Source organism: Phacochoerus africanus, chromosome X (genome assembly GCF_016906955.1).
Source record: "Phacochoerus africanus isolate WHEZ1 chromosome X, ROS_Pafr_v1, whole genome shotgun sequence".
NCBI classification, from domain to species: domain Eukaryota; kingdom Metazoa; phylum Chordata; class Mammalia; order Artiodactyla; family Suidae; genus Phacochoerus; species Phacochoerus africanus.
In genome coordinates this window covers 48,543,360-48,831,717 of record NC_062560.1, presented here as the reverse complement: position 1 = coordinate 48,831,717, position 288,358 = coordinate 48,543,360, and the positions used below count along the sequence as shown (strand labels likewise).

Genomic DNA, 288,358 nt, shown 5'->3' with positions numbered 1-288,358 from the left:
ACTTCCATATGCCATGCATGTGGCCCTAAAAATATAAGAAAATGAATTATCTGCTAGAGACCAGCTATTCTTGAGAACAAGATGGATGACAAACTTTTCTCCAAACTTACGCTTACAAAAATGCCTTGGTCCAAAATAAGGCTATTAATTCATATGTAATAGCTGCTGAACCCTTTTCCAAAAGGACATTACTCCAAATCTTACTACCTAGTATCTATAGCTCCAACTCCAAGAATTTTGCAGTGATAGCCTTTCCTCTCCATCTACCTTGCAACTCCTTCTGGATATGCTACAAGCTATGAACTAGATGGTATATCAAACCATAATTCCCACACTATATTATACAATGGGGCAAAGATGCAGAAAGGGGATGGAAATAAATTACACACACACAGCAAGGAAGGAAATTAGGAGAATGGTTATAGTCTTTGTTACTGAAACTAGTCCAGAGGCCATACCTGGGTTTCTGACTTCCCATTCTCTCTCTTGAATCCATGTACACCCCTTCCCTTTAACTAGCACCTTAGCTGTTCATGCTTATTTGCTTGGTAGGGTTAGTCCCTTGGTGGTCCTGCATGTATATTGCTACTGTATTCCTTGGATAATCTTTATCACTGGATATGATATTGATAAAGACACCAAGACGATTACCAGGGACTCAAATACAGAAGGAAGATTAAGCCCTGCTCCAATGGGTCCAGCAATCTTGAGCATGCCTTATAGGAGTAAGTTGTGCATCGGGCTCCTAAGAGACCCTAGAAGTTGCCTCCACAATGATTGTGTACAATCTGAGCTCCTGGAGGTCCTACCTCTATTGGCTTGCTGTAATCTGCATTGAACTTTTGCCACTGGACATGGCAGTGCTAGGGTCACCCAGTGAACCCCTGGGATCCAGACATGCTCTTCCCTACCCCATTTTGTAGCAGACTCCCTATTTCTCCTTGATAATTGAGATCACTCATCCCAGCCGCATAGTAAACATCCCTTTTTTCGCCTATTGGTTCAATGTCATGAGGAGCTCCAAATGGCCAGGTGGAAGTTTCAACATTCTGTGGGTGAAATTTTTGCAATAGTTTAACTAAGTGAAGTGATGAGAAGTGTCAACATCAAAGATCTTGATGTAGGACAGGTGGCTGGGCCAGCCCAAGCAGGAGCAAGGGAAGCTCAGAGGCTGACAGTGGTGGGGGTGCCCTTTTGGTTATTTCCCAGTTACTCCCCCAGACCCAATCTCCACCCATATCCATCCTGCTTTGTGGCTAAGGACACTTATGTCTTTGCTAATTTATCTTTAGTTTACCCATTGAGTATGCCATCTGTTTTTCGATGGCATTAAGATTGACAAAGAGAGTGAGTGAGATTGAAAAGGGGAATGAGTGAATCTGTGAGTAAAGGAAAGAGTGGGTGAATGTAATGTGAGTAAATGCATGAATTAATTAGTAAATAAGTATGAATGAAGGAACGACTGAATAAGTTGATCAGTAACATTTTCCTATTTATTCTGCTAAGGGAAGTAGAGACCATACTCACTTTCCTCTGTAATCACCACAGAGAAGGGAAGGGCAATGGGAGGACAGTGTGAAGGGCAGGCTGCCCCCAGGGGAGAGCATCTCAGGTCCTGCAGGCCAGAGTGCCAACCTTGCTTCAAACCTCATCTTGTGGTATTGGAAGTCCTTACTGGCTACAGCAGAATCACTATGTGAGCTATCAAGAATACAGAATCTAAGACCCTACCCTCCTGGAATTGCTTCTCTAACTTGAGGAGGGATCCAGGAATCTGTGTTTTTAACCCATTTGTGGGTGAACTTGATGTGCAGTCAGATTGGATAACCACTGGTCTGGGCTACACACCTTCTCTGAGAGGAGTGGATAGGCCCAGGGAAATCACTTATATCATGTGCCACCCTCACCAAACTGTTTAGCCTAATTTGACCCTGCTGTTCCAGAGAGACAGTGTGGAATGTGGAGAGGAGAGAGAGACAGACACAGACCTGGGTTCAAATCCCAGCTTTGATCTTCTCCTAAGGTGGGTCAGCAGGCAAATCCCTCACTTACTCTGTTTGACTTTTCCCATCTGTATAATGGGGACATGCAATCTATGGCAAGGACCATTGGGAGAATTGGAGAAAATTCCTCCCTGAAAATCACTGGTATCGAGTAATGAAGACTTGATGATAATTGCAATCATTAGCATTATTGAGCACTTACTAAAATCCAAGTATGGTCCCTAATGCTTTACATCAACAATCTCATTGAATCCCCACACACATTATTTATGAAAGATGAGCTATTATCATTCCTGTGCTACAGATGAGGAGACTGAGGTTTAAAGAGTGTGAATAACTTGTCCAGGGGCCCCAGGCAGCAACAGAGAACTGGGCCCACAAACGGCATCTGAGTCCTTGGAGCCTGCACTGTTAAACACTAAGCTATAAATGGCAGGTCCTTCCCCTTAAAGGTTAAAACAGAAGGTAGAGCCAATTAAAAGGCAAAGAGCTCTGAAGGGGGAAGCCAAGAGAATGTATGCAAGCAGGCGCCTCAGAGAGTGTAGGAGCTCAGTTTGCCCCTAAGCTTCCTGACAGCTGTAGCAGGAAGAAGTAGGGTAGCAAAATTCCCTAGTTTCAATTTTCTGGATAAAAGGCTGCACATAGATATGTCTAAACGGACATTTGTCTCGGACTAAAATTCCAGAGGACTTATCTTGTGGCCAGCTCAGCAAACATCTGGGACCAGAAATTCATTTGTAATTTCATGAGACATTAAAGAGCCTTATTTATACACATGATTGAGCATCTCCCTCTGAAGACAGAGGGATATGTGAAATTCTATCCCAACTCTCCACAGCACTTTTGCCAAACCTCTTTTCTCCTCAGCCCTCTCACACCTCCACCTGCATCGAAAGTAAGACACCAAACAAAAATTTCCTCCTACTGCATCGAAAGTAAGACACCAAACAAAAATTTCCTCAATTCCTTGCCATAAACTACTTACAAGTTCATGAACATCCCCACTTGTTCTCTCTTACTCCTTCCCCCATCACAGTGAAAGAGTTGCCCTTTTTCCTACTGACTTATCCTTCAAACAGTGTTTTGTGTCCTATTGCCTGCTATCTTATCAGGAAACCTGATCAGTGAATTACCTCTCTCCCTCCTGTATTTTCAGCCTCTAATTTTTCTTCTGACTCAGCCTTTAAACATGTTTGAGTTTCTTACATCTTAAAAAAAACCAAAAAACAAAAACTGTGCCAAGACATAGAGTCCACCACCATGATGGCAGAGTAAGGGCAGAGTAAGGAACTCCATGGACCCACTTCCCAGCATACAAGCAATATCAATGAAAATAATTTTTAAAAAGCAACCATTTTAAATCTCTGAAAATTGTTCTAAAGGCATACACCAAACGAAGCATTTATTTTAAAAATCTATTAAAACTTGGTAAGAACAATAACAATCTATGGCTTTCAAAGCCATGACCCACTCCCTCTCCCCCTTCCCCCAATCAGATTGAAGGAAGCTCCACTGTGGGTGGGTGTGACCAAAAAATGACGCTGCTGCTCTCATCAGAATCCAGCCAACTATTACTATATCTCACTTAGAGGAGCAGGCCACAGCACTTCTCATCCCTTCCAACACCGCGTTGAAGAGATGAGCACAGTCAAGAGGCAGGGGGTTCCCTTCTTCTACGTAGCTGTACCTAGTGCAGAGGCTCTACCCCAGGCATGACAGGCCAAGAATACAGATGACCCATTCAACCTTAACCAAGCTCACTAATAGGGCAAAGGTTCCACACTGAGAGAAGCAAGTTGAGAAGACAAAGGTCTACTGACCAGTTCAGCACTGATTTGTGGCTGTCCATAGGAAAAAAGCTCCAGAGCTCTCTCCAAAGGAACTGACTTTATTTGAAACAGAGTATGGGGAAGTTCAAGCTTAAGAACACTCCTGAAAATAATAGTTTCTCTTAATTAAGAGTAGCAAGCTAAATCATAGGCCAGTTAGTTCGCCAAAAAGAACCAGGGAAATATATGCTGGAATCATAACAAAACTCAAAGTCTCACCTCAAAAAATATCCATACACAAAACTGACTGGAACAGAATGTGGAGCAAATTATATTCCAGGACATTACAAAAATACTAGAGCAATCAGCCAATAATTAGTAGAGACTGACAACTGTGTGTGATATAAAACGAGATATTTTAACAGAGAGATCAGGGGAAGAGATAGTCAAAATGAACCCTGCTAAAACCACTGTCATCCCATGGTAACTGTGCACATGCCCAAGGCTGAGAAGCCTAAGGAGCAACACCAGAGTTTTATGCTGTAGGGAAATAGCCTTCATTAAAGTAGTTTAGCCAAGTCACTAAAAAATAAATGTAAAAAAAGTAGGGACTTGAACAGATATTTGTAGCCAATATTCATAGCAGCATTATTCAAAACAGCCAGAAGCTGTGAACAACCCAAATGTCCATTAACAGAAGAATGGATAAACAAAATGTGGTATATACAATGGAATATTATTCAGCTCTAAAAGGGAATGAGATTCTGATACGTACTACGACATGGATGAAGCTTGAAAACATGCTAAGTGAAATAAGCCAGACACAAAATGATAAATATTGTACAGTTCCACTTATATGAGATGCCTAGAGTAGTCAAATTAAAAAAACAGAAAGTATAATGGTGGTTACTAGGGGATGAGTGGGAGAGGGGCATGGGGAGTTGTTTAATGGGTACAGAATTTTAGTTTGGGATGATAAAAAAGTTCTGGAGTCAGATAAGATGATGTTTGCACAACAATGTGAATATACTTAATCCTACTGAATTATACACTTAAAATGACTTAAGTGGTGAGGTGTAAGTTATGTACTATATTTTACCACAATTTTTTAAATGGGCAAAGGCTTTGAATATGTATTTCGCCAAAGATGTACAAATGGCCAATAAGCATATAAAAAGATGCTCAAAATCATTAACTATTAGGACAATATAATTTTGTAGTAAGTTTTAAAATATGGGAGTGTAGTCCTCCAAATTTGTTCTTCTTTGCAAATGTTTTGATTTTTCTGTGTCCTTTGTGTTTCCATAAGAATTTTACAATAATTTTGTCATTTTTGCAAAAAAAAAAAAAGCAACTGGGATTTTAATAAGGGTTACAATGAATCTGTAGATGGATTTGGGGAGTTTGCCATCTTAATGATCTTAAAGCTTCTAATCTATGAACATGGTATGTCTTTCCATTTATTAGATCTGCTTAACTTCTCTCAACAATGTTTCATAGATTTCACTGTACAAGTTTTGCTCTCTTTTCCTTTTTACTGCTGCGCCTGTAGCATATGGAAGTTCCCCAGCCAGGGCTCGAATCGGAGCTGCAGCTGGGACCTATGCTACAGCCATGGCAACACCGGATCTTTAACCCACTGAACCAGGCTAGGGATCAAAAATGCATCCTCACAAAGACAACATCAGGTCCTTAATCCACTGAGCCACAACAGAACTCCAAATTTTCTCCTTGTTAGCTTTGTTCCTATTTTATTCTTTCTTTCTTTCTTTTTTTTTTTTTTTTGTCTTTTTAGGGCCATACCCACAGCATATAGATGTTCCTAGGCTAGGGGTTGAATTGGAACTGTACCTGCTGGCCTAAACCAGAGCCATAGCAATGCCAGATCCTTAACCCACTGAGCAAGGCTAGGGATCGAACCTGCATCCTCATGGATGCTAGTCAGATTCGTTTCTGCTGAGCCACAACTGGAATTCCCTTATTTTATTCTTTTTGATCATGTTGTAAATGTAATTTTACAATTACTCTCCTTTTTGAATTGTTCATTGTTAGTGAATAAGAAATAGAATTGATTTTTGTTCTTGTATCTGCAACCATGCCGAAATACATTATCTATAATAATTTTTATTGATTCCTTAGGATTTTCTATATGTCAGATCATATCTTTTGTGAATAGAGATGTTCCTTCCTTTTCTTTTTTCTTTTTTTTTTCTTTTTTTGTCTTTTCTAAGGCCGAACCCGCGGCACATTGCGGTTCCCAAGCTAGGGGTCCAATGGGAGCTACAGCTGCCAGCCTACACCAGAGCCACAGCAACGCAAGATCCAAGCCAAGTCTGCGACCTACACCACAGCTCAGGGCAACACCAGATCCTTAACCCACTGAGTGAGGCCAGGGATTGAACCCATAACCTCACAGTTCCTAGTCAGAGTCGTTTACCACTGAGCCACAACAGGAACTCCTATCCATTCATCTTAATGGATACTGAGGTTGTTCAATATCTTGGCTATTATGAATAATTAACAGGGGTGTACAGATATCTCTTAAAGGCAGTAATTTCATTTCCTTCAAATATATAACCAAAAGTGGGATTGCTGGATGATATGGTAGTTCGATTTTTTTTTTTTTTTTGTCTTTTTGCTATTTCTTGGGCTGCTCCGGCAGCATATGGAGGTTCCCAGGCTAGGTGTCGAATCGGAGCTGTAGCCACCGGCCTACGCCAGAGCCACAGCACCGCAGGATCCAAGCCACGACTGCAACCTACACCACAGCTCACGGCAACGCTGAATCGTTAACCCACCAAGCAAGGGCAGGGACCAAACCCAAAACCTCATGGTTCCTAGTCGGATTTGTCAACCACTGCGCCACGACGGGAACTCTGGTAGTTCGATTTTAAAATTTTTTAAAAATTCTGTTGTCCATAGTGGCTGCACCAACTTACACTTTTAGCAACAGTGAATGTGTTCCCTTTTCTCCATATTTTTGCCAACACTTGTTATCTCTTGTCTTTTTGATAGTAGCCATTAAAACAGGTATGAGGCAGATTTGATTTGCATTTCCGTGATGATCAGTTGTGCACGTTTCTTAAATCTGTTAGTCATTTGCGTGTCTTCTTTGGAAAAATGTCTATTCAGATCCTCTGACCATTTTTTTTTCTTCTTTGGGGCCACACCCATGGCATATGGAGGTTCCAGGCTCGGGGTCAAATCGGAGCTGTAGCTGCTGGCCTATACCACAGGCACAGCAATGCCAGATCCGAGCCACGTCTGCGACCTACACCACAGCTCACCGCAACACTGGATCCCAGACCCACTGAGCCAGGCCAGGGATCAAACCTGCGTCCTGATGGATCCTAGTCAGATTTGTTTCCACTGCGACACAGTAGGAACTCCCCCTGACCATTTTTAAAATAAGATTATTATTATATTAAGTTGTATGAGTTCCCAATATAATTTCTTAATTACTCAATGAGTTTTGTTACATTTATAGTTGTATAACGATCGCCACAACCCAATTTTATAGCATTTCCATCCCAAAACCCCAGCACATCCCCCCACCCCCCAACCTGTCTCATTTTCCCTATATATTTTGGATATTAACTTGTTATCAGGTAGGTGGTTTGAATTTTTTTTCTCCCATTTGGTAGGTTGCCTTTTCATTTTATTGATAGCTTTCTTTGCTATACAGACACTTCTAAGCTTGATATAGTCTCACTTGTTTGTTTTTGTTTTTATTCCATGTGCTATTGGTGACACATCAAAAAATCATTGCCAAGAATACTGTCAAGGAGATTTTTCCCAATGCTTTCTTCTAGGAGTTTTATGGTTTCAGGTCTTACATTTAAATCCTTAATCCATTTCAAGTTAATTTTTTTTTGTCTTTTTGCTATTTCTTGGGCTGCTCCCGCGGCATATGGAGGTTCCCAGGCTAGGGGTCCAATCGGAGCTGTAGCCGCCAGCCTATGCCAGAGCCACAGCAACATGGGATCCAAGCCACGTCTGCAACCTACACCACAGCTCACGGCAACACCGGATCCTTAACCCACTGAGCAAGGCCAGGGATCGAACCCGCAACCTCATAGTTCCTAGTCAGATTCGCTAACCACTGAGCCATGACGGGAACTCCTCAAGTTAATTTTTGAGTGGTATAAGATAGGGTTTCAACATCATTCTTTTGAATGTGAATATCCAGTTTCCACAACCCCATTTATTGAAGCGTTTCCCTCTTGAGTATTCATGGCACTCCTGTCAAAGAATTAGTTGACTGTGTATATGTTGTATATTTCTGGGCTTTTTATTTTGTTCCATTGGTCTATGTATCTGTCTATATCCCAGTACCATGCTGTTTTCATTACTACAGCTTTTAAAATAGTTTGATCACAAAGTGTGATGCCTCTAGCTTTATTCTTCCTCAAGATTGCTTCAGATATTCAGGGGCTTTTATGGTTCCATGTAAATATTAAAATTATTTTTTTCTATTTCTGTGAAAAACGCCTTTGGAATTTGGTAGAGATTGAATTGAACCTTAGATTAATTTATGTAGTATAGACATTTTAGAAATACTAATTCTTCCAGTCCATGAGCATAGAATATCTTTCTATTTATTTGTATCTTAAATTTCTTTCATCAATATCCTGTAATTTTTAGTGTACAGATCTTTTACCACCTTGGTTAAATTTATTCCTGAGTGGTTTTTTGATGCTATTGTGAATGGAATTTTTTTTCTTCTTCAGGTATTTTGTTGCTTCTGTATAGAAATGCAACTGATTATTGTATGTTGATTTTGTATCCTGCAATGTTACTAAATTCATTTTATATATATGAATTTTTTATATATATTCATTTTATATATATGAATATAAATATATATTTGCTTTTTAGGGCCGCACCTTCAGCAATGGAGGTTCCCAGGCTAGGGGTCAAATCAAAGCTGCAGCTGCTGGCCTTCACCACAGCCATAGCAACAGGGAATCTGAGCTGCACCTGTGCCCTAAGCCACAGCTCACAGCAATGCCGGATCCTTAACCCACTGAGCAAGGTCAGGGATTGAACCAGCATATTCTTGGATACTATTTGGGTTTATTACTGCAGAGCCACAATGGGAACTCCATATTTATTTGTTCTAATAGTTTTTGGTGCAATATTCAGTTTTTTCTGCATATCAGATCATATCATCTGCAAGCAGAGACAATTTTACTTCTTCCTTTCTGATTTGAATGCTTTTCAATTCTTCTTGCCCAGTTGCTGTGTTAGGACTTTTAGTACTATGTTGAATAGGAATGGTGAAAGTGAGCACCCTTGTCTTGGTTATGATCTTAGAGGAAAAGCTTTCAACTTTTCAACATTGACTATGATGTAAGCTGTGGGATTCTCATATATGGTCTTTATTATGATGTGGTACATGCCTTCCATACCCAAATTGTTGATATTATTTATCATGAAAGGATGTTATATTCTGTCAAATGTTTTTACTTCATCTATTGAGATGATAATATGATTTTTATCTTCATTCTATTAAGTGGTATATCACACTTATTTATTTGCATATCCCACGTTTGCATCCCAGGGGTAGTCCTTTTAATGTGCTGTTCAATTCAGTTTGCCGGTTTTTTGTTAAGGATATTTTCATCTATGTTTATCAAGGATATTGACCTGTGGTTTTCTTTCCTTGCACTGGCCTTATCTGGCTTTGGTATCAGGGTAATGCTGACCTCATAAATTGCATTTGGGGGTGTTCTCTCCTCTTTAAATTTTTGGAAGAGCTTAAGAAGGATTGGCATTAATTCTTCTTTAAATGTTTGGTAGATTTACCATTGAGACTATCTCGTCCCAGGATTTTTTATGTTGGGAGATTTTTGATTACTGATTCAATCTCTTTACTCATTATTGGTCAGTTCCGATTTTCTATTTCTTCATGATTCAGTCTTGCTAATTTCTATGTATCTAGGAATTTATTCATTTATTCTAGGTTATCCGATTTGTTGGCATATAGTTGCTCATAGTTGTCTCATGATCTTATGCATTTCTGTGGTATTAGTTGTACTGACTCTTCTTTCATTTCTGATTTTATTTATTTGAGTCTTCTCTCCTTTTTCCTAATTAGCCTAGCTTAAGTTTTGTAAATTTTTTTCATTTTCAAAAAACTTCTCATAGTTTTGTTGATCTTTTCTACTGTTTTTCTAATCTCTACTTCTTTTATTTCTGTTTTGATCTCTATTTCCTTCCTCCTACTAAATTTGGGCTCAGTTTGTTCTTCTTTTTCTAATTCCTTCAAGTGTAAAGTTAGGAGAGATCTTTCTTTTTTTCTTAATGTAGATATTTATTGCTATAAAACTTCTTCTTAGAACTGCTTTTACTGCATTCCATGAGGTTTTGTGTATCATTTATCATTTCTTTCAATATATATTTTTCTTTTTCTTTTCTTTTTATGAGAGTATAGTTGATTTGCAGAGTTGTGTCAATTTGTGCTGTACAGAATAGTAACCCAGTCATACATATATACACATTCTTTTTTTTAATATATAATGATTTTTATTTTTTTCATTATAGCTAGTTTACAATGTCCTGTCAATTTTCTACTGTAAAGCATGATGACCCAGTTACACATACATGTATAGATTCTTCTTTCTTTTTCAGGGAGTTTGGTGTTGGTAGATGCAAACTATTACATTTAGAATGGATAAGCAGTGAAGTCCTAATGTGCAGCACAGGGAGCTATATCCAATCTCTTGGGATAGAACATGATGGAAGATAGTTCGTTTCCATATTTTTTTTTCCAAACTCAGATTCATCTTTATTTTTTTTTATTTTCCCACTGTACAGCAAGGGGATCAAGTTATCCTTACATGTATACATTACAATTACATTTTTCCCCCACCCTTTGTTCTGTTGCAACATGAGTAGCCAGACAAAGTTCTCAATGCTACTCATCTCCTTGTAAATCTATCCTAAATTGTGTCTGATAAGGATCTCCTTGTAAATCTATCCTAAATTGTGTCTGATAAGCCCAAACTCCAGATCCCTCCCACTCCCTCCCCCTCCCATCAGGCAGCCACAAGTCTTTTCTCCAAGTCCATGATTTTCTTTTCTGTGGAGATGTTCATTTGTGCTGGATATTAGATTCCAGTTATAAGTGATATCATATGGTATTTGTCTTTGTCTTTCTGGCTCATTTCACTCAGTATGAGAGTCTCTAGTTCCATCCATGTTGCTGCAAATGGCATTATGTCATTCTTTTTTATGGCTGAGTAGTATTCCATTGTGTATATATACCACATCTTCCGAATCCAATCATCTGTTGATGGACATTTGGGTTGTTTCCATGTCCTGGCTATTGTGAATAGTGCTGGAGGGGCTGTGGAGAAAAGTGAACCCTCCTGCACTGTTGGTGGGAATGTAAACTGGTACAGCCACTATGGAAAACAGTTTGGAGATACCTTAGAAATCTATACATAGACCTTCCATATGACCCCGCAATCCCACTCTTGGGCATCTATCCGGACAAAACTCTACTTAAAAGAGACACATGCACCCGTTTCCATATATCTTTAACTTTTCTTTTGATTTTCTTGGATCCATTTTCAGGAGTGTGCTTAATTTCCACACATTTGTGAATTTTCCAATTTTCTTTGTTATTGGTTTCTAGTTTCATAACATTGTGGTCATAAAAGACAACTGGTATGATTTCAATCTTCTCAAATTTGTGAACGCTTGTTTTGTGAACAAATATATAATCGTAGTGTAGGCCCTGACAATTGTTGAGGTTCCCCCCCACCCGCTTTTCATAATGCAAGTGCCAGGCTTAAGCTTTGATTGCCGAGGGGTCAACCTCAAAGAGGCATCCACTTCAAAGATGGCCATCTCAAATAAACACAGTTGCCAGCCACATGACTAGATAAAGAGCCAGGCTACCTCCCCATGGAGGTTGTCCCTTTATTTTAGAGATCTTCATTGACTTCAATAATTGACTATTTGGGTTACTTTTTTTTCTTTTCTCACACTTTAAATTCTTGCTCTTATGTTTTAAATTCACCAGTAGTGAGCCTGTGAAACCTTGGGCATCCACCCTTGGCCCCAAAGAAACAGAACCCAGGACCCATGTGCTTGTGTGTGCTCTCTCTCTCTCTCTCTCCATGCTCTGAGACCTCACTGCGTTGCCCCAGGTGTGCTGTGTAATTTCCAGGTCTTATAAGTGATAAACCTCTATTTTTCCAGTGTTTCCTGATGGGTTTTTTGTGTGGTTGATTGGTTTGAGTTTTGTTTGTTTTTGTTTTTGTTTTTGTTTTGCTTTTTAGGGCCACATTCATGGCATATGGAAGTTCCCAGGCTAGGGGTCAAATTGGAGCTGCAGCTGCTGACCCACACCACAGCCACAGCAACATGGGATCTGAGCCACATCTGTGACCTACACCATAGCACAGGGCAATGCTGGATCCTTAACCCACTGAGCAAGGCCAAGAATCAAACCCACATCCCCATGGATACTAGTTGGGTTTGTTACTGCTGAGCCATGACAGGAATTCCCCTGATGGTTATTGTTGAAAGATTTCTTACAATCATAATAAAAACCACATGGTTGATCCAACCACACTGGTTATTGATAGGCTGATATCAGCCAAAACAATAATCTATCCAGGGGAATGTTCTGTGTGAACTTAAGAAGAATGTGTATTCTGCAACTGTTGAGGGGAAGATTCTATATATATTTTTAGGCTCACGTGGTATAAAATATAGTCCAAGTCAGTGTCTCATTACTGATTTTCTGTCTGGACGATCTTTCCATTGCCGAAAGTGGGGTATTCAAATCCATTACTATTATTGTGCTGGTGTATATTTCTCCCTTTAGATGTATTAGTATTTGTTTAATATATTTAAATGCTTTGATTTGAGGTGCATATATATTTACAGCTGTTAAATCCTCTTGATGAATTGACTCCTTTATCATTATATAATGATATCGTCTCTTGTTACACCTTTTGAGTTAGTCTATTTTATTTGAAATAAATATAGCTACCCTATGCTCTCTTGGTTTCTATTTGCATGAAGTATCTTTTTTTCCATCCCTTCACTTTAAGCCTATGTGTGTCCTTAAAGCTGAAGTGAGTCTCCTATAAGCAGCATAGAGTTTGGTCTTCCTTTTAATCTATTCAGTTACAGTGCCTTTTGATTGGAGAACTTAATCTATTTACATTTACAGCAATTAAATGTAAATCAGTTTACCGATGACATCTTATTTTTTTCTGGCAGTTTTATAGTCCCTTTGTTCCTTTCTTCTTCTCTTGCTCTCTTCCTCTGTGAATTAATGATTTCCATATTGGTATGCTTTGATTCCTTTTGTCATCCGTGCATCTACTGTGGATTTTTGCTTTGTGATTACCGTAAGGCTTACATAAAACATCTTATAGTTATGAGTTTATTTTTAGCTGATAACTTCAATCATTTATAAGAACACTACCCTTTAACTTTTCCCTCCCACATTTTATGTTTTTTGAGACCAACTTTTACTTTTTATATTGTGTATCTATTGACAAATTATTATAACTATAGTTATTTTTAATACTTTCATCCCTTAATCTTTATACTAGAGAGAAATGATTATCATATCACCATATTTCTTTTTTTAAGATTTTCATTTTTTCTATTATAGTTGATTTACAATGTTCTGTCAATTTCTGCTGTACAGCAAAGTAACCCAGTTCTTTTTCTCACATTATCCTCGATCACATTTCATCACAAGTGATTAAGTAGATTTCTCTGTGCTATACAGCGGGACCTCATTGCTTATTCACTACAAATGCAATAGTTTGCATCTATTAACCCCAGACTCCCAGTCCCTCCCATTCCCCTCCTCTCCCTCTTGGCAACCTCAAGTCTGTTTTCCAAGTCCATGAGTTTCTTTTCTGTGGAAAGGTTCATTTGTGCCATATATTAGATTCCAGATATAAGTGATATCATATGGTATTTGTCTTTCTCTTTCTGACTTACTTCACTTTGTATGAGAGTCTCTAGTTCCATCCATGTTGCTGCAAATGGCATTTTTTCTTTTTTATGGATGACTAGTATTCCATTAACATCACCATATTTCAATATTCGAATATTCTGAATTTGAATGTATTCTTTTACCCATGTATTTGATGTATCTATACATTTTCATGTTACTGATTAACATCCTTACGTTTCAGCTTGAAGAATCCCCTTTCAATATTTCTTGTAAGGCAGGCCTAGTAGTGATGAACTCTCCTAGTTTTTGTTTACCTGGGAAAGTATTTATCTCTTCCTCAATTCTGAAGGAGGGCTTTGTCAGGGAAAGTATTCTTGGTTGGCAGTTTTTTTCTTTAAATACTTCAAATATATTATCCCACTCTCTTCTGGCCTGTGAGTTTGCTCCTGAGGAATCTACTAATAAGTGTTATGGGGGCTCTCTTTTATATGAAGAATTTTTTCTCATGCTTCTTTTAAAATTCTCTCTTTTATTTTAAACAGTTTCATTATAATATGTCTTTTAAAAGATCTTATGTTTTCTTTATTTTTTCCCCCGTACCCATGGCATATGGAAGTTCCCAGGCCAGGGACTCAATCCAAGCCACTGTTGGGACCTATGCCAATCCTTAACCCACTGCACTGGGCCAAGGATCAAACACATGCCACTACAAAGACAATGCCTAATCCTTAACCCACTGTGCTACAGCAAGAACTCCAAGAAGATCTTTCTGAGTTGAAATTTGGGGGTGGGGTACCTATGAAACTTTATGAATTTGGATGACCAAATCTCTTGGAATGTTCTTGGCCATTATTTCTTTTAATAAGCTTTCTGACCCTTTATCACTCTCCTCTTCAGGGACTCTAAATATATATAGATTGTTTCTCTTAATGATATCCCATAGTTCCCATAGGCTTTCTTCTTCTTTTTCATTGGTTTTTTTCTCATTCTTTTCTGACTGGATAATTTCATATGACTTTGTCTTCTGCATCACAGATTCCTTCTTCTGCCTTATTAAGTCCACTGTTGATGTTCTTTTGCATTTTTAACTTTATTCATTGTATTCTTCAGATCCAGAACTTTTATTTGGTTCTTTTCTATGATTTCTATCTCTCAAACTTCTCTTTTTGTTCATGTATTGTTTTCCTTATTTCAATGACTTGTCTTTCTGTGTAGTTTTTGTTGTTGTTTGTTTGTTTGTTTTTAGTTCACTGAGCTTCCTTAAAACAACTATTTTGAATTTTTTATTGGGAAAATCACAGATCTCCATTTCTTTGGGTTCAGTTACTGGAAAAAATATTGTTCCTTTTATGGTGTCATGTTTTCTTAATTTTTCATGCTTCTTGAAGTCTTGTATTACTGTCTTTGTATTTGAAGAAACAGAACAACCTTCATTCTTTACTGACTTACTTCCAAAAAGTAATACTTTTATCATTCCTGTTAGAGATTCTTTCTCAAACCTATTCTATGGATATGCCTACTCTACACTTCTTGTTTCTTCTTGGAGGGAGATTCCTAAGATTCTATGCCTTCTCTTAATCCTGCAAAGTCCATCTAAGAATGGACTGCTTCCGGAGTTCCCATCGTGGTGCAATGGTTAACGAATCCGACTAGGAACCATGAGCTTGCAGGTTCGATCCCTGGCCTTGCTCAGTGGGTTAATGATCCGGCGTTGCCGTGAGCTGTGGTGTAGGCTGCAGACGTGGCTCGGATCCCGCGTTGCTGTGACTCTGGCGTAGGCAGGTGGCTACAGCTCCGATTCGACCCCTAGCCTGGGAACCTCCATATGCCACGGGAGCGGCCCAAGAAATAGCAAAAAGATTAAAAAAAAAAAAAAAGAATGGACTGCTTCCAATTTGCTCTTCCTAATGCAGTGTTGAATGCTCAAGTTTGTGTAATTTCTCCCAGTCCTATAGAGTCAGGCTAGCTTTCTGCTCATGCTCACAACCTGTCAAAAAGGCTAACTCTGATCACTCTCAGAAGTGTGCACAGGGAGCTGGCTAGAGGGTGGAGAAGTGTATAGGCAAAATGCATGGAGCACTGGCGGTACCTGAGGCCAGTTAGGGGAGGATCCATAGGCAAGGCATCTCCAGCAACTCATAGGCTGACTTTCTGTTGTCCACGACATGGTTTATAGTATCCCTATCCCTTTGATGCCCTCTGAGGGTCCTAGCTGCTGTTCTCCCAGCTGCTCCCTATACCCCAGTCATGATGCAGTACCTCATTATTCTGGATAGGATGAGAAAGAAATGTATCTCTTTGGCACTAACACAGTTGGGAAAGCCAGACCCTCATTCACTTGCTCTCGCTTTCCCTATGGGAGAAATCATGACCAAGATCTCTCTTGGCACTGAGCTGCACCATCTTGGGGAAGAGGTGATGTGGGTAAAGTAAAACTGTTCCTATTACCCTTTTAATGCATCCATTATTGGGCTTTTTTAAATTTTCATTTTCATTTTTATTTTTTGCTCCGCTGGTATACTAGAACTTCACTTGACTCCAGACTCCCACAAACATTCTTCACCCATAGGTAATTGCCAAAAATCAGTGTTCTTTGGGGGGAATATGGTAGAAAACATCTATTTTGACATTTTTATTATGTCACTCCATTCTTTTTATTATTTAAATTTTGAATGCAATTCACCTAGTGATGTCATCTGCACCAGTAATATAGGCTTTTCTTTGTGGGAAGTTTTTTTAATCACTAATTAAATCTCTTTACTTGTCACAGGTTTAGTCATATTTTCTCTCTTTTCTCAAATCAGTTTCAATAGCTTGTTTTTATAAATATTTGTCAATTTTATACAGATAATTAAATTTGTTGTCATTTGTCATAGTATTCACCTATTACAATCCTTTTTATTTCTTTAAGGTTGCTAATGGTGTCCCCCTCTTTCATTCTTGAAATTCCTGTAATTTACTTTTTTATTAGTAATTTGCGTCTTCTCTCTTTTTTCTGTATCAGTCCAGCTAAAGATTTGTCAGTATTGTTGGACTTTTCAAAGAACCAATTTTTGGTTTTGTTGATATTCTCTATTATTTTTCTTTTTTAAAAAATAAATTGAAATTGTTATTAAAGACTCACTGTGAATAAAAGCAGTCCCCTGATGCACCTCTTCCCACTCTGAGACCTCCCCAGAGGCAATGGCTTTCAATTATTGTAGATTTTTTTTTATCCCCTAGTATTTACCACAGTGTTTTTTTTAATGTACTTTTATTTGATTTATCAATATTAGACATTTCTCTCTTGACTTTATCATGGTGGATGAGAATTTAGCCCTATTATAATTACCCTTACTTTCTCCTTAACCTCTCTTTGTGGTTATAACATGATATTTGGATAAATCATGAGGGATTGAGTATGCTATTATAACTATGTAAATATTATTCACAGTTGCATCAAGTGTTGTCCTAGTATTATTATTATTTTTGTAACTATTTTTTCTGGATTTATTACCTTATTTTTCATTTATTTAGTGTTTTGTGTACCTAGCCTAGTGTACTTTGAAGTCTGTAAAATATCTTATCACCTATTATTTTCCAAATCTTAAATGTAACAATTCCACTTTTTCCCTTGCCAGTCTTGCTTCTGCAGACCTCAGCATTTCTGCTCTTGCTTGAATTAGCTGCTCTGGAGGTCTGTTGACTCTCACACTGGAAGTTCTTTTTGCTGCTTTCCATGTTGATTTTGTTTCTTGTTCCATACAGCCTCCTTGGTTTACTTTCCTTTTTCAGCACAATCTCTAGTTTCCTAGGAATGGGTGCATGAGAAATAAACTTTAGTTTTTATCATTATATATGTGAAAATGCCCTTTTCAATCCTAATACTTGGTAGATAGTTTGGGTGTAGGATCCTAAATTAAAAACAAAAACAAACAAACAAAAAAATCCAGTTTCACTTGAAAGACTTGCTGTTGTGCTCCAGCATCTAATATTGCTGTTGGGAAATGAAGGGCCATTCTGATTTCTTCCATCATGTCTGACCTGTTTTTTTCCTTCTTTAAAGCTTCTAGGGTCTTTTCATGTCTCCACTATTCTGAAGTTTTACAGGGACTGCATATCACTTGTGACTCTTTTTCATTCATTATGGGTGGGCCCTTTTAATCTTCAGACTCATATTATTTAGTTCTGAAAAAATGTCTTATATCTTTTGATAATTTCCCCCAAATTTACTCGGTTCTTTTCTTGAACTCCTAGTTAGTTAGATGTTAGATCTTGTAGACTGATCCTATGAAGTTTATTATCTTTTTCAATTCTTTTTATCTGTTTGTCCTTTTGGTTTGCTTTCTGGGAGATTTCTTTTTCTCATCCAAGCTATTAAAACAGTTTTTTTTAGTTTTATTACAGTTGATTTACATTGCTCTGTCAATTTTTGCTGTACAGCAAAGTGACCCAGTCATACATCTATACACACTCTCTTCCTCATATATATATATATTTTTTGCCTTTTCTAGGGCCGCTCCCACGGTATATGGAGGTTCCCAGGCCAGGGCTCCAATTGGAGCTGCAGCCTTCAGCCTACACCAGAGCCACAGCAACGCCAGATCTGAGCCATGTCTGCGACCTACACCACAGCAATGCTGGATCCTTAACCCACTGAGCAAGGCCAGGGATCGAACCCGCAACCTCATGGTTCCTAATCAGATTTGTTAACCACTGAGCCATGATGGGAACTCCTCTCATATTTTCTTTCATCATGATCCATCACAAGTGGTTGGATATAGTTCCCTGTGCTGTATAGCAGGATGTCATTGCCTATCCATTTTTAATGTAACAGTTTGCATCTATATTCTCTATTATTTTTCTAGTCTCTATCTAATTTATTTCCATTTTAGTTTTTTTTTTTTTTTTTGCTTATTTTTTTGTCCTTTGTCTTTTTTAGGGCCACACCTGCAGCATGTGGAGGCTCCCAGGCTAGGAGTCTAATCAGAGCTGTAGCTGCCGGCCTGCACCACAGCCACAGCAATGCCAGATCCAAGCCACGTCTGTGACTTGCACCACAGCTCATGGCAATGCCGGATCTCCAACCCACTGAGCGATGCCAGGGATCAAACCCGCAACCCCATGGATCCTAGTCAGATTCGTTTCCGCTGTGCCACAATAGAAACTCCTCCATTTTAGTTTTTATTATATTCTTTCTCTACTTGCTTTGGGTTTAGTTTGCCCTTCTTTACTTAGGTGAAAGTTTAGGTTATTGACTTGAAATCTTTCTTCATTTTTAAAGTAGGTGCACAGTTACAAATTTCCCTGTAAGCATTACTTCAGCCACATCCCATATGTTTTGCTATGTTGTGATTTTTTCTTTTTTCTTTTTAGGGCTACAGCTGTGGCATATGGAAGTTCCCAGGCTAGGGGTTGAATTGGAGTTTTAGCTGAGGCCTATGCCACAGCCACAGCCACAGCAATATGCATCTGTGACCTATGCCACAGCTTACGGCAATTCTGAATCCTTAACCCACTGAGCAAGGCCAGGAATCAAACCCAAATTCTCACGGAGAAAACACTGGATCCTTAACCTGCCAAGCCACAACAGTAACTCCCTGCTATGTTGTATTTTTAATCTCAAAGTATTTTCTAATTTTTGTTGTGATTATTTCTCTATTATTTAGTAGTGCGTTGTTTAATTTCCATATAGTTGTGAAATTCACAGATTTCCTTCTGTTATGATTTTCTACTTTCATCCCTTATGATCAGAGAATATATATTGCATGACTTTGATGCTTTTAAATTTACTGAGCTTGTTTTATAGCCTAATGTATGGTCTATCCTGGAGAAAGTTCCACGTGCATCTGAAAAGAATGTATAGTTTGCTGTTTTTCTAGGGAATAGTCTATAGATGTTCTGTTAGGTTTAGTTAACTTATAGTGTTGTTCAAGTGTTTTATTTCCTTGTTGATCTGCTTAGTTGTTCTATCCATTATTGAATGTGTAGTATTGAAGCTTCCAATTATTCTTTTTCCCTTTAATTCTGTCATTTTCGTCTCATGTATTTTGGGACTCTATTTTTAAGTACATATATATTTATAATTGTTAGAGCTTTCTGATATAACTTTTCTTCATCATAAAATGTCTACCTCTGATAATAATTTATGTCTTAAAATTTATTTTGTCTGATAATCAGATAGCCGTTTCCGTTATGCTTATGGTATGGTACACTTGATGGTTTCCCACAAGCCCATGAGGCTCTATTCTTTTTTCTTTCTCTTCTTCAGAGTAGATAATCTCAGTATACCTATTTTCAAATATGCCAATACGTCCTTTTGGTAACACAAATCTGCTATTAAGTTTCTCTAGGGAATTTTTCATTTTAGTTACTGTGCCATTAAAATGCAAGCATTTCTATGTGGTTCTTTTTTTATATATAGTATCTACCTTTACTGATATTCTCTGATTGATGAGACTTTGTTTTCAAACATACTTTTAATTCTCTAGGCAAGTTTACTTTAGTTCTTTGAATATATTTATAATTGTTGACAAAATCTTTGTCTTATAAGTTCAACACCTGAGATTTCTCAGGTTGATGGCTTTTTTTAAAAAACGTGTTTAGGCCATACTTTCCTATTTCTTTGTGTGTTCCATAATTTTTATTTTAAACTGAGTACTTTAAATAATGTAATATGGTAACTCTGGAAATGAGATTCCCCTCTCCCCAGAGTTTGTTGTAGTTTTTGCTGCTGTTGTTTCTACCTTTTGTTTGTATAGTAACTTTCCTCTACTAATTCTTTAAAGCCTACATTATTTGTCATGTGTAGCCACTGAAGTCTCTTCTCATTTAGCGTAATGGTCAGCTAATGATTGGAACGAGATTTTCTTAAACACACTGAACAAATAAGTGTTCTATTATTGCCAAGGGGATTTGTATGTGTTCAAATATGCCTTTAGCAATCTGGCAGTTTAAAACTCTGACTTAGCCTTTACTTCCTTCTTGTGTAGATTCTCAAGGCCAGCAATAGGTAGCCAATAATGGCTTTCTCAGATATTTCCTGAGCACACTCACAGCCCTGGATATTCACGTTGACTTCTAGATACCTAGAAGTATGTTTGCATTTTTAAAACCTCTCAATGGACATTTAATTTGCTAAATATTTAAGTTTTTTGGCTAACCTCTTATTTGCTGCAACTGGTAACTCATTCTTAGGTATCTACATGTTAAGCAATTGTCACTAATTATTTTCTAGAAAGGATCTCAGAATAGAGCTTTCATCATTGAGTGAGCAAGATAAAATCAAGACAAGTCCTGATATTTGGACTTTTCCAGAGAGTTGCTAAACAAATCAAATAGTGACAGTTGTGTGGGAATGGGGCTTTAGAGGCAAGAGGGAACCTATTGGGAGGATAAACATGTTCTAAAACTAACATATAGTGATTGTTACACACTCAGTAAAGTTACTAAAAATCATTGAATTATACAATTGGAATGGTTGAATTTTATGATATAAAATATAACTCAATAAATATGTTAAAATAGTCTAAGTTAGCCACGAGAAGAAAATACATAGGTGTATAAATTCCAAGATTAGGAAGAAAATGGAATATGGAATGAAAAATCTTTTTTATTTTATTTTATTTTCCCACTGTACAGCAAGGGGATCAAGTTATCCCTACATGTATACAATTACATTTTTCCCCCACCCTTTGTTCTGTTGCAGAAAAATCTTTTTAATTGGTCCACAGCAAAGCAACAACAGGAAAAGAATCATTTAAAAATTGGAATTGAAATGGAGGGAGGACTATAACATCTTGAGGTGTGAAGAAGTAAGGAATTGCTCCAAAAATGATGGAGACACATCAAAAGGACCCAAAAGCAAACTTGAAGGAATTCCCAATGCGCAAATTGGGGACAATTTGAGAAAAAAGTATAAACAAATATCCATGATTTCATCCTGACATAAATAACTTAATAAACAAAAAATTAGGGAAGGGGGAAAGCTCTTCCTTACAGTAGAATTTCAATTAATAAATATATACAGAATGATAGAAATAGGAGGCCACCATTTGTCAAACATCACAGGAACAATTGTTTCAGGCAAAAGTCCTCAAAGGATACTAAAATTAGTGGGTTTATGATGAGAAACAAAATATTAGTCTCAAAGTATCTTTTAACAAGGTATTAATTACAAAGGGAAAATTTTTCAGTAGAGAATCCTTGCAGATGCTGACTTTAACCAAGTGATCATGATAATTAGCTATACGGAAAGCATGTACACCCTAATAGGAATTACTGAGAGGGGCTTACCACATTCTTACCAAATATGTGTAACTTGGATTTAATCATGAGGAAATACCAAACAAATCCAAATTGAGAGATGTTCCACAAATAACTGGCCAGTACTCATTAAAAGTGTCAAAGTCATGATGTACAAAGAGATACTAAGAAACTGTCAAAAACCAGAGGAGATTAAGGAGACATGACCACTAAACAAAATATGGAATCATGGACCTCACATTATTGGGACAGATTAATTTTAATAAGGTCTATAGACTAGTTATATCAATGTTAATTTCCTATTTTCCAAGATTGTATTATGGTTATGTAAGATGTTAGCATTTAGGAAAGCTGGGTAAAATATATTCACAAATTCTTTGTACTAAATTTGCAACTTTTTCACAAATCTAAAATTATTTCAGAATGAACATTTAAATTTTTAAATATAAAAATGAAGAAATGGGCTTGCACTTTAAGCATAATGGATAAGCAGGAGCTCCAAGAGACCTTCTGCAAAAAAACTAGACTCCAGATATGGTACGTTGTGCCTCTAACAAAAGATAGAGGAGCTTTCCAGCAATACCTTGCACTGCTGTTATCAAGCAATATGAGCTGGGCACGGGGTACAGTCAGAAAACCTGCAGTCTTGGTGGAAATGGTCTTGGTGGGAATGTGCAGCAGTCACCCACTAGGCAACAAAGCCACAGAGGCAAGGAGCCTGGCCAGGATAAGAAGTCCAACATTTGTAGAGCCGGAGTGACAAGGACAAGGGAGGGAGTGAATTTCCATAAATCCTGAGTCCTCTATTATCCATTTGTATGGGTAATGATTATTGGGATAGCAAGGAAATAGGAAGCTTGAGTCTGAAACTCCAGCTCAGAGCCAAGCCTGAGGAAGAAAATTTTTCTCAAGTTGGGCCTTGCACAGATTAAATGGAGCATAGTCTCACAAAGATTACCAAATACCAAATCTCGTCCATTTGTAAGAATCAGTAGAAATAAGACAAGAGAGAAAGACATGTATATCCTCAAGGCAATAGATTTGGGAACACTCCAGTATGTAATAGTTATGTATGAAATGTTTAAAGAAATAAAGGATACATTTACAAAGATAAGTGTACAATAAAAATCAATATGAAATGAATAGCCTGAAAGAAAATCAATATGGAGATACCTTAGAAATCTATACATATAACTACCATATGACCCAGCAATCCCACTCCTGAGCATAAATCCAAACAAAAATCTACTGAAAAAAGACACATTCAATGAACACATGTTCATTGCAGCTCTATTCACAATAGCCAAGACATGGAAACAACCCAAATATCCATCAACAGATGATTGGATTAGGAAAATATGGTATATATGTGCAATGGAATACTACTCAGCCATAAAAAAAACAAAAGAGTGCCATTTGCGGCAACATGGATGGAACTAGAGACTCTCATACAAAGTGAAGTAAGTCAGAAAGAGAAAGACAAATACCATATGATATCACTTATATCTGGAATCTAATATAAGGCACAAATGAACCTTTCCACAGAAAAGAAAATCATGGACTTGCAGGATAAACTTGTGTTTGCCAAGGGGGAGGAGGAGAGAGTGGGGTGATTGGGGAGCTTAGGGTTAATAGATACAAACTATTGCCTTTGGAATGGATTAGCAATGAGATTCTGCTGTGTAGCACTGGGAACTATGTCTAGTCACTTATGATGGAGCATGATAATGTGCAAAAATAGAATGTGTACATGTATGTGTAACTGGGTCACCATGCTGTACAGTAGGAAAAAAATTGTATTGGGGAAATAACTATTTAAAAAATAATAATAATAATAAAAGAAAATGAGTTGAACTTCAAGCAATGGAAAATATAATTGTTAAATTAAAAAACTCTACACATGGGTTAAATACCATATTAGAAACAGTTGAAAAGATAATTAGTGAATTTAAAGATAAATGGGAAGAATTTTTTATAATGATTTTTATTTTTTCCATTATAGCTGGTTTACAGTGTTCTGTCAATTTTCTACTGCACAGCAAGGTGACCCAGTTACACATACATGTATACATTCTTTTTTCTCACATTATCATGCCCCATCATAAGTGACTAGACATTGTTTCCAGTGCTATACAGCAGGGTCTCATTGCTTATCCATTCCAAAGGCAATAGTTTGCATCTATTAACCCCAAATTCCCAATCCATCCCACTCCCTCTATGGGAAGAATTTATTCCAAAACAATGTAGAGAGATATAGAAATTAAAATATATTAAAGATAGATTAAAAGACATAGAGAATAAAATGAGAGGATCTAACAAATATTTGAGTCTCAGAAGGATAAAGTAGAAAGACACTGAAGGAGAAACAATTGAAAAAAGTAATTAAAAATAATAAGGATTTCCTGGTTAGGCTAGGCTTTTTAGATCAACTCTCCTACATAAAACTAAAAATGCATAAGATATACACCACACACACACACACACACACACACTATATATAGTATTGTGTGTATATATAGTATATATATACATTTAGTATTGTGCAAGTATATATATGTATATATACATATAATATTGTGCAAGTCTGTATACGTGTATCCATATAAAAATCTTAAAACAATGAAGAGCTGAAAAGATAGTTGGTAAACTGCCAGGCTATATTTTGGGGGAGTGGATGAGGGTAAAGTAAAACCCAAATACAGAGAGGTAAGAGAATATTAGACCATCAGAGAAGTTTTGCCTTGAAGAAATTTGTCCAAAATCATACATAGCTTCCATTCAATGGTGAAGGGGATGGAAGTGAACTCTCAGCTCCTCCTTCTGGGTGGGGGAGATAAATAAAACCCTCCCCACATTAACTGAGGATTCCAAAGATCTGCACTGTCAGGATAAGGGCAAATGAAAATTAAACTCATTTCTTCAACCCCAGGGGGTATAGAGGGGGCCATATTAGTTTGTAAACCTATAATTATATATATATTATATTATACCCAGCTCTTTCTCATTCACAAACAATGGCATATGAAGATATCCTCTCAGAGACAACAAACTTAGTTCATCATCATCACCATCAGACTCTCACTAAAGAAGATCCTATAGGATATACTTCTGAAAGAAAAGAATTGATCCCAAATGGAAGGTCTGAGGTACAAAAAGGAATAAAGTGCAAAGAAAGTGGTAAATATGTGGGAATACATAAGTAAATATTGACCATATTAAAGAGTAATAATAACGTCTAGGAGGATTAAATAATTAAAGTGTCAGACAATAAAATATAGGTTGGGAGGGAATAAAGAGAAAAATCTGGGATGAGGTTTGATGAACTTCAGACTTTGTTCAGATTAATGGTAACCAGTGAAGTAGAAATCAGGATATAACTTCTAAACTAGGAGAGAGAAAAAAAATGGACTAATAAAAATATTCAATCTAAAGGAAATAAAAGGCCGAAAAGGAGAGAAAAAGAAACAGAATGGGCATCTGAAGAGAATGCATAAAATAAATGGAAGATTTAAAATCCAGTACATCAGGAGCCATTTCAAAGTAGATAGATTTAAATGCTCCAGTTAGGAGATAGAGATCACCACACTGTATAAAACAAACAAGCAAACAAAACAAAAAACAAAGTCCCTAACTTTATTTATTTATTTGTCTTTTTGCTATTTCTTTGGGCCGCTCCGCGGCATATGGAGGTTCCCAGGCTAGGGGTCAAATCAGAGCTGTAGCCACTGGCCTACGCCAGAGCCACAGCAATGCGGGATCCGAGCCGCATCTGCAACCTACACCACAGCTCACGGCAATGCTGGATCCCCAACCCACTGAGCGAGGCCAGGGATCGAACCCACAACCTCATGGTTCCTAGTCAGATTCGTTAACCACTGCGCCACGATGGGAACTCCCAAAGTCCCTAACTTTAAAGTTTAACTTTTTTGAAGTCCAAAAGTTCTTAACAAAGTCCTTAAAGCAGTGTCTACCAAAATTTATAGCAAACATCATACTTAGTGGATAATTCATGGAACCATTTCATTTAAGTCAGAAACAGGACAAGAATTCTTTTATCTTCTGTCACAATGTTGTGCTAAAAGGCTTGATTTGTGCAAAAATGCAAGAAGGAAGGAAAGAAATGGAAGGAAGGAAGGAAGTTCCCATCATGGCTCAGCAGTAGTGAGCCTGACTAGTAACCATGAGGATGAGGATGCGGGTTCAATAACGCTGGCCTTGCTCAGTGGATTAAGGATCCAGCATTGTCATGAGCAGTGGTGCAGGTGGCAGACACAGCTCAGATCCCACGTTGCTATGACTGTGGGGTAGGCCAGCAGCTGTAGCTCCAATTCAACCCCTACAGTGAACTTCCAAATGCCACAGGTTCAGCCCTAAAAAGCAAAAAGGAAAGAAGGAAGAAAGGAAGAAAATAAGAATCAGAATATATATGACAAGGTTGTCATTATTATTATTCAATATAATTGTCCACATAGAAAAAATACAAAAAAATCTACAAATTATTAGATCTTATCAGAGATGAAGAGAGTTCTCCAGAGTTGCTGGATAAAGATCAACATATAAAAATAATGGAGTTCCCATCATGGCTCAGCAGAAATGAATCTGACTAGCATCCACGAGAACACAGGTTCGATCCCTGGCCCCGCTCAGTGGGTTAAGGATCCAGCGTTGCTGTGAGCTGTGGTGTAGGTCACAGCTCAGATCCCAAGCTGCTGTGGCTAGGGTATAGTCCTGCAGCTGCAGCTCCAGTTAGACGCCTAGCCTGGGAACCTCCATATGCCATGGGTGTGGCCCTAAAAAAAAGCAAAAAGAAAAAAATATATAAAAATAGCACTCCTATAACCAACAATGACCTCTTTTAAATGAAATTTTTAAAAGAACCAATTCATAGAAAAAAGGAAACAAACCTATTCACAGTATAATGGGGGACAAAATGAGGTATTAGTATATTAGTATATTAGTTTTGTATTGCCACATAAAAATTATCATAAACTTAGAGGCTTAAACCAATATGTATTTATTACCTCAAAGTTTCTGTCAGTCAGGAATCTGGGCACAGCTTAGCTAGATCCTCTGCTCAGGGTCTCAGACCTCAATCAAGATGTTGGTAGGGCCTGTAGTCTTATCTTGGGCTCAGGATCCTCTTCTAAACTTAAATCATTGTTGAAGGAATTCAGTTCCTTGCTGTTGTAGTACTGAGGACCCTATTTTCTTGCCGAGTTTAAGCCAGGGGCTCACTCTCAGTTCCTAGGAGCCAGACTCAGGTCTGAGCTAGAGCCCCTCTCACAGCATAGCAACTGACTTTTTCAAAGCCAGCAAGAGAATCTCACCCCAGCTTGCTATGATGGAGTCTTACATAACATAACATAATCATGGGAGTAACTATCCCATCACCTTTACCATATAATGTAATCTAATTAAGGGCATAACCAATCATATCCCTATCCACACTCAAGAGAAGGTAAATATACAGGGCATGCATACCAGACAATGGATACCTTTGGTGCACCATGTTAGAATTCTGCCCAATCACTTAAGAATAAATATAACAAAAAATGTGCAACACATCTTTGAGAAAAAAATATGAAACATTATCGACTATCAAAAAGAACATACCTGAATGGAGAGCCGTAAAAAGTTACTGTATGAGAGAAGGATCAAGATGGCGGAGGAGTAAGACATTGGTTGCACTCACCTTCTCCCACAAACACATCTACACATAGAAGGATTCACACAGAACATCTACTGAATGCTGGCAGAAGAACTTGCCAAAGCAATCTTGAGAAACAAAAAACAAGCAGGAGGCATAACTCTCCCAGACTTCAGGCAATACTACAAAGCTACAGTAATAAAGACAGTGTGGTACTGGTACCAAAACAAACATGCAGCCCAATAGAACAGAATAGAGACCCCAGAAATAAACCAAGACACCTACAGTCAATTAATCTTTGACAAAGGAGGCAAGAATATAAAATGGGGAAAGTCAGTCTTTTCAGCAAGTGGTGCAGAGAAAACTGAACAGCTGCATGTAAATCAATGAAACTGGAACACACCCTCATACTATGCACAAAAATAAACTCAAAATGGCTTAAAGACTTAAATGTGAGGCAAGACACCATCAAACTCCTAGAAAAGAACATAGGCAAAACATTCTTTGATATCAACCTCACAAACATTTTCTTAGGTCAGTCTTCCAAGGCAACAGAAATAAAAGCAAAAATAAACCAATGGGACCTAATCAAACTGACAAGCTTTTGCACAGCAAAGGAAACCATTAAAAACGAAAACAAAAAGACAAAGTATGGAATGGGAGAAAATAGTTTCAAACACAACTGACAAGGGCTTAATCTCTAAAATATACAAATAACTTATACAACTCAACAGCAAAAAAAAGAAAGAAAGAAAACAAACAAACAAAAAAACAACCCAATTAAAAAATGGGCAAAAGGCATTTTTTCCAGACATTTCCAATCAGACATTTCTCCAAAAAAAGATATACAGATGGCCAACAAGCCTATGAAAAAATGTTCAACATCACGATTATTAGAGAAATGCAAATCGAAATTACTATGAGGTACCACCTCACACCAGTCAGAATGGCCATCAATAACAAGTCAACAAATAACAAATGCTGGAGAGGGTGTAGAGAAAAGGGAACTCTCTTACACTGTTGGTGGGAATATAAATTGGTACAACCACTATGGAAAATAGTATGGAGGTACCTCAGAAAACTAAATATAGAACTACCATATGACCTAGCAATCCCACTCTTGGGCATATATCTTGTCTGGACAAAACTTTCTTTGAAAAAGATACATACACCTGCATGTTCACTGCAGCACTATTCACAATAGCCAAGACAGGGAAATAACCCAAATGTCCGTCAGCAGATGATTGGATTAGGAAGATGTGGTGTATATATACACAATGGAATACTACTCGGCCATAAAAAAGAACAAAATAATGCCATTTGCAGGAACCTGGATGGAACTATAGACTCTCATACTAAGTGAAATAAGTCAAAAAGAGAAAGACAAATACCATATGATATCACTCATATCTGGGATCCAATATACAGCACAAATGAACCTTTCCACAGAAAAGAAGGTCATGGACTTGGAGAACAGACTTGTGGTTGCCAAGGGGGAGGAGGAGGAAGTGAGATGGACTGGGAATCTGGGGTTAATAGATGCAAACGATTGCATTTTGAGTGGAAATGCAATGAGATCCTGCTATATAGCATAGGGAACTATATCCAGTCACTTGTGATGGAACATGATGGACGATAATGTGAAAAAAAGAAGAATATATATATATATATGACTGGGTCACTTTGCTATACAGTAGAAATTGGTGGAACCCTGTAAATCAACTATAATGGAAAAAATAAAAACCATAAGTAAATAAATAGAAAGTCATGGTAAAATAGGAAAAAATAAGTTATTGTATGGTAGAGCTCAGTTCATAAAACTCTTAACTCTCCCCCAATTAATCTCTAAATTAAATTCCCAATCTCAACAGGATTTTTCATGGAATCTGCTAAACTGATTTTAAAACTCATATGAAATAGATTTGTTCAAGAATAATTCATGCAATTCTGGAAAAGATTGAGGAGAGAATGTGGTTCATTTTACCAAACATCAAGATTTATTTTAAAGCTATAGTAATTAGAACAGTGTTAAGTCTGGCTCAGAAATAGACAAACGGATTTTTGGAAGAGAATGGAAAACCCAGAAACAGGTCTGTGGAACTTAGAATATTATAGAGTGGCATTTCAAACACTGGGGAAAAGAACGAATATTCAATAAATATTCAAGACCAATAAATGATTTTGGAGGAACAAATTTTTACATGAAATTATATCTCTGCCTTGTATCTAACACAGAAAACAATGCTAGGTGAACTAAAGCTCTAAATGTGGAAAGCAAAATTTTAAACCTATTATAAGAAAATATAGGAGTTCCAGTCGTGGCGCAGTGGTTAACGAATCCGACTAGGAACCATGAGGTTGCGGGTTCGGTCCCTGGCCTTGCTCAGTGGGTTAACGATCCGGCGTTGCCGTGAGCTGTGGTGTAGGTTGCAGACGCGGCTCGGATCCTGCGTTGCTGTGGCTCTGGCTAGGCCGGTGGCTACAGCTCCGATTGGACCCCTAGCCTGGGAACCTCCATATGCCGCGGGAGCGGCCCAAGAAATAGCAACAACAACAACAATAACAACAACAACAAAAAGACCAAAAAAAAAGAAAGAAGGAAAGAAAATATATGAAAATATAATATGACCTTGGAGTAGGAAAGGTTTTCTTAACTAATTTACAGAAAGCCCAAACTATAAAGGAAAAAATTAGTTTGACTTTATTAAAATTAAAACTTGTGTAAAATAAAAGCACTATTAACAAATTTATAAGACAGGTGCTAGCTTGGGAAAAGATTTGTAACACACATAACAGACAAAAAAAAAGTGGTATAAAGAATTCCTGCAGTGCACATACACAAACAAAAAGACAAAATTAAAGAGAGGAAGAGGCAAAGTATGTGAAAAGGCTATAGAAAAGGAAAACCAAATGAAAAGATATTTAACCTCACTAAATATCAATAAAATAGAAATTAAAACAATGAAAAACCATTTCACATCCATCACATTGGCAAAAATTTTAAGTCTTCTGATACAGGATATGTGGAACGACAGAAACCCTAATGTAATGTTGCTGTAAGTGTAAATTGAGACAATCACTTTAGAGAGAATTTTGACACTCTTTAAAAATATAAAAGGCATATTTACCATATTACCCAGTAATTTCACTTTCAATTATTTTCCCTAGAAAATTCCTCAATGTGTGCACAAGGAGAATGTACTGAGATATTTGCTGCAGCACTGTAATAGTATAAAATTGGACAATGACCTTCAGTAAGTGAATTGATAAATAAAATGTGATATAGTCCTACAATCAAATACTACATAGCAGCTAAAAGAAATGAACAGGATTTATGTATTAACATTTGAGTGAAAAAACAAGTTGCAAAATAATATATATTATAAACATTATGCAATAATATATACTATGTATATGTATATTCTGAAGCCATTTCTGTAAAATTAAAGGTGCACAATGCAATACTTTATTGCTTATAGAGATATAAATGTTTGCAAATAGTATTAAAACATGAACACCGAGTTCACAAAAGCATTTGTATCTGAGTGGAAAGAAGGGAAGAGGATTGAGGATGAGTGGGAGAGGGCACTTCAATTTGAATGCTTAATTGCTGTTATAGCTTTGAAAAACCCAGATTTGGAGTAGATGTGATGAAATGTTAACAATGAAGAAGCCTGGGTATACGGGTATTTGTTATATTATGCTTTGTACTTTTCTGTGTGTTTTATATTATAAAATATGTCACAGAAAGCGAAATTTGGGACTCTTCTCAAATGATGCTGACAGAGAGTGTAACATTTTGGAGCCAATTCCAGGATGTTTGTGCTGAGCAACAACCAAAAGTGTAAAGGGAACAAAAAGAAAGGGAGACGATATGCATAATCACCACACTGTTCCCATGGACACGCTACTCAAGTAAGTATTCTTGTCTGTTTGTAAATCATATCAGTCTTCTCAAAGCTCAAAATGATATGATGAGATGACTAATACACCATTAATATTCTTATTGTTCTAGGAGTACAAAACTCTAAGGCTCTGGGTAGCAAATGTTATAAAATGTCAAATTTATGGGACTATAAAGTATACAAGTACAAAATTATTGAAAACCTTGTATATTATAAAACAAGATTTCTGTAGAGGGAATTTGATAGAATAGAAGCACTCTTATCTGATGCAATTACAGCTATAGTTAGTCAGCTAATGGAAAAAGTAAAGCAGGGAGTCATAGACATGACACATTAATAGAGTAAAATTTTTATTATAATTAAAACATAAATGTATATTCATGTCATAGACATAACACATTAATAGAGTAAATTTTTATTATAATTAAAACATATAGGAGTTCCCGTCGTGGCGCAGTGGTTAACAAATACGACTAGGAACCATGAGGTTGCGGGTTCGGTCCCTGCCCTTGCTCAGTGGGTTAACGATCCGGCGTTGCCGTGAGCTGTGATGTAGGTTGCAGACGCGGCTCGGATCCCGTGTTGCTGTGGCTCTGGCTAGGCCGGTGGCTACAGCTCCGATTCAACCCCTAGCCTGGGAACCTCCATATGCCGCGGGAGCGGCCCAAGAAATAGCAACAACAACAACAACAACAACAACAAAGACAAAAATAAATAAATAAATAAAAAATAAATAAAACATATGAATGTATATTCATTAACACTTTAATAGAGTAAAATTTTTATTATAATTAAAACATATAAATGTATATTCATGTCATAGACATGACACAATAGAGTAAAATTTTTATTATAATTAAAACATATAAATGTATAAATATATATTCATTTAATATCAAGGTCTTTTCTTTGTGTGTACTCCTACTAATTGGCCTTCTCATTTTTCCTGTATAAACCATACTCACTGTTCATTATTGATGTGTTATAGTTTTGATGTCTTTAAAATGGAGCAAGAAGTTAAAGAGGATTCTGAAGAAATCTGAGAGAGAGAATCCTTTCAGAGTTTTAAGAGTAGCTAATGGGGGCAAGAGACAAGATGATGGAGTAGAAGGACTTTGAGCTCACCTCCTCTCTCTAGCACACCAAAATCAACCAACTGCTAAACAATCATTGATTTAAAAGACTGGAACCTGGAGTTCCCATTGTGGTGCAGCAGAAATGAATCCGGCTAATAACCATGAGGTTTCAGGATCAATCCCTGTCCTCACTCAGTGGGTTAAGGATCTGGCATTGCCATGAGCTGTGGTGTAGGTCACAGATGCAGCTTGGATCCTCTGTTGCTGTGGCTGTGGCATAGCCTGGCAGCTGTAGCTCCAATTCTACCCCTAGCCTGGGAACCTCCATATGCCATGGGTGCGGGCCTAAAAAAAAAAGACCAAAAAAAAAAAAGATATTCCACATTCGGAGTTCCCGTCATGGCGCAATGGTTAACGAATCCTACTAGGAACCATGAGGTTGCGGGTTCGGTCCCTGCCCTTGCTCAGTGGGTTAACGATCCGGCGTTGCCGTGAGCTGTGGTGTAGGTTGCAGACGCGGCTCGGGTCCCGCGTTGCTGTGGCTCTGGCGTAGGCAGGTGGCTACAGCTCTGATTTGACCCCTAGCCTGGGAACCTCCATATGCCGCGGGAGCAGCCCAAGAAATAGCAAAAAGACAAAAAAAAAAAAAGATATTCCACATTCAAATACATAAAGAAGAAACCACAAGGGGATGGTAGATGAGGTGCTCTCATGATATAATCAAATCCCATATCCCCAGGTGGGAGATGAACAAACTGGAAAATAACTATCACAGGTTCTCCCACAGGAGTGAGAGTCCTGAGCCCCACATCAGGCCCCCCATATTGGGGTTCCGGCATCAGGAGGAGGAACCCCCAGAGCATTTGGCCTTGAAGGCAATTTGGGCTTGACTGCAGGAGCTCCACAGGACTAGGGAAGACAGAGACTCCACCCTTGGAGGGTGAACACAAGGTCTCACATGCACTGGGACCCAGGACAAAAGCAGTGACTCCATAGGACCCTGGGCCAGACCCACTTACTGGTCTTGAAGGGTCTCTTGAGTAGGCAGGGGGCAGTTGTGGCTCACTCTGGGGACACTGGTAGCAGAGGTATCAAGGAGTATTCATTGGCATGAGTTCTCCTAGAGGCTGACATTTTGACACCAAGTCCTGGCCCCACCCAACAGCCTGTAGGCTTCAGTGCTAGGGTGCCTTGGGTCAAACAACCAACAGGGCAAGAACACTGCCCCACCCATCACCAGACAGCATGCCTAAAGTCTTCCTGAGCCTACATCTGCCTCTAGACACACCTCTTGATGTGGCCTGGCCCACCAGAGGGCTAAGACTCAGCTCCACCCACCAGTGGGCAGGCACCAGCCCCTCCCACCAGGAAGCCTGTGCAAGCCTCTAAACCAGCCTCACCCACCAGGGAACAGACACCATAAGCAAGAAAACTACAACCATGACTCGAAAAGACACATGTACTCCAATGTTCATTGCAGCAATATTTGCAATAGCCAAGACATGGAAACAACCTCAATGTCCATCAACAGAAGAGTGGAACAAGAAGATGTGGTACATGTACACAATGGAATATTACTCAGCCATTAAAAGGAAAGAAATAATGGCATTTTTAGCAACATGGATGGACCTAGAAATTACCATGCTAAGTGAAGTCAGTCAGACGATGAGACACCAACATCAAATGCTATCACTGACAAGTGGAATCTAAAAAAAGGACACAATGAACTTCTTTGCAGAACAGATACTGACTCACAGACTTTTAAAAACTTATGGTTTCCAAAGGAGACAGGGTGGGGAGTGGGGGGATATGCTGGGGGTGTGGGATGGAAATCCTATAAAATTGGATTATGATGATCACTGTACAACTGTAAATATAATAAATTCATTGAGTAATTAAAAAATAAATAAATTTTAAAAAGAAAACTATAATCCTGCAGCCTGCAGAATAGGGTCCACAAACACAGGTAGAACCTACCCTGAGAGCAGCTGATCCTTGGCCCTTGGTTGATGAGAGGGAAGTATATAGCTGGGGCACATAGGACATCCCCTGTAGAGGGCCATTTCTCCAAGGTCCAGAAATGTAACTATCCTTCCCCATACATAAAAATGGAAATAGAAATTTAGATAAAATGAGATGGCAGAGGAATATATTGCAGAGGAAGGAACAATATAAAACCCCAGGCGAGCAACTAAATGAAGTGGACAAAGGCCATCTACCTGATAAACAGTTCAGAGCAAAAATCAAAAAGTTGATCCAAGAACTTGGGAAAAGAATGGGTTCACAGAGTGGGAAGTTACAATAAGTTTTTAACAAAGAATAAGAAAAAATAAAGAATTGGAATTCCCTGGTGGCACAGCAGGTTAAGGATCTAGCATTATCACTGGTGTGGCTCAGGTTGCTGCTGTAGCATGTATTTTCTCCATGGCCTGGGAACTAAATAAATACATAAAAACATCAATTAAGTAAGTAAAGAAAGAAAGAAGGAAGGAAAATAAGGACAGTTTATATGAGACCTCTGGGACAACATCAAATCATTAACATTCACATTATAAGGGTCCCAAAAGGAGAAGAGAGAGAGAAAAAATATTTGAAGAGATAATAGCTGAAAACTTCCCTGATATGGGGAAGGAAACACTCAGTAAAGTCCAGGAAGTACAGAGAGTCCCATACAGGATTAACCCAAGGAGGAACACACCAAGGCATATATTAATCAAATTGACAAAAATTAAAGACAAAGAGAAAGTATTAAAAGAAACAAGAGAAAAGCAACAAATAATATACAAGGGAATCAGCTGATTTTTTCAGCAGAAACTCTGCAGGCCAGAAGGGAGTGGCATGATATAGTTAAACTAATGAAAGGTGAAAACCTACAACTAAGAATACTCTACCCAGCAAGGCTCTCATTAAGATTCAGTGGAAATCAAAAGCTTTACAGGCAAGCAAAAGGTAAGAGACTTCAGCACCACCAAACCACCTTTGCAACAAATACTAAAGGAATTTCCCTAGGTAGGAAAGGCCAAACTAGAAATGTGAACATTGCAAATGGGAAAGGTCACTATTAAAGGTAAACATATAGTAAAGGTAGGAAGTCATCCACACACAAATATGATATAAAAACCAGCAATCATGAGAGGAGGAGAGTACAAATGCAGGATATTTGTGTGTGTGTGTGTGTGTGTGTGTGTGTGTGTGTGTGTGTGTGTGTGTTGTTGTTGTTGTTTTTTCTAGGGCCACTAGCGGCACATGGAGGTTCCCAGGTTAGGGGTCGAATAGGAGCTGTAGCCGCCGGCCTACGCCAGAGCCACAGCAACGCAGGATCCGAGCTGCATCTGTGACCTACACCACAGGTCATGGCAACACCAGATCCTTAACCCACTGAGCGAGGCCAGGGATCGAACCTGCAACCTCATGGTTCCTAGTTGGATTCATTTCCTCTGAGCCACAATAGGAACTCCAAAATGCAGGATATTTGAAATGCATTTTAAATTAAAAGATTAGCAACTTTAATTTAACTTATTATGGTGATCATGTAAGAAGACAAAAGAGAAAAAAATGCATCTCTTTTACTAGAATAATGTTTCTGATTTAAAGTGAAATCAGGCATTTTTTATCAACACGAAGGCAACGTGGCTTCCCGACCCTCTCCTCTATCATGAATACCAACATCTTTGCTTCACTCAATATCAATAATAAATATATTTTCTGATGGAAAAAAAGAGATCAGCAACTTAAAACAATCATATATATACATATATAGACTGCTATATTTAAACTTCATGGTAACTGCAAACCAAAAATCTATAATAGATATATAGACAAGAGTAGCTAATGATGTTGAATGTCTTTTCATATGTTCATGTGCCATTCCTCCTCAGTGAGATCTCTTCATGTATGTTTAATGACACTCTATATAATATATAGTGATTCACTGGCATTGAACTCACATCCAACACCACCATAATTCATGCCTAAACTAAGCTTACCTAATATGCACAATTTCTCTATAAGGCACATCACAGACTTATGCTTAGAAATACTAGAAAGCACCTCAGCACTATTCTTGGGGGCCATTTTAACAGTGAAATCATCAATAAAATCACAAAAAGTGAAAAGCATGACGCTAAATACACCGCAGAAAGGATACTTGTTTACAGTATGATAATTAAAACAAGAAGGCAGGAGTTCCTGTCGTGGCTCAGTGGTTAACGAATCCGACTAGGAACCATGAGGTTGCGGGTTCGATCTCTGGCCTTGCTCAGTGGGTTAAGGATCTGGCGTTGCAGTGAGCTGTGGTGCAGGTTACAGATGCTGCTTAGATCCCGCGTTGCTGTGACTGTGGCGTAGGCCAATGGCTACAGCTCCGATTAGACCCCTAGCCTGGGAACCTCCCATATGCCGCAGGTGTGGCCCTAGAAAAGGCAAAAAGACAAAAAAGAAAAAAAAAAGAAGGCAGAGTGTCACCTTGTTTGACCTCAATTGGAAACATGCACATTAGGCAACTCAAATTTTTTGTCACTCTGTTCAAGTGTATGTCTGCGAATGACTGTGCAGATACTGTGATTATTGATTTTAGGGTTACAAATACATTTTAAAGAGTAAGTGGTAGATGGAATTAAGGTGATGTAGTAGAAGGACTGGAGCTCAACTTCTTTCATAAAAGCAACAAAATTACAACCAAATGCTGAACAACCTTCAACTAAATAGACTGCAAACTGTCAAAAAAGATATCCTACTCCAGAAGACAAAGAGGAGGCCACATCAAGAAGGTAAGAGGGGCAATTATGCAATATATGCAACCCCATACCTGCCAGGTGGGCAGCCCACGGACTGGAAAGTAACGGTATCACAGAGACTAACCTACAGGAGTGAGAGTTCTGAGCCCCATGTCAGGTCCTCACGACTGGGGATCTGGCATTGGGAGAAGGACCCCCCCTGAGCATTTGGCATTGAATGCCAGGGCGGGTTGTGTGCAGGAGCTCCACGGGACTGGGGAAAACATAGACCCCATTCTTGAAAGGCGCACACAGGATTTCATGTGCACTGGGTCTCAGGGAAAAGCAGAGACTCCATAGGAATATGGGTCAGACCTGACTGCAGTTCTTAGAGGATCTCCTGGGAAAACAGGGGGTGACCACGGCTCGTTGTGGGGGGAGGACTTTGGAGGCAAAGCTCTCAGGAATAATCATCGGCGTGTGTTCCTCTAGAGGCGGGCATTTTGGAAAAATCTGGTCCCACCCATCAGCGCTGAGAAACCCCAGGCCAAACAATAATTCAGGTGGGATCACAGCCCTGCCCATTAGCAAACAGGCTGCCTAAGGACCCTCCAGGGACACAGCTGCCTCTAATCTCACCGAGAGACAAAGTCCCACCCACCAGAGGGATAAGAATCAGCTCCGCATACCAGTGGGCAGGCACCAGTCCCTCACATCAGGAAGCCTACAGCAAGCCCCCATACCAACATCAGCCACGAGAGGGGCAGATATCAGAAGCGAGAGAGGCTACAACTCTATTGTCTGAAAAAAGGGCACCACACCAAAAATCTATACAAAATGAAAGGCAGAGAACTATAACTCAGATAAGGGAGAAAGAAAAGAAAAAAAAAAAAACAGAAGAACAGCTAAGTGATTGGGAGATTATCAACCTCCATGAAAAAGACTTTAGACTGATGATAGTGAAGATGATTCAAGACATTGGAAATAAACTGGAAGCAAAGATTGATAAATTCAAGAAACACTGAGCAAGAAATACAAGATGTAAGGATTAAGCAAGCAGAGATGCAAAATACAATAACTGAAATAAAAAATTCATTAGAAGCAACAAACAGCAGAATACAGGAGGCAGAAGAACGAATAAGTGAGGTGGAAGACAGACTAGTGAAAATCACTGATGTGGAATAAAAAAGAGAAAAAAGATTGAAAAGAAATAAAGGCAGTCTAAGAGAGCTCTGGGACAACATGAAACGCACCAACAACCGTATTATAGGGGTGCCAGAAGGAGAAGAGAGAGAGAAAGGGATAGGAAAAATATTTGAAGACATAATAGCCAAAAACTTCCCTAACATAGGAAAGGAATCACTCACTCAAATCCAGAAAGAACAGCAAGTACCATATAAAATAAATCCAAGGAGGAACACCCCGAGACACATATTAATCAAATTGACCAAAATTAAAGACAAAGAGAGAATATTGAAAGCAGCTAGGGAAAAGAAACAAATAATATACAAGGGAACCCTGATAAGGTTATCAGCAGATTTTTCAGCAGAAACTCTGTAGGCCAGAAGGGAGTGGCATGATATACTTAACGTGATGAAAGGAAAAAAACCTCTTACCAAGATCACTCTATTCAGCAAGGCTCTCATTCAGATTTGAAGGAGAAATCAAAAGCTTTACAGACAAGTAAAAGCTAAGAGAGTTCAGCAACACTAAACCATCTTTACAAGAAATACTAAAGGAAATTCTCTAGGTGAAAAGAAAAATACCACAACTGGAAACAAAAATATTACAAATGACAAGGCTCACCAGTAAAGGCAAATATATAGTAAAGGTAGGAAATCATCCACACACAAATATGCTACCAGAGTCAGAAATCATGAGAAGAGGAGGGTACAAATGCAGGACACTGGAGATGCACTTGCAATTAAGGGACCAACAACTTAAAACAGTCATATATAGGATATATATTCATATATATTTTCATTCCTGTATCAAAACAACAGGGTAACTGCAAACCAAAAAATGTACAATAGACACACACACAAATAAGAAAAAGAGGAGTTCCCGTCGTGGCTCAGTGGTTAATGAATCTGACTAGGAACCATGAGGTTGTGGGTTCAATCCTTGGCCTTGCTCAGTGGATTCAGGATCTGGCATTGCCGTGAGCTGTGGTGTAGGTCACAGATGCGGATAGATCCCACATTGCTGTGGCTCTGGCGTAGGCCATCAGCTACAGCTCCAATTAGCCTGGGAACCTCCATGTGCCACAGGTACGGCCCTAGAAAAGCCGAAAACAAAAAATTTAAAAAATAAGAAAAAGAAACTCAAATACAACAATAAAGATAGTCATTAAACCACAAGAGAAAGGAACAAGAGAAGGGAAGAAAAAAAGACCAACAAAAACAAATCCAAAACAGTTAATAAAATGACTGGTTATTATGGTTTCCAGAGGAGACAGTTTGGCGGGCAGGAGGTGGGCTGGGGGTTTGGGGTGGAAATGCTGTAAAATTGGGTTGTGATGATTGTTGTACAACTATAGATGTAATAAAATTCACTGAGTTAAAAAATAAAGAGTAAGTGAATTCACAAATACAGAATCCATGAATAATGAGAATCGACTATATATCCAAGATCACTCCAATCAGAAATTTAGTAAGGACACTACTCGTGGCATGATACCGCTGTCGATGGACTTTTGCTGTACTGTAACTTCTATGAATAATTTCTCAACATTCTCTGTTCCTCTTCATTACACTGTTAAGATTCAATGCTGTGATGGAAACATCTTATAGGAAAAGCCCAAGGCCCTATCTCTTAGTAGGACTCACAATGGGAGATGGTACTCACATAGAAAGGGTATTCTGATGTTAGTACCCATGATGATAAATGCCCATTGAAGTTTACCACTTGTTCAAAATCTGCACACACTCTTCTTTCCATGTTTAAACTTGGTACCCCAAACTGCTCCGACCTAACATAATGCAGCTAAAACTTCTACAACTGAAAACAGGCTCACCCTCTCCTTAAAATAAAGGACATCTCAAAGTCTTATTAGGTAATGCGTCTGACTCCAGTTCCAGGCTCTCTAGGTAATGTTTGCCCCTCCCCTATTTCTAATGCAATACTAATTCAATATTCTGCAACTATGATGTCAATTGTAAAGTTCACCTTCACTTACTAACATCCTTCACATGAAGTAATGGGGAAAAAAAGGAAAGGAAAGAGAAAGGAGATTAGTCAAAATAAAATATTCATGACATCATAATTTATTTTTAATGCAGATGGAGTCTACAATTTTTCTCTTTCTTTTTTTTTTTACAGCCACATCTGCTGCATATGGAAGTTCCTGGGCTAGGGCCAAATCAGAGCTGCAGCTGAGGCCTACACCACAGCCATGGCAACACCAGATCTGAGCCACATCTATGACTCACACCACAGCTTGCAGCAACTCAGATCCTTAACCCACTGAGGAAGGTCAGGGATCAAACCCACATCCTCATGGAGACAGCATCGAGTCTTTAACCCACTAAGCCACAAAGGAAACTCTGAGTCTACAACTCTTTACATCTAGTAAAGATGTGATTTTACACAGAAAATGGTACAAATGGGAGGGGGAGACAGGAATATATTGGAGCACAGTTTTTTATATATTATTGAAATTAAGCTGGAATTAATCCCAACTTAATTATTTAAAGATGTTAATTATAACCCTCAGAGCAATCACTGAGAAAACACCTCAAAATACAGTAAAAGAAACAATAAGAGAATAAAAATGATATACAAGGAAATATCCATTTAACACAAAATAAGACACTAATGGAGGAATGGGGGAACACAGAAGACAAAAGACATACAGAAATAAATAATAAAAAGCTCCTTAAGTGTAAATGGGATTGAACATCCCAATAAAAAAGCAAAGATTGGAGTTCCCGTCGTGGCGCAGTGGTTTAACGAATCCGACTAGAAACCATGAGGTTGCGGGTTCGGTCCCTGCCCTTGCTCAGTGGGTTAACGATCAGGCGTTGCTGTGAGCTGTGGTGTCGGTTGCAGACGCGGCTCGGATCCCGCGTTGCTGTGGCTCTGGCGTAGGCCGGTGGCTACAGCTCCGATTCAACCCCTAGCCTGGGAACCTCCGTATGCCGCGAGAGCAGCCCAAGAAATAGCAAAAAGACAAAAAAAAAAAAAAGCAAAGATTGGCAAAGTGGAAAAAAATATGACTCCAATATGCTGTTTATGAGACAAACATGAATTCAAAGACACACATAGATTAAAAGCATAAGGATAGAAAAAGATATACCAAGGAAACTGTACCCAAAAGAGAGCTACAGCATCTATACTAATAGAAAGCAAAATAGACTTGAAGACAAAAATTGTTACTAGAGACAAGAAAAGACATTTCATAATGATAAAAGTGTCTCTATCAAGAGTATATAACAACATAAATGAAACTAACCACAGTGCCCCCAAAATATATGAAGCAAAAACTGACAAGATTTAAGACAGAAACAGACAATTCAATTTCACTAATTGGAGGCCTTATTCCTCCATTTTCAGAAATAAATAACACAACTATGTAGATTAACAAAGAATTAGAAGACTCAAATTACTATATACAAACACTAGACATAAGAGACATCTGTAGACCATTCCACCACCACCACCAACAAAATACACATTCATCTCAGGTATGCATGGAACATCCTCCATGATATATCACATTCTAAGCTGTAAAAAAGGTAGCTCAATAAATTTAAAATACTAAAATCCACAAAATAGTTCTCTGAACATAATGAAATTAGAAATCAGTAATAAAAGAATGAGGCACTCACAAATATGTGGAAATTAAACAATACACTCTTTTATAACTAATAGTTCAGAGAAGTAACCATAAGGTAAATTACAAATACTTTGGGATGCATGAAAATGAAAATACAACATACCAAAACTTATAGAATGTAGAAAAAGTAGTGCTTATTATAACTTATAATATTGTTATAAATGCCTATATTTTAAAAAGCAGAGAGATCTCAAGTCAATAACATAATCTTCCACCTTAAGAAACTAAGCAGAGAAGAGCAAACTAAACCCAAAGCAAGCAGAAGGAAGAATAGTAACTACAGAGGAAGTAAATGAAGAAATGAAACAGAGACCAGAAAAACAATAGAGAATATCAACAAAGTCAATAATCGGTTCTTTGAAAAGTCCAACAATATTGACAAATCTTTAGCCAGACTGATATAGAAATAAAGAGAGAGCAGACTCAAATTACTAATATCAGAAATGAGAGAGGGGGAGTTCCCATCGTGGTGCAGCAAAAACAAATCTGACTAGGAACCATGAGGTTGCTGGTTCGATCCCTGCCCTTGCTCAGTGGGTTAAGGATCTGGCATTGCCGTGAGCTGTGGTGTAGGTCACAGACGCGGCTCAGATCTCGTCTTGCTGTGGCTGTGGTGTAGGCTGGCAGCTGTAGCTCCAATTAGACCCCTACCCTGGGAACCTCCACATGCCGCGGGTGCAGCCCTAAAAAGCCCAAGGGAGGAGTTCCCGTCGTGGCGCAGTGGTTAACAAATACGACTAGGAACCATGAGGTTGCGGGTTCGGTCCCTGGCCTTGCTCAGTGGGTTAACGATCCGGCGTTGCCGTGAGCTGTGGGGTAGGTTGCAGACGCGGCTCGGATCCCGCGTTGCTGTGGCTCTGGCGTAGGCCGGTGGCTACAGCTCCGATTGGACCCCTAGCCTGGGAACCTCCATATGCCGCGGGAGCGGCCCAAGAAATAGCAACAACAACAACAAAAAAAGAGACAAAAGCCAAAAAAAAAAAAAAAAAAAAGCCCAAGGGAAACAAAAAAAAGAAAGAAATGGAAGAGGGCCCTGCTGATTCTGTGGTATCTGTGTTGAATAAAGAGAAGGGTAGCAGTGCTTCTCAGGTCCTCCGGAGACTTGGATTTAGAGGTGTATGGAAGGGACTCTTTTTTTTTTTTTTTTTTGTCTTTTTGCTATTTCTTGGGCCGCTCCCGCGGCATATGGGAGGTTCCCAGGCTAGGGGTCAAATCGGAGCTGTAGCCACCGGCCTACGCCAGAGCCACAGCAACGCCGGATCCGAGCCACGTCTGCGACCTACACCACAGCTCACTGCAACACCGGATCCTTAACCCACTGAGCAAGGCCAGGGATCGAACCTGCAACCTCATGATTCCTAGTCGGATTCGTTAACCACTGCGCCACGACGGGAACTCCAGGAAGGGACTCTTTGCCCTTATCATCATGATTGGCACTCTGACTGCACTACAGTGGTTCATCTATGACTCTGTGAAGGTCTACTTCAGGCTCCCTCACCCTCCTCCACCTGAGATGCCAGAGTCTCTGAAGAAGAAGCTTGGGTATACTCAGTAGATAGATGAAAGCAAATGTGGACTGAATCTGCTTGTTGATCAGGGTTGAGGAAAATGCAAAAGAAACTTTTATGTATTTGACAGTGTAAGAAATTGTCTATTCCTGATATAATTACTGCAGTACTCTTGCCAAAGGCAAGAGTTTCAAACTTATTGTTGAAATAAACCCAAATGTTAATGAAAAAAAAGAAAAGAAATGAAAGAGGGGACATCATTAGCAAACTTAAAGAAATAAAAATGATTATAGATGAATACAATGGAAACATGCTAACAAATTTAATAATCTATGTAAAGTGGGCAAATTTGTAGAAAAACACAAACTACTGAAATTGACCCAAGAAGAGAAAAAATATGAATTTACCTATAGCAAGTAAAGAAATTTAATTAATGATCAAAACACTTCCCACAAAGAAAGTCTCAGGACAAGACACTTTCACAGGTAAATTATATCAAATGTTTAAAGAAAAATTAACATCAGTCCATATAAACTCTTTCAGAATATAGAAGAGGAGATTACACTTTTTATATGAAGCCTGATACCAAAACCAACAACATCACCAGGAAGGAAAACTACAGATCAATGTTCCTTATAGATATAGATGTGAAAGTCATCAACATAATATTAGCAAACAGAATTTAGAAGCACACAGAAAGGATTATACACCATGACCAAGTGGCATTTAATCCAGGAGTATAAGGCTGGTTTCACATACAAAAATCAAGCAATGTAATATAGCATAATAATAGAATAAAGGACAAAAACCATAAGGTCATCTCAGTGGACAGAGAAAAAGCATTTGCCAAATACAGTATCCTTTCACAATCAAACTCAACAAACTAGGAATAAAGTGTAACTGCTTGAACTTGATAAAGGAAAGCCATTTATGAAAAACCTACATCTAATATCATGCTTAATGGTGAAAGACTGACTATTCCCCTGCTAGGGCCACAAAGAAAACAATGATATCCATTCTTAGCACTTCTATTCAACATTATACTGAAAGTTCTTACAAGTGTAATTAGGCAATAGGAAATAACTTCTTGTAAACGAAGAAGTTAAACTATATATATCACAGATGACATGATCTTGTATATAGAAACTTCTAAGTAATCTACAAAAAATTCATTACAACTAATAATTGAGTTCATCAAGTTCACACTATAAAAGACTCATATATAAAAATCAATTGTGGAGTTCCCATGGTGGCTCAGCAGTAACAAAACTGACTAGCATCCATGAGGATTCGGGTTTGATCTCTGGCCTCACTCAGTGGGTTAAGGATCTGGCATTTCAGTGAGCTGTGGTATAGGTTGCAGATGTGGCTGGGATCCCACGTTGCTGTGGCTGTGGTGTAGGTCAGCAGCTACATCTCCGATTAGACCCCTAGCCTGGGAGCTTCCATATGCCACAGGTGCAGCCCTAAAAAGACAAAAAATAAATAAAAATCAATTGTTTTTCACCGGTAATAATTCAAAGATGAAATCAAGAAAACAATTCCAAGAGTTCCTGGGTGGTTCAGCAGGTTAAGAACCTGACATAGTGTCTGTGAGGATGCAGGTTTGATCCCTGGCCTCACTCAGTGAGTTAAGGATCCAGCGTTGCTGCAAGCTGTGACATAGGCTGCAGATGTGGCTCAGATCTGGTGTCGCTGTGGCTGTAGCATATGCCTGCAGCTGCAGCTCTGATTTGATCTCCTAGCCTGGGAACTTCCATATGCCATGGGTAGGGCCATAAAGAGGAAAAAAAAATTCTAGTTATGAAAGCACCAAAATAATAAAATACTTAAAAATAAATTTAACAAAAGTGCAAGACTTATGCATTGAAAGCTATAGAATATCAATGAAAAAAATTTTAAGACCTAAATAAATGGAGAGAATTCTGTGAAAAAATTTAATAAAGTCAGTTCTCCTAAAATTAGCGAACATATTTAGTGACATTCTTATCAAAATCCCAGCAAGATGTTTTATACATGTAGACAAGATTATTCTAACATTTATGTGGAAAAGCAAAGGAACTGCCATAGATAAAACAATTTTGAAAAAGAAAAATAAAGAGGAAGACCCACTCGATTTCCAAACATATTATATAGCTAAAATAATCAAGACTGTGTGTGAAAGCATAGACACAGAGATAAAGAACCCAAAAATAGGCCCACACAAGTCCAGCCAACTGATTTTGGACAAAGCTCTAAAATAAATTCATTGGAAGAAACGTAGCCTTTTCAACTAGTGGTACTGGAACAATAGGATATCTGTTCGCAAATAGAGGAAACTCAAACTAAACCCCAAACCTTACCCAAAAATTAACTAAAAATGGGAGTTCCCATTATGGCTCAGTGGTAGCAAATCTGACTAGTATCCATGAGGATGTGGGTTTGATCCCTGGCCTCACTCAGTGGATTAAGGATCCAGCTTGGCCATGAGCTGTGGTGTAGGTCACAGACGCGGCTTGGATCTTGCGTTGCTGTTGCTGTGGCTGTGGCATAGGCTGGCAGCTCCAGCTCCAATTCAACCCCTAGCCTGAGACCTTCCATATGCTGCAGGTGCAGGCTTAAAAATAAATAAACAATAAAATTAACTAAAAACAGATCATATATTTAAATTCAAAATTATAATAATCTTAGAAATAAGCATAGGGGAATATCTTCAGAACCTACGACTTGAAGTGTTCTTAGGCTTGACACTAAAAGGGTGATCCATAAAAGAAAAATAATCAACAAATTGGACTTCAGCAAAATTTTGAAACTTTGCTCCACAAAAGACCTTGTTAAGATGATGAAAAGATAAGCTATGTACTAGGAGAATACATTTGCAAACCATATACCTGATAAAGGTCTCCTATCCAAAATTTATAAAGAAATCTCAAAACTCAACTATAAAAAAATACAATCTAATTAGAAAATAGGCAAAAGATATGAAGAGACATTTCACCAAAAAGGACACGTGGACGGCACATAAATATATGAAAAGGATGTTCAACACCATTAGCCCTTAGAGAAATGCAAATTAAGATCATAAAGGGATACTGCTGTACACCTATTAAAACAGCTAAAATAAAAAATAATGGTAAACCCTACTCTGGCAAGGATGTGGAGAAACTGGGTCTTCTATCCATTGCTGGTGAGAATGCAAAATGGTACAGCCACGCTCGAAAATAGTTTTACAGTTTCTTATAAAACTAAACATACAGTTACCATATGACCCAGGAGTTGCACTTTTGGATATTTATCTGAGAAAAATGAAACCTTATGTTCACACAAATACCTGTACACAAATGTTCATAAATCTGTATTCCTAATAGCAAAAATATTGGCAACAACCAAAATATCTTTCAATAAGTGAATGGCTGAGCAAACTATGATAACATACACTTAATGGGATAATACTCAACAATAAAAAAGGAATGAGGAGTGTCCATCGTGGCTCAGTGGTTAACAAACAAACCCGACTAGTATCCACAAGACACAGGTTCAATCCCTGGCTTCGCTCAGGGGATTAAGGATCCAGCATTGCCATGAGCTGCGGTGTAGGTTGCAGACGCGGCTCAGATCCTGCGTTGCTGTGGCTGTGGCATAAGCCTAGCTGTGGCGTAGGCCGGCAGCAACAGTTCCAATTTCCAATTTGACCCCTAGCCTAGGAACCTCCATATGCCATGGCTGCAGCCCTAAGAAGAGCAAAAATAAAAATTAAAAAAATTAAAAGGAATGATATATTGATACATGCAAAACTTTGAATGTACTTCAAGGACATTATACTGAATGAAAAAAAGTCAATCCCTAAATGCCAAACATCATATGATTTCTTTCATATCACATTCTTCAAATGACAAAATTATAGAGATGAAGAACAGATCAGGGGCTACCAAGGGTTAGAGATGGTAGGGGTTGAGGAAGTGATGGATATAATTATACAGGCATCAGAGGATCATTGTGTTTTTGGAACAGTACTGTATGTTGATTACAGTGGAAGTTACACACATGTAGGTACCTTATATACTAATGCCCATTAGGGAAACTGGGTGAAGGGTACATTTGACCTTTTTGTACTCTTTTTAACTTCCTGTGAATCTATACTTAGTTCAAAATAAAGAGTTCTTTAACAAATAAATCAGGTTGCTTACAAATCAAGCTGACCTTCCCTGCAACACTAAGTGCCAAAAGACAATAGATATATGTCAACAGTTTTGAATGGAAATACTTGTGACCCAAGAATTTTATACTTAGCCAAGTTGTCTTTCATATATGAAAGACATAAATACATGTTCAACTTCATTCATTTATTCTACAAGGTATTTTGAGCTCCTATTCTGTAATAGGCAATGTGCGAGGTGTTGGAGATAAAATAGTAAAAATAAAGATATGTTTCCTGCCTTCATGAAGCTCCCCTGCCAAAAGTACTGTGAAATAGGTTTAGAATGAAAAAGCAACTAAACAAAATGAAGAAATACTTTAAAAATGAGATAGATTCCATAAAGGAAACAGAAGTGCTATGATTCAGAATAACATGGGAGAACCTAATTTACAATATGTGTGTGACAAGTACTATTGGTCTCCCAATACAAATCATTCCCAGCCCCTTTATTTGTTGACAGAGACCCCTTATCATTACAGAGGCTGAGAGAGCTAAACACCCACTTACCCAACCTTCCTTGCAACTAAGGGCCAGTTATGTGATCCTGGCCAATGGGACCTGAGAAGTTGGCTGTGAGGCTTCTTGGAGACTTCTCTCCCTGATAAAATGCAAAGGAGAACTTTTTCTTTTCTCTCTCTCTCTCTCTCTCTCTCTCTCTCTCTCTCTCTCTCTCTCTCTCTCTCTCTCTCTCTCTCTTTCGGTCTTTTTAGGGCCACACCTGTGGCATATGGAAGTTCCCAGGCTAGGGGGTCGAATCAGAGCTGCAGCTGTTGGCCTATGCCACAGCCACAGCAACGCGGGATCTGAGCTGCATCTGTGACCTACACCATAGTTCATGGCAATGCCAGATCTTTAAACCGCTAAGCAAGGCCAGGGATCAAACCTGCGTCCTCATGGACACTAGTTGGGTTCATTACCGCTGAGCCACGACAGGAACTCCAAGGAGAATTTTTCTATGCTATTTTTTGACGTGGTTGTATGGGAGTTTGATGTTTGAAGCTACGGCAGCCCCCTGAGGAAATTGGACTGAAAACAAAAGCCAAAAGATTTTCTGCTGTAGGCCACTATTTTCCTAGTCCTTTGGCTAGGGGAACAGGCCTTTCTTGGAGCTTTTTGCGTGTGTGCCTGTTGGCAATTCAGGGTTGGAGGCTCCTGCAGTGCCCTATCCAATCAGGATATACAGAAGACACTAAAGAAACCCAGGGAACTCACCACTGTGTTGCTTTTCAAGTCCCAAGGTCCCTAGGCAGTCTATCATCTCTCCACCTTTCAGAGCCTTCCTATGCTTACTTGTTGTGTTATGTGTATTAGTTATAAGAGGGAGGACTTGGGAGGAATGGGATTATTCCGTCTTTGAAAGAACTGGAAGTCCAGAAATTAGTGTTAAATGTTTCTTTTGGTTGCTCTGTAAGAGTTTGGCCTATATGGAGGCAAAAATAGAGCATGTACACTTGTTAGGGGACTATTGCATTTTTCCAGGACTGATATGGTAACTTGGACTAGAGTGATAGCAGTGGAATCAAATAGACACAGACACATCTGAGATATATGTGGGAAATAGAATTAGATGGACTTGCTATTGGATTGGGTATGAGGAGTAAGGAAAAGAAAAGAATCAATAGAAACTGTTCAACATCTCTAGCATTTTTCTGAGATAGAGGAGACAAGGGCAGAGATGGGCTTCAAGTGGAGGGGTGAGGAAAGAAGCATTTTCATTTTGGACATACTAAATTTGAAACATGTTTCAAATTTAGTCTGTGAGATTTCTTAGCAGAGATTTCATGTAGGCAATTGGATGTATAAATTTAGAGCCTGGAGAAATGGTCTGGGCTAGAGAGTTTAACACGGGAATCTTCAGGTTAAAGCCATGAGACTGGACAAAGTTACTTACAGAGGACGTGTAGAGAGAGAAAAGGACCAGGACCAAGTCCTGAGGCGCTCTAATGCATAGAGGAAGAGAAGTCATAAAAGAAATATGAGAAGAGGAAGCCAGTGATATAAGGAGCAAATCTGCAAGTCTTCTGTGACTGGATTCCCAGAAGCTGAGAAAGAAAAACATTTCAAGAAAGAAGGAATGGTAAACTACCAAATCCTGATGAAAGTAGGATTTAGAAGCTAGCAAGGTGGATATGGCAACATGCCATTGGATATGGCAACATGGAGTCCATTTGTCATAATGACAAGAGAAGTTTCAGTTGAGTTATGAGGGTGGAAGCCCAATTTGAATGGATTGATGAGTAAAAGGAAGTCAAGTGGTAGTAGCAACAAAGAAGTGTATAGACAGCCATTTTGAGAACTATGGCTGTGAAGGAGAAGAGAGATATTCATTCATTCTGCTAGTAGTTACTGAATCACTAATATAGGCTAGGCATTTTTCTAGGCTCTGGGGGTATATCTGTAAACATGGAAGGGTGACACATGCCCTAATGTGGAAAAGTATCTAGATAAAGACTCAAAAGAGGGTTTTTAAGGTTGGATAAACCAGAGTATGTCACTAATCTAATGGAAAAGAATGCTTTAATGCAGAAGAGGGGATAACCCAAAGAGAGAAGTCCTTGAGAAGGCAAAAGACGATAGGCTGAAAAGTATACATCCCCTTCTTGTGAAAATTACTTGAAGATGATCTCCAAACAAATGGTGAAACAAAGTTTAAGAATCGACTTCCAGTTGGAAAAATAATGATTTTTTAAAACATTTTGCTGTGACTTTTTTCAAACATACAGAAAAATTTTAAGAATTATATGGTGAACATTAATATACCCACCACCTAGATTCTATAATTAATATTTAGCTATATTTCTTTTATCACATATCTATCCATCAACCCATATTACTTTTTGATGCATTTCAAAGTAAGTTAGGGATATTAATATACTTTATCCCTAAGTACTTAAGTATGCATAAAAGATAATTATTTTAGCACATGTATTTAAGTTCCTTCCTTTCATAATCCCACTGAAACAGCCCAAGAACTATAAAAATGGGAAAAAGTCTTTATGTGCTAACAATTAATAGATCAGAAACTTTTAAAAACATTTACAAGACAGATAAAAGCAGTCAGTAACCTACAATTCGATTCAGGCAACGTAGAGGCTCCATCTAAGAAGTAAGAGAACTATTCCCCAGAAGCGCTTTGGAGATGTCCTAAGTCAGCATCATGGCCTGGAACAGAGGCAGGACATAAGACAGGTACCAGGGAGAAAACCAACGGACTGAGGTAACCGTTCCAGCATCCCACATGTGAACCAACCAGCTGAAGTCTGACCCCAGCCTTCATTTCCTGCAGATGTCAAGCAAAGTGGGAGGCATCACTTTTTTAGCAATATTCTAAAAAAAGTAGTTTAACCAGTTAGAGAAAGGCTGTTGTGCTCCAACTAGGTTGCGGCTATCACAATAAGCATTGGCACATCAAGAACCATTCCTTGTTGTACTGTGGGCTCCCTATTTTCCATGGGCAATTAGACTTATAATCCAACACAAGAGTTCCAAATCTCAGACAGCAGAAACCTAAGGCAAGAATAGAATGAAAGTTTACTCTCAGGAGAAAATTCAAGTCATGAGAGACATTGGGACATGGTGCTGGCACATAGAATGGCTGTAGGGAAAAAAAAAACTGATCATTTTACAAATTAGTTAGCCTGCCTGGCATATGATCAATTTTTGGTAGCTCATTCCATACCCATCATGTTCCCCAACATAGAAAAATAAATCTATAGAAAATATAAACTTTCTCTTTCCCCTTTGGTCTAGGATGGCATCTATACTAGACAGAGGGAGACTATCTCTAACAGTAATAGATAAATATAGGCCCCTCTTCAGAATGAGCCATCAGAAACAAGTAATGAGCTTGCAAAAAGATTCACCAAATTAAGAGAGGAGATCATTCTGAGGAAATATTTACTTTGATAAAAGGTAACAAATAGGTGACAACTTGAGAAGATTGCAAACTAGTACTTTCAATGAGATTTGAGAGGACATTTCAAATCTGAAGAAGGAACAATTCAAGCTTACTTTCAGATGAAAAATGTAATTACCAAATTTGAAAACACAGTAGAGATAGTAAACAGTACATTGGATCCTGCTGCAAGCCAAGTCAGTTATAAAGACTAAAAAAGTCTTCTATAACCTAAAAAATGAAAAGATGATGATAATACATAAAAAGGAAAAGCAACATGAAATAATTTCATTAGTAAAGAAAGAAATCCTTTAAGAGTACAGAGAGAATAAAATAGGTTAACCACAAAGGGGGGAAAAATCAGGTCACCCTCAGATTTTGTTCTACACCCCAAAATGTGAGAAGACGATTGAGCATTGTCTATGGAGTTTTAGGGGAAACCAAAGTTATGATGCCAGAATTCTATACCCCACCAAGCTATCACTTGTGTATGAAGGCAAAAAAAGAGACAATCCCATATATGCAAGGACTCAGAATTATTTCCTCACATTTATTTTCTCTATGACTAATCCTGCTTTGTAGAGAAACTTCTCTGTGCGCAGACCATGGAAGGTGGCTCCAAACCCCTGGCCACAGCACTCTGGACTAGTGCTGAACATATGACCCAAACTGAGCCAGTCAGGTTATTCTGAGATCTGGAAATGGAACCCTAAGGTACTGGTCAGGGCATTTGAATCAAAAGGCCATTTAAGGTCAGGGCAGGAGTCACCAGCATTGCAGACCCGCATGTTGAAATTATGGTGGAACAGTGAGACTCTGAGAGAGAGAAAGAATTGGATTTGCAGAAAAAAGAAAGAGAATGGAAGTGGGTCCAGAGAGAGAAAGAAAAGAGAAACAATGAATTATTTTCCTGACCTTGATCATCTAAAGAGGCTGACTGTTGTTTTTGTTTTATAAAACCCCTTTTTTGTCATTTTCATGTTTTATTTGTTAATGTTCTTTTGGTTGCAAGTAGCAGAATCAAACTCAGATTAGTTTATGCATGAAAGAGAATGCTTTATAAGATACAGGAGTGTCTAGAGAAATCCAAAGGCAGAAAGAAACTGGGCCTCAGGAAGGAATCAAAAATCTCAAACACCCAGGAAGTCCTCTCTCTCCATCTCTAATCTCTGCTACTCAATACATACTTGTTTCATTCTTCTCTCTCTCACTGCCAATTGATTCTCGCTGCTTCCTGGTCCACAAAGTGGGAAATGATTACAAACAGCTCATGAGTTTCCATCTCCATCGTTTAAGAGAGCTATCAAACTGAGACTGGAATCTCTTAGTCTCAATTTCAAGGGCCCCTCTGAAAGGGCTTATTGTTTCTGTTTATATCAGATGCCCATTCCCAGTCCAATCCTGTGGTCAGAGGAACAGGGTCATGTTTACAAACTTGGTGTCTGGAAGTATCTAGGGTGGGTCCCAAAGTCCTCTAAGAGGTGTTTATAGTAGATTATTTTAATAACAAAGATGAATACATTGGACAATAACAAATGTTGGTGAAGATGTGGAGAAATCAGAATGCTCTTACATTGCTGGTGGGAATGCAAATGGTGCAACTGCTTTGGAAAATCATTTGGCAGTTCCTCAAATAGTGAAACATAGAATTACTATGTGACCCAGTAATTCCACTCCTAGGTATGTATATACTTGAAAGAATTGAGAACATATGTCTACAAGAACGCTCGTACACAAATGTTCATGCATTGTTTGTAATAGCCCCAAAGTGGAAACAACTCAAATGTCCATCAATTGATGAATAGACAAACAAAATATGGTACATTCATACAATTTAATATTATTCAGCCATAAAAAAGAATGAAGTGTTAATATATGCTACAACATGGAAAAATCTTGAAAACATGCTAAGTAAAAAAGCCAACATAAAAGGCTACATATTGTGTGATTTCATTTATATGAGATGTTCAGAAGAGGCAAATGTACAGAGACTAGAAGTGGTTGCCAGAGGCTGGGGAAAGGAGAAATGGGGAGTGATTGCCAAGGGGCATGGGGTTTCTTCATGGGAAGAAGAAAATATTCTAGAACATTCAATACCTAGAATTAGATATTGGTGATGATTATATAAACTTGTGAATACACAAAAAAAGATTAAATTGTATACTTTAAAGGAGTGAATTTTTTGGAATGTGAATAATAATTCAACAATATAATCATATGAGAAAAATAATTAGAGACCATAAAAAAAAATACGTGCTTATTTTTAAAAATCTAAACAATAAAGAACTCCACAAAGTAAAAAGTACAAGCAGTTTTCTGATCACCTCTAAGGGGTAACTATTGTTAATTGGTTGCTGTATATTCTTTCAGACCCTTTGTCATGCGTGTAAGATGTATGTATACTCTCCATAAATAGGTTGGTGAGGGTTTTTTTCTTTTTTGCAAAGATCAAATAGATGGAATCATACTATAGGCTGATATGAAGTTTTCTCTGAACCTTGCATGAATGCTACTTTATGTTAACCAGAAATTGCACTCAGTGTTAGGGGATGGGGTCAGGGTGCTGCTGGACACAGTACACTCTTAGATAGTCTTCTGGGAGTAGGGAAATTATTCCTTGGCTTCCAGTGGGCATCAGCTGCCTGGGTACTACCTTGCCTCTGCAGCCCAAGTGCTTTTCCTCACACAGCTACCCTTGTTTCATCCTTCAAGCAAACACCCTTGGCTCTCTTTGGCTGCAAGTTTCTATCATCTCTAAGTTTGGAACACCTCCTCCCCCAAGATGGCTTAATCTTTTGTAGAAATTTTTGCCTGTTTTTTGATTCAAGGGTTTGGTTTCTTTTGTCTTTCCAATAACATTTGCCTTCCATCTTCCACAGATTCCTCATAATTCTAGGCCTACTGAAAGTACCTCTTCTAGTTTTCAAGGACAATATTTATTTCTTTTAAAAATATATCATTTATATCCTTTCCAAATATTTAGAGTAGGAACAGAATGTTGGAGCATGTGCTTATTCCTCCATCTTGATCTACTCTCCTTCATACTATCTTATGATTTGCCTTTTTCATTTAGCAACATATAGTGGGGTACTAATTAGGGTCCCTTGATTGTAAGCAGCCAAACTTGATTTTTTTCTAACACAAAAACCAAAGGAATTTACTGGAAGAAGAATGAGATAACTCACAGAATTAATGAAAAAACAAAAACAAAAACAGCAACTGAATCTCAGAAAGGACAAGAACCAGGACAACTCAGGATCTAGGTAGTCAGTTCTAATGGACAGGATGCCATTGTCAAGATGGACCTGCTCCAATGATATATTTCCTATCTTGGCGTTATTAAACAAAGGTTCAAGTTCCTGAAAGAGTCTGACTGGCCTAAACTAGATCACATGCTCACCCCTTCACCATGAGAAATAACAGGACTTAAATATTGGTTTCATCAAAAATGTGCATAATTATTGGAGTGGGATACTTCCCCTTAGGAAAAATGAGTTATTACTAAAAGAAGGATGGTGCATAGGCAAAAACAATAGCTGTCCACCACAGGTCACTCTTGTCTACCCAATAGCCACCTTCCTATACATGTAATTTCAAATTACATGCAACCCCTTATATAATGCAACTATTCTATGTCCAACTGAAAGTACACTCTCGTCTTCTTTATAGAGAGTCAACAAAAGCCTCACCAGCTATGACATCTAGATCCAAGTCCAGGATCTCTGTGTGATGTCTTTCCTTCTCCAGTTCCATCCTGATCCTTATAGTGTGCTAAATGATAAAGGTCAATCCATCACTTCTACAAATAGCAATGGAGGAGAGTTAAAAAAATAATTTTAAAACATATATAAATATGTACTTAACATATGTGTAACACATAAAGATATTCAAGGGGAAAATTCATTTCTAGGGAGTTCCTGTCGTGGTTCAGTGGAAATGAATCAGACTAGTATCCATGAGGATGCAGGTTCCATCCCTGGCCTCGCTCAGTGGGTGGGGCATCCTGCATTGCTGTGAGCTGTGGTGTAGGTTACAGACACGGCTCGGATCCCATGTTGCTGTGGCTGTGGCATAGGCCAGCAGCTGCAGCTCCAATTCAACCCCTAGCCTTGGAATGTCCATATGCCATGAGTGCAGTCCTAAAAAGAAAAAAGAGAGAGAGAAAGAAAAAAAGAAAAAAGAGAAGAAAGAAAAAGAAAAGAAAATTCATTTATAAAACTGGTCAGGAGCTTGTGGCTGGTATTTATGACTTCCCTTCCTGACTATCCATTCTAAATTCTTAGCCCTTGGTGGGCCTGCATATATGGAGTTGCTTTAGACTTCCACTAGGTTCTGGACATGGTAGTAGCAGGAAGTGTCCCCAGCAGAACCCCTACAGGTACCATCCATACTTATCCTTGCCCCATTGGGAGGTAGTAACCCTATTTCCCCTTCATAGAGTCAATCATCACAACTTAGTGAATAACTCCCTTTCTTTTTTCTGGCCTGCCTTTCCAGTGGCACAAGAAGCTTGAAATGACAAGGTAGCAGCAGTCAATTATACCTCAGGGGGAGCATTCCTCTCTTCAGTATTAAAACCTCTAAACTGGGAGAGTTAAGAGTCACACAGACAGGAAGCAAAAATTTTATAAGTGATTCATTAAGTGTAATAGTGAGAAAGATCACTCCCTTTTTCATTGATCCCTGGACCCTTATGTTTTGGCTCTGAGATAAAAGCACCATATATTTATCAGTTACTATAGAATGGCAACTCACTCTAACAAGGTGCTACATCCCAACTAGTGCCCTAAATTCCCTTCCCAGTCTATAAGGCCAGTTCTTTTTGGGTCATAAGATATGTGGTAAGACAGTGAACATCAGTTCATTGCCTGGTTTTTCTGCTGTAAGATGAGTCCCTTGATTAGAACGATATTTTGTGTAATGTCATAATGATGAATGAAGTATTCAATAGGCCCAGGGAAATTGAGATTTGTAGAAGCATGCTGAGCAAGGTAGGGAAATCCATTTCCAGAATAATTAGACATTACGGAGACAACAATCACTGCCTGCTGCATGAAGGAAGGGGTCTAATATAATCAACATGTATGAAGCTGGTTTGTCCTCACTAGCCATAACCCCTCATTGGAATCTCATTGCTTGCCATGGTTACTCAGCAAAGAGCTGTCCACCTTTCTGAGGGGAAGTTGGTCCTTTGTTTATGAGTCTGTTGAGCAAGCACTGGAGTGGTTGGGAAGGGAGGTTGACTGAAGTTCACAGGCTGGGTCATCTTGTTCAACAAATTATTGAGAGCCTCTTCTGTAGCTGGGAAATTTGGTGAGTATTATCAAGTCATATAAACAGTCCTAAATTGTGGGACCATTTTGAGAGTTCAGTGTGCATGCTTCTTCCCCAGGTACCTATGCCACTATACCTCTAATCTTGTTCCTTTCCAGTTCCCAATCCTGCAATGAAACCATTTGAAATTGTCCATGATTTAGTGTACATCCCACGCCTCTCTCTCTCATTTCTGGAAAATGAACCAGTTTCATTGTTTGAAGTTCTGCCCACTGATAAGATGTTCCTTTACCACTGTCCTTCAGAGTCATCCCTGAGTGAAACTGTAACACTGTAGCAGTCTACTTCCTTGGTAACAGCAAACATAACATGGAACAATCTGTAAACTAGGCCAAATAGGTTTTTTATTCCTCTATAATCTGACATTAGGTAATTCTTCATGATCCCATTGGTGTGGGATCCAGGGATTGTGAAACACCTGTCCATGCAACTTGCTTGTGCCTCCAGGATCTGCTTGAATGTAATCTTGCATTTACTTCCCCTTCTTTACGGAATACTTGTGGGAGTGCCACATGCTATTGCTTGGTAGATCAGAAAAAAAAATAATGATAGGCAGTTTAGGTTATATGCCTAAGGGTATTGTATGCCTAGGGTCAAGGCATTCAGTCTCCACCAGAGCAAACCAAGATGTGTTACTCAAAAGGAGATAAATGCTTGAGAAAAGGGGCACTGATGTATCTCAACCCCTTAAAGACCTTGGTTGTGATTCCCCATCAAGGTCTTCCATGGGATCCCCATCCTTTGCAGATTAAGCTGTTTGTTTCATAAAGGGCAAAAGTTTAGGTGGATTTTGAATTTCACAGAGGCTACTGTTCCACTCCCCCAGCCAACACCACAGAAGGAAAAAGAGAGGAGGAAGGGAACTTCTTTGGATTCTCCTCATCCTATTGTGAGAATAAGCAGGGCCGGGATTCCTGGAGGAAAATGCAACAAGAAGTTGAGAATGTCCCTGTCACGATACTCCCAGGAGATTCATTCTGTCAAACTAGCTCCCACTCCAGCAATTGCCTTCAGCACTTCATCAAATTTTCTAATTTAATGTTCTTACTGGCTTATAGGGCATCAAGTAATGTTTGCCCCAGGGAAGCAAAATTTTGGATCCTGTAACTCCCTATAGGCACCTGTGTCTCTCCAGGTCATTTGGTTTGTGGCCTCAGTTCTGTGATATATTTATGAAGAGCCATTAATTTGCAGACCGTCCAGCTTTTTACTTATTAGGGCAGGAGTGACATCTTCCCAGCACTCTATATCTCCAAGTCGAAACTGGAAGTTCTTTGGACACTGAAATTTGAATTTCATATATTTTCATGTCATAAAATATTGTTCTTCGTTTGACTTTTTTACCCCTTTAAACATGTAAAAACAATTATTAGTTCACAGACTGTATTTGACCCAGTGGTGGTAATTTGTCAACCCCTGATCTAAGGGGTTTGCTAGTTTATGGATGGTCATATGATATGGGGAAACATCTGCTGGGGGTCTTCCAAGAGAGAGTTCCTCATCCTTAAAGACAGGCATAAAAGATAGTCCAGATTCTTCTTTTTGATGTTTCATGTTCGTATATGATACACAGAACTTTAGCCGCCACCTGGCAACTATGAGGAGACTAGCCTGAAGATAAAGCCAGGAGCCTGAGGATGGCAGAGCAGAAAGATGAAAAGAATCCAAGTCCTTGATGACATTGTTGAGTAGCTAAATTAACAAATGCTGGAGCCATCTTACCTTATTACCTATTACATGAGATAATACAATTTTCTTATCTTTAATTTTTTTTTTTTTTTTGGCTTTTTAGGACTGCCTCTGCGGCATATGGAGGTTCTCAGGCTAGGGTCGAAACGGAGCTACACCTGCCAGCCTACACCACAGCCACAGCAACACGGGATCCGAGCCTCATCTGTGACCTACACAACAGCTCAGGGCAACGCCGCATCCTTAACCCCACTGAGCCAGGCCAGGGTTTGAACCTGGGTCTTCATGGATGCTAGTCAGATTCGTTTCCGCTAAGCCACAATGGTAACTCCTAATTATTGTTTCTTATTGAGTTACATTTTCTGTTAGCAATTCTAACTAAAACAGTAAGTCAACAATTCTAGTTTTTTTGGAGTTCCCTGGTGGTCTAGCAGTTAAGGAACCAGGATTGCCACTGCTATTGTGCTGGTTCCATCCCTGAACCAAGAACTTCCACATGCTGCGGGCAAGGCAAAAAAAAAGACTGTTTGGGTTTTTCTAGTTTTTTTTTTTTATTTCATCACAGAAAAAAATTATGCGCATTGAATGACACTGTTAAGAGAATGAAAACACAGCCACAAAATGGGGGCAAATATTTGCAAATCATATATCTGATAAAGGACTTGAATCTAGAATCTATAACTAGCTCTCGAAATTCAATAATTAAAAAAACAATTAAAATTAAAAGCAGGCAAAATATTTGACCGAACACTTCACCACAAAAGACATATGGACAACAATAAGCACATAAAAAGACACTCAACATTGTTAGTCATTAGGGAAATGAAAATTAAAATCAAAATGAAATACTACTACTCAATATAAAGTACAGAATGGCTAGAATTAAAAAAAAAAAATTTAACCAACCCAATTGCTAGAGTATGTGGAAGAACTGGAACTCTCATACTCTGCTAGCAGAATGTAAAATGATCTAGCCACTTTGGAAAACATTTTAGCAGTTTCTTAAAAAGTTAAACATACATCTGCCATATGATTCAATAGTTCTTTTCCAGGGAATTTAACCAAGGGAAATCAAAGTATATTTTCACACAAAGGCTTGTACCAGAAAGTTTATAGCCACTTTATTTTTTTAATTTTATTGGAATATAGTTGACTTACAAAATTGTGTTAATTTCAGGGGTACAGCAAAGTAAATCAGTTATACATATACATATACCTGTTCTTCTTCAGATTCTTTTCCCACATAGGTTACCACATAGTGCTGAGCTATAGAGTAGGTCACTGTTACCCATCTATTCTATATATAGAGGTATGTGTATACATCAATCTCAACCCCCTAATTTGCGCCCCCCCCACATTTCCGCTTTGGTAAACATAAATTTGGTTTTGAAATCTTTGAGTCTGTTTCTGTTTTGTAAGTTCTATCGTATCATTTTTATTAGATTCCACGTATTAGTGATTCCACATGATATTTGTCTTTCTCTGACTTATTTCACTTACTATGATAATTTCTAGGTCCATCCATGTTTGCTGCAAATGGCATTATTTCATGCTTTTTTATGGTTGAATAATATTCCATTGTATATATATGTACCACATCTTCTTTATCCAATCATCTGTCGATGGACATTTAGGTTGCCTCCATGTCTTGGCTATTGTAAATAGTGCTACAACGAACATTGGGGTGCATGTATCTTTTCAAATTATGGTTTTCTCAGGATAGAAGCCTAGGAATGGGATTGCCAGATCATATGGTAGTTCTCTTTTTAGTTTTTTAAGGAACCTCCATACTATTTTCCATTGCGGCTGCACCAATTTACATTCCCACCAACAGTGTAGAAGGGTTCCTTTTCTCCACACCCTCTCCAGCATTTATTGTTTGTAGACTTTTTGATGATGGCCATTCTAACTGGTGTGAGGTTTTGATTTGCATTTCTTTGATGATTACTGATGTTGAGCATCTTCTCGTGTGTTTTTTGTATAGCCACTTTTTTTTTCTCTTTTTCTTTTTAAGGCTGTACCTGCAGTATATGGAAGTTCCTGGGCTAGAGGTCAAATCAGAGCTGCAGCTGCAGGCCTATGCCACAGCCACAGAAACACCAGATATGAGTCACATCTGCAACCTTCACAGCAGCTTGTGGCAATGCCAGATCCTTAACCCACTGCGCAAGGCCAGGGATCAAACCTGCATCCTCAGAGACAACATCAGGTCCTTAATCCGCTGAGCCACAACGGGAACTCCACACTTTATTTGTAAAAGTCTCCAACTGGAAACAATCCAAAAGTCCAATAACAGGTCAATCGGATAAACAAATTGTGATACATCCATACAATGGAGTTCTACTCAGCAATAAAAATGGATGAACTACAATACAACAGCACAGATGAATCTCAAACTAAAGTGTGCTAAGTAAAAGAAGCCAGATGAAAAAGACTGCTTGCTACATGTCTCCATTTATATAAAGTTGTAGAAATTACAAACTAGTCTATAGTGACAGAAAACAGAGCAACTTGTTGCCTAGGGGTAGGGCAAAAGGGTAGGTGAGGGAAATACGAAGGGGCATAGGAAATTTGGGGTGATGATGGATATATTCATTATATTGATTGTGATAATGGTTTCGTATATACACACATATATGTCAAAACTTATCTCAATTAATTGTACCCTAAATATTTATAATTTATTACATATCGATTAAATCTCAATAAAAATATTAAAATAAAAAACTGCTTACACAAGTGTATATGGGTTTTCTATCACTTTTTACAATTTTTTATTAATGTATAGTTGATTTTATTTTATTTTATTTTAATCCTATTTTTGTGCTTTTAGGGCTGCACCCATGGCATATGGAGGTTCCCAGGCTAGGGGTCGAATTGGAGCTGTAGCTGCTGGCCTACACCAGAGCCACAGCAACTCGGGATCCAAGCCATGTCTGCGACCTACACCACAGCTCAAGGCAACGCCCGATCCTTAACCTACTGAGTTAGGCCAGGGACTGAACCTGCAACCTCATGGTTCCTAGTGGATTTGCTTCCGCTGCACCACGACGGGAACGCCAATGTATAGTTGATTTCAAATGTGCTAATTTCGTTTTCTATCCTTTTTAACTAAAGTTTTTAACTGATATAATTGTGATAGACAAACTATGTCTAAATAATACATTTAACCAACATCCAATACACCCAGTTGCACAATGATGGAAGGAAAACCAGATTACTGAAATTAAAATTAGCATTTGGAAAAGAGAAAAGGAAACAGCACATAGCAGTCAGCTACCAGTCCAAAAATCCAGACTCTACTGGGATAACAAAACTTCCCTTCCTGTGATAGTAGAATAGATCCCTTGATCAACCAATATTTCTACTCCCAAATCTGGGTTTGTCTTGGAAAAGTTTCTCCAGCCTGTTTTCCCCTTGGCCCCACAGAAGATGGCTACTGGGGAGAATTCCTCTTCTTGGGGCTGTATCACTTTAGTGGCCCACTTCTTGTTGGCAGATTCAGTGATTCTGCAAGTATGATCCATGATGCATCTGAATCAGAATCACCTGTTTAAAATGCAGACTCCTTGGCCTCACCCCTGAAGTACTGAATCAGAATTGCTGGAGGCCTAGGAATCTTCACTTCAATAAGAATTCTAGATGATTCTTAGGTATACTGTCACTCTTCTCATGTTACACAAAGTCCAATTTAGGTTTCAATATTATTTCTTCCCATATTGATAATCCCTTCTGAGACTGTCCCAACCTAATATTTCTCAAACTTAGGGTCCATGGCCTTCTTGGGGTCCAAAAGTGTATTCTCAGTTCACAAATTCTTCATAAAATATTTTAATTTTGTGATTTTTCTTTCGATGATAATCTAATTATGATTTTGATTCTAGATATGAATGATTGTCTTATATCCAGGTCCAGCCATTTAATTTTAGTACACATGTTACCACTACTCTTGGTACTAAGGTTGATACTAAAGCATATTGTCTCAGCTGTTAGGTATATAACAGTGTCTATGCCCCTCTGTCCCTAGCTAGTAATATACTAACATACCCCAGTCCTTGTCTCAAAGTGTGGATATAGGGGCTTCTCTCTGACAACTGCAGGGTGACCAGAAAGTATCCCTTTAAGTTCCATGGCTCAGAGTCCTCACACATTGGCTAGATGATTGTTGTACAAGGTCTCGAGGCACAGACAGGATCTTGTATCCATTCTTTTAACAAGAAGGCAATGAGGAAGTGAGGTTTGGGGGTACAGGCGGAGCATCTCTTCATTTATGCAGAGGCTTGGGTGTCAAGATGTCAAAGTACAAGTAAGGTGATATTTCCATTAATGAGACGGATACCCTTGAGACTTAGGCCCTGGCTATGGCTCCAGGTTTGGTTCTCTGGTCCCAAGCAGTCTTTCTCATGGCAATATCCCCTTCTACTTACCTGGCCCTTCTCAGCCACTGACCAGCTATGTAACTATATCCAGTGGCTGGTGTCCATTACCTTATTATTATTATTATTTTTGTCTTTTGAGGGCCGCACCCACAGCATATGGAGGTTCCCAGGCTAGGTGTCTAATCGGAGCTGTTGCTGCAAGCCTACGCCAGAGCCACAGCAACGCCAGATCCGAGCCTCATCTGCGACCTACACCACAGCTCATGGCAATGCTGGATCCTTAACCCACTGAGCGAGGCCAGGGATCCAACCCGCAACCTCATGGTTCCCAGTTGGATTCATTTCAGCTGCGCCACAATGGGAACTCCAAACAAGTGGCCGCACCTGTGGCATATGGAAGTTCCCCAGCTTCCATATGGGGTCAAGCCACAGCCACTGTAGAAGCAACACCGAGTAGTTATGCTGTGAGCCACAGGGGAAGTCCTCCATTACCTTAAAAGTCAGGTAAATGTTTTCATTTTTTCAAGATCTCAGCTTACCCCCAAGAAGGACTTCTTGCCACAATGTGTGTGTCACAATTTGGGCTCTCATAATCTACTACACTATGCTTCCACTGAAAATCTTTTTGCCTCCACAAAGAAAACTCACTCTGCATCCCACATCCCTCTCTGAGAGAAAAAGGAATGGGTCATTTTCTAGAACTGGTTCAAAAATACATGCGTGATAGTTTCATGACATCATCAAAGGCACAGGGGCATCCATTCTTTTTTTCTCTGCCTTCCTCTACTGAGAGATCTTTCCTCCTGGTTGCAAGATGGCTGTAGCAGTTCCAGCATTGCATGCAGACATAGCAACATCCTGTTTAAAAGAGGGGAATTTCCTCCTATACATCTCCCTCTGTGACTGAGGAAAACCATCACCAAAAGTCCCCCAGTAGACTTCCCCTTGGGTCCCTAGACTGGGTCACATAACCATACCTAAACCAGTCACTGGCAAGGAGAATCAGGTCATCAATGATTGGCATTGACTATTCAAGATTCCACCACCACCTCAACACAGGTCTAGGGTATGTCTCATCCCTAAGCACACGACCACTTCAGGATCATGCCAGCAAGGAGGAAGAGGAGAAATGGATGTGGGCAAACACCTGGCCTTGTCTGCTTTACCCACCTACCTCCTTTGACTATTTGGTTCAAAGAATGCTGCACAGAATTCCCAAGGGCTATAGGTGGGTGGGTAGCTTGAAAGGTAGCTGTTTCCATATCCCCATTTGAGTTCACCACCCAACTCCCTTACTCTCTGATGGTTAAGTTTCTGTTTTCTTCAATTTCATACAAAGATGAATCCCTCAAAGGATTTGCTGTTATCTTCTGTTCTGGATGTGGAAAGATTGTTTCCCATCTACACCAGGATATGTGGGGGGAGTTTTCCTAACCAGTTCCTTTATGAGCAATAAGTTATTTTGGTAGATCACTTTATCTGAACTTGTCCCACTTTCTGATTACACTTAGTATACAGTAAAGGGACCCAAGTTTCCTTACTACATGCTAAAAAGTTGCTATCTAATGATGGCTCACAGGGCAGCTTCAAATTTAATAATAGCACCCAGGCCCCTTATCCGGTCATTTCCTTTTTTTTTCTTCTTGTTCATGGTAAAAGGCAGTAGTGGTTAACCAGCCACTATTAAGGATACTAAAGGCAGTTGAACAATGGGTAATTTCCTGGTAGTCTTGCCTCCCTCACCCATTCCAAATCAGAGATCAGTGAACAGCCAAGTGTATTTTCCAAACACCAAAAAGCAGCAGCAAAACCTATGGCAGTGATTCATCCTGGTGGCATTTTAGATGTGTGCTAAGAATGCCTCATATTGGCTTCACTGCATTTTCTGATCAGAGATGAGCATCCCAAATATATTTAATAAAAGGTAGTTAAACCTCTCTAGTTGTGGGCCTCCCCAGGGACAGTGGGGCTCAATCTTGAACCTCTGCACCCTAGCTAACTGAAATACTATTGTCAGGAAACGTAAATCTAGGAAGATTCATATGCTGAGAATTTTAGAGCAGGAATTTCCTAAAGCTTTGGAGCTAAATTGATGCAATCAGAGAATATATTGTGCTGCCTGATTTTGTCCCCAGGTATGTTCAGGTGCATCTCATCAAGGGATCAAAGGCAATGGCTTGCTGAGAAAAGTACTCTAAATTTTCTTCCTCCACCCACCACCACCACCCACTTGCTCCCAGATCACCTAAGTCATCATGCCAGTCTCTAGACAAGGAAGTTATATTCTGAGGACAACACCAATTGCTTTCTCTGCCTTGTACAAGGCACTGAAGCTCCAGATACAGCCCCTACCTCCAACCATTAGGCAGTTCTCCTCTCCAAACTTGCAAGAAAATATGAAGGCCCCGAGGAAATAGAGCCCTTGTCTCTTTCTTTGATCACTTTCCTCAGCTCAGGGTCAGCCCACTCTGCCTTCCTCTACTCTGTCCCCAAATGAGGTAGCAATGACTCACTTGGTGCCACGTGATACCAAGCAGCCCCCAACTGTCAGCCTTTGCTAAGCCTTTTGCTACTCTTTTTGGGTGTGCATTTGAACCCACTTCCTCTGGTTAGGGACTTCCCCATCTTATGATTCTTGGAAGGAGCTGAAGCCTGCCTCCCCCTACAGACTTGAAAGTGCCACATTTATCCTCCTTCGTAGTAAGGGTGTTGGCACATAACCTAGACCAGTCATGCTAGATTTTGTCCTAAGAGAGACAAAGAATCGAGGACCCAAGCAGAGTCTCCAGCACTAGCACTAGCATTCACAAAAAGGTAGAGCTCCTTGCAGGGTGACAATGGTGAAAGCTGCAGACTGAAGTGCTCAGAGGTGCTGCAGTGGGCTCCTTACCAGACCAGTTCTGCGGCGTGGTTTGAGTGTTTGTTCCTGTCTGCAAACCTGCTTCTCTAGCCCATTTGCTGATTCTGGGAGCTGCCCAACATCCTTTTAATGAATTCTTTTCCTGCCTAAACCACTCAGAGTTGAATTCTGTTGCATACAATCAAAGATCTGGACTGACACACAGTTCTATCTCCTTCAGGAATTTGTCCTACTTCCGAGAAGTCCCAAAGGGCTTTTTTTTTTTTTTTTTTTGTCCCCAGGGAGAGTTGAAGGGGATTCTTTGTAGATGTCCAGTCTGTCATGAAAGCTAAAATTAGAAACAAGAGGCTACCCACCACTGTCCCACAATATCTAGTTTAGTTATCAGTGAGCATGTATGTTCTGAGCAATGTTGGAAAGCCCCTTTTAAAGATATTTTGCCCCAGCAAAAACTTTATGATGCTTCTTGAATTAATTAGTTTCATGACATCCTTTATATAGTAGACCTGGTCTTTGTGAATACATTATTTTGAAATGGGGATTTAAAATGTGCATTGGCAGGAACTAAATATTCAAATGTAATGAGTTTAGTTGATTATAAGTGTGTTCCTTTTGAGATGATGCAATAACTGTCTGGTGTTGAGGCTGCTGCTCCAGTGAGCACGAGCAGGAAGGCTTTCAAAGTTTATCTTGATGCTTTTGAAATCTGGTAAGCGATTGGTTCTCCCTTTAAGCTCTGGTATAGAATCTAGCCCTAAATGATAAGGCATTAACATTGCCTTAAAACCTGACCAAAATAGGGCCAGCCCTTGCTAAAACTTTGAATTCAACTCATGTGGGTCTGTCTGGGAAGGCCATGACTCTCATGACTACCAGGACTCACCTTTCCTATTTATCTCCAACTGCTGTGCCCACTCCGGGAGGGTCAAAAGTGGGCTGCATTGGGTGTTGTGTCAAAACTGCCCACAGAGGCTCTAAGCATGTGGGCCTTGCAGAGGATGTATACCAAGTATATATACATGCTGGGAAGGAAATTTGGGGGGAGGTGAAAGAACTGTTCTATATCTTGATTGTGGTGATGGTTATGACTCTAGGCTCTGTCTAAACTCATAGAACTAAGAAGAGGTAAATTTTATTGTATATAAATTAAAAATGAATTTTAAAAGTTTAAAGAATATGAGTGCTATAATATCCATTTTCCATGTGTGAATTGTGGCTGTACAATGGCACAGCCTGCGGGCACATGACCACAGTGGAGGACAGTGTCTCTAGCTAATCTGAAAGTACTGTGTGGCTCTCAGTTCATACTTCAGTAGCCACCTCAAATATGAAATTCTAAGACTTATGAGTGACTGCCCTTTTTAGGGTCAAGAAATCAGATGTGTAAGGAGGGTAATGGGCATGGCTTTTTCAGGCTCCTAAAGGCTGAATCTGTTCTCCTTTTATATTAATATAGTACTATTTATTCCTGGACCCTAAAAACTGACATCTATGTGCATAATGAAAGGCTTAGCAGAATCACTGAATGCTGAAAAATCAATCTGCACTGAACAGTCCATGGTCCTAGAAATAGGACCAACTTTCCCTAAAAGTTACATGGGGTGCCTGGATTCCTATCATTCTTTTGCTTTGTTGGTGAAGCCCTTGTTTCAATCATCTCCAGTTGCCGTACCACAGAACTCTTGGCTGAACTGTCAGGATAGGAGTATCCTAACTCTCAACAGTGTAGAATTTCTTTATATCCACGCCACCACACAGACCAACTGGATCAGAATTTCTGGGGTGTGGAGCCCAGATATCATTATTTTTTAAAACACTTCAGGTGATGTCCATACTTTTGAAAAGGGGACTGGCAGGAACACAGGAAAAAGAATGTATTAGTCAGCTTAGGCTGCCAGAACAAAATACCACAGCCTAGGTGATTTAAACAACAGAAATTTATTTCTCACAAGGAGACTAGAAGTTGAAGATCAAAGTGTCAGCAGGATTGATTTCTCCTGAAGCCTCTCTCCTTGGCTTGCATATGAATGCCCTCTTGCCACTTCTTCACAGGGTCATCTCTCTCTGCGCACTCACATCTGGTGTCTCTTTGTGTGCCCCAATCTCCTCTACCTAGTCAGATTGGATCAGGGCCCACCCTAACAGCCTCATTTTAACTTAATTTCCTCTTTAAAGGCCCTATATCCAAATACAGTCACCTTCTGAGGTACTGGGGATTAGGGCTTCAACGTATGAATGAGGGATACAATTCAGTCCATAACACAGGAGAGGTTCATCTAAAACTCCTCAACTTTTTGTTACCTTAACCTGTTGGGTTTAAAAGCCAAACTGATGATCCTTTGGGAGCGTGGCTGCCTGCATCAGGGGTAGGAAACTAGAGTTCAACAGGGCAATCTAGATTCTACCTTCACAAGACCATTCTCCCAGTACCAACCCCTGTTCCCTCTAGGAGCAGTGTTGGACACTTCCACACTGCCACTTGGTCTACAGAAGGCTCTGAAGTGGATCAGATAGGACATTAATCAAATCAACTCCAAGTTCCCTCCCACATCCTGGGCTATACAGTCTATCCCTATTGTATTTTCCCATCCTAAATTATGTCCAGCCACATTGTCTAATATGGTTCACCAAAAGTTACACATTCAACCTAAATGATAGCATTAAAATATCCAAAATAATGTACAAGTGTCCTAGACTTGAACAATGTGAAATTTCTCCTCTTCCAAAATGCTTTTTTTTTTCTTTTTAGGGCTGCACTTGCGACACATGGAAGCTCCAAGGCTAGAGGTGCAGTTGTCAGCCTACTCCATAGCCACAGCAATGCTAGATCTGAGTTGCATCTGTGATCTACACCTCAGCTTGTGGCAATGCCAGATCCTTAACCCACCAGGCAAGGCCAGGGATTGAACCCACATCCTCATGGGTACTAGTTGGGTTCTTAAACCACTGAGCCACAATGGGAACTCCCTCTTCTGAAATTCTTGATAGGAAAATTAATTTCAGACTTACAAAGAAATTTAAGTCCAAAATAATTTCCTCTCTGATTTCTGTTTCTAATCATTTTCAGCTAGAAGGGTCTCACTCTAAGGTGTGAGGTGAGTGGAGCTTCATTTGACAACTGCAACCTGGGCTATCATCCACTGGGAATAGGTGAAGCTCATGCAGGACCTCTAAAAAAGAATTAATCTGGAGTTCCCTTCATGGCTCAGCGGTAATGAACCCAAATAGGATCCATGAGGTGCGGACCTACGAAGATAAAAAAAAAAAAAAAGAATTAATCCAAGATTCACATATGTCTTACTGTCCAAGAGTTCAAAAAGGTAATTGGACACATAAGATTTTCCCTGTACCAATGGTACATGTACAAACTTTAGAAGAAAATAATGCAAAGAAACAACCAGACAAACCCAGTAAGTGGAACATTCTGCAGAACAATTGGCCTGGTACCTCTGCAAATCAGTATCATTAAAAATGATGTCTGTGGAATTCCCACTGCGGCTCAGTGGAAACAAATCTAATTAGCATCCATAAGGACGCAGATTTAATCCCTGGCCTCGCTCAGTGGGTTAAGGATCCAGCATTACCATGAGCTGTGGTGTAGGTCATAGACCTGGCTTGGATCTGGCATTGCTGTGGCTGTGGTATAGGCCAGTGGCTGCAGCTGTGTTTCGACTCCTAGCCTGGGAATCTCCAAATGCATGGGTGTGGCCCTAAAAAGACAAAAAAAAAGACTTTTTAAATGGTATCTGTGCTAGATTAAAAGAGACTTACGGGACACAGAGACTAGAGGCAATGCATGGTCTGTGTTGGGTACTGCTTTGGATGAAGCAGCTGTAGAGGTCATTTTTAGGTCATTTGGGGAAATATGAATTGGATCTGGGTGTTAGATAAGTTGAAATTTACTAAAATAGCAAAATAGAGGGTGATGACTAAAAAAAAGCAGGCTATAGAATAGTATGTAGTAAGATCTCAGTTTGGTGATAAAATAAAAGCATGTATATGCACACACACACACACACACACACACACACACACACACAGATCCTGCAGGTCCTACAGTGGTGGTTTCTGGGTAATGGAAATTCTACTTATTTAATCATTTATTATATTCCTGTTTGTCTATATTGTCTAGTGTTCTATAATGCATCTACACTGCTTCTATATTAATAAAAAGTTATTTAAAAGAAAAAATTATTAGCCACAAACAAAATTCAGCCCCTGAAGCAATTATCTGAAGCAAAAATATGTTGCCAAAAACTAGTACATAATACTGTCCAGATCCACACTGCCATCAGAAAGCAAAGCATATATCAAAGACAGTGATTATCTGGAGGAAAGAAGAGTAACCACAGAAAATGTGAGAGAAAGAAAGAATCGTCTTGCTTTCTGCCTCAACAGGAGGCAACTTAGAGTGGGTTAGTTGTCTAGGCTAGGGTCTACAATCTCTCAATTTAAACTCTCCTGGGATTTATCAAGAGATTAACAATGGTATTTTTTACCCTATGGGGAGGGTGGAGTTTCATGCATATTTACTGTTTCCTCTCTTGGAGAGTATCATTTGAGACAGTTTCGTTTTCTTGAAAAGTTAAGAGATTTTCTCGGGTAGCACCCCTAGTCCTCAGGTCATCCTTGTTTCTGTTTGAAACTACTTATATTCCCATTTTGAACTCCAGGCCCCTGTCATCCCAGCATTGCCCTGGGGATTGGTTTGGTGTGGTGACCCAGCCTCCAAACACTTGTGAACAGCCATCACCTTCTGAAGTAAGTGTGGCTCTGAATCTGGTTCAGAATCTTGCTATAAAAGCTTCCTATTGCTGTTGAAACAAATTACCACAAACAAAGCAGCTTAAAACACACATGTGTTCTCTTACAGTTCTGGAGGTCAAATGTCCCAAATAGGTCTCACTGGCTGATAATCAAGTGTTACAAGGCTTGTTTTTTTCTGTTTGTAGGTTCCAGGACAGAATCTATTTGGTGTTCATTTGAGCTATTGACAGAATCAGTTCTTTGTAGTTGTTGGACTGAGGTTCCCATTTTCTTGCTGCCTACAAATTGAGGCTAACTACCTTCCTTGGTTTGTAGCCCCTCCTCCACCTTCAAAGTCAGCAACATGGGTCAAGTCCTTCTTGTGTCACATCTCTCGGATCGGATCCACTCTTCTTCCACTTTGAAAGACCCACAGGATTGTGATTAGACCAGGCTCTCTCTGCTGCTAACCCCTAGAGAGCTCCTTTTTGTTGTTGTTGTTGTTGTTAGCTTTCTAGCTCAGCTGTCTATTTTTTTAACTTTAAAAATATTTTATAAAAATGTGGAACAAATGTCTCAAATTCAAACAAACTAATGAGACATAACAAAATGCAATGCATGAAACTTGACTGGATCCTGGTTTTTAAAAATGCTATGCAAAGACATTTTGGGGACAACTAGGGAAATCTTCTTAAGGTTTGGATAATATTATTAAGTGATATTAAAGTTTTATTGTGAGAATATTATTGTTCACTTCCTTAGGTGTGATAAAGGTTTTGTAATTGCCCTTTCAAGATGTGATGTCATATGTCGATTATACTTCAATAAAACTAGGGTTGGGGGAGAAAGAAATTCTGGATCTGGAAAAACATCCACGGTTCAACAATTCTTATCTACTTTCACCTCCCAGAATTGGGTAATTCCAGCAGGAGGTACTGTCTTATTAAAATTAATGTCTATTCCAGACTTAATCTGTTTTTTTAGGGCCACACCCACAGCATATGGAGGTTCCCAGGCTAAGGGTCGAGCTGTGTCTTCGACCTACACCACAGCTCAGCAATGCCAGATCCTTAACCCACTGAGCAAGGCCAGGGATTGAACCTGTTTCCTCATGGATGCTAGTCAGATTTGTTTCCACTGAGCGATGACAGGAGCTCCAACTCAATCTATTTTTGTCTTGCCTCATTTCCCTACTATATGTTTCATTTTCCTTGCTTCCTTCTCTTGGAGTCCTAACCACATACGTGTTCTGAGCTTGTGCCCAAAAAGACAAGTCATTCTCCACCCATAATTTTGTTGCCTTGAAATTCATCTAAAATGCCTGAAGTAGTTTGTAATGATCTTGTTAGTCTCCCTCCTATAAATCCTTTCGAATGTTTCATACCCACTTAATATTATGGCATATAGTAGTTTTCCATTGCTGTTGTAACAAATCACCACAAACTTCAAGGCTTAATAATACAAATTTGTTATCTTACTGTTCTGGAGGTCAGCAGTCAGGTTTGGCTCAACTGGTTTCTCTGCTCTGAGTTTCACAAGGCCATAATCAAGATATTGGCCAGCTGGGCTCTTATCAGAGGCTCTGGAATCTGTTTCCAGGGTCATTCATGTTATTGTTAAAATCTAGTTCTGTACTCTGGTAGACTTGGGGACTGTGTTTCCCTGTTGGCTATTATCTAAGGGCAACCCTTAGTTCCTAAAGACATCTTTTCAGTCCTTGCACATGGGCCCCTACATCCTACCCTTGGAATCCTTCTGAACTCTCCTGCCATATTTCTCCTGCTGTCAGCCAGGCTAGGTTCTCTGCTCTTAAGGGTTCATGATATTAGATTGGGCTTACCCAGAAAATCCAGGATAATCTTCCTATCTTAAAGTCTGTACTCTTATTTACAACTGCAAAGTCCCTTTTGTCATGTAGTATATCATATTCACAAGTTCTAGGGATTATAGCATGAACATCTTTGGAGGAGGCACATTTTGCCTGTACTATGTGGTTTTTTCTCAGCTGCTCTAAATATAGATATTTAAGGTCAGATTTGGAGAAACACCTTTTTATGGGAAACCTGCTCATAGCACTGGAGATCTGGATTCTTGCTGGTAGAGTAATTCCAGTGCATTTTTTCTTCTTTCCCTATGTCTCCTTGGTTTCTTGGGGACCCAGGCAACTTCTCTGACCTAGTAACAATTAAAATATCTCCATTTTCTAGTTATATCTTTAAGGCACTTTAGTTATGAGTGTATCACCTTTTCCCCTTTCATCTCTGCCTATTCTCCAAGGTCACGTTTTCCTAAGAAAATCCCTCTTTCTCCAGCTTAAATAGCATATCTTCTTAGATCTTTTCCTTTCATTCTGTCACTGATTTTGTTCTGACAGTAAGGCCAAAGGTTGTTTTTATTTTTCTAATGTTTTCTTAAGGGAAATTTCAAACATTCACAAAATTAGAACACTAAATGAACCCCTATGAATAATAATGATTCATTTAGCTTCAACAATTATCTTTCTTTCTTTCTTTCTTTCTTTTTTTTTTTTTAGGGCCACATCTGTGGCATATGGAGTTTCCCAGGCTAGGGGTCAAATCAGAATTGTAGCTGCTGGCCTCACCACACCTCACCACAACGCTGGATCCTTAACTCACTGAGCGAGGCCAGGGATTGAACCGAGTCCTCAAGGATACTAGTTGGGTTCGTTAACCACTGAGCCATGACGGGAACTCCAAGCTTCAGCAATTATCAACGCTTTGCCAATTTTTAATTCATGTATCCATACATTTACTTCTGGAATATTAAGCAAATCTCAAACATCATGTCATATCACTCACATATAAATTAGTATGAAGCATTGTTTTGAAAGAAAGCCAGTACCACCTTGATTTTGTGAGTAAATCATACTCCTAGAGAAGATAGTCTTTAAAGTTTTGGGGGGGAGTTCCTGTTGTGGTGCAGTGAAAATGAATCTGACTAGTATCCTTGAGGATGCAGGTTCAATCCCTGGCCTCGCTCAGTGGGTGGGGGATGCAGCATTGCCATGAGCTGTGGTGTAGTTTGCAGATGTGCCGATCTCCTGCATTGCTGTGGCTGTGGCATAGGCTGGCAGCTGTAGCTCTGATTGGACCCCTAGCTTGGGAACTTGCATATGTTGCAGGTGTGGCCCTAAAAAGCAAAAATAAATAAATAACGGTTTTTTGTTTAGCCTTTGGAGTTTTAATAATTTTAAGATATGTTTATCCACCTCGATACAAGAAGATGCTATATCTGATATATGGTAAGGACTCTCATTTCTCTATCTGTACCTTAATAAAAATCACCCATTTTCCTTGGTTAAGCCCATAGTGTGGGTCTTTAAAATCCAAAGTCATGATCATGGCTCATGTCATTAATAAATCCAGTGCCAATCTGAGACCATGTGATGTATGTGTGGTAGGGTGAGTCTAGTAGTCTGTGGATATGCCACAAAAATTCAAGAAGGCGGCTCCTCCAGAGTTTTTCCCTTGCCTCTGGGACAGGATGCAATTCAAATCAAGATGGAGAAACAGCACTGACGGAATGTCACCTACTGAATGTAAAGATATAATCTCACTCCTTAGTATTCACCTGGAATTTAGCTACTTTTGCAATTAAATGCCCCAGCCTATAGTCCTAAGAAATTGAAAAAAGGGAGCAAAAATTTTTTAGCCCTCTGATGCTGTTTTGAAGCTATTTTTAGGTGAACTTTAATGGGTACCAAACTATTCTTTTCTTGATACTCTAATCCCTGTCTCTGCCACAAAAGCACGTACTTTGTTCTTATTAGGGTCCAAGTGGACCCTAATAAGACACCAGCCACAGCTACAGGGTCAAAAGCCAGCCACAGCTATAGGATCAAAAACCTATGAGGCCTGTGAGTTCTAAAGCTGCTATCTATTAGAAGCAGTTGCATACCTGCAGACACCAATCATAATATAAACTTCTGCAAACTCCCAAAGCCAACAAGGTTCATGACCTACCTCTGTGGGGAAAAAAAAAAGCAGCTGCAACACCTGTGCATACCAGCCACCACACTCCCACAAGGAGAACTCCCTCTCTCAAATGTTACTCTAGATCTCAAATACCAGTCATTGTACCTATTTTTCAAGTTTTCTCTCTAAAGTTCCTACAATCACCCTACTCTCTCCCCCAAATCCCGAACTAATTGAGACACATGTACAGGAGACAAAGAGGGATCAAAATGTTAAGATCTACTGTTGACTGGTTTGGAGAAGGGGTCTGTGGTCTAAAGCCTGAATCAGGTTTTCAACTTTTTCATCCCAAGACTAGAGTTTTGCACCTTCCTGAGGGTATAGATGGGTCTGTATAGCAGACCCTCATGTTGCTGAGCTCACCTTGGTGGGGCTGACCACACAGAAGGGCAGAGAGGATGACACAAGCATGCTATGAACAAGGGAGCTCTGAAAAATAGAGAGCAGGATGCCTTCGATGACATTTTGGAATCTCACCCATTAGTCACTGCAGGGAGGAAGTAAGTGAAGGCACAGGTAGTGCAGAGGGTGCTGGGAAACTCCCTTCCCAATACATCCAGAAGGGCAAAAGTTTCCAGCTCAGGTACAGATGGGAACACTAAAAAGGGAAATAACACATAATTAATAGATAGGGTCAAAGGAGAAGCACCAAGAGAAGCACTCCCTCTCCAAAAGGCTAGGGCTTTCTCCAGTGGCTGGCTTTATAGCCTCACTGCATGACCAGACAATCTAGAACACAGTAATATGTAGAAATGGGTGTTCCAGTGTATGGCAGAAACAGTGGAACCTTATGAACCCTGTGAACATCTCTTAAGAGTCTTGCCTGATTACCGTGGCCATCTGGGAGAAAGAAAGAACTTTTTTTTTGTCTTTTTGCTATTTCTTGGGCCGCTCCCACGGCATATGGAGGTTCCCAGGCTAGGGGTCTAATCGGAGCTGTAGCCACCGGCCTACGCCAGAGCCACAGCAACGTGGGATCTGAGCCGCGTCTGCAACCTACACCACAGCTCACGGCAGCAACGCCGGATCGTTAACCCACTGAGCAAGGGCAGGGACCAAACCCGCAACCTCATGGTTCCTAGTCGGATTCGTTAACCACTGTGCCACAATGGGAACTCCGAGAGAAAGAACTTTAAAGAGGATTTAAGCCCAGTTACTGGTGGTGGTTTTTTCTTTTGCCCCAAAAGTTAGAAGACATCAAGTCCAAATGCAAGACAGAGGATAAAAGCTTAAAACAGAGCTTGCAAACTGGTAGCCTGCTAAACAGATATCCAGTCCACAGATGGGTTTGATTTGGCCCATAAGAATTTTTAAAAATATTTTATTAAGGGAGTTCATGTTGTGGCTCAGTGGTTAACGAATCCGCCTAGGAACCATGAGGTTGCAGGTTCGATCCCTGGCCTTGCTCAGGGGGTTAAGGATCTGGCGTTGCCATGAGCTGTGGTGTAGGTCGATGGCTACAGTTCCGATTAGACCCCTAGCCTGGGAACCCCCATATGCCGAGGGAGCAGCCCTAGAAAAGGCAAAAAGACAAAAAAAAGAATTAAAAAAAGATTTTATTAAATTACTCATCAGCATATAAAATTAGTAGAGTTCATGTAAAACTTATGGCTTCCCTGGAAAAGTTGGGAGATTCTGGCCATATGGATGTGTACTTCTGTATGGCAAAATCAGCTGGACAGAGTAGCCACTGCTTCTTTTAGGAAGAGGCACAGTCTCCATGTAGGCTTTTGTGTGCCCTGCCTAGCCCTTGCGTACATTTGAGTTTATGATCTCTGATTTAAACTGAGAAGCACTAGAGATTGTGATATGAAAGACACGCAAATCATCTATCTCTGTGAGTGTTTAATCATGTCAGAGCGAGTATTTGGCAATGTGGAGAGTGCCAGGGAGGTGTGTGCCAAGAATCTGACCATACATCAGGAGGAGGGCTAAGAAGACGTCTGTCTATGTAATAAGGATGGAGAAATTGTTAGGAAAGACAAGAGAAAAGGGGGCCACAGCCCGCAGCATGGAGAAGCAGGCTAGGCTGGAGCAGGTGACAGCGGGAGTCAATTACAGCCAAGTGTTGCTAGGGCAACTCAGGTTCCATGAACAGCCTGGAGGGCCTCTGGCCTTCTCACTGCTAAGGCAGCTGATTTAAGAGGCCAGAGCTCTGAGGTCAGGGAAGCTTATGAGGAAAAAGATAAGGTTGCAGAAGCATTGTCCTGGGTTAGGGCTCAAGTGTTGGCAGTAGATACAGAGGAAGCCACAACATCTCACACAGAGCTACTGGTAGCCACTCTAAATGCCTCTCGGATTGATAAACATTTACATCTCCCCTCTTTAGGGCACACTTTCCCAAACTACAGGATGTAACACATTGGTGGGCTGTGAAGTTGATTTAGTGGGATGAGATCATAAAGGAAAAAAAAAAAAAAAAGCCGAGTACAATTTTTAAAAAAAAGTTGTATTACACACAGTAAATACTGTTTTGTGAAACGCTTCTTTCAGATGTGTGTGCACATGTGCGTAGGTGCGCATGTATTTGTGATGTCAAATATGTTTCTTACTCTGTGAATTGAACTCAGAAAAGTTTAAGAGCTCCTGTCACAGGCTACAGAGTGAGTCACTGAGGCCAGCCAACTGATGTGCCTAATTTGGCATGTCTAGTGGATTTTTTTTTTTTTGCACTTTTGTTTTTGCTTTTGCTGTTGTGAGCAAGAATGGCAGATGTAGGCCAATTATAGCCTTCTAAGGAGGATTCTCTGGTATCAGAAAAAACACAGGTAATGTTGGGCCAGCTGGGAAACAGGTTTTGGGGTGTGGCTTCTCAGGAGAGGCATAACTACACCTGGCTGCTCCTCCCTGGGAGTGGAAGCACCACAAGTGAGTGTGCAAGTGAAGCCAAAAGGAAAGACTGCTTGGCAGTGCTGGATCCAAAATTTATTCTTGTCTGGAACTTTCCAGGGTTTCTAGAGGCAACATCATTCCCACTGTTTTTTTGCACGGCCCATACTGTTGGTACCCTACCCAATGGCCATCCTTCACTTTCTTCCTCCCTAATAACAGCCTCCATTTTTGTGACTATTTAGGGCAACCCTGTGCATCATGGGAGCTGAGATTCTCAAATGAAGATCTGCCTACAAAATGCCAGCCCTTGGGACTTCCCGTCATGGCACAGTGGAAACGAATCCGACTAGGAACCATGAGGTTGCGGATTCGATCCCTGGTCTTGCTCAGTGGGTCAAGGATCCGGCATTGCCGTGAGCTGTGGTGTAAGGTACAGATACGGATCGGATCCCGAGTTGCTGTGGCTGGGGCATGGGCCACCTCCAATTAGACCCCTAGCCTGGGAATCTTCATATGCCGCAGGTGTGGCTCTAAAAAAAGCAAAAAAAAAAAAAGGAAGCAAAATGCCAGCCCCCAATTTTTATAATATTCAAAAGACATAACAACTACTCAGTCAACTTGTTATAAATGTTTCTAAATGAAAGACATAGAAAACAAATTTACAGTTACCTAATGAGGGGAAGGATAAATTAGGAGGCCGGGATTGGCAAATGCACACTATTGTATATAAAATAGATAATCAACAAGGACCTACTGTATAGCACAGGGAAATTTAGTCAATATCTTATAATAGCCTATAATAGAAAAGAATATGAAAAAGAATGTATAAAAATACACGCACACACACATACATATATAGCTGACTCAATTTGCTGTACTCTTGAAACTAACATGACATTGTAAATCAACTATACTTCAATTCTAAAAAGTTTCTAAATGTATAATCTCAATCTCTGCACCTAGTTAGTAACCAACAGTTTACAGATTAGCACCAGTCCAGGGACCATACTGAGACTAATCTGAGACAACTAATCACAGTAATTCTATTTATCTTGCCAAATGATTGGTTTCTGCATGGGCATGAGAAACGATTTCTGGCCATTGAGATAAGAAGGAATGTCTAGGGAGTTCCTGTCGTGGCGCAGTGGTTAATGAATCCGCCTAGGAACCATGAGGTTGCGGGTTCAATCCCTGGCCTTGCTAAGTGGGTTAAGGATCCGGCACTGGTGAGCTGTGGTGTAAGTCGCAGACGCCGCTCAGATCCCAAGTTGCTGTGGCTCTGGTGTAGGCCTGTGGCCACAGCTCCGATTAGACCCCTAGCCTTGGAACCTCCACATTCCGCGGGAGCGGCCCTAGAAAAGGCACAAAGACAAACAATTTAAAAAAAAAAAAAAAAAAGGAATGTCTACAGGAGGATCCTGGGAAAAGTTTTCTCTTGGTCTTAACAAGGGACATGTAACAGTTATGTTCTTTCTTCTTGATATTAGTGTAAGACTACACGATGACTGAGTAGCTGCGCCATCTCAGGATTATAAGATGAAGGACCAAAAGGCTGAGGATAGTAGAATAGGATGGAGGTAAAGTGGGTACTTGATGTTGCTGAGCTGCTGAATCACCTGCTCTTGAATCTCTCCCTCTGTTATTGGGGAGATAATAAAATGGCCTTATTGGTTGATCCACTTTGTGTTGGTTTTGCTGTTAATTGCAATTGAAAGAATTCTAACTGATGCACTTTGCAGGACATCACAGGCTTAACTAGTTTCAGTTCAGAGGCCTAACTGTGCTTACGATATTTTATAGTGAGCTTAGAATTCTTAGAAGAAATTGTACAAATAAAAAATGGTTGAACGAAGATGCAGTTGTATACCTGCCAGACATAGGAGGTGTCATGCCAATTCTGGCATTATTTTTTGTATTTTATCTTTTAATTAACACAAAGTAAATTTGATTTTTTTTGTACATTGCTGTTAATTTTAGCACATGCATAGATTTGTGTAACCACCACTGTAATCAGGATACAGAATGGTCCTATTGCCCCATAAAACTCCATCATGCTTTTGCTTTGAAGTCACATCTTCCCCTTCTTCTAACCACTGATTGTTCTTCATGAGTGTATTTTTGTCCTTTCAAAATGTCATATGGGGTGCAGCAGGTTAAGGATGCAGCATCACTGCAGCTGTGGCACAGGCTGCAACTGCTGCATGGGTTCAATCCCTGACCCAGGAACTTCCACATGCCATGGGTGCAGCCAAAAAAAAAGTCATATAAATGGAAGTATACAGTATGCAATACTTATTTTGAAGTCATCCTCTTTCACTCAGCACAATGCCTTTAGGATTGATTTAAGCTGTTGCAAACAGAGTAGTGGTTACCAGATAAGTGACAAGGGCACTGTGAAATGAGTAAAAGGGGTCAGCTGTATGGTGATGAATGGAAAATAAATTGGTGGTAGTGAGCTGCTGCTGTGTATACAGAAGTAGAAATATATAATGAGGTACACGTGAAACATAATGTTATAAACCAATGTTACCTCAACTTAAAATTTTTTAATATAAATTTTAAAGAGAGAATTATTCCTAATCAGTAAGAAAATACTAAATTCAATAAGAACATGGGCAAGCAACACAAATAAGCTACACATTTGAAAAAGGAATAAGACCACAAATGGCTAAGAAACAAATTAAAAAGTGCTCAACCTTAGCAAAAATCAAAAATATGAAAATGAAAGCAATGACATACCACTTTGTATCAGACTAGCAAAGAAAAAAATGAGTGAATGAACAGTTTTGGTAAGAGCATGGGGGAAAATCCCTCTCATACTCTGGTACTATGAATATAAATTTGTATAATCTCTTTCAGAGGGCAAGTTGAAAAGTCATGCTATCCAATTGTAAGATGTGCATACCCATTGGAGTAATTCCATTTCCATCATTTGTCTTATGAAAGTACATACATGTGCAAATCTATTTACAAGGATGTCATTTTAGCACCCTATAATAATGAAAGCTCAGTAACAATCCAAAGGAGCACCCACCCCGTGCAACTAAATTTTTTAAAAAGGTGAATATTTAAGTATCGACATATTAAGAAACCCATAATCTATTGTTATCTTATCCACGTATTCCTCATGATCCTCAGGAGATTCTTGTAGGATGACTGTTACTTAAATTAGTAAGAGTTCTATAACCCATAAAAAGGGCATAATTCTAATATTGCCTCACAGTGTTGTTTATTCATTCATTCCTTCAAAAAATATTCATTGAACAGATAAAATTGTAAGGCACTGTGCTAGGTGCTAGAGTACAAATATAAACAAAACAGACATAGCCTCTGCTCTAAAGGAGCTCATTGTCCACTATAGGATGTATGTATGCAGAGTGTATGAATGTCTGTGTGTGGTGGTGGTGGGGGGAACAGACATCAAGCACTTAATTGTGCAACTGTCTTGGGTGCCTATGGAGTAATATAGCAGAATATCATGAAAGCGTATTACAGGTTCCCTTGGTCTAGTTTGGGGTTGGGGTGGTGAGGGAAGTTTTCCCAGAAGGGATATTTGAATTTTAAAAAGATAGTGATGGGTCAGACACTTTGTATAAATGCTTCCTCAGGAGATTAGTTTAAAAGAATAAGGCAGATGTATATAAACTGACAGAAAGCATGTCAAGAATACATTAGGAGGAGTTCCCATCATGGCCCAGGGGTTAACGAATCTGACTAGGAACCATGAGGTTGCGGGTTCAATCCCTGGCCTCGCTCAGTGGGTTAAGGATCCGGCGTTGCCCTGAGCTGTGGTGTAGGTCGAAGACGCGGCTCAGATCTGGCACTGCTGTGGCTCTGGTGTAGGCCGGCGGCTACAGCTCCGATTAGACCCTTAGCCTAGGAACCTCAATATGCCGCGGGAGCGGCCCTAGGAAAGGCAAAAAGACCGGAAAAAAAAAAAAAAAAAGAATACACTAGGAGTTCTTATTGTGACTTAGTGGATTAAGAACCTGACATGGTGTCCATGAGGATGTGGGTTCAATCCCTGGCCTCACTCAGTGGGTTAAGGATCTGGCATTATTGCAAGCTGTGGCATACGTCAAAGATGAGGCTCGGATCTGATGGTGTTGTGTCTGTGGCATAGGCCAGCAGCTACAGCTCTGATTTGACTCCTAGCCTGGGAACTTCCATATGTCGCAGGTGTGGCCCTAGAAAAGAAAAAAAGAATATATTACATTGGAGTTCTCTTGAGGCACAGCAGGTTAAGGATCTGGCATTGTCACTGCAGCAGCTTGGGTCGCTGCTGTGGCGCAGGTTTAATCCCTGGCCTGGGAACTTCTGCATGCCCCACACATAGCCAAAAAATAAATATACAACACTTCTAAATAACTCATGGTCAAAAAAGAAATCAAAACCAAAATTATAGACTAGAAATTAATGAGAATGAAAGCACTACATAGTGAGGTCAAACACAGAAAAAATTTATAACCTTAAGGGATTTTAGAAATAAGAAAGACTGAACATGAATAAGCCACACATTTAACATAAGCCATTTCAAAGAAAATAGCAAAACAAACTTAAAGAGAACTAGAAGACATTAATAACTATATAAGCTGAAAATTATTAAGTAGAAAATAGGATGGGGGAAAGTGGTAGAACAGGAAAATAAATCTGAGAAATAGTCCTTTGAAAATATCAACAAAACCTCTATAATCTAGTTAAAACCTCCATAATCTAGTTAAGAGAAAGAAATGCATAAAAATAATAACATAGTTTGATTGGTAGATAGACATATGATAGCTATGTGATAAAGTAAGAATAGCAAAACATTAATGATAAAATCTATGTCGTGGGTATGCAGGTGTTCACTCCTTCTAAATAGAGGTAGTAGTGAGGGGGAAGGGTGGTAAAACATGTCTTTCATGCTTTGCTCCAGGTACCGTACTTCTGTGATGTTTGAATCTTTTACAACCAGAATGATTGATATAGTTGCTTGAAAAATGGAAAATAAACCTATAGTAGGCAGAATCCTAGAATTCCCCCCTCCCCCCAGATGTCCCACACTAATTATTACATTGTGATTCTGATACATTGCCTGGCAAAAGGGATTTTGCAGATGTAATTAAGGTTCTCCTTAAAATAGGGAGATTATTCTGTATTATCCCAGTAGCTTTAATCTAATCACATAAGCCTTTTAAAAGCAGAGAGTTTTCTCAGGCTAGTGGCAAACAGGAAAGTCAGAGAGATTCCAAGCAAAAGAAGGATTGATTCAGAGTGCCACTGCTGGGTGGAAGATGGAAGGGGATAGTGAGGAAAAATGTGAGCAGCCTCTAAAAGCTAAGAGCATGGGGATCTTAGTCCTACAACAGTAAGGAACTAAATCCTGACAATAACTTGAATGAACTTGAAGTGGATCTTCTACAGAGAACCTTAGGTAAAAGCCAAGTCTGGGGGCACCTTGGTTTTGGCATTGTATGATCCTACACAGAGAACTCAACCAAGCCCACCAGGACTTGTGACCTACAGCTGTGAGACAATAAGGTGTTGTTTTTAATGGCTAAATTTGTGGTAATTTATTATGCAACAATATAAAACAAACACAGGAAGGGAGGAATTAGGAGGATGGGAATAACATATACACACTACTGTATAAAATATTTAATTAACAAGCATTTACTGTATAGCACAGGGAAATCTACCTGATAGTTTGTAATAATCTATATGGGAAAGACTATTGAACTGATGATTTACATTCAAAGCCATATATGCACTTAGGAATTTGGTTTTTGATAAAGAGACAGAATAATCTGCTACATAAATGTTTAGGGCCCTATGAAAAATACTAATACATAATTAGTATTACAATGGAAAAATAGTCACCTATTAAACATACCATTGTTAGAACATTTAATGGCTTAGAAAAATGTTTACAAAAAAATTCCAGAAAATTAAAGAACTAAACCTAAATTCTAAAATATTACAAGGAAACACAGAACAATGTTTCTAATCTTGGAGTAGAAAGGTCTTCTTCTTTTTTTTTTTCTTTTGTCCTTTTAGGGCCGCACCTGCACGGCATATGGAGGTTCCAAGGCTAGGGGTCTAATAGGAGTTGTTGCTGCCAGCCTGCGCCAGAGCCACAAGCAACGCCAGATCCGAGCCGTGTCTGCGACCTACACCACAGCTCACGACAACGCTAGATCCTTAACCCACTGAGCAAGGCCAGGGATCAAACCCTCAACCTCATGGTTCCTAGTCAGATCTGTTTCTATTGCGCCATGACGGGAACTCTAAAAGGTCTTCTTATGCAAGATGCAAAATGCAAAAGCCATAAAAGAAACGATTGATAAATTCAAACACATCAACATTTAAAACATCTATACCCAAAAAGACTCCATAAGCAAAGTTTAAAAATAAACTCTGCAAAAAATTTTCCAATACCTGTTAACAAAGACTTATACCCAGACTACATAATTTAATACTAAGTCAAACAATCCAATTGGAAAACAGATAAAAATATGAACAGGCAAAGTCACAAAACAGCACAAGCAAATGGCCAACATATGAAAATATCCCTTAATTTCAATAATAACCAGGTAAACACAAATAATGAGACATTTTTCAACCAGCATGCTGGCACAATATTCAAATGATTGGTTAATACTCAGTATGGTTAAAAATTTAGGGAAATAGTTATTCACTGCTGGGGGAGGTGTAAACTGGGTCTTTCTGTGTGGCAATTTGGCTTTACATATTAAAATCCTAAAACGTTATCTTCGAGCCACCTATTTTACTTCTTCATATTTATCTTATGGAAATATTTTAGCATATGCACAAAAAAACCATATACATGGATTTTCATTGCAGCATTGTTGATAGTTAAGAAAAAAAGCAATGTTAACAGTATAAGATTTAGAAGAATTTATACCTATGAATATATAATAATATCAATAGTTAACTCTAGTACCCTCATTCAGTAGAATGCTACATAAAGGAAATGAGGTAGATTTATATATACTGACATGGAAAGATCTGAAAGACATAGTAAGTGAATAAAGCAATTAGAATAATACAATTTATATTCATATTTTTAAAAAGTAAAAAAACATAACAAAGCTATGTATTTCTACATGGGTATATAAATATAAGAGGAATTTTACATTTATCTGTTTGAGTGTTTTAGAATAATGTATTCATTCAAGTGTAATTAGCAAACTTTTTTTTTTCTTTTTACGGCTGCACTTGTGGCATATGGAAGTTCCTGGGCATTGAAGGTACAGCTGTGGCCTATGCCACAGCCACAACAATATAAGCCACATCGGCGACCTATGCCACAGCCTGTGACAACGCCAGATCCTTAATCCACTGAGCAAGGCCAGGGATTGAATTTACATCCTCATAGAGACAACACTAGGTCCTTAACTCACTGAGCCACAATAGGAGCTCCTATAGTTGAATTCTTAACCTGCTGTGCTATAGCAGGAACTCCTAGGCAACATTTTTTAAATGAAAAAAAGAACAAAAAGTGAAGCTAATTACATGTTAAATTACATGTAATTACACGTTAAAGAAAGGAATGCGTCATGTTGCCATTAAAATTATATTATGGACAAATAGTAAATGATATGACAAATATTCATTAGGTTATTGAATGTTATGATAACATTTTTGTTTAGAACAATAAATACATACACAATGCATAGAAAAAGGCTGAGGACATAAAACCAAAACATTAATAGTGGTCCTCTCTAGGTGGTAGGATTACAAGTTTTTTATCTTTTGGTATTTTCATATATTTTCTAAATAGTCTGCCATAAGAAAAAGAAACAAGAGGTGTGTGGGGGGGTGTTGGTTGAACTAGGACTGTAAAAGGAGTGGAATTGGCAAGAGAAATAAAGGCTACTGCAGACTGAAATTAAAACTAGGATTGTAGGGTATGTGGGATTTTAGAACTAGGAGTTGGGGGACTAGACTTTCCGAGGCCTAGGAATCGACAAAAAAATTTAAAGGTTAGGCGTTAACTAGAATTAATGCAGATGCTGTGAGAGATTGGAATTAAAATCAAAGTCCTTGTTGGACCTACTACATAGCACAGGGAAATCACCCAATACTCTGAGATGGCCTATATGGGAAAAGAATCTAAAAAAGAATGGATATATGTATATGTATAACTGATTCACTTTGTTGTACACCTGAAGTTAATCTAACATTGTAAGTTAACTATACTCCAATAAAATAAAAAAACAAAGTGTACATTAAATTAAAAGTTTTTTTGAAAACTATAATAGCGATACTGGTGAAGGTATAGGAATATCTGAATACACTGGAATTCTAATATATTTCTGGTGGGACTGTTTATTGTTAACTGTTCTAGAGAGCCTATTCTATGTTTGGGGGGAGTGACCTTTTGACCCTAGCTACTTTATTTCTACAAATTTCTCCTTGAGAAGTCTCAGAAATATGCAAATATTTAGTTACATCAAATTTCATGTATTTCTTATAATTAAAAAAGACCTGGAGTTCTCTTGTGGCACAGGGGGTTAAGGATGTGGCATTGTCACTGCAGCAGCTTTGGGTTGCTGCTGTGGGATGGGTTTGATCCCTGGCCCAGGAATTCCTACATGCCACCAGGTGCTTGGCAAAACAAACAAACAAACAAAAAAACCTGGCATTGAGGATTGCTTAAATAAATAATTAACATTATAATAGAATAACATTCACCCATTAAAAATAGCTTGTAAGAATATTTAATGGTCCGAGCTATCTCAAAGGGGCCTCCATAAAGCTGATTATACACAAAATTTTGTGTAAATATATATTTGGCAGGCAGTAGATCCATTCATCAGATTCTCAATTTGGTGCATGAACCACTGCTCTGAAAGTGTTGGAATTAGAACCGGAGGGTACAATTAAAATTTTTATTTCCTCTATGTGTCAGTAGTACATCAGATAGTGATTTTGTCTGTATACTTTAAAATACTGAGTTAATACATACTTTTTGTTAAAACTTCAAGCCTTACCAAAGTATCTAGTTTCGACTCAAAGCTCCCTTCCCTTCTCACCCTCCAATTTCATTTTGCACCCCAGATGAAGCATGGTTAATGGGGTAACTCAACAGATTTTTATTCCTACGCGTTTACAAATGCAGATCCTCTATAAGCTCTTTACCAATCGCACTGTCACCCCAAAAAATACCAAGAAGAAAAAGAGAGACTGCTTACTGAGGGTTCAGTACGTGCCTGAAGTAAGCGTTGTAAGGGTTTGCCCCTGTAAACTCATTGTGGTAGGCGCCCCCGACGTCTCCTGCCCTCCACACTGTGTCCCCACTTGCCCTCTTGACCCCCATTCTTCACTAGGCAGCTGGAGATTAATTTTTAAATGTAAATCAAATCAAATCATATCACCCTTCAGCGGTTTCCACCATGCCTCGAATCAAATCCCAATTCCTTAGCGACACTACTATCCTCTTTGGCTGCGTTTACTGAGCCTGGAGTAGCTCAGGCGCGGTCCGCTGCAGGGAACCCGGCTTCACCGCGGAGGGAGCGCCCTCCCAAGTGGCAGAGGCGGGGCTACTCGAGCGGGGGGCGGAGCCTCAGGCCGAGTGTGAGGAGAGCCAGCGGGGGGAGGCTTTCGGCGGAGGGCGAGCGAGGGGTGCAGGTCTAAAGCAGGGCCGCGGACTCGGCACGCTCCTGCGGGCCCCGCGGAGCTACTGCCGCCGAGGTGAGCGTCTTCCTCCGGGCTGAGGGGCGGGCTCTGTTCGCGCGGCCGTCCTCGGCTCCTCGCAGGGGGTTGTTCCCACGGGACCCTGCGCGGAGACGCGGAGGTGGCGGCCTTGGGGAGCCTGCGGGAGAGGCTGGTGAAGGGGCCCGGCGGCCTGCCTCAGCCCTCCCTCAAACCCCGCCTTCTCTCCCCTCCCCCAGGCCTCGGCCGGCGCCAGTGGAGGGCTCGCCGCATCTTCGGGGGCAGCCCGGGCAGCGGCTGGCAGCGCGGCGAGAGAGCGGCCGACAGTGGGGATGCGAGGTACCGGCATTAGTCTTGGCCAAGTGGCCCTAGAGAGGGAGTAAAGGCCGGGCCTTCGGCGTTTCTCTCAGGGGTTAAAGGAAGGCGGCCTCAGAGAAGGGGGAAGGTGAGGGGCTGACAGGCAGGCTTCGCGGGTAACTACTAGGCGTCGTATATGTATGTTTTGGTATATAAATGGTACTACACACACACGCACACATTCATTTCGGCTAACAGCTTTTTAAAAACTTAATATGTCTTGTAGATTTTCCTATATCAGGGAATCTAAATTTATCTCATTTATAAACAGCTGCATTGTATGATTGTACTACAGTTTATTTAATCATTTCCCCATTGATGTACATTGGCTTGTTTCCCTTTTGGGGGAGGGAGGGGGCTATTACAAGCAATGCTATAATGAATGGGATTGTATATATACATGTATATATATCTATATCATGCACATGTGTATTTCTGTGGGAGAAATTATTAGAAGAGTAATCGCTGGGTCAAAGTGTATATGCACTTTGAATCTTGATAGATTTGTCCAAATTGCCTTCCCCAAAGGCTATACTAATTACACTCTTCAGTGTTGTGCGAGCGTGCCCATTTTTCCACATTTGTGCTAATACGAATTATCAATTTTTGTAATTTTGTCTAAAGGGCAAAAATGGTATGTCATTGTTTTCATTTGCATTTACCTGATTACTAGCGAAGTTGAAATTATTTTTTATTTGTCCGATTGCAAAAGTAAACAGGCAAATATCAATAGTCTTCCTATCTATAAGCAATAAGCATTTTGGAAATTTAATACCAAAAAAAAAAAAACCCTATTCGCAATAGCAAGAAAAACGAATAAAAATACCTAGAAGTAAACCCACAAAACTTTATTGAGGAATATAATGAAAGAACGTTTGCATACATGGTGAAGGAATACCATGCTTCTGGATAAGAAGGCTCAATTTTGTAGTGGTGTCCATTTTTCCTATGTTGATTTACACAATTCATGCAATTTCAATAAATATACCAAGTGTTTGGAACTTAATATGATTCTAAAGTTCATCCAGAAAAAAGATGGCAAAGAATAAACGAGAAAATATTTTAAAGATAAGTAAAGATGGGGGTATTTGTACTACCAGCTATTAAAGTGTACTCTAAAGGAACAATATATAAATTAGAATAGACAGAACAATGCATTAGAATAGGAAAGCCCACAAATCGAGCCAGATTGGAATCCTGGATTTATTGGAGAAATATTGTTGGCTAGAGGTGGAAAAACTGCCATATTAAAAGCTTCAAGCACGCATTTCCCCCCCCCCCCCTTAGAAGCTTGAATTTTCCTTTGAGGGCAGACTCCTTTGTTTGGAGAAAACCACTTTATTGAATCTTTTGGTTGTGCCAAGGTAGAGCCTCAGGAGTTAAAATTAGTGGCTTTGGAGCTAGAACTAACGATATGAGCCTTTAGTTAGATTAAGATGGATTCAGTAGCCTGCAGTGCGGCGAGGGAAGGAGTCTGGATATTATCGGTCTTAAAATTTTTTTTTCCGATCTAATGGGCAGAAATTGTTATGTCATTGTTTTCTTTTGCATTTGCGTGTTTATTGTGAGATTTGAACGTCTTCTATGTGTTAGTCCAAGATAATATGTAATTCCTGGAGGAAGCTAACAATGGGAGATCTACTGCTCCTCTTCCAGAATGGAGTTTGGCTAATTGGTACAGCTCTGCCCGGAAGCGTGAGAATAAACAGGTTGACTTTTTAAATTTTCCTCAAGCACTAGGCTCTAGACACCTTAGATCGGGGGCGGAGGCAGTTTTCAGGACATGGCCGAGATTTGGCGCTGAGCTGTGTCATCGCGAGGTTTGGCAGCCAGCTCTGCAGTGGGTCGGAAACCTCGTGGTAGGCGAGATCCCTGCAGGACGCGAGGTTCCTCCCTTCCCCTGAAAACTCCCAGTCATTTTCGTGGGGGCCCCGCCTCTCTCCTTTTTAGGAGCGTGCCCCAGGTCTCGCGAGATCTCATGTTTCCTACAGGCGAGGCGAGGGCGGCATCCTGCGGTGAATTCGAAGGTCTCGCGGAGACCAAAACGTATTATCGCGATAGTTCTCATGGCGCATGCGAGAGCTCCCGGCGGCAGATTGGCTCCGCCCCTCGATGCTTCGTGAGGTTGTGCGTCATTTGCTTTTTGCTTCGCGTGGGGTGAGAGCGGAGCCGTAGCGACTTCAGCTTTGGTGGGAGGAGGGGTCTGGGAAGGGCTGGGCTCAGGCTGTTCCCGTCGGGTAGAAGCTCTCGCGGGATCGCGCGGAGGCGGCCGCGGCTGGGCTACAGACTGCAGTAACCGCGGAGGCGGCGGCGGCGTCTTCGGCTCGTGCTGTTCCTACCCGGTGAGTTCTCGCGGGAGCGGGGTTACGTACTCGTGGGATCCGTTGGCGGTAGCGGAGGTAGCTCGGGGGTGTGGGGGGGGCAGTGACTAGGGTCGGTCCGCCTGCTGTTAAGATGGCGGCGGAAGCTGATGTCTGTCCGGCCAGTACCCGGGACTGAGGTGTTGGCTGTCCGCGTTTGTGACGCCTCTCAGGTACCCGACGTTAAGGAGGTGACGATTGGCGAAAAGCAGAGGTGCCAATAAGCCTAACCTGAGGCGAAGACCACCTCGCCTCTAGTCGGTTGAGGCGACACCATTTCCCGGGCCTCAGCCGCGTGTGGGCCCGCCTTTACCCCACCAATCGGTCAACGCCTCCGTTGTCGCCGCCGCAGTGGGCGGGTTGGGAAGGGAGGGGGGGCGGGAGTCCTAGAGTTCGTTGGGGAGTGGGGTTGGGGGTTAGATTGGGCAGTGGGGAGAAGGGACCAACCTACGACGACTGGTTCCCTCTCCTTTGCCTTTTTGCGGGCCCGTTTCGGTTCTCTGCTCCTTCAGGGCCTAAATGATTCCTCTAGCTTTTCTTGAGTTGGGGTGGGCTCTACTTCCCCGACTCCCAGGGTCTTCGAACTAAGGTATAGGGAGGGGGTCACGCTTTGGTGCCTTTGACGTATTCCTCCCCCTTCTCCCCTAATTCCATCGTCCCATTGAATCTTTCTGATCTACATGGATATTTGAGGCTTACATTTAAGAGGGAGAGTCAGAGCTTTTCCCGTCACCCTGTACTGCTAAGGAAGAGCTTAGCCCAAGTCCCCTAACCCGTTCTGTTCCCCTCTTCCATTGGTCCCCTTGACACAGGCGTTGACTAGAGACCCTTTTCCGTTCCCTGCCTTTATTCCACCTTCGTGGATGGAGTCACAGCAGCCTTCACGCTTGTATGACCCTGATCCGGAGCACAGGACACTGATTTTCTCCAACTCTGCTGCTCAACCACTCTTAGGTGGCACAATGAATGGATTGGTGGTTGTATGATTGCAGTCTTCATGACCTCTTCGTTTTCAGGGCCGTTAGTCTTCCCTTCCTCATAACACCCAATCCCCCTGAAAAAGGGGAAAAAAAGAACTTTAAAAAAAGGCTGTGGAGGGTATCCCTCCAGTAAACCAACTTTTTGCTTTTCCTTCTCCGCCACACTCCCCCTTAGAAGCTTGAGAGCCATCTCGCTCGCTCTCTCTCTCTTTTTTTTTTTTTTTTTTTTTTTTTGCTGTTAGCCATCTCTTACATGTTTCTCATTTCTTAGTCTTCTATTCCCTGCGGGCCTCCCCCCCCCCCCATGCTCTTATTCTGGGAGCTGAATCCCCTAGAGAGAAAATAGCCTCCCATTAGGCTCCACTGCATTTATTCCTCTCTGTGTGCTAGAAAATAAAATAGCTTTGCTAGATTATTCTTGCCCCTCAATCATTACCCTGTTCTGCTCTCCCCCATTCCACAATTACTATAGCAATTAATTCCCTATCATTTGTTTCCTTTTTAGATTACATATTCAACATTGTTTTCTCTTAGCCCCAGTGTTGCGTAGCTTGAGGAGACACCAGCATTACTCACTCAAGGGAGGCAGCCTGGTATGGTAGAAATACTGTATGTTTTGGGTTCACATCACACTTTCTGACCTTGGGAAAATTACTTTACGTATTCTGTTTTGCATCTTTATAATGGGATAGTAGTTGCTAGAATTAAACAATCTATGAAGTGTTTGCCTTATGATAGACATACAATAAACTGGTTACTTCTTCCTGGTTTTAGGATACATTGGCAGATGCATCTGTGTCATATGGTAGTTTTATGCCCTGGGAAAGAAGAGATTTATGTTCTTTTAACTGGGCCAGCCATCATTTTTAGTTTATTTCTGGGCCAGCCATCATTTTTTTATATTTTCCCCCCTCATAAGCCAAACTTTTTATCTCCAATATTTTACTATGTTTGAAGGTGTTTCCCACCTGTATTAACCTTCTAGTCTAGGAATTTTAATGGAAAATCACCATCCTGGAATGACCACTGGCCATAATGTTTCTGTCAAGAACCACACCCAGATGTTCTGCCTTTTGGAAGGGGTGTTTCATCCCTTGCCTCCTCCCTCTTTTGCTCCTTCAAAGGCAGTCAATGTGTCTTGTCACTCACCTTTTATAAAAGTAATGAAATTTGGTGCCATGCTTTTCACAGTAAGAAAGGGAACTTCTGCTAGCTAGTTCCTAAGTGTTCATACCTCTTTTCCCCTACCTCCTTTCTTTGGTCCCTGAGATCAGTGTGGGGATATGTTATTTGGTCTTACCTGAGCAGGATAATTCCTAACTAAGAGGTTTGGGGTTTTAGAAAGGTTGTTTGGGATACCGAGCTTTTCCAAAGTGAATTACTGATCCTCCTTTAGTACACTACTGCCTGTTGTGTTTTTACCATTTTGTGTTTTCCAACATTCTTACTAAGTAGAAGTATTCAATTTGGATGTAGTTTTCCACTGTTCATATTTTAATTAAATCCACTATTAAAGTGAGTGCTTTTTTTCTTTTTTGTCTTTTTGCTATTTCTTGGGTCGCTCCCTCGGCATATGGAGGTTCCCAGGCTAGGGGTCCAATCAGGAGCTATAGCCACTGGCCTACGCCAGAGCCACAGCAACGCGGGATCCGAGCCACGTCTGCAACCTACACCACAGCTCACGGCAACGCCGGATCGTTAACCCACTGAGCAAGGGCAGGGACCGAACCTGCAACCTCATGGTTCCTAGTCAGATTCGTTAACCACTGCGCCACGACGGGAACTCCCTGAATGCTTTTTTTCTAATTACCTTGGATGGATGATGGGGTTTGAAAAAGGAATATGGTGAAAAGTTTATGTAGGATTAAAATTTTATCATGGGTAACCATCATAATTAACTATATGCAGACATTGGTTTTGTGCTTTATTTAGGGTTTGCTTTATTTAGTTTGAGGTGCTTTGGAGGTAATAGGATTTTCCCCCTTTTTTTTCATTGGAGGACAAGAGATCACTTTCTGTTTGAGATTTTGCCTTGGTGTTCACAATGGGTCAAGCAGTGATCAGAAATTAAATCTCTATTTGAGTTTTGTATTCAAAACTAGAATTAAATCTGGGAATGATAATCTAGGTGTGACCTAAAAGGTTTAATTTATTCTCGGTTGGTCTCTGAGAAGAGAGGAAAGAGTAGCAATACTAGTTAAAAACTTTGTCTAAGGTTCAGTGGCAAAGTTCAGTCTGTTTCCAGGGTATTTGTCATTTGTCCCCCAGTATGGCCAGAAAGCATATGTAGGTGAAAAATGATTTATGTGTGTACTTTTTTTCACAAAAAAATTAAAAATTTAACATTGTCTTAGTGTCACTTCACAGAAAGGATATAAAATTGTCTATTAAATAATCACTATTCCCTATAATTTTATTTCAGTTGAGAGCAGAATTGAGTTTTTTAGGGATGTTGTCGCAAGTGTCAGATTAAAATTGCTTTAGCCTTGGTTCTGAATTCTTGTTACTGCTCAAAGCAGTTCCTAAAAATGCAAATTGATATGTGAGGGCTATTGCTTAAGAAATAACTGATTATGTTTAGCATTGATATAATGGTTAGCTCGATCACACCCTAATAAATGTGTTGTGTATCTCTCCCCCTCCTTTTTTCTTGTAGGTCCTCCAGTAGTCTGACCTGAGTGGGTTAGCACTCCAGAGGAACCAGCAGACCAACTTGGTGTCAGGAAGGTTCAGGAAGCTGTCGGAGCAGTGTTGGGATTTCCCACCAGGATGAGTATGATTGGCTGTGATTTTAGGTTAGTTTTTGTGGATCTTTTTGGGTAGTATTTGTATTTTACTTCCTGGAATGGAGATGGTGGGGGGGGGGTGTATTTCTGTTCTGTAATTGAGCTACTTTGGTTTTTTCCATTATCTGAATCTGATGTGGTACTGACTGTTTCTTGTGTTTAAATGCAGCTCATTACTAAATTAAAATTTAAATGAGTTCTCTCTGTTACATGATTTTTAAAATCACCTTAAGCATAATTCAGAAAATAAAATTGCAAGATATTATGTCTAATTCTTTTTGGAATTTCGAAACATATAAAAATTGGATAATATAAGGATCCCCTGTGTACCCATCATTGGCTGTAACTGTTACCAACTTGCAGCCTTTACTTTTTACCTGTACTCTACTCCAACCCCTCACTCCCTACCCCCTAGATAATTTTGACATAAACCCCTGCTGGCATTTTCTTTCTATTTGCAAAATACTTGTGTATATACTTTTAAATATCACTTCAGAACCATTGCCACAACTCAAAAAATTAACTGATTTTTTAAAATAGCAAATATTTTAAATTTTGTTTGTTCAAATTTTAGTTTGAATCAGGATCCAGAGAAAATCCATTTATCACAAAGGAGGATTGATACCTCTTAAATCTGTTTTAATCTGTAGGTTCCTTCCCTTTTTCTTCTGATTTATTTGTTGAAGAAATTGCCCTAAAGAGTTTCCCCCACATTTGGTGATTACATTCTCAAAGTGGTATCTAACCCATTCTTGCTAAGTTAAAGACCTTGGAGGACCCCCATTATAATGGAACAATGGCAATAATCTCCTCTATCCCAGTTGGAGTTGATACTGCTGGCTTAGGCACTATCCCAAAATAACTAGTCATGGGTTCCTTTTTCTGTGGCAGAGTCTGATTTAATTGATACCTGACTTCAGTTCCATGTCTTGGCCCTGCTTACGGCTCTACATGAAAAGTAGGCCTCCTTGTGGAAGAAGCTAATGTTTCCTAGATAATGACCTGATTGTGCCTTTGGGGGTTTTCACCATGGTTTCAATTTCCTTAGGTGGTTTAGTTATTTTTATACTATCTTATAAAGTTGGTTTTTATTCTTTTGATGTTGGTATCTCAGCTGCTCTGATCCATAACTTCTAAGCTATTAAGACTTAGTGATGAGTTCCTTTGGCTGTAATACAGTTTTTGAAATGGCAATACTAAACAATTTTTGAGAGCTTCCACTTATATCCTGATTTTCCTGCTACCTGTTAAACACAAATACAGTTTTTCTGTTATTTTTTCATTTTATTTCTTCTGAAAATGCTGTTCCCCAGCATAGAGTCCTTTAAGCTGTTCATTTATTTCCTTGTTCAGCATTGGATCCACTGTTAATGTCCCTTCCATGGTCGAAACTGTGAATGGAAGTTAGACATATATGCTCCAGCCAGCCTTTGACTTAAGCACAAGTGGGCAGAGCAGGGCCATTTGTGCCTACCTTTAAAATGAGTGTAATTCCAAGTTGAAGGGCCAGAGAGGATTAGAGGTCATGAATTAAAGTTTCTGAGGTATTTAGATGAAATATGATTATGAATTACCGCTGCAGTGAATCATGATGAGTTCAGGCTTTTCAGTTCTTTGTTCATTAAGGGAGAAATTAGATCCTTAGTTGTAAATTTACTAAGTATAAAAGAAGTGAAATCCATTCATTCGTTCAACAACAAAAAAAATGTGTGCCCATTATGTAAAGTGATTAGATATTTACCTTTATCCTGAATTTTCTCTACTTTGGAAGTTTGAACAAAATTCCTTTAAACCTTCTAATCCTGAGTTTGTGAAACTAGGATAATTGTAGATTTTGGGGACAGACCATTGCACACAGTAGGCATTTCAGTATTTGAATTGTTTCCAGAGTTACAAGTTTACAATGGAAATTCTGTTGCCTTTTTCCCCTTTTGTTTTGTGTTTTCAACCATGGATTCAAAGTATTACTGAAATGCCAAAATCTGTTGCTTTGAAAATATTTGCCCTTCACATTCCATGTTAACCTCTCTTGCAGTTTGACTTAAGTTGTGAAAATGTGATGTGTAGCTGTAACCATATTTGGCTGCTTTACAATGATTTCATTATCTGTAAGGTTGATAGTCACAAGCAGTTGGGTGTTTTGCTGTATTGTTCTCTGACTCGTTTCTTCAATGATGGGTTACCAGATGTTTATATGTTAATGTCAGGGATAACTCAGCTCACAAGATTCTTTGGAAGCGCTCTCATTTGATGTGTCATAGGGGCCGAGTTGCTGAAACTCGATGTACTTGTTGACCAGCTTGGTTATAGAAACACTTTCAGATAGTGAAGGAGTGTTTTTCTATGAGTAAACAAGTGTAGGTTTTGTTTGGGCTGTTAAAACCTGAGCATTTTCAACTTTTAATTCCCTTAAAAAGTTTTAATCATTTGGCTTTAAAAATTACAGTGGTGACATGGATTGGTTTCAGAATGTGATTTTACGGCAAATTGGGATTTCTTTTAGCTTCTTATGAATGTATCTTTAAATGGAGTTTAGTATTGTAGATTGATTCAGTTTGGATTGCTGATTGGACTAGGTGAATGTGAAAATTTTTTCAACTCTAAAATTCTGATTGTATAATCTTAGATGTTGAAAGAAAACAGTTTTTCCTTTTCGGTAATCTTTAAGTAGTGACTAAAAGAGACTAGGAGTAGGGAGATGCAAATTGTTCTGGAATGACTTTTTAGTATAATCATTTAGATTTTAAAGATTGGTAAGTGTGAACATACTGCCATGAATTTATGTACCATCTTTAGCATAACACAGATTTTGAGTCTTTATAATTAGGTTCCAGAGATAATTGGTCTGAAAATACTCGGTATATTGTATTTGGTGGCTCCTTATATTTCGGAACACATTTGGAAGATTGCTTTAATGATTACATTATTTGCTGCAATTATTTGCTTATTTGCCTGTCTTTATATAGTGAGTCGTATGTTCTCCTCATCTTTGCTTTTTTTAAAACTTACTAGTGTAATTCTTTATTTACTGCATTCTGCTGATTGAGTTCGTGTAAATGGACAGATCTTTCAGCACAGTGATTAAGAGCCCAGGCTCCTTGGGTTCAAGTTCTGACTCCATTTCTTTCCAGCTGTGTCATCTTGTGCAAATTATTTGACCTCTGTGTCACAGTTTTTAATCTGTAAAATAGTAATAATAGTGTTACCTACCTCATAGGGTTTTGGAGATGTGTAGCTGAGTTAATGCATGTAAAGTTCTTAGAACAATGGTTCTGAAACTTCAGGGAACATCAGAATCACCTACAAGGCTTGCTAAAACACAGGTTGCTGGGCTCCACCCCCAGTGTATCTGATTCTATAGGTCTGGGAAGGGCCCTGAGATATGCATTTCCAACAAGTTCCAAAGGAGATTCGGTCGGGGAACCAGTGGAATAGAACAGTGCTTGGCACAAAGTGTTAACTTTTTATTCAGAACTATTTCCCAGTCCCTGAGTAAAACGCTTGACTCTCCAGTGCTGATTAGTACCGCCTTCAGCCAGAAGCAGTTTTGAAGCCTTTTGTTACAGTGGTTCTCAAAAAATGTGGTTCCCAGAATCAGCAGAGGCACCATCAGCTGGGAACTTGTCAGAAATGCACATTTTTAAGACTCCACCCCAGTTTTATTTTAAATGTGTGTCTTGGCTTAATTGTGGGGTGTCTTAGACTTTTATTATCACTTTTATTGAGGTATAATTCACATAGAGTTAACCCATTTAAAGTGTACAGAAGTTTTGGAGTTCCCATCATGGCTCAGTGGAAACAAATCCGACTAGTATCCATAAGGACGCAGGTTTGTTCCCTGGCCTCGTTCAGTTGGGTTAAGGATCCGGCATTGCAGTGAGCTATGGTTGTGTAGGTTGCAGCCGTGGCTTGGAACCCAAGTTGCTGTGGCTATGGTGTAAGCCAGCAGGTGCAGCCCCGATTTGACTCCTAGACTGGGAACCTCCATATGCCATGGGTGCAGCCCTAAAAAGACCAAAAAAAAAAAAAAAAAGGTGTACAGCGGTTTTTATTTAGTATGCTCATGGTTGTATGACCATTAATTACTACATCAGTTTTAGAACATTTCAACACCTTAAAGGATAGAAACCCAATGTCTGTTAGTCTGGCCCCTTCTCCTTTCTCCCACCTACCCTAGTGCCTGGCAACCGCTAATCTACTTTATGTCTATAGATTTGCCTATTCTGCATTTCATACAAATGGAGTCTTACCATATATTAGTGGCTTTAATGTGATTAAAATATTTTCCTTTTATTATTAAAAAATACAGATATGAAAAACACTCCCCCCAAAAAATTTATGGATTAATTACTTTAAAGCACTTGTATTACCACTACCCAAGTCAAGAACTAGAATTTTGCTTGTCACCCTAGAAGTCCCTCCATGTGCCCATCCCTATGATAGCATTCTCCCTCCCTCTGGATAGTAACTACTATTCTGACTTTATTGTAGTCACTTCTTTGCATTGTTAGGGTTTTATCATTACAAGTGTGCATCCCTGGACAGTGTAGTTTACTTTGTCCATTTTTTAAAATTTGGTTTGTCTTTAAGTATCTGTAGCTTACCTTTCTTCCTTTTCTTCATACTTTGTCTATTGAAGAACTCAGGCTGTTTGATCTCTAGAGTTTCCTTCCCACGGACTGAATTTTACTGATTGCATACTCATTCAGTACAGTTCAACGTGTTCTTCTGTCCTCAGTATTTCTTGAAAATTGATATCCAGAAGCTTTATAAATTCAGGTTCATTCTCTTCTGCATAGTTATTGGTGGTGTGCTCATGTGTTCATTCTCATTTGTTAGGTTGGAGTGTTGTCTTGGATTTTTTAATTTTTATTTTTTTGATGTCAACAACCATTGCTGCCCAAAGCTTAGATACATTATTAATTCATTGGGAGTTGCAAAATAGTGTTCTAACGCTATCATTTTTTCCTATATTAGCTGGAATAATTTCATAAGTGATATAGTTTACATAAGAAAGGAGGAATAAATGCTCTTTTAAATTTTTTTTCCTGGCAACTTAACTAGTTCTGTCCCTTTGGACAAGTTAACTTAATAACCTATTAATTGCCTTATTTGTGGGGTTATTGAGAAAAAAATAAGGTGTTAGTATACTGTAGATAGTCATTAGATGGTAATTTCTCTCACATACTATTTCACTCAATCTCTCTAGCACCTCAAAGATGGGAAGTAACTGATGATGACCAGTTAGCAAAGCCTGTCTGGACCCTTCAGGTCTGTGCTTAGGGAGGAATGGTATTTGTTCTCTGATCATTTAGGGGCTAAGGCTCTGGCCAGAGACAACTGAATGTTTCACCAGAGTAGCTTTTCACTTTGCCAAGCCTTGGGAGTCACAAGCATACCCTCTGAAAGCTCTTAACCCAGTTCTGTGGTGATGTGCAATACATTGATTGCCTTGATCTCCCACCCTCCAGCTACATGGCCCCCTATTGTTTTAGTTTGTTCAGTTCAAGGTTCTACTGAAGCTTAGTAACATGAGTCTTCCTAATGGTCATAGTATCATAACTATTAACATACTTGAGTAGTACTTTTAACATTTCTTATATAAAATATAGCATATGACACATAGTGCTCAATAATTGGAAACCAGTTTTGTTGTTGTTATGGTTAATTATTTTTTTTTCCCCTCTCACATTGTCTCTTCAGTTCAGTAAGCATTCACTGAGGGCTTCTAAGTGCAAGGAGCTTAAAGACATAAAATGAATGAGATCTAGTCTCTGCCCTTGAGAAACTCTGTCCAATTTAGAACTGTATGTGAGATCATGCTTAAAGTTCCTTTTTCTTTGTGTTATCATTTCTTCTTGTGCTTTGTCTGTACGTGATATAACCCGTCTATTGTTTCTCAAAGCCCTCCTTACCTCTGTATCCCTTTCCAGCCTTTGAGACTGCTGAGTGTGAGAAAGCATGCAGTTGTCTTCTATGAATACAGGGTAATATCAAGAAAAACCTTTGGGCCAAGATTGGATTTCAGAGTGGCACATGCGGTTGACACCGCCATATCAGTTTATGGTCTTTAGATGGACCTACACACACCTGGTCTCCAGTTTCTGTCCTGTTGCTTTAACTGTTTTCCTTTCGCCTTCTTCCTCCCCTTCCCTCCCCTCTACCACCCCCAGGATATTTGCTACATAAAGATAGAGGCTCCTGTACACAGTTAGTGATCTCTCAAATATGTAAAAAGACAGCTATACTTGATATAAAGTAGGATTTGACTGGGCCTGGGGTTTATTGCTAAATTTTCATTCCCATCTATAAAATCATAATCAAAAAGTCTGCTTCATAGGTTGCTGTGAGCACTAAAGTGAGATGTATTGAAAATGTTTAAATTATAGAGTACCCTATAAAGATAAGGCAATTATAATTTACATAAAATAGATACTTAAAAGCTATGTTAACCTGGGGCAAATTGCATCATCATTGAGCCAGTTTCCTCATCCTTTACATGAGAATGATGATATTCATTCAACAAATATTTGAGAATATACTCAGTAGTGCAGATACTGGGAACACAGTTGAGAAACCGGAGAATGGAGGGCAGCGTGGTCTACTAGAGGAGGGAGACTTGTAAATCATAATCAAGGGAATCAGCACAATAACACGAGTGAACAAGATGTGCTATAGCAGTTTATAGGAGGGTGTCAGAGAATGTCGCACAGAATTTTGTTAGGGTTAACAAGATACAAAGTATGCCATCAACTCAAAAATACTATACAAATGAAGTTACTTAAATGTATCCCAGAAGAATCAATAGTTTCTTTGAACTGTTATTTCATTTTCTCATAAGACTTGTACTTTAGATGTGTTTATTTCTTTGAGCTAGGGTTTGTTGTTTTGGTCACACGTGTGGCATGTGGAAGTTCCTGGGCCAGCGGCTGAACCCATGCCACAACGGTGGCCTAGGCTGCTGCAGTGACAGTGCTGGGTCCTTAACCCACTGTGCCACAAGGGAACTCCCTCTTCAAGCTAGATTTTATGAGTCTTTAAGAGTTTTCAATTCCTATAGTAGAGTACCCTGGAAGTAATATTTTGGTCCAAGAGGATTTTTTTTTAACTCACTTTATCCCCATTTTCTAATTTCTAGTTAACTAAATTTAGGGGAAAAAATTAGAAAATGTTCCTGTTTTGGGAAAAGATTCCTGCTCCCGCAATGATACTCAGTTACCATTAGCATTTTGGTTGGTTGGTTCCCATCTTAATGATAAGAGTAAAATTTAAAAAATAAATCCGGTAGAAAATTAGGAGCAGACTTTTTCCAGAATAGGAACTAAAAATTCCCAGGGAGTTCCTGTTGTGGCTCATTGGTAACTGGTATCCATGAGGACACAGGTACAATCCCTTGCCCCACTCAGTGGGTTAAGGATCTGGCATTGCCGTGAGCAGCGGTGTAGGTCACAGGCACGGCTCAGGTCTGGTATGGCTGTGGCGTAGGCCGGCAGCCACAGCTCCCAATTGAATCCCTAGCCTGGGAACTTCCATATGCCGCAGGTGTGGCCCTAAAAAACAAATAAAAGTAATAGAAAAAAATTTTTAAATAAAAGTAAAAATTTCCAGTAACAAGAAAAGATACTCAAACTAAATATCAGAAATGCAATTTAAAATGAGATCTTTTAAAACCATTGGATTGGCAAAAAATATTTTGGTAATATCAAGTCATGGCAAAAATACAGAAGAGTCTGGTCTTGTAATACTGCTCACAAGTGGTGCAAATTAATATGGCTATTTTGGAGGTAATTTTGGCAAATCGCACTATAGTATATACTATGTGGTACTGTTCGTATATTTTTTTTAAACTAGAGTAAACCGATGAGTTTATTTGGGAGGAATGGTCAACTTTTTTGTAATGTTTGCATTTCTGTTTATTAGAAATTGTAAATGTATTGAACAGTACCAAGAATAATATAGCAAAAACCTTTTCCTACCTCCTCCCTCCCCCATTTTTCTTTTTTGCTTTGTTTTGTTTGTTTTTAACGGCTGCAACCTCAGCATATGGAGGTTTTGGGCCAGGGATTGAATCTGAGTCAATGCCACAATGCCAGATCCTTTAACTCACCGTGCCAGGCCTGGGATTGAACCCGCACCTCTGCAGCAACCTGAGCTGCTGCAGTCAGATTCTTAACCTACTGTACCACAGCAGGAACTCCAACTTGATCATTTATAACATTTATTTTTGCCTCAAGTCCTGGGGGGGGGGGTTAATAATACTTTAAACCAGCATTCCCCTCCTCCCTGCAATCATTACCATGAATTGCTTGAATTTTTATACTGTGAGAATGGTATAAATTACTCATGTAAGTAGAAATTCAGATACTATGTGATGTCCACACAACAGTCTGTTATTATATAATATTAAATTTGCATACGATTTTAGAGTTGCAAAATCATTTAATAAGAATGCTTGGGGAATGGAACTTTTTAGCTGTTTTTAAGTAATAAAAATTCATGATTATAGAAGTATACATAACTTATTGTTGAAAAGTACAGATAAGCACAGAAATCTCCCCAAATCCTACCATTCAGAGATAAATACTGTTAACGTGGTGCACAGTATATTCTTCCAAGGCTTTACTTTATGCCTGTGTAGCATAAACATATATATTTTTTAAAAATACTGTTTTTGAAAATTGATACCTTCTACATTTTTATTAGTTTTTAAACATAAAAATGCATATATCATCAGCTATGTCCAACAATTTTTAAGAATTTACCCTATGTGATTTATATATACATTTGCATGTTTAATTTTTTTCTGAAACAAGAATGACACTTCATCCTTAAATCCTTCAGTATGCATGTCTTAAAAAGTACCTACAAAACCACATTACCATTATCACAACTAGGAAATTTGTTCTTTTTCTTAATATTATATGTAGTCCATATTCAGATTTCCTCAGTTCCCAAATTGTCTCTTTTTTTATCTATTTATCCAAACCAATATAGAAATCTTATTTTTAAAATTTGGTTCTCACCTAATATATTTACCTCTGTTCCCTGTCACACTATGTACTTCTATAATGTTTTAATCACTAAATTATATTCTATTGTATGCATGAGTTACAATTTTATAGCCAATTCCCTATGTTCAAACCTTTTAAGTCCTAGTTTTTTGTGATATTAAAAAGTGTTTCCTAGGAGTTCTCTCCTGGTGTGGCACAATGGGATTGGCAGCATCTCTGCAGCGCTGAGATGCAGGTTCAGTCCCTGCCCAGGCACAGTGAGTTAAGGATCTGGTGTTGCCTCAGCTGTGGTGTAGGTTGCAACTGCATCTGATCCCTGGCCTGGGAACTCCGTATGCTGCGGGGCAGCCAAAAAGGAAAAAAACAGAGACAATGCCTCCTAATAGGCATTTGGTAATAAATAAGTGTTGAATAAAGGAAAGAAATATAGGAACATCCTAACAGAAATCTTTGTGACATACATGTGTATTCCCTTAAGAAATTTCCAGGACTGGAATTCAAAATGTAAGACTTTTGATACTTGTTGCTGAATTGCTCTTTAGAAAGACAACCTGTGTTATTCACTGTGATATCTTTAGCATAAAGTCCATGTTACTTTACAGAATGACAACACCTCAGGGTTGATATATTAGTCTAAGAGCATAAACCTGGATATATCCAGTATCATTTCTATAGATAACCTTTCTCACGCCCATAACTGCTGCCACATTTGGCAGGAGTTGGCTTGACTCCTCTCCATCTTAGAGTGCCTTGCAGTCTTTTGACATAATCTGGGGCTCTAGTTCTCTGCTCCTCAAATTTCCTTAGCTACCTTGGTGAGGCCAGCCTTAAAAGGAAGTATAGTCTGGAGAGGTACAGATGTCACTTAAATACAACCTTTTACATAGAGCATTTTAGATTTTTGCTTTTTTAAAAGCAAGGGCAAACTACCTGCATGGGTGAATTCAAATTATCTACCTCTAGCAAAACAAATTACCATTGGCTTTAAAAATGGTAGTCTTCTCCATGTCCAACAAAAGAGCTGAATAAAACTCTTATATTTAGTATTATCCACATCAAACTCCTTATTTTATAGGTGTACATTTAGAAGAAATGACCTGCCCAAAGTAACATGGCTGCTTGGTAGTAGTATTGGCCATTGAAATCAGGTTACTTAGTCTGGTGTGTTTCTCCTATGCTATCTATATCTTTGCTGAAAGTTGAATTTATTTCTAAATGTGCCAGTAGGTGTCATCCATAGAAATGCAAGATAAGTGGCCCCCTTATTTTATTTTCCCCCCCAAATGAGGAAAATTTAAGGGAGTATAAGGGTAAATGAGAAAGTCCAAAGAAAGCTCAGTTTCTTTTGCCCTTTCGTTTATGATTGTTACTTTTCAACTTGAGATCAGCCTGGGGCTCTTTCATGGGACAATTCGATGCTGCATGTTTTCATGCATATTTATCAAGGCTATAAACCTATAGATGGGACTAAATTTTCTGCTTGTAAATCTTTCAATTTAAAGTGATGTTTTCTGGAGTTCCTGACGTGGCGCAGTGGTTAACGAATCCAACTAGGAACCATGAGGTTGCGGGTTCGATCCCTGGCCTTGCTCAGTGGGTTAAGGATCCGGTGTTGCCGTGAGCTGTGGTGCAGGTTGCAGACGCGGCTTGGATCCCGCGTTGCTGTGGCTCTGGCGTAGGCTGGTGACTACAGCTCCGATTGGACCCCTAGCTTGGGAACCTCCATATGCCATGGGAAGCGGCCCTCAAAAAGGCAAAAAGACCAAAAAAAAAAAAGTGATGTTTTCTAAGCTCATCTTCACTTCCCTTCCTTTTATGTTGGAACATACAGCTGGACTCCATTCTCTTTTGTAAATTTTATTTTTAATTTTTAAAAATTTTATTAAAGTATAATTTATTTACAATGTTGTATCAAGTTCCGCTATACAGCAAAGTGACCCAGTCATACAGTCTGTTCTTTTTAATGGTTGCATTGCATCCCAAGCATGGGTCTGCTATAACTTAATCATTCCCTGTTGTTGAGCCTTAGAAGTAGAATTCATTCTGGGTCAAAGGGTGGGTTTAATTACCCATTTAATTTTTTGATAGGTACTGCCAAAATAACCTCCAGTAAGGCTATATTGAATTGTCATTTCCACCACAGTGTTTGTAAATGCCCTTCTCCACCCGTTGATCCTTTTAATTTTAACCAGTCTTATGAGTAAGAAATGCATCTCCTCCCTTTGATTAGCATTTTGAAATTACTAGTAAGATTAGACAAATGTTTATATCCTCTGCAAATTGCAAAGTTCCCCTTTACTTGGTTTTCAGTTGGATTATTTGTCTGAGTTTTGGGAGTTCTTTGTATATTAGAAATATTAACCCTTTTTCCTGTTGCAGATATTTTTTATGTTTATGGTTTGGAATTTTTATGTAGTTGGTTCTTTCATTTATGGTTTCTATGGTGCACATCTTTCATTTTTTTAAAGTTGTATTGTAGTTGATTTACAATGTTGTGCTAATTTCTGCTGTGCAACAAAAGTGATTCAGTTATACATTGGAAGATATTTTCTTTGCCAAGATTGCAAGAATATTTCCCTGAATTATCTTCTAATACTTTTAATAGTTTTTCATTTGTTTTTTGCTTTTTAGTGGTGCACCTGTGGCATATGGAAGTTCTCTGCTAGGGGTCCAGTCAGAATCATAGGTGCTGGCCTCTGCCACAGCCACACCCAATCCAAGCCATGTCAATCTGGATCCCTAACCCACTGAGCGAGGCCAGGGATTGAACCTGCATCCTCGTGGATACTAGTAGGACTTGTTACTGATGAGCCACAACAGGAACTTCCAGCTTGGTTTTTTTTTTTGAGTTGGAGTTTGTGCCAGGTAGAAAACTGGGTTGGTTACTTTTTGCTTTTTAGCTTTTGAGAATAATTCAAGTTGTTCATGTTTAATGCTTTTAACAATTATCTTGAACTGAAGGCATAGTGTTATAGATAATGTTTTAAGGGATCTTAATTACCGTATTTCAATTTTACCTACATTGGAGGCTCACATTGTTTTAAAGTCACAAAGTCAGTTTGTGGCAAGGAACCAGAGTACCTTTGCATACCATTCCTTCATTTTTAGCAAATACCTTTCGAGTTGTAAATTTTTAAAGCAGCAGAATGTTCACTTTGTTTGGTTTATTTAAAGAACATTGGAAAGGACTATGTGCCAGGCTGTATGTGGTGGTGGTAAATTTACTCAGAGCTAGTTCTGTCTGTATATTGGGACATAGTCTTTTTCTAAAGTCTTTGTTTTAAAGCTTTTTTATCAATGAACTAATTTGATCCTCATAACAAACCTGTGAAGTTGGAATTCTCAGCATACTGAAAGGAGTTTGCTGCTATGCTGATAATTGTTATAAATAACTTTTTCTTTTAACCATGTAAAAGGATCTTTGTCTTTAGTCAATTCATTTAAAGTATCTCAAGATAGTTGAGATACACTTAGAATTTCTGAATCTTAAGTGGCATTGCCTAAACGTTATTTAGTAGATTATTTAACCTTTGGAGAACTACAACTGACTGAGAACAAGACCTGGAGCTTCCTAATCTTGTCTACAAAGTTGAGTTTATGTCAGTACTTAAAGCTAACAGTTTGGAGATTAATATATACCTTATGTTCTTATGCAGATAACATGTAGAAAGGCTGGGGGGGGGGACAGCTTTTTTGGCTCTCAGGTGTGTGGGGGTGGGGGTGTGTATGTGAGAGAGAGAAAGGGATCCAGCATAAAATTGTTGCCCTTAGATTAATCTGGAGCTGAAAGAAATAAAACAAATAATTGGCTTACTCTTTGCCAGGCACAATCCTATGAGTTAGTCTCTGCTGTTTTGGGTTTTTGTTTTGTTTTGTTTTGTTTTTGGCTTTTCTAGGGCCGCATCTACGGCATATGGAGGTTCCCAGGCTAGGGGTCCAATTGGAGCTGCAGCTGCCAGCCTATGACAGAGCCACAGCAACGCCAGATCCAGCTTTTGTCTGCAAGCTTACGACACGCCGGATCTTTAACCCACTGAGCGAGACCAGGGATCGAACCCACAACCTCCTGGTTCCTAGTAGGATTCATTAACCACTGAGCCATGACGGGAACTCCCTCTGTTATTTATTTCTAAGAGGTTACTGACTCAGAGAAAGATAGTAACATGTCTGAGATTATACAGCTAGTAAATGGAATTTAAGCCCAGCCTGTCTGACTCCCAGGCCCTTCCATTCTTCTGTTGTTGTCTACTTCATTTTTACTTTCTTCCAGTAGTATTTCTCAGTTTCTGTCTTGAAATTTAAAACAATAATCCACATATATGGTAGCAGGTAAGTACATTACTGAGTTCTCTCCTCCTCTCATATAGGTATATCTTTTGTCAGAATATTTTGTCATTAAAACCTTGCTTTTATTTAGAAACATACTTAATCTAGCTTTTTAATAAAAAGATTTTGCCTTCTCTGCCTTTCTTCAGGACAGAGAACTAGAGGATTTTATCCAAGAATACAGAATTCCCCCTTACATAGGGGAGGTTTAATTTTAGAGATGCTGTGTATTTCTTTATAAGCCTAGGAATATGAGAGAATTGGAGCCGAATAATGCAAAAGAATTGGAATTCTTTTTCTTTGGTTTCCTCTACTGTCTTTATTGTATTTTGATAGTGGTCTGTCATGTGGCTTCAGGGGATATACCATATGCCTCTGTTTCATAAATGAAAGTGAAAGCATTGTAGTGGCTAAGCAAACAGTGTTTTGGAGATATTTCTGTGGGGTGATAGTTCCTAATTTTTTCAGGTCACAGATCTCTTTAAGAAGCCAAAGAAGGCTATCAACTATCTTCTCAGGAAAATATATGTGAAATTTTTCTGTAGAATTTTGGGATTTTTGTAGTGATCCTTCAATATAGAACATGAAGGAATCTAGATATTTCTCCACATATCATTCGTTATAAGAGGATTCCAAATTGCTGTTGTTTGTTCTTACATTTCCTAGGATATATATTTCTAGACCAAAGCACTATGCCCAAAGGTGGAAGCTGGGCTAATTGTTTCACTTTTGCTAAAGGTGTACTCTGCTTTATGCAACTTTAATCTCTAATAATCCACATTTTTTAAAAAGGAAGAGGATTATGGTTGGCCTTATATAAGGATTTATCTTTATATACTATGTTGATCTTATAATTGATTGTGTTTCTGGCTTTGCTTTGACCACTAGGAAGTTGTAATTTAACTGTTTGTTTTTGTGTACTGGCTTTTGTTGCTCATAATACCATTGCTTCTAATCTTCCCTTTTCTCTGATTTACACCTGGCCATCTCATACTATTACAATGCCCTGCATATAGTATATTCATAGCTATTTATTGAGTGAAAGGTACAGATTGAATGAATCTTATAGATTGGTTTTCGCAGTTGAAAATGTCTCCAAAACATGACTTGATTGGATTTTTTTAGCTTTGTTAAACATTTACTGGGTAGTCATTCATTCATTTATTAATCTACTAAGTGACAGCTCCTATGCTGGCAACAGGAATGCAAAGATAAATAGACAAAGTCCCACTCATGCATATCTCACTCTAGTGGGGAAATTGTAAAGAGAGGTGTGTTGATTAAGGGTATATGCAAGATACAGTGGGGACATGAAGGAGTGATGAGTTTTACTCTGGGGGATGGAATAGCTGAAAGGCTTGACAAGGTAAGTGACATTTAGACTGAGCTTTAGGGGATATGCAGGGAGCACCCATTGGCAGAGAGAACAATTTGAGTCAGGGTATCAAAGGTCTTGAATGGTAGGGAAACTGTAAAAAGCTTAACATGGGTAAAGCATGTGGGAAGCCGAGAGGGATATTATGTAATGTCATGGCCCTGATAAGAGGGACTGGGTCCTAGAGGTCTTGGATGATGGTTAGGTAAGGGTCCTAGGGGTCTTGGATGTTGGATGTAGGTAGATTCTGAGTTTGAGGGAGATTGCTCTGGCAGCAGTGTGAGGAGGGAGTGGAGGGATCTAGTAGGATAAAGTCATAATTTAAAATATTTTTAATTTATGAGATCTTCAAACACATAAAAGTTTGAAAATAGTATAATGAATCCCCATGTACCTGTTACCCGGCCTCAACAGTTGTCAACACATGGCTATACTTATTTTATTTATATCCCACTCCCTCATCATCATCATCATCTTATTATTATTATTATTATTTTGCTTTTTTAGGGCTGCACCTGCGGCATACGGAGGTTCCCAGGCTAGGGGCCAAATCGGAGCTACAGCTGCCAGCCTACACCACAGCCACAGCAATGCCAGATCCGAGCTGCGTTTGCGACCTACACCACAGCTCACAGCAACACCAGATCCTTAACCCACTGAGCAAGGCCAGGGATCAAACTCGCAACCTCGTGGTTCCTAGTCAGATTTGTTTCCACTGAGCCACGACAGGAACTCCCCTCCCTCATTATTTTAAAGCAAATTCCTAAATGAATCACAGATTGGCAAAGCATAATTAATATCTAACAGATATTAATTGACTCTCAGGTCTGGCTATGCAGCCAAATCACCTGTGAAATCTTGAAAAAAAGAGAAAGTTCTCACCTCATATCTATTGAGTCAGATAGTTTGTATGGCCAGATATTTTTCGTTTTCAAATTAAGTGTTATTTGATTTTGCACAGCCAGGGTTGAGAACTCCAGATTTAATTTTTAAATACATTTTTTGGGCACTATGCCCACAGTATATGGTAGTTCCCAGGCCAGGGATCAAATCTGTGCCATAGCAGTAACAATGCCAGATCCTTAACCTGCTAGGCCAACAGGGAACTCCCTAAGTAAATTATTTTTAAGATTTTTTTTGTGTGTGTGTCTTTTGTTGTTGTTGTTATTTCTTGGGCCGCTCCCGCGGCATATGGAGGTTCCCAGGCTAGGGGTCTAATCGGAGCTGTAGCCACCGGCCTACGCCAGAGCCACAGCAACGCGGGATCCGAGCCGCGTCTGCAACCTACACCACAGCTCACGGCAATGCCGGATCGTTAACCCACTGAGCAAGGGCAGGGACCGAACCCGCAACCTCATGGTTCCTAGTCGGATTCGTTAACCACTGCGCCACGACTGGAACTCCTATTTTTAAGATATTTTTAAATTACCTCTGACTTTTGACATGTATTTTCCTGAACTCACCGAATGCTACCTGTGGCTCTTCTGGGTGACATTCACCTGTTATTGGGAGGGTTTTGTGTGGTTAAGTTGTTGACAATTCAAGAGAGAGTGTTGGTTTAAAGGCTGATGTCTTAATTTTCTGCTAGAGCTGGACAAGACTGAAAAAATACTTCCATCTTTGAAATTGGATAAGGTGAGATGGAGAATAACCAACCGGTCATTGTTATAATTGATCTTTTGCACCAAATCCAGCCACAATTAAGGAAGGGGATGGGAGAGAAATCATTCTTTATTTTTTACGGCCAGATATGGAAGTTCCTGGGCTAGAGGTTGAATCGAAGCTGCAGCTGCTGGCTTAGGGCCACAGCCACAGCAATGCTGGATCCAAGCCGCATCTGCAACCTGCAGCTTGCAGCAATGCCAGGTTCGTAACCCACTGAGCGAGACCAGGAGTCAAGCCTCACAGACAAACCTATGTTTGGTTCTTAAGCCACTGAGCCACAACAGGAACTCTGAGAAACCATCCTTAAAGGATCGACTAAGATTATTCCAGAGCACCAAAAATGTATAGGCAAGGAGTCTCTTCCTCTCCTCTTTAATAAGCATAACTTTCATGCAGGCATTACTGTTTTTTTTTTTTTCTTTGGGAATGCTAGGAAGGGCTTCTTGGCATGCTGCCATTTCCTCTCTATTGGCAAAACTGATTTACAACTTCAGTGAGCCATATTTTTTTTGCCTTAATTCTTTTGCTGCCAGTGTATCTCACTCTAAGTAATTGGGAGTAATGACCAGAAGGATAATTCCTGGTTCTACAGCTCCCCAGATCTGTAGGGTAGAAGATGTGTAGGAGGCATGGTCTCAGACACCATTCTAACCTCCAAAGTCAGTCAGTGTTGGAGGTTTCACATTCCTCCTCCTCCTCTGTATCTCTTCCCTTATTATGAGTATACTGCGGTAGAGAAAAGCACTAAGAGCGAGCCTGAAAACTTAGATCTGAGGTATAGTGTTTTCAGATTTCGAAGGAGAGACCCTGTCAAGGTATTTCAGTAGACTATTTTCAAATTTGGCTTGACGAGTAAAGGTTATTCCTCAGTTGCTTTATTATTACGTCTTATCATCAGTGTCCAGTAAAATCTAGGTCAGCAATCCTCAGGGCCATGTTTTATGTAGCCGAGGATAAGGATATCAGTGTCCATAGCAGGGGGTAGCAGGGTGGACTGTGCATATAGACATTTTGTGTACTGTGGAGTCGTGGAGCAAATTTAGTTTGAATCTAGGTTCTACCGCTTGCTTGGTATGTGGCTACTCTTGTCCTCAGTAAACCAGGGATGATCTTCACCTCCATGTTAAAAGTATTAGAGGGAATGCATTCTAGTTGGTCAGTAAATGTTATTTGTTGCTATTATGATGGTAAGTGGTTCTTAGAATATTTGTTTGATTGGTATTAATGTAAATAATAGCTGGATGGAAAGGCCTCATAATCAAGTGGTATCCCCTTTAAGAAATCAGTTAATGGTGATGTTTCTGCCTCTAAGCAAATGGTGAATAGTAGGCTGGGTTTCAAGATTCACCTTGCTGTTGCCTGACATAATGGATGCATAGTCTGGGCGTTTCTCACCTGAATTTACTTTGAGAAACTGCAGAGAGACAAAAGGCAAATATAATCAAGTATTATGCTTTGTATTTGTAGGACATTGGAGTTTAGTGTTCTCTAAAGCATTGCTTAAAAACCCCCATAATGCTTTTCCATGATTTCAGTGGGAATTTTAGGCTGGCTTTGATTCATTCACACTCTCATGTATGTGTGCAGCCTTTCTTAATCTACCAATAATAAACCAGTAAATGTTGAATGCTTGCTGTGTGCCATACTTCAAGATTTAAACAGCATAAGGTATAGGAAAGAAACTTCAAGAGCAGACAGCAGCCAATCCAAGGCATTTGTTTAGACAGTATTGTTCTTTTTTTTTTTTTCCTTGTCTTTTTTGCCATTTCTAGAGCCACTTCCGCAGCATATGGAGGTTCCCAGGCTAGGGGCCAAATTGGAGCTGTAGCTGCCGGCCTATGCCAGAGCCAGAGCAACGTGGGATCCGAGCCGCGTCTGCAACCTACACCACAGCTCATGGCAATGCCAGATCTTTAACCCACTGAGCAAGGGCAGGGATCGAACCAGCAACCTCATGGTTCCTAGTCTTGGATTCGTTAACCACTGAGCCACGATGGGAACTCCGACAGTATTGTTCTTAATTTGATGCATGCCCTTTGGCTCAGGGACTACTGTTTTCTATCTTAAAAACTGTATAAAAGAAAAAGTTCTCATTATAGATGAATGTGTGATTATAGCTCTGAAAAGCATGAAGCATAAATAAAACTATGTGTTATCTTGCCACCTAGAGGCAACTACTGATAATGATAATGCTGTATATTTCATCCTTTCCCAGGGTTTTTGTTTGGGGTTGTTTTGTTTTGTTTTGTTTTGTTTGCTTCTTCACCCTGTGGCAGACATTTTCTCATTAATAATCAAGATGTCATAGGTACAGGGTACAGTGTGAACACATAGGGAGGGACACTCAATCAAGTTTTAAGAGCTTAGGAAGAGGATTGTTCTAATTCTGGTTAGTACTATTTCTGCAGGTCAGAATCCATCTGACTGTTCATTATGTGAAGATGAAATAGTAAGAAGCTAAATAGTCCCTTACCTTCAATTTTCTTAGGGATTTTCTTTCCATTATCTCCTCTTCCCCTCCCTTACCTTTTAATGAGACCCTATAATTCTCTGCTTGCACTTATAGTCAGCCTTATCAAAAGAGTGTTCTACACATGCCATCTATATTGCCTCACCCTCTATTGATTTCTTGATTCATTCCCGTCTGGCTTCCTTTCCAACCACCCCACTGAAACTAATGCTTATTGAATTATCTCTAGTCTCAATTTCAATGGACATTTTTCTGGACATACCTCATTTTGACATTTGACCCAATTGATCAGTCTCGCTGTCTTTTGTCTTTCATGATAACACAGTGAACTAGTTTTAGTTCTACCTTACCAGCCTCTCCTTTGCTGGATTCTCCTCTTTTGCCTTGCCTTTAATGTTAGATCAAATAAGTCAAGTTTTGGGTCTCTTTCCTTTATTTTCTGTAAGTGATCATTTCCAGACCCATGGCTTCAAGTACTGTCTATATGCTGACAATCGCAGATTTTATTCTCAGTGCATACTTCTTTCCTGAACTCAGTTCTACAAATATTTGCACACATACTATGTGGAAGATGCTGTGCTAGATACTGAGACTTTTTGTAGAAAGTCAAACCAGTTATATTAATTGATACTTGCAATGCAAGAAATAAAGCCAGGGGTACTATCACAGAAAAATAACAACTAGACTAGTTTTAGGTGGGTTGCCTTGGGAAGCCACTTTGGGCTTTAAGTCAGTTCCTCAAATAGAACTAGCTGTGGGAGGAATGGGAGTGTGGAACAGAAGCATTCCGATAGGAATAGCACCCGAAACAGTCTAGAGTTCAGAAAGAATTTAGAGTACTCCAGAAACTAAACAGAAAGACTGATGTGGTTGTGCAGGAAGATTGAAGAGAGTTCCAGGAGCCAAATCATGCCAGGGCCCTCTCGGTCATGGTTAGAGTTTGGAAATAATTCTAGGGAAACTGTTGAAAGGTTTTAAGGAAGGAAGTAACATGAGCTGATTTATGTTTTAAGAAGATTGCTTTTGCTGCTCTCTGGAGAATGGATTGGATGAACATGAATATGGAAGTGGGGAGATAAGTTTCACAGTTGAGGAAACAGAAGTGCACCATATGCTGATTTGTCCATGCTCATACAGTAAGTGATATATGAGGGATTCTAACTTGGGTTTCCTGATTTGAAGCCTGTATTATGATCTATTGCTTTCTCAAACTTCAATATATGAGTCACCTGAAGATCTTGTTAAAATACAGATTGATTCTTAGGTCTGGGTGGGGCCTGAGATTTGGCATTTTGTATAACTCTCAGGTGATGTCAGTGCTGCTGATCCTTTGACCATACTTTGAAAAGTAAGGCCAATCTACCAGTACATTCACCTGCTGTTGACCCAGATTTGGGAACTACAGTTGTCCTCTGCCCTTAAGCTGATTTCAGTGTTGAAAGTCATTCTAAATTTGATCAACTGGAGGTGATTACGACATGTAGAGATAGCTTGGTACACGGAGTTCTGGTATGACCTAACAAAGGCAGTAGGCCATTTCCAGGCATTTGTTTAGAATTAACTTCATTGCTTTTTTGGCCACACCTGTGGTGTGTGGAAGTTCCCGGGCCAGGGATCAAACCCGCACCACAGCAGCAACTTGGGCCACTGCAGTGATGCTAGATCCTTAACCCACTGTTGAGTGCCACAACAGAACTCCTGGAATTAACTTCTTTTTGTTAGAGGCTTTTTAATGTATGTAATGGAATTTTCACTTATTTAACTTCTAAGCATTAGGTAGAACTCATTCCCTAGTTAGTCTTCCATCATTAGAGAGATTGATAGTATCTCAGCTTTTCTTACAGTATTTTTTTTTTTTTTTGGATAATAGGATCCAACAATGTAGAGGAATCTCACAAATTTGTATTTTCATCTGCAAGCATTTATTGTTGTAATAAAACTAGTAAATAAAGTGAACAGCATGTTACTGAAGCATGGACTTGGGTGTCAGAAAGACCTGGATTTAGATCTTGGGGCCAACATTAACTAGGCAAGGTAATTTTCTCTGAGCTTCAGTTTTCTATCTGTAAATGAGGACAAAACTTGGTTTGAGTGGTGAGGATTATATGAAGCCCCCAGGCAGCATGTCTCAAAAGTATATTCTTTGTGATACTTAAATTGGGCTTGCAGTAGATGCCACCTGAAAAAAACTGGTTCTGTGTCCTGATAAGTTTCCTTTACCCAGGATTTCTTGGAGCTGTTAGTAATGTCAGTGAGCCATGCGACTGTCCTAAAAGAAGAGAAATTTATAACATTTTCCAAATTATTGGAGCATGGCCCTGGTGGAGCAAGGTGCTCCAAAATGCTTAACTTTTGAATTTTCCTAATTGATGTCTCTAAGGCAGTGATATCTATCTTTTTTTAAACTGTAGGTGTTTCTTGCAGTTATAGAAACTTAACTCATGTTAAGTGCAATGTTAACCCAACATGGGGACATGTGCTCCTTTGTTCATCTCTTTTGGCTTGGTTAAAAATTGGGTTCCTGTCATCTGAATCTGTTTATGAATAGTTTGGAAACTGTGGCAATTGAAAAAACCAAAGGCACTTGTTCTCCCAGAACCCTGTCAAGCATAGGCATGGGACCTTAGCTTGACTAGTTAGATACTCACACTTGGGACTTTGCATCTAGAGCCACTGATGCAGATAACCTGAGACCCATTTAGAAGTCATACTGCCACAATCAGTAGCTTTCAGGCACCCAGAGTCTAGTGTTAGCAGAGGCACCCCCAACTAAGCTGTGTCTATGGGAGGTTGTTGGCTGTAGTTGCAGCCTGCTTAGCTTCCTTGGTTCCTCCTATTTTCTGAATGTGGATCTCGCCTTCCTGTTGATTGCATGAGCTATCTTATCAGTTATCCTTCCAGTAAGTAAATCACTTTTTTGCTTTAGTTAGCCTAAGCCTATTGTTCTTAACCCAGTCCCTTGACTGGTACAAAATCATAAGTCAAAATAAGGTTTAGTTAAAGTGAGATACACACTTGTTTGTGTAAGATTTGCCAGTGACTTCATCTACATTTTTTAAACCAGTAAAACCATTGTGAGTTATTGGCACAAGTTGGTGCTCTTGTTTGGTTTTGTTTGTTTGTTTGTTTTTGGCTTTTTATTGTTGGGTTTTGAGAGGTCTTTATTTTTTTATTTTATCTTTTTTCCCACTGTACAGCGTGGCGATCAAGTTATCCTTACATGCATACATTTTTCCCCACCCTTTGTTCTGTTGCAATATGAATATCTAGACATAGTTCTCAATGCTATTCAGCAGGATCTCCTTGTAAATCTATTCTAAGTTGTATCTGATAACCCCAAACTCCATATCCCTCCCACTCCCTCCCTCTCCCATCAGGCAGCCACAAGTCTATTCTCCAACTCCATGATTTTCTTTTCTGTGGAGATGTTCTTGTGTGCTGTGTGGTAGATTCCAGTTATAAGTGATATCATACGGTATTTGTCTTTGTCTTTCTGTCTCATTTTGCTCAGTATAAGAGTCTCTAGTTCCATCCATGTTGCTGCAAGTGGCATTATGTCATTCTTTTTTATGGCTGAGTAGTATTCCATTGTGTATATATACCACATCTTCCGAATCCAATCCTCTGTCGATGGACATTCGGGTTGTTTCCATGTCCTGGCTGTTGTGAATAGTGCTGCAGTGAACATGCGGGTGCGTGTGTCTCTTTTAAGTAGAGTTTTGTCCAGATACAGGCCCAAGAGAGGGATTGCTAGGTCGTATGGTAGTTCTATGTATAGTTTTCTAAGGTACCTCCAAACTGTTCTCCATAGTGGCTGTACCAGTTGACATTCCCACCAGCAGTGCAGGAGGGTTCCCTTTTCTCCACAGCCCCTCCAGCCCTTGTTATTTGTGGACTTATTAATGATGGCCGTTCTGACTGGTGGGAGGTGGTATCTCATGGTAGTTTTGATTTGCATTTCTCTAATCATCAGGGGTGTTGAGCATTTTTTCATGTGTTTGTTGCCCATCTGTATATCGTCCTTGGAGAACAGTCTATTCAGGTCTTTTGCCAATTTTTCCATTGGGTGATTGGCTTTTTTGCTGTTGAGTTGTATAAGTTGCTTATATATTCTGGAGTTTAAGCCCTTGTCCGTTGCTTCATTTGAAACTATTTTCTCCCATTCTGTAAGTTGTCTTTTTGTTTTCTTTTGGGTTTCCTTGGCTGTGCAAAAGCTTGTCACTTTGATTAGGTCCCATGGGTTTATTTTTGCTCTAATTTCTGTTGCTTTGGGAGACTGACCTGAGAAAATATTCATGATGTTGATGTCAGAGAGTGTTTTGCCTATGTTTTCTTCTAGGAGTTTGATGGTGTCCTGTCTTATATTTAGGTCTTTCAGCCATTTTGAGTTTATTTTTGTGCATGGTGTGAGGGTGTGTTCTAGTCTCATTGCTTTGCATGCAGCTGTCCAGGTTTCCCAGCAATGCTTGCTGAATAGACTTTCTTTTTCCCATTTGATGTTCTTGCCTCCTTTGTCAAAGATTAATTGACCATAGGTGTCAGGGTTTATTTCTGGATTCTCTCTTCTGTTCCATTGGTCTGTCTGTCTGTTTTGATACCAGTACCACCCTGTTTTGATGACTGTGGCTTTGTAATATTTCTTGAAGTCTGGGAGAGTGATGCCTCCTGCTTGGTTTTTGTTTCTCAGGATTGCTTTGGCAATTCTGGGTCTTTCGTTGTTCCATATAAGTTTTTGGATTGTTTGTTCTAGTTCTGTGAAAAATGTCATGGATAATTTGATAGGGATTGCATTGAATCTGTAGATCGCTTTGGGTAGTGGGTAGTATGGCCATTTTTACAATATTGATTTTTCCAATCCATGAATATGGAATATCTTTCCATTTCTTTACATCTTCTTTGATTTCTTTGATTAAAGTTTTATAGTTCTCGGCATATAGGTCCTTTAACTCCTTGGTCAGGTGTATTCCGAAGTATTTGATTTTTTGAGGTGTGATTTTAAAAGGTATTGTATTTTTGTGTTCCTTTTCTAATATTTCATTGCTGGTATACAGAAACACGACTGACTTCTGAGTGTTAATCTTATATCCTGCTACTTTGCTGAATTTATTAATTAGTTCAAGTAGTTTTTGGGTTGAGTCCTTAGGGTTTTCTATGTATAGTATCATGTCATCTGCATACAGTGACGGTTTTAACTCTTCTCTTCCTGTTTGGATGCATTTTGTTTCTTTGGTTTGTCTAATTGCTGTGGCTAGGACTTCCAAAACTATGTTGAAGAGCAGTGGTGAGAGTGGGCATCCCTGTCTTGTTCCAGATTTGAGTGAGAAGGCTTTCAGTTTTTCCCCATTGAGGATGATATTTGCTGTGGGTTTCTCATAAATGGCTTTGATTATATTCAGGAATGTTCCCTCTATACCCACTTTGGCGAGGGTCTTGATCATGAATGGATGTTGGACTTTGTCAAAAGCTTTTTCTGCATCTATTGAGATGATCATATGATTTTTGACTTTTCTTTTGTTAATGTGGTGTATGACGTTGATTGATTAGCGTAGGTTGAACCATCCTTGTGAACCTGGGATGAACCCAACCTGGTCATGGTGTATGATTTTTTTGATATGTTGTTGGATTCGGTTGGCTAAGATTTTGTTGAGAATTTTTGCATCTATATTCATCAAAGATATTGGCCGATAGTTTTCTTTTTTGGTGTTATCTTTGTCTGGTTTTGGAAGAGAGTTCTTTATATATTCTAGATAGTATATATAGTTTGCAAATATTTTCTCCTGGTCGATTTTATAGTTTTACGTTTAAGTCCATGATATTTTTTGAGATGTAATTGACATATAACATTATATTAGTTTCAGGTGTACAACATAATGATTCCATATTTGTATTTATTGTGAAATGAATACAATAAGTCACTACACATAGTTAAAAAATTTTTTGTGATAACTTTTAAGATCTACTCTTAGCAACTTTCAAATATACAACACAGTATAACTATACTAATATATTAACTGTAGTCATCATACTGCATATTACATCCACGTGACTCTTCGTGTTATAGACGAATGTTTGTGCCTTTTGACTACCTTCACACATTTCACCCCCAACCCCTGCCTCTGCAGTCTATTTCCTGTACCTATAAGTTCTGTATTTTGGGGTTTAGTGTTTTTGTTTGTTTGAGATTCCACATATAAGTGAGATCATACAGAATTTGTCTTTTCTCTGACTTATTTCACTTAGCATAGTGCTCTCAGGGTCCATTCATGTTATCACAAGTGACAAGATTTCCTTCTCTTTTGTAAGATTGAATAATACACATTTTATATATTTAGTAAATACACACCACATTTTCTTTATTAATCTATCAGTGAACACTTAGTTTGCTTCCATGTCTTAGCTGTTGTAAATAATGCTGCAGTGAATGTGGGAGTGCATATACCTTTTCAAGTTAGCTTTTTCATTCCTTATAGATGAATACCCAGAAGTGAAATTGCTAGATCGTATTTTTAATTTTTTGAGGAACCTTCATTCTGTTTTTCTGTAGTTGCTACACCAGTTTACATTCCCACTGACAGTGCATGAGAGTTCCCTTTTCTGTACATCTTTACCACATGATGCATTTTGAGTTAATTTTTATATAAAGTATGAGACTGAGAACAAAGTTCATCTTTTTACTTGTAAATGTCTACTTGATCTGGCACCACTTGTTGATAAAACTATCCTTTTTTCACCTTTGTCAATCATTTGGGCATATTTGTGTGGATCTATTTATTGGTTCTGTATTCTGGTCCATTGGTATATGTGTCTGTACCTCCTCTGTTACTACATGTATAGTTTTGACTACTGTAGGAGTCGGGGGGGGGGTGTCTTAAAATTGGTTAGAGGGAGTAATTCCCTCCCTCTTCTTTTTCAAAATTGTTTTACCTATTGTAGTTCCTTTGCCTTTACTATGTTGAATATTCTTAGTCCCTGAATATAGTATATCCCTTAGTATTTTTAGGTGTTTGATTTCCAAATCAACATTTCGTTGTTTTTAGCATACAAGTCCTTATATACTTTTGGATTTACAGCTGTGTATTACAGATTATTTTGAGCAATTGTGAACAGTGTTGTACTTTTTCAATTTGGAGTCCACGTGTCCATTGCTGGTATACAGAAATATGATTGATCTGTGTATGTTTATCTTGTATCCTACACCTTTGCTGAGATCACTTGTTCTGGGAGGATTTTTTTGTAGAGTCCTTGGGACTTTACACTTAGATAATTCTTTGTTATCTATAAATAGGGACAGTTTTATTTCTTCCTTTCTGATCTGTGTATGTTACTTTCTCTTCTTACCTTATTTCAGTGACTAGAACACTATGTTGAATAAAAGTGGTGGGACCAGATCTCCTTTCTTTGTTCCTAATTTTGGAGGGAGAGCATTCAGTGATTTGGGTTGTGCTGAGTTGGGGCTGATTTCTACTTCCTGCAGCCTCCCACAACTGATGACAGCCACAATGATGTGACAGCCACTTGCTCCAAGTAATGGGTGTGAGGTTTTGTGAGAAAAAGCAAACCCGACTATGTGTACAAATAGCTCACTTATAGCTTCCACTACATGAATCAGATTGTTGCTAGAATCCTGTTGGCCTCATTTGGAAGTTGTTGGCCGAAGGCATTTTGCTTATTTTCTATTAGGTGCTAAGGTAAATTTTTTTTAAGTAATCTAGAATCATACCCTAAATGTGAATGTTAGAAGGAAAACATCTTTTTTTTTTCTTTAGGGTGATCCCTACAGCAACATTTTAGAATGTATTCTGGATTTTGCACAGACTCTTTCTGAATGCTCATTGATTGAATGGATGCTAGCCATATGGGCAAATGCATGTTATTTCTAAAATACCGAGTATGTTGGACTAGATCTAGACCAAAAGCTGCCTAAATTTATATTTGTGCTTGGTCAGCTGTATAGTATGCCAGCCTTCTTGGAGTAGGAACATTGGCCTCTAGTGACTGCTGTATAACAAATACATTATTAGAAGTAAAGAGCCCTGCAGATCACCTCTACCTCTGCATATGTCCTAGTTGCTAATGGGGGGAGCTTTATTTCTCCCTGTGCCTTGGCCAGAGCATCATAGAGGACCTTAGTAAAATGATTGTGTTCTGTACTCAGGACATTTCTAGTGGGAGTCTTATACTTCATTTTCTAATTAAAAAAAAAATGAAAGTATTTTGTTTCCTTTGTTCTTATGACAATATATTTTTATTGGTTAAAATAGTAGAAGATACAGGAAAAACACAGGTAAAATAATAATATATAATCACTTCAGTTAGAGCTAACATTTTTGATGCATACCCCTTCTAAGCTGTTTTCATTAGACATGGGTTTATACTATTCATTCTGTCTTGTAACCTTTTTATTTCACCATGAAAATCTTTTTTATTATATAATTGTGTGCAGTGTTTTTGATGGTTGTATAATGTTCTATTTTAAACCAGTCTTACTTTGGATGTTTGATCCTTTTTGATTCTTCACTATTGTACATGGTCATGCAGTATGGATTCTTAGGTTCAAATACTTGTAAACATCCTTATGATTTTCTTTGGATAAATTCCCAGAAGGTGGAATTGCTAAGTTTTCCAGAAAACTAAAAAATATAGTGAATTTTTCCATCCCAAGGTGTGTTAAAAACATTTCACTCCCATTTTCAAGTATGAGTTTGAGAAGTTTGGGAGTGGGGGAGCATTTTCATTTTGGCTTAAATTGGTTACAGGCTTATGTAACATGAATGTGGGCCAGTTTTATCTGGAGAGATTCTTTACCCCCCCCCCAACCTCATAGCTGTGCCTCTGAGTTGGCCTGCATCATTAACTCCAATTTTACTTCAAGAATTTGTGTCCTCTTTATTCTGTATTGTCTGTGTACAGGCATGTAGAGATTAAGATTGTACTTTTTAAGTTCTCACTTTTGGGGGATTTTCTTTTCAGATCATAAAACAAAATCGAAAACATGAAAGTAGACAGGACTAAACTGAAAAAGACACCTACTGAGGCCGTAAGTATCCAAAGTTTGCCTATTTTTTCATTTCAGAAAAAAATCTTTGTAGCCATTCACTCATACTGATCTTCCAAATGTATCATCAAAACAGCAACTTGTCTTGAAACAGTTGAATTTTCTTTTGAATTTCTCTTCTTTAAAAACATGAATAAGCTAGTGATCGATGGGTAATGAGCACTAAACAGTTTGTAGCATTATGTCTGGCTGCCGTTCCTCTGCATTGAAAGGCAGTATGTTGTAGTAGGAAGAGCAGACATGGGTTCAGATTCTGTCTGTAGTTGCAGAGTCTTTCTCAATTTTTTTAGAAAATTAAAGCGGTAACACCTTTCTTAGTAAATTTCTTGTGAGGCCAGTGTTTCAGCTCTCTTTATTGCTGATTCTTAATCATACAGTTAAGCTTAACCTTATTAATTTGTGTATCAAGTGGCCGTATCTGTTGATCCTGTGTAGAAATCCCAGCTCCTAATATTCTATTGGCTAGCTTATGGTGCATTCTGAGATTAAGAAAGTATTGCATTGTTATGACATTCCTATAGACCCTATGTGCTTTGGAATTAGACACGGGTTTGAATCTTACTAGATTTTGGTGTCTAAAAGTTTATTAACTCATTTCCTTTGCATTTTATTAACTTGCCTGGTTTCCATAGCTGTAAAATGGGGTTGATAATTTCTCCTTCATTGATGTGAGGCCTTTTGCTTAGCCACAGTATCTGGCACATAATTAACTACTTGATTTTCTAAATAAAGGCTACTTGGTTTTTTAAAAACTGTAACTACCTGGTAAGTATCACCCACGGGTATCGCTATTGATTTTTTTTGCTGTATTTGTTACAGTCTTTAAAAAATGATCGCATGGGCAGTTTTCCTGCCCGTTTTTATTCAGCGTTATACTAATAAGTATGAGAAGTGCTATCTTTCCACATCCTCTCCAGCATTGCAGATTATCTTTACAATTTTTGTTAATTAATGGAGAAAAGGTACTTCCCTGTTCTAATTTGCATGCTTTAATACATATATTTCCACATTTTTTGGCCTTACATCAGTTGTCTGCTAGTGCTGTTTATTTTGTATTTGACGTTGGAACATTACTTTCTTACTGAATTGTGTACATATTGAGTGTATTCATTTTACAAACCTGTTCATTTCCTTTTCATTTTGTTTTTTTGATGTGTTTTGGCATCTAGAATTTTTGACAATTATAATCTCAAATATTTTGGAAACCTAAGAGCAAAAAAAACTTGTTTGAAGTCATTAAACTTCCAGAATAAGTCAACCTTGTAGATAATTGGGGAAATTTCATTTCTTTTTCTCTTACCTAGTGGATTGTTAATGACTTTGTTCTTGGAGTCACACTTATACAAGTTCTTGGCTCATGACATTTGATAGCTACTAAAAAATTACTTAAGAGAAACTCCTAGAAATGAAATTTTTAGATCATTGTGTACATTTTTAAGGTTTGAAGAAGACACTTTCCTCAAGCAGCATGCTCAATTCCCCATGCTGTGGTCAATACTAAATATAATTTTTAAGAAAATTTATTTGCATTTTGGCCCCCTTTATTCATTCCCCCCTTCCCCTCTTGCCTCCCCCACTTCTGGCAACCACCAGTCTGTTCTCTGTCTTTATGAGCGTGGGTTTCATTTCATTTGTTTGTTTGTTTGCTTTCTAGGGCCACATTTGTGGCATATGGAAGTTCCCAGGCTAGGGGTTGAATCAGAGCTGAAGCTGCCAGCCTATGCCACAGCCACAGCAACAGAGCAGCGTGGGATCCAAGCCGTGTCTGTGACCTACACCACAGCTCATGGCAATGCCAGATCCTTAACCCACTGGGCAAGGCCAGAGATTGAACCTGCATCTTCATGGATACTAGTCAGGGTTGTAACCCACTGAGCCGCAATGGGAACTCCATGTTCTTTTTGTTTCTTAAATTCCATATATAAGTAGGATCATATGGTATTTTGTCTTTCTCTGAATTATTTCACTTAGCATAAAATTCTCAAGGTCCATGAATGTTATCACAAATGGCGAGATTTCATTCTTTTTTATGGCTGAACAGTATTCCATTGTATATGTGTACCATATCCATTCTGCTATCGATGGACACTTAGGGTGTTTCCATGTCTTGGCTGTTATAAATAATGCTGCAGTGAACATGGGGGCTTATGTATCCTTTCAAGTTTTCATTTTCTCTAGATGAATACCCAAAAGTGGAATGGCTGGATCATATGGTAGTTCTATTTTTAATTTTTTAAGGAACCTCCATACTGTTTTCCATAGTGACCACACAAGAAAGACATTTGTTGATCACATTATGTATTGGCAGCTGTGCAAAGTATTTTCTTCCCTGGATTTGACATCTTTATTGGAGCAAATCAGTGTAAACCATGGCAATTGGTATGCAGCCATTGAACTGGCAAGTGCTTTCTTTTGCGTTACCATGAGTAAGGAAAATCACATTCAGTTTGCATTTATGTTGCAGGGACAAGACGGTAAAGATACACTTTTGTCCCTGGTGCATTCTGCAAACTGCAAGGCCCAGAGGGATCTTTATACTCCTGATAAAACAACATTGTACTGGTTATGTCAAACTGATACCATTGTGTCACCTCAATCTTGTGACCAGAAAACACAGACACCTTAGATGCCTTAGATATATTCAAAGGTTGAGAGCCTGACACATCAGGACATTTTCTAGGGGTCCAAAGGTCTGGGATGTCGGGATTTCCTTTCTAAAGAGAGAGACAGGTTTCTACATCTTGTACCACACACCATGAAGAAAGAGGAGCAGTGTGTAGGGTGCCTCTTTGAATTTTGGAGCCATCATATATCACATTTAGGCATGTTGTTTTGACCCATTTACTGGATAACTTAAAGTGGTAGTAAGGTTTGGATCTAGAAAAGACTGAAGGGTTCAGGCTATGATGTAAATTGCCCTACTCTGTGGACATTATGACCTAGTAGATCCAGGTGTCTGACCTAAGTGTCAGCCAGAGATGCTATATGATGCCTCTGGCAAGGCCCAGTAGAATCACAGCTAAGACCTAGAGGGTAGAGCTTGATCATGCTGTTCTCTGCCAATAGCTATTTAGGAAAGCAGTGTCTGGCTTGCTACTGGGTCTTGATAAAAAAGACTGCGTGATTATGAGATACCAAATGATTACAGGACAAGATGTTTGTCATGAACTAGGTGCTATCTGGTCCACCGAATCATAAAATTGGATCTTCATATATATAGTTGCAATCCTTTGGAAATTGAAGTGGTGTATTTGATAACAGACCTGAGTAGGTCCAGAATGCACAAGTGAACTGCATGAGCAGATGGATAACTCCCATGTTACCTGTTTCTACTGTTTCACCACCTCTCCCTCAACCTGTGTGACTTCAAGAAGAGGAAGAAAAAGTGCAGGCCTGTTTGTGGAAAGATTTTATACCAAGAATTTTACATGACTTTAATTCCACAGAAATTGGAGGTATCTCTTAATAATGCTTACTTTAAAGAGAGGAAAGGTTTTGGATTTAGCTTTTAAAAAAACCATTTGCTCTTAAGTCCTTATTGTTCCACATTCCATTTGGGGTGCTGAAAATACCCCTAGTTTAAATCTTGGAACATTGCTGGATAAATTGGTTGTATTAGTTCATTTTGCAGAAGATGATACAGAGCTTCGAAGAAGTAGCTTACCAACTACCAAATTCTGAAGCCCATGCTCCTTGTAATAGTCTGCTGTCTTTCAGTGTTTAAGCTCCTATTATATAAGATAGTGCTTTATGTACGTGTAAACATTTGAGCTTCACATTTCCCAGATAGTTCTTAGGTCTTTTTTTCCTGCTAAGAAAACCGTGGCTGAGAGGTTGGATTTGCTTAGTAAACATCAAGCTAAAAACTGAATCCAAATTGTTTGGTTCCAAGTCTAGGCCCATTCCCAGGATACCATACTGCTTTTACAAAGTTAAAGAGCAAGTATAATCACTTGCAGCTGCCATCTTAATATAAACTTCTCTGCCCCAGTCCCTATCCCTTTCCCCTCCCCTCCATTTTCAGAAACTTTACTGTGAACTCTGAATCCACACCTTGTTACCTGACACACAAGCCCTTTCATCAGTAAAAGAGAGCGGGAATATACGGAAATGGAAATCCCAAGAATGGAGTCCTAATTTTACATAGTTCAGAAGCTCTTTGCCGCCTATAATTGTGTGGTTTAATACTGCAGAACAATAAGAATGTGTATGTGTAACTGGGTCACCTTGCTGTACAGTAGAAAATTGACGGAACACTGTAAACCAGCTATAATGGAAAAAATAAAAATCATTATAAAATAAAAAAATAACAATAATACTGCAGAACAAAAAAATAATAATACTGCAGAACAATATAGCCCATACTAATCTTATCTTTGTGAATTAATGAGGGTGTCTCAGTGTTTCTCTAATTAAACATTTCTTATCAGGCATTCTGGTTAACTTTTGGGCCATGATACAGATTCCTTCATTTTGCTTTTATTGATATTTAGCTTTTTCCTTTATTTCTGTTTTCTGTACCCTTCCAAGTAGTTTGTCTACATCTACAAGTTCATCCAGTTAAAAAAAACACGCAGGTTAATTTCGTTACAAGATTTCCATATTAATTTCAAATGATTGGCAAATTTCCACTTAAGTAGTGCATTCTGTCAAAAGTTAAATTGTCGAGTGTGTTGTTATAGGGTTTTTTCCTTGTATTCCTTCTCATTATTTTATGTTTCCCTCAAACTCCAAAACACCCTTTTGTGAATACCTGTTTGTTTTTCTCAGCCTGCAGACTGCAGAGCCTTAATAGACAAACTCAAAGTTTGTAATGATGAGCAACTCCTCTTGGAACTGCAGCAGATCAAAACATGGAACATTGGAAAGGTATATAAACCCATACTCCCAAAAAGATGGGCTCTCTGGACTAAGTACATCATTTTATATGCTCTGATATGGAAAAGAAACCACAATAAGGTAGCCTCGCTCAGCAATTAAGCGTCTATTCTAATATGTGTCTGGCACAGCTCTAGATCAGTAACTTTTAGTTTGTGAATGGTTGCCAAGGAAATTTTGAAAGACAAGAAATGTAAAAGGAATATTTTGCTAGCCGAGGATGAGGAATGTTGTTTATATACATGGTAATAAAGAATCTCAACCACAAAATTTTAGTTTGACAATATGAGTTTGAGATAGTCTCAGGGTTTTTACTTTTAATTTAAAAGGCTCTTCTTTAGTTAACTCTAAAAATGAACACTTTTGAAAAAATTCATTCTGGCAGGGAAAGTCCTTATATTTTTAGACCTCACACTGTTGCCAGAATTCTCTCTCTGAAGACCTAGCTAGGGGTTTTGTGGTATCTCCTGGTGTTAGCACATATGTATCTTTTTTTTTTTTTGTCTTTTTGCCATTTCTTGAGCCGCTTCCTCAGCATATGGAGGTTCCCAGGCTAGGGGTCGAATTGGAGCTGTAGCCGCTGGCCTATGCCACAGCCAGAGCAACGTGGGATCCGAGCCGCGCCTGCGACCTACACCACAGCTCACGGCAACGCTGGATCCTTAACCCACTGAGCAAGGCCAGGGATCGAACCCGCAACCTCATGGTTCCCATTTGGATTTGTTAACCACCGAGCCACGACGGGAACTCCAGCACATATATATCTTGATGGGTATAACAATGAACTCAGGTCCACATGGCTCAAAGTATGATCTTTCTCATAGGTGCCTGTACTGATCTGGGGCTGAAGAGAAGCAAAGGTGCAAAGTGAAATTCTCTAGGCATCATGCTCAGCAATGTAGCAAAGCTCAGCTGTAAAGCACCCACACAGTACTTCTACCTTATTCTTATATCCTCCTCTTTTTTTTTCCCTTCTCCAGTGCGAGTTATATCACTGGGTGGATCTGTTGGACCGCTTCGATGGAATTCTGGCAGATGCCGGACAGACAGTGGAGAATATGTCATGGATGCTCGTGTGCGATAGGCCAGAAAGAGAACAACTGAAAATGCTTCTCTTGGCTGTGTTGAACTTCACAGCCTTGCTCATTGAGTACAGCTTTTCCCGGCATCTGTATAGTTCCATAGAGGTAGGAGAGGTTCAGGCCTATGTGATCTGTTCTTAACTAGAATTGTTCGTGTCCAGAAATAAGGAAATTACTGTTTCTCTCTAATGATTGCTTGTTTCCTTTTCATTATGGAGTTTTGGTGTTTTCAGCGTCAAAGACAATGGTAGCATATTTCTAAAGATACCCTTCACTGGGTTGATGGGAAGGTTCTTTTTACTGTCACCTTCACCTTGTCTTTTAAGATTCAAGAAATTAATGAGAATGTATCGAAGTATCGAAGTATTCTGGATTTTCAGGAATTGATCTCTGTCCCAGGTTTTTAGAGCAGCCCCAAATTACCTTTAAAACATTAGATGTAGTTTAATTTCCTTGACACATTACTTTACTGTACCTACTGCTCTTCTAAGTTTTAGCATGCTGTTTTTCAGTCTCCTCCCCCTCCCCAAAATGTATATTAACAACATACTATATATTCTTTAATCAGGTGGGTGCAGCAATCAGTGAACTTTTGAATTAGTTAAAAATCAGTATAAGAAGAAACTCTTACTTTATCCTAGACTTTTTATCATCATTGATTTAGTGCCCTGTTATTACGTGTTAATTTTTCAAAGTCTTCTTTAAAAGAATCAGAATCAAAACGGGTAGAAAGTAAATGGCTTAAGAAGAGAAATGCCATAACTGAACTAAAGACCTAGCACCTACAGTTTTACATGGGAGGTGGATAAAAAGTCTGTTAAAGATGAAATAGATAAGCTGCAAAAGGAAATCCATAGCCTTTCAGATAATCAGCAACCAGAAATACTTTGCATCATTTCCAACTAAATTATATACTGATTTTAACACAACCAAATGTTTGAGTATGTTGGTGAATTTCAGTTATATTAAAAGGCCAAAATAGTCACTGTCAAGCTTTTGTTACCTACACTGTGTAACATAACAGACATAATTGGTTTTTTGTTTTTTGTTTTGAGTTTTTTTGTTTTGTTTTGTTTTGTCTTTTTGTCTTTTCCAGGGCTGCACCCGCAATATGGAGGTTCCCAGGCTAGGGGTCTAATCAGAGCTGTAGCCGCCAGCCTGTGCCACAGCCACAGCAGCCAAGGATCCAAGCCGCGTCTGCAACCTACACCACAGCTCACAGCAACGCCAGATCCTTAACCCACTGAGCAAGGCCAGGAATCAAACCCAAAACCTCATGGTTCCTAGTCGAATTCGTTAACCACTGAGCCACGACGGGAATTCCCTGTTTGTTTTTGTTTTTTTAATGGCTGCACCCGCTGCATATGGTATTCCTGGGCCAGGAATTGAATCTGAACCACAACTGTTACCTATCCCTGCAGCTGTGGCAGTGATAGATCCTTTAACCCACTGCACTGGGTCAGAGATCCATGGCACTGAACCAAGCTGCTGCAGTTGGATTCTTAACCCAGTGCACCATAATGGGAACTTCCCAGACATAAGTGTCATGACACCTATTGTTATTTTTGGGTTTTTTTGTTTTTTGTTTTGCTGGGTTTTTTTGTTTTGTTTTGTTTTGCTTTTGCTTTTTAGGGCTGCACCTGTGGCATATGGAGGCTCCTAGGCTAGGGGTCTAATCGAAGCTACAGCTGCTGGCCTACCCCACAGCCACAGCAGTGCAGGGTCCAAGCCGCATCTGTGACCTATACCAGAGCTCATGGCAATGCTGGATCCTAGACCCACTGAGCCAGGCCAGGGATCAAACCTGCATTTTCATGGATGCTAGCCAGATTTGTTGCCGCTGTGCCCCAAAGGGAACTCCCTTTTTTTTTTTTTTTTTCTTTTTAGGGCTGCACCTGCTGCATATGGAAGCTCCCAGGCTGGGGTTGAATCAGAGCCACAGCCACAGCAACGCTGGATCCAAGCATCATCTGCAACCTACACTACACGTCACAGCAACACCAGATCCTTAACCCACTGAGCAACACCAGGGATTGAACTAGTCGGATTCATCACCACTGAGCCACAATGGGAACTCCTATTATTTTTACTTTCTATGTGAAGGACCCTGAGCTTTAATTAACTCCAGTTTTATATTTATTGTAAGGATACAGAAGGAGCATAAAATTATCTTAGTCTATACTTTTAGTCTGGTTGGAGACTTAATGTTCTTGAGCTCTACTGTTTATTGAAATACCACATTTGTCTCTTTTGTAATCTGTTTCTTCCAGTGGAGACACCTATACAATTTTGATTTCCCATTCAATTTTTTTTTTTTTTACTTTAGTTGAACTCTTTGGCTTGCTGTTAGATTGTAAGCTTCTTGAGGATAAGGATGCATGTTGTAGGTGCTCAAGTATTTAAATTTTTTTGTATTGTTTAACTTTTGGTAGCTTTATAAATGTTGATAAATCTATTATTCCATTGGCATTTTTAAGTTTTCAAAGTCTTGTATGCCTGATACCATAAACTTGCCCCCCAATTTTTTTTGTGCCCTATAGCATTTGACAACTTTATTGGCTTCCTCTGATATGCAAGTGGTGCTGGCAGTCCTTAACCTTCTGTATGTATTTAGCAAAAGATCAAACTACATCACACGCCTTGGATCTGACAAGAGAACCCCACTGCTAACCCGGCTGCAGCATTTGGCAGAGGTGAGTCATGGATGAAGATTTGGAAGGGCATAAAAGTTGGACTGTATCATTCCTTTTCACGGGTGTTTTCTTAGTGTCAAAATGAATAGGAATTCCTATGTTAACTTTACTGGCTTAGTTGAGTAGAACTATGGGGGCCCATTTAGCTAAGCTCCAAAAAAAAAAAATCCTAGGAAGTTGTCTCAATTATTATGAAGTAGTTTTTTCATGAATCTGTGGCTCACAAAGGAGAATCTCTGTTCAAAAGTAGCCACTTCTCAGAGTTCCCATCATGGCCCAGCAGAGACGAATCCAACTAGGAGCCATGAGGTTGGAGGTTTGATCCCTGGCCTCATTCAGTGGATTAAGGATCCAGCGTTCCCATGAGCTGTGGTGTAGGTCGCAGATGCTGCTTGGATCTGGCGTTGCTTTGGCTGTGGTGTAGGCCGGCAGCTGTAGCTCCGATTAGACCCCTAGCCTGGGAACCTCCATATACCATGGGTGTGTCCCTGAAAAGACCAAAAGAAAAAAAAAAGCCATTTTTCTAAAAAGTTTAGAATCAGATTCTACCTAGAAGGAAATACTGGGTATAATAAAACATCTGGATTTTGAGTCCTGGCCCACCTTATTAGCTCTGAATACCAGTTTTTTCATTGAGAATTTAGTTATATCTACTTGAGTAGTTTCAGAATAAAAACAGGGTTCTTAGTACTGTGCTTAGTAATTGGTCTTCTAGCTCCTCCCTCATATCCTCAGAGTGGTTTCTAAGGGCTACCTGAAATGCCATCTTCCCAAGTCCTAATTTTGCTCCAAATAAAATTTAACTCTCAGTTTTCAGGTTGTCCATTTTTTTTAGGTCGACAGTGAGGAGAAAGGAATGTGAATGGGCAATAATGGGGCAAATGATTTATATAAATATGTAAAAGAAAATAAACCTGAGCAACAGTATTTAAGGTGTTAGAACAAAACTAATAAGCTTCTTACTTAGTTCAAAAGGTGGTGGTCTGCATTTGTTAATAGATCTTTTTTGCATGAGACTTGATATAATAGAAGCTCTCTTTGATTAAATTAGAGCCAGTAGTTGGAGGTGTTTTTTACATGATTAATACATACCATTTTTTAAAAACTAAAATGCAAAAGTCGGTTTCCTTACTTGTCTTTCTAATGTAGGGCCAAGGACTTGACTTGTAGTAAGACTGTTTAGTCTCTTAAATAAACTACAGCTATACTCAGATTTCATTAAAGTGGAGCAACAATATAAAGACTAATTTATAAAGGAACCTTAATACAGAATTAAAATCTTTATAATTTACCCTAAATCTCTTTTCCCTAGTTTGACAGTTTTTGTTTTAGCATCTTGCCTTTTGGTCTTTACAAAATATTCAGCTTAGCTTTTATAAAATAGGAGTTCCCCTTGTGGCTCAGTGGGTTCCAGCATTGCCACGAGCCATGGTATAGGTCACAGACACAGCTTGGATCCTGTGTTGCTGTGGCTGTGGTGTAGGCCGGCAGCTGCACCTCCGATTCAACCCCTAGCCTGGGAACTTCCATATGCCACATAGGCGGCCCTAAAAAGCAAATGATAATAATAATAATCTCCTTTTCAGTTTAAGCCATCATTACACATAGTATTTGTGTGTGTGTGTGTGTGTGTGTGTGTGTGTGTTATAAGGGCCACACCCATGTCACATGGAGGTTCCCAGGTTGGGGTCAAATCAGCTACAGCTGCTGGCTTACACCACAGTCACATCAACACCAGACCTGAGCCGCCTCTGCAACCTCCACCATAGCTCATGGCAATGCCAGATCCTTAACCAACTGAGCGAGGCCAGGAATCGGACATGCATCCTCATGGATGCTAGTCAGATTCGTTTCCGCTGAGCCACGTGGGAACTCCAATACATAGTATTTTAAATTATATAATTATAATACATACAACTGACATAATTGAGTTTGGGGCCAAACACACCTGACTTGGAATGTATATGCCTATCTGGTGGAAGCAAAAGAGTTCCTGCAGCAGACTGCTTCAGTCAATGTGTTTTACAGAAGGCATGGAAAATACAGTTAATCTGTCAAGTTGGTTTAGTGGAGGCCTGCTAATAGCAATATCCAAAAAGTTGAAATGTACAAAAATATCTAAGAAAACACTGGTAAGGAATCAGGGTCATTTTAATGTATCAGATAACAAAATGTCTTAAGTTGTAATGATTTTTAACTTCTTGGTTGTCACAGGAAGAGACATATATGCCTCTAAAATGAAATAGTAAGCTTCATGTTGCTTATGATCCAAACAGAAAGTTGGCTGTTTAAGGGGAAAATGTGTTTAGATCACTTCTTCACACTGTTCATGTGATTTTGGAAATATTTTTAGAGGTAAATAAGGCAACTTTCAGTATCTTTTATGAGGAAGGATTTTCTAAGAAAGACAAGTCTAGAAGCTGTTTTAAAAATTGACAGAGTGGAGTTCCCATCATTGCACAACGATGAAATGAATCCGACTAGGAACCATGAGGTTGCAGGTTCGATCCCTGCCCTCTCTCAGTGAGTTAAGGATCCAGCGTTGCTATGAGCTGTGATGTAGGTTGCAGGCGTGGCTCTGATCCCACATTGTTGTGGCTGTGGTGTAGGCCAGCAGCTGTAGCTCGGATTATACTCCTATTCTGGAAACCTCCATATGCCACCAGTGCAGCCCTAAAAAGCAAATAAATAAAATAAATAAAAATTGATAGATTTCATTATGTGAAAATATTAAAACCTCTGTATGATAAGATAAATATAGATAAAAGCTGTCTTAAACTGGGAAGAATATTTGCTCTATGTACAACAAAGGAATAATAAAATGTGTAAATAGCTCCTACAAATCAATAAAAATGTAAATAATCCAGGGGGAGAATATATAAAAGCATATGAATAGATAATTCACAGGAGTATGGAATATTTCTTTAAAATTGGCCAATTGAACAAGAAAAGATTACACTAGGAATAATCAGGGGAAATGTACATTAAAGTGAGTTTTTTTGTTGTTTGTTTTGTTTTTGTTTTTTGTTTTTTTTTTTTGAGCAAGGCCAGGGATTGAACCTTCAACCTCATGGTTCCTAGTCAGATTTGTTTCCGCTGCACCACGATGGGAACTCTACCACAACTTTATTTTAAAATACTTTTTATTTTTTGGCCACACCCACAGCATATGGAAGTTCCTGGGCCAGGGATCAAATCTGAGCCTCACTGCAACCTACATCACAGTTGCAATAATGCTGGATCCTTAACCCCTGTGCCATAGCAGGAACTTCCCTACAACTTTCTTACAGGTGCTTGATCTTTATGATATCACAAAAGATAGAAAGATTTGGTAGTGACAGTAATAGAAGTATTCTAAAACAATTGTGACAATAGAAGAAACAAAAGGAAAGTAATTATGAAGATGTATAGCCTTTCAAGCTTATTCCCTCTTGCAAATTCACATCATTGGTTTGACTTACCTGTCTATGTGGTACCATAGACAGGTACCTTTTATCCTCATGGTTTTGAGCAAATTCTGTGTTTCTTCACTGTAAGTCCTGGGAATAGCCAAGAAAATAGTGAAAATGGAATGAGAAAGTAATTTTGCTGTTGGGTAATAAACTTTTCTATAAAGCTAAAAGAAATTTAAATAGTGTAATAACAGTGGGAAAGTTTCCAGAAACGGATCCAGTGTGTAAAAATCACTGAGCTAAATCAGTCATTTCTAGCTTTTGATATAAAGTGAGAGACACACAACTATTCCTGTCAATTGAATATTTAGAGTCCATTAAATGTTTATTAATTGGCCAGATTTCAGTATTGTTGTATCAGGGAATAGAAGGCCTAAGGAGAGGGAGAGAGATGGGGAAAGCAGCCAGTCAATGGAGCAGTCAGCATGCACAATTTTTTTCCGTTACATTTGCCATCTTATGTGGGCATGGTTCCTGGCACCCCAAATCAGTGACTGTAGTAACATCAGTGATCACTGATTGCTGATCACAGATCGCCATAACAAATATAATGATGAGAAGGTTTGAAATATTGCAACAATTACCAAAATGTAATGGACATGAATGAAGTGAGTAAATGATGTTGGAAAAATGAAAGGAAAAAAAAACAGTGGACTTGCTCAATGCAGGTTTGCCATAAGCCTTCAATTTGTTTGTTTTGTTTATTTGTTTTTAAAAAAAAACAGCATCTTATAAGCACAGTAAAGCAAAAGCACAATAGAACGAGGTATGCCTGTGCATAGTCTCAATCTTGAGGTAAAAATCAGAGAAATCAAGTAACTTGTTCTGGGTGCTATTAAAGATGAACATAGTAGCTATCTTAAATCTTCCTCTTTTCACTGGTTCCTCCTATTTATATGTATATTTAAAAAGAACAAGCATGAGGGGAGTTCTATTGTGGCTCAGTGGCTAACGAACCTGACTAGCATCCATGAGGACGCAAGTTCAATCCCTGGGTTTGCTCAGTGGATTAAGGATCTGGCATTGCCATGAGCTTTGGTGTAGGTTACAGATGCTGCTCGTATTGGGCGTTGCTGTGGCTCTGGAGCAGGCCGGAGGCTTCAGTTACGATTGGACCCCTAGCCTGGGAACCTCCATATGCGGCCCTAAAAAAAAAGAAAGAAAAGGCATGAGAAAGCAAGAACATCGTTTTTTTTTTCTTGGGGCAGTGTAGCTAAAGGTTTGTCTATTTTTGTTGATTTATTCAAAGAACCAAATTTGGTTTAGCTGGTTTTCTATTTTGTCTCATTTATCTCTGCTCCAATTTTTACTATTTCCTTCTTTCTATTTGCTTTGTGTTTAGTTTGCTGCTCTTTTTCTAGTTCCTTAAGGTGGATGGTTAGGTTACTGATTTGAGATCTTTCTTTTTTAAAGGTAGGCAATTAATAGCTGTAAATTTCCTTCTAAGCACTTTTATCACATAAGTGTATCCTATAAGTTTTGATATGAAGTGCTTTCATCTCAAGGAATTTTTCTTTTGATTTCTTCTTTTACCCATTGGTTGTTAAGAATATATTTTTTAATTTCCATGCGTTTGTGAACTTTCCAGATTTCTTTTTATTATGGCTTTCTAGTTTCTTTCTATTGTCACTGGGTATGATACTTTATAAGATTTTTTCTTTTTAACTTAAAGTTTATTTTGTGGCCTAACATGGTCTATATGGGATATGTACTTGAGAAGAATGTGTATTCTGCTCTTGGGTGGATTGTTCTGTGTATTTATCTGTTATATCTAGTTGATTTAATGCTAAAGTCTTCTATTTTCTTGTTTATCTTTTGTCTAGTTATTAATGTTTTTCCTGTGTATTACAACTAATATTTTCATTATTGAAATGTTGGTTCAAATTAGTACCAACCTTTTTTTTTTTTTTTTTTTTGGTCTTTTAGCCATTTCTTGGGCCGCTCCCGCAGCATATGGAGGTTCCCAGGCTAGGGGTCCAATCGGAGCTGTAGCTGCCGGCCTACGCCAGAGCCACAGCAACGTGGGATCCTAGCCGCGTCTGCAACTTACACCACAGCCCACGGCAACGCCAGATCCTCAGCCCACTGAGCAAGGCCAGGGATCAAACCCGCAATCCCATGGTTCCTAGTTGGATTCATTAACCACTGAGCCACAGTGGGAACACCAATACCAACTTCATTTTAAGAGTAGACAAAAAGAGTTCTTGTCGTGGCATAGCAGAAGTGAATCCAACTAGGAACCATGAGGTTGCAGGTTCAATCCCTGCCCTCTCTCAGTGGGTTAAGAATCTGGAGATGCCATTAGCTGCGGTGTAGGTCACAGAGCTCAGATCTGATGTTGCTGTGGCCGTGGTGTAGGCCAGCAGCTGTAGCTCCGATTGGACCCATAGCTTGGGAACCTCCATATGCCAGGGGTGTGGCCCTAAAACACAAACAAACAAAAAAGTAAATAAAATCTTTGCTCCTGTATAGCACTTTCCTCCCCACCCCCTTCTTAGGGCCACACCTGTGGCATACAGAAGTTCAACGCCAGATGTCCAGCCCAGTGAGCAAAGCCAAGGATCAAACTCACATCCTCATGGATACTAGTCAGATTCATTTCCTCTGTGCCTTAACGGGAACTCCTTTATTGATATTCTTTATTTGATGAGACGTCATTCTCATGGTTTCCATTAGTCGTTTGTATATGATTTTCTTTAGCTCTTTAAGTATATTTAAAATAGTTTGTTTAAAGTCTTTGCTTACTAAATCTAGTTTGTGGACTTTGTCAAGAACAGTTTCTATTAATTTTTTTTCAGTTTTATGGAGATATAATTGAAATGAAACATCATGTAACTATGGTATACAACATGATGATTTGATACATGTTATGAAGTGATTACCACAGTAGGATTAATGAACATCTCCGTCACCTCACAAAATTACCATTTCTTTTTTTGCGATGAGAACATTTGAGATTTACTCTCTTAGCAACTTCGAAGTATATAATACAGTATTGTTAACTATAATTACCACACTGTATTTTAGATCCCTGATCTTTTTCATCATGCAATTGGAAGTTTATACCCTTTGACCAACATCACCCCCTTTCTCCCAACCCCCATCACTTTCCCACAACCAAATACTCTCTATTTCTGTTTCACTGTTTTAGATTCCAGATATAAGTGATACCATGCAGTAATTGTCCTTCTCTGACTTATTTCACTTGCTAGAATATCCTCAAGGTCCATCCATGTTGTTGCAAAAAGCAAGATTTCCTTCTTTGTAATGGCTGAATATTTTATTGTGTGTGTGTATTGCACATCTTCTTTATCCACTCATCCATAAACAGTTGTTTCTGTACCTTGGCTAGTATGAATAATTTTGCGGTGAATATAGGACTGCAAATATATCTTTGTCCTGATTTCCTTTGGATATATAGCCAGAACTGGGGCTGCTAGATCATATGATAGTTGTAGTATTAATTTTTTGAGGAACCTCCATACTGTTTTCTCTAGTGGCTATACCAGTTTATATTCCCACCAGCAGTGCACAAAGGTCCCCTTTTCTCTAATACTCACTAATACTTGTTATGTCTTCTCTTTTTGAAAATAGCCATTCTAACAGGTATGAGGTGATTTCTCATTGTGGTTATGATTTGCATTTCCATGATAACTAGTGGCGATACTGAGTACCATTTTATGTAAGTGTTGGCCATTTGTATGTTAGAAGAATGTCTATCAGTTCCTCTACCCATTTTAAAATCAGATTTTTTTTGTTGTTATGGGGTTGTATGAGTTCTTTAGGAGTTTTATGGTTGCAGGTCTTAATTCATTTCCAGTTCATTTTTCAAATGGCGTAAAATAGGGGTCTAATTTCATTTTTCTCTGTTATCCAGAAAACTGGTTATCCAATTTTCCCAGCACCATTTATTAAAGAAATTATATTTTTCCCATTGATTATTCTTGGTTCTCTTTTAAATATTAGTTGACTGTACATGTGAGGATTTGTTTCTAGGCTCATGATTATGCTCCATTGGTCTACGTGTGTTTTTATGCTAATACCAGCTTCATACTATTGGGGTCTGGAAAGAGTAGGATTTCAGCCCTAAATTTGCAGACTTGTCTTGTGACCTGTCATTATAATCTATCTAGGAGAATGTTCCACATGGGCTTGAGAAGAGTGTGTATTCCTGCTGTTGCATAAAACATATATACACCTAGTAGGTCCATTGGTCTAAAGTATAGTTCAAGTCCAGTGTTTCCTTCTTGATTTTTCTCTCAGTATTATCTATCCATTGTTGAAAGTGGGATATGGACATCTCCTACTATTATTGTATTGTTCTCTATTTCTTCCTTCATATCTATTAGTATATGCTTAATACTTTTTTTTTTTTTTGTCTTTTCAGGGCCACACCCGAGGCATATGGAGGTTCCCAGGCTAGGGGTCCAATTGGAGCTGCAGCCACCGGCCTACACCCCAGCCATAGCAACGCAGGATCTGAACCGCATCTGCAACCTACACCACAGCCCACGGCAACGCCGGATCCTTAACCTGCTGAGCAAGGCTAGGGATTGAACCCGTATCCTCATGGATACTAGTCGGGTTCACTAACTGCTGAGCCATGACGGGAACTACATATCCTTAATACATTTAGATGCTCCCATATTATGGCCATATAATTTAGAATTGTTATGTCCTCTTTGAATTGACCCCTTTATCATTATATGATGACCTTAATTGTCTCCCATTACAGGTTTTGAATCAAAGCCTATTTTGTCTGATATGGATATAGCTACCCCTGCTGTCTTTTGGTTTCCACTTACATAGAACATCTTTCTCCACCCCTTCACTTTGAGACTTCGTGTGTCCTTAAAGTTGAAATGAGTCTTTTTAAGGTAGCATTTAGTTGGGGCTTGTTTTTTGTTTTGTTCCATCTAGCTGCTCTGTGCCTTTTGGTTAGAAAATCAGTCTATCAACATTTGGAGTAGTTATTAATAGGCAGGGACTCAGTAATACTATGTTATTAATTCTTTTTAGGATGTTTTATATTTCCCTAGTCTCTTTCTTTTGCTGCCTTTCTTTGTGAATTAGTCGTTTTTCATAGTAGTATGCTTTGATTCTCTTCTGTTCATTTTTTGTGTACCTAATCTAGGTTTTTGCTTTGTGGTTACCATGAGCCTTACGTAAAACGTCTTAGAGATATAGTAGTCTATTTTAAGGTGTTAACAACTTAACTTTGATCACCAAAAAACTTCACTTTTTTAAACCTTACTTTTTTGCTTTTTTTTTTTTTTTATGGCCGCACATGCGGCATATGGAAGTTCCCAGGCTAGTGGTTGAATCAGAGCTTCAGCTGCTAGCCTACACCATAGCCTCAGCTCACAGAAATGCCAGATCCTTAACCCACTGAGCGAGTCCAGGGATGGAACCCACATCCTCATGGATACTAGTTGGGTTCCTTACTGAAGCACAACATGAACTCCTTAAACTTTGCTTTTGACTCCCCTCCCATCTTATGTTTTTGATGTCAGTTTACCTCTTTTTATATTGTGTATTCATTAACAAATTGTTTTAGCTCTTTTTTAAAAAAATGCTTTTGTTCTTTATCATCCACGGATGGTTGTTTACGACAGTGCTCTGGGGCTTTCAAACAGCTGCTGAGAGTGGCTGCAGTCAGTTCACAGGCATCTGCAGGGTCCAAAGCTGAGACTGAGGTCTCTATGCCTATTATCCAACAAACCGGTGGGCAAGACTTCTCCCAGTTCCCTTGGCATATGGGGCTGAATTCCAAAGGCACTTTTGTCCTTGGATGAATGCCAAATTGGGGGGGGGCAACAAAAGACATCTTATTCAGCCATCTTGCTGATGTCACTCCTCAGGTTGCTATACTGTCACATGTCTTCGCCCCATGATTGTTTTATAGTGTCTTGTTTCTTTGCATGCCTCATTTTGTTATTGAGTAATCAAGGTAATGTGGCACCTCTGGAAATCAGATCCTTGCCCTTTCCTAAGATTTATTGTTATGGTTTGTATTTGTTTAGACTTTCCTGAACTGGTTTCGTATGGTCATTGAAATCTATTCTGTTAGCTTAGTGCTCGGCTAGTGATTTGCCTTAAATTCCTAGAACTGAAAATAAAAATATCTCAGTCTTCTCCTGTGGGTTTTATGTGTATGTTGGCATCTTCAGTATCAGTACTCATTATTGTTGCTATTCCACCATGAAGTTTACAACTCTGGCTTAGCCTTCACACCTGGCTTGCCTAGATCCTAATGTCAGCCAGAGGTGTGGAAATTTAGTGCTTTCTGAGGTCTTTTCTGAAAATGTGCCCAACCTTGGGCATACATGTGGCCTCCTAGAATCTCAGGTTTGGAGCTTTTCAAAGCATCTTACTCCCTAACCTTTCTTCCAAACTTTTCGATTTAACTGTTGTTTATCCCAACTGTATGCCTTTTCCTAGGAAGCAGGGACTAATGTGCTTACTCTTGAATGTTTTGAGCAGATGCCCACCCTACCCCTGGGAGAGTTCTGAATTAGACAAAAATGATTGATTTCTCAAATGCTGTTGAAAATGTAGGCTGGGTTTTAAGCAAGATTGTATGGCTAGGGTTTGAAATTTAGAAGTCAACATTAGTGTACAGTTGAGCTATTCTCCCCCGTTACCTTACCTGATGAGTTTTTTAGACTGTGGTGGCAGAGTACAATAGTAGTAAGCAATGCAGAATCTTCTACTTTGCACTTTGGCTATGCCAAAAAGTGAGGAACTGGAGAGCATGTGATTCCACACTAGTGAGCAAGATGAGCAGGCTGAGCATGGAAAACATAGTAGTACTAATGACCCCATGGATCAGGACTGACTTTTCAGCAAGCATGACTACAGGCATGTAAAATGCATTTAGCTTGCAATAGCTGCTTATGTTCTTCCCAGTAGCATCCTCACGGAACAATAAAATTGATCTCGTTGGAGAAATCACTTTTAGGCAGACCATCTTGCCTTGAGTTTTACTTAAGTCCTTGCTTTTGTTTGCTCCCTCTTTTTGTTTGACTTTAACATTGGATGTCTTCTTAACACTGTGTTCCAAACAACCACATACTCTTAAATATTTTATATACTAATAGGCCTTAAGCAGTGTTTTAATACTGTCTTTTTTTCCTTTTCCAAGAGCTGGGGTGGAAAGGAGAATGGCTTTGGACTTGCAGAGTGTTGCAGAGACTTGCATATGATGGTAAGTAACTCTTTGGGATATGAATGTCTTTTGGCAGAGCTGTGTATGGTCTCTTTCTGACCCTTACTTTATAATGAATATATGGTATTTAAAGTTGCCACTTCACATCAGGACCTTTGAGGAACCTGAGAACAATTGAGACCTAGGATACGTTTTGTAGAAATGCTTGGGTCCTTGGTGTACTGGTGGTAAATGAAAAATCTCAGAAACACAGTATACAGTGTATGATCATACCCATCTCTTGAGTAGGAAATTGAATTTGGCAAATCAGTTTGAAAGTGATGAAAAATCCCAGAAAGTACATTTCCTTGTGTTATCTCACTGGAACTATCAGAACTCTGGGCACTCTGGTATAACTTAAGAATGGCTGCTTGGAGAACAGTTCTGCCATTTGGGTTACTGAGAACTTGAAATGTTCTTGTGCTTTCCAAGTTTTCCCCTCATGCCCTGTCTCACGGTGGTGGCAAACCCATGTTTAGGTTATGAGCTCAGGCCATCCTCCCCTCTGCTTTGATGTGTTACTGTAGAACCATAAAGCACAATTGGGTTATTAACACATAAAGCACAATTGGGTTAATTCCATGCCATGAAGCAACTATATTTCCCAGCAGATGTACTGTTTTGTTTGTCGTGTATAGGACAAATGGCTGCAATGAAATTTAGCATATTTATCTTAGCAAGCCTTTTTTCCTCTGGGAGAATGGTTCTTTTTCTGGTCATAGAAAACTGCAAACTAGAACAAGTTACTTTCCCACCTTAGCTGGTATACTTTCTTTAGTGTGCATTATATGAATGTATACTGGTTGATATGGGAGGTGATATTTGTTTGTTTTAATAATCAAAGCTATATAAATTTTAAAGGGTTTTCAGTTTAGAATTCTAATTCTGAGAAAATAGTTCTTGGGTTGGGTGTTTTTTGTTTGTTTGTTTTTGTCTTTTTAGGGCTGCACCCATGGCATATGGAGGTTCCCAGGCTAGGGGTCTAATTGGATCTGTAGCTGCCAGCCTACGCCAGAGCCACAGCAACACCAGATCTGAGCTGTGTCTGTGACCTACACCACAGCTCACAGCAACACCAGATCCTTAACCCCCTGAGAGAGGGCAGGGATTGAACCTGCAACCTCATGGTTCCTAGTTGGATTCGTTTCCGCTGCACCATGATGGGAACTCCCTAGTTTTTCATCTTAAAGTTTAGTTGAATAATTCTGAGGCTCCTTTTGTGTATCAATCTTGTTTTTGGCCACTTAGGCAAAACAGTATGGTATACTCTGTAGTCTTTTATGGTGTCTATTACTCATCTTGGTCCCAATCTATGTTGAGAAATCATGCATCATTTTATTGATATTTGGTATGTCATGGGATTTTGAAAAGTTTATCTATTTTAAAAGGAAGTAAGGCATACACATATTAAAAATTTTTTCAGTATAAAGAGTGTATAGTAATTCTCCAGCTCCAGAGACACCCACTGCTACTGGTTTCTTTCAAAGATACACTTTAATGGGCCTGCTGGATTGGCAGTCTTTGTTTGTTGTTATTATTGTTGTTGTTGTTGTTTTATTTTGTCTTCTTGCATTTTCTTGAGCCGCTCCCAGGGCATATGGAGGTTCCCAGGCTAGGGGTCTAATCAGAGCTGTAGCCACCGGCCTACGCCAGAGCCACAAGCAATGCAGGATCCAAGCCCTGTCTGCAACCCACACCATAGCTCACAGCAACACCGGATCCTTAACCCACTGAGCAAGGCCAGGGATCAAACCCGCAACCTCATGGTTCCTAGTCGGATTCGTTAACCGCTGTGCCACGACGGGAACTCCCTGGATTGGCAGTCTTAATTTGTTTTTCATGTTGCTTTTTCTAGAGCTAAAGAGGAGTTGTTGTGAGAGTCTGGTTTATATTGACTTGGTATCTACCTGTGCAGAAAAGCAGTTGGATATCATGAGAAATGATGTAGAATGGTATGGGAAGGAATATTTAAAGAATTATGGAGGTGTGTCCATGGGGCAAAGTTTGAGTAAAATATTTCAAAAAGTGGTGATACACACTAAGGTTTCCGTAATACTTTCTTCCAGTCTCGAAGTGGAACATACCTCCTTGTCTTTATCCTTCATCCTTGGATTTTTATTCATTATTGAGGGCAGACTTGACCCTCTTTCCTCTTAAGAATAACTATAGTCAAAATTGATCTCTTGCGAGAAAGAGCAACTGATAACTTGCAAGTAAGGAATATGAAAGCTTTTGGAGCTCTGGGCTCCATCCTCCTGATTTTGTGTTGTTATATCTGAGCTCTGCTAAAACAAGGAGTGAAGGCACTGTAGCTGCTGACTATGCTGCCCATTCTGCTGCCACAATGAGTTGGACAAGTGGCAAGGGCTTTAAGGGAAGATTTGGGACAAGATGGTATCTGATTCTTTCATATGTTTTATATGCAGAAATACCCACCCAGTGCAACTACACTACACTTTGAATTCTATGCAGACCCTGGGGCCGAGGTCAAAATTGAGAAAAGGGTGAGTCTCATTCACACTTGCTCAAATACAGCCTGTGATCTATAGCTGGGATTGACTTCTGTGAGGGAATGATGTTAAGCTACATTGCTGCCCTGCTAAGCTAAATAAACCCAGCAACTTCCCAGAAATGTGTTCAATGTATGCCTGGCTCTGATACCTTTGAATCTCTCTTATGTTGAAATTGCCAAAAGACAGGACTCTATTTATGAAGCACTGTTAATTTTCTCAGTCTCAGTTGAGATTTCCACCATGTAGTACAATAGTCTGGATAGTCATGGCTCAACTTTCTCTACTTTAGCCAACTTGCAAGAAGTCTATATATTGCTTACAGGGTCCTGCTTCAATTATCTGGTCGTTCCATATTCTTTGAGGAGATACAAAATTTCACTTTGGTTTAGAAGTAGGCTAGTGAATAAGATCTTTTTTCTATTACATTACAATGTATGTAATGTAAAATAATAATCGTTCTAGATTAGTGGTGCCCTGAGAACAGCTCTAATAGATATTTAGAGAGAAACCATTTTCATGGATTCATTCTTTGCTGTGAATACGGAACAGAGGCGCTAGGTATTTAGTCAGTGAAGGCTAAAAAAGGGTAAGGAAGAGTATGAAACGTATCTGACTGTGTGCATTATATTTTGATTCTGCTGCTTTCCAAGAAGCTTTCCTGAGAATATAATCTATATGTAATGGATATTTGGGGAGACTCAAAAGATACTTTGATTTTAAAAGCATTAGTTGAGGCTTCAACCTAGGGTGACATTTGTTTTTCAGATAGCTCTTGTAATTGCAGGCAGGGGAAGCTAAGGTATAAAGTGACTCCTAATAATTCTTCTGTCTTTTAAATTTCAGACAACTAGTAATACACTACATTATATTCACATAGAGCAACTTGACAAGGTAAGAGAAATCTTTGACTATTGCTTAGTTTCTTAATATTTGATTCACTTTTTGTTCCTAACTCTTTTTTTCTAATGTAGATTTCAGAAAGTCCTTCTGAAATCATGGAATCTCTTACCAAAATGTATAGCATTCCTAAGGATAAGCAGGTATGATATGTCTTAAAAATATCTAAAGGGTGTAGTTGTTACCCATATAAGATCATTGGTATGCGCTGGGGCTGGGAGATAATGTAGTCGGACCTTGGCCACATTAGCCTCTCGGGCCTTAGTTTCCTCATCTTTTATGAGGCTGATACTTACTTTCTAGGCCCTTATGAGAGTTTGAGGAAAACCAAGCTGCCTTATTCACCATGAGTATCTAATAAGTGGTTGGTAGCTCAACACTTTTGGGTACCAAAAGAGAAAACATTTAGTTTTTTGTTGTTGTTGTTGTTGTTGTTTCTCCTGCTCATTGTAATGGTGGTTAAATATTTAATTTGATTAAAAATTTAAAATCAGAACTCTTGCTAATTATCAAATAGCCTAATGAGTAAGATTTAGCCCTCAGAAAATGTAGTCACCTTTTCCATTGGTTTTCTAATTTAGGTCTTATGTCTCTACAGATGCTATTATTTACACACATACGGCTGGCCCATGGCTTTTCTAATCATAGGAAGCGATTGCAAGCTGTTCAGGCCAGGCTGCATGCAATATCCATATTAGGTAAGCGAATAACACTGTAATTAACAGGCCTTGGTTAGGCAGTTTAGACTTGATTTCCTTTTAATTTCATCTGTCTTTGTTGCTTTAAGGCTTATTGTAATTACCTAGGTGGCAAGTTACATTGTAAAATTGCCAGCATTCCTAGTTTTCACTGTTATTTATCATTCTTGGGCTCCCAAATGATGGATCAGAAAGAGGATATGATGGTTATTGACATATCACATGAGTTTAGTCTTTTTTTTTTTTTTTTTTAATGGCTGCATCCCCAGCATGTGGAAGTTCCCAGGTCAAGGATTGAATCACTTAACCCACTGTGCCAGGCCAGGGATGAAACTCCCTACAGTGACCTGAGCTGCTATGGTTGGATTCTTAACCCCACTGTGCCATAGTGGGAATGCCTTTTTTTTGTTAGTTTGTTTTTTAAATTTAGGGTGTTCAGATACTCATCTTTCCCCTGCACCCTATTTTTCCCTCTTGCCATTTCATCTTCCTCTTCTTTGGGAGTATAGTTTTTTGTTTGTATTTTTTTAGGGCCACACTTCATGGCACATGGAAGTTCCTAGGCTAGGGGTCGAATCGGAGCTACAGCTGCCGGCCTACATCACAGCCACAGCAATGCCAGATCCCAGCCATGACTGCGACCTGCACCATAGCTCACGGCAACGCCAGATCCCTGACCTACTGAGCAAGGCCTGGGATCAAACCCACATTCTCATGGATTCTAGTCAGATTCCTTTCTGCTGTGCCACAATGGGTACTCTTGGGAGTGAAGTTTTGAAATTCATTAAATAGTCAATACTGTGCATTTTACTTTTTCCTGTAAGGTGGTAGGTAGAGCGGAAAGCACATTGGTTTTGGGGTCAGTCCTGGGCTTTCACCCTGACTCAGCAGATTATTAGGCACCTATTTATTCTTTTGGCCTCAGTTTCCTCATTTAATATTGGGACAGTATGTATTTTATAAGCTGATCAGGATTAAATGAAAACCTGTAAAGCACAGGCCCATAGAAGGTATAAAATGGTAGCTGCTGTTAATATTACCATTCTTTATTATGTTATTGTTTTTCTACTCTTTTAAACACTGAATTCCTTGAAGTGAAATTCTACTGTACTATTTATGCTCAGCGTAACTAAATGAATGTGCTCAAATCTCACTAGTTTGCACTTCAGAAGGCTCTGTCCAGTATTACCTCTGTGGGATTCATTGGAAATGGATTTACACACAATCTCAAGTTTTCAACTTTTTTTTTTTTTTTTTTGGTCTTTTTGCCAATTTCTAGGGCCGCTCCCACGGCATATGGAGGTTCCCAGGCTAGGGGTCGAATCGGAGCTGTAGCTGCCAGCCTATGCCAGAGCCACAGCAACACAGGATCCGAGCTGTGTAACCCACTTAGCAAGGGCAGGGATCGAACCCGCAGCCTCATGGTTCCTAGTCGGATTCGTTAACCAGTGCGCCACAACGGGAACTCCATATTCTCAAGTTTTACTCCAGTGTCATACAAGTTTCTCAGTCTGCAATAGTCCATTAAATCTGTTCTTTAGAGCTTATGTGTTTCCAGTGAAAAACAGGAACACATGAGGAGATTAAAATGGAGGTCCATGGCATAATACTTATCAAGTAGTGATGTTATAAAAAATTAACCTTTCATTCTCTTTTCATACTTTCAATCCTGAAAATCCTAGCTTAAGACAATACCATTAATAGAAGAATGTGCTAATTTGGTGGGTATTTAGAGCTTATCACTGTATTTAATCCAGTCCTCTAGAATTCAGTGATTCTGCCCTCCTATGCTGGTGGGAAGGGAATCCTTCCCCAGAACCAGTAGATGCCAAAGGTTTGTCATTGGGCAGTGGCTTGACCACTGCCTTCTTGCCTAAAGTGTTTATTTCTCCTTTTGCAGTGTATTCCAATGCCTTGCAGGAGTCAGCAAACAGTATCTTGTATAATGGGTTGATAGAGGAGTTGGTAGATGTCCTTCAGATAACAGATAAGCAGCTTATGGTGAGTATTAATATTTTCCTGTGTATATCAGGCTTGTTATGTATTTATTTGCCTTTTGGTTTTTCTTAGCAGTTTAGAATGAACCACAAGAGGGAAGTTTAGCCCTTTTACTTCCTCCTCCTCTTTGGATATTTAGCTATAAATTTAACATATGGTGGATTTTCAGTATTATTCTCACCAGACTTTTATCTATCCCAAGCAATTACCAGTAGTAGTAGAATGACTTTTTTTTTTTTTTTGTCTTTTTGCCATTTCTAGGGCCGCTGCCATGGCATATGGAGGTTCCCAGGCTAGGGGTCGAATCGGAGCTGTAGCCACTGGCCTACGCCAGAGCCACAGCAACGTGGGATCCGAGCGGCATCTGCAACCTACACCACAGCTCACGGCAATGCTGGATCTTTAACCCACTGAGCAAGGCCGAACCCGCAACCTCATGGTTCCTAGTCGGATTCATTAACCACTGAGCCATGACGGGAACTCCATAGAATGACTTAAATTTTAGAATAGGTATTAGTAACTGTTTGGTTCAGTCATTTACTTCTTATTTAACACATCTCATGTATATTTAACTTCTGTTTTCATAGGAGATTAAAGCTGCTTCTTTACGAACATTAACATCAATTGTCCACTTGGAAAGAACCCCCAAACTCAGCAGTATTATTGACTGTACTGGAACTGCTTCCTACCATGGATTTTTGCCTGTACTTGTGCGGAACTGTATCCAGGCCATGATTGGTAAGTTTTGGTGGTTATTATCCTAGGTACCAAGAAGAGCCCTACCCTTTTGTTTGGGGTTTTTTTCCTGATTTTGTTTAACATCCTGCCAACTTAACACCAAATTCTGAGTTTGCTCTTTCTCTCCCTCTCCCAAACTTCCCTTGTAGATCCTTCCATGGATCCATACCCTCACCAGTTTGCCACTGCTCTCTTCTCTTTTTTATACCATTTGGCCAGCTATGATGCTGGTGGTGAAGCCTTGGTCTCCTGTGGAATGATGGAAGCCTTATTGAAGGTGCTTTACTTTTTTAAAAAATATATATCTGTGGGGAATCAACTAAGAGAAGGGTATAGAATTAATTGTAAGTTTGAAGTGGTTTACAGTGAGAAGAGTTAGCATAAGAAAGCTTACTCAGAAAATGTTGTACTTAATTTCACAAGTTGGCCTTCTAGTTACCTCATTAACAACTGTGAGCAGCTATTTCCATTATTAAGAATTGATCATAGTCCAGCATGGTATGATAGGAGGCCTTGGGTTCTAATTAAGATGTTGCCACATCTTATCATGACTTTAGTAATAATAGGATTTGCTATGTGCTGGGCACCAGGCACCAGCTCTTTTCTTCCTGAATATTTAATCCTAAAAAGTAATTTATGTCCCTATTACTTCAGGAGGTTGTCTCTCAGAAGTGATAGAGCTATCATTTGACAAGCGCCAAAAATCAAACATATTTTATTCTGCTATACCATGCTGTTTCCCTGAGACCTTTGACTGCATGTTTCCAAAAGAGCACATAATTTACAGCTTTGTCTTTCCATTTTATTGGTTTTACCTTTTCCTCTCCCTGATAGGTCATAAAGTTTCTTGGTGATGAACAGGACCAGATAACATTTGTCACCAGAGCCGTCAGAGTGGTTGATCTCATCACCAACCTGGACATGGCAGCTTTTCAGTCTCATAGTGGACTTTCTATCTTCATTTATAGACTTGAGGTATACAAGAAACAGTTTGCATGTACTTAAATGTAGTGAGAGCTGAGTCTGGGAACTCTTACAATAATCCTAAAGAGCCATCTTATCCCTCTTTTGTTTTTAGAAACTAATTGTATAATCTGCCTGTGACATTGTTTTGTTATAGTTGTTTTAATCTCCAGTATATGTGTAGGATTATCTTACTGTTTTTCCCTTGATCATAGCATGAAGTAGATTTGTGCAGAAAAGAATGTCCCTTTGTGATCAAGCCAAAGATCCAGAGACCCAGTACTACACAAGAAGGAGAAGAAATGGAAACTGATATGGATGGTAATAACAGTTACTAAGTCAGTATTTTTATGCTTGACATCTTCCTGTCATCCAACCCCAATTTTCATTCTTACTGATAAATGCTAAAGTGCCCAACTGACTTGAGCATATATTGTTTGCAGCAAAACAATTTTTTCTCCATAAACGATTTGTGTATTGTTCTCCACAAGGATAACCAGAAAAGGGAGGCACAAGTTGTTGGGAATAGAAATGGAAAGTAAAGCAGGTGGTGGAGCTGCAGTAGAGTTCTGCAGTCACTCCATGGTGTTAATCTGTTTTCTTTCAAGACTTAATAGCTATTTCCTTAAGTATTGGTTCATTACCTTATTCCCTCTAAAATGTAAATTCTATGAGATGAGGATACTGTTTTGTTCACTGTTATAATCTCAGGTAGTGTCTAATATATTGTAGGTGTTTAAATATTTGTTACAGAAAGATAAGGAGAATATGGACTCTAAAATGAGACCCTCTGAAACTATCTGGCTATTTTGAAAAGGAAAGGGGTGAAAAAGTTGTTGGGTAGGGAACCACCTTCAAATTATAATATCAGGAAGAAGACCAGATATTCATAATCATGTTGTTCAATGGTCAAATTTATTTTCATTTTGGGTTTCAATATTTTAATCCTCACATTGATATCATTCATCTCACCTCATAGGAAAAATATTCACAGTCTTTCTTTTGGTCGTGCCTTTTATTCAAAGTAATTTCTTTATCATAACTTTTACTTTAGTTGCAGATGTGACTATGGAAAGTAGTCCTGGCTCATCCATCTCTATGGAGCATCGGCTGGATGTTGAACTAAGAGCATCAAGTTCTAGCAGCACTAGCATCTCCTCTGGCCCTGGCCCTCGTCCAGGTGTGTAGACATGTAGATACACAGCCAGTCACACTGATTGAATTACTAAACTAGTGAAGCAGGGTGCTTTGAGGGAGCGTTAAGTGGTACATTTGAAGGTTTGCCTCTTGAGACTGGGCATGTTACTTTACCATTCCAGCATTCATTTTCTCATATTAGCATTTATTTCATAGTGTTTTATAGTTTTATCAAAATAGCCATGTCTGAGGGCAGGTAATAGTAACTGGCAATCAAAGAGTTAATCTTTTTACTTTGTAATTTTTCTTTTTACTCTAGACTTTTAATTTTAATGTAGTTTTGTGTAGTCCTTGGTGGTTTATTTTTTTCCAGCTTTAAGGCTTAGGTAAGTGTTTGTCCCAACATTCAGAGATAACCACTTGAAATACCTGCTAGTGTTGCTATAGTGTGTATGATTCTCCTAAAAATTATGTACTTGTGGTCTAATGGTGAATCCAGTATAATCCTCTTTCTCCCTTGCCAGGAGTCCAGTGTATTCCACAGCGAGCCGCACTTCTCAAATCAATGTTGAATTTCCTCAAGAAGGCCATTCAAGACCCTGCTTTCTCAGATGGCATACGACATGGTATTTGATTCTAAATACTGTCTGGAAGGGTGACTCTCTCAAAGATTGGTCCTTTTCATACTTTTTAGGAAGAGGCTATGCCACTTGGAATAACTTTTAGTTTAGTGTCACTTTTCCTAGACCTAAGGATATCATAATGATTCACCTGTTTTTTTCCTTTTCAGCTTTTCAATCTGTATTCACTTCCAGCCTGCTATCCCACTCTGTCTCTCATTATCTGTATTCTTTTATTCTTTGACCCACAGTTAAAAGGTTATTTATTGCATGGAAAGGGAATAAATAATAGAATATTAGGAAGAAACAAGTGGGGGCTATTAAATTGGAATCAATATAGATTTTTGTTCACCACTGTGTGGTATATGTAATACATTGATTGCTCCATTATCCCCACTCATCAAACTACTCCCAGACTGATGGTATTCTCCTTGACGTTTGCTTTTCTCTTAGTGATGGATGGTTCTCTGCCTACCTCCCTGAAACACATCATCAGCAACGCAGAATACTATGGCCCATCGCTCTTTCTCCTAGGTAAGTGGAGTTGATGTTTGTATCAAGCTAAAATAACAGAGTTCTTTGTGTGTTTTATACCCTTGCAGGATTTTACTATCCACATTTGTCTACTGTGTGATTATGTATCTTTCTAGTTGGTGATGAAATAGAGAAAGGTCAAAATTGAGTTTCAAATAAATATCCATTTGCAGTGTATTACGAATCATTTGTAATACATAGTATTAGTTTGCATTTGGCTTTTTGTGCCACACTTTCTTTGCAGGTGTGATAAGAAACATCTTTATTCAACAGTTAGTCCCTAACCTTGGTCTAGAAAGTCCAATCAGAATGGTTTTCATTCTCAGAATTGAATGTCAGGAGTTCCCGTTGTGGCTCAGTGAGTTAAGGACCTAATGTTGTCTCCGAGGATGTGGATTCGATCCCTGGCCTAGCTCAGTGGTTAAGGATCCTGCGTTTCTGCAACCTGTGGCTTGGATTGGGTATTGCCTTGGCTGTGGTATTTCTCCTGGCCCAGAAATTTCCATAGGTCACAAGTGCAGTCGTGAAAAAAAAAAAAATGTCACACCCATTAGCTGTACTATAGAAATTGTTTCTCTCTGTAAAAAATGCAGTTTTGGAACCTGTGGGTACTTTGTAGTTATTTGTAGACAATTTGCTTGCATTTTGACATTAGCATTACTTTGAGTACTACTGTTGTTAAAACCTCATTTTTATTGGCATTTATTGAGTGCCATACAAGTTCAAGACAATACACGAGATATATATGCTTCTGGAATTCTCTCTAAAACTGTAAAAGAATTTAGTGAGATGTATAGAATAGAGAAGCCCTCCTTGTACCAGTAGCACACATATTTAATACTTTTGGGGGTGTCTAGAGGAAGTAGTTTTGGATACTGCCAGCACATACTTTGTGTTTTGTGTTTGGCAAAACTCCCTTGCCAAAGCAATTTAGGGTTTTTGTATATTTGAATCCTGTGATCTCACTAAATTAGTTAATAGTTGTTTTGTTGATTTCTTAAAATATTCTGTAAGTCTTGTCATCTACAAATAGTTTTATTTCTTTATGATTTTTATGCTTTTTTTTTTTTAATCTTACTGCCTTGACAAAGATCCTAATACAATGCTTAACAGAAATGGTGAGAATGGGCCTTTTTGTTTTGTTCCTGGGGGAAAAGCACTCAGTATTTCACCATTATGTTTGAGGTTAACAGAAAATTTTTGTGTTGAATGTTTTGTTCCTCTTGACCAGATCAAGGAAGTGTTTCCTTGTGTTACAGCAACTCCATTTTAACATGGAGAGACTTCCTTCCAAGGTTAGTTTCAGGTGGAAAAATTCATAACAATAGTCCTTTTGTATAATAAAAGAAAGATTAATTACACAGTTGGAGAAACCCCAAGTCAAGGGTCAGGGAATGATGGCTCTCTCTTTGGGAGAAAGCCCTAGAACAGAGAAGAACAAGTTCACAGGCCTTTTCTCTAAAGGGGCAGTTTAAGAAGCAACAGGAGGCTACATGTGCTTGTCAGGTAGGGGTGGGGAGCAGGTGCGCTCTCTCAGGATAATTCAGGAAGCACTAAATGAAACCTTTGAGCACATACACAACAAAATGTCGATGGAGATCAAAATTCCTTCTTTAAAGTCTTAATTCATCCTGGTGTTTGAATTAGCCTAACAACCTCCCAGATTTCCTATAAACAAACTTGTATTGGAGAGGGACCAAATTTGCAAAAGAAACCCAGAATAATTAGCAATTATTATTTTAGCTTCATTAATGATAGTGTGGAGCCTTTCAGAAACCCAGGCAAAAGTAGATGGTCAGGAAAAGAAATTAATGGATATCTGAGAATCTCTTAGAGAAGTTTAGTAATATTATTAGCTATTTTAGTTTGTTGTTTTACTTGTTGAACTATTCTGGATACCTTTCCTATATTATTAACCCACATACAACAGGAAGTCCCCTTTTAAGTAAGGCACAAGCTCTACCTTGAAATACCAGTAGGTAATATAATGCTAATCTGTTAACAACGATGGCTTTGTCCCTCATTAAGGGCTTCTAAGGTCTGAGCTGTTTGACTTATATGGTCAGTCAAGAGTTATGCCATTGTCTGGGTAGTCTTTATGAGATGTGTGTTACAGAATTGAAAACACCTCAACTTGTGCTGTTATACCAAAGATGAAGCCCAATATAATAGCTAAAAAGATGGTCTCTTTTGTAGCAGGACTTGATGAAAGAGCTTTCTAGTCAGATCTAAGGTACCCTGGGTATCAAATATCCATAGGACATGGGTGAAGGTATATGGATTAGAAGGGCACAGGTGGTGAAGTATGGAAGACCTTGTTGAGCAGGAGTTGTGTTACTGGAGAACCAGTAGCCCAAGGGCATTGGAGGGTAGAGCTTCTAGTCACCAAATTTTATCAGGGTAGACATGCAAGGGCAAGATAGCCGTTTAAACTTTCAATTGGATAAGCAGTTGAGATCCTGCTGTGTAGCACAGGGAACTGTATCTATCTACTCACTTGATGGAGGATGATGTGAACCAAAGAATGTGTGTGTGTGTGTAACTGGGTCACTTTGCTGTACAGCAGAAATCGACAGAATATTGTAAATCAACTATAATTTTTAAAAAATTAAAAAACTCTCAATTGGTGGGGGAGGCTAGGGAGATCATGAAGAAGTCAGTGAGAAAGTACCTGCTATGATTATGAAGTCCCGCTGCAATAATTACATGCTGAAACTCACCAAATAAAGATTCTGATTCCTCCTGAAGCCCATCTCTGGCGCTTCTACCCCACTTTTTGCTTTTTAGGGCCGTACCCACGGCATATGGACATTCCCAGGCTGGGGGGGGGGGGCAGGGTCTAATCAGAGCTGCTGCTGCCAGCCATAGCCACAGCAACAAAGGATCCGAGCCGCATCTTCCACCTACACCACAGCTCATGGCAGTGACAGATCCTTAGCCCATGAGCGAGGCCAGGGATCAAACCCATATCCTCATGGATCCTAGTCAGGTTCATGACTGAGCCATGACAGGAACTCCCCCAACTTTTATACCCAGCCATGTTCCCTTTAACTTCCCCAATTGCCTTTTCTTCTCTCTTACCTCCTGTCTTATCCTTGCCACATTTTAATCTGTTGATGTATACATATGCTTTGTCCCTAGCCTAGCTAATGCCAATACCAGCATAGTGATTGTGGACTGCTTAACTAGGGAGGATGACAGTCAGTATGAATACTGAAGACCTCCAAGGAGGCAATATTTATCTGTATAAGTGGTTGCCTGGCCTCTGGGGCACCTGGTAACATTGGAGGTTTAGCGGTCAGGTGACATTCTCTGTTACTATTACAAAAAATATTGCCCATCAGTTTGAGGAAGAAAGAAATGTGGGATAATGTAGGGTGAAGTATGGGACTGTCAGATGAGGAGAAATCAGCTCATGGAGCCATGGAGTTGTTTTGAGTGATATGACAGCAGATAGGGGGCAGTTAACATTTGAGGGTATCAGCATTGAGGCCAGGATTATCAGTTATGCTGAAATCATCATCTGGGATTCTGGATTTGTAGAAGGTCCTGGCCTAGCCCCAAAACCTTGAAGGAAAGTTTTATACATTTGAGAAATAATTATAAAAGTGACTGAATTGCTTTGTCTCCAGGAGTTATAGCATAATTTCTTATAGGAAAACTGTGGCCTGAGTGAGGTTACAGCATGGATAAGAAAGAACCCGAAAAGTTTGGCATTGAGCTGGAATGGTAGGATCCCAGACCCAAGCCAGCCAAATGAAGTATTGCCAGGCCAGATGGAACTAGAATGTTCGTAATATTTTCAGACCTGTGGTCTATGGGCCTTGGCATGCTGGAGATTCCCACTTATTATAGGAGCCATTGGCATTGTTATCTCAGATAATGTAGTAGTTTCTCATTCAGTATCTCTGTAATAGAATGGATCCAGAGCTAGCATCCTACTTAAGAATGTTGGTGCTAGAAATAATTCAAGGCGTTCCTATCATGGCTCAGTGGTTAATGAACCCGACTAGCATCCATGAGGACGTGGGTTGGATCCTTGGCCTCGCTCAGTGGGTTAAGGATTTCACGTTGCCATGAGCTGTGGTATAGGTCACAGACTTGGCTCGGATCTGGTGTTGCTTCAACTGTGGCATAGTCTGGCAGCTGTAGCTCCAATTAGACCCCTAGCCTAGGAACTCCATATTGCCATGGGTGCGGCCCTAAAATAAGCAAAAGAAAAAAAAGAATGTTGGTACTGGAAACTAATTTAAGATTTTCCTTTCCTCTTTGGAAGAACCATAAAGTTGTGGATGTGGGACCAGCTAGGCACCAAGATCTCCATTTCTGGCAAAGAGGGTTCTTCAGGTAGTAGACTATCATGTTGAAAAAGGTGTTTGGCAGAAACTTCTCTCATGGCATACAAAATAGTCGGTTTGGGAGGAGGAGGGCTCTTAATTTTCAGTGAATCCCAGTCCATTATCCATTCTCAATACAAGTGCCAGTCTGTGGATTACACCAGAATCAAAAAGAGAATGATCTTTAAGTGAGGAAGGATTTCATCTGGGTATGATAGATTCCCATATGGGGAGTGTCCCCCTTCTGGCTAGAAAAGAGAATAGCAATTCCTAGCAGAATTTTGTTAGGTTGTCAAATGACTTAAAAGGTTGAGAATTCAGAATAACTAAGAAAGTGGGCAAAAGAGAGACCCATTTAGGAGAACATTGTCTTTTTTATAAGTTTAAGAGAGTGTCCTTGAGTAGGCTGTTATGTTTATCTGTTATGCCTGCTGTCTGTGGACAATAAGAAAGATTGGAAGCTCAAGTGATGTCTTGTTTTTACAGCCCATATTCAGACTGAATGAGCAGTAAAATATGTACCCTCATTAGAGTCAGTGTTACTAGGCAGCCCAATGGGAACTAACATTTTGCGATGCCTACAATAGTGGTGTTGTTAGAAGTAGGATGGCAGGAAGGATAAACCAAGAGCAGGCCTGTATAACAATCAGTCTTTGTGAGGACATAGCATTGTGCCAGTGGATTGGGGCAATCACTTACAAATTTGCTAGTCAGAGAAGGGGTGTTTGTTTATTCCTTTCCATGTATTTCTGTTGGCCATGATGCCAATGAGGGCAGTACATAAAGATCACATTAAGAGGCCAGACTGGAGCTCAACTTCTCTCCTAAAAACAACAAAATTCACAACTAAAAGCTGAGCAATCCCCACCCAAATGGACCAGAAAGCTTAAAAAAGATACCCTATTCCGGAAGAAAAAGAGGAGGCCACATCAAGAGGTAGGAGGGGCGATTTCACGGCATAAACAACCCCATACCTCCCGGGTGGGAAGCTACACAAACTGAAAACTAACTGGTTCACAGAGAGAGACTCATCTACAGGAGTGAGAGTTCTGAGCCCCACATCAAACCCTCACGTGCGGGGATCTGGCACTGGGAGAAAGAGCCCCTGAGCATTTGGCATTGAAGGCCAGTGAGGCTTGTGTGCAGGAGCTCCACAGGACTGGGGGAAACGGAGACCCCATTCTTAAAAGGCTCACACGGACTTTCACGTGCACTGGATCCCAGGACAGAGTGAGGTCTCCATAGGAATCTGGGTCAAACCTGACTGCAGTTCTTGGAGGACATCCTGGGAAAACAGGGGTGAATGTGGCTTGTTGTGAGGGAGGGACATTGTAAGCAAAGGTCTCAGGAATATTCAGCAGCTGCCTTTCTCTGGAGGTGGCCATTTTGGGAAAATCTGGCCTCACCTGTCAGTCAGCCTGAGAAGCCCCAGGGCAAACAACAATCCAGGTGGGATCACAACTCCACCCCTCAGTAAACAGGCTCCCTAAAGACCCCTCAGGCACACAGCTGCCTCTAATCCCATCCAGAGACTAAGCCCCACCCACCAGAGGGATAAGAATCAGCTCCACTTACCTGTGGGAAGGCATCAGCCCCTCCCATCAGGAAGCCTACAGCAAGCCCCCATACCGACTTCAGCCACAAGGGTGACAGACACCAGAAGTAAGAGAGGCTACAACACTATTATCTATAAAAGGTCACCACACCAAAAACCTGTAAAAATGAAAAGACAGAGAACTATAACTCAGATGAGGGAGGAAGGAAAAGCCCCAGAAAGTCAGCTAAGCAATGAGATTCTCAGCCTCTAGGAAAAAGACTTTAGCCTGTTGATGCTGAAGATGAGGCAAGACATTGGAAATAAACTGGAGGCAAAGATGGATAACTTACAGGACACAGTGACCAAAGAGATGCAAGATATAAAACTTAAACAAGAAGAGATGCAAAATACAATAACTGAAATAAAAAACTCACTAGAAGAAGCTAACAGCAGAATACAGGAGGCAGAAGAACAAATAAGCGAGGTGGAGAACAGATAAGTGGAAATTACGGATGTGGAACAGAAAAGAGAAAAAGGATTGAAAACAAATGAAGAGAGTCTCAGAGAACTCTGGGACAACGTGACACGTGCCAACATCCGTATTAGAGGGGTGCCAGAAGGAGAAGCGAGAGAGAAGGGGACAGAAAAAATATTCCAAGAGATAACAGCCAAACACTTCCCTAACATGGGAAAGGAACCACTCACTCAAATCCAGGAAGCACAACGAGTACCATACAAAATAAACCCAAGGAGGAACACACCGAGACACATGTTAATCAAACCGACCAAAATTAAAGACAAAGAGAAAATCTTGAAAGCAGCTAGGGACAAGAAACAAGTAACATACAAGGGAACCCTGATAAGGCTATCCTGGCAGATTTTTCAGCAGAAACTCTGCAGGCCAGAAGGGAGTGGCGTGATATACTTCACGTGATGAAAGGAAAAAACCTCCAACCAAGATGACTTTACCCAGCAAGGCTCTCATTCAGATTTGAAGGAGACATCAAAACCTTCACAGATAAGCAAAAGCTGAGAGAATTCAGCAACACTAAACCAGCCTTCCAACAAATACTAAAGGACCTTCTCTAGGCAGAAAAGAAAAGCCCGCAACAGGAAACAAAAATACCACAAATGACAAGGCTCGCCAGTAAATGTACAGTAAAGATAGAAAATCATCCATGCACAATTATCCCACCAAAATCAGAAATCATGAGAAGAGGTGGGTACACATGCAAGACACTGGAGATGCACTTGAAATTAAGAGACCAACAACTTAAAGCAATCTCATATACATATAGACTCTTATATCAAAACTGTAGAATAACTGCAAACCAAAAATCTACAATTGATACACAAACAAGGAATCTCTGAAGAAGAAATATTATCTCATAGTAAATAAGTGCATAATCTACCATGAAGGCGGTCATTTGACATCATTCTTGGAATGCTGAAGTCTTCTTACATCTGATTCTGATTTCCTCTCCATGAAAGAATTGATGATAATTATAATTAAATAATGCAACTGTACAATTAAATAATAACGTTCTACAATTGTATTATTTAAAAAAAAAAAGATCACATTAAGAAACCAGAGTTTGGGTAAGGCCATTGTCCATGGGGATACCACAATATTTAACCCAATATTTACTTAAGGGTCTGGGGACTGCAGTGACTGGACATCTCATGGACCCATTGAGCTTATTTAAAAGGTGTGGGCTTAGCTGTGGCATTAAAATGTGCTTCTGTTGTGGTCTTGGCTTGAGTTGAGGCATGAAACCAATTGTAATATGCAAAATCTGAACAGCAATGTAGCCCCAATGTGGAAGGTTCCATAGGGTATGATCCTGAATGGGATAATAATTTGAGTCCATTCGCCAGAAAAAAACCATTAACTGCCACCCAGGAATCTATGAAAACATGGGAAATGGACATACTTTTGTCGAAGTGTGTTCTGCAATGCCAAAATAACCACAGTCAGCTTTTGTGTTGACTCTTGAGTCCCATCCTTTATCAAGAGTGACCCAGTCATGAAATGGAAAGCAGCAACTCTTGAGCAGGCTCTATCACATGTGATTGCCATCCATAATGTAAATGAAATCTCTTTCTAGTAGGTTTTCTACTCATTAAATATATGCCCCTGTGCTTTTATGTCCTATTCCAAGTACCCTGAACAGTCTTGAAAACCGAGGTCACTTGGTTAGGTAAATTACCTTCAAGACAAAAGCCTGAGCCTCTGAATTCTCGATGCTGTTTTCGTATTCTGGATCTTACATTAATTTTTTTATTTTTTAATTTTTTTATTGTTTTATCAACATCTAGACTTTTTAAATGTCTTACTCTGTCTTCTGCCATACTAGACAAAATAAAACCTTTAGCCTGCCTTCACTTCTTTCTTTGATTCATTTTTTTAAGTTAGTTGGAATACATCTTTCAGTAATTTTTAGGGTTTTATACTTCCTTTTCTTAAAGAATCCTGTGTGTATAAATGAGACTGGGTCACTTTTCTGCACAGCAGAAATTGGCACAACATTGGAAATCAATTATACTTTAATAAAAAAAATAAATAAAAGAATTCTGTGGATGTTTCTCTTTTTTTATGTTCATGTTGTGGATAACCCAGATGTTAAACTGGTTCTTGTTTCTTTGCAAAGAGAAAACTTCATTTTCTCTTCACCCTTGAAGTTCACAAATTTTATCAGAATATATTTAGTTCTATTTCTTTTCAGTGCTCCCATACCAGTTCATTAGGCACTTTGTAAAATCTGATTTTTTTCTTCTGCTTCAGGAAAATTTCATTGGTTCCTTTTAACCTATATGTTCTCTTCTGGAAACCCTATTGTGTAGCCAGTAAGACTATCATATTGATCTCCTGTTATTTGCTTTCTGAGAGAATTTCTCTATAATCTTCCAAGATGCTTTTGATTGCCAACTATTAGCTTATTTTTAAGAGAACTTTTGTTTTAGGAGTTAGTTGCTTGGTTCCATCTGGAGCTAATTGGTTTTTGTGTGTGTCCATTTTAATTTTTAATCATCTATTAATTTTATTTTTTCTCTGGTAATACTCTTTATTGTATTTTTCGAGATGTGCTTCATTCAACATAAAATTTACCATTTAAAGTATACCATTTAGTGTTTGTATAGAATATTCCCAATGTTACACACCCATCACCACAATCTAATTTCCATCATCACCAAAAGAAATTCCAAACCCATTAGCACTCCCTCCCAATTCTACTTTACCCCAACCACTCATCTACCTTCTATTTCTATGGATTTATCTGTTTTGAACATTTCATCTCAGTGGAATTATATAGTATGTGGCCTTTGTGTTCAGCCCCTCTCACTTAACGTAATGTTTTCAAAGTTTATCCCTGTCGTAGTAGGGATCAGTACTTCATTCCTTGTTACAGATAAGTTCTGTTCCATTGCTTGGCTATTCCACATTTTTTTATCCATTCATCCATTGATGGACAGTTGGGTCCTTTCCACTTTTTAACTGTTAGACTAATTCTGCTATGAACAAGTGTGGAAGTTTCTCTGTTGACATGTATATTCATTTCTCTTGATTATATACTCAGAGTGGAATTGCTGGGTCATGTGGTAACTCTAACTTTTTGAGAAACTGCCAGTCTATCTTTCACCTTAGTAATTTTCTTTACTCCCTTTATAGATTACCTAGGCTTTATGTGTGTGTGTGTGTGTATTCTATTTAATCCTCATAAACATCTCTGAGGTTGCTATTATCATGATCCTTAAACAGATGACTGAATGGAGGATTTTAGGTTAAGTGATTTCCTGAAGACTAGAGAGCTAAAAAGTGAGGAAGCTGGGACTTCAGGCCAGATATTAGGACCCTGAGTTTAGGGCTCCTTCCACTAAAGCGCTTACTCGGTGAGGCGAGTCATCAGATTCATCTGTCACGCTGTTAGTTTTGCCATCTGTTCTGTATTATTTTTAATGGATCTTAATCATCATCCTGCTTATGAAATAGTAACATTAGCTCTTACAAAAGTGCAAACATTACAGTATAGTACATTATAGATATGAAAAGTGAAAGCCCCTGTTTATCCAGCCCCACAGAGAGCTTGCTATTCATAATTTTGGTGTGTATTCCACCGAAATATTTGCCATGCACGATAATGTACTTTTGTAATTATTATTCTGTTTTTTTTAAAGCCTATTTTCTATTCATACTGTTTTGGCACTTGTTTATTTTCTTACCGACTATTTCAGAAGGAGGAGGAGGAGGAGGGCATGGGAGGGACTGGAAGTTTGGGGTTAGTAGATGCAAAGTACTGCATTTGAAGTGGATAAGCAATGAGACCTGCTGTATAGCACAGGGAACTATATCTAGTCACTTGTGATGGAATATGATGGAGGATGATGTGAAAAAAAGAATGTATATGTAAATGTATAAGAAGGTCACTTTGCTGTAGAGCAGAAATTGACAGAACATTATAAATCAACGATAATAAAAAATTTTAAAAACCAAAAAACCGCAAACATTAGGGTATAGTACATTATAGATATGAAAAGTGAAAGCGCCTGTCTGTCCAGCCCACAGAGAGCTTGCTATTCATAATTTTGGTGTGTGTTCCACCAAAATATTTGCCATACACAATAATATACTTTTGTAATTTTTTTTAATCAAGTAGTAGAGGTTTATTTTTATCTTTTTTTTACAGAATAAAATACATGTATTTAAACACAATTACATTCGCACAGGTTATTATATCATGGATCTTAAGAAAGAGACTAAGTGACTCCCTCTGGAGAAGTGGAATGGAAGATATGCTGAGACAAATAGGAATCATCTATTAATTTTAAAAGAGGGTTTAAACTGTCCCCATTGCACAGTGTTATTATGACTTAGCATTATAGTTAGACCTCCTTAAAATGACAGACTTGATGTCTTAGTAACCTCTAGTAATACACTAGTTTTAGTTTATGAATACTCAATTTTAGTAGCTCCTTGGAATCTACACATTTTGTACAAATGAAAGTCTATGGAAGGGTCTGTCATATACCAGTAGAAACCCCAAAAGGACTTACATTTGCCATACATTTATAGCTCATCAGAAATAACAAAGTTCACTGACAACTGTTAGTCCCAGTAATTAGCAGTATTGTCTGCTGTTTCAATAGCATTTGATGAGTGGTGTTTTGTTCACCATCTTGAACTGAAAATCCTCAGGTTTCTTTTAGCTCTCAGGCATCAACAGTTACAAGTTTGTTTTATAGATGGTTTATAAAGTTTTCAAAATTTTCATTAAATGAATTAGGAAGCCATGTTTTAATTGCTTCTAGAAGGTTTCATAATACATCTAAAATTATTGGCCTGGTTCCTTTCTGTTACTTGGTAGTATTTTTAATTTTAAAAAACTCTTGTAATTCTGCCTTTCTTTCATTTCTTGATAGGCATTTTTTTTTTTTTTTTTAGGGCTGCATCCAAGGCATATGGAGGTCCCAGGCTAGGGGTCTAATTGGAGCTATAGCTGCCGGCCTGTGCCACAGCCACAGCAGCACCAGATCCGAGCTGCATCTGTGACCCTACACCACAGCTCATGGCCATGCCGGCTCCTTAACCCACTGAGCAAGACCAGGGATCAAACCCACATCCTCATGGATTCTAGTCAGCTTCGTTAACCACTGAGCCACGAAGGGAACTGTCTTGATAGGCAATTTTTAAGGACATTTTCTTACAAAAGCATTGCGTTTCTTTCTTTTCTTTTTTTTGCTTTTTAGGGCTGCATTCATGGCATATGGAGGTTCCTAGGCTAGGGGTCGAATCAGAGCTCTAGTCGCTGGCCCATACCACAGCAACATCAGATCCGAGCTGCATCTGCAACCTACACCACAGCTCACAGCAGTGCCAGATCCTTAACTTGCTGAGCAAGACTGAGGATCAAACCTGCATCATGGATGCTAGTCAGATTCGTTTCTGCTGAGCCACGACAAGAAATCCAAGCATTGTTTCTCATTGCTAATACATCTTGCCCTCTTTTCTCGTATTGCCCTCTTTTCTCTATTCGATTTCCCTTAAGTTTGTAAGCTGTTTCAGTTTTCATAGAGCCGGTTATTTAATTATTCATGCCTGTTTACTAAATTTAATTATTCATGCCTGTTAATTTTTTCTAGCTTCTCTTTTAGTTACTTTTTAATGAATGCATTAATGCTATACTAGTTCCTTTTCAGTAGAGTTTTATTCTAGAAGTATTGATAGTTGTCTTACGGCACATTTCTAAATTTTTTCAAAAATTGGTCATATTAATACCCAAGGACGCTTAACATTGCTGGTGGTATAAATTGCCGAAAGGGCTTTTTAGAAGACATTTTGTCAATTTTCATCAGTAAGTTTACATTCACTTTAACCCGGCAAACACACCTCCCTTCCCCCTACATCATACATTTTTTTAACTGCTTAAGCAGACCAAAAAAAGATATTTTTAGGTTTATCAATTCTTACCATTATGGACTGGTTTATATACATGGTGGTACATGTATTTAGTGAAATGCATGAAGCCATTCAAATTGAATGAGTTGTAATGAGAAGGGGAAGATAAAGGAGAATGTACGGTGCATATTACAATTAGAAAAAAAGTTAACCTCGTTAATGTAAAAATATGCTCATTAATGTAAAAAATCTTAAATTTTTCACTTTACATATTTTTTAAAAATTGTATTTAAGGTATACAACATAATTTAATATACCTAGTAAAATATTTTCTACAGTTAAGCTAATTAACATACTATCTCTTCACATAGTTTACTCTTTTTTGTGAAGAGAACACCTAAAATCTACTCTTGGCATTTCTGATACTCAATACAATATTATTAACTATAATTATCATGCCTGTACATTACCCTCCAAAAATCTTGAAAGGGTAGTCACTAAATTCCTAACAGTGACCGATCTCTAATGAGCAGTATTAAGTACTTTTACTTCATAGTAAGCATATGCATGCATTTAAATTGTTGTACATTGAGTTCTTTGTTTTATTTGAGCCTTTGGAGTTTTAATACTTGTGGAGAATCTTTCAGTTTCTTATATTTCTTATCCTTTTTCTTAGCTACTGAAGTGGTGACTGTGTTCGTATTTCAAGAACCATCACTGCTGTCCTCACTCCAGGATAATGGATTGACAGATGTCATGCTGCATGCTCTGCTTATCAAAGATGTGAGTCCTTTCTGCTGCTTTGTAAAGAATCTTTTTTGTTTGTTTGTTTCTTTTGCTTTTTAGAGCCGCACCCCTGGCATATGGAGGTTCCCAGGCTAGGGGTCCCATTAAAGCTATAGCTGCCAGCCTACACCACAGCCACAGCAACACTGGATCCGAGATGCATCTGCAACCTACACCACAGCTCATGGCAACGCCGGATCCTTAACCCACTGAGCAAGGCCAGCGATCGAACCCGCAACCTCATGGTTCCTAGTCGGATTCATTTCCACTGTGCCACCACAGGAACTCCTGTAAGGAGTCTTGTGTATAGTACCCCTGGCCAGAGTTTCCTAACTCTATATCTGGACTCTTTCAGGTGTCTCCAAGTTCACTTTATCATCTCTTTAGGTTCCTGCTACCCGTGAAGTCCTTGGCTCCCTCCCAAATGTATTCAGTGCACTCTGCTTGAATGCCCGAGGTCTTCAGTCATTTGTACAGTGTCAACCTTTTGAACGTCTCTTCAAAGTTCTTTTGTCTCCAGATTACCTCCCAGCCATGCGGAGGAGGAGGAGTTCTGATCCTCTTGGTAAGTCACCAGGATTTATCTCACAGTACATAATTGGTTTGCTGTCATGCCAAGATTTAGGTGATTATCAAGCCACCATTTAGCAAGGAAACCCTTCCTTGCCCTTATTCCATTTCTGTGGTTAGGTATGCTAAGCTTAATGGGAATTATCACCATACATTCTCTTGCAGGTAAAAAAGAATACTTCATCTATAACCTCTGCTCATAATACTTCCATGCTTCTCAACAGTTAAATGTTCTGTTATACTGCTGGCAAGAAATAGATATGAGAGAATTAGCAGTAGACTTTCAGGTCTACCATCTAGTCTTCAGCAATAGGAGATAGGGAGTCCCAAGGTGTTGATCCTGGTAATCTTCTATTCTAATGTCCAGGTCCCTAAGATAGTCACAAATAAATAGATTTCGTTCTCAATGTATTTGAGACCAGACCATTGAGGCATAGAAAGAAGGTAAGGTTCCAGAAAGAATCCAGTTTTCAAAAATGTGCTTTGTGCTTTCAGCCACCACTGTAGCATTCTACCCACTAACATTCTTTACTGGAGCAGAAAGGACTAAAAGTTTATATACTTCTTTCTTTTCTTGCTCTCTCTTCACTCTATAATACTACTTCAGACTTTGGCAGTAGAGATTACTAGGATAGAATATAGCACACATGGTTGCTTTAAAATATGTTTACTAGACTGATAGGTTTCCTTTTTCCTGCCCAGTGATTTGGTTGCAGAGGTTGGTATGAATTCACTTGTGAAAGCATGGCGTTAGAAAAACACTACCAGCTCAGTTTCTTCTTTCCTCCTTATATTGGCACAAAAAAATAGCTCGAGCTATATTTTATTCAGTCTTTCTAACAGTTCCATTTTTTTTGCTTTAAGGGGATACTGCCTCCAACCTGGGGAGTGCTGTTGATGAGCTTATGAGACATCAGCCCACCCTCAAAACAGATGCGACAACTGCGATCATCAAGGTGGGAAGTGGCCCGTTGGGCATGAAAAAGCAGTGAAATTGGAGTGTTTAGGAAAAGGCATAGTTTACTGGAAGTCATTTGGGTTCTTAGACTATACCTACAAGAGCATTATGTCTGCCTCATTTTCTCCCAAGTCCTTGGGTTGGTTCTTCAGGCCACCCCCAGTCCCTCCCCTGACAAATGTCACTTATGTGTTACTTTCTTTTATAGGATATTAAGAAGTTGCCACGGCTTAGCTTCTGTTTGTAAAAGCATATTAATTACCCTTTATAATCTTTGTTGCTCGTGGGGTTTTTTTGGGTTGGAGTTTGGTTTTTGTTCACATTTACTATCCCTGCCAGTTGCCTCTTAGAATTGTTGAAACTAGTATGAGTTACTGGTACTTGGCAAGTTAGAACTTGGAGTCAGATCTCAGTCAGTCAGTCACATAATAGCCATGTGACCCTGAAGAAGTTACTTAACTTCATAGGACTTCAGTTTCCTTCTTTGTAAAACGAGGTTAATAACTACATTCCAGGAATGATGTATAAAGTATTTTGGGATTTCTGTATGTAAGTAGTGCTCCAAAAATGTTAGTCATCTCCACATTCCTTAATTACTAATAAACAATCTTGTTTCCTTTGCCTTTTAGTTACTTGAAGAAATCTGTAATCTTGGAAGAGACCCTAAGTACATCTGTCAGAAGCCATCAATCCAGAAGGCAGATGGCACTGCCACTGCTCCTCCCCCAAGATCTAATCATGCTGCAGAAGAGGCCTCTAGTGAAGATGAAGAGGAAGAGGAAGTACAGGCCATGCAGAGCTTTAATTCTACCCAGCAGAATGAAACTGAGCCTAATCAGCAGTAAGTGTTCACAAGACAAATTCTCTAACACTGTGATCTAGAGCATTGTTTCATCTGTAAAATTAAGGGAGTTGGATTAGATCCAGTTTTAAGGTTCTTCAGGCCCTAAATGTCTATAGTTTTTCTTTCTTTGACCCTTATGTGTCATTTGTGCTTTGGTGTTTAATTGTTTTGGTTGCCTCAGTAAAGCTTTCTTTCTTAAAAAGCTGTTCATGAGGAATTCCTGTTGTGGCACTGACTAGGAACCATGAGGTTGTTGCGGGTTTGATCCCTGGCTTTGCTCAGTGGGCTAAGGATCCGGCATTGCCGTGAGCTGTGGTGTAGGTCGCACATGCAGCTTGGATTTGGTGTGGCTGTGGCTGTGGCATAGGCCAGCAGTACAGCTCCGATTAGACCCCTAGCCTGGGAACCTCCATGTGCTGTAGGTTCAGCCCTAAAAAGGACAAAAGTCCAAAAAAAAAAAAAAAAGCTGTTCATGAAATTGAATCAGAATTTAGTATATCAGATTGAACAATCAGATGGTTTCACTTTGTTGATTTCATATTCCATGTCACTGATTGCTTAAATGTTTCCGTAAGTGAATATGAGACATGTTGCACTTTTGAAGCCTATCTCTTAACAAATTCTTAAGGGTTAAGAGATTTCTTGTTGGTTGGTCTTTGTTTTTTGTTCATTTGATCTGTTCACTCCAAATAAATCAGACTTTGAAGTTTACTATAATATTTTATCTAGGCACAGTAGATTTTCCTTCTAATATTTATTTGCAGTGTGCTGTACGTAAAAATTGATTTACTGGGAGAGGGTGAACTTAAAGACTGCTGGTAGATAGTCCACTTTGGTTTTTTTACTTACCATGTTTGCATGCAAGGGATGAAATGCACCTGCTGTAGCTGGAACTCTTAATCGCCTTCCTGCTAGAAATGGGTGCAATTCCTCTGGATAGTCATGCATTCACTCATTTAATAACTGCTTTTGATGTGTAAAAGTAGCTATGAGGAAAGCATAAGCATTTTACGCATGGATATGAATGGGTTTGAGCTGGTCTTGAAGGGTGGCTTTGGACTTAGGAGAAGATTATGGTGGAGTAGATAGGAAGAGCAACTGGTCTAGAATCCAAAACAGGTAGGCCCTCCTGGAACTCTAGAAGTAATGAGCCTGTTGATATGAATCTTTTTGGAGATAATGCATTAACTAAGTGCATTGCTTTCTTGGGCAGATATATTTTCCTTATCTAAAAAGGCAACCTTGCTTTCATCTAGCACCATCTTTTGTTTTGATTGAAATGTTCTCTTTCTGGAAAAGGAGGATACCCTAAAAGAAGGCAAGACGTTATTTGCAAAGAAGTTGTAATCTTGGTGCTTCATTGCCACACCCTTGATTGCCAGCCACCTTGCTGGGATAGGGTTCCCTTTCCTGGTTGTAAACTAGGGGAGGATTTCTTGATTGTACATGGTGGAGATTTTGAGTCAAGCTGTGTACATTCATCTGCACATAACTGTTCTGCCTGGACATCTTGTACCTTTTGTCTAACATGCCCAGATTTTAAGCTATTGTAGTAAATTGATATTTTCTCAAGCCCTCGTATATCTTAATTCTCAGTTCTTTTCTTGGGATGTCATGTGTTACTATGTTCTATCCATATATATCTTCCATCCCAGATTATCTCCTCCTTTTCCATCTGTCAGCTTCCTGCAACTCCAGCTCAGATGTCTTATTCTTACAGGAACTTTTTTTTTTTAACCTCCAAATGGGAAGTTGATCTTCTGTGTCCTCCCAACAGTGTTATTAAAATTGTTATATATTCTAATGATTTCCCCCATTAATCTTCTCCAAGACAAGGACAGTGTCTCATTCTACAAAGTATCCCAGTTACTTTGTATATAGTAGATAATCAGTCAATTTTATTTAAAGGGTTGATGGAATGAATCAAGAGCATTAGGGAGTGCCCATTGTGTTGCAGTGAAAATGAATCTGACTAGTATCCATGAGGATGCAGGTTTGATCCCTGGCCTTGCTCAGTGGGTCAGGGATCTGGTTTTGCCATGAGCTGTGGTGTAGGTCGCAGACATGGCTCAAATCTGGCGTTGCTCTGGCTGTGGCGTAGGCCCGCAGCTGTAGCTCCGATTCCACCCCTAGCCTGGGAACTTCCATATGCTGCGGGTGCGGCCCTAAATAAAAGCATTAGATTAAGGATTCCAAGTCCTAAATGCCAAGAGAGCTGGGCCTCATGAAACATGAACAAGAATAAAGAAATAGTAAAAAAAAAAAAAAAAAATCTAGTCTCACAACATTATGCCCTACCATAGTACTAGTCATTTGTTGCTTCTAATTTGCAAAGGACTCTAATAGTTGCTGTTCATGGTATCAATGTTCTCTTTAGTCTCCCTGGTCTGGGTGTTAATCAGTACCTCAATGACATGACATGTTAAGAGTCTCACAGATAGCAATGTGTGTACTTTTCCACTTTTGCCATTTTTACAAGCTTGGGTCATCATGTGGATTATTAGAGCTTCAAGGGAATGAAAAAGACTGGACTCAACCTCCATTTTGAAAGCCACAATCTATTAACTGGTTCTTTTATCTCCTTATCTCAGATAGTTGTGGGAGTTGCGCTATACTTTCTGCCAATATGGGAAGCGGCTTAGAAAATTTTACATTGTGTGCCACCCCTCTCCCCAAAAGTCATGTTTGTATCCCTGCCCCACCTAATCCAAAATTCTTCAATTGCATTTCCAAACAAATTCTTGTCTCCCATACCCACATCTGTTTTCCAATGCCTTAAATACACACATAAGTAAATTTTTTCCATTCTCTTTAATTGAGGTATGATTTCTCTATAATCCACTAACTGTACAGAGTTTCCTATTTCCCTACCCTAAATTGAGGCAGCTACTTATTTTATTTCTATTATTAATGGAAAAGTTTGCCTATCTGGAATATCATATAAATAAATGGAGTCTTATATGTATGTGTATCATATCTGATGAATGTACTCTTTTATATCTGGCTTCTTTTAAAAAGCATGTTTTGAGATTAATCCATGGTATGTCTTATCAGTATGTTGTTTTTGTTGCTGAATAGTATTCTGTTGTTTAAATATACTACAGCATTTATCTATTCTTCTATTGATTAACTTTTGTTACAAGTTTTTTTTCCCCCCCAGGCTAAAACAGTGTGCTTTTTACCTCCCCCCTGCCCCCAAAACCAGCAGTCGGCATTTGAAAAAATGGTTGTTCTTATTTGATCTTGAGACACATGTTTTGTGCTAGAGATCTGGAATTAGTCAACCCCAAATACATGGAGTTCTGTTCTACATTCAGAGGCATTCACCACAAGTAGTTTTAAATAGTTGTCTTTTGGCTTCTTTTCTTCTGCCTTCTAAATTGTTTAATTTCAGCAAAACTGATATTGCTGGGGTGAATATATTTGCAAATAAGTAACCATGGTTTTTAGTTGAGGCACCATGGTTTATTTTTGTGATTTATTCCATTTATTTTACCTGATCTAACAACCTATCCTGAACAACTTGAAAGAAACGGGTTATATAAAACCATGTGTTTAGAACTTGAATAGCAACTGTCTGGGCTTTAAAGGCAGCACATGCAGAGAAGTAGTTGTTCCACTGGGAGGAATCCTTTGCTAAAGGCAGCTGTCTCCTCAGGAGTAAGAAGAAAGACCTGATTTTCCTACCCACCCACCCCCAAACCTAAAACATGAGATCAGTTGTCCTATATCCATGTACTATGACACTCAATTTGAATCCTTGTCTATGTCTGATTAAGGGCTCCAGAACCATAAATACACATGTAAAAGTGACCAGGGTAAAATGAAGTTTGGGAATGTTTGCATGTTTTGGAGGAGAAGAGGCAGAAGTTTTAAATTTGACAGTTAAGGTGAATTGTTTCATTTACTGTGGGAATGTTGTCTTTAATTGTTTCAAAGATGCTGTGGGTCAGTTTCATATGAAGTTAGGATTAGAATTTTTCTTAAAACCATTTGGTAGGGGGATTTCTGCTGAACAGAGTTAATCATTTTACTATTCCTATATGATGTCCTGAGCCTGGAAGCTGAGAAGATGAAGGTTGGGAGAAAAATGGTTAGTGAACAAGTTTGTTCCTGGAGAACCACTGTTGGTTTGTTTTCTCTCTTGTTCTCCCCAGCTTACATCTAGCAAATGAAGGGAGTACCCAGGTCCCATTTCATGATAGTACTTCGGCTCTTTACCTTTGTATTTGGCTTCTGCAAAGGGGCAGATGTCTCCTTAGGCTAGAGCCACACACTCCTTAGCTGTAGCAGTGGATCTCTGGGGTCTTCCTAAGGAGGTGAAGAAAAGCTGGGGTGGACAATTGGTGTATGTACCAGGGAGCGCTGCAGTGGTTCTGAGAAAGTTTATAGTCAAGGAAAAGTTTGTAATCTTCCTATGAATCATTTCATTCCTAGCTTATAGGTCCTCCCTTTGTACAAAGTTCTTGCCCAAATTCACATGTTCACAACACCTACACAAGCCCAAGGTCTGGATATTTTGGTTCTAAAGCCATTCGTCATGTCTCTCTCTCCACTCTCTTTGCCTAGTTTTCATTTTGCTGCCAAATGTCCTCATGCCTAGCAAATCTTTGATCACATTTTATCTTGCTCAAAGATGAAAATTACTAGGCTCTTGCCATTTTTCCTGCCTTCTCCCTCCCCCTACCTCTCCTTTCTGCCCTTTTCTTCCAAGGACCTATATCCAAAATGCTCCATTTTGACTCAAGTTTTGTTTTTTGCTAGGGTTTGTCTTTTTTTTTTTTTTTTTTTTTGTCTTTTTGCTATTTCTTTGGGCCGCTTCCGTGGCATATGGAGGTTCCCAGGCTAGGGGTCGAATTGGAGCTGTAGCCACCGGCCTACGCCAGAGCCACAGCAACGCGGGATCCGAGCCGCGTCTGCAAGCTACACCACAGCTCATGGCAACGCCGGATCGTTAACCCACTGAGCAAGGCCAGGGACCGAACCCACAACCTCATGGTTCCTAGTCGGATTCGTTAACCACTGCACCACGACGGGAACTCCGGGTTTGTCTTAATATGTAGATTTTGTTTCATTTCAGTATAATTTTGGAGTTTTTTACATCTCTTTCCTTTGAGCTAATGACTGCATTTTCTGCAGCATGGCATTGCAGTCTTTTTATCTTCAGTGCAGCATTGAAGCATCTTAACTAAAAGGACCTGGTCACAGTAGAAAATTGACAGAACACTGTAAACCAACTATAATGGAGAAAAAAATCACTTAGAAAAAAAAAGACCTAATTACAATTTTTGGATAGTTCAGGAAAAGGTTGTTAGAGAAGGAAGCCTTGGAAATTTCTTTGATGAACTTCAACTATTCTGAATGGTTTGTCAATCTAACATGGAATTTTGAGCAAAATTAAATTCCATTTCTCACTCTCTATAACTTTAAACCTGTTGTAAGAACATGGTAAAGATGGTTATGTATTTGTTTCATTGCCTAGCCCCTTCAAGCAAATATTTAAATAGTCTCTTAATTGAACTTGCTTATTTTTAATATCTTCCTATTGATGAATTTTTCCTACGGTATAGTTTTCCCAAGATAGAATAATTTCTTTTGTGATATGTACAAATGCTGTTTGTGAAAGCTTGGTTTTTCCTTTTGTGCTCTCAATACGCTCAGGCTAAGAAAGCTAGCTTCATAATTAATTTCAGGAGTTCCCATTGTGGCTCAGCGGTTAACGAACCTGACTGGCATCCATGAGGACGCAGGGTCGATCCCTGGCCTTGCTCAGTGGGTTGGAAATCCGGCATTGCCATGAGCCAAGGTGTAGGTCACAGATTAGGCTTGGATCCAGCGTTGCTGTACCTCTGGCATAGGCTGGTGGCTACAGCTCCAATTGGACCCCTAGCCTTGGAATTATGTCATGGGTGTGGCCCTAAAAAGAGGAAAAAAAATTTTTTTAATTAAAAAGAAAAAGAATTAATTTCAGCTCTTTTTTTCCATATACTATATACTAAAGGCTGTAAGTCTGAGAAGAAGTCCTAGAATTTCATGCTGTTTCCTTTTCTTTGCTTTGTTTTCTTGCACTGATATTGTGGATTTCCGTGTAACTTACTTTTTTCTCCTTAACAGGGTTGTTGGTACAGAGGAACGTATTCCTATTCCCCTCATGGATTACATCCTTAATGTGGTAAGATTAATGGTAGGGCATACTGAATAAAGGTGTGTGCTTTTCTGGAAAATGTGTGGGGTTACCAAGTAATCTAATAATTTCAGTGTTTATTTTCACTGGGGCCCTTCGAGTGCAGAGTAGTGGGGAAAGATGTGCAAACCTTGTTCTGTGAGACTAATTTGCCAAAAATTAGCTAACAACCCCTTTTTATTGGTATTCCCAATTTTATGTTCATTCCCCTTTGGAATCCAAGCAAGAGGAGAGTGGGCTTTGTTAGGCCAATCCAGAATTATGTTCTTTAAATTTGTACCAACATATTTTTTTCCTATTACTTGCCATTTTTTCCCATTAACTTCTCTTTTACCCCCCAAAAATACATATATATAGTGATGTTTTCTTTTAACTTCCTATGTGTCTCACAGGAAAAAGTGAAGAGTTTGAATTTTCTCAGAATTATTTACATATAAGGGGAAGCCCACTCAGCATTTGTTCTAGCCCAGTAATGCACTTCCAGACTTTCAGAGATGGTTTCTCTTTTTCCTAAAGTGTTTGTGACCCACACTTTACTTTCTTACCCATATAAAATGCTCTTCCAGAGTTCTAGGTTTCGTTTGCATTATAAGCATTATGAGTACATTTGAAGGAAAGTATCCTTTTCCAGGGGAGAGGCAACACATTATCATGTAAGAAGCGCTAAATGAGCACATTAAGAGATAAGATCTGATTCTGCCACTAGTTCATGATGTGGCCTTGTGCCTTCAAATTATATGACTTTAGATGTGGCTGAAAAGGTAAATTTGGAAGAAGTTGTAATTAGGCCTTATTTTCTGGGTGTTCAGGGTTCATATATATCTCCACTTACCTGAGATTTTAATATTCTAGAAAATACTGATTTCATGACTATAAGGTTACCTATGTCCTTATTCTAAGTTGACATTTTAGTTCCAGATGTCAAACTCTAATAACCTTTTTTTAAAATCTTCATTACCTAGATGAAATTTGTGGAATCTATTCTGAGCAACAATACAACCGATGACCACTGCCAGGAATTTGTGAATCAGAAAGGACTCTTGCCTTTGGTTACCATTTTGGGTCTTCCTAATCTGCCCATTGACTTTCCCACATCTGCAGCTTGTCAGGCTGTTGCAGGTGTCTGCAAATCCATATTGGTAAGAAGCATCTGGCCAAATGTTTTCATTTCTTTTAGAAATCAATTTTGCAATACTTCTATATGTGTTTTTACTCCCCTCGAACTAAAACATAATGAAGAAATTTGTGATTATGTACTACAAGTGAATTTTGTGGCTAATAAATAGTGTGTACCATATTATCTCTTACAGAAAAGTCAAAGTGTTCTTTGTTCCTATGTTTGTTTATAGTTCTAACATTATGAGGTTATTGGAAGGGAAAGTACATCTCCAAGAAATCTTTGGAGCTAGGTTTTAACACAATCTGGTATTGTTTAGCCATGTATTTTTTTTTTCCTTTCTCAGGCTTGATAGTTGTGTATTTTAAGTATGATTGACCTATAGTTCATTGCTCAAATTTTGCCCAAAAATGAAGTTTCTTTATCTTAAATAGTGGAAAAATAGACATAACATGATATTTACCACCTTAACCATTTTGAAGTATGTTAGTTTAGTACATTCACATTGTTGTGAAACTCATCTCCAGAACACTCTTCTCTTGCAAAACTGAAAATCTGTACCCATTAAACAACAACTTTCAATTCCCCTTTCCCTACCAGCCCTTGGTAAATATCATTCTACTGTCTATCTCTGAATACCTACTGTTAGAGGTATGTCATGTAAGTAGAATTCATATCTTTCTGTGACTGGCTTATTTTGCTTAGCATAATGTCCCCAAGTTTCATCTGTGTGTAGCATATGTCAGCATTTTCCTTTTTTAAGGCTGAATAATAGTCCAATGTGTATATAAATTGCATTTCATTTATCCATTCATTAATCAATAGACATTTTGGTTGCTTCCACTTTTATGGAACATGGGTATACAAATATTTCTCTAAGACTCTGCTTTTATGTATGTGGTGAAAACACTTGAGATCTACTGCTCTCTTAGCAAATTCCTAATATATAATTCAGTATTTATAAACTATACTCACCATGCTAAACATTAGATCCCCAGAACTTATTAATCTTCTAAATAAAACTTTATATGTACCCTTGACTGTGTAACTCTCCACCCCCACCCCCCCCACCCCACCCCACCCCCGGCAACCACCATTCTAGTCTCTGGTCCCAAGTTTGAGTTTGATTTTATTTATTTATTTTTGCTTTTTAGGGCTGCACCTATAGCATATATTCACACCACAGCTCACGGCAATGCCGGATCCTTAACCCAGTGAGAAAGGCCAGGGATCAGAACTTGCGTCCTCATGGATCCTAGTCAGATTCATTAACCACTGAGCCATGACGGGAACTCCTGAGTTTGACTTTAAAATGAGACCCTGCTTTCAGTTATTTTGGGTATCTACCCAGAATTAGGATTTGCTGGATCCTATGGTGGTTCTGTTTTTATTTTTTTATTTTTTTTTGTCTTTTTAGCTATTTCTTGGGCCACTCCCGCGGCATATGGAGGTTCCCAGGCTAGGGGTCGAATTGGAGCTGTAGCCACCGGCCTACGCCAGAGCCACAGCAACTCGGGATCCGAGCCGTGTCTGCAACCTACACCACAGCTCATGGCAACGCCGGATCGTTAACCCACTGAGCAAGGGCAGGGACCGAACCCGCAACCTCGTGGTTCCTAGTCGGATTCGTTAACCACTGCGCCACAAAGGGAACTCCTGTTTTTAATTTTTTGAGGAACTGCCATACTGTATAATTTTTTGAGGAACTGCCATATAGCATCTCCACCATTTCACATTCCAACCAGCAAAGCACAAGGGTTCTGTGATTTCTCTGCATCCTCACTAATACTTGTTATTTTTTAAGTTTTTCGATACTAGCCAATCTAAGGGGTATGAACTAAGATCTCATGATTTTGATTCGCATTTCTCTATTGATAGCAATGTTGGCATCTTTTCATGTGCCTATTGGCCATCTGTATGTCTTTGAGAAAAAATGTCTCTTCAGGTCCTTTGCCCATTTTTTAATAGGTGGATTTACTTTTTGTTGTTGAGTTGTAGGAGTTCTTATATTCTGGATATAAATCTTATCAGGTAAATGATTTACAGGTTGTTTTCTCCCATTCCATGGGTTGCTTTTCACTCTGTTGATAGTAACCTTTGAAACAAAAAAAAAGGGGTTTTAATTTTGATAAAGTCCAATTTGGTTTTGTGTGGGGGAGTTTTATTTTGTTTTTGTTTTTACTTTCGTTGCCTGTGCTTTTCTGTCATATCTAAGAATTCATTGCCAAATTCAGTGTCATACAGCTTTTATCCTGTGGCTTTTTCTAGATGTTTTATAGTTTTAGGTCTTTGATCTGTTTTGAGTAAATTTTTTATATGGTGTAAGGTAAGGTTCAACTTCATTCCTTTGCACATGGTTATCCAGGTTTCCTAACAGCATTTGTTGAAGATTGCCCTTTCCCTGTTGCACCCTGGTCTTGGCAACCCAGTCAAAAAATCATTTGACCATACGTGTATGCAGGTCTTTATTTTGGAGCTTTCTGTTCTATTCCATTGGTATTGATGTCTGTCTTTATGCCAGTACTACACTTGATTACTGTAGCTTTGTGGTAAGTTTACAAATCTGGGGATGTGAGACCTTTAACTTTTTCTTTTTTAAGATACTTATATATTTATTTGGAATCACTTGAGATTCTGTATGAATTTTAAGAGGGATTTTTCTAACAAGAAAGGTGTTGGGATTCTAGGAAGAATTGATGCATTAAATCTATGAAGCGTCTTTATTAGTTGGGTTGTACAATGATAAGTAATTTCTGCTAAAAATCAGAAATCCAATTTCTTACATGGAAAGATCCATAATTGTGACATCTGCATTTAATATTTCATTTTGCTCTTTTTGCAAATATTTAAGTGTTATTCATAAGGGAGGGAGGGGAAAAAGCTGCTCCATCATTATACTACCTGCTTTAAGATAGACTGCATGAGGATGGATAGATTTATTTAAAGCCATAGGAAAGACATAAATTCTCCTGTCTTTGAATGGCAAGTAATAGTGTTTACTGTCAAGATTTTTCTGTAGATTCAAAAAGAAATTACAAATGCGGTATAATCCTTGACTTGTCTCCAGAAAAAGAAAATACCTACCTAGCTGATGCCTATCCTATAATTGTCTCTTATTGTGGTTTAAAAAAAAAGTACATTTGTAATAGTGGGTCATTTCCATGCTTTGGAACCTTGCCTAATATTGCTCCCTATTGAGCAAAATTTGAGATTAATCTTAGTGCACAGAGTCTTTGTTGTAACAATATTCCAATTTGGTCATCACAATCTTTTAAATATGACCATGTTTGAAAGTCTCATTTAAAGACATAATATGTTATTTTTAAAGGAAGCATAAAGGTATGTGATAACTGCATTCATATTTTGGCTCCATTTAACAGGTGAGAGACCATGGCCACGTCTGAAATTAGTGAGACCAGTCTTCGACTTCTTTCATTGTGACTGTTCAAGATATATGCATATGAAGTTAATTGTACATTAATGCTTTAATTATTGTTGTTATTTCAGACACTGTCACATGAACCCAAAGTCCTTCAGGAGGGTCTTCTGCAGTTGGACTCCATTCTTTCCTCCTTGGAGCCCTTACACCGCCCAATTGAATCCCCTGGGGGCTCAGTGTTGCTGCGAGAACTGGCGTGTGCAGGCAATGTTGCTGATGCTACCCTATCAGCTCAGGCCACACCTCTATTACATGCACTCACTGCTGCCCACGCCTACATCATGATGTTTGTTCATACATGCAGAGTTGGACAGGTAAGAATTATCTTAAAGTCAGTGAGATACCTAAGGCATATACCTGGCATCTTAGTGTGCTTAGAAGCAGTTCTACTTAGGCTAGTTGCTATAAAAGAACAGTTTAAGGGTGAGGAGTTTTTTTGGGTGGGTCACTTGAGTTTACGCTTCAGGTTGCTGTCTAGTTTCACTTTCCCTTAGTATCTTTTTCATTAGAAGTTGAGTGCTCATATAATTTGTTTTGTGAGGTTGAGATAAGTAACAGGCATTAATAGATCTGTAACATCCATAGAGATCATAGGGGTATATATAGTCACCCCTTTTAGCAGGCAGGCTCAATTGGGTGTTCATCTGGCCTTATTTCCTACTCTTTCTACAAATGCATTAACAGATTACTAAGGACTTTCCAAATATCAAACCTTGTAACTGCAGCCCATGTTACGTGTTCCAGAAAGTTAAGTTTTTGGGGTTTTGTTTGCTTTTGAGTGTTCACAGTTTTATTTACTACCTTTAGTAGTCAAGTATCAAGTCTAAAGATTAATGGTTTAATATTTTTAGCAGCCCTGTTTTATGCTCTTGAACAGGAGTGTGTTCTTTGGATCAAATTAAATAAAAAGCACAGTTATGAACTATTTAAAAAATAATTACATGACAAAGCTTGAGGGCTTCATTTATTTATTGAAGTAAAGAAATAAAAGGGAAATAACAAGATCTCTCAGCACCTAAAAAAATTAGAAAGTGTCAATGAGTCTATAAAACTCCTTAATTGATTTAGAAAAGAGGAGTTGCCTGTGACTCCTGTTTTTCACTTTACAAAAAAGCAATGAGAAGGGATGTTAGAGACAAATAAATATTGTAAGAGAATACCTTGTGGAACTGTGATCTTAAATGTGGAAATTTTGATGAAGTAGACAACTCTGAAAATAATAAGGAAAAATAGAATCCCTTATCCTTCTTAAATAGCTGATTTTGAATGTAATTATTCAGAGGTCATCCCAAAGATCACCTTCCTTTTTACTTTGGTTGCAGAGTGAAATTCGTTCCATCTCCGTAAACCAGTGGGGCTCTCAGTTGGGTCTGAGTGTTCTAAGCAAGCTGAGCCAGTTATACTGTTCCCTGGTGTGGGAAAGCACTGTCCTTCTATCCCTGTGTACTCCAAACAGGTAAGGGAATTGTTAATCTCTTTTGTTGTCTCTGTTGTCTTTCCTAACAGAGAAACTAAGCTTAGTAAGCCTGGAGGATTGCTTTGGTCAAAGACAGAAAAGTGAGTTCAGAGGCTTCCTTGTCTGTCTTAGTCCATTCAGACTGCTATAACAGAATCCACAGACTGGGTCTTTATAAACAATAGCAATTTATTGCTCAGAGTTCTGGAGACTAGAAGTCTGCATGGTTAGGTGAGGGCTCTCTTCCACATAGCAGACTTCTCATTGTATCCTCACAAGGTGGCAAGGGACTCTGGAGCCTCTTGTATAAGGCAGTAGTCTCACTCATGATGATTTCACCCTTAAGAATTAAGTACCTACCAAAGGCCTTACTACTAATACCATCTCATCAGGTATTAGGATTTCAGTGTTTGAATTTTGAGGGGACACAAACATTGCATCCATACATTGTCTTTCCCACTTAGCAGCCGAAGGCCTTGCTTGCAAATGTGTCGTCTTGTACATCTTTGACCTCATATCCCAGTTATGTTGTGTCAGCACGGTGGGTATTTATAATTTGGTCCTTTTGTTAGCCAGATCTAGAGAGTTGAGTTGGAAACCTTGTTGAGTGCTACCTCAAGAATTCCATCATCGCAGATGTTTTGTTAGGTTAACTTAAAAACAGGTATGTGTTGTTGTCAGCGAAGTGGGTCAGAGGCATTAAATAAGCACAACATTAAAAAGACAGCTGTCAGGGATTTTTTTTGCTCACTGTTTCTCTCCTTGCAGCCTACCATCTGGGTGTGAATTTGGTCAGGCGGACATGCAGAAACTGGTTCCAAAGGATGAGAAGGCAGGTACGACCCAGGGCGGAAAAAGATCAGGTAACTCCAAGAAACCAAAATCCTAGCCATTTAAGTTCTGTCTCTGTGTCTTTACAGGTCTGCTGTGAAATTTTAAATTAGCTCTATCGTCTGTAGTCTTCTTTTTTCCTTTCATTAGTTGTTTTTGTTTGTTTGTTTTGTTTTGTTTTTTGTCTTTTTAGGGCCGCACCTGCGGCACATGGAGGTTCCCAGGCCAGGGGTCCAATTGGAGCTGTTGCTGCCGGCATACACCAGAGCCACAGCAACTCCAGATCTGAGCCGCGTCTGCGACCCAGAGTTCACAGCAACACCAGATCCTTAACCCACTGAGCGAGGCCAGGGATCGAACCCGCAACCTCATGGTTCCTAGTCGGATATATTTCCACTGCACCACGATGGTAACTCCCCTTTCATTAGTTTTTAATTATTTATGTTAAACTATTTTCATTTATTTTCTCTATTAAAAATACAATGATAAAAATTAGGAAATGTAGTAGTAGAAAGAAGAATCACCCATGTTTGTACCACAAAAAATATTTCAGAAGTGTCTACCTAATCTTTTCCCCTGAGGATATGTTTTATTAACATTGTTGTGATTGTCATAGATAAAATACGTCATAGATCTTTTTTCCATTAACATTAAGTGCCATGTAAGTGTACCATGAATTAACCATTCACTATTAAGTTTCTAATGTACTATTTTGGAAAATTAACATCTTTGTATGTAGTTTTATGCAAATATAAGATTGATTCTTAGGAATTATCTTGTGGTGCTGCAGGTTAAGGATCCAGTGTTGTCACTGCAGTGGCTCAGGTCACTGCAATGTCTCAGGTTCAGTCCCTGGCCCAAGAACTTCCACATACTGCAGGCATGGCAAAAAAAAAAAAAATTAGAAATTGCTTTATCAAAGGGTATGATGGGACTTTAATTTTTATCTTTTTTTTTATTTATTTACTTTGTCTTTTTGCTATTTCTAGGGCCGCTCCCACGGCATATGGAGGTTCCCAGGCTAGGGGTCGAATCGGAGCTGTAGCCACCGGCCTATGCCAGAGCCACAGCAACCTGGGATCGGAGCCACTTCTGCAACCTACACCACAGCTCACGGCAATGCCGGATCCTTAACCCACTGAGCAAGGGCAGGGACCGAACCCGCAACCTCGTGGTTCCTAGTTGGATTCGTTAACCACTGCGCCACGACAGGAACTCCGGGACTTTAATTTTTATATGCTTATTTTTCAGAACCTTAATTTCTTAGGTTAAATATGGTAAATTACCATTCTAAGTGGCTGTGGATCACTTTAGAACCACAGGTGTTCAATTTGGTGACCACTAGCCACGTGTGACTGTTGACTACTCGTAATGTGGCTAGTGCAACTCTAAAAAACCAAAATAGGCATTTCCTTCATGGCTCAGTGGTTAACAAACCTGACTAGGATCTATGAGGATTCAGGTTCGGTCCCTGGCCTCGCTCAGTAGGTTAAGATCCAGCCTTGTTGTGAGCTGTGTTGAAGGATGCAGACACGGCTCGGATCCCATGTTGCTGTGGGTGTGGCATAGACCAGCGGCTACAGCTCCAATTCGACCCCTAGCCTGGAAACCTCCATATGCCTCAGCTACAGCCCTAAAAAGCAAAAAAAAAAAAAAAAAAAAAACACCATTTCTTTCCTTCCTCCTTTCCATGTGCATGCTCTCACTCATGCTTTCTCTCTCTCTCCCTCCTTCTCCCCAGCCCCTTATTAAGGGGAGTGTATTATGGGTGGAATTGTGTGGTTCCCCTGACACACACACACACACACACACACACACAATTATATGTTGGAGTACTAATCTCCTAGCACCTGAGAATGTGATCTTATTTGGAAATAGAGTTGTTGTAGATACGTAGTTAAGATGAAGTCATAGGTTGGACAGAGAAAACAGAACTTTTAATTCTTATTAATTTAAATATAACAATTACTACTTTATTCAGTTGTTGGAAGACTTAAGTATGTACAACTTAGGTATGTGAATCTTTTTTTCCCAGTAAATTACATGAAATATAGATCAATTAATGAAAATTGAATTCAGATGTGTTAAAAGATATCTCCTTTTTTAATAATTATATAAATGTCTAAATATTTTTATATTTGATTACATGTTGAAGTAACAATTTTTATATTGGGTTAAGTAGTGTATTACTAAAAATTAAGCTTTTGGAGTTCCCACTGTGGTACAGCAGGTTAAGAATCTAGCATTGTCTCTGAGGTGGCACAGTTTCGTTCCCTAGCCCAGCTCAGATGTTGTTCACATTATATTTCTATTGGACAGTGCCATTTTAGAAAGTAGCTTTTATATTATACTACAAAAGAAGTTCCAAATTGCAATAAGCAGAAATTATACAGTCTTCTGGCTCTACTGCAATAAACCTAAAATTAATAAGACCAGCTTTTATAGAAAGTTTTTTGTCCTATACTCTGCCTCAGGGAGAAAATAAACTTGACGAAATTATTAAGAAAACAGTAAAGATCATTCTGTGTATTAAAAACTATCAAATATGTTTAAACTTTGAAATTGTACTGTGAGATTACCATAGATAGAGAAAATGCTAAGGAACTTAAAGCAGAGGAGTTTCTGTTGTGGCTGGAGTTCTGTTGTTGCTCAGTGGTTACCAAATCTGACTGGCGTCCATGAGGAAGCAGGTTCGATCCCTGGCCTTGCTCAGTGGGTTAAGGATCCAGAGCTGTGGTGTAGGTCGAAGATGAGGCTCAGATCCCAGGTTGCTGTGGCTGTGGTGTAGGCCAGCGGCTGTAGCTCCATATGCCGCAGCTTTGGCCCTAAAAAGCGAAAAAAAAAGGAAAGAAAGCAGAGATAATTTATGAAACAAGTAAGGACTTATATGACATCTAGTTACTGTATTGTGGGGAAAGGGGAGATAATATATACAAACCTCTTGCAAAGTTAATTTTGAAGATAATACACTAAAGCAAACTTTAGAATCTCAAATTTTGTCAAAGTATTCAAGGAAAGAATAAAATCTTGGTTTTACAACGAACCAAGAAAAAAATGAGACTCATGGTCAAAGAGTTGCCTTGCATAACAACTCAGTTTTTTTTTCCCTAGCAGTTTCTTTCACACACTTAACAAAGATTACTCCATTTCCACAGTTTTTCCATAACATTACAAAGAAAACTTGGAAGTGTTTTGTAGTTTTCCTAATGCTAATTCTTAGGTCTCAGAGCACTATGCCAAAAATAATAATAAAAGACACATCTCACATTCATAAACAAAAATCTTAAATTCTAGGAAGTGTTTTTCCAGTGGTAATCTGTGATGTATGATTTGAGTTTATTAATAAGCTATAAAATTCTAGAAGGGCATGCACCTTGAGAGTGTGGGATCACTGTGCACATTATAGTCTATGTGAAGTTCCTGAATCATGCAGTGTACCTATAGTCTTCCAAGGTAGCACTGGATTAAGACTTCATATGCTCTCATGGGAAAGTGTCAGTGTTAGCTACTTAGAAGGAATCCAGGGAGAGAAGCTTATCAGTACAGTTGTTTGCTTTTTGTTTTTTTGTTTTTTTATGGTAGCACCCATGGCATATGGGAAGTTCCCCAGCCAGGGATTGAATCCAGGACGTAGCTGTGGAGACACTGGATCATTTAACCCACTGCACCAGACTGGGAATTGAACCCAAACTTCCTCAACAACTTGAGCCCCTACAGTCAGATTCTTAACCTACTGCAGCATGGCAGGAACTCCATCAGTACAGTTTTTTGGGGTTTTTTTTTGGGGGGGGGGGTTCAGATTTAGGAAGTTGTGGACATTTAAAGAGTAATAAGCACTATACTACAGGTAGCTCTTTCTTGGGATTCTTCAGAACATGGAACCAGGTAAGTGCTGGTTCAACGTGGTCTTACTGCTCCCCCTTATGTCTACAGATGGGGAACAGGATGGAACCGCTGGAAGTATGGATGCTTCTACCCAAGGCTTGTTGGAAGGCATTGGGCTTGATGGTGACACACTGGCTCCTATGGAGACAGATGAACCTGCTTCAGACTCTAAGGGCAAATCTAAAATCACACCTGCCATGGCTGCCAGAATCAAGCAAATCAAGCCATTATTATCAGGTGAGTAATTCTGTTCCACTGTCTTTTAGAGCCTTAATCAGTCTTCATACCGATTGAGTTGGTATGGCTTTAAGGAAGTTTTAAACTTAACTAGCTCATTTTCAGGTATCTGCTATGTGACAGGCTTATACTAACTGTCAGGGATACAGAAACGAGAGAATCGCTTTCTGAAAAGCAGGTCTACCCCTCCTTTCCTTTCTACTGCCTCTTCTACTACTGCAGATGGCTTCTGCTCCTACCATTCCCCTCAAATGTCTCACGAAGGTATCACTTATCTCTTTGTTCCTAAGTCCACTGGATACTTTTCATTTCTCTTCTCACTTGTCTGAGGGCTGATGGTTGACCTACCTTCTCCTCCTTCTTGAAATACTCTTCTTGGCTTTTGTGGTATTAAGTCCTTCTCTCCTGTTATCTGTCTGACTACTGTACTCAGCCTCCTCTTCCTTTCTCTCTCCCTTAAATGTAGCAGGCAAGTGACACAGTTGATTGGTATTTTACTAGTTACTTTGGCAGCTCTCTGGATGCATTAACATGATATAAGACCACAGTGAGGATGTGCATTGATCTGTCTTTGCCATCATTTGCCCCTTCATGTAATATTAGTATTTGGGAAACCTATTTTGTATGTTTTTTGATATTTGCCACTTTCTGATACCTTAATCTAGAGGAAAATGAAGACAATTCCTGAGAATCAGGAGCTCTGCCCCCCAAAGCAAGCAAAACATGGCCTTTGGTGTTTCCACTTGTTACTTAAAACCACCTTGAATTTTATGTCCTGTTCTGATTTCTTTTATTCTTCTCCTTGTGTTTTAATTTGAAAGTCTACTGCCATTTTCCCCAAATTGAAGGGAAATTGACCATCCAAGAAGATGCTCTATGACCTTGGAATGTTAATGAGGTTTCTGTGGTCCCAGCCCATGCTTTTGATGTCTGTTTTTGGTTACTGGCCTTCTTTCTCTTTCATCCTTCTTAGCTACCTTTTACTACTAAATTGGGTGTCTATTTACCTGTGGTCAGTGGTGGAAAAGTATAAAACTTAAATGTTATTTTTAGATGCATTTAACTCTCAGAGTCTAGGCATACCCAGATTCCAGCCAGGCAGTGCAAGTGTCTGTAGGCTGTTCCCTCATTAGGATTAGGAGATCTTAATTTGAATGGATTAAGAAGAAGGAAAACCTGTTCCTTTCTTATTATTCTATATACCTCAGAGCTTAACTAAGTTTTTTGGGTGTAATATGTGGCATCAGCTCAAGTAGAACGTATTTCTTCACATTGGGTTCATGTATATAAAACATGTACCTGTATATAAATGAGAGGTACTTTGATTTAAAACTAGTCTTTATCTGTAGATCATGATGAAATAATATTTATTTCAGAAATACGGTGAGCATTTTGTGATTTTAAGAGTAATATTTATTGTAGAAAAAGTACAGAAAGATGTTTTAAGCAAAGCAAGGAAACACTCATATATTTAGAAATAGTTTCTTCCCCTTTTTCTATACATTTCCTTGTACATGTATCTATTTGGATTCTACTTCTTTTGGTTCAGTAATACATACTAAAAAGCTTCCTACAAATGAACATTGGAAGTGCTTATAATCTACCTAACACCTTATAAAATTTTTGTAAGAAGGCCACTTTTTAAATTTTTATGCTAACAATTTTTTCTCCTTTGGGGACCATACATTTAATGTTGAGATAAAACACCATTAATATATATGAGAAGTTCTTTTCTGGTCTGAAGTGTTAACATTTTTGCCATTTTAAAAGTTCTCTGTAGGCATTTTAAGTGACTCAGTAATTCAACACATAGATGTATCATGTACTTATTAACTAGTTTATATTGTGTATTGCTTTCTACAAAGGTGGTTTCAATTTATACTTCCTTAAACAGTGTGAATGTTTGTCTTGTTTGTCTTTCATATTTATTATATATTGAGTGCCAGCATACATCTCTGTCTCTTGCCCTCAAGAGGCGTTTATTCCCTGTGGAACTTCCTTTTCAGATTATCATATGTAGAGACAAATCGAAGTGTTTCATTGAATGTTGTATGGGAGGGGAGTCGTCAGTCATTAAAATGTATTAACAGTAACGTGTCTGTTATAATGAAACCATTCTGAAAATACTATACAGCCTTATTCTTAGTTTTGGATTCCAGCTTCCTCCAGGTTAGGCAGAGCACTTGCTGAACTATTTGGACTCCTTGTTAAACTTTGTGTGGGGTCTCCTGTCCGCCAGAGAAGGAGCCATCATGCTGCCAGCACCACCACAGCACCAACACCTGCCGCCCGATCAACAGCCTCAGCCCTCACTAAGCTCCTCACAAAGGGCTTATCTTGGCAGCCTCCACCATATACACCTACTCCACGCTTCAGGTGAGATTCTGCTTGAGATGAAATAGCTAACTGGTTCCTCCTCTACTTGAATGTAGAGTAAGCCACTGAATTGGAGGACTTAGAGGTCCCTTGTTTTACTAGATATCTATACCCCAAATATAGGTTAAGGTACTTGTTTTGGTTCTACTTGGTCTAAAATAAAGAGATTTTAAAATGCATTTGTGGAGTTCCTGTCGTGGCGCAGTGGTTAACGAATCCGACTAGGAACCATGAGGTTGCAGGTTCGATCCCTGCCCTTGCTCAGTGGGTTAAGGATCTGGCGTTGCCGTGAGCTGTGGTGTAGGTCGCAGACGCGGCTCAGATCCCGCATTGCTGTGGCTCTGGCATAGGCTGGCAGCTACAGCTCCGATTAGACCCCTAGTCTGGGAATCTCCATGTGCCGTGGGAGCAGCCCAAGAAATAGCAAAAAGACAGATAAATAAATAAATAAATAAAATGCATTTGTAATCAAACTGCATTCCAGTAACCTTGTATTTTGTAGTAGGTAGGAACTGTCACCCTTTTTTGCCTTAGAAATTTTAATATCCAAACTAGTCACCCACCTGTATTCTAGTCAATCTGCTAGTAACTTGAGTGCAGTGTTAAATTTTACTCTTGACTTCTACTACTTGAATTTCCCATTGCTTCTGTGTCTCTTCAGAGAAGGTTAAATTTTTTTTTCTTATTTATTTTTTTTTTCCCACTGTACAGCAAGGGGATCAAGTTATCCTTACATGTATACATTTTTCCCCCACCCTTTGTTCTGTTGCAATATGAGTATCTAGACATAGTTCTCAATGCTACTCAGCAGGATCTCCTTGTAAATCTATTCTAAGTTGTGTCTGATTTTTTCTTTTTTCTTTCAGGCTAACATTCTTCATCTGCTCAGTTGGTTTTACATCCCCAATGCTGTTTGATGAGAGGAAATATCCCTACCACCTCATGCTACAGAAATTTCTCTGTTCTGGAGGCCACAATGCTCTTTTTGAGTAAGAATCATGTTGCTTCATAGAGAAGCATTGCTTGGAGTTTGGTCTTTTCTGTGTACCTTAGCAGCCCACAACTTTTTAAGCCACCTATCCTGTGACAGTGGAATATATAGAGACAGCCATTGATTGTATGTACCCTTTCATGTTTAAGGGACTAACTGTATACATCTCCATTTTCTTGGAGGGAGGGATTTCGCCTATCCTAGACATGTTTGTAAGGGCCTCCTTTTCTCTTAAGTTGGTGTTCAATGCCTGATACATATTTTTCTATTAGACATCGTTTTCTACTAATCTGAATGTGAGAATTTTTATGCTTTTGGTCAGAAAATTTTAAGCTATGCTTCACTTTGGGTTTTTTGTTTTTGGCTTTAAAAAGTAAAGGTAGAAGTAGTAATAATTTTGCCATATGTGTATATAACAAATTATCACTTCGTGCACCTTAAACTTAGATATGCTTACACATGTTATATGTCAATAATATATTGATAAAGCTGGAATAAAAACCCAAATAAAAGGTAAAGCTCTATATTCACTATCTTTTGTAATAACCTATAATGGAGAAGAATACATATATGTATATATATATTCTAGAGAGAGAGAATTGAATCACTTTGCTGTATACCTGAAACTAACACAACATTGTAAATCAACTACAGATTTTTTTTAAAAGGTAAAGCTAATAAATATTGGACAGACTGAAGTAACAGCTCCAGAAGGAGGGACTTGGGAATTTTTTTAATGTGTTCCTATCTTTCTCTTCCCTCACCTCAATCTAAAATACTAATATTCTACCTCTACACTTTCTCTTATTTGAATTTAGAACTTTCAATTGGGCTCTGTCCATGGGAGGCAAAGTTCCTGTTGCTGAAGGATTAGAACATTCAGACTTACCTGATGGTACAGGAGAATTCCTGGATGCCTGGCTAATGTTGGTAGAGAAGATGGTGAATCCCACCACGGTGCTTGAATCTCCGCATTCTCTGCCTGCCAAATTGCCTGGAGGTGTTCAGAACTTTCCACAATTCAGTGCCCTCCGTTTCCTTGTGGTAACTCAGAAAGTGAGTATTCAGCATTCAAAAACCAAGAGCCAACTAGGTAGTTTCTACTTTGTTTTGTTCTCCTTAGTGAAATAACTTGATTGTTGGAGAACCCCTGGATCCTCCTCCCACTGTATTCTACACTACCTTGTGCAGAATGGTCTCAAGACCACTTGATAATTTTCTGTGGTGTAAACATTTGGGCTGTAAACTTCAGATTGGTTACCTCTAGGTGGGGTTAAATGCCCCTTCTCTGTGCTTCCTCGAGCCCCCTCAGTACTAACTAGGATTTTGTTGTTTGTACTAATGGATTAGTAGAAGGACCATTTCGTAGGTCTTTGACTTATTCTTTGTGGGGCTTTGAGTTGAGACAAAATGATCTTCACACAGCTTTTTAAATGACTTATAGGCAGCTTTTACTTGCATCAAGAACCTGTGGAACCGGAAACCCTTGAAAGTGTATGGTGGGCGGATGGCTGAATCTATGCTGGCCATCCTATGCCACATCCTCCGAGGAGAACCTGTGATTCGAGAGAGACTGAGCAAAGAGAAGGAGGGGTCTCGAGGAGAAGAGGATACAGGACAAGAGGAAGGTGGCTCTCGCCGGGAACCACAAGTCAACCAGCAACAACTACAACAGGTGGGGTTCTAGCCTCACACTCCAGGGCCCAGACTTTGCACCTGATGGAGTGCATTGCTTGTGGGGTTTCTGAGTTTCTAAGTACATAGTCCTTTTAGTCAGGGGATAGATTTAAATTTGCTGCCTCTTTTAGTGTTTATTTTCTTCTCCTGAGAAAGCTGGTGTGAAGTCCCAGTACTCCTAATAGGTAAAAGATTTGTGTCCTCCCTAGCATGCTTAGTATTGGAGCTCTTTTACAGTTTTCTCAGTAGGCTTCAGCTGCCATGTTCTTTAGAGGCAAACAATCCTCAGCTTCTTTCCGATTAACCTATTAAGAGAAAAAGGATATTGTAACCCAGATTTATTTCCCAGCAGGAGCTTTCTGAAATCTTATTCATTGTTTTCATTTTTAAATAAAAATAAATTGGAGACTGGAAGTGGGGAGGAAGCACTTATGATCCTAACATTTCAATCTCAAAAGCATCTAGCATATTCCTCCAGGAATTTCTGTGTACGTTCATGTATTTTCTTTACATCTAGAGTCCTGATCAAACATGTCTTCTATATACATGTCACATTTTAATGTTCAGTTGAAGAAAATTTAGAAATACACCAAAATAAGATAGTCATTATGTCCTTTTTCATCACTTAGTTCTATGCCATATTTTTACATCGTTAACATCATCCAGTATATAAGCCTATACTATTATCATTAAGAAAATAGGTCTTTTTTACTTAGCCATTCTTTTACTTCTGGACATGTTGGTGTTCTTGTTATTTGATGTTGTAAAGCTGTGGTGTGTGGGGGTGCTTTTGGTACATATCTTTCTGTGCATCTCATGATTATTTCCTAGTTGTATATTTTCTGGGTCAGTTTTTCAGGCTCTTGTTTTGTTGCCAGTTGGTCAAGAAAAGTAGGACTTGTTTTTGCTCTGTGTGTGAATATCAATCTTTGAATTAGAGTAATCTTGATAATAATCATCTAGCTGAATTTTCTTAAAGGATAGAATTTAGAATCACCTTGGCTCCTTGCCTCAATGTGTAGTTCTGTTGAAATGGTATGGAAGCACCAGGGAGAAAAGATCATTCATGTTATCTAAATCCCTTGGCTTGGTAAATGTTCTCAGTAAGAAGTTAGGAAAACTTGTTTCCACCTTTCAAGGATTACTTTTAAAATGTTTGGATTTGGATTTCTCTTTTACCATGGTTTTGAGATCCTGCATTCTTTTTGTAGCTCATGGACATGGGCTTCACAAGGGAACATGCCATGGAGGCCCTGTTGAACACCAGTACCATGGAACAGGCCACAGAGTACCTTCTAACCCACCCTCCCCCGATCATGGGAGGAGTTGTTCGGGTGAGTTGGCTCAGGGGCTTTAATCTCTCAGGGCATTGGTTTGGCTGCTGATGTGCTTTACTTCTCTATGCCAATATTTTCTGTACGTGCTAACCGTCATAGCTCTAGAATATAAGAAGCAGAAGTTTCCTATCTCTCAGCTGTGCAAATTACTAGACTTTTGCCGAAGATGATAAATTATCCACAGTCAGAAAGTGATTGGAGAGGCTCTTTTCTGAGATGCAGAATAGGTGGTTACATTGAAGCTCCTTTCCTATATTTAATTTCATGGTGATTTTTCCTTCTTATCCCTGTAATGACTAGGTAAGCCTAATTGAGTTTGACTCTAGGGAGAGGTATTCAGAGCCCCTTCTCTTCCTCTCTAAAGCTTGAGCACAGGATGTCTGATTCCTTATGAGGTGTGTGTAATTGCTGGATTTTTCTGTTGTTGCTCTTTAGGATCTGAGTATGTCCGAAGAAGACCAGATGATGAGAGCAATTGCCATGTCTCTGGGACAGGATATCCCAATGGATCAAAGGGCAGAATCACCTGAGGTAACTAGGAAATGGGGCATCCAAGAGGGTCTGACACATTAATCTTAGTATTTCTACGAACATTCTGCTACTACTACAAAATGATTGGTGGATTTAAAGTCTAAACAAAGACATGGGAGTGCTCATTCATCCCAACCTTGCCATCACTAATCTGCATTGTATTGACCTGAAGCTTTAAGTGAAACAGGTAAAGCATTGGTATTTACTATCAAATAAGAGGCCCAAAATGTACTTGGTAGTGCCCATTAGGTCAAATATGTCTGTCTTTTCCTAGGTAATAATCACTTCAGTTTACCATACTGGAAGAGAATGCAGGACAGTGTCTGCAAATGATTTTGTGGGAGGTGATGTAGGATGATGCAAATAAGTTGCCAATGCTTTGAGGATTGGCAGCGTTCTTCCCCTGTCTTGCTTTAGCCTGTATAGCCGCCCTCATACTCGTTGCCACACCCTAATGAATGTATCACCTACTTGAAGAGAAGGTGGAGAATATTCATATGGTAGGGCAAATATATTCTTTTTTTTTTTTTTGTCTTTTTGCCATTTCTTGGGCCGCTCCGCGGCATATGGGAGGTTCCCAAGCTAGGGGTCTAATCGGAGCTGTAGCTGCCAGCCTACACCAGGGCCACAGCAATGTGGGATCTGATCCGCATCTGCGACCTACACCACAGCTCACGGCAACGCCAGATCCTTAACCCACTGAGCAAGGGCAGGGATCGAACCCGCAACTTCATGGTTCCTAGTCGGATTCGTTAACCACTGCGCCACGACGGGAACTCCCAGCAAATATATTCTTAGAGTCTTCTCACTTCCTTCCTTCCACTCTCCTAAATACTATCATTTTTCTTTCCCTGCCTCCAGGAAGTTGCTTGCCGGAAGGAGGAGGAGGAACGAAAAGCTCGGGAAAAGCAGGAAGAGGAAGAGGCTAAATGTCTAGAGAAGTTCCAGGATGCTGATCCATTGGAGCAAGATGAGCTCCACACCTTCACTGATACCATGTTGCCAGGCTGCTTCCACCTTCTTGATGAGCTCCCAGACACAGTGTACCGAGTGTGTGATCTGATCATGACAGCAATCAAACGTAATGGAGCAGACTATCGAGACATGATTCTGAAGCAAGTAGTTAATCAGGTAAGTTCTCCAGAGGCCAGAAGAAGTGAGTATATAAAATGGTTTCCCTACTGTCTATCAAAGCCTGATTTATTTTTTGAAATCAGTGTTTGCATTTTATCCAATGTGGATGCATTTCTTGGAATTCTATAGATCTGGTTATCTAGCTCTTTCTTGTTTCCTAGAAAACATGAATTAACTACTTTACCAAAAAAAAAAAAAATCTTTGGAAGGAAAAATCAAAGCTCCTTTTTTTTTCTACATAACTCTTATTAGATTCATCTAAAATGTCCAAAATGTATCTCTTGAGCCATATTAGGCCCTCTGGACTAACAGTAAATAAATGTTTTCCCCTCTGTTTCTGTATAACAACCATCTTGACAAGTGAGTCCCCTTCCTAATGAGTAGTTGTAACCTACTATTTGGCTTTTTTCAAGGAGTGATTTTCTTCATTGTAAAATTAATGTTTGCTAGTTGTTGAAATAGAATAAAAAATAACTCTTAGAGTTCCCTTGTGGTGCAGGGGTTTAAAGATCCAGTGTTGTTACTGCTTGGGTCACTGTGCAAAACCTTAATAGGAAAAACCAGTTATATAGAATTCATTACAAGAAATTTTCAACATGAATACTAAAGCAAGACCAATGTTTCTAACATTCTGGGTTTTGGGGGGTTTTCTGTTTTTAATAATTCTGGGACATGTGTAGTAAAGATTTTAAGTTGGTAGAACCTTTATGGAGTTGATTATATTATGCACCAGAAATTTGTAAAATATTAATTTCCTTTAACTTAGAATTTAGAGTACTTGTAATCTAACCTAAGAAAATAATTTTTTAGAAGTGCTCCTTTAGTAGCGTACATCTTCTTTTGATACAGACACTAAATCCCTATAGTACATATGTTAATATTTACTTACCCTCCTTCAGTAAATGTGTTAGAGGTAGAGGGAGTATTTTACAAGGTTGAGAATGTTTTGACAAACCTCATCATACTTTATCTACAGTTAATTTGACTTGGCCACTTCTTTGCTTTTCTAGGTGTGGGAAGCTGCTGATGTATTGATCAAAGCTGCTCTTCCCCTGACAACTAGTGACACAAAAACTGTGTCAGAGTGGATCAGTCAGATGGCTACCCTGCCCCAGGCCTCCAATTTGGCTACTAGAATCTTGCTTTTAACACTGCTTTTTGAGGTAAGATTTAGACCTTTGGCCCCTGAGATTCATTCATTCATCAAAGAATCTTCAAACACCTACTATTTGAGAAATTGGAGAAGGTAGAGAGAAAAGTACAAAATACAGCATTCCATGCCACACGAATGGTATAAACAATTTTATGTGAGTTCAGGGAGGGCAATATATGCATCATTTCTGAGAAGGGTTTCTCAGAACAAATTTTAATTAATTGAATTGGGTCTTAGAGGATTGAGGGGTGGCAATTAAAAGAAGGTATTTAGAATGACTATCACAATTAAGTTGTGGAATACTTTTGGCTTCTGTGAGGAAACCTAACTAGCAGCCAAAGATGTGGAAATTGGGTAGTAGGTGTCAGATAGACTCTAACTCTTCTTTCCTACCTGGTCAGTCAGCAGATTATTTGAGGTAAAGTTTGGTTTGGCCAGGACATGTTCTTGTTCTAACAAGCATAGGGATTGACCTTGAACAGGTTACTTACTCTTCACTTGTTCCTTTCTTATTTAATTGAAAAACCTGGACTTAATGGAGTAAACTATAGAACTCAGGAGTTTTAAGTTCAGTATGTGTCAAACTATGTATCTACAGTCTTAGAACTTTCCTTTGTGATGGAAGTGGTAGTTCTTATTATAGCACTTGTGAATAGATACTTTTGGGAAAGGTTGCAAAATACCGAATGCTGGGGATCCCCAGTAAAATCATAAGAATGACCACTCGTGAACCCCCCTTTTTTAAAAAAAATCGTAAATGACAGTGTTAAATATTCTTCTAGTCTTTAATATACATTTAAACAGTTGGGGGTTCTCTTGTGGCTCAGTAGGTTAAGGATCTGGTGTTGTCACTGCAGTGGCTCGGGTTACTGTTGTTGCACAGGTTCGATCTCTAGCCCAAGAACTTCCACATGCCACAGGTGTGGACAAAAAGAAAAAAACACAAGATCAGACTCTTTGTATTTAAAAAGTTTTATATTCTTTTCTCTCGGTATTATAAATATTTTCCCATGTCATGTATATATTATTACATCTTGGACATCCCCTCGTTTAAGTTATTACCTGCGGTTGGGCATTTAAATTACTTCCAGTCATTTCCTGTTAAATAAATAACACTTTAAGTAATAAAGCAACCCATTAACTGGTTGCTGTGTTTAATTATTCCAATGTCCTTGGAAGATTATAAAGGTTCTCTTGGAGTTCCTATTGTGGCTCAGCGGGTTAATGTTCCAGTGTTGCCACAAGTTGTGGTGTAGGTCCCAGACCCAGCTCTGATCCCGTGTTGCAGTGGCCATGGTGTAGGCCAGTAGCTGCAGCTCCCATTCGACCCCTAAGCCTGGGAATTTCCATATGCCACAGGTGCAGCCCTAAAAAGACACAAAGTAAATAAAAATTATTAAAATAAAGTTTCTCTAATCAGAAGCTTTTCAGCTAGACTAGATGGCAGTTCTTAATGATATTAAGGATACTAATAACAGTTTCCATATTATGCACATACTAATATACTAAGCACTATGTTGGACACCATCACATTTACCCTGGGTGTAGAAATTATTACTCCCTTGGAGTTCCCGTCGTGGCACAGTGGAAGCAAATCTGACTAGGAACCATGAGGTTGTGGCTCAGGTCCCCCATTGCTATGGCTGTGGCGTAGGCCGGCAGCCATAGCTCCAATTAGACCGCTAGCCTGGGAATCTCCATATACCTCAGGTGCGGCCCTAAAAAGTCAAAAAAAAAAAAAAAGAAAGAAAGAAAGAAATTATTACTCCCTTTGACCTATGAAGAACCCAAAGCCTGGAAAATTTAAGGAACTCATCTCAGATCACACAGCTCATAAGTGGGGGAAGTGGAATTTGAATTCAACCAATTCTATTAGTGTTCACCTTTATGTTCTATACCATGCTAATACTTGATACTGAGTAAAAGTTGGTGTTTGGTGTTTTTTTTTTGTTTTTTGTTTTTTGTTTTTTGTCCTCTGATCAATCAGGAGTTGAAACTACCATGTGCTTGGGTGGTTGAATCTAGTGGCATCCTTAATGTCCTAATCAAACTCTTGGAAGTGGTTCAGCCCTGCCTACAGGCCGCCAAGGAACAAAAGGAAGTCCAGACCCCAAAGTGAGTTACCCTGTATCTCTCCTGGTCTCATTTCTGTTGCCCTAAAGCTTAGACCCTCAGCTTAGGGCTTGAGTCAGGCACTTTTCTGGAGCATCTGTGGGACAAATCTTGGCTACCTTTTATAGTTTGAAAATTGTGAGATGGAGTTCCTGCTGTGGCATGGTGGGTTAAGAATCCGACTGCAGGGGCGAGGGTTCAGTTCCTGGCCTAGAAACTTCATATGCCATGGGTGCAGCCATGAAATTTGAAAAAAAGAAGTTCCCATCGTGGCTCAGCGTTAGCAAGCCTAACTAGTATCTAGGAGGATGCAGGTTCAATCGCTGGCCTCACTCGGTAGGTTAAGGAACCAGTGTTGCCGTGACATGTGGTGGCTCAGATCCCCACGATGCTGTAGCTGTGGTGTAGGCCAGCAGCTACAACTCCGATTCAACCCCTAGCCTAGGAACTTCTATGTGCCATGGGTGTAGCCCTAAAAAGACAAAAAATGAAATAAAATAAAATTTGTAAAATAGAAAAATTGTGAGGTATCTGATGAAATCAAGATACATTTCCCTGTTGTCTGCAGGTTTCTGGCTTGCCCTGAGTAAATCGTTTGTCCTGTTTTAGGTGGATCACCCCAGTGTTACTCCTGATTGACTTCTATGAAAAGACAGCCATATCCTCAAAAAGGAGAGCCCAAATGACTAAGGTACGTAATATAGTGTATATGGTGAGCAGAACCACTTGGCATCTTGAGGCAAGAATAGACCAAAAGAGAATATGGTACCAAAAAAAAAATGTTCTCTGATCAAAGCATAGATCTCTTGAGGCATCTTGATAGTTTCCTCTTCTGAATGGAAAGTTAGAATTAATTTTTTTATGGAGCTGCTTGCCATAGGGCCTAAGAATTTACCCTGGAAGTAAATGTTAAAGAAGTGTGCTATGTCCAGAGGAGTGGCTCTTCTGTTATGTGAAGGACTGAGTATGCAACAATTCCTCCAAAAGCAAGTGCTCCTTATGTGAAAACTATATATGCTGTATCATCTCAGTACCTTCTCAGAAAGAGAAATTTTGTTCCAGTACATCTAAACATTTACGTTTTGTGGAAAATAGTTGGAAACAAAAGGAAAGCAGTAGATCACAGAATAAGGGTAATAAAGTGTTCTGTGCCTATGGAGAGGTTCCAGAATGTGAGGATTAACATATATAAAAACTTATTTCTTGGTTTCCAAAATACATTAAATGTCCATTATATTTCTTCTTCCTGGCTTAGCTTTAGCAATGAACACTGATGAAAATAATATTTTTTTCTAACAGTCAACCTCATAGGAAATAAACTTTGTGCTCTTATATTTAGTATCTACAGTCCAACAACAACAACTGGCGCTGGTTTGATGACCGCTCTGGACGTTGGTGTAGTTACAGTGCAAGCAACAATAGCACTATTGATTCTGCCTGGAAATCTGGAGAGACAAGTGTGCGTTTCACTGCAGGCCGAAGAAGATACACTGTCCAATTCACTACAATGGTGCAGGTACAAGCTCACTTGATTGAAAAGGCAAGGGGCTGGGTATGCCTTTCCATTTGCTTCTTCCTGAACTAGCAATCCTGACCCGTGTTACCACTATTACCACTATTAAATGAGATACAGTTTTCAGAGAACTGTATCTTTCTAAAGTCATTAGGTAGGCCATTGAGGCTGTGGCAGTTTGATACTCTTCCACCCAGAAATGATTTTAATGTTTAGTCAAGGATTAGGGAATGGTTGGGGATGGTGTCTGCTCTGTTGTGAAGTTTATAATTTGCTGTAGGATCTTGTGTGTACGTACAACTTTCTTTCTGGTGACCTTCAGGCTTTCTCTCTATATATGATAAGGATGGGATAAATTGCCAAGGTTCCTTCCATTACAGAATTTTGCGGGGGAGTTCCAACCTGCCCACTCCCCCCTTACAGTTCTTTTTTTGGTAGAGATATTTCTGTTTGCTTGAATTCATAGGTTAATGAGGAAACAGGGAACCGGCGCCCTGTGATGTTGACACTCCTGAGGGTACCACGGCTGAATAAAAATTCTAAAAACAGCAATGGACAGGAACTAGAGAAGACACTGGAAGAAAGCAAAGAAATGGATATCAAACGTAAAGAAAATAAAGCCAATGGTATGGTCTTCTAGTTTTGAACCTTTCAAGGAGTGTCTTACATAAAGTTAGTATGTCTTTATAGCTTAAATTCTGGCCATTTTCATCATGAGTAATTTCTTACCCATCAGATTACTTGGTGACTTAAAGATACATAGTCCTTCCTTTTTATATCCCTTTTCATCTGGTCTTAGCATTGTTTTTTGGTATGTTTCTCTTAATGGGACCTAAGTATGTGGTTACTTAGGAGGGAGCAGATGAGAGGAAATGTCAGGCTAACTGTCTGAACACTTACTTTCCCATTTGTAGATACCCCCTTGGCTCTAGACAGTACAAATACTGAAAAGGAGACAAGCCTGGAAGAAACAAAAATTGGGGAGATACTGATCCAGGGCCTGACAGAGGATATGGTGACTGTTTTAATCCGGGCCTGTGTGAGCATGCTAGGAGTCCCTGTGGACCCAGACACTTTGCATGCCACCCTTCGCCTCTGCCTGAGGCTCACCCGAGACCACAAATATGCCATGATGTTTGCAGAGCTGAAGAGTACCCGCATGATCTTGAATTTGACCCAGAGTTCAGGCTTCAATGGGTTTACTCCCCTGGTCACCCTTCTCTTAAGACATATCATTGAGGACCCCTGCACCCTCCGTCATACCATGGAAAAGGTGAGTCTTTTTGGTGTCTAATTCTGGTGTACCTTTATATCTTACTTTGTCCTCCTTGGTCTCAGAACAGATAGACTTCTGGTATCTGTTCAGGTATATACCTAAGTATTATAGATAATATGCTCTGCCCAGCAAAAATGTCCCATCTCTCTGCTCAGATGCTTAACATTTAAAAATAAATTTAAATTCAATATAGTGGTAGTTCTTATCTAGAAAGTCCTCTCTAGCAATATAAGTTTCTTAAACCAAAACTTCCTAATAAAGGACTGGAATACTTTCTACCAAGTTCATGCTTTAAAGATCATTTCCATACATCTGAAATTAATACAACATTATAAATCAACTATGCTCCAAAACAAAATTTTTTGAAGTCTTTAAGCTAAAAAATAAAAAAAATTCATTCCCTTGTAGGAGTACTTCACCCAAGAGGCTGTTTTCTAAACAGGCTTCTATAAGTACAGTTGGCCCTTGAGCAACACAGGTTTGAATTGCCCAGGTCTACTTCTACATGCAGATTTTTTCCAATAGTAAACTCTGTAGTACTACACAGTCCACATTTGGTTGAATCCATGAATATAGAACCCCAGGTGTGGAAGGCCAACTATACCTGGATTTTCAATAGCACAGAGGGTTTGTGCCCCTCACCTCCCCATTCAGGTGTCAGCTGTAGTAAAGTTTGTGGAATATTTATAACTGTGATAAGCTCTTTTTACAAATACCCATTGTGCACATGGGAAAACTAAGGTTTAATATGTTTATTTTAGGAAACATATAAAACCGTAGGAGAAATAAAGTAATTAGAGAAATAAAAACCTTTATAACATCAACATTAAGACATCAACAGAGGGGTTGGGGGCTAACATCTTACTAGTAAGGCTTTTTCTCCTTGGTACTTTTACACACTTCCCTCTACTAGTTCTTTGTCAACAATCATCATGTGAATATTACCGGATTTCACTTCCAATTTCCTCTCTTGGAACATTGTTTCCCACATTTATATGTCATGTTGCTATTTGCATTTTTGTGCATAGCTTTGTCACATTTTTATTGTTTTTCTTATAGAATCTTAAAAATTGGATCAAAAGGTATAAATTATTTTTTTTACCTTGCTTACCAGAAATCTGGTGCCACTTTATTCATCTGTGTATATATGAGTATATATCTCACATTCTTCAGACAGTTCCGAGGAACCTCTTTGATTTTACTTGACATGAGCAAAGTCAAAAGAAGGAGGGCTCTTAAAGGCAGCATGTACACTGATCCAAGGTCAGGAGACAGCCTAGCAGGGAAGAAACTGCAATATACAGACAGATATATTTAAAACATTTAAAGCTTATACAGCTTTTAAAAATGCTAGGAAAGAATAGAATTTTTTGTTGGATGACAGAAAATTTCTAAACAAATTTATTTGGGGGGTGTGGGGAACAAAGGAAAATCAGTGGCAGTTTTAACATATCAAGTGGCAAAATGTAAATGCTTGATAATATCCGTTGCAGGTACGGGTGTGGAGAACCAGGCATACTCTTACTTTTGGTAGGAGTGGAAATTGGTGCAGCCACATTGGAGGGCAATTTGGTACTGTCAGTTTAAGATATCCTTTGACCTAGAAATTCTATGGCTAAGAATTTATCTGATAACTAAAGTCAAGTATGCCGAGGTACATATACAAAAATGTTCACTGTAGAAATGCTTGTAATATCAAGACTAGAGATCTAATATCCAGCAGAGGACTGAATAAATAAACTATGACACATTCTTTATAGTGGAATTACACTTGACTGTATTTTAAAACTCGGAATTATTTTATGATTGCAGCCTGATAAGCAAAATATAGATGTTAATATTGCTAAACTAAAGATCATAGCTGATTTGTTAAGAAAAGCATTAAGAGTCCAAAAGATGTTTACCTTTATGTACATAGTCCACAAAGAAATAGATCCTGGAAAATACAGTGGGTGAGTTTGAACCATTCTGGTTTAAAAGCGGGATGGCATGGGAAGACTAGCAGCTGGCACTTAAATTTGGGAGCCATAATCCAGATGGATGATCAGTGATCTACATAGTGGAGTGTAGGTTTGCCAATTTCTATGAAGATCATATACCATCTAGTCTAATAATTGGTAGTTTTATGGATACATTGAATGCTGTAACTTTTTTATAAGCCACATTTTTTGAATGGGGAAGGAGTAGGATTTGAAGGACCAAGTGTATCTTTCTCCCAAAGATCAAAGGCTGTCATCCACTGTCTTGAGGCAGAGCTTGGTTAGTATTTTAATCCTGGTAACTCTTCCTTGAATGTCCTTGTGCTTTAGAAAGTGATCTTTAATCAGTACTCTTCTCTGTTTCTTTACTAGGTTGTTCGCTCAGCAGCTACAAGTGGAGCTGGGAGCACTACCTCTGGTGTTGTATCAGGCAGCCTTGGCTCTCGGGAGATCAACTATATCCTTCGTGTCCTTGGGCCAGCCGCATGCCGCAATCCAGACATTTTCACAGAAGTGGCCAACTGCTGTATCCGCATTGCCCTTCCAGCCCCCCGAGGCTCAGGAACTGGTGGGTTTACCTTTCTCCTGGCCTTTGAGACCTCGAGGTCTGTAGCTCAAAATTGTGCAGTATAACTCCAAAGATTTTCTGCAAGGAGACACATATCTTGGGAAACCTCCTTAGGCAAACATTGGGATATTGGCTGGTTGATCATGTGGGTTACTTCACAGGTAGTTCAGTAGCTTCTCTGCTCCTTGCCCTGTGATGATTCCTGCTAGAGATGCCAAGGACTCATTCAATCTAGTCCTTGCCTTAAAAGAACTTATCTTGATGTGGCAGTAGGGCTTACAATACAGTGAATAGTTTACAAACTATTATTATCTCTGTAGATAGAGTGATAATTATCGATAGAGTGATAATTTAGGAACAAATGGACATGTGACTTATGTGATGCAATAGAAAGTACATAATATCGTTGGGGTATTCTTGCCAAAAATGTTTGACCTTTAATTATGAGGAAATAATCAGATAAATGCAAATTGTGTGACATTCCATAAAACAACTGGTCTAGACTCTTCCAAAATACTGCTGTCAAGAAAGGGGGGAAAATGCAAACGTCTCCTAGATAAAAGGTAACCAGAGAGAAAACCACCAACCTTGATGGGATTCTGTATCTAGACAAAGGGGGGTTGAAGAAATTAAAGTACTTACTATATATTAGATAATATAATTATATCTATGTTAAATTTCTTGGATATTATGGTTACATAGGAAAATACTTGTGGAGTCCCCACTATGGCACAATGGGATCGGCAGCATCTCTGCAGAGCCAGGATGCAGGTTTAATCCCTGGCCCAGCACAGTAGGTTAAACTATCTGGCATTGCTGCAGCTGGAGCATAGGTCACAACTGTGGCTCAGATGTGATCCCTAGCCCCCAAAACTCCATGTGCCATGGGGCAGCCAAAAGAAAAACAAAAGCAAAAATTATCCTTCATCTTAGGGAGGTACAGGTTGTCAGACATATTTAGGGGTAGACAAATGGTGACTCTAGATGAAAAATGTATGGATGTTTTTTGTATAACCTTTTTCAGCTTTTCTGTTGAATTGTGGGTGGGGGTTTTTTTTGTTTTGTTTTGTTTTTTGGTTGTTGTTGTTTTGCTTTTTATGGCCGTACCAGTGTTATATGGAGGTTCCCAGGCTAGGAGTCCAACCAGAGCTACAGCTGCCAGCCTCCACCACAGCCACAGCAACATCAGATCCGAGCCGTATCTGCAGTCTACACCACAGCTCATGGCAATGCTGGATCCTTAACCCACTGAGTGAGGCCAGGGATCGAACCTGCAACCTCATGGTTCCTAGTCAGATTCATTTCTGCTGCGCCACCACAGGAACTCTGGTTTTTTGGTTTGTTTATTTTTAATAAAAAGTTGGGAAAGGGCCTGATTATTTTTGGAGCCTTTTTGCTAATGTATGGCCTCCTTTAATCATCAAATTTTTAAGAAAGAAAATCAAGGCTTATTGAAGTAATTTGGCTATGATCCTGTAACAGAACTGGATTTCAAAACGAAGTGTCCCCAACTCCAAAGCCTGTACTCTTTTTTTAAAAAACTATTTGATACTGCTATATTAAAGTCTGTGGATTTAGGGAATATAAAAGCCAGATTTTCAAGTAGACTTGAACATTGTTTGGAAGTGGCCCCCCTCCTGAGTCTTATCAGTAACCTAATATAGGTACTGCTTCATTAATGATTTTTCTGTCTCACTTTGGCTTAGCCTCAGATGATGAATTTGAGAATCTTAGAATTAAAGGCCCTAATGCTGTACAGCTAGTGAAGACAACTCCTTTGAAGCCCTCACCTCTGCCTGTTATTCCGGATACTATCAAGGAAGTGATCTACGACATGCTAAATGCTCTGGCTGCATACCATGCTCCAGAGGAAGGTATGTAACTAGCCCACCTGAGGAGGCTGGGCACTTTGCTTGGGTCATTTCAACCAATTCATGGCTTAATGAGCTCTCAACTGTTTGCCCACTTCTTAGGAATCAAGATGAATAAGACACATAATGCACTTATCTGAACAAGTTAATAGTCACATAAGATGACAGATGCCAAGGTAGAGGTGGAACCTATAGAAAAGTTTCTTAAGTGATTTCTAAAATAAGTCGAGATAAGGAGATTACTAGAGTCGTTGTATGAAAGTACATCCCATATAGAGGGAATAATGAACAAAGACTAAAAAAGGAAATAATAACATCTTATGGGCAGGCTGAAAATAAAACACCAAGAAGTCTCTAATGTTTTCACTCAGAAAAATAAAATATCTTTGGGGGTTTTCTTGTGCAGCAGGTTAAGGGTCCCGTGTTGTCATGGTAGCAACTTGGGTGGCTGCTGTGGCACAAGTTCGATCCCCAGCCTGGGAACCTCCACATGCTGTGGTGGCAGCCAGAGAAAAAGGAAAAGGAGAAAAAAAATCTTTGTTTCCCAAAGAGCTGGGAATAATATTAGAAGGTGTAGCTAGGCTTTCTGACCTTTGAGACCAGCATCCCAATCTTCTCTTCCTAGTTAAGGTGCTGCTTTTAAGTATTAGGAAGGTCACGAATGAATTGCATGGAACCCAAACCCAATCCAGTCTAATCTTTCTGGGTTTTATTCAGGAAATACTTATTTGATAGGTCCCACAGAATTGCCAAAAATTGATAAATAGTGCATTTAATAAGTCAAATTTTCATGTAGCACTCTTATTCATATATATACAGAGCTCATTGTTTTTCCTACAATCACAAAACCTTATCTTTTTTTTTTTTTCCTTAGGGCCGTACCCAAGGCATATGGAGGTTCCCAGGCTAAGGGTCAAATCAGGTCTGTAGCTGCTGACCTATACCATAGCCACAGCAACACTAGATCCAAGCCGTGTCTGCAACCTAAACCACAGTTCACGGCAATGCCGGATCCTTAATCCACTGAGCGAGGCCAGGAACTGAGCCTGCGTCCTTATGGATGCTAGTTGGGTTCATTAACAGCTGAGCCACAACAGGAACTCCCCAATCATAAAACTTTTACCCCTACCTCCTAAACCCTTCCCCTCCAAAAAAAACATAATTATTTAGCTATATAAACAACCATTTATTCACCTCCCACTATACTAAGCAAAATATCAGGTATATTCATGAGTTTAGTAGCGACAGCTAAGGACAGTGAGGAAACTAAATTGCCTGAGGTCCCAAAACTAGTGATAAAATGAGGCTTTCAATCGTGCTCTCTCTACATATCTCATTCTGGGGGTTTGGGGGAGCAGAGCATGCAGCAGCTTGATGTGGGATCTCAGTTCCCAGACCAGGGATTGAACTTGGGCCACAGCAGTGAAAGTCCTAACCACTAGACCAGCAGGGAACTCCCTATATATACTCCTCATTCTTAAAGTCTAGCCATATTACCATGTAAACAGTTGTACCAACTTGAAGCAGAACTGACCGAGCTACCAGACTGTATTAACATTACAGTTTGAAGAGTTTCGTCTTGTTTTTTTCTAGCAGACAAATCTGATCCTAAACCTGGGGGTATGACTCAAGAAGTTGGCCAACTCCTGCAAGACATGGGTGATGATGTATACCAGCAATACCGGTCACTTACTCGTCAGAGCAGTGACTTTGATACACAGTCAGGATTTTCCATTAATGTAAGTCAGTTCCAACCTCCCTTTTCAATATCTGTGTTCTTAGTATTTAGGGTTATGCCAACAAAATTTCAAAGGTATTAATTTTGATGTATCTGTAAATTATGTAATTCATTTTTCACTCTCATCTTCCCCTGTTCCCTTCCCCCTAGTCTCTCAGTTGCTGTTTATAAACAATGATGGTGTCCCACAGATTTAGTATATAAAGGGAAAATATGTTGAAAGATGAAACAAAGAGAATCTATAACATTTGTAACCAGTACCCTGTAAAGGAGTCCTGCCATTCGGGGATAGTGGTCTTTGAAATTAACAATGGCTCAGTAATTTTTTTTTTTTCCATAGAGTCAGGTCTTTGCTGCAGATGGTGCCTCTACTGAGACTTCCACATCTGGGACATCCCAAGGAGAAGGTAATGGTCCACTTTTTCCTCTTTTGTTCTTATTTCTTGAGAGGACAGCTTGAAGAAACTGGGTGTCCTGGTCAGGGGATAGGGGAATACAGGCATAGATTGTGCAACACGAGAAATATAGCCAATATTTTGTAATAACTATAAATGGAGTATAACCTTTAAAATTATGAATCACTTGGGAATTCCCATCATGGCTCAGCGGTAACGAACCCAACTAGTACCCATGAGGATGCTAGTTTGGGTTCCATCCCTGGCCTCCGCTCAGTGGGTTAAGGATCCAGTGTTGGTGTGGGCTCTGGTGTGGGTCGCAGACATGGCTCAGATCTGCCGTGGCTGTGGCCGGTGGTTACAGCTCCAGTTCAACCCCTAGCCTGGGAATTTAAATATGCCATGGGTACAGCCCTTAAGAAAAAATTATGAATCACTGTTATACAGCTTTAACTTGTACAACAACTGTACTTCATTTAGAAAATAAAATGGGCGCTTCTGGAGTTCCCGTCGTGGCGCAGTGGTTAACGAATCCAACTAGGAACCATGAGGTTGCGGGTTCAGTCCCTGCCCTTGCTTAGTGGGTTAACGATCCGGCGTTGCCTTGAGCTGCAGTGTAGGTTGCAGACGTGGCTCGGATCCCACGTTGCTGTGGCTCTGGCATAGGCCGGTGGCTACAGCTCCAATTCAACCCCTAGCCTGGGAACCTCCATATGCCGCAGGAGCGGCCCAAGAAATAGCACAAAAAAGACCAAAAAAAAAAAAAAATGGGCGCTTCTGTTGTGGCCCAACAGGCTAAGGACCCAGTGTTGTCACTGTGAGGATGCAGGTTTGATCCCTGGCCTCACTCAGTGGGTTAAGGATCTGATGTGGCTGTGGCATAAGCCCCAGCTGCAGCTCTGATTTGACCCCTGGCCCAGGAACTTCCATATGCTGCAGGTGTGGCCATTAAAAAGAAAAACTAATGAATGGCTGGATAGATAAATGAATAAATAAAGTTAATAGAACTGTAACTTAACTAACCTAGTAGCGATTGCTATGATAACATCTTTTAATTCTACTCTTTATTCCTTCCCATATATTTCTTTTGGTAGCTTCCATGCTGGCTTATAGAGTTTTGGTGATAGTAATGCTGTTCTAGCTATAAGGTTTTCATGGTGGATTCTTGCCTTCTAACAGAGCTCATTGGCTACTCACCAAAAATTAGCGAAATGTCATGTGGAAATGATTCTAATGAGACCTTTCAAGAACTACTTCTCCTTGATAAGAAAGACCTTTGAAATCTGAGTTAATAGATGTTGTACTTAATATTAGATTAGTCCCTGGAGATGAGTTTAAAATGCTCATAATTAGTAAAGTGTTGATTAACTTCTTTTGGTGGGTTTACTCATATGTAGTGTATAGTACAGGTGATGGCAGTATCATTCGGTATCATTGTCTATTATGTGGCAAACTGTAGTAGACACCAAAATTAATCAGATTCATTCCCTGCACCTTTGTCTAGTAAGGGAGACACAATTATTGTAATATTAAGATAATACAACTACTGGAGTAGAGATGTACTGGGATAAGGTATAGTAGGCACATGATATGATACTATCTTAGCATTTATAGAGGAGATGAGCATTTGAGCTGAGCTAGATTAAGTAAACATGTGCCATGCAGACATGTGGGAAAAAGAGGTAAAAGTATACGAGGCATGTTGGGAGAACTACTAGTAGTACAGTATTTCTGGAACATAAAATGTATAAGTGGAGGGAAATGACGGAAGATGTGTGAAGAGTTGGGAAAAGCCTCCCTGTTGTACTATACCCATAGAGCATATCTGAGACCTGAGTCATCTTAGCTATATGTCCTTCCACTGCAGTAGGAAGAGGGCATTTCATTTGTACTAGTGGCTTAAAGTGGTATCCTTTCCACCTAAGGCTTGATTTTGTCAATGTTCCAGTGTGGAATTGAACTAGTGTTTGGCTCTTTTTCAACAGCTTCAACTCCAGAGGAGTCTCGGGATGGGAAGAAAGATAAAGAAGGGGACCGGGCCTCTGAAGAAGGCAAGCAGAAAGGCAAGGGCAGCAAACCTTTAATGCCCACCTCCACTATTCTTCGTCTTCTGGCAGAGTTGGTGAGATCCTATGTTGGTATTGCTACTTTGATTGCCAACTACAGCTACACTGTGGGCCAGTCTGAGCTGATCAAAGAGGTAATAATTCTAATTCCTGCTTAAGATTTTATACTGTCATCATTTGAATACCTGCTATATATTGGATGCTTTGCTAGGAACCCATGCATGCTAGCACAGTGATGAGAGAGCCAGAGGTCTCTTAAGACACATTAAAGAACTAGGCCTTTTTTTTTTTCTATGATGCTAGGCCTGATTTTTTTCCATCAGGCTCATTTGCAGGGAATGAATTGATGTAATATAGGGGTTTTTTTGTTTGTGTTGTCTTTTAGAAAATCATTTGGTCTGCCTTATAGGGACTGCAAAAGGCAAGATTAGAGTCAGATCAGTTAGGACTCTGATATAGTAGTCTAGGTAATAAAGAACCTTGGTGAAGTTGGAAGGGAAAATGAGTGAGTTGAAGAGATGTTTTAAAGGTAGAGATGGACAAGATTTGGATTTGGAGCATGAAGATGAAATCAAGGACTCAGATGTTGCTTGTTTTGTGGGGGGGGGGTTATTCCTTTTGGTAAAAGAAGAATTGGTTTAAAGAGAATATGTGGAATTTGAGTAGTATCTAGGGGACAGAATAAACCAAATACACAATATTGATATCTACTAGATGTACTCAACAGCTGGCAAAGACAGCTGATGTGGTAACAGTATTGGTTATAAACAGAATATAAGAAAAGCCTAAATGATGTTTATCAATAGAGTGTGGGAAAGAATGAAGTTATTTTTTATATGTCTTGATATAGAATTATCTACAGGGTGGACTTTTTCAAGTGGGAGGGCACTTTAAGAAACCATATCATGGTCCCATTTATGTAAAATGGGTGCTCGAGGAGTTTTTTTTCATAAAGGGGACCTTGTTTTGGAGGTCACCATAATTATTTTTTGGTTAGTAAGCAGTAAAGGGTGTGAGAATGGAGCAGGAGCAGTAACGTTGCAGGCAAAGAATCTATGGAAGCAGCTACTGTTATTTTAAGCAATGTTTATCTTAATCTAAGCTCTAAAAATATATACAAAAATACACAACTCCAATTAATTTTTCTTGGTGACTACCACCCTAAACAAAACATTAAACAAATCATTAGAAACTCCACAAAAGCTACCTCACTCATGCCTTTTGTGCATCTCTCCCTCCCCTTTGAGCTTCCATTATCTTGAGTTCATAAATTGGTTTTTACACTTTATATAAGTGGAATCTTATGCTGTGTCCTCCTGTGTCTGGCTTTTGCTTAATATGTTTGCAAGCTTCATCTTTGTGTATAGTTGTAGTTTTATTTTCATTGCTCTAACAACTTCCATTGTGTGACTGTAACACAGTCTTATCCATTCTTATCTGATAGACAATTGGCTAGTTTTCCTTTTGGAAGTATTAAAAGTAGTGCTGCTACAGTCATTCTTATACATATCTTGGTAAACGTACATAAGTATTGCTGTTGGGTAGTATATACCTAGGAAGAGAATTGCTGCTCTCTTCAGCTTTAGCAAGTGCTCAGTTTTCCAGAGCAGTTGTGTTGGTTTATATTATCACCAGCACAGCATATGGGAATTTGGATTATTTCACCTCCTTGCCAGTACTTGGTATTTTTCCTATTTCTCATTTTAGCCATTCAGGTTCATAGTGGTATTGCATTATGGTTAAAATGCCCCTGCCTTTATTGACCATTTGGATAGTCTTTTTTCCAAAGTGTCAAAAAGTCTTTTATTCTTGTTTTCTCCTGAGTTCTTCATATATTCTAGATGTAAGTCTTTTATGGAGTATGTATATTAAATATACATTAGACATTTATTTCAAAACTTAAACTCATTTATGCCAGTTGTAGTTATAATAGCACACTTGTGGAGTAAGACATTTAATTGCATTTGAATAAGTATCTACTTTCATATATGTCAAATGACCTGTTTACTAGCAATGAATACCCATAGATGCTTTACAGATACTATTGAAAATCTTCACCTGGGCACTGTAAGGTTGTTGGTATTGTTCCCCTAACAGAGAAAGGAGAAGACTCAGAGACATTGTTAACTTGTCCAAGGCCACTCTGCAGAGTAGCAGGACTAGGATTAGAGCCCAGGTCTCTAGTTTCATATCCAAATTCTTTATACTCAATCACAATGCTTTCCCAAATTGCAAAGCTTTTAAAGTATACAATTGAGTGAGTGGCATTTTGTACGTTCACCGTTGTGTGTCTGTCATCTCTAATTCCAAAATTTCTAGTGCATTTTTGATCCAAGATGTGTTCGAATGACAACAGAATTAAGTTTATTTCTAAGGTAAAGAATTATCAGGGTAGAAATCAATGTCAGAGGGGGAAAAAAGTCTGACTTATTTCCTTCCTTGTTATTGGGCCTTTCTTGCTATTTTAAGTAATCCTGCATTAAATATTTCTGCATATTCATATCTGTGACTGTTCTGTGTGATTCTTATTCAGCCCCTGCCAGTTTCTCACCTAGGACCCTGGGCACATTGTAAGTGTCAGTAAATGATTATAGCACTCAGGACTCAAGGTTTGAATCATCACCGTTGACCTAAGTTCTTTGTGCAAGCCACATTTCTTTAGGCCTCAGATTAATGAAGATTAATGAAGTGTAAACTTACAGTGAGAAATGAAAGGGAATTGGAAGCATAAACTCTAGATTTGCTCTCACTTAGCTTGCACCTTTAAGCCCTGATTTTCTTATCTGTAAAGTGGGCCTAACAATGATTGGGTGACTTTGGAGTTTCCATCGTGGCTCAGTGGTTAACGAATCCGACTAGGAACCATGAGGTTGTGGGTTCGATCCCTGGCCTTGCTCAGTGGGTTAAGGATCCAGCGTTGCCGTGAGCCATGGTGTAGGTTGCAGACGCGGCTCGGATCCCGAGTTGGTATGGCTCTGCCGTAGGCCAGCGGCTACAGCTCCGATTCGACCCCTAGCCTGGGAACCTCCATATGCCGTGGGAGCGGCCCCAGAAATGGCAAAAAGACAAAAAAAAAAAAAATGGGTGACTTCAAGGATCAGTTCTGTGTATGTGTACCTTGTTGATGTGCAAACAGTATGGCATAATTGTGCTTGTGAGTAAATGTCATGATTAATAACTTTTCAGGACTGCAGTGTGCTAGCTTTTGTTCTGGACCACCTCCTCCCACATACCCAGAATGCAGAAGACAAGGATACACCTGCCCTGGCCCGCCTATTCCTCGCAAGCCTGGCTGCCGCAGGGAGTGGCACAGATGCCCAGGTGGCCCTTGTGAATGAAGTAAAAGCAGCCCTGGGAAGGGCACTGGCTATGGCTGAGAGTACAGAGAAGCATGCCAGGTAAACTTCATGCCCAACTTAGTGCTGATAACCAGTATCATCCCCTAACTCCAGTCTTGGTCTATGGGATTCCTTGCACTTGAATGGGAGTTTTGGTCATACTGGCATTATACATTCTCTGGTTCTCTTAGGTAGTTCTAGTGCTACAAAATTTTGAAAACACTGATGATACTTGGAGGAGGTAGGCAGATGGCTTAGAGAAAACAACAGGATGTTTTCATTATATTTCTAGGGTCTTCATGTGAGAAGTTGAGTTATATTCAACTTTACTTTTTAAAATTGTGTTTAAAGAAAATAAAGAATGCCTCCGTCCTGGGAGTGAATTCTTAGCTGTTTAGATGTTACTTCCAGAAGGAAGCACTTAAGGGCACAGGAGGGTTATCTGAGGCAAGTTAGTGAAGATGTGACCTAAGAATAGGCTGTGTTCACATGATGGAGATGCTGAACTTCTCTCCCAGGCTTCAGGCAGTGATGTGTATCATCAGTACTATCATGGAGTCCTGCCCCTCCACCTCCAGCTTCTACAGCAGTGCCACAGCCAAGACCCAACACAATGGCATGAATAACATCATTCGACTCTTCCTGAAGAAGGGACTGGTTAATGACCTGGCCAGAGTACCTCACAGCCTGGACCTGTCCAGGTAATATCATTCCTGAGCTCTAGCCCCAGGCTTTTACCCTTTCTTTAATCATGCTGCATACTTCTCCATTTGCTTAGTATTTCACATGCCCTCACCAGGTAAATAGTGAGCAGCCGGTATAATAGGAAAAGTTTGAGTGTAGGTGGGAACCTGAGTTCTTAGTACTGTGACTTTAAGCAAAACACATTCTATTCTTCAGGCCTTAGTTTTCTTATTTGCCGGCAAACTGGAGAGTTCAACTGTATCAGTAATTTTTTCCCAAGCTTCCCCCCTTTAATTAAAAGTAACCTTTTATTAAAAGAAAATTATATTGTAACAGTAACAAATACAGATGAACAAAAATAGACACTGTATTCCTATCACTCAGATACCACTATTATCTTACTGTATATAGGTATGCAGTGGTTTTCCTCACATACATATTGTATGTTTTACTAAAATGATCATGTATGTGCTATTGTATAACCTGGGTTGGGAGTTTTTTGTTGTTGGTTTGGGTTGTTTTTTTGTTTTTAATGTGAGTTTTGTTTGAGGACTTATTTATTTTTGATTTGGGGAGTTGTTACCGTTTGGGGGGTTTTTTTGTTTGTTTTCTGTTACTCATCTCTGCCTTTCTGTGTAAGTAAATTTTCATCCTGTCTAATGGCCAAATCCATATGCATAATTTTTGTTCAAACCAGAATCCAATTATGGACCTTATATTGCATCTGGTTATATCCTCTGAGTCTCTGTTATTCTAACACAGATCCTTAATTTTTTTTAAATCTTCATTTTATTGCTGTTTTTCATGGCACTAACTGGTTGAAGTGGCCAGTTCTTGTTCTCCAGAATGTTTTTTTGAGATTTGGTCCACTTTGTTTCATGCAGTGCAATTTAACATGTTCCTTTACTCCCTATATGCTGTAGACTTAGAGGTAGAGGCTTAACAGAGCAATTTAAACATTATTGGCTAAGATATATCATAGATGATGTACATCTCATATTGTGTCACGGGGAGATACATCTCTTTGAACTAATCATGGTAAGGTTAACCACTAGGGAAGAGTTATAATTATCATTGTACTGTTAAATTTTCCCCCGTCTTACTAGAAAATAAACTATATTATTACTTTGGAACTCTAGTTCAACTATATATCAACTGTATACCTAATTAACGGTCTTAACACCAGTTGATAATCCTTGCCTGTGTCTTTTAATTTCCTAGAGGGTCATCAGTGCAACTTGCTAATTTCTGTCATTCCTTCTACATTACTAGCTGCTATTTTTCTGTGATTATAGCTCCAATTCAAGAGGGAAAATCTGTCCCTACTTTTTTTTATTTATTTATTTTTGTCCCTTTTTTTTTTTTTTTTTTGGTCTTTTTAGGGTAACACCCACGGCATATGGAGGTTCCCAGGCTAGGGGTCCAACTGGAGCTACAGCAATGCCAGATCCTTAACCCACTGAGCGAGGCCAGGAATCGAACCCACAACCTCATGGTTCCTAGTCAGATTTGTTTCCTATGTGCCACAACAGGAACTCTCAGTTCCTACTTTTAAAAGGCAAGATAAAGACCTAATTTTTTCCCTTTAGTCCCCAGTTTTCAGAGTAAAGTCAAAAATGGGTTCAACAGTCTCCTCAAATGCCAGCTCTGGCTTTCTGTTTTCTGTGGAGAAAGAAAACAGAGCATTATGGAGTCATGAATTTTCCTTGAATTTTAAAATCTGGCTGAATTACCTAGATCATTATAGTCATTCTCCTTTTCATGCTCTTTTTCATTACATCTTTTGGCTTTATGGGGCTTCTTAAAGCTGACTTTTTTGTCCTTTTAATACAACCTCATCGATTTTTTTTTAAAACATCTAAAAATTTTGAGTTCATAGTAGTGTAATGAGCATTGTATGTCTCACCTAGACTAAACAGTACTGAGTATTCTGTCCTATGTGCTTTAGTTCCCCCTTCTCCTCCTCTTTTCTGGAGCTAAATTGTTTGAAATTTGTTATAACAATGTGATGCTTAACCTCTGTATACTTTTGCATGTGTCTCTTAAGAACAAACATTCCCATGTATTACATAGTTAGAATACCATCATTGCCTCTAAGAAATTTACCATTAATATATTAGTACCCACCATATATTACACATTAATATATCCCCAATTACTCCAAGAGTGTCTATAGCCTAGGGAAGAGAGTGGTGATCCAGGATCCAGTGGGCATCACTCATTGCATTTGACTGTCACATGTCTCATTTCTTGACATTTGACTGTTTTAAAGAATCCAAAAGGTTAAATGTTTTAGAGAACATCCCATAGTCTGTCTAATTGCTTCCTATGGCTAGGTTCAGGGTAAACTTTTTTGACAAGAATACTATCTAGTGATGTTTGCCTCATCTGTGAGATGATCCTTTGAGTTCATGTGAAGATCACATGCATATCCTATGCCTGAAGATTTTCAACTCAGTAGTTTTAGCACTTATTACTGATCTTTGCCTAGATCGCTTACATTGCTGGTTGCAAAGTGATAGTTTTCTGATGCTCTCATTCCTTTTCATTAGCTGGTGTTCTTATATAATGAAGACCTCTTTCTGCCTGCTTTTGGTATCCCTGTGGTTGTAGAGTATATTTAATCTGTTATAATCCATTACCATCATTATTCTTTTTGATGACCAAATTTGGCCTGTAGTGATGACCCCATTAATTTTTTTAAGCTTGCTTTTTTGCAGGCATTCTGGCATAAGGTATCTCAGGCTCACCTTCTGATTAGCCTTGGTTCCTTTTAGCATGGATTTATATTTTTGTGTGGCCATCCATACCCATGGCATATGGAAGTTCCTAGTCCAGGGACCTAATCCTGTCTGTACCTGCCACCTACACTGCAGCTACGACAATGCCAGATCCTTTAACCCACTGTACCACAGCAGGAACTCCCTTAGCATGGATTTCTGTGCTCAGTCCATCTCTATATCTTCTTTTATCTCAGTCCCAACATGGCCAACACAGTCAATGCTGCTCTGAAGCCTTTGGAAACACTTTCCCGGATTGTGAACCAGCCCAGTAGCCTTTTTGGCAGCAAGAGTGCTTCGAGCAAGAGCAAGTCTGAGCAGGATGCCCAAGGAGCTGCTCAGGATTCTAATAGCAACCAGCAGGATCCAGGTAGGGAATAAGAGCCAATGGACTAGAAAGCTGGCTGGGTGGGCATAGTTATTTTATGGGCATGGCATCACAACTGTTCTGGCTTGGTATTGTTTCTCTGGGAACTTGCTGGCCTTCCACAGATCTGTCATAGTGGCGTGGGAATCTGCCCCACAAAGAATTCCTTAAAATTGCAGCCTTATTTGGCTCTCCTCACACGTAGCCTTGTCTTTTCCTTTGTCACCCATTCATTTATTCTCTGAGAACTTGCAAATTTTCCCAAGGAAGGGACCTTATTGCCTTCATGCTTGCCTCGTGGTGCCCCACTCATAGGCACCCTTTGATTATTTTGCTGGTTGGTTGATTGTTTCAGGCGAGCCTGGGGAAGCAGAAGTGCAGGAGGAGGATCATGATGTCACTCAGACAGAGGTGGCAGATGGGGATATCATGGATGGGGAGGCTGAAACCGACTCAGTGGTGATTGCTGGGCAGCCTGAGGTGCTCAGTTCACAAGAGATGCAGGTAGGGAGGCAGATCACCCAGCATACCCCTGTTGTGGCGCTGAACCAAAACCCCAAAGTGTTGTGGGTGGGTGAGTACTTTAGATCCTTGCCTAAATGCTGTCTATTTTGAAGAGGAGCACAGATGATATGCTTAGTAGATGCTCAGCAAATGTGTTTGAATTGTATTAAATGAGGGGTGGGTTCAGGGCCTGGATGCCATGTGCTATGAAATGGAATAGATCCCAACAGGAAAACTTAGTCATGGCTGAAATGTTGATGTGGAAAGCTGGCCTGAGCCCTTTGGGCCCAGGGTCTTTGATTTACTTGGCTCTAGTCATTAATGGAAGCTCCTTAACATCACTGTTGCACCTATAGCACCAGCTCTTACTGGGGCATTCAAATGGCAGTCTTCTAAAAACCCTAAAGAAAGCATTGTAATTTCTGGAGCTGGTAGCAATAGTAAGAAACGGGGCCTACAGTCCTGAGCTGCTAGCTCTAAGGAGATCTGCATGTATTCCTGAACAGTATAAAGACTTAATCTGGTCTCAGATAACTGGGTGAACCTATTTGAAGGACAGTCTGAGTGTGGATTGGCAGCACGTGGTAGTTTCTGTGCTCTTAACACCAAGTGTGTGGTGTTTATGTCATATCCTCTGTCACATATTATCCTAGAAATATATGCTCCCTTGCTGGCTTTTTTTAGGGTTTCAGTGCGAGCACAATGATAGACTTGTGTGCATCCATATATATGTTCTATTTCTCTCCAGGTTGAGAATGAGCTGGAGGACCTGATAGATGAGTTGCTTGAGAGGGATGGCGGATCTGGGAACAGTACAATTATAGGTGAGAGCCCCAGAACTGAGTATAGCCTCTTCCTTTGCCTCAGTCTCTCTTGGGAGGACCCTTTTTCTCATCATCTGCTTGCTCAGCTCTGCCTAAGGGCTCATAGCCAGCCTAGATTGCTGCTTGTCTTGATGTTGACAGTCTTACAGATGAGAAATTCACAAGCCATCTACAGACCTGTGGCTGGTCTGAAGCATTGCCTGTGTGGGAGGGGTGGAGGGGGTGGCCATCAGTATAGATAATACATCAGGCACATCAAGAGTGTTTATTCATGGAGGCCTAGAGGAGGCTATAGAGGCTGTAGGGTGAGAAGGCACTTAACTTTCAGTTCTTCAGTGAAATCCAGGGGCTTTCTGCCTCTGAGTCTCAGTAGTGTAAAAATAGTGATCATTCCCTTAAGGATAGCCCTTTTAACAACTCAAGAGGGAAAACAGCAAAGGTACTCTACTGTCACCTGGCTCCAAGGGTATGTGTTATTTGTTTTTTGTTTTTTGTTTTTTTTTTTACTTTTATTGATGAAGGAAAACAAAGGATAAACGGAAGTAGACATGTATTCCTAAATTTGACAAGGCTTTTTCACACCTATTATCCTCCGTGGTTTCACAATTAGTGGGATTGGCAGGGCAGATGTGATCATCCCATTTTACAGATGAGGAAACTGAGACTCAGACAGGTAAAGTGACTGGCCAAGCTCACCTAGCTAGTCAACAGCAGAGAACCCAGGTCTTCTCCCTCATCCAAAAAAAAAAAAAAAGGATATCTGCTGGGTGTACATAGCTACTTTAGGCGCACCCAATCTGGAAAGGGAAGTCCTCTGTTGTTCAGTGAAGGCTCTGCTCTGTAACCTTCAGTGAGCAGAAGTGGAGAGGATGAATCACAAGAGGACGTGCTGATGGATGAAGCTCCTTCCAACCTCAGCCAAGCTTCCACCTTGCAGGCCAACCGAGAAGGTGAGAGTGCCGAGGCCAGAAAGGCCTCCCTTCTTGCCCTGCACGTCTGACAGACACTACACTAGGGTTTTCCTGGAGGCAGCTGCCCACATGTGCAGAATAAGGAAGCATCTGTCTGCATGCGCTGACATACACCATCCACTTTATCCTCAGCCAGTTTTTCAAATAACATGTTACTACTGCTTGCCCAAAAGTTTGTCACTTCTTACTTGGTTCGCTTTCTTCTCACCCACCTGCTATCATCGCTACAGATTCCCTCTTACCAACAGGATGCAGTCAGTAGCAAAGTAGGGCTGGAAAGGCAAGGGGGCACCAACAGACTTGGCCACGTCCTAGACCATGGCTCCTCAAGCACCACTGTACAGCCAGCCTCCACATTCAGCCACCCTGCTCAGCGTGTTGATGCATTGATTGGCACTCTCAGGAAATCAGGGCTGGCTCACTAAGTCTGTACATCACCCCAGATCTGGTTCTTCCTCTCCTAGAGTCAAATACCCCATTGCCTTCCCACTCAGTCTGCCGGCCTGCACAGTAGCCTGTTTTCTAGCTACTCAGTATAGTCCTCCAATGTGCTCCCTTTGTTTTAGATTCCATGAATATCCTGGACCCTGAGGATGAGGAGGAGCACACTCAGGAAGAGGACAGCAGTGGCAGTAACGAGGATGAGGATGATAGTCAGGATGAAGAGGAGGAGGAGGAGGAAGATGAGGAAGATGATCAGGTGAGGGGGGACTGTGTTTGGGTGGTTCAGACAACCTCTTCCATGGGAACACAGCTGGAGAAAACCAACAGTCTGGGTTGCTAGCCTCAGCGCCTCCCTCCCTCATGTGCAAATGTGGCCATGACACCAGACTTCAGAAAATCCTTACCTCCAGCAATTCTCCATCTCCTATTTTCCCCTTAAGGAGGATGATGAAGGTGAAGAGGGAGATGAAGACGATGACGACGATGGCTCTGAAATGGAATTGGATGAGGATTACCCTGATATGAACGCTTCTCCCTTGGTCCGATTTGAGCGCTTTGACCGGGAGGATGATCTCATCATTGAGTTTGACAACATGTTCTCCAGTGCTAGTAAGATACAGGGGCTCAGCTGGGTTTTATCTCTTGATTCTTACACCCTGAACCAGAGCAGCTATCAATCTGATACAGAAAGCACTTCTTTTCTATGCTGACTTTCTGGGGCAAGGGATATCTGAATCCATCTTTCTCAATAAGTATAAACCTAGAAGAAGGAATTTTGAGAGGCTGCTTTTGTTCTCTCCACCTCAATAAACAGGCAGCCATTTTAGAGCCTGGACAACTTGATGATACTCTTGAATTTTTTTAAAAAGTGAGACCAAGGCTGACTGCATCAGGCACCCATGTGCACGCTACAGTGATAGGGAAATTACTAATTCTAATGTCTGTAGCAGTGGATCTTGAGAGTTTGGATGGACACCTTTGAGCTTGGCATTGGAGAGTAGATTTGAACACATTCACTCTGTTCATCAAGGATGCATCTTTTCGGAGGAGAGAAAGAATCTTCCCTCCTCTCCCATCAACGTCAGAATTGCCTTTTAGCATCGAGTTCTTAAGCTGTCTTGAGAAGGCAGGTCTTTACCCTCAGATCACAAGCACAACATAGTAGAAAACACTGAACTGTTCTGGTCTGTTGTCTTGGCCAAGTAGTCTCTTACCTCTTTGAGCCTCAGTTTGTCACCTGTAAATTAAAAATGTAAAAAGAAAAATGGGGTGGATTACATTATTTTCAAGATAGTTTTTATTCTGTGATTTTCTTTGCGTTTTTATGATTTCCATCAATCTTTCTAAGTTGAGCCTCTGTCCATTCAGCAAATTGAACAAATAGTTGAGGAGTGCCTACCAGGGATACAGCAGTCCTTTTCCTTCACAAGAGCTTATGGTCTGTTAGGAATTAGGAGTAAACAGGCATTACATTGTAGTTTGGTAAGAAAGCAGAGAATAAAGGGTTTTTATGCCAATTTGTAGAATCAGAAGGAGTAATATCTAGGCTAAGATCAAAAGAGCAGGTGAAAAAGGGGGAGAGGAGCCTCAAGGCGGAGAGAACAGCATGTTTCTGAGGGGCCTACAAGTATCACTGTGGCTTAGTGTAGAGAATGGATTGGGAGAAGGTACTATTTAGCAGTCTGTTGCAGTATCTAGGTGAGAGGTAGTGGCATAAGTTATGATAGTGTCAGTGGTTGTAGATGAAATGTGGGAATGAGGGAGAAAGGACAAAGCTCAGGTTTCCGTGTGAGGAAGTAAGGCCCAGGAGACATGGTTCTGCTTGAACAACCATGGAAGAAATTTCTTTTTGGCACTGACCTCTTTGCATATTGTCCTTGCAGCAGACATCCCCCCATCCCCAGGAAATATCCCTACCACCCACCCACTGATGGTACGCCATGCAGACCACAGTTCCCTGACACTGGGCAGTGGCTCCTCTACAACGCGTCTTACCCAGGGCATCGGACGCAGTCAGAGGACCCTGAGGCAGCTGACAGCCAATACAGGCCATACCATTCACGTTCACTACCCTGGGAATCGCCAGCCCAATCCTCCTCTTATACTCCAGAGGTGAGTCACAAGAAAGATTGTTGGGCTTACTGAGTTTCAGCATTGTCTGGACCTGGGAGGATAATGCTCCCATCACACACACAAATGTTTTAGTCCTGTTTCTTTGTGAATTATATGTGCATATTTTAGGGGAACACCAGATTGTATAACATGTTCTTTTGCTTAAGTGTTCCATGTATACATTCAGCAAATCATTAATTGTCTCATATGCCAAGCACATAGCACTTAAAGAGACAAGACAGGATCTTTGCCCTTTGGCTTAGAGTTTCCCCACTAAAAAGAAACATTGTAGAAGTGAAAGAAAAAAATAAAGGTGTCAGAGTGGTCAATATACAGATTATAGTAGGTGTACAAGAAAGGTATTATACTCTAATGCAGTACCTGGCATTCATTATCAGTGACATCGATCTAGGAACTATGGAGAAATTCGCAACCTCAGCCAAAAAAAAAGTTTCAAACTAATGGAGTGGTTAGAAACATGAGACTTACATACAATATGATCAGGTCCATGATAGTCTTATGCATTTCCTAGAGAATACAGGAAGGATCTCACAGTAACAGGTTGCAGGGCTCTTACAAATGTTCAGTGACCATGGCATCCCACCATTACCCTACAGGTTGCTTGGTCCCTCTGCTGCTGCTGATATCCTTCAGCTAAGCAGCAGCCTTCCCCTTCAAAGCCGGGGCCGGGCCCGCCTCCTAGTGGGCAACGATGACGTCCACATCATCGCCCGATCTGATGATGAACTACTGGATGACTTTTTCCATGATCAGAGCACAGCTACCAGCCAAGCAGGCAAGTTTATGTGGTGAAAGAGAGGGTAATGTTTGTCGGGTTGTTTTTCCCTTCTGAGGGAAAGCAAAACAGTATCTACCCTGCCTAGAGAAACCCCATTTTATAGGAGCCAGAACCATTCAGTGACCTGAGACCAAGGGCAATAATAAAACTATTATACCTGGATACCTATGATGTGCCAAACTTTGTGATAGACCTTGGGTCCTGTTAGGGAAGTACTGCAATTTTTGGATTCATTGATATTTGATAAGGTAGAGTCTCACTTTCCTTTGTTCCTCTACAGGGACCCTGTCCAGCATCCCCACAGCTCTGACCCGTTGGACAGAGGAATGCAAAGTTCTTGATGCTGAGAGCATGCATGACTGTGTTTCAGGTGTGTGGCAGCTTGGTTATCAAGGCAGTAGTGAGTCTTCCAGGGCTGGGACAGTTGTGTGGAAAATTGTTTCCCTGGTTCTTTGTGGCCATAAGCTCTGCCTCTTGGCTTTCTCCCCCACCTCCCCTGAGTAACCTCTGATCCTTGCTTCTTTGGTCCAGTTGTTAAAGTGCCCATTGTCAATCACCTGGAATTCCTGAGGGATGAGGAGCTGGAAGAAAGGCGGGAGAAACGCAGGAAACAGCTAGCTGAGGAAGAAACAAAGATAACCGACAAAGGCAAAGAAGATAAGGAGAACAGGGATCAGAGTGCACAGGTGATTCCCAAGAGCTGAGAGTATTCTTATTTGGCTATGTCAGCCTTAACTTTACCTCAGTTTTGGCATACACATGGCACCAAGAGTCACCGAAGATTCCAGGACATTCACGTTGAACCTGAGAGATATTCCATTCCAAATTCACTGTACAATTGCAGTTTTTAGGCAAAGAAATTCAAACCCGGGGGATGGGGGAATTACTTCTCCAGTGTTTTGCAGGGGGAAATGAGCCAGACCTAGAGCGCCTCCTAACTCACCAATTACACTATGTAGCTTCTACTTTCACTGACTACTGGTAGACTAGAAGAATGACCTTGACTAAGCCCATGCTCTTGGTGTTTCACTCCCATTTCTCTCAGTGGATTGCCTTGCCAAGTATTGGGGAGACCTTACCAATATGATACCATTCCAACATTTGAATAAGTTGGGCTAGGCTTCAGATCAGAGAAAATGTTCCTACCCTGAACATCACATGTCATTTTCTAGGGCTCAATTTGTGAAATCTCTAACATGATTTTGTTTTTTCTGAAACCTCTGGAACTTCGAACGATATAGCATTAAAATATACAAAGTAAATGCTGATAGAAATACAAGGAAATTAGGAGTTCCCACTGTAGCACAGTGGGTTAAGAATCTGACTGAAGCAGCTCGGGTCCAATCCCTGGCCTGGTGCAGTAGGTTAAAGGATCTGGCATTACTGCAGCTGTGACATAGGTCGTAGCTGTGGCTTGGATTCAGTCCCTGGCCCAGGAACTTCCATATTGCCACAGATGTGACCATATTAAAGAAAGAAATTAAAAGACTAAAGTTGAAAGATTTTATTAAACCACATTCAACACTCAGGGTAGCAGATAGATTTTAAAGGATATTGAAATGTTCAATTGTGATAAACTTGATCTAACAAATACTTTTGTATAGAACTTTTACCTAATAACTAATAACATTGTTTCAAACACATGAAAAAGGATAGGAAATAAGCAAACCTGACATGTGATTGAAAAGTGTACATCATGAACCCAAGGAAGGGAAATAGATATCATAGATGAAACTTTAAGAAATTGTTGCTGGTCTCAATGATGATTTTCAGGTCATGTACCATGCCCAAGCCTAACTCTAACATAGTTTTAATTATCCTTTCCTCTCACTGTTCAGCTCCCTGGCTCTTTCCCCCTTGTTCCCAAGCCATCCTTGAACATTTTTAGATATATTTGCATGTTAAAGTGCTCATCTTCCATCTAGGTCATATGTGGGAGATGATGACTATTACAGTTGACCTCTAACTCATGTGCTTTCAAAGTCCCACATTGGTCTGTCCCTTTTCTTTGCAGTGCACTGCATCTAAGACAAATGACTCCACTGAACAGAACCTCTCAGGTAACTCTCCCTCCCTTCTCTTTTTCTTGCTAATTGGTTGGTTCTTTATCCTGACCCTTCCAAGTAGCTGGCCTAAGTGGGCTGAAGATGAACACTAGTGCTCTGTGGGATGAGGTAGTAGATTGTATAGTTTTAGGGTCATACCCCATCTTGGAGATAACTATACAGTCTACTGTCTTTCCCACGGTAGTACACTCCCCCTCCGACGTGCTCTGTTTAGGTTCTCGTTCTGATTATGCTGTGCTGTGTTCTAACATATGTAGCAAGGCCATGGGTCCTGCCCCCTTTTGTGACTATCATGGTGTGTGGTCTTCCATGAGAGTGCCTGATGACAGTGGTTCCTAAATACCAGTCCTCAGTGGCAATAAACAGAACAAGGGAGGTTTGATGAGTTTTTCAGAAAGCTGAATTTGCTCAATTTAAAAAACCATTATAAATTATGAAGATTGTGTATTTCCTACTTCTTTGGTATCAAATATTTTTAATAAGTGATATTAATGGGATTTTTTTCTTGGCTAAAATAAAAGTTCGTTATTTTTTCTTTTTATATAAGATTTCATTGGGTCTGTGGAATCTAAAAGTCTAGGAATATTGTCTTGAACAGTCTGCTTCGAGGGAAGATAGCTCTGTGGGCTAAATGGTATTACTACTATATGCTCTCTTTTCCTCCGTCTAATCTTCCTAATGTCAGCACCATTTTGTAATTCTAACAACTGATCCATGTAGTATTATATGTCTCCTCCACCCCTATTTCCTCAATTTTCTTCTCCTTCCCTATATCTTCTGTCTCCTTTGGCACTTGAGTTGGGAAATGATTCTACCAAACCCTACACAATGTTTTTTAAAGCAGTGAAACAGGTTAGGTGTCCTGGTGGCCATGAATCTAGCAAAAGGTCTTTGAAATGGCCTGTCATCAGGTAAAATGGCTCTTTGCCTCCTGCCCTTCTGGAGGATTCTGCTCATGCCGGGGTGAGGTAGTAAGTTGTATTGTTGTGGGGTAGGGATTTTAGGCCCCAATTAGAAGATAACTATACAACTTACTACTTTCCCTGGGGTGTAGCATGTTCACATTTAACCTTGATACCGCTGCCTCCATCAGAGGTTTAGATGTTCCTTGGATAGTCAGGACTGCAAGACAAGGGAGGTGGAAGGGGACAGGTAATATTTAAGGTGAGGCAAATATTAGAGTGACTTGAACTCTCCCCCTTCTACCTGGGGCACAGAAAGGATTTAATTCTTAGAATCTACAAGGAGTCACATCTTCAGTTCAGGGACTAAGATAGCACTGCGCCTTAGCCCTCATCCTGAGTATACTAGACCAGCCACAAGCTGATCCTAGAAGCACTTGGTGGTTGAGGGGACTCTTGCATCACTGAGTGGGATACTTGTCATGCCACATGTGCTGATTGAATGACAACCCCATTGTCTTTCTTTCCGAGAAAGATGGGACTCCCATGCCTGACAGCTATCCAACAACCCCATCTTCAACTGATGCAGCTACATCTGAGCCCAAGGAGACCCTTGTAACTCTGCAGCCCTCACAACAGCAACCAACACTCCCACCCCCACCAGCCTTGGGAGAGATTCCTCAAGAGCTGCAGTCCCCAACTGGAGAAGGGGGGAGCTCTACACAACTATTAATGCCTGTAGAGCCAGAAGAATTGGGTCCCACAAGGCCAAGTGGAGAAGTGGAAACAACTCAGATGGAACTATCTCCTGCTCCCACTATAAGTGAGTAGAATTTCAGGGTTTGGGGCTGGAGGTATAAAACAGGAGGGAAGAATGGACATCTTGGTGGTTTATCTTTACTCTCTTACCTTAGAGGAATAATAGAAGCTTAAGCCCTCATAGTAGGATCTCATCTTGCACATTACCATTTTAGCTAAAGTCGGCGTTTCTTTTTGTACTCATGTGATTATACATCTGAGTATCTTAATGATACTAGTAATGATGCCAACAGTTTGAGGTAATTGCTCTGTTCCTGGCTATCATGCCATGCTTATTTAAAAAACAATCCTCCAGGAGTTCCTTTTTAGCACAGAAGGTTAAAGATGCAGCGATTTCAGTCCTTGGCCTGGGAACTTCCACATGCTGCGAGGCATGGCCCAAAAAAAAAAAAAAAAATCCTCCAAAGTAGAGGGTGTTATCTCCATGAACAAACTGAAACTCAGAAGTGAAATAATTAGCCCGAGATCACTCAGTAAGTGGTTGAGCTGTGGTTAAAATTCAGATCTATATAACTCTGAAGCTTGTTTTCCTTCAACATTTCCAGGAATGGCAAGCACATGACCATACATATAGCAGCTCTCCCATCCTGACCAACACCATTTATCTCATGGCACTATTTCCACTAGTTTGAAATGGGGCCTCAAAGTTCTTCTCAGCACTGTTCCAACAGGGTCAACTGAAGCCTATTTGCCATCGCCGTTCTGTATTATACTGCCTGTGACATGCTCTGGAGAAACCTTAAGGTGTAGGGGTTTTTTCCTTCAGGGAACCTTGTTTGTTTAGATAGGCAGAACCAAAGGACATATGCAAGTGGTGCCTGCAGGGAATTTGGAAGTGACAGGATCCCTTACCTCAAGTGCCTAGAGAAGTACTTCACATGCGTGCCTGGAACACTATAGATGTTCAAGAGATGCTAGAAAGGACTTAAGCTGAGTCCTTTAAAAGCAAATGAAGTTGAGGGGGGAGCATCAGACCAGCGTGAAATGAAGGTGAAGAAGTGAGAAGTCTGTCTGGCTGCTTCTTAATTCAGCCCCCTCTTCGAGGCAGAGATCTAACTTCTCCATGTGACTTCCTCCTAGCCTCTCTTTCCCCAGAGAGAGCTGAAGATTCTGATGCTCTGACAGCTGTCAGCAGTCAACTGGAAGGCTCTCCTATGGACACCAGCAGCCTGGCTTCCTGCACCCTGGAGGAGGCTGTGGGTGACACCTCAGCAGCTGGCAGTTCTGAGCAGCCCACAGCTGGCAGCTCCACTCCTGGGGATGCCCCACCAGTTGTGCCAGATGTACAAGGCAGGGGTGATGGGTCAGGGGAACCTACCCAGCCCCCTGAGGACAGGTGAGCTCTGTGTGAGTAAGAGGAGGGCAGGATGTGTTGGCGGGTACATCAAGCCACATTCGTACATGTTAACTAATGCACATGCTTTGTACACTGGGGAAGTCAACTTGGCTTCTATGAGAAAGGGGGTAATAAGTAGGAAAATGTAATACAGAGAACAACCTGAAAATGATTTCCTTCAGCTCTCCCCCTGCATCCTCTGAGAGTTCTTCCACCAGAGATTCTGCTGTGGCCATTTCTGGAGCAGATTCCCGGGGAATCCTAGAAGAGCCACTGCCTTCAACAAGCAGTGAAGAAGAAGATCCTCTTGCAGGTGAGTTGCATGTATGCTCAGGCCATCTTAGCATAGGAATGCCCACCAGTCAAACTGTTCAAACCAGACAGAGGGCAGCATATATATGGGAGGAGGATCTGTAGTAAGGGGATGTTGACACTGCACAGTGGAATGAGCCAAAGCCTTTGGAGTCATCCTCACTCTCCCACCACCTTTTAGGATCTGGAGCCATTACTCAGCATCTTGATCCTCATTGATACTGAGACGGTAATAATAGCTACATGGTGGGGTCTTGTTGAAGGTTAAGTGACAGTGCACACAGAGAACCTGGCACATAACAAGAGCTGTTCTGAGCCTAGAGAAAGAGTGGGTAGGCCTTCTCTCTGTGTTCTGTATTGTTGGCTTGTAGTGAGAACAGACAAAGGTGGTTTCCCCCCAAAACAAGGCTATTGGTTTCTTTCATCCAAGTATGTTTTAGGCATCAGTAAAACTGAGAGTCCCTTCACATCTTGCATCTTCCCTTAGGTATCAGTCTCCCCGAAGGTGTAGACCCCTCTTTTCTGGCTGCTCTGCCTGATGACATCCGCCGAGAAGTCCTGCAGAACCAGCTGGGCATTCGTCCTCCAACACGGACTGCCCCCTCAACAAATAGCTCAGCTCCTGCAGTGGTGGGGAATCCTGGTGTGACTGAAGTGAGCCCTGAGTTCCTGGCTGCCCTGCCTCCAGCCATCCAGGAAGAAGTATGTGAGCGGGGGACTGGTGGGACCAGGCTGCCTAGCCATAGGTATACCCCCATTGACTCCTCCTGCTCCATAGGTGCTGGCACAGCAGAGAGCTGAGCAACAGCGAAGAGAACTAGCACAGAATGCCAGCTCGGACACCCCCATGGACCCTGTGACCTTCATCCAGACTCTGCCCTCAGACCTGCGCCGTAGTGTCCTAGAGGACATGGAGGACAGTGTGTTGGCCGTGATGCCACCTGACATTGCAGCCGAGGCCCAAGCCCTGAGGCGAGAGCAGGAAGCCCGGCAGAGGCAGCTCATGCACGAGCGGCTCTTTGGGCACAGCAGCACCTCTGCACTCTCTGCCATTCTCCGAAGCCCGGGTACAGAGGGAGACAAGTGGGAGGGCTCTGGAATGTCTAGCTTTAGCCACATGAGACACTTTCCTTTTGTATTACCTGGACGTAGTGCAGTACACATGCCCTGCCCAATTTTAGTTTCGTTTTTTTTCCTTCCAGCTTTCACCAGTCGCCTAAGTGGCAACCGTGGGGTCCAGTACACTCGCCTTGCTGTGCAGAGAGGTGGCACCTTCCAGATGGGGGGTAGCAGCAGTCATAACAGGTACTATTGCCTGTCCTTGTTCACCTTGCCATACCACCTCTCATGTCTGCTACTAGTCTAATTCCTTTTATTTATAGGTGGAGAGGCTGGATATCTCTCTAGAATGTTTGTTTGAATGAATAGGGGGAAGCCAGATCTTTGGACTCCCCCTTCAGAAAGCCACACTTTGGGGTTAGTGTAGCTACTGTAGACCATAATCCCAAAGTAAGGTAGCAGGCAGTAGCTGTGGTTACAGCAAGAAAAGCCACCTGCCTCCCATGCACATAGGAGAAGAGTGAGCTGCTTGCCTTGAGAATATAACATCTAGGCTGCAGAAGTAGAGAATTTATTTTAACCAGGCCAGAGTGGACCATGCCAAAATGTGAAGGGAGTAATCACTCTATACAGCAGGCAATCTCCTGGTAGTCTAAAGAAGGCTGAAATAAGCATTACCTCCTAAGAGTCTAGGGGCAGTCCAATTTTAACAGTTGATGATACAGACTTAGGCTGGAATGTGTGATGTAGGGCAAGTCAGTTAACCTATCTGAGCCTCTTGCTCTTCCTTTCACAATTGGGTTCTCTAATCTTTACAGCAGCCCTGTGAGGAAGCTGTTATACATGTTGTAAAGTGACTGGTACGTAGTAGGCACTCGAGGGGGCAACTCTTGTTACCATTTAGAGTCCTTGGACTGGACACCCTCCCTTCTTGAGATTCCTGGGAGGTATCCAGTTCATCCCCCTCCCTTAAGCCTGTGCCTAATCCCAGAGCTCTAGCCAAAGTGTTACCCAGAAACCATGCACTGTTCCAGGCCGTCTGGCAGTAACGTGGATACTCTCCTACGCCTCCGGGGACGGCTCCTCCTGGATCACGAAGCCCTGTCTTGTCTTCTGGTACTGCTTTTTGTGGATGAGCCAAAGCTCAATACTAGCCGTCTACACCGAGTACTGAGAAATCTCTGCTACCATGCCCAGACCCGCCACTGGGTCATCCGCAGCCTCCTCTCCATCTTGCAACGCAGCAGTGAGAGTGAGCTATGCATTGAAACACCCAAGCTGTCCTCAAGTGAGGAAAAGGGCAAAAAGTCAAGCAAGAGCTGTGGGTCAAGCAGCCATGAGAACCGGCCCCTGGACCTACTACACAAAATGGAATCTAAGAGCTCCAACCAGCTTTCCTGGCTCTCAGTATCCATGGATGCAGCCCTAGGCTGCAGGACTAATATATTCCAGATTCAGCGTTCAGGAGGGCGCAAACATACTGAGAAGCATGCAAGCAGTGGCTCCACTGTCCACATCCATCCTCAGGCTGCTCCTGTTGTCTGCAGACATGTTCTGGACACACTCATTCAACTGGCCAAGGTGAGGAACCCAACTCCTAGAGATAGAAGAGGGGTATCAGTTACTAGGTGAAATCTGAACTCTGGGGGAGCTAGCAAGTCTTCACTGTTGGTACTGAGGCCTATATTGCTTCTGGTAAATTGTGTAGTAAATAACTTTGTGGGGTTCTTTATCTTCACTCTTTATGATTTTTATGCATAATCTCATTCAGTCCTCAGAACAACCCTCAGCGGTCTGTATGGTTCCCATTTTACAGATGAAGAAGCTGGGATTCAAAAATTTTTAGTTTTGTCATGTGACTAATAAGTGATGAAGCTGGTTGGAACTTAGTTTAGTCTTCTTTCTAATAACTTTGCTCCCATTTGTTGAGGGATTACCTTGTACCAGGCACTATGCAAAATACATTACCTCTAATCTCAACAGTTTTGCACAGCAGTATAGGTAGCCTCTCATTTTATAAGTATGGAGATGGATGCTCAGAAAGAGTTTGCTAATCAGTGTTCCCATTGCATCACAGCAGAAACAAGTCTGACTAGTATTCATGAGGATGCGGGTTCGATCCCTTGTCTCTGGGTTGGGGATCCAGTGTTACCATGAGCTATAGTGTAGGTCACAGACAAGGCTTAGATCCTGAGTTGTGGCAGTGGCATAGGCTAGCAGCTACAGCTCTGATGCATCCCCAGCCTGGTGTTTTCCATATGCCGTGGGCGCAGCCCTAAAAAGCAAAAAAAAATTTTTTTAGAAGAGTTTGCTAATCATCTGTGTCTCTCCAAAGCTTTTCTTTTTCTTTCTTTCTCTCTCTCTCTCTTTCTGTTTCTTTCTTTCCCACCCTGCAATGTATGGAGTTTCCAGGCCAGGGATCACATCTAAGCTGCGGTTGCAACCTAAGCTGCAACTGTGGCAGCACCAGATCCTTAACCCACTGTGCCAGGCTGGGAATCAAACCTGTGTCCCAGCACTCCCAGGATGCCACTGATCCTGCTGTGCTACAGCAGGAACTCCTCCCTACCAAGCTTTTGTTCATTTCTCTAGGCTGCTTCACAACATCAGTTGGATAAAACTCCTGTGTTACATCTAGGTGCCAGTTGTCTTTACTTGTCAGGAAGACATTTTCTATGTAGACCTCCTAGACCAAGCCCATCCTTCTTTTCCCGGCAGGTGTTTCCCAGCCACTTCACACAGCAGCGGACCAAAGAAACAAATTGTGAGAGTGATCGGGAGAGGGGTAGTAAGCAGGCCTGCAGCCCATGCTCTTCACAGTCCACCAGCAGTGGCATTTGCACAGACTTCTGGGACTTATTGGTAAAACTGGACAACATGAATGTCAGCCGGAAAGGCAAGAACTCCGTGAAGTCAGTGCCAGTGAGCGCTGGTGGTGAGGGGGAAACCTCCCCCTACAGCCTTGAGGCCTCTCCATTGGGGCAGCTCATGAACATGTTGTCACACCCAGTCATCCGCCGGAGCTCTCTCTTAACCGAGAAACTCCTCAGACTCCTTTCTCTCATCTCAATTGCTCTCCCAGAAAACAAAGTGTCGGAAGCACAGGCTAATTCTGGCAGCAGTGCTTCTTCCACCACTGTTGCCACCTCAACCACATCTACTACCACTACCACTGCTGCCTCCAGCACGCCCACTCCCCCTGCTGCAACCACCCCTGTCACTTCTGCTCCAGCCCTGGTTGCTGCCACGGCTATATCCACCATTGCCGTAGCCGCTTCGACCACAGTGACTACCCCCACGACTGCTACCACTACTGTTTCAAGTAAGTGTGGATGTAAGCTGGGAATTTGGGGTGTGTACACCTACCTCACTCCCCCACTCCTGCATCCCAGTATTCCTCCCTAAATGATAGCAATCGGCTTGGTTTGTGTTTGTGAGAGCCAAACATGTTCATTCTCATCCTCATTGGTCCGAGTTCCTCTGTCTTCCCTCTTCCCCTCCTTTCCTCCTCTCCCTTTCCCCCCACCTCCACATACCCATACACATGAACACACATACTCTCTATCTTCCTTTCCTTCTTTTTCTCCCTCCCTCCCCCCGCCCCCATTCTTCCCTCTCCCTCCCTCCCTCCTTTCCACTCCTGTGAAGAACAGAAGACATTTGCTGAATGTGGCTTCCCCTAGGCTAAGCACCAAAAGGAGGAAAGTCCCTGTCTTCAAAGACTTCCCAAACTTTCTAACCTGGTTCAAGAAGCCAGTTCTCAGCAAACAGTTAAGAGCAGGCAGGATACAATATGAATCAGGGTAAAATGGAATGGCCAGGTAATCCCAGGAAGCAAGTGGACTGAACTCTATAACAGACTAGTAAACATCATTGGAAGGAACAGATTTTGGAGGGGGCTTTCTGAGGGTGATGGTAGAACAGTTGAGAAAAATGTCTAGGATTCTTTGTCACTTTAGAAGGTAGTCATAAGAGTCCTTGGCATCTGAAGTCATTTGGATTTGGCTATCATTTTCACTACTTTTCCATTTTGAAGCCCTGGACAGTACAGTGATTCCTTGGCTTTGCCACTGAAGTCTCTGACATGCAGGTATCAGAGGCTTACAGTGTTCTTTGTGTTTCCTCAAAGCTTCTACTACTAAGGCCAGCAAATCTCCAGCAAAGGTGGGTGATATGGGCAGCAGCAGCACAGACTTTAAAATGGTATCCTCTGGCCTCACTGAAAACCAGCTCCAGCTCTCTGTGGAGGTAAGTCCAAATTCTTCTGACCTTCCAAGGTTGGGGGAGAAAGGGTTAACTGGGGTGGATAATGTTTGAGTTCACATGTTGGGGCTTACCCCATCTCCCTTGTTTTTCCCAGGTGTTGACATCCCACTCTTGTTCTGAAGAGGGCCTAGAAGATGCAGCCAATGTATTACTGCAGCTCTCTCGGGGGGACCCTGGAACCCGGGACACTGTTTTGAAGCTGCTACTAAATGGAGCCCGCCATCTGGGTTATACCCTTTGCAAACAGATAGGTAATAATAGGAATAAAGCACCCTATCTTTCTAAAACCTTCCACTTAGGTGTTAACCTCTTTATGGAAGCCTTCCCTGAACCCCCAGGCTTAATTGAACTCAGCTATGCTTTTGTAGCACAGCCCCCATGCATTCTCATCTGATGCTTAGTGAAAGAAAATGAGCACCCATAGGGCCAGGGTTGCTTTTCCATTCTGGACACTCATAAAAGGCACATGATGAGCCTGCTGAGGCAGATCTACTACATGCATCTGCACTACATTTAGGCTCAGGAATTGAGAGTCAGAATAACAACTTCTGCCTTTGTGCAGTTTTGAGGGTACAAAAATTCTGAGAACACTTACAAAGCATCTGGTTTCAGTCTTCTTCCTGCTTTATCAAGAAGAAAACTAAAACCCGGGCTAACAGAGTCATCGAATCAAAGAGCAAAGCCAGATTTGTTTTCAGCCTAAAGATTCTCTTGGCTTTTTCCTACCCCTGTCCCAGTCATGGGTCTCCCTAGGTCTCAGCTAACTGCTTGAGTTACCTCCTCACAAACATCCCTGGAGGTTGAGATGATATGAGAGTTAGGGTGACCTAGGGTATTCTTTGTTGTATGAGAATTACGAAGTTCTTCCAGAAGAGGACTCTGGCATTTCTTGATTCAATATCCATGGGCCAGGCAGTGTCCTATCACTCTGCTAGACAGTTATCTCCTAATTCTCAAGACATCCTTCTGAAATTAGGCAGTATCAGGCCCATTAATAAGATACATAAGCAAATTGGGAGAGAGGTTAAACAGTTTTTCTCAGATTACCACAAAAAACTCAGAAGTTCAAGAATTATACAGGCTTCAAGAGAGATACTATTTTCCCCTCTGCACTGAGCTATATTTAGATTGAACAAATTCTAGAGGCCAGGTGAGCCAGTGGTCCCTGAACAGTTGATCCAGGAGCACATATGGTAAAGTGAACGGAGCAAAATTCCTGTTTACTCCAGGTTGTCTACACCTGAGCAAAGAGGATGGCCTGGGAAGGTTTCTTGGAAAGGTTTGGCTTTTAGCTGCTTCATTAGAGAAGTCTCTGAACACTTGCTGGCTTCTCTGCCTACCCAGGAACCCTTCTGGCTGAGCTACGGGAATACAATCTGGAACAGCAGCGGCGAGCCCAGTGTGAGACCCTCTCTCCTGATGGCTTGCCCGAGGAGCAGCCACAGACCACCAAGTTGAAAGGCAAAATGCAGAGCAGGTAGGAAGCAGCTGCCCATTTGGCTATGGGGCTGGGATCTGGGACATTCTAAAAAGTTGCTCCTACTGGTTTCCTGGTTATTATTTTTCCCCCCTCTCTGGGCAGATTTTATTTCTGTCCCATATACACTTGACCCTGTTTTTCTGCTTGTGTGAGTTTCTCCTGAAATTCCTTATCCCTCTGGTTAACACCAGAAAGCCTTGATTGAGCTGGGTGTTTATGCTTTGATGCTCTAAACACACACAGTATATGCAAGCCACCTCTACACTATCCAGGTTTGACATGGCTGAGAATGTGGTAATCGTGGCATCTCAGAAGCGACCTTTGGGTGGTCGGGAGCTCCAGCTGCCTTCTATGTCCATGTTGACATCCAAGACATCTACTCAGAAGTTCTTCTTGAGGGTACTGCAGGTCATCATCCAGCTCCGGGACGACACACGCCGAGCAAACAAGAAAGCCAAGCAGACAGGCAGGCTAGGTATGGAACTGGGGTATCCAGTTGAGGGGCAGGGTTGGTGGTAGAAAAACAAGACCCTGGAGGGCAAGACTTAATGTCATGTCTCCTTCCTGTTTGACTTTTTCAAAAGGAAGTGATAATCCTTTCTTAAAATGTTGGTGGCTGCATTCTGTATCTCACTCAAGCCGTCTACGTAGGAAATTTCACTGTCTTTTGGTGAACAAGATTTAACTTAACTGAGTATGCCTCCTTTCTGCTTCCTTGATCACTCCTGGCTAAAACTTTATAGCCATGTTGCCTCAGCCATGGCCTGCCAAATGCTATGTCTTCCCCCCGTTCCACAGAGCCCTCTCACCTGCCACCATCCATCTGTCTAGCCCCGTGTCTCCTATCCTTATCTGTGACGGTAGCTCTTAGTGCCTGGTGATGAGCACTCTGAGGCTACCTCTCAAAGACCTCAGCCAGATGCCCTGTGGCAGCCCAGGAGATGGGAGAGAGAATATTGAGCATTCCCTCTTTCTACAGTTTACATCTTACCTTCTTTTTTCTTTCTCCCAGGTTCCTCCGGTTTAGGCTCAGCTAGCAGCATCCAGGCAGCTGTTCGGCAGCTGGAGGCTGAGGCTGATGCCATTATACAAATGGTACGTGAGGGTCAAAGGGCGCGGAGACAGCAACAAGCAGCAACGGTTAGCATGATGCCTGTGGCCCCTCATTCATTTGTCTCTCCTCCCTCCCCCACCACATCATCAGTGGGGTTTCATTGCCCTTACCTTGTATGCTTTTGCATTAAGTTTGCTGTATGAATGCTTCTGGACAATAGGGTTACTTTCTCTTGGTGCTTTCGTTACTGTTTGTTGGTTTGGTTTGATTTAAAGCTTGGCCATCATACTTCACTCCCAGCTATCCAGTCAGCAGTGGCGCTTTTGCAGACTGCATAATGCTAAGTGTCTGGGTTCTAAGGGGTATGGGATAAAGATTTTCCAGTCTTACGGAACAATGCAACTACATCAGAGACATGTCAGGGATCCTGCCCTTGGAACTCACCCAAACTTGGCCCATATTCCATATAGCCTCTTCTTACTTTGCCTGGTCCCTCCACCCTGGTCTCTGCCTCTATTCATACTCCCTTAGCACCCAGACACTCAGGCACTTTTAGGAGAAAGCCTTCAAGTTCCTAGGTAGCCAGTTCATTATTGGAATCGCAGTACAGAGTGGCCGTAAGAAAAGCCTGGCATCTTGTGTGTATGCTATGGCACTTACTGTTTTCCTATCTGCGTAACAATGCAAATCACCTTCCCAAGATCCGAGATAGAAATGTACCCTGCGGCCTGTTTTTCCTTTATATCTAATTACTCTTACACAGTGTCATTTCATTGAGCATGCTGGGAACAGCCTAGAATTTGAGGGCTGTGGCTCCAACAAGGTAGAAGGAAACAATAGAGAACTATTCTGCAGTATATTTCCTGCCCAGTCTTTTCCCACACCTGCTAGGACAGATGTTGGCTTTTTTTTTTTTTTTTTTTTTTGGTCTTTTTTCTTTTTAGGGCCATACCTGCGGCATATGGAGGTTCCCAGGCTAGGGGTCTAATGGGAGCTACAGCTGCCGGCCTATGCCAGAGCCACAGCAACGCCGGATGCCTAACCCACTGGGCAAGGCCAGGGATCAAACCTGCAACCTCATGGTTCCCAGTCGGATTTGTTTCCGCTGTGCCACGAGGAGAACTCCAGATGTTGGCTTTTTAAATCCAACCCATCAAAGGTTTCACTAGTTCCCATCATTTCCCCTTTTGTGAGCAAACAGGAACGAGCAAACCTACCTTCTGCCCATGTGTATGAGGGGGGTGTGTGTGTGTATATATATAGATAGATAGATTGTGTGTGTGTATATATACACACACACACATATATTCATATGTAAACTGTCCCTAGAAGTCTTAAAGTCTGTATCCAGGAGGCTGGTGCCTGACTAGACCCAGGCCTGGAGTAGAGGCAAATGTGGGCATTCAGAAAGCTCTTTGGAAAAGCTTGCTAGCTCAGGGTGGAGGACCACAAAGGATGTAGGAAGGCCATTCTTTTGTCCTAGAGAGCTTCCTAGGGAAACCTTTTTCTGTATGGGAGGCTTCTTTCCAAGCTTATGATGTGTGAGAAATTATAGAGCAGTCTCTATCCTGTCCCTAAGGAAAACAGAGTTGCACCTTTATGTGACTTTGTCTCCCTTTTATCCAGTCGGAGTCAAGCCAGTCAGAAGCATCTGTTCGAAGGGAGGAATCACCCATGGATGTGGACCAGCCATCTCCCAGTGCTCAAGATACTCAGTCCATTGGTCAGTACTACTTCCCATTTCCAACCCAACAAAAAAGGGAGAGTCAGTCTTCATGGAATGGCTGCTAGATCCCCTGCTTTCCACATACATAAGCTCAGTGTTTTCCACTGTGTTCTGAACCCTGGTTTCTGTATGTTGATAGGCACATACCAATCAACTAAGATCACTAACCATCACCACCAGTCCTCGTCGGAGAATTATAGCACACATTGCAATTTCTGTAGTTTAAAAAAAAAAATCTATGATACGATATTATGTGTGGAGACAGCATTTGAGTCTTGTCTCCACATTTACTATCTCTGGGACCTGAGGCAAACTTCTCTGTTTCCTTGTTTAAAATAGGGATGTTCGTAGTTAGAGTTAAATAAGTTTGTGTGTGTGTGTGTAGCACTTAGAGCAGTAGCTAGCACACAGGTATCATTAGAATACTTGGGGTTTTGTGGGGTTTGTGGGGTTTTTTTGTTTGTTTTGTTTTTTTTTTTTTTTTTTTTTTGTCTTTTTGCTATTTCTTGGGCCGCTCCCGTGGCATATGGAGGTTCCCAGGCTGCTGGAGTCAAATCGGAGCTGCAGCCCCCGGTCTACCCCAGAGCCACAGCAACTCGGGATCCGAGCTGCATCTGCAACCTACACTACAGCTCACGGCAACACCGGATCGTTAACCCACTGAGCAAGGGCAGGGATTGAACCTGCAACCTCATGGTTCCTAATCGGATTCGTTAACCACTGCGCCACGACGGGAACTACGGTTTTTTGGTTTTTTAGGGCCACACTGGCAGCGTGTGGAAGTTCCCAGGCTAGGGGTCAAATTGGGGCTGCAGCTGCCGGCCTACACTACAGCCACAGCAACAAGGGATCCAAGCTGCATCTATGAACTACACCACAGTTCATGGCAACACTGGATCCTTAACCCACTCAGTGAGGCCAGGGATCAAACCTGCGTCCTCATGGATACTAGTCGGGTTGTTTCCCCTGAGCCACAACAGGAACTCCCCCTTTTTAAAAATACATTAAACCATTTAATGACCCTTAGGTTCTGTGGGAGCTAATAAGGCAATGAGAAGACCAGCGCTGTCTGGTAAAATTTCCTTGCAATAGCCATTAGCCACAGATAGCTATTGAACTCTTGAAAGGTGTCTAGTGTAAATAACTAAACAAACTTTTTCTTGTATTAATTTTATTCAATTTAAATTTAAATACCATCCAGTCTAGGACTAGAGCTTGCTTTCATATGTTACTCAGTGGCCAGTAGACTAGTTTACTCATTTGTCTGATGGCCTGTGCATTTGATGTGAATGAAGGAAAAGCCTCAAGGGCTTCCTGAATATCTCCTCTGTGTGCCCTCTAGGCTCAGATGGAACTCCACAGGGGGAGAAGGAAAAGGAGGAGAGGCCACCTGAGTTACCCCTGCTCAGTGAGCAGCTGAGCTTGGATGAGCTCTGGGACATGCTGGGAGAGTGTCTAAAGGAGCTGGAGGAATCTCATGACCAACATGCAGTGCTAGGTGAGTTGTGGCCACAGGGCCCAGGTCCCAACCCACTGATCTGCTCTGAGGCCCTTTCTGCCAACTTAATTTTCTTCCTTCCAGATAACTCCTCTCCCTCAGTGTCTCCATAGTGAGAGTTCAAAGAAGCTTTTTTTTCCCCTCTGAAATCAACATCAGAAAACTTTGCCTTCTCTTTTTAGCTGGTTTCTTTTACTGTTTAGACCTGGGGAATCTATAACTCTTTGCCTATCCCTTTTTTTTTTTTTTTTTGGAAGCTCTGACTTCATCTGTGGCTTCATTTTTCTTTGGTACCATTATATTTCTCCTGCAGGTTTTTGTTGTTTTTTCATATAGTACTTTTGAAATTTGATTGTGAAGGTGAAGAGGTTTGTATGTTGAAGTTTATAAAGTAAAATGTCACTTTCCTATCAATCCTATCCTCAGTGCTACAGCCTGCCGTTGAGGCCTTCTTTCTGGTCCATGCCACGGAGCGGGAGAGCAAGCCTCCTGTCCGAGACACCCGTGAGAGCCAGCTGGCACATATCAAGGACGAGCCTCCTCCACTCTCCCCTGCCCCCTTAACCCCAGCCACTCCTTCCTCCCTTGACCCATTCTTCTCCCGGGAGCCCTCGTCTATGCACATCTCCTCAAGCCTGCCCCCTGATACACAGAAGTTTCTTCGCTTTGCAGGTACAGGGAATTCTTAGGCCCTCAAATGTAGAAGGCTTCATTTCTTCTACAGGGTCATTTCATACACTTTGTTCTTATCTGATTTGCAGGGTGAGAGAGAGGGAGGGAGGGGATATGTATGTTGGAAAGTGAGGCTAGTGAGGTAGGGACTGGGACTGGAAGTCCTTGTGTGCCACACTACTTTTTTCCTCTGAAATGAGGAAAAGAGTTACCGGCTGGTTGGCTGTCATCCATTCTTCCAGGACCCATGATGTGCTGATTCCTGCTGTCCTTTTTCCCCTCAGAGACTCATCGCACTGTGTTAAACCAGATCCTGCGGCAATCTACCACCCACCTCGCTGATGGGCCTTTTGCTGTCCTGGTAGACTACATTCGTGTCCTCGACTTTGATGTCAAGCGCAAGTATGTGCCCTATTCATTGGGGGAAATGGCCTCCCCCCTCCCAGAAAGGAACCAAAATTCCTTCTGGGGTAGTGTTTTTAGGGAAGGAAAATTCCCTTGGTGGCAGCCCTTGGAATGGTGCTGGGCAGGGAGAAGAGACTCATTGTGCCACCTAAAGACTCCTTGGCCTTCTCCAGCCCAGTCTCCATTCTTCATCAGAGAAATGCAAGCTTTTGTTTAACCACATCATTTCTAAAGTCCCAGTCCATCCTTTGGGTAATCAGGAGGTACAGGTAGCTATAGTATACTTACAGCAGGGTGGGGGGGAGGGCTCCACAGCACTCCTGTCATTTTTATTATTCTCTTCCTTCCTGTGCACCTACGTATACTTAATTACCCTGTTGTTATAGAAACTCTATGCCATAATGTCTGAGGGCCCTGTTTATTGGAGATGGGAAAAAATTAGAGTTGATAGTGAATGACCTGACTCTACCAGATAGGGGGCATTTCCCTAGGGGAACAGGTGGGGAGCAGGAGTCAAAAGTGTCTGGAGGATTTGGGGAACATCACTGTGGGTCTTCATCATAATCAGGCACCCGTCACTCCTAACCTTATTATTTTCTTTTTTTTTTTTTGTCTTTTTGCTATTTCTTGGGCCGCCCCTGCGGCATATGGAAGTTCCCAGGCTAGGGGTCGAATCGGAGCCATTGCCACCGGCCTACGCCAGAGCCACAGCAACGCAGGATCCGAGCCGAGTCTGCAACCTACACCACAGCTCACGGCAACGCCGGATCGTTAACCCACTGAGCAAGGGCAGGGACCGAACCCGCAACCTCATGGTTCCTAGTCGGATTCCTTAACCACTGCGCCACGATGGGAACTCCCTAACCTTATTTTCTTTCCTTTCCTATCTCCAGATATTTCCGCCAAGAGCTGGAGCGTTTGGATGAGGGGCTCCGGAAAGAGGACATGGCTGTGCATGTCCGCCGTGACCATGTGTTTGAAGACTCCTATCGTGAGCTGCACCGGAAATCCCCTGAAGAAATGAAGAATCGATTGTAAGAGGCCAGAGCAGAAAATAGATGGGATGAGAGGGTTGGGACCCTCCTACATGGTGGTGAAGTCTTACTCAGGGCCCAGATGTACAGGAGAACTTAGAGGGGTGCTGCCCTCACCAGTAGGAATCCTAATAGGAATCTGGCTTAATCACTGAGCCGTCTTCTCCACCCAGTCTCCTGAGGCTGGTCTTCTGCCAGCCAACTGGCTCCTGGGCTGAGCTATGCAGTAATTCCTGGACAGAATATTTGGCATTTACAAAAGTACACCTGATGGCTTTGCAAAGAGAGCTTTCTCCATTGTTACACTAGAAACAGGAAACCTGCTGAGCAAATGGTATCCTAGGTTGAGGGGGACCCCTAACAAGTTGGTAATGACTCACTAGTGATTCTGATGCCACCCAGAAGAGATAATGTAGTTTGCAATACCGCATGTCATGGGAGCCAATGAGATGGTAAGACCTACTGAAATAGTTTGAGGCTCTTGAACTCAGGAACTTAGATTCCACCCTTCCCTTGTGGCATGGGCTTACCATCCATGTTATCCCACAGGGAGTCAAGAGAGGCTTCCAAGATGAGATAAACCCTACTCCACCACCAAATCCTTAGAGATGTCAATACTCTGAGCTCAGCTTTCTCTGATACCACTTGATGACTCCTCTTCTTGCTTTCCCTAAGGGAGGCCTTATTATGCCTTCATACCTTTCCTGTTGTGTTCTGGAATATCAGTGAGCCTTTACTGATACTTCAGGACATCTCTTCCATCAGCAATGCCCCTTTTTGTCCCAGATCCCCACCTGTCCTCCAGGCTCCCCTGGCACGGTACTCCCCTAGCCACTGCTTCACTCAATCACTTTACTCACTTGGACCATGCTGTACAAAAGCATGATATGTCCTACGCTTTTTGCACATCTGTTTCTTCTCTCTTATCCAGGTATATAGTGTTTGAAGGAGAAGAAGGGCAGGATGCTGGAGGGCTCCTGCGGGAGTGGTATATGATCATCTCTCGGGAGATGTTTAACCCTATGTATGCCTTGTTCCGTACCTCACCTGGTGATCGGGTCACCTACACCATCAATCCATCTTCCCACTGCAACCCCAACCACCTCAGCTACTTCAAGTTTGTTGGACGCATTGTGGCCAAAGCTGTATATGACAACCGCCTTCTGGAGTGCTACTTCACTCGGTCCTTCTACAAACACATCTTGGGCAAGTCTGTCAGGTGAGGATACAACAAAACCCTGAGTCCTGAGTCCCAGAAATCTGGTCCTTTTTTTGTGTCCCATACATATAGGCTGCCTCTCCACCCCAACCGATGACCCTAATTGTGTCTATCTAGATATACAGATATGGAGAGCGAAGATTACCACTTCTACCAGGGCCTGGTTTATCTGCTGGAAAATGATGTCTCCACACTAGGCTATGACCTCACCTTCAGCACTGAGGTAGGTCAGGAGATCCTGACCATAGCATATCCCAGCTAGTCTAGGTTCATCCCCTAAGATAGTTCACTGTAGAAAAATTATACAAGTAAATGTAAGTGAAAAATTTTAAAAACTGTAAGACTGCTCTCACCCCAAACTGTTTCCCATAGATTGTGTTGTGTTTTGTGTTAGTCGTGCCCTTTTACTACTGACAGTTTCCTTACTGTTGGCCTTTATGCATTTTAGGACCAAACCCTTGGCCTTTCCCTATTAGGGGGTTATGAGCTCATGAGAAAAGTCACTATTTTTAATGATCTTATGCCATCGCTCTGCCTAGGATATAGTTAAGAGTTTAGGGTATGTTCCCAGGTATCTATGTTAAGTCCCATCCTAGACCAAACCTGATTCATATTACTGGCATTTTGGGTATTCTAGGTCCAAGAGTTTGGAGTCTGTGAAGTTCGTGACCTCAAACCCAATGGGGCCAACATCTTGGTAACAGAGGAGAATAAGAAGGAGTATGTACACCTGGTGTGCCAGATGAGAATGACAGGTAGGGGAAATGTCCCTTAGACCCCCTAGTTGCTCAATATGGGAAGACCTCAGGCCTTACTCATTTCACAGACATTGTTTCTTCTCTTCCCCTATGCCAGCCACAAATGCCTTGCATAAATGGAGTCCAAAAACCTGACCAAAAATATTTCCCTTCATCCACCCTCATACGGGGGCCTAGAAACAGAGTGGTAGGTGAGGTAGGCAGATCAGTCAGCATCCTGCCAGATTGGGAATCTCTGACCTCTAACAGTTGCTCAAGTTCAGATGCCACATGGCTTGTTGGTTCTCTCTCCAGGAGCCATCCGCAAACAGCTGGCAGCTTTCTTAGAAGGCTTCTATGAGATCATTCCAAAGCGCCTCATTTCCATCTTCACTGAGCAGGAGTTAGAACTGCTTATATCAGGACTGCCTACAATTGACATTGACGATTTGAAATCCAACACTGAATACCACAAGTACCAGTCCAACTCTATTCAGGTGAGCTGCTGCTGGCATCCTTCCCTGTATCCTTAAGTAGTGCTCGTTTGTATGACACCAAATAAAACCATTACTCTTATGGGAAGGGGGTTTTATGTGTTTCTGTACCGAACTCTTTACTCTTCTGGAGTATTTTCAGGTGATGTCGTTGGTCATCTAATGAATGGAGGAACTGAAACCTGTCTCATAGAAGAGACTTGCCTAACATTCTAAATCCCATCCCTCTTTCTTCCAGAAGCTTTCTACCTAATGCTGGGTTCTTGTCTCCATTCCTGCAGATCCAGTGGTTTTGGAGAGCATTGCGTTCTTTTGATCAAGCTGACCGTGCCAAGTTCCTCCAGTTTGTCACGGGCACTTCCAAGGTGCCCCTGCAGGGTTTTGCTGCCCTTGAAGGCATGAATGGCATTCAGAAGTTTCAGATCCATCGAGATGACAGGTCCACAGACCGCCTGCCTTCAGCTCACACGTGGTAAGATTTAGATGAAGGGTTTGTTCTCTCTCTCTCTTTTTTTTTTTTTTTAATGGCCATGCCCACGGCATGTGGAAGTTCCCAGGCTAGAGAATTGGAACCATAGCTGCCAGCTTACACCACAGCCACAGCGATTACCTAATCCTTAACCCACTGAAGAAGGCCAGGGATTGAACCCACATCCTCATGGATACTCATCAGATTTGTTACTGCTGAGCCATGACAGGAACTCCTCCTTTTTGGTGTTTGGATTAAACTTACATATTTGTCACTTCTAGGCCCCGCCCCATGGTCAGGAACCCAAATCTGGTTCTGGCTACCCTGGACCTGATGTAGTTCACAATTTAGTGATTTTTGTGGCAAAAATTATGTTTGAGATGAGAAGCTGGCCCAGACTCCTAGTGAGGCTAGGGAAACATTGCAGGTAAACACTGCCACGTTGAGAGCAGAGTGTATTCCAGGGCTTAGCATGGCCTGAACAAGGAGTTGCAGGGAGCAGAATGCTAAAGAACTTGACAGAGGTGACCAATGATCCTGAATGCCTCCTTGGAGCTTTCATGTTGGGCCACAGTGTTTAAGGTGGAGTGGCAGGGTCAGATTTATGCTTTAGGTGTCTGGTAGTCAATATTGGGACCAGATTAGAGGAGGGTAGGCAGGGCTAGGACAAGATTAGGAGTTAATGAGCAGAAATCAAGTGGGAACCATGGGAACACAGGGATTTGGTTGTCATCTTTTGTCACAGACTGGTCTTTTTCTTCCTTCCCTAGTTTTAATCAGCTGGACCTGCCTGCCTATGAGAGCTTTGAGAAGCTCCGCCACATGCTACTATTGGCCATCCAGGAGTGCTCTGAAGGCTTTGGGCTGGCCTAATAAGGCCCTGCCCACTACTATGGGGTTTTTCTACCATTGTTGGACCTGGAAAGGGGGGAAGTGGAAACAAAAAAAGAACCAGAAAGAAAATGTCAAAAACCAATAAATGAAATCCACCAACTCACCATGTGTGTGTCCCAGCTACCCAGTTTTCCCCAGAGCATACCCGTTCCCCCTTTCTTGTTCATTTCTCTCTCCCTTCTCCCTTTTCTTCACTTCCTCTCCCCGTTCCATGCCGTCCATGATCCCCCCACCCCATGTGTTAAAAAGGCAGTAGCCTTTGCAGGGACCTGTTTGTCCCAACTGTTTGAACAGTGTGCTCCTCAGATTCTGTGTTCAGAAGGATTTGCTGCATTGAGACTTGAAACCTTTGGATAGGGGAAAAAATTATATATATATATATTTTTTTGTTCTGTTTGCATTTCTTAATTTGTGCTTGGAATGTGTTGATGTGCACAGCTAATGATTCAATGCGAGACAAGATTGGCGTCTGTGTTGTGGAGGTTTCAAATAAAGCGCACTCTTCATAACTCACTTTTCACAATGGAGTTTTTTTCAAGTTTAAAAAGAAACACTGCTTGAGCACATGCTAGATGGCTGGAGAACAGATCCAAATGGACTCTCCAGAATAGTCTTTTGTCACCACACTGGTGCATCCTCCTTCAGAGTCATTTTCCCCACAATCAGATCAGCAGCCACTAGAAACTGGAGGAATCGGCTTTTTCAGAATGGGATTTGCACTTGCACTTGAGGGTGGTGATGGTATTAAGAGATTGCAGCCAAGAACAAAGCATCCCCTTGCTCTAGGGGAACAAACTAGCAGGTTTTAAGAAAGATTCTGAGAAATCACTCAACTGAAGGTTCTATTTGGTGAGCATTTATAAAGGTCTCAGGTCTGGAGCTGAGCTTAAAATTTTGGTTTCATTTATTAATGTTTTCATTTATTTCTAACAAATTTTAGTGAGCAATTAATTTAACTGTTCTGCTCCTCAGAACAGTTTTCCCATCCTTTCTGTTTCATCATCTGTTTCTCTGCCAGTCTGTTCACAGATCACCCAGCAGTCTCTTGTTTTTCTCCATCCAGCACTTAAAGTTGATCTAAGGACTTTGGTTCGAGCCTTCAAAGAAAAAAGTAATAAAAGTTTAGTTAGAAAAATAAACCTTGGAGTTCCTTTTGTGGCTCAGCAGAGACAAATCCTAACTGGGAACCATGAGGTTGCAGGTTTGATCCCTGGCCTCGCTCAGTGGGATAAGGATCTGGCGTTGCCATGAGTTGTGGTGTAGGTCACAGACATACCTCGGAATCCCATGGCTCTGGTGTAGGCTGGCAGCTGTAGCTCCAATTCAATCTCTAGCTGGGGAACTTCCATGTGCCGTGGGTGCGGCCCTAAAAAGCAAAAAGAAAATCTCAAGTAGTACTCGATTTTTGTGTTTTTTCTCATTCTCTGAGGCTCTACTTAAACATTTTCCTCTTGGCCATGCTCCAAAGTGTAGATCTAGGAAAACAGTGGTATGTGTGGCCTTAACTTGATCCCTTGGTCCTGATGTAAATGGCTGCTAGTCTTTTTTTTTTTTTTTTTCCACACTTGTCTGTTCCTGGCCCTCCTGACCACTGAGAAGACTGGTGAATCAACCCTGTCCCTGCTATAACCTTCTAGTTCTTCTAGGGAGGAGACAGGTCATTTCTGTGACCAGATGTAGGAAGGGGTCTCTGAGAGCCCAGAGAAGTACCTGGTCTAGGCTGGGAGATCAGGAAAGGCTTTCTATTGTCAGGGCACTTGGGTTGGATCATAAGACCATGTGACAGTGAAAATTAAGGATAAGAATGCAATCTAGGTCAAGGCAGCAGGAGGCCCCAGTTGATAGGGCATGGTTGAACGCAGGATAGTGGCCTGAGAGAATAAGTAAGCAGAAATAAAAATTAAGAACTGGTTCTTTGAAAAGAATGATAGATCATTTAAATTTGAAAGAGGTGCAAGGACTGGAAGTTGGGAGTACAGATGGAATAATCCTGAAAGGAAATAAATCTAATTCAGTGGCATACCACAAAAACCAAATGTGACCAAGCATCATTGGCCTTTGAGATATGCTTATGGTGTGATATTTGTCACTTGAGTATCAAAAGAGAAAGATGCAAAGGCATTTGCTAATAGTAGCTATTCCTGATAACTTGTAAAGATACTACCTTGATAAGGTAGCCTCCGACCAACAGCCATCATCACTGCGAGTGCATCAAGTGGTCAGTGATCACCATTAACACTATTTTACCAGTTCTATTTCCATAAAGTAGGAAACCAGGTATAGCTGTTGAAGAGAAACTATTTTGCTAAACCAAGAAAATCAAAATTTAGAACTTAGGAGTTACTATTGTGGCTCAGCGGGTTATGAACCCGAGCAGTATCCATGAAGATGTGGGTTTGATCCCTGGGCTTGCTCAGTGGGTTAAGGATCTGGCGTTGCCATGAGCTATGGTGTAAGTTGCAGATGTGGCTCGGATCCCATGTGGCATGGGTGGCGTGGGCTGGCAGCCGCAGCTCCAATTTGACCCCTGGCCTGGAAAACTCCATATCCTATGGATGCGGCCCTAAAAAAAAGGGAAAAAAAAGAACTTAAAAGTCCAGCAACAGGCCTGATTATAATGAACGAAACATTCATGCAAACATTTATTATCCAAGTGTAAATAATCTGATAAATTCATATAATGAAAACCTACACAGCAGTAAATTATGAGACCTACCTGTTTAAAAATTACCAAAAAATACTACATACATATGTACCAGGAACATGAAAAACCACATCCACATGTACGAAGAGTAAGGAAGCCCATGCATGAGTATGACAAAGTGCTGCACAATGTTCAGGATAAGCTATGGGCGACAGAAGAGGATGCAGTTGGGAAGAGGTACATTACCCAGAGGTCTTAAACTATATTAATGTTTTATTAAGGTGGCTGGTACTGAGCATGTAGGTTAACTTATACACGTGAGATATTTCATAATGTTTTGAGATGGACAATTTTTTTTTTTTTTGTCTTTTTGTCATTTCTTGGGCCGCTCTCGTGGCATATGCAGGTTCCCAGGCTAGGGGTCGAATCGGAGCTGTAGCCGCCGGCCTATGCCAGAGCCATAGCAACGCGGGATTCGAGCCACGTCTGCAACCTACACCATGGCTCACGGCAACGCTGGATCCTTAACCCACTGAGCAAGCCCAGGGATTGAATTCATATCCTCACAAACATTGTCAGGTTCTTAACCCACTGAGCCACAGTGGGAACTTCCAGGTTTGGGGCTTATGTTTTAATTGGATTTTTCATTTTCTTTTGTTGTTGTTGTTGTTGTTGTTGTTGTTGTTGCTATTTCTTGGGCCACTCCTGTGGCATATGGAGGTTCCCAGGCTAGGGGTCGAATCGGAGCTGTAGCCACCGCCCTACGCCAGTGCCACAGCAACGTGGGATCTCTAGAGATTATTCATCTTGACTAAAACTTTACACCCATTGATTAGTAACTCTCCATTTACCTCTCACCCCAGCCCTTGACAACCACCATTCCATTCTTTGATTCTATGAATTTGACTATTTTAGATACCTCATATGAGTAGATTTATGCTGTATTTGTCTTACTGTGACTGGCTTATTTCACTTAGCATAATGCAATCAAAGTTCACCCATGTTGTTGCATGTTGCAGTTTTCTTCTTTTTAAAGGCTGGATAGTGGAGTTCCCGTCGTGGTGCAGTGGTTAACGAATCCGACTAGGAACCATGAGGTTGAGGGTTAGATCCCTGGCCCTGCTCAGTGGGTTAAGGATCTAGCATTGCTGTGAGCTGTGGTGTAGGTCGCAGATGCGGCTCGGATCCCACGTTGCTGTGGCTCTAGCATTGCTGGCATCTACAGTTCCGATTAGATCCCTAGCCTGGGAATCTCCATATGCCACAGGAGCGGCTCTAGAAAAGGCAAAAAGACCAAAAAAAAAAAAAAAAAAAAAAAGACTGGATAGTATCCCATTGTGTTTATATACCATGTTTTCTTTATCCATTCACCTATCAATGGACACTTAGCTTCTATACACATCTTGTCTATTGTACAGAGTGCTAGTTCTACAATGAACATAAGAGTGCTCATATCTCTTTGGGATACTGATTTCAATTCTTTTGGATAAATAAGCAGAAGTAGAATTATCCTATGAAAGCCCTATTTTTCATTTCAGAGAACCTGTCATACTGTTTTTCCACAGTTGCACCATCTTGCATTCTCACCAACAGTGTGCAAGGATTCTAATTTCTCCCTATCCTTGCCAGCACTTGTTGTCTTTTTTTTTCTAACAGCCATCCTGATGGTGTCGGCAACCTGTTGAAAAGACTGCCTTTGCTCATTGTATTACCTTTGTTCCTTTGTCAAAAATCAGTTGACTGCATTTATGTGGGTCTATTTCTTCTGTTCCATTGATCTATTTGTCTATTTTGCCAATACCATACTGTCATACTTACTGCAGCCTTATAGTAAACCTTGAAATTGGATATCATCAGTCCTCCAACTCTGTTCTCCTTCAATATTGTCTTGACCCTTTTGCCTTTCCACTTCAGAATCAGTTTCTTGATATCCATAAAATAACTTGCTGGGATTTCTTTGGTTTTGATGTAAGGATCAGGGTAATACTCAATTCATAGAACATGTTGGGATGTGTGCCCTCCTTGTATAAGGCAGAATTCTAAAACAGCCTCCAAGGAGTTCCCATCATGGCTCAGCGGAAATGAATCCGACTGGTATCTATAAGGATGTGGGTTCGATCCCTGGCCTCACTCAGTGGGTCAGGGATCCAGCATTGCCACGAGCAATGGTGCAGGTCATAGAGGCAGCTCGGATCCTACATTGCTGAGGCTGTGGTATAGGCCAGCAGCTGCAGCTCTGATTAAACCCCTAGCCTGGGAACTTCCATATGCTGTGGGTGCAGCCCTAAGAAGCAAAAATAAATAAAAATAAAAAATAAAACAGCCTCCAAGATTCCCAGCCCCTAGTGTACACAGACTTTCATCCAGTTATTTATTTATTTATTTATTTATTTATTTTCTCTTTGCCATTTCTTGAGCCGCTCCTGAGGCATATGGAGGTTCCCAGGCTAGGGGTCGAATCGGAGCTGTAGCAACCGGCCTACGCCAGAGCCACAGCAACGTGGGATCTGAGCCACATCTGCGACCTACACCACAGCTCATGGCAACGCCAGATCCTTAACCCACTGAGCAAGGTCAGGGATCGAACCTGCAACCTCATGGTTCCTAGTCGGATTCAGTAACCACTGCGCCATAACGGGAACCCAGATATTTATTTAAACATGAATCTAGTTACTGCTATAAAGGAATTTTGCAGATGCAATCAAGGTCCCAAATCAGTATAAAAAGTATTTAACACACTGTTGCTGGCCTGAAGACGAGGGGGCCTCGTGGCAAAGAATGTGGGTGGCTTCTAGGAGATGAAAGGAGACCCAATTGTTGGCCAGCAAAGAAGTGGAATCCTCAGTCCTACAACTACAAGGAACTGAATTTTGCCTGCAGCAAAAATGAACTTGGGAGATTTTTTTTTTTTTTTTTTTTGAGGGGTGGGCAGCATATTTTTCACCAGAGCCTCCAGACAAGATCTTGGCTGGGCCAACACTTTAATTTCAACCTTGTTATATAGCCTGAGCAGAGAATCCAGTCATGTTATACTGGACTTCCAACCTATAGAAACTGAGATAATAAGTGGATATTGACTTAAGCCACTAAGTTTGTAGTAATTTCTTATGCAGCAATTCTATCTCCTGGAAGAGCTTGTGTACAACTGCTATGATTTCCTTCTTAACTGTTTAGTGAAATTCACCAGTGAAACCATCTGGGCATGGGATTTTCTCTATAGGAAAATTTTAGACTACAAAATAAATTTCTTTAAAGACATATGGCTATTCAGGTTGTTTTTTCTCAAGTGAGCCCAGTAGCTTGTGTATTTTAAGGAATGTGTCTGTTTTATCTAAATTGTCAAATTTGTGAGCATAAAGCTCTTTATAACATCCCTTTATTAGTAGTATCAGTATTGTTACTGCTATTATTTGCTTTTTTGTTGTTTGTTTTTTTGTTTTCTGTTGTTTGTTTGTTTTGTCTTTTTCCCTTTTCTAGGGCCACTCCTGCAGCATATGGAGGTTCCCAGGCTAGGGGTCTAATCAGAGCCAAAGCCACCAGCCTACACCAGAGCCACAGCAATGCGGGATCCGAGCCGCGTCTGCCACCTACACCACAGCTCACAGCAACACCGGATCCTTAACCCACTGAGCAGGGCCAGGGATCTAACCCGCAACCTCATGGTTCCCAGTCGGATTCGCCAACCACTGAGCCACGATGAGAACTCCAATTTGTTGTTTGTTTTTGAGCTGTACCCACGGCATATGGAAGTTCCCAGGCTAGGGGTCAAATCAGAGCTACAGCTACCTGCCTACGCCACAGCCACAGCAACTCAGGATCTGAGCCACGTCTGCCACCTACACCACAGCTCACGGCAACGCCAGATCCTTTACCCACTAATCGAGGCCAGGAATCAAACCCACATCCTCATGGATCCTAGTCAGGTTCGTTAACCACTGAGCCACGAAGGGAACTCCTGTTATTATTTACTTTTTAAGGCAGCATTTGGAAGTTCCCAGGCTAGAAGTCAAATTGGAGCTACAGCTGCCGGCCTACACAGCCACAGCAAAGCAGGATCTAAGCTCACAGCAATACCGGATCCCCAACCCACTGAGCAAGGCCAGGGATTGAACCCACATCCTCATAGATACTAGTTGGATTAGTTTCCGCTGCACCACAACAGGAACTCCAACATCACTTTTTATCATCTTAATTTCTACAGGATCTGTAGTGTTGTCCAAAATCCCACTCCTGTTATTAGTCTTTTGGCTCTTCTCTCCTTTTTCCCTCATCAACATTGCTAGAGGTTTATCAGTTTTATGACCTTCACAAAGATCCAGCTATTGGTTTCTTCGATTTTCTCTACTATTTTTTTTCCTACCTCAGTGATTTCTGCTCCTTATTATTTTCTTTCTTCTGCTTACTTTAGGTTTGATTTCCTCTTTTTATCGTAATTTCTTAAGGTAGAAGCTGAGGTCACTGGTTTGAGAATATTCTTTTCCAATATAAATATTTAATGCTATACTTTTCTTTTTTAAGTACTGCTTTGGCTGCTTTCCATACATCCTGATGCACTATATTTTCATTTTAATTCCACTCAAAATACTTTCTAGTTTTTCTTAGGATTTCTTCTTTGACCCATGGTGTGCTGGTTATCAATCTATTGCCTCTCAAGTTCAAATTCACTCTTTCTGCCTAGTCTGTGATAATGAAGCGTATTTTAACTATATTTCCTTTGCCAGCTGGCACTGAAACTTTCTCAGTAGAGGATGCTGGAGAGATATTGCAAGAGGAAAAGAGGATTCCTTCCTGATTCCTGTGTGCTCGCTTGGCAGACTCCTTCTGCATAGCTTTTTCTAGCATCAGACTCCTACAGTTATCACAAACTCATCCAGTGCCTGATTTCTACAGTGCATGGTGGCAGGGAGTACCCATTGACCTTTCCTTCCCCAGCACTCACCTTCAGGCAGTCTGGCAACAAGCAGAATGACTCTGGATTTTTTTTTCTTTATTTGTCTTTTTAGGGCCACACCCATGGCACATGGACGTTCCCAGGCTAGGGCTCGCATTGGAAGTGCAGCTGCCGACCTACACCACAGACATAGAAACATGGGATCCAAGCCGCATCTTCGAACTACACCACAGCTCACTGCAATGCCAGATCCCCAACCCACTGAGCGAGGCCGGGGATCCAAACCTGCACCCTCACGGATACTAGTCAGATTTGTTTCCACTGAGCCATGACGGAAACTTCCAGAATGACTCTGGATCTTGAGGTACTCATAGCTTCCCCGGGGCCTGGCTCCTATGGTACACAGAGGCCAGCAGCTGTCAACGAACAGCTTTCTCCTGCCTCCCAGCAGGCAGAGTTCTGGCAAATTCCACCACTGCAGCACTGCAGTGACTTCTCTGCCATGCAGTGAACTATAGTCGTGTCTCTCCAACAAAATCTGGATCTCAGGCTCAGGGGCATTCTCTCTCAGCCTTAGGGATAGTGACTACTTCTTATATCTGCCATTTCTGTATTCTTTAGAGTTCTCTTCACATCTCTCTAACCAAGCCCTCATGACTCCAATCCCCTGTTACAGGTAATTCCTTATATTAACTTTCCCTGTTCAAATTACTGTGTCATTCCTCTCTCCAGATAGGACTCAGGCTGATACAGATTTGTTACCAGAAGTGGGGCCAGGAAATAGATCCGCAGAGATGAGACTTTGGGACTGGTTTGTTCACACCTCTGGGCTTACACACAGTGCTGAACTCCTTGCCAATGAGAAATGGATGCTAGCAATCCATGGTATGCAGTGGTATATAACAAGTAATCAACCTGGGTTGACTGTGATGAAGTGCCAACTGAAGCATTTGCCCTGGAAGCTGAAATGGCTGCTGCACTTGACTATTATGACCGTAATCATGACTACGAAGACCACGACTGGGGGATGGGTGATTTTGAATCCACTTGAGCACTTAAAAGAGAAAACCAACAAGCTTAGGTCTGGGTTTTGTTTTTGTTTTTGTTTTTTTGTCGTTTGTCTTTTTAGGGCCACACCTGTGGCATATGGAGGTTCCCGGGCTAAGGGTCGAATTGGAGCTGTAGCCGCTGGCCTATACCACAGCCACAGCAATGCAGGATCCAAGCAGCATCTGCGATCCAAGCACTACAGCTCCTATACCACAGGTCACGTCAATGCCGGATCCTTAACCCATTGAGCGAAGGCCAGGGATCAAACCCGCAACCTCATGGTTCCTACTCAGATTTGTTTCCATTGTGCCATGACGGAAACTCCCTTAGGTCTGTTAATTTCTCAGTTTAGGTCACAATCTAAGAACCAGAGCGCTTTCATGATGCCTAGCGACATGGCTAATATTGCTGAACAGCAAATACAACATTTAATTGTAAAAGTTGTTGCATTACAATGACAGTTGAATTCCCAGTCTTGACAAGCTTCTCATGTGAAAGTTATGGTATTGACTGGTAACGAAGGGGATCCAGAAACTTGGAATAGCGACATCTGTTTGGTCCCAGATAAAACTGACAATCATGAACAACCAAGTCGCTTTGAGCCTTCCTTCCTGATGGAAGTAGCTTGCCCTTCAGTGTCTAAGATTAACCTTTCTCTTCTTAAAAACCACTGTGGTATCCCAAGGGGGAGGGGGAGGGAGTGGGATGGACTGGGAGTCTGGGGTTAATAGATGCAAACTATTGCATTTGGAGTGGATAAGCAATGAGATCCTGCTGTATGGCACAGGGAACTATATCTAGTCACTTATGATGGAACATGATGGAGGATAATGTGAGAAAAAAGAATGTAAAGAAAATGCTGTGATTAACTCACTAGGTCCAGATGCCTAGAAAAGGGATGCTCATTCTTCTCAAGATCCACCACAGGACAGTTTCCATCATGGCTCAGCAGATAACAAACCCGACCAGCATCCATGAGGACGTGGGTTCGATCCCTGGCCTCACTCAGTGGGTTAAGGATCCAGCATTGCCATGAGCTGTGGTGTAGGTTGCAGACATGGCTTGAATCCTGCATTGCTATAGCTGTGGCATGGGCTGGTGGCTACAGCTCTGATTAGACCCCTAGCCTGGGAACCTCCATATGCTGCAGGTGTGGCCCTAAAAAGACCAAAAAAAAAAAAAAAATCCGCCACAGGGACACAGTCTTTAAGGCATTAGCCTGCCGTGGCCCCCTTTGCCTGGCAAAGCAATAAAGCTATCTTTTTCTCCTTCACTCCCCCCCCCCAAAAAAAGACCCACCACTAATACCCACTACTGCTGATAGACCTTGAAGTCGAATCTCAATATGGTCCAGGTGAAAAAGTGCACACTATGACCAAGGAAGAAATAGCTTATACACCAAAATAATTGCAAGACTTTGCTGATATATATTGGCAGAAACCTGGGGAATATACGCAGAAGAGGATTGTGAGAGTGCTAGATGAAGGAGGGCAAAATATAACTCTAGATTGTGCAGACATCATTGATATGGGTACACCTACTAGAGATTCTGGATTTAATATGTCAGCACAAGCAGCTGGAGGTGGCACTGCTAAGAGTTTACTTGGTTGGTTAGCTGAAACTGAGACTCAGTTACGGCCTACAGTGAACAAGGTTGAGATACCAGAGGTGCCCTGGCATGATATGGAGGGAAGAATCCAAAGGCTCAGAGTGATAAGAATGTTGGACAGCACACAACCCCCTTCTATGTTCTATGACAAGGCTTGGAAGACAGTACCTTCACCAAGACAGTGAGAAAAACTTTAGTGAGAAGAGCACCTGCATCCTTGGAAAGTCCTGTGGTTTCTCTCTTCTGTAGGCCAGGAATGACTGTAGGGGAGGAATGTTCCTGAAGGCAATCCAGAGATCATCAGGGCTACCCCTCTGATCACAGACCCAGAGTCCAAAGGACTTGGGGGCAGGGTAATTTCAAAGAAGGGGCCACTGGAACACTGCCTGGCACCACCTCACGTGGTGGGTTCTGCTACTGCACTTGCCACTGGGCTCCCCAGCGGCCCCAGGTGCATCTCCAGCGGCCTGGGGTAGTATGGGCTGCATTGAGCAGAACCAATAGGACATTGTGCCTCCACCTAGATTTAAAGGACTGGGCCTCCTGGCAGAGCTCCAGGTTCAGGACTCCAGAGGCAAGAGCCACGAGCCTCTGGCAGAGAACCATGTGGAAGCAAGTTGTCCAAAGCTTTAGGGGCCCAACCCCTGCCCAAAAAAGCCACCCCACTGTGCTTCACCCCAGTGTATCTGAAAGTTTGGCCTCCACCCCAGTGGGCTGGAGGCCAGAACACCTGGCCAAGAAGATTATTTTCAAGGCTTAAGGTCTAACGGCATTTTCCTCTTGGGTTTTGGACTTGCTCAGGCCCTTGTCACTTCTTCCTTCTCTCCTATTTCTCCCTTTTGGAATGGAAATGTCCAGCCTATGCCTGTCCTAACACTGTATTTTGGAAGCATGTACAGTGCCTCCACTGTATTTGAAAGCAAAATTTGGAGTTCCCATCATGGCTCAGCAGTTAACGAACTGACTAGCATCCATGAGGACTCGGATTCGATGCCTGGCCCCCCTCGGTGGGTTAAGGATCCGGCGTTGCCGTGAACTGTGGTGCGGGTCACAGAAGCGGCTTGGATCCCACGTTGCTGTGGCTGTGGTGTAGGCCAGCAGCTACTGCTCCCATTCGACCCCTAGCCTGGGAACCTCCATATGCCTCCAGTGCGGCCTAAAAAGGCAAAAAGGCAAAAAAAAGAAAAAAGAAAGCAAGACTTTCTGGATTCATAGCTGGAGAGCAATTTTCCTCAGAATAAATTGTACCTTGAGTCTCACCCTATCATCAGATTTATTTAGATGAGACTTTGGATTTTAGACTTTAAAGTTGATGCTGGAATAAGTTAAGACTTTTCAGGCTGCTGGGATGGAATGTTGCTTGTGAGAAGGACATGAATTTTGGAGGGGCAGGGGCAGAATGCTATACACTGAATATGCTCTACCCCACAATTCATATGTTAAAACCGAATCCCTAGTGTGATGTTATTTGGAGATGGGGCTTTTGGAAGGCGATTAGGTCCGACTAGGAATCATGAAGTTGAGGGTTTGATCCCTGCCTTTGCTCAGTGGGTTAAAGATCTGGCGTTGAGGAGTTCCTGTCATGGCTCAGTGGTTAACGAATCCAACTAGGAACTATGAGGTTGCGGGTTCGATCCCTGCCCTTGCTCAGTGGGTTAACGATCCGGCGTTGCCGTGAGCTGTGGTGTAGGTTGTGGACGCGGCTCGGATCCCACGTTGCTGTGGCTGTGGTGTAGGCCGGTGGCTACAGCTCCGATTCGACCCCTAGCCTGGGAACCTCCATATGCCGCGGGAGCGGCCCAAGAAATGGCAAAAAGACAAAAAAAAAAAAAAAAAGATCTGGCATTGACGTGACCTGTGGTATAGGAGCTGCGGTGCTTGGATCGCAGACGCTGCTTCGATCCCGCGTTGCTGTGGCTGTGGTGTGCCGGAAGCTGATTGGCCCCCTAGTCTGGGAATCTCCATATGCCACGGGTGCAGCCTTAAAAAGACAAAAAAATAAAATAAAAGAGGCTCCAGGAGTTCCCATTGTGGCACAGTAGAAACGAATCAGACTAGTATCCACTGGCCTCTCTCAGTGGATTGTGGGTTAAGGATACAGCATTGTAGGTCGAAGACACAGCTCAGATCTCATATTGCTGTGGCCGTGTCTCCAATTTGACCCCTAGCCTGGGAACATCCATATGCCATGGGCGAGGCCCTAAAAAGAAAAAAAGAGAGAGAAAGAGGCTCCAGAGAGATCTCTAGACCTTTCCACCAATGTGAGGACACAGGAAGAAGAAAGCCAGGAAGCAGTGACTTGATCTTGATCTTGATCTTGGACTTCCCAGCCTCCAGAACCGTGAGAAGTAAGTGCTTGTTAATAAGCCACCCAGTCTATGATATTCTGTTAGAGCAACCAGAACAGGCTAAGACAGTTTCCCTGGTTTCAGTGGCCCTGACAGAATCCCAGAGAAGCAGAGGCCAAGTGGCAGCACTTAACTGCCAAAGACAAGATGGGCACATCTACATAAAGGGCAGCATGAACGTACAGGCAAATGATTATGATGTTCCTAGGAATAAAACAGATGAATAGGCTACTAGAATATTGCTCAACCTATACGACAGGAAAAGTTCTAGATCTAGTGGCCAAAAATCTGACTGAAATCACCACAGTAGACAGTAGACAGTCAGCCTCTGCTTCCAGAAATCAATTCACAGACCCAGAGCCCCTTGATTGAAGGACAGTCCAGGTCCCCTTGAGGAAGGAGCCTACACCATTGCTGCAAGAATATCTTCCTACAAACCTTCCCCAGGGGGACCTGTGGCCATTTAATAGTGAAGGAGGGAAGTTGCCATTGCGGCTTGGTGGTAACGAACCCGACTAGTATCCATAAGGACATGGGTTCAACCCTTGGCCTCACTCAGTGGGTTAAGCCGTGAGTTATGGTGTGGGTTGCAGACGGGGCTGGGATCTGGCATTGCTGTGGCTGTGGTGTAGTCTGACAGGTGCAGATCCAATTTAACCCCGAGCCTGGGAGCTTCCATATGCCACACGTGTGGCCCTAAAAAGACAAAAAAAAAAATTACTTCAAAAATAAACATAAATAGGAGCTCCCATTATGGCATAGTGGTTAACAAATCCAACTAGGATCCATGAGGTTGAGGGCTCAATCCCTGGCCTTGCTCAGTGGGTTAAGGATCTGGTGTTGCCGTGAGCTGTGGTGTAGATCACAGACATGGCTTGGATCCCGCGTTGCTGTGGAGGTCAAAGATGCAGCTCAGATCCTGTATAGATGTGGCTGTGGCGGAGGCCGGGGGCTACAGCTCCAATTAGACCCTTAGCCTGGGAACCTCCATATGCCGCAAGAAGCGACCTTAGAAAAGGCAAAAAGACAAAAATAAATAAATAAATAAATAAATAAATAAATAAATCCATATAATTTTTTTTAAAAAGTGAAGAGGCATTGGGGAAAAGGAAATACCCAGACTTTGTGAGGATTACTGATACTGCTTCTGATTTGACACTAATTCCTAGGAATCCAAAAGGTAACTGTGGCCCAACAGTCAAAGTGGGGGCTTTACGACAATCAGGTGATAGAGTCTTAACTCAGGTCTGATTCCCATTGAGTCCAGTTGGTCCCATAACCCATCTTGTGGTTATTTTTCCAATTCCTAAATTTATCCCTAGAATAAACATGCTTGGAAACTGGCATAATACCAGTATCAGCTTGCTGATAATAATGAGAGCCATCATGGTAAGAAGGGCATTTAGCCTTCTTAATTTCCATTCCCTTCAAAGTTAGTAAACCAGAAGTGATAACACATCCTTGGGGGAATGGCCTCATAAAAGAACTTAAAGAAGTAGATGTGCTGACACGTATCACATCTCCATTTAATTCACCAGTCTGGCTTGTGCAGAAGTCAGATGAATCTTGGCCAATGACCACAGACTATCATAAATTTAATCAGATGGTGACTCGAATTGCAGCTGCTATTCCAGCTAAAGTATTATTGGAACAACTTAATATAACCCCTGGAGCTTGGTATGCAGCTATTAGCCTGCCTAATGACTATAAAAAACCATTTTCTTTCACCTGATAAGAACAACAGTATAACTTCAAAGTGTTGCCTCAGGGCTGTGTCCAATCTGCAGTGATCTTGATAATCTTTTTTTTTTTTTTCTTTAGATTCCTTAGTAAGAATGAAAGGGTTGGGTGATGGTTTATTTTTTTGTTTTGGTTTGATTTTTGTTTTTGTTTTTTGGGGCCGCACCCATGGCATATGGAGGTTCCCAAGCTAGGGGTCTAATTGGAGCTACAGCTGCCGGCCTATGCCACAGCCACAGCAACATGGGACCTACACGACAGCTCACAGCAACACTGGATCCTTAACCCACTGAGCGAGGCCAGGGATGGAACCCACAACCTCATGGGTCTTAGTTGGATTCATTTCCGCTGCGCCACAATGGGAACTCCTGGGTGATGGTTTATTTTAAGTGACAACATGGCTGGACCAGTGCCCAGATATTTGGTCAAACATTATTCTGGATGTCTCTTTTTTTTTTTTTGTCTTTTCTAGGGCCACACCCACGGCATGTTGTGGTTCCCAAGCTAGCGGTCTAATTGGAGCTACAGCTGCCGGCCTACGCCAGAGCCACAGCAACTCAGGATCCAAGCAGTGTCTGTGACCTACACCATAGCTCACGGCAATGCCGGATCCCCACTGAGCAAGGCCAGGGATCGAACCTGCAACCTCATGGTTCCTAGTCAGATTCGTTAACCACTGCGCCACAAGGGGAACTCCTAGATGTTTCGACAAAGGTGATTTTTGGGAAGTGAGATTAACATTTAAATTGGTGGACTTTTGAAAGCAGATCATCCTCCATAATGTGGGTGGGCCTCACCCAATCAGCTGAAGAACTGCCCTCCGCTGAGCAAGAAGGAATTCTGCCAACAGATGGCCTTCAGACTTGAACATCAACATTGGCTCTTCCCTGGGTCTCCAGCCTGACAGCCTACCCTGCAGATTTTAGAGTCGCTAGTCTCCAGAGTTGTTAGGCTATATGAGTCCATTCCTTAAGATAAAGATCTAATACACACACCTCCTATTTGTTCTGTTTCTCTGGAGAACCCTGATGAATAAATACAGTTGGATATAAACCCCGCAAAAATTCAGGGGCTTGCTGCCTCAATGAAGTCCCTAGGAACAGAGGTCTAGAGCATGTTGAAAAATGCCCTCCAAGGTGAAAGACAAATTGCCACACTTCATACCTTCTACTACAAAGAGTTATAACTCTTGGGCTATAGTCGGAATGTTGGTGCCACCCCCCACCAAATTCATATATTGAAGTTCTGATTCCCAACATGAAGGTGTTAGGAGGTGTTCTGCAATGTGGTTAGGTCATGAGGATGGAGCCCTCATGAATGGAACTAGTGCTCTTTTTGTTTGTTTGTTTGTTTGCTTTTTAGGGCTGCACCCACAGTAAATGGACATTCCCAAGCTAGGGTTTGAATCAGAGCTACAGCTGCCAGCCTACAGCCACAGCAACTCAGGATCTGAGCTGTGTCTGCAATCTACACTACAGCTCATGGCAACGCGGGATCCTTAACCCACTGAGCGAGCCAGGGATCGAACCCGCAACCTCATAGATACTAGTTGGATTCATTTTCACTGCACCACAACAGGAACTCCCAGGACCAGGGCTCTTATGAAGATGACTCCACGGAGCTCCCTCACGCCTTCTAACATGTGAGGTTATAGTGAGAAGATAGCTGTCAATGAGGAAGCGGGCACAAATCTGCCAGCACCATGATCTTGGAATTCCAAACTCCAGAACTGTGAGAAATAAATGTTTATTCTTTTTTTGTTTGTTTGTTTGTTTTTGGTCACACTCACAGCATGCAGAAGTTCTGGGGCAATAACCAGAACCACAGCAGTGACAGCGCTGGATCCTTAACCTGCTGCACCACCAGGGAATTCCCAGAAATAAATGTTTATTTTGCTTTGTTTTTACTCTTTTTTTTCTTTTTTTTTTTTTTTGGCTGCACCCCACAGCATGTAGAAGTTCCTAAGCCAGAAGTCGAAAACTTGCTGCAGTTTCGATAATGCCAGATCCTTAACTTGGGGTGCCACAAGGGAACTTCCAATGTTTGTTCTTTATAAGCCACTCATTATGTGGTATTTTGTTATAGCAGCCTGAACAGACTAAGACACCTTCATAGACTTCTTGGTTTTTGGAAGCAACATTTGAGTGGGCTACTTTTCTTTTTTTCTTTCTTTCGGTCTTTTTAGGGCTGCACCCTCAGCATATGGAAGTTCCCAGGCGAGGGGCTGAATTGGAGCTACAGCTGCGGGCCTACACCACAGCCACAGCAACTCCAGATCCCAGCCCCGTCTGCAACCTACACCATATCTCACGGCAACACCGGATCCTTAACCCACTGAGCGAGGCCAGGGATCGAGCTATCGTCCTTATGGATACTAGTTGAGTTTGTTAACACTGAGCCACAACAGGAACTCCTGAGTGGGCTACTCTGAACCCCTCTACAAAGTTGCCCACAAGGTTTCCAGTTTTGAATGGGACCAGAACAAGCTTAAGCTCTGCAGTTCAGATTGCAGGACAAGCTGCTCTTCAACTTGGACCTTATGGTCCAGCAGATCCAGTGATAACTGGATGTGTCTACAACAAAGAAGAGTACTATATGAAGTTTGTGGTAAGACAAATGAGAGAAACACAGTGTAAGGATTTTAGAGCAGGTTCGGGCCCTCTTTTGCAGATAACTAATCTCCTTTTGAGAAACAGCTGCTGGCTTACTACTGGGACTTGGCAGAGACTGAACACCTAACCATGAGATACCAGGTAACAGTACAGCCTGAGATGCCCACGTGGGTATCTTGTCTGACGCACATAGCCATAAGATTAGGCATGTGTAGCAGCCATCTATTATCGAATGAAATGGTATAGAAGAGACCAAATTGAGCAGATCCCGAAGGTCCAAGTAAGTTGCATGAGCAAGTGGCTCCGACTCTTTTGACCCCAACTCCTGATGTATTGCCTCATCTCTTTCAATCAATGCCTATGGTGTCCTGGGGCATTCCTCATGACCAGTTGACTGAGGATGAAAAGATTCAAACCTGGCTTATATACGTGGGTCTGCATGATACAAAAGTACCATCTGAAAATAGACAGATGCACATCACAGCTCTACTCAGGAGGGAACCTGAATGACAGTAGTGGAAAACCCTCTCCAGTGAGCAGAAACAGAGTAGTATATTCAGTGTCCCACGCATCTGAAGTGAGAGATGGCCAAAAGTATAGATCTGTGATGATGTGTGGTCAGGGACATGGAAGGGACAGGACTGGAATATTAGCGACAAGGAAGTCTGAGGAAGGAAGGGGTGGACGGACCTCTGAATGAATACAGACAATGGAGATATTGTGTCCCGTGTGAATGCCCACCAAAAGGCATGTACTGCAGAGGAGACTCTTAAAATCGGGTGGATAAAATGATGTGTTCTGTGCCTATCAGTCAGCCTTTTTCACCAGCCACCTCGGTGTTTGGTGAAAGAAACAATGGGCCCATGTATTAGTCTGTTCAGGCCACCGTAACAAAAAATACCATAGACGGGATGGCTTAAACATCAGGAAGGTATTTCTCACAGTTCTGGAGGCTGGGAAATTCCACTATCCAGGTGCAGGGTGATTTGGTTCCCGGTGAGATCCTTCTTCCTAACTTGCAGACAGCAATCCCCTTGCTGTATGTTCACATGGTGGAGAGAGAGGCCTCCCTCATGTCTGTGCTTTTAAGGGCACTAATCCCATCGTGGGGACTCCATCCTCATAACTTAATTACCTTCCAAAGGCCACATCTCCAAAAACCATCACACTGGGGGTTAGGGTTTCAACATATGAATTTCTGAATTTTGAGAGGCAAAATTCAGTCCATAGAAGCCCATGAACAAAGTAGCAGAGACAGACACTATGCCTAGACTCAACAACGTGGACTTTGCATTGCTGAGAATGGTGTGGTTAACGCTACTGCTGAGTGACTAATCTGCCATGAAGGAAACCAAAGTTGAGTCCTCGATATGTCACTCTCTGTGTAGGGACCAGCCAGCCACCTTACCTGGTGGCAGGCTGATTATATTGGGCCTCCTTCACCATGGAGGGGGAAAAAGATATATCTTCACAGGAATAGAAACATTTTCTGAATGTGGCTTTCCCTTCCCCGCCCATAATGCTTATGCCAGCATCACCATCTGTGGGCTTTTCCGCACAGCATTGCAGCTGATCCAGAAACTCATTTCACAGCAAAGGACATGTAGCAATATGTTCATGCCTATGGAATTAACTGGTCTTACCACATGCCACATCATCTGGAAGTAGCTGGCCTAATTGAGAGGTGGAATGGCTTTGAAGACTCAGTTATAATGCTAGCTGGGACAACACCCTAAATGGATGGGATTCTATTTTATAGCGTGCAGTATACACCCTGAATCAGAGACCCTTATATCTGATCTCCCCCCATAGCCAGTATAAATGGGTCCTGAAATCAAGGGTAGAAGTAGGCGTGGCTCCACTATTACACTTAATAACCCACTTGCAAAATTTTTGTTTCCCATCTTGGCAACTTTGAGCTCTGCATGTTGGATATCCAAGGCCCTCTGATTGATTTTTTTTTTTTTTTGCCTTTTAGGGCCGCACGCATGGCATATGGAATTTCCCAGGCTAGGGGTCTGTGACAGGCCTATGCCACAGCCACAGCAACGCAGAATCTCAGCTACATCTGTGACCTACACCACAGTTCATAGCAATGCCGGATCCTTAACCGACTGATGGAGGCCAGGGATCCAACCCACATCCTCGTGGATACTAGTCAGATTCGTTACCACTGAGCCACAATGGGAACTCCAGTGACTGACTATCTTTGAGCTGGGACATCAATCTTTTTCTGCTGAAAAATCAAACGCAGAATATCATCGTACAACTGGTTGAATTACAATGCAAGTTGAACTCCTAGACTCACAGGATGTCTACTAGTAAACTGAGGCAGGAGTTCCCGTCATGGCTCAGCAGAAACAAATCTATTAGCCATGAGGATGCAGGTTCAATCCCTGGCCTCGCTCAGTGGGTTAAGGATCCGGTGTTGCCGTGAGCTGTGGTATAGGTCTCAGATGCAGCTCGGATCCCACGTTGCTGTGACTGCGGCGTAGGCTGGGAGCATCAGTTCCGATTTGACCCCTTGCCTGGGAAGCTCCGTATGGCAAGGGTGCAGGCCCTAAAAAGCAAACATAAATAAATAAGTAAACTGAGGGCATCGATGTGGAAGGAACAGGATCCTGTATGATGGATGGGTAGATGTGAGAAGACCCACATGAAGCTGGGGACACTGTGCCCTAAATTCTGATAAGTCTTCCTTGCCAGTGGGAGAGGCCTCTACCAGGGGGCACATTGATGGTTATACTGAATTGGAAGTTCAGACATTTTTTTCTTTCTTTTTTTTTTTTTTGGTTTTTTTGCCATTTCTTGGGCCGCTCCTATGGCATATGGAGGTTCCCAGGCTAGGGGTCTAATTGGAGCTGTAGCCACCAGCCTACGCCAGAGCCACAGCAACGCGGGATCCGAGCCGCGTCTGCAACCTACACCACAGCTCACGGCAACGCCGGATCGTTAACCCACTGAGCAGGGGCAGGGACCGAACCCGCAACCTCATGGTTCCTAGTTGGATTGGTTAACCACTGTGCCACGACGGGAACTCCCGGAAGTTTAGACATTTTGAGCTCTATGCCAATAAGGAAACTATAGGAGAAAAAAAAATGGGAGGAGATAGAGTTAATTTACTGGCTGGAATCTTCACTATCAAGGGGAAAGCAGGTTGCTGCTACACAAAGAAGGCATGGAGGACTATATCTACAAGCCATAGGATTATTTGGGGTGTCTCTTAGTCCTTCTGTACCCAATACTAAAAAATAATCGAAAAACAAACATTAAAAAAGGGACCTAATTAAACTCAAAAGCTTTTTGCACAGCGAAGGAAACCATTCAAAAGATTAAAAGACAGGAGTTCCCGTCATGGCGCAGTGGTTAACGAATCCGACTAGGAACCATGAGGTTGCGGGTTCGGTCCCTGCCCTTGCTCAGTGGGTTAACGATCCGGCGTTGCCGTGAGCTGTGGTGTAGGTTGCAGACGCGGCTCGGATCCCGCGTTGCTGTGGCTCTGGCGTAGGCCGGTGGCTACAGCTCCGAATCGACCCCTAGCCTGGGAACCTCCATATGCCGCGGGAGCAACAACAACAACAACAACAAAAGACAAAAAAAAAAAAAAAAGATTAAAAGACAACCTACACAATGGGAGAAAATCTTTGCAAACAAGGCAACTAACTGACAGGGGCCTATCTCCAACATATACAAACAACTCATACAACTCAACAACAAAAATACAAACAACCCAATCGAAAAATGGGCAGAAGATCTAAATAGACATTTCTCCAAAGACATAGAGATGGCCAATAGGCACATGAAAAAATGCTCAACGTCACTAATTATCAGAGAAATGAAAATCAAAACCTCAATGAGGTACCACCTCACACTGGTCAGAATGGCCATCATTAACAAGTCAACAAATAACAAATGCTGGAGAGAGTGGAAAGAAAAGTGAGCCCTCCTTCACTGTTGGTGGGAATGTAAATTGGTACAACCAATATTGAGAATAGTATGAAGGTACCTTAGAAAACTAAATATATGGAGTTCCCGTCGTGGCGTAGTGGTTAACGAATCCAACTAGGAACCATGAGGTTGTGGGTTCGATCCCTGGCCTTGCTCAGTGGGTTAAGGATCTAGCATTGCTGTGAGCTGTGGGACGCGGCTCGGATCCTGCGTTGCTGTGGCTCTGGCGTAGGCCGGCAGCTACAGCTCCGATTAGACCCCTAGCCTGGGAACCTCCATATGCCGCAGGAGCGGCTCAAGAAAAGGCAAAAAGACAAAAAAAAAGAAAGAAAAAAACTAAATATAGAACTACCATATGATCCAGCAATCCCACTTCTGGGCATATATCTGGACAAAACTTTCGTTGAAAAAGATGCATGTACCCCTGTGTTCATTGCAGCACTACTCAACAATAGTCAAGACATAGAAACAACCTAAATGTCCATCGACAGATGAATGATGGATCAACTGCATCTTGGAAGCGCTAGGACACAGGTTTGATCCACAGCCTGGCACAGTGGGTTAAGGATCTGTGTAGGTCAGCAGCTATCGTTCAGATTTGACCCCTAGCCTGGAAACTTCCATATGCCACAAGTGTGGCCCTTAAAAAAGAAAAAAAAAAAAACCCAAAACCAACAACATAAATGAATTCTATTTTAAGCTTGCTTGTTTTCTTTTTCTTATATTTACATGTTTATTTGTATATGATGGCCACTTTCCTTTTCTCTCTCCATCCTGTTTTTACTTTATATCATTTTTGTTGTGTATACAAATGCTGTTAGAAGTTAATTTTACAAATTAATCTTATTTTTATTTTTTTGTCTTTTTAGGGCTGCACCCGCAGCATATGGAGGTTCCCAGGCTAGGGGTCTCATTGGAGATGTTGCCGCCGGCCTACACCACAGCCCCAGCAATGCCAGATCCGAGCCACGTCTTCGACCTACACCACAGCTCATGGCAACGCCGGATCCTTAATCCACCGAGCGAGGTCAGGAGTGGGACCCACAACCTCATGGTTCCTAGTCAGTTTCATTTCCGCTACGTCAAGATGGGAACTCCAAATAATAGAGTATCAGTGGGACTGTGACTAAAATTGAGAAATAATTTACCCAGACAGCAATGGGTACAATGATTCTTGGGAGTGTGTGTCTCTTCATTTTCGGGAAAGGGTGGTAACTTTGTTACGAGAAGAATAGCTATATCTTGTCGAGTACAAGTAGAATTGTTTTTGTGCACGAATTCTAATGTGAGTAGAAGGGCACACACAGAAGCTGGGTAGTCAAAAGGGTGGATTATTGGGTCATTTATTGATTTTTGCCTCTTGGCTTCAAATTCACTGTTTATGCCTGCTCTACGCAAATGGATTGGGTCCATTTAGTTTTTTCCTTTGCCAGCTGGCACTAGAGCTTTGCCAGTAGAGGGCACTGGAGAGACACTGCAAGGAGGAAAATGGATTTGCTTCCTGGTTCTGGTCTGCCCACTCCGCAGGGTCCTGTGGCACATACAGCTTTCTCCAACATCTCTGTCTTAAAACACACACACATTCTCCAGTGCCTGGCTCCTGCCATGTGTGGTGACCACCAGCACCCAGGGTCCAGCAGCTCCTCCCTGATCCTTCATCAGCCAGCTTAGTAGCAGTTTGGTCCTGGCTTCTGAAGCTCTCACAGAGTCTCCATTCTCAAGTTCTTGCAACACAGGGCAACCAGCAGTGCCCAGCATCTTCCTCTGGCACCCTCCCTCCTTTGTAGCAGAGTGCTTCTGATGACACATCTCCACAGAAACAGCATTCTTCTGGACCCAGAGGGTGGATTTCTGGTAAGTTCCAGAAAGCAGATTTCTAGCAAGTTCCACCATCCAAAGAACGACAACCATTCGTTCTCCAACAGGGACTGGATCTCAGCTCTGAGTTTGGGGGGATGGGGTGGTGTAGGGTCTTCCCTGGGTGCTGTACTTCAGCTCTGCTCATGCTTTGCTCTATCTTCTTGAATGTATGGATTACATTTATAATTGTTTTGGGATTTTTTTTTTTTGGCTTTTTAGGGCTGCACTTGCAGCATATGGCAGTTTCCAGACTAGGGGTAGAGTCAGAGTTACAGCTGCCAGCCTACACCACAGCCACAGCAACACGGGATCCAAGCCACGTCTGTGACCTACACCACAGCTCACGGCAATGCCAGATCCTTAACCCACTGAGCAAGGCCAGGAATCGAACCTGTGCCCTCATGGATGCTAGTCAGATTCATTTCTGCTGAGCCACAATGGGAACTCCATCCTGTTGTCTAATGTCTAGAAACCACTGTTCAATATATTTTATCTAGTTTTTTAGTTGTTTAAGGTAAAAGTAAATCTAGTCCTTGTTACTCCATCATGGTTGGAAACAATCATCACCCAACTTTCTTTTCTGACCCAACTCCTGAGATGTTGCCTTCTAGAACTCACGCTGAGTCATCAGCAGAATCCCTCCATCCTCAACCTCTTCTCTGAAAGTTGAGTTTGCCTTCTTGCTTCAGCAGGAACATGAATCTTCCCAGACAATAGTACATCTCTCTTGAATACTGAATTCCCTCTCGTAGTTCCCATACCAGTGATTTAGGAGATATAGCTGTCCTTGCACACGTGCACACACACACGTCCCAAGACCATACTCAAGAAGTCCTCCAGCTCCTTTGAGACACAAACATCAGTCTACAAGGCTTTCTCTGTGTCTTTGTTACAGTCATCTACCACATCCCTCACCAAGCCTCCTTGGGTTTTGAAAATTTTCTTTTCTTGGCTCACTGTCACTCTCTCCAACTCCTCTCTTGTTCAGAATCTTGGGGATTTCAAAATCTACATGATGGTGGATTCAAAATACACATTCCAAGCCTCTGGCCTCACTGTTCCCCGAGCTCTTCTTCTCCATTGATGTTGTACCCACCCTCCTTCAGCCATCCATACCCATCATTCTTTGACCACCACCTCTTTTTCCAACTCGCTTTCCTTTTTGTATTAGTCAGGGTTCTCCAGATAAACAGAAACAAGAGGATGTACATGAAGAGATTTATAAGGAACTGGCCTGTACAACGACAGAGGCTGACAAGTCCCGAGATCTTCATGGCGGTGACTTAGCAAGCTGAAGAGCCAGGGAAGCCAATGGTATAGTTCCTATCCAAACCTGAAGTCCTAAGAACCCACAACTGTTGGTGTAGTTCCAGTTCGCAGGCCAGCAAGCTCAAGACTGAGTCACTATTTCAGTTCACAAAGGCAGGAAAAACAGATATCCCAGTTCGAAGAAAGCAGTCAGGCAGGAGGAATTCGGTTTCACCTGCCTTTTTGTTCTATTCAGGCCATCAACAGATTGGATGAGGCCAATTTGCATGAGGGAGGGCAATCTACTTTACTCAGGCTACTGATTTAAATGTTTCTATGTTTCATTTCTTTTCCTTTCCTTTTGTGTGTGTGTGTGTGTGTGTGTTGTTGTTGTTGTTGTTGTTTGTTTTTGTCTTTTTCTGCAGCATATGGAAGTTCCCCAGCCAGGGACCAAATCCAAGTCACAGTTTAGACCTATGCCACAGCTGCGACAATGGGAGATCCTTAACCCACTGCACCACAGCAAGAACTCCTGATTTAAATGTTAATCTCATCCAAAATCACCCTTACAGGAGTTCCCCTCGTGGCTCAGCGGAAATGAATCTGATTGGCATCCATGAGGACTCAGGTTTGATCCCTGGCCTTGCTCAGTGGGTTAAAGATCCGGTGTTGCGGTGAGCTGTGGTGTCATAGACATGGCTCAGACCCTGTGTTGCTGTGGCTGTTGTGTAGACTAACGGCTACAGCTCCAATTTGACCCCTAGTCTCGGAAACTCCATATGCCTCGGGTGTGGCCGTAAGAAAAAAAGACAAAATCACCCTCACACAAACACCTAGAATAATGTTTCACTAAATATCTGGGCACCCCATGGCACAAATCCACCCTTGTCAACGTGGCACACACACACATCTCCTTAAGTCATATTTAATTCCCAAATGACGATAACAACAAGGTTATCCTTCTACTTAACATGATTTAGCTATCCTTCATACACCAAAAACGCACTAACTCCTTACCCAGAGAAGGAAGTGAAGTCCTTGGGTGACGTTTAATCTTCTCCTTGATATCCCGTAACTTAAAAATACTATGAGGTGACGTTAATAACACTTTTTAAAAAAAAATTTTATTATAGTTGCTTTACAATGTTCTGTCAATTTCTGCTGTACAGTAAAGTGACCCAGTTATACATTCTTTTTCTCACATTTTCTTCATCATGTTCCATCATAAGTGATTGGATAGAGTTCCCTATGCTATACAGCAGAAATTATGAGCTTTATTTATTTATTTATTGGCTGGGTTCCCAGGCCAGGGATTGAAACCTCACCATGGCAGTGACCACACCAGATCCTTAACCCACTGAGCCACCAAGGAAATCAACAGTGCTTAAATACTATGATCTAAAATGAGCACGTCTTATGTTCCATGATAAGAGGATGAGAGGGAAGAAAAGATATTTCACGTACACATTCATAACAAAATGTCTTCTTCCATTTAGGCTGCTATCATAAAAATATGATAAGCTGGGGGGTTTACAAACAGTATTTATTTCTCACGGTTCTGAATGCTGAGAAGTCCAAGATCAAAGTGTTGGCACATTTAGTGTTTGGTGAGGACCCGCTTCCTGATTTATAAATGTTCATCTTCTCACTGTGTGGAAGGGCAAAGGAGCTCTCTGGAGTTTCATTTTTTCTCTTTGTGGCCGCGCCTACGGCATGCAGAAGTCCCTGGGTCTGGGATCAAACCTGACACACCTAAGTAATGACAACACCAAATTCTTAACTGCTAGGCCACCAGGGAACTCCAGAGTTTCTTTCCTTTTTTTTTTTTTGCTTTTGAGGGCAGTACCCTCGGCATATGGAAATTCCCAGGCTAGGGGTCAAATAGGAGCTGCAGCTGCTGGCCTTCACTACAGCCACAGCCACAGCAACATGGGATCTGAGCCATCCTGCGACCTACACCACAGCTCATGGCAATGCAGGATCCTTAACCCACTGAGCGGGGCCAGGGATCGAACCTGCATCCTCATGGATACTAGTTGGGTTCCTTACCGCTGAACCATAATGGGAACTCCTAGAGTTTCTTTTATAAAGGCACTGATTCCACCCCCGCCTCCCTCCTTGGTGGCTCAGCATGTTAAGGATCCGGCACTGTCACTGCTGTGGCTCAGGTTCAATCCCTGCCCAGAGGGATCTTCCTGGCACACCACGGGCCTGGCCGAAAAATTAAAAGGCACTTATTCCATCCCTTTTACAAGGGCTCTGCTCTCATGTCCTAATCACTTCCCAAAGGCCCCAATCCCAATTTCAACACATTGAGGATTAGGGTTTCAATATATGAATTTTGAAGGACACAAAAATGCAGTCTATAGCACAAAATAAGGAGGAAGTACTCACGATTACAGTCCTCCTTTTTTTTTTGCCTTTTCTAGGGCTGCTCCCACAGCATATGGAGATTCCCAGGCTAGGGGTCTAATCGGAGCTGTAGCCGCCGGCCTACGCCAGAACGACAGCAACTCAGGACCCGAGCCGCGTCTGCAACCTACACCACAGCTCACAGCAACACCGGATCCTTAACCCACTGAGCAAGGCCAAGGATCGAACCCGCAACCTCATGGATCCTAGTCGGATTCATTAACCACTGAGCCACAGACGGGAACTCCTACAGTCCTCCTTTCTGTAACTGGTCAAGTGCTTGTAGCTAAGGAATTTCCTGTATTCAAAACATACTCTTCCTAACTTCCATTGTGGAATACTGGTCCAACGTCCCCCTGGTAGTCAGGATCAGTCACCTCAGCCAGCACAGAAACTCCCTTCTTTGTCTGTTGATTCAGAGCCACGAAAAGACCCCCAGAGTGCTGGGGCAGCAGTCTTTACTTTCATTTCAGTGGAATTGCTGATGCAGCTCCTGGTAGAAGAATTCCTCCCTTTGGGACTCTATGCCTTCAGAGCATAAGGTCTTAGGGAACGGGAAGCACCCCATGGCCCAGTCAAGCTAACCCATAAAAGTAACCGTCACAGCCTTCAACGCCATTAGGATCCAGAATTGATTGACCCGACTACCGTTTCACTGTTCACTGTTCCTTTCCACCTCTCTCATGTCCTCCATTCCCTCCTTACCCAGCTTGAATTCTACAGTCCATAATTATGATCCCTCTGTTTGACTGTACCTCTCTTACTGCATCTAATTCACTACAGCCTTTCTCCTAATGAAAATACAGATCCAGTCAGTGATCAGTAATGGTGGCCACACCCCAAAAAGAGACACACTGGATGTCACCGTAGTCCCTTCTGTGTGCCTGTGTCTGACACCGTGTTTGAGGAGAATTCCTATGGCTGGTTCTGGGTATGTGTGACCTCAGTCTGCGGGCCCCTTTGTTTCTCACCACCTTTGCTTGTGTATGTACCTGCGTCGCTGTGGCTGTGTAGGTCTGGTTTGGCATATCACTGTGTGGTAGCCGGTGTGGGCTCTGCCCATATCTATGCTCATAGGCTGTGTGTCTCTGCATGGCATGTGGAGCTCTATGGGACTTGTGGCTCTTTGCGAGTGACTGATGGTCACTATACTGGGTGTCTCTGGGCGACTATGACTGCATGTGTCTCTGTTTGCTGTTGCCATGTGTCAGAGGGTTTGTGCCTATGTCTGGGTTTGTGTGCCGTGGGTGTATAATGCACGGTCACTGTATGTGGATATCTCTGGGTGACTCGGGGGCTGAGCCTGTGCCTGTGCTGGCCCCTTTCTATGTGTCTGTGCCTCTGACTGAGAAGAGAGACGGCAAGAAGAAACTGATCTAGAATCTTCTCCCCTCCCACTCCCAAAGGCCACGGCCACCATCTTGCAGCCCCAGGCATGCACTGCAAGAGTCAAGTGATCCACTGAGAGGGAAGCACCTGCTGCCGGTATCCAGGGCTCTTCCCAGATGTAGGGCTTCCCCCTGGGAAGGAGAGAGGAAGGAGGAAAGTGACGTAGCCCCTTGAGGCCCTCCCAAGTGTCCAGGAATGCCCCACCCTTCCTATTCATCTCCCCATTCTAACCCTGCCTCACTGAGCCCTCAAAGATAAGTTCTATACTGGCCCCACCCCCAGCAGAGTCACCTAAATGTCATTTACCCACACCTACCTCCTGTGCCTATGGCTCTTCCCACCACCACCTGCCCCTGCCCTGCTCCAGGAGAGCCTCTCCCCTCCCTCCTTTACCCTTCCTCCTTCTTCCCCCATGCTACCAGATTGAGCCAAGATGGAGTGCACACCTGGAAAACCCTGAGCCCCAGAAGTTCCCTTGTGGCATAGCGGGTTAAGGATCCGGCGTTGTCACAGTTGTGGCGCAGCATGGGTTTGATCCCTGGCCTGGGAACTTCTGCATGCTAAAGGCCTGGCCAACAACAACAACAACAACAACAACAACAACAAAAACCCAAGCCCCAAGCATTTCTTCCCTTCTTGGATCCTTGTCACTAGCCAAGCTTATTCCCAACTCAGGACCTTTGGCTGTCCTCTGCCTAGAACACCCATCCCCCACGTCCATGCACAGCTAGATCCTACAGGTCATCATGCCGGTTTCAGTTCATGCATCACCTCAGAGAGGCCTTCCCTGATCACCACCAGTAAGTGGCCACACTCTCAGTCCTCTCTATTTCACTTCCCTGCTTCGCTGTCTTCAGGGCATTCATTACCCTGGCATCATGTACTGACTCGTCTGTTCACTGTTTGCTACCCCTGCCAGAATGACAGCCTCCTGGGGAGCAGAGGTGGATGTCTGTTTTGTTCGCTGCACTGTCCTCAGCACTTAGCATAGTGCAGCTGCTCAGTAAGGAACGGATTGGATGAATTAAAAGCGCTCAGTGTTTAAGATGTGGGCCCCCATCTCCCCAACCCTCAGGTCTTGGCCTCACTGCTCAAGGCCCTGAAGTGGGGCAGGACAGACTGGGCTGAATATGAAGTCAACAGTACCAGTCGCGGCGGCGCGGGGTGGGGGTGGGGGGCGGAGATAAATTAGGACGCTGGGATTTTTTTTTTTTCTTCTTAGGGCCACACCTGAGGCATATGGAGATTCCCAGGCTAGGGGGTCGAATAGAAGCTATAGCTGGTAGCCTACGCCACAGCCACAGCAACACAGGATTCGAGCCATATCTGGGCCCTACACCAAAGCTCATGGCAACACAGGATCCCTGACCCACTGAGCGAGGCCAGGGATTGAACCCACATCCTCATGGATACTAGCCGGATTCATTTCCGCTGCACCACAATGGGAACTCCAGGAGGATGGCATTAATGTATACACACTACTGTATGAAAAATAGATAACTAGTGAGGACTTACTCTATAGCACAGGAAAATCTCCTCAATATTCTGTAATAACCTATATGGGAAAAAGAATGAATATATGTATATGTATAAGTGATTCACTTTGCTATACACCTGAAACTAACACAACACTGTAGGTCAACTATACTCCAATAAAATTTTTAAAAGTTCAAAAAACAAAAACGAACTAACAAACAAAAAACCAGTACCAGTCAGGTCAAGGGCTCTGGGCCAGCCTGAACCTGGCACTTCCCACCCTGGGCACACTCCCTGCATCCAGCCTTGGCTCCTGGGCACCTCACACCTGGGAGCAGGGAAGAGACTGCTCTAACCATACCTGCGCAAATCAGCAGCATGGAGGCGCTGCTGAGCTAATAGGACCTCTGCCCGTCTGGGGTGGAAGGCTAGCCCCAGAGTCCCCTCCAGGGAGGGTTCCCCTGCCTCGTCCACCACCCGGCCCTGAAAGTGGCAGAAACACAGAGGCTTTCAGAGCTCCCAGATGCCCACCCTGGCCCTGTGGTGAACAACCGCATTCATTTATGGTTTATCCTTTCCGTGTTTCTTTTTGCAAAAATAAGCAGATATGTGTCTATATTCTTATCTCTTCTTTATTATTGTTATTATTATTATTATATGGCATATGGAGGTTCCCAGGCTAGGGGTCTAATCAAAGCTGTAGCCACCGGCCTAAACCACAGCCACAGCAACACCAGATCCAAGCCGTATCTGCAATCTACACCATAGCTCACGGCAACACCGGATCCTTAACCCACTGAGGGAGGCCAGGGATCAAACCCACAACCTCATGGTTCCTAGTCGGATTCGTTTCTGCTGCGCCACCATGGGAACTCCTTTATTATTATTAAGAGACAGCACTTTCAGTAGTTATCTTGTGGCATAGTGGGTTAGGGATCTGGCATTGTCACTGCAGGAGCTTGGGTCGATGCTGTGGCACAGGCTTGGAGCCCTGGCCCAGGACCTTCTACATGCTGTGGGCACAGCCAAAAAAAATTGTATATATATATATAGCACTTTCAATGCAATATTACAACATAAGGTGGTGGAGAAAGTTCCTAAATACCTGGAAAGTCCACATTTTTCTCCATAATATACTTAGATACAAGTATGTTATCTGAGACTGATATAGCAATGTTCAAGGCTCCAAATTCTAAAGCAGGATGTTTAAACCAAGACCCATCCTTTTGAAACGATATTAAATTTTGTTGTTTTTGCAAAAAGAAAAAAAAGAGAGATAGATAGTCTATTGGCTTTTTTTTTTTTTTTTTTTTGCTTTTTAAGGTCACACCTACAGCATAAGGAGATTCCCAGGCTAGGGGTCGAATCAGAGCTACAGCTGCTGGCCTACACCACAGCCACAGCCATGCAGGATCCAAGCCTCATCTGTGACCTACACCACAGCTCACGGCAATGCCACGATCCTTAACACACAGATCGAGGCCAGGGATTGAACCTGTGCCTCCACAACAACCCAAGCCGTGGAGCCGTTACAGTTGGATTCTCTCTCTCTCTCTCTCTTTTTTTTTTTTTTTTTGCCTTTTAGGGCCGCACCTGCAGCATATGGCAGTTCCCAGGCTAGGAGTTGAATCAGAGCTGCAGCTGCTAGTCACAGTCACAGCAATGCCAGATCTGAGCCGCATCTGCAAACTATACTGCAGCTCACAGCAGCTCAGGATCCTTAACCACTGAGCAGGGCCAGGGATCAAACCTGCATCCTCATGGATACTGGTCGGGTTCATTACCGCTGAGCCACAATGGGAATTCCCAATCCCTTGCTGATTTTACTTTTAGTTCTGCCATAACTCTAGACCAGTACTGTCCAATAAAACATTCCGAATGATGGAAGTGTTCTATTTTTACACTGTCCAATATAATATGGTAGCCACTAGCCACATAATACTACTGAGCACTTAAATGTGGCAAGTGTGACTGAGGAACTGAATTTTTACTCCTTTTTTGGCTGCGCCCACAGCATATAAAAATTCCTGGGCTGGGGATCGAACATGCACCATAGCAGTAGCCAGAGCCACAGCAGTAACAACACCAGATTTTTAATCCTTTGAGCCACCAGGGAACTCCCTGAATTTTTACTTTAATTTTTTAAATTTAGTTTTTTGGCCTCGCCCATAGCACATGGAGGTTCCCGGGCCAAGAATGGAATCTGTGGGAGTTCCCATCCTGGCTCAGTGGTTAACGAATCCGACTAGGAACCATGGGGTTTTAGGTTCAATCCCTGGCCTTGCTCAGTGGGTTAGCAATCTGGTGTTGCCATGAGCTGTGGTGTAAGTTGAAGATGCGGGTTGGATTCTGAGTTGCTGTGGCTGTGGCATAGGCCAGCAGCTATAGCTCCGATTCGACCCCTAGCCTGGGAACCTCCATATGCCGCGGGTGCGGCCCTAGAAAAGACAAAAAAAAAAAAAAAAAAGACTGGAATCTGTGTCACAGCAGCAACTTGAGCCACAGCAGTGACAACGCCAGATCTTTCACCTGCTGAGCCACCAGGGAACCCCTATTTAATTTTTTTTATTGTGATAAAACACAAAACAACATAAAATTTACAATCTTAACCATTTTAAAAGTATACAGTTCAGTAGTATTAAGTACATTCACATCCTTGTGCAGCGATCCCAGAACAAAACTGTAAACGATCCTCTTGCAAAACTGTAACTCTGTATCCATTAAACAATTACTTCCCAGTCTCCCTCCCCCAGGCCCTGGCAACCATCATTCTACTTTCTGTCTCTATGAACTGGACCACTCTAGGCACTTCATGTAAGTGGAATCATACAGTATTTGTTCTCTTGTGAGTGGCTTATTTCCCTTAGCATAATGCCCTCAAGATTCATCCATGTTGTAGCATGTGTCAAATACTTTAATTTATATGTAAATAGACACATGTAGCTAGTGGCAACCATATTGGGCAGTGCAGCTTTAGATAATATGCTTCCATCACTTTGTCTCAATTTTCAACTTGATATAAATTGTTCTAGAGTATTAAAAAAAAAAAGGAAATTCCCCAGTGAACTTATTGCAGCTCAAGCAACTCTATGTAATAGAAATTCACCTAAAGAATGCTGATAGAATTTTATTCACTACTTCCCCCCACTCCAGGAAAAGAGAAGCAGAAGTCATATTTATTGTGTTTAGGATTGAGGGAGTATGTTTTATGGCAAAAGGTGCAATAGCCTTTGAAGATGAGCCATGAGCCACACATCTGCCTTAATATCCTAGGGGTGCGAGGAAGGGTTTTTTGATGGACAGAAAGCAGGTGGGAGAATTATCATGAGGGCTGCGATAGGCTGGGATCACTGCTCTTAGCCCTGCCAGATCCATTCATTTACGCATGCATGCACTCCACAGATGTTTATACACTGCTTAACTCTGGCCATGTTCTAGCTGCTGGGGACACACAACACAGCAACCAGACAAAGCCCCTGCCTTCGTGAATGTCACTTTCTCACAGGACAGAGACAAATAATAAACAAGTAATAAAAATAAGGAACTTGGGAGTTCCCATTGTGGCTCAGCAGCAACAAACCCAACTAGTATCCATGAGGACGCAGGTTTGATCCCTGGCCTTGCTCAGTGGGTTAAGGATCTGGCATTGCTGTGAGCTGTGGCATAGGTTGAAGACGGTGCAGATCTAGCGTTGCTGTGGCTGTGGCATAGGCTGGCAGCTACAGCTCCGATTCGAACCCTAGGCTGGGAACATCCATATGACATAGGTGTGGCCCTAAAAAGACAAAAAAAGAAACAAACACACTCAGATGATGATACTGAGTGCAAATAAGAGCAAAGGGAGAGGGCATGCCAGGTGGTGGCTGAGATAGGGAGGGCTTGCTATATTATATGAGACGGTCACGGCAAACCTCACTGAGGAAGGGGCACTCAACCAGAGACCTGAAGGAAGCCTGGATTATTAGCCTCATTGCTTCCCATGGTCTAGTTCAACATGTTCCTCTGACACCTGAATATCTATAAACCAGTGGTTGGATCTATAAATTGACCTGCTACATGTTCAGTTTTGGAGCAAGAATCCTTCACAGGCGGTGCTGTGAGTCCTTCCATCAGGAAGCATGTATGTCTGGCTCGCTCTTGCAACTTTGTGGCCTTAGATAGCCATTGCCTGGATCCATTATTTCATTAGGGGTGTGCAGAGTGGTGAGAGTCCATTATTTCTTCTTCAATATAAAAAAGTTTTGTTTTGTTTTGTTTTTGGCCACACCTGCAGCATGTGGAAGTTCCCAGGCCAGGGGCTGAACCTGTGCCACAACAGTGACCCAAGCTACTTCAGTGACAATGCCAGATCCTTAACCCACTGCACCACAAGGGAACTCCAAGAGTTTTGTTTTCTTTCTTTCTTTCTTTTTTTTTTTTGTCTTTTTGCCTTTTCTTGAGCCGCTCCCACGGCATATGGAGATATGGAGGTTCCCAGACTAGGGGTCTAGTCGGAGCTGTAGCCGCCGGCCTATGCCAGAGCCACAGCAACGTGGGATCCGAGTCACGTCTGTGACCCACACCACAGCTCACGGCAATGCAGGATCCTTAACCCACTGAGCAAGGCCAGGGATCGAACCCCCAGTCAGATTCGTTAACCACTGCGCCACGACAGGAACTCCTAAGAGTTATTTTTAAAATCCTCATTGTATGAGATTACTTTCAAACATTTCCCTCTCCCTTCATCCTAAAGCTCCTCAGTTTAAAAAAAAAAAAATTTATTGAATGATTCTTTAAATTCTCTAGTGCTTTACAATTTTCAAGTTTCACACACATTATTTCATATAATCCCATAACAACCCTTTTATTCCTCTACCCCTATCTTGCCCCTCCCCACAAAAGCCCCTAAGATTCTTTTACTTTTTTATTTTTATTTACTTATTTTTTGCTTTTTAGGGCCACACCCACGGCTTGGAGATCCCCAGGCTAGGGGTCCAATAAAAGCTATAGCTGCTGGCCTACCCACAGCCACTGCAACACCAGATCTTTAACCCACTGAGCAAGGCAAGGGATTGAACCCTCACCCTCATGGATACTAGTCAGATTCGTTTCCGCTGTGCCACAACAGGAACTCCGAGCCCCTCAGTTTTAATGCTCATATTACAAGAGCCCCAATTTGGCCGAAGTCATCTACCAATTCTCATTTCTCTAGAATTTTAGCTCCTAGATCACTACCCCTCTCTCCAATATCACCCCAGTGATTTCATTTCCACTTAAATGACCCTTCCACCTTCACATGGAGACCTGGCCTGCCTTCCTTGACTGCCTCTCCTCCAGTGATCCCAGTCACTTACTCCCACAGAAATAACCTTGACATCATCACCCAAACTGGAGCAAGTATAACATTAAGTTCATGCATCCCACTCTCAGACAACTTCTTTCCATTGCGTCAGCTCATTCCTTCTAGTACCCCAACTATAACAATCACCACACCCTAAAAAACAAACAGACATTGGGGAATTACTGTTGTGGCTCAGTGGTTAACGAACCCAACTAGTATCCATGAGGACGGAGGTTTGATTGCTGGCCCCATTCCGTGGGTTAAGGATCCGGCATTACCATGAGCTGTGAAGTAGGTCACAGACACGGCTCGGATCCCGTGTTGCTGTGGTTGTGGTGTAGGCCGGCAGCTGCAGGTCTGATTCGACCTCTAGCCTGGGAACATCCATATGCTGCAGGTGCAGCCCTAAAAAGCAAAGGAAAACAAAACAAAACAAAAAACGGACACTGAAACATCTTAGAGACTTTGGACCCAGGAATACAGACACCTAGGCATATCAGAGACAATGGAAACATCTGTCCAAATCATTCTGCCTTCAAATCCTGACAAAAATAAGTGAAGACCTCAAAACTTCCCATATGGACAGAGCCATCAAAATTCATAACCCCTTAATCCCACAGGTACCTCGCAGACTGAACACAAATCCCCCAAAGATCAGAGACCTCAGAGCTCCCCGGTAGCCTAGTGGGTTAAGGATCTGGCATTGTGACTGCTGTGGCTTGGGTCTGCTGTGGTGCAGGTTCGATCCCTGGCCTGGAAACTTCTGCATGCTGTGGGCACAACAACCCCCCCCCACACCCCGCAAAAAAAAGATCCGAGACCTCACACGCTGGGATGCAGACTCCCCCCCAAAATTACAGGGATTTAACAACTTTGGACACAGACTTCCAATAGCACAGACTTCATTCTCAGAAACACACCGGCAAACAACTTAGATACCCCATACATCAGACACATACCCACTAAAAGATGTGAAACATCCAACCCTGACACAAACCTGCCCAAACCTCAGAGAAACTCATCACCTCAGACACCTCACATATCAGACACAAATACTCAAAGAGTTCAGAAATATCACACACCAGATTCCAAACACATTAGAAATTATACACCCTGGAGTTCCCATCGTGGCACAGTGGTTAACGAATCCGACTAGGAACCATGAGGTTGCAGGTTCGATCCCTGCCCTTGCTCAGTGGGTTAACGATCCGGCGGCGTTGCCGTGAGCTGTGGTGTAGGTCGCAGATGCGGCTCGGATCCCGCGTTGCTGTGGTTCTGGCGTAGGCCAGAGGCTACAGCTCCGATTAGACCCCTAGCCTGGGAACCTCCATATGCCGCGGGAGCAGCCCAAGAAATAGCAAAAAGACAAAAAAAAAAAAGAAGAAGAAGAAGTATTAAAAAAAAGAAAGAAAGAAAGAAATTATACACCCTGAGGAGTTCCTGTCATGGCTCAGTGGTAATGTTCCCGACAAGTATCCATGAGGATTCAGGTTTGATTATTGGCCTCGCTCTGTGGATTAAGGATCCGGCATTGCCATGAGCTGTGGTGTAGGTTGCAGACACGGCTCAGATCTGTGTTGCTGTGGCTATTGGGTAGGCCGGTGGCTATAGCTCCCATTTGACCCCTAGCTTGGGAACCTCCATATGCCACCGGTGTGGCTCTAAAAAGACAACAAACAAACAAACAAGACCCCCCAAACAGAAATTACACACCCTGAAACACAGATCTGTAAGAGGCTCACAGGCCACATATGGTAGGCATAGATCCCCCAAAAGTCTACACATCTCATACTGTGGATGCAGAAGCCCAAACAAATTTGAGACCTTGCACCTTGAGACACAGAAACTCTGAAAGAAAGCAAACATCAGATCGTGGGACAGAAAATTGAAAACATTTCAAAGATCCTCATTAGATGGCCCATCTCCACAAAAGCATCATAACTTAACACCCAGAGACAGCCCCAGAAATAGTTCAGAGGCAGCACATCCTGGAAATAGATCCCAAACAGAGCAGAGACATCTCATTCTATGACAAAATCCCCCAAACAACTGTAGATGCCACACATCTAAAGATACAGACCCATAAACTGTCATCTTGAGCTGAAATCCAGAGAGCTGAGTGACCTCACATTCTGGATGTAGGTATTATGTCAGCTCATCTCAGAGGCCTGAAACATACCTCTGAACAGGAACCAAGAATAAAAACCTTAAAATGCCAGAGCCTCCATAGTCAGGGACACAGATGCACAGAATATCAAAACCTGACCATCAGGAAGAGTCCATCAAAGGTTGAGAGTCCCTACACCCTGGATGGCAAAAGCACAAAGAGCTCAGAGGCCTCAACCCAAGTAGAAAAGAGACAAATCGGACAAGGAGGAGGGGGAGGGAGTGGGATGGACTGGGAATCTGGGGTTAATAGATGCGAGCTATTGCCTTTGGAATGGATAAGCAATGAGATCCTGCTGTGTAGCACTGGGAACTATATCTAGTCACTTATGATGGAGCATGAATGTGAGAAAAAGAATGTATATATGTATGTGTGACTGGGTCACCTTGCTGTACAGTAGAAAATTGACAGAACACTGTAAACCAGCTATAATGGAAAAAATAAAAATCATTTAAAAGAAAAGAGACAAATCAGGATTTCCCACTGTGGCACAATGGGGTCCGCAGTGTCTCTGCAGTGCTGGGACACAAGTTGGATTCCCGACCTGGCACAGTGGGTTAAGGATCTAGCCTTCCTGCCACTGTGGCTCAGATCTGATCCCTGGCCCGGGAACTCCGTATGCCATGGGGCAGCCAAAGAAAAAAAGTAAAGAAAAGGACACCAAACAGCTTAGAGAACTCATGCTTGGGACACAGATCCCCAAAAAGCTCAGAGACCTCATACCGTGAGACATGGGCCACAGAAGAGCTCAGAGATTTCATTCCATGGAACAAAGACCCAAATAACTCAGATACCACACACCATGGTATAGAGACACTACATATTAAACAATAGATTAAAGATATCACCACATAGACAAAGGCCCTCAAACAGCTCAGACATTCCACACCCTGGGACACAGAACCCCCAAACAGCTAGTATCATCACATGATAAAGTGCCCCCATCAGCCTTTTTTTAATATTATAGTTGATCCCATCAGCCTTTGAGATTTCACAACTTGGAAGACAGAGTCCCCAAATTATTTGTACATTGAACATCCTGCAAAGAGGCAATAAAAACTCACTGACCTCACACTTTGGACTTAGTTGCTACATCAGCTCAGAAATCTGGCACATGACCAAACACAGCTTGGAGCAGCAGTGCGGCTTCAAGTTCAAGGAGAGAAGCTCAAAACTTCAGAGCTGGTTATTGTCAGGGACACCAACCCTCAAAGTATCAAACACCTCACAGCTATGAAAAGGGACCCAAGAGAGACCTCAGAGAACTCATGCCTCAGTCAAAAATGAATCAGCTCGGAGACTGCACGTGCTAGAAAGTGCGAGATGTCATGCGTTAAAAAGTAGAACTCTAAAGGGTTCAGCCTCACAGCCTGAAACTTACACTCTAAAATGCAGACCCGGGGAGTTCCCGTCGTGGCGCAGTGGTTAACGAATCTGACTAGGAACCATGAGGTTGCGGATTTGATCCCTGCCCTTGCTCAGTGGGTTAATGATCCGGCGTTGCCGTGAGCTGTGGTGTAGGTCACAGATTTGGCTTGGATCCCACGTTGCTGTGGCTCTGGCGTAGGCTGGCGGCTACAGCTCCGATTAGACCCCTAGCCTGGGAACCTCCATATGCCGTGGGAGCGGCCCAAGAAATGGCAAAAAACAAACAAACAAACAAACAAAAACCCTCCATTTGAGAATTGGAAGGGAAATAAAGGTGGAATTCCAGAAAAATAAATAAATAAAATAAAATGCAGACCCCTAAACAGCCCAAGGAATTCAAAGCTTGAGACAAAGAAACACAAATATCTCAGTGACCTCATATCTTGTGACACGGACTCAAAGACATCTGAGAACCTCAGACTATGTGTCAGTAACCCCCAAATATTTCAGAGGGCTCATACCCTGTAAACATAGACCAAAGTACTCGAAGTCTTCACAGACTAGGAAGAAGTTCATGGACCACCACCCTAGGACATAGATCCCCAAAGAACTAAGAGATCTCAGGATTTCCCATCGTGGTGGAGTGGAAACAAATCCGACTAGGAACCATGAGGTTGTGGGTTCGATCGCTGGCCTTGCCTAGTGGGTTGGGATCCGGCTTGGTGTAGGTCACAGACCCGGCTCAGATCTGGCGTGGCTGTGGCTGTGGCTGTGGCGTAGGCCGGCAGCTATAGCTCCAATGCGACCCCTAGCCTGGGAACCTCCATATGCCTCGGGTTCGGCCCTAAAAAGATTAGAAAAAGGCAGAAAGGCAGGAAGGCAGGAAGAAAGAAAGAAAGGAAAGAAAGAAAGGAAAGAAAGAAAGGAAAGAAAGAAAGAAAGAAAGAAAGAAAGAAAGAAAGAAAGAAAGAAAGAAAGAAAGAAAGAAAGACAGACAGACAGAAAGAAAAGAAAGACAGAAAGACAAGAAATAGCAACAACAACAACAACAACAAAAAAAAGTTTTGGGAGTTCCTGTTGTGGCACAGTGGTTAACGAATCCGATCTAGGAACCATGAGGTTGCGGGTTCAGTCCTGCCCTTGCTCAGTGGGTTAACGATCCGGCGTTGCCGTGAGCTGTGGTGTAGGTTGCAGACGCAGCTCGGATCCCGCGTTCCTGTGTCTCTGGCGTAGGCCGGTGGCTACAGCTCCGATTCGACCCCTAGCCTGGGAACCTCCATATGCCGTGGGTGTGGCCCAAGAAATAGCAACAACAACAACAACAACAACAACAACAAAAAAAAAAGAAAAGAAAAGAAAAGAAAGAAAGAAAGAAAGAAAAAGAAAAAAAAGAAAAAGAGCTAAGGGATCTCATACCTGTCCCTCAATCAATCTAGAAGCCTTACTCTGTCCCATGCAGATAAGGAAGGCAGTGTAAGTGGTATGGTGTTGTGGCCACTGCCTCCCTCCTCCTGCCATGGGACCAGGAAGGGAGCTTTCTCCAGTTTCTCCTTTATCCTTCCAGTGAGGGCTTGGTGGGGTTCCTAGAGTAAAAAGACCAGCAATATAGCCCCTAGAAGCTTCACTCTGTCTCCCTAGCCTCCACTCAGCCTCCGGCAACCTGTCAAAATTTCTAGTTTAATGTTCCTTCTGCTCATGTAACATCTGGTGGCTTCTGCCCCGGGTGGGCAAAAGCTCTGGTCCTGTGTCTCCCTGTAGGCACTTGTTTCTCTCCAGGTATCAGGATGGCTATCTGACCTGTGATCTCAGTTCTCTGATGAGTTCACACCATTGCTTTTTTTTTTTTTTTTTTAGCTTTTTAAAAATTTTATTTTATTTTTAGGGCTGTACCCGAGGCATATGAAAGTTCCCAGGCTAGGGGTCAAATCAGAGCTGTAAGCTGCTGGCCTACACCACAGCCACAGCAATAGCAATGCCAGCTCCGAGCCTGGTCTGCGACCTACACCACAGCTCATGGCAAGGCCAGATCCTTAACCCACTGAGTGAGGCCAGGGATCAAACCCACCTCCTCATGGATACCAGTCAGATTCATTACCGCTGAGCCATGATAGGAACTCCTACATTCCCTCTCTTATATTATCTCCCATCATGGTTGATCCCAGGTGACTGGCTTCTTTGGTTCTTTACATGTCCAAGTTGAAGCCAGAAATTTGTTCACTTATTTTTAATATTAAAAGCTTTCTTCCTTTTTTTTTGGAGTTCCCATCATGGTGCAGTGGTTAACGAATCCGACTAGGAACCATGAGGTTGCAGGTTCGATCCCTGCCCTTGCTCAGTGGGTTAAGGATCCGGCGTTGCCGTGAGCTGTGGTGTAGGTCGAAGACGAGGCTCAGATCTAGCATTGCTGTGGCTCTGGTGTAGGCCGGCGGCTACAGCTCCAATTCGACCCCTAGCCTGGGAACCTCCATATGCCGCAGGAGCGGCCCTAGAAAAAAAGGCAAAAAGGCAAAAAAAAAAAACTTTCTTCCTTTTCATCTATTTCTCTTAAGCCAGCATCTGTTGTGTTTATTCGTTCTTATGTTCCTTCTAGTTTATTTTTCATTTAATGTTTATTTTTTTAAGTATAGTTGATTTACAAAGTTGTGCCAATTTCTGCTATACAGCAAAATGACTCAGTCATACATGAACATACATTCTTTTTTTATATTCTATTCCACTATGGTCTATCCCAGGAGATTGGATATAGTCCCTGTTTTATACAGTAGAAACTTATTGTCTATGCATTCTAAATGTAACCTTCCTTTTAGTTTAGTCTTCAGTTTTTAAATTTTTTTGTGGCTGCACCTGTGGCATATGGAAGTTCCCAGGCTAGGAGTCGAATTGGAGCTGCAGTTGCCAGCCTACACAACAGCCACAGCAACATGGGATCCAAGCCACATCTATGACCTATGCCACAGCTTACCACAGCACATCAAGGCCAGGGATTGAATCCATATCCTCATGGACACCATGTCAGGTTCTTATCCCACTAAGCCACAATAGGAATTCCTCAATCTTCATTTTTGCCCTTTTTTTTTTTTAGGGCCACATCTGCGGTATATGCAAGTTCCCAGGCTAGGGGTCGAATCAGAGCTATAGCTACCAGCCTATGCCACAGCCACAGCAACGTGGGATCTGAGCAGCATCTGCGACCTACACCACAGCTCATGGCAATGCCAGATCCTTAATCCAGAGTGAGGCCAGGGATCGAACCTACATCCTCATGGATCCAAGTTGGGTTCATTAATCACTGAGCCACAAAGGGAATTCCAATCTTCATTTTTGAAGTAAACTCAAATCACTTATTCCAAATTTAAATTTATAACTCTTTAAAAATGTGTCTACAAAAAAAAAAAAAAGACATCATCCCATAAGGACAAAAAGAATTAGAAAGGAAAATTCTGGAATGTATTTTGGTATATGAGAGGCATATGGATAGGTGGTAATAGATATAGCAGACCACAAGAAGTAAAACCATATACTAGCAGTTGGGAGGATAAAAATCAGCATAATATTTAGAGTGGAATTCCCACAAGATTCCAAAATTAACAGTATCGGTTACCTCTGGAAGAAAGGGTGCATCCAAAAACAAAGATGGATTATCTAAGAACTTTAAAAGCAACCTGATTTTAAAATGGATAAAACAGACATTTTTCCAAAGAAGACATACAGATAGATGGCCAACAAGTACACAAAAAGATGCTCAACATTGTTAATCATCAGAAAAATGCAAATTAGGAGTTTCTGTCGTGGCTCAGCGGTAATGAACCCGACTAGTATCTATGAGGACGCAGGTTTGATCCCTGGCCTCACTCAGTGGGTTAAGGATCTGGCCTTGCCATGAGCTGTGGTGTAGGTTGCAGACTCGGCTCAGATCCTGGTTGGCTGTGGCTGTGGCTGGCAGCTCCAGCTCTGATCGGACCCCTGGCCTGGGAATATCCATATGCTGAAGGTATGGCCCTAAAAAGACAAAAAAAAAAAAAAAAAGACCACAAATAACAAATGTTGCTAAGGATGTGTAGAAAAGGGAATACTTGGAGTTCCCGTCGTGGCGCAGTGGTTAACGAATCCGACTAGGAACCATGAGGTTGCGGGTTCGGTCCCTGCCCTTGCTCAGTGGGTTAAGGATCCAGCGTTGCCGTGAGCTGTGGTGTAGGTTGCAGACGCGGCTCGGATCCCGCGTTGCTGTGGCTCTGGCGTAGGCCGGTGGCTACAGCTCCGATTCAACCCCTAGCCTGGGAACCTCCATGTGCCCAAGAAATAGCAACAACAACAACAATAACAACAACAACAAAAAGACCAAAAAAAAAAAAAAAGAAAAGGGAATACTTGTACACTCTTGGTGGAACTATAAATTGGTGCAGCCACTGTGGAAAACAGTATGGAGGTTTCTCCAAAAAACTAAAAATAGAATTACTGGTTGACACTGAGTTCCAGGTCACTTGGTGCTTGCTAGGGGTGTTGCAATAGAGATCTGAAGGGCTGTGCTTGCAAAAGTATCAACATGCCTTTGGACAGAGATTTACTGCATCCTTCCTTGGAAAAGGAGAAGAAAAAAACATAAAAAGAAATTGCTGGTTCAAAGTCCAAATTCTTACTTTATGGATATAAAATGTCCAGGTTGCTACAAGATTACCATGATTCTCAGCCATGCTCAGACAGTGGTGCTTTGTGGGCTGTTGAACAGTGTTGTGCCAGCCAACAGGAGGGAAGGCCAGACTCACACAATGATGTCCATTTAGAAGAAACCAACACTAAGGACACACACAACTTCTTGAATTTTGTTCTATTGCAGAGAGCCTTATCAGTTCAGTAAATCTAGTTAATCTACCAAGATAACGTAATTATGTTTAATTTTGTAAGGTAGACAATAGCACTCTATTTTGGTGTCAATTTTTCAATGAAGTTTTTTGTTTGTTTGTTTGTCTTTTTAGGGCCACACCTGTGGCATATGGAAGTTCCCAGGCTAAGGGCTGAATTGGAGCTACAGCTACTGGCCTACACCACAACCACAGCAACTTGGGATCCAAGCCACATCTGCAACCTACATCATAGCTCACGGCAACACCAGATCCTTAACCCACTGAGCAAGGCCAGGGATTGAACCCACATTATCATGCATCCTAGTTGGGTTCATTAACCACTGAGCCACAAAGGGAACTCCCTAAAGTTTTGATTATGGGCTAACAATAAAAATAAAAATAGAATTATCAGAGTTCCTGTCATGGCACAGTGGAAATGAATCCGATTATGAACCGTGAAGTTGCGGGTTCAATCCCTGACCTCGATCAGTGGGTTAAGGATCTGGTGTTGCCGTGAGCTGTGGTGTAGGCCGGCAGCTGTAGCTTCGATTAGACCCCTAGCCTGGGAACCTCCATGTGCTGCTGGTGTGGTCCTAAAAAGCAAAAAAAAAAAAAAAAACAGAATTACCATATGACCCAGAAATTGCACTCTTGGGAATTTATCAACCCCCCCCCACAAAAAAAAACACTAGTTAGAAAACTAGCACCCCAATGTTCATAGCAGCATTATTTACAATAGCCAAGATATGAAGCAACCTGTTTCCATCAAGAGATGAATGGATAAAGAATACACACACACACACACACACACACACACACAGGAATAATACTCAGCCACAAAAAAGAATGAAATTCTGCCATTTGCAACAACATATACTTAAGCTAAGTGAAATAAGTCAGACAGAGAAAGATAAATACTACATGATTTCACTTATAGTAGAATCTAAAAAAAACAGTGAATATATTGGGAGTTCCCATCATGGCTCAGCGGTTAATGAACCTGATTAGCATCCATGAGGGCGCAGGTTCAATCCCTGGCCTCACTCACTGGGTTAAGGATCCAGCATTGCCATGAGCTGTGGTGTAGGTCACAGAAGCGGCTTGGATCTGGCGTTGCTGTGGCTGTGGCATAGGCAGGTGGCTATAGCTCCAGTTGGACCCCTAGCCTGGGAACCTCCATATGCCATGGGTGCAGCCCTAGAAAGACAAAAAAAAGACAAACAACAACAACAACGACAGTGAATATAACAAAAAAGAAACAGACTTACAGATATAGAGAACAAACTAGTGGTTACTAGTGGTGAGAGAGGATGGGCAACAGAGAAGTAGGGAATTAAGAAGTACAAATTACTATGTATAAAATAAGTAAGCTACAAGGACATATTGTAGAACACAGGAAATATATCCAATATTTTTTTTTCTTCTTTGGCTGCCATTCGGCATATGGAGTTCCCAGGCCAGGGACAGAATCCAAGCTAAAGTTGCAACCCATGCCACAGTTGCACCAACACCAGCTCCTTAACCCAATGTGCCTGTCCGGGGATCAAACCTGCATCCCTGCCACTGCAGAGACACCAACGATCCCATTGTGCCACAGCAGGAACTCCCCAATATTTTATAATAACTATAAATGGAGTATAACCTTTAAAAATTCTGAATCATGGGAGTTCCCATGGTGGCTCAGCAGTAACAAGCCCGACTAGTAGTATCCATGAGGATGCAGGTTCGATCCCTCACCTCACTCAGTGGGTTAAGCTGGCATTGCTGTGAGCTGTGGTGTAGGCTGGCAGCTGCAGCTCCAATTTGACCCCTAGCCTGGGGACTTCCATATGCCACAAGTGCGGCCCTAAAAAGCAAAAAAAAAAAAAAAACTGAATAACTATATTGTACACATGAAACATATAATATTGTGTATCAACTGTACCTCAATAAAAAAAATAAGAACTTAGACCCAAACATCTCCTGTCCCACTCCATAAATCTGGAAGGACATAAAAGATCTGAAAACTATTAATAATTGACCTACTATAGAACACTATAGCCAATGACAACAGAATAAACTTTTTTTGAGATGCATATACAATATTTATCAAAATTAACCATACCCAGAACTATAGAGTAAGCTTAATAAATTTCAGAGTATTGAAATAATTCAGAATATATCCTCTGATTATAGAAGAAGAATGTGACATCATAAATAACATTATAACTAGAAAATCCAGAACTGCTAGGAAAATTAAGTAGTACATCACTAAATAACAGAAGGGTCAATGCAGAAATCAAATTAGAAATTAAAAAACTGAATGATAATGAGCATAAAATATATCAAAACTAGAAGGGTACAACTAAAGCAGTCCTTACAGTAACTTTTATAATCCTGAGTGCATGTTTTGGGAGAAGAAAAGTCTGAAATTCAATAAACTCAGATTTCATCTTAAGTAACTAGAAAAAGAGGAGTAAATAAAACCCAAGGTAGTAGCAAAAAGGAAACAAAGGAAGTACAGAAAATAAACACATAGAAAACAAAAGTATAAAAAATTAATAATTAAGATTTGGTTGTTAGAAGACTTTTTTTTTTTGGCCATGCCTGTGATATGTGGAAGTTCCCAGGCCAGGGATCATCAAACATGTGCCACAGCAGCGACCCAGGCCACTGCAGTGACAACACCAGATCCTTAACCTGCTGTGCTACAAGGGAACTCCTAAAAGACTTATTTTTAAAATTGACGGGGCACTCCCATTGTGGTTCAGCAGGTTAAGAACCTGACTAGTGGAGTTCTCTCACCGTGGCTCAGTGGTTAACAAACCCGACTAGTATCCATGAGGTTGTGGGTTCAATCCCTGGCCTTGCTTGGTGGATTAAGGATCTGGTGTTGCTGTGAGCTGTGGTGTAGGTCGCAGACGCAGCACGGATCCCGAGTTGCTGTGGCTCTGGCATAGGCCGGCAGCTATAGCTCCGATTCCACCCTTAGCCTGGGAACCTCCATATGCCGCAGATGTGGCCCTAAAAAGACAAGAGACCAAAAAAAGAACCCAACCCCAGCCTCAACAATAACCTTAACCAACTCCTACTCATCCTTTAAGACCCAGCTCATGAAGCACTCCTGTGAAGGCCACTCTGAGCCCCTCTGCTAGTCTGTCTGAGGTAGAGTTAGGTATTCTCTGCCCTCTGTTCCCTCTAGCTTTGGACTTTTTTTTTTTTTTTTTTGGTCTTCCATTTTCCATCAGGTTCTTACCCAAGAGGCTAGATACAGTTCCCTGCGCTGTACATCAGGATACCATCATCCACCCGTTCTAAATGTAAGTCTGTAATAGTCTGCATCTACCCACCCCAAAATCCCCAGCAGCCCCCCTCTCTCCCCCCCTCCCCCCTGGCAAACACAAGTCTGACTTATTTCTGACACTCATCGCACTGTGTTGTTTTGGGAGTTCCCATCGTGGCTCAGCCGTAACAAACCCAACTAGTACCCATGAGGATGTGGGTTCGATCTCTGGCCTTGCTCAGTAAGTTAAAGATCTGGCAGGGCTATGGCTCTGGGGGTGGCTGGCAGCTGCAGCTCTGATTGGACCCTGAGCTTGGGAACTTCCACATGCCTCAGGTGCGGCTCTTGAAAAAAAATGCATTTTTCTCGGTTACTCATTCATTAGTCTGAGCTTCTGAAGGAGAAGGATTGTGATTTTTTCCATCTCTTTACTTCTCTACAGCACAGACCCTGCACAAAGGAAGTACTTAGAGAATGTTTGATGAATTCTATTACTCTGTGGGGGTTTACTGGTATTCATTCTGAAAATTGCTGGTCTGCCCTTCAAGCTAAAGCCCTGATAACTGAACAAAACAGTCTAAGACTAGTATGAACGGCACTGAGGAAACTGGATTAT

The 288,358-nt window shown here is 40.9% G+C and overlaps 1 protein-coding gene and 1 pseudogene across 8 annotated transcripts; both read left to right on the top strand.

Annotated features, from left to right (window-relative positions):
* Positions 1–87,126: 87,126 nt before the first annotated feature.
* HUWE1 (HECT, UBA and WWE domain containing E3 ubiquitin protein ligase 1) lies at positions 87,127–242,070 on the top strand. 8 transcript variants are annotated; one of them, XM_047765241.1, is made up of 85 exons: positions 87,127–87,244; positions 87,445–87,544; positions 93,559–93,697; positions 121,506–121,572; positions 126,361–126,459; positions 127,449–127,655; positions 130,091–130,243; positions 140,840–140,902; positions 143,329–143,406; positions 144,259–144,306; positions 144,387–144,455; positions 144,911–145,010; positions 146,890–147,011; positions 147,596–147,746; positions 147,896–148,023; positions 148,581–148,721; positions 148,925–149,030; positions 149,764–149,889; positions 150,371–150,472; positions 150,920–151,000; positions 163,945–164,051; positions 164,442–164,619; positions 165,489–165,580; positions 166,212–166,423; positions 172,541–172,598; positions 173,573–173,749; positions 177,235–177,480; positions 178,489–178,622; positions 179,391–179,485; positions 183,387–183,575; positions 185,735–185,951; positions 186,818–186,940; positions 187,761–187,998; positions 188,387–188,617; positions 189,831–189,953; positions 190,392–190,487; positions 191,349–191,618; positions 192,632–192,784; positions 194,762–194,889; positions 195,496–195,577; positions 196,226–196,402; positions 196,866–197,025; positions 197,314–197,672; positions 200,027–200,222; positions 201,929–202,096; positions 203,687–203,832; positions 204,172–204,238; positions 206,212–206,426; positions 209,479–209,690; positions 210,149–210,331; positions 213,292–213,464; positions 213,817–213,965; positions 214,714–214,789; positions 215,641–215,739; positions 216,327–216,460; positions 216,645–216,813; positions 218,088–218,316; positions 218,934–219,112; positions 219,396–219,485; positions 219,647–219,801; positions 221,130–221,175; positions 222,619–222,906; positions 223,983–224,238; positions 224,421–224,551; positions 225,038–225,252; positions 225,329–225,617; positions 225,753–225,855; positions 226,644–227,190; positions 228,328–228,931; positions 229,739–229,857; positions 229,970–230,126; positions 231,220–231,352; positions 231,628–231,830; positions 232,368–232,495; positions 234,036–234,132; positions 235,478–235,633; positions 236,060–236,305; positions 236,590–236,707; positions 237,604–237,744; positions 238,676–238,963; positions 239,081–239,186; positions 239,601–239,718; positions 240,016–240,197; positions 240,476–240,666; positions 241,434–242,070. In XM_047765241.1, the coding sequence occupies exons 4-85, from the start codon at positions 121,528–121,530 to the stop codon at positions 241,534–241,536; spliced, it is 13,269 nt and encodes a 4,422-aa protein (XP_047621197.1). In that variant the 5' UTR covers positions 87,127–87,244; positions 87,445–87,544; positions 93,559–93,697; positions 121,506–121,527; the 3' UTR covers positions 241,537–242,070. The 8 variants fall into 8 exon arrangements, with proteins under 8 accessions (XP_047621197.1, XP_047621201.1, XP_047621198.1 ...); XM_047765245.1 differs by lacking the exons at positions 87,127–87,244; positions 87,445–87,544 and adding an exon at positions 89,702–89,904 and having other exon boundaries at positions 146,911–147,011; XM_047765242.1 differs by lacking the exons at positions 87,127–87,244; positions 87,445–87,544 and adding an exon at positions 89,702–89,904 and having other exon boundaries at positions 203,690–203,832.
* Positions 242,071–284,182: 42,112 nt separating this feature from the next.
* On the top strand, positions 284,183–284,436 carry LOC125118642 (40S ribosomal protein S27-like; annotated as a pseudogene).
* Positions 284,437–288,358: the final 3,922 nt, after the last annotated feature.

Excerpts from the sequence above, each read along its gene's own strand:
- HUWE1 (XM_047765241.1), top strand. The coding sequence starts at position 121,528 with ATGAAAGTAGACAGGACTAAACTGAAAAAGACACCTACTGAGGCC. Across the intron at positions 147,012-147,595 it reads TAACAGATAAGCAGCTTATG|GAGATTAAAGCTGCTTCTTT; the intron begins GTGAGTATTAAT and ends CTGTTTTCATAG. Across the intron at positions 149,031-149,763 it reads AATGGAAACTGATATGGATG|TTGCAGATGTGACTATGGAA; the intron begins GTAATAACAGTT and ends CTTTTACTTTAG.